The sequence below is a fragment of the Sminthopsis crassicaudata genome, chromosome 5, assembly GCF_048593235.1.
Source record: "Sminthopsis crassicaudata isolate SCR6 chromosome 5, ASM4859323v1, whole genome shotgun sequence".
NCBI classification, from domain to species: Eukaryota; Metazoa; Chordata; class Mammalia; order Dasyuromorphia; family Dasyuridae; genus Sminthopsis; species Sminthopsis crassicaudata.
Genome location: NC_133621.1, coordinates 268163318 through 268447054, shown reverse-complemented (window position 1 = coordinate 268447054; position 283737 = coordinate 268163318). Strand labels below are relative to the sequence as shown.

The 283737-nt window shown below is 34.3% G+C and overlaps 1 protein-coding gene, 3 long non-coding RNA genes and 1 pseudogene across 12 annotated transcripts; 3 read left to right on the top strand and 2 right to left on the bottom strand.

Annotated features, from left to right (window-relative positions):
• Positions 1-29089: 29089 nt before the first annotated feature.
• LOC141544607 (zinc finger MYND domain-containing protein 19 pseudogene) lies at positions 29090-34485 on the bottom strand (annotated as a pseudogene).
• Positions 34486-51899: 17414 nt separating this feature from the next.
• On the top strand, positions 51900-129983 carry LOC141544606 (uncharacterized). Its single transcript, XR_012482693.1, has 3 exons — positions 51900-52805; positions 69198-69251; positions 128886-129983. It is a non-coding gene; the product is annotated as an uncharacterized LOC141544606 (long non-coding RNA).
• Positions 129984-131570: 1587 nt separating this feature from the next.
• On the top strand, positions 131571-264824 carry LOC141544603 (uncharacterized). 6 transcript variants are annotated; one of them, XR_012482683.1, is made up of 31 exons: positions 131574-132009; positions 137287-137401; positions 137564-137734; positions 139238-139344; positions 164472-164609; positions 165539-165654; positions 165950-165989; positions 171769-171838; positions 176168-176228; positions 176321-176520; positions 177313-177460; positions 188317-188472; positions 189985-190061; positions 197712-197923; positions 203476-203509; positions 204628-204727; positions 207122-207335; positions 218779-219394; positions 221627-221743; positions 224169-224285; positions 226736-226876; positions 229062-229144; positions 230809-230902; positions 242991-243233; positions 244483-244553; positions 245039-245177; positions 253583-253840; positions 254801-254901; positions 256652-256792; positions 263696-263738; positions 264469-264824. XR_012482683.1 is itself a non-coding variant. In XM_074270983.1 (30 exons), exons 1-29 carry the CDS (start codon positions 131783-131785, stop codon positions 263721-263723), a joined length of 4194 nt encoding a protein of 1397 aa, XP_074127084.1. In that variant the 5' UTR covers positions 131574-131782; the 3' UTR covers positions 263724-263738; positions 264469-264824. The 6 variants fall into 6 exon arrangements, 1 of the variants encoding a protein (XP_074127084.1); XR_012482684.1 differs by lacking the exon at positions 221627-221743 and having other exon boundaries at positions 131571-132009; XR_012482686.1 differs by lacking the exon at positions 242991-243233 and having other exon boundaries at positions 131572-132009.
• LOC141544605 (uncharacterized) lies at positions 188260-270747 on the bottom strand. Of its 4 annotated transcripts, none has more exons than XR_012482691.1 (6): positions 270662-270747; positions 264303-264397; positions 201604-201837; positions 196594-196684; positions 192140-192241; positions 188260-188433 (listed from the first exon to the last, which is right to left on the bottom strand). It is a non-coding gene; the product is annotated as an uncharacterized LOC141544605 (long non-coding RNA). The 4 variants fall into 4 exon arrangements; XR_012482692.1 differs by having other exon boundaries at positions 188260-188436; positions 270587-270685; XR_012482689.1 differs by having other exon boundaries at positions 270587-270685.
• Positions 270748-270766: 19 nt separating this feature from the next.
• LOC141544604 (uncharacterized) lies at positions 270767-271457 on the top strand. Its single transcript, XR_012482688.1, has 2 exons — positions 270767-271008; positions 271216-271457. It is a non-coding gene; the product is annotated as an uncharacterized LOC141544604 (long non-coding RNA).
• Positions 271458-283737: the final 12280 nt, after the last annotated feature.

Here is a 283737-nt window from a genome sequence, read left to right as displayed (position 1 = left end):
AGATGAAGAGTTGGCATTTGAGAAAGAGGAGCCATTGGAAATATCTGCCTTGTAAACACAACACACACACACACACACACACACACACACACACACACACACAGTGTTTGAATGAAACTTGGTCATGAAAAATGTAAAATCATGAATTTGAACACTGTCAAACTGAATCATTGTTTTAGCCTCTTGGAAGATAATTACAAATTACAACTTGGCTACAAGTTGCATTTACAAGTCCTATTTAAGTTTTTTTTTTTTTTTTTTTTTTTTAATGCACACTCTAATTCTTTTTATGCTAATCATTGTTTTATTTGGGGGAAGAACGTAAACTGTCCTTTCATCTAAGATATGTGATAATATTTTGAATTTCTCTCCTTTGGGAAAAACCTAGATTCCCCAAAACAACACTAGCATAAATAGGCATTTTTCCTTGGAAGAAGGGTGGGAGTGAGTAGAAAGGAAGGGAAGGAGGTAATGGAAGTTCTAATTTCATTGCAATTTCATTGATTTCTTCTGCTATTTGAATGTCAGACTTCTCCCAAATGTGAACCTTGGGAAAAGGGTGAAGGTAGAGGAAGGGAAAAAGGTAGTGAAGGTTAAGATTCTTTTTGGCTTGTGCCAAGGGGTTAACCATTGCCCCTGTTGTGGGGACTGGTGTAATTTTGGATCCCTTTACTTTGGAGGGCAACTAGGGGGCTCAGTGCATTTAGAATAAGACATCGAGTGAGAAAGACTTTAATTCAAGCCCAGGCTCAGATGTTTCCTATGTATATGATCCTGGACAAGATGTTTACCTTCTAAATGCTTCACTTTTCTCAGCTATGAGATGGAGAGAATAATAGCACCCACATTCCAGAACTGTTATGAGGATCAAGTGAGATAACATTCACAAAGGGCTTAGCACAGGTCTTGCATGTAGTAAGCACTATATAAATGATACCCATGATGATGATAATTATTAGAGAGATTCTCTACAGAGGACTCCTGTAAAGTGAGTGGGTGTCTTCCCATATAAAATCTAACATAAGCACAACTAGCTAGATTTCATCAAGGTCCACAAAATTTCCTTTGATTTTCTTGTATATTTCTTTCCTCTAGCTCTGACTTTGAGGATATTGTATGGTGCTAGAGATAATGGAGGTTGCCCTTCATTTTCAAAGAGGACTAAAATGACATTACTATGTTAGTATCAAGTCATAATATCTGATTGTGACTGATCAGATCAATAAGACCTTGGAATCCTGTGCCACAGGTCAGACACAAATTGTCCTAATGCATATTTGAGATGGTTTCTCTAACTTTGTTTATGTCTTGCTTCCTCTAAGTGAATTCAATTCTGCTTTGCTTATAGAGCACAGCACACACTCTGATGATGGCGTGCTGTACTTGCTGTTCTATGCCAGTGTCTTCCATATAGCCATATAGAAAACTTGAAAGTTCTTAAGAGAAACATTAAGAGTGTCTCTGTATTGCTTTTTTTGGACCATCTTGTGAGTACTTGCTCTGCGTGAGTTCCCCATAAAAGAATCTTTTTGGCAAATATATGTAAGGCATTCAGAACAGTGTGTTCAATGCAATAGATTTATATGCTCTACATTAAAGTTTGAATGCTTGGCAGTTTAGTTCAAGAAAGGACCTCAGTGTCTTGTATTTTATCCCACCAGGTAAGAGTTTCAGAATCTTCCTAAGACAATGCAAATGGCAGTGATTCAGTTTCCTGAATTCTTGGAATGCTGGCCAAGTTACACAGACATAACAACAATGAGGCCACTGCAATACCTCTGTAGTCCTTCAGTTTGTCAGTCGGTCAAATAGTTCTCAAATCCCAAGCTTTCCCACAGAGCCTCTCAAGCATTGAGCTAGCTCTCATAAAGACTATGTCAACCTCATAATCAATGTGTACATCCCTGGAGAATGTAGTGCCAAGATAAGTGAATTTATCCACACTATTAAAAACTTCTCTTTTTATTGTCAGTGTTTCCACATATAGATGGTCTGGTGCTGCCTAATGAAGAAACTGTGATTTCTTGCTATTAATTGTTAGGCCAAAATTTAGTAGAAGGAACAGAGAATTGATCCATACTTTGTTGCATCTTGGCTTCAAACTCTACATTGAGTGCACAATCATCTGCAAATAAAATGAAAGCAAATGCTTGTGCCAGTGTGATTGTAATTATAGCAGCAGTTGTGAGCTAGTGCCAAAGGAATAGTTTTTATGGGAAGAGGAGGAGAGATGGAAACTCTATGGGACAGCAACCTTTACTCAAATTAAAATCAGAGACTCTCAAAGCAAAAGCCAAAAAAGGATTTATTGCTATCTCACAAGAAAAGGCAAGGGCCAACAGATGAGGTATCAGTAGAAGAATTCAAAGCACAAACATCAAACAAAGGATTATATAGACTCTCATGCAAAAGTTCCCACTCCCTTCTAACCTTTTCTCCCATTGACTAGGGGCAGTCCAGACTTATACCCTAATGCAAAAATCTACACAGAGATTAAAAATCTATCCCAGGAACAAAGAATACTAGCAGATGACATACTCTTCCTGTTTATGAAAACGTTAGGATATGGGTAGACTGGAGGGGAATGTAAGTTTATCTAAGAAAATCAAACAGCTGCAGCTTTTTGCTATAGTTCAACTTGTTATTGCATACTGAAGACAGAAGTAGGGCATACATTGAAGCCACATTCTTATGCGAGGTCTTCACTCATTTTATCACACTCAATCCCTTTTTTTTTTTTTTTAATTTTATATAGTATTCGCAGTATACATGCATGAGTAATTTTTTATAACATTATCCCTTGTATTCATTTTTCCAGATTTTCCCCTCTACTCCCTCCCCTAGATGACAGGCAATCTCATATATTTTACATATGTTACAGTATAACCTAGATATAATATATGTGTGTAAATCCAATTTTCTTCTTGCACATTAAGTATTGGATTCTGAGGTATAAGTAACCTGGGTAGATAGACCGTAGTGCTAATATTTACATTCAATTCCCAGTGTTCCTTCTCTGCGTGTAGTTCTTTCTGTCCATCATTGATCAGCTGGAAGTGAGTTGGATCTTCTTTATGTTGAAGATATCCACTTCCATCAGAATACATCTTCATACAGTATGGTTGTTGAAGTGTATAGTGATCTTCTGGTTCTGCTCATTTCACTCAGAATCAGTTCATGCTAGTCTCTCCAAGCCTTTCTGAATTCATCCTGCTGGTCATTTCTTACAGAACAATAATATTCCATAGCCTTCCTATACCATAATTTACCCAACCATTCTCCAATTAATGGACATCCATTCATCTTCCAGTTTCTAGCCACTATGAAAAGAGCTGCTACAAACATTTTGGCACATACAGGTCCCTTTCCCCTCTTTATTATTTCTTTGGGATATAAGCCCAGTAGGAGCACTGCTGGATTAAAGGGTATGCACATTTTGATAACTTTTGGGGCATAGTTCCAGATTGCTCTCCAAAATGGTCGGATCTTTCACAACTCCACCAACAATGTATTAGTGTCCCAGTTTTCCCACATCACCTCCAACATTCATCATTATTTGTTGCTGTCATCTTAGCCAATCTGAGAGGTGTGCAGTGATATCTCAGAGTTGTCTTAATTTGCATTTCTCTGATCAGTAGTGATTTGGAACACTCTTTCATATGACTGGATATACTTTCAATTTCATTATCTGAGAATTGTCTGTTCATATCCTTTGACCATGTATCAATTGGAGAATGGTTTGATTCCTTATACATTAGGATCAATTCTCTATATATTTTGGAAATGAGACCTTTATCAGAACCTTTAACTATAAAAATATTTTCCCTATTTGTTACTTCCCTTCTAATCTTATTTGAATTAGTATTGTTTGTACAAAAAAATTTTTACTTTGATGTAATCAAAATCTTCTATTTTGTGATCAAGAATGATCTCTAGTTCTTCTCTAGTCATAAATTCCTTCCTTCTCTACAGGTCTGAGAGGTAGACTATCCTCTGTTCCTCTAATCTATTTATGATCTCATTCTTTATGCCTAAATCATGGACCCATTTTGATCTTATCTTGGAATATGGTGTTAATTGTGGATCCATATCTATTTACTGGTATACTAATTTCTGGTTTTCCCAACATGCATTTTTATCCCTAATGTTGGTATCTTTGGGTTTATCAAACACTAGATTGCTATAGTTGTACCCTTTTTGGTACTTTGTACCTAATCTGTTCCACTGATCAAGCGGTCTATTTCTTAGCCAATGCCAAATGGTTTTTGTGACTGCTGGTATATAATATAGTTTTACAACAGGTATACCTAGACTACCTTCATCTGACTTTTTTTTTCATTAATTCCCTTGAAATTCTCGACCATTTATTTTTCCATATGTACTTTGTTATTTTTTTCTAGGTCATTAAAATAGTGTCTTGGGAATCTGATTGGTATAGCACTAAATAAATACATTTGTTTGGGGAATATTGTTATCATTATTATATTTGTTCGGCCTATCCATGAGCACTGGATGTCTTTCCAATCATTTAAATCTGACTTTATTTTTGTGCCAAGTGTTTTGTAATTTTGCTCATATAATTCCTGACTGTTCTTTGGTAAATGGATTCCCAAATATTTTATACCTTCGACTATTGTTTTGAATGAAATTTCTCATTGTATCTCTTGCTGCTGCATTTCGTTGGTGATGTACAAAAATGCTGAGGATTTATGTGGATTTATTTGGTATCCAGCAACTTTGCTAAAGTTCTGAATTATTTCTTACAACTTTTTCTTAGAATCTCTAGCATCTGCAAAGAGTGACAGTTTGATTTCTTCATTACCTACTCTTGTTCATTTATTCTCTTTCTCCACTCTTATTGCCGAGACTAGCATTTCTAATACAATAATGAATAGTAATGATGATAGTGGGTAACCTTGTTTTCACTCCTGATCTTACTGGGAAAGATTCCAGTTTATCTCCCATTACATATTATGCTTACTGACAGTCTTAAATATATGCTCCTGACTATTTTAAGGAATAGTCCATTTATTCCTATACTCTCAAGAGTTTTTAGTAGGAATGGATGTTGTATTTTACCAAATGCTTTTTCTGCATCTATTGAGATGTTCATATGGTTTTTAATAAATTGATGATTAATATGGTCAATTATTACTAATAGTTTTCCTAATATTAAACCAGCCCTGAATTCCTGGTATAAATAACAGCAGCTGATGTGAAAAGCCCCTGCACTCAAACTGGAAGTGTCTGCCCAGAAACCACAGTCCCTACTTCAAAGGTTCCACTTCTCTGGGAATTCCGAGGCTGCTTGCCTGGCCCTATGTGGATTAGATGTTTCCTCGGGCTGTGTCCCCGCTGTTCAGGCTCTAAGTACCCCATGGTGAAGCCCCGGACAGCAGAAGGGGGCTTCACAGCCGTGCTGAGATCTGTTAGATCACTTCTGGATTGGGGTGGTTCTAGATCTAGCTTTATATTTTAAAGTGGCTTGATTTCTCTTGTGAACTGCTGTTTTATAAGCAGAGAAGAGCTACCAACCTGTGCCAGATTCCTCTATCTCAGTGGCTTCTCTGATCCCAGTGTTCTCCCCAGCCCGATCGGCACAGTACGCTAACACCTAACCCTCTGTGCTGGCCTTTTTTCTTCCTCCCCTTGGAACTGACCTTTTCTGTAGAGACTCCAGATTCTCTTCAGCTGGTATGTTGTGCTTCTAATCCTTGTGGTTTCTATCAGTGCAGCATTATTTTTGAGGCTGATTTAACTATTTGGTAATGAGGGAAGAAGGGAGCTTACAGATTTGTGTCTATCTTCCCCTGCCATCTTGGCTCCACCCCTGGCTGTAGCTTCTTCTGTTCATTATTGAACAAATGGAATTTATTTGATTCATCTCATTCTTGAAGAGAGCCATGTTCATCCGAATTGATCATCTTATACTATTGTTGTTGAAGTATATAATGATCTTCTGGTTTTGCTCTTTTCACTCAGCATCAGTTCATCTAAGTTTCTCCAGGGCTTTCTAAAATCATCATGTTGGTCATTTCTTATAGAACAAAATTTTTCCGTAAATTCATATACCACAATTTATTGAGCCATTCTTCAATTGATGGGCATCCACTCAGTTTCCAGTTTCTAGCCATTACAAAGATGGCTGCCACAAACATTTTTGCACATAAAGGTCCCTTTCCCTTCTTTACCATTTCCTTGGTATATAAGCCCAATAGTAACATGCTGGATCAAAGGATATGCAGAGTTTGATAACTTTTTGAGCATAGTTCCAAATCACTCTCCAGAATGGCTGGATGTATTCAGAATTACAGCAACAAAGTATCATTGTCCCAGTTTTCCCACATCCCCTCCAACATTCACCATTATCTGTTTCTGTCATCCTAGCCAATCTGAGAGGTGTTCTACCAAACATTTAAAGGACAATTAGTTTCAATTCTGTGCAAAATATTTGAAAAAATACGGAAAGAAGGAACCCTACCAAGTTTCTTTTACACCAGATATAGTGCTGATATGTAAATAAGGTAGGGTCAAAACAGAGAAAGAAAATTTTACATCCATTTCCCTAATGAATATTGATGCAAACTTCTTAAATAAAACATTAGCAAAGAGATTATAGAAAATTATCACCAGGATAATACACTACGACCAAGTAGGATTTATACTAAGAATGCAAGGCTGGTTCAATATTAGGGAAATATTAGTATAATTTACTATATCAATAACTAAGCTAACAGAAATCATATAATTCTCTTATATAACAGATGCAGAAAAAGTATTTGACAATATCCAGCACCCATTCCTTTTAAAAACACTAGACCACAAAGGAATACATGGAGGTTTCCTTAGCATGATCAGTAGCATCTGTCTAAAACCAACACAAACATCATATGTAATGGGGATAAACTGGAAGTATTCCCAATAAGATTGAGGTGAAGCAAGGTTGTACACACTATTACCATTGCCATTCAATATTGTATTAGAATTGGTAGCTTTAGCAATAAGAGAAGAAAAAGAAATTAAAGGAATTAGACTAAGTAATGAGAAAATAAAATTATCCCTTTTAGCAAACGATGATTCTATCCTTAAAAGAATCCTAGAGAATTCATTTTCAAAGTACTAGAAACAATTAACTTCAGCAATGTTTCAGGATATATGATAAATCTATATACATCATCCACATTTCCACATGTTACCAACAAAGTCCATCAGCAAGCGATACAAAGAGAAATTGCATTTAAAATAACTTAGATAATATAAAATATTTGGGACTCTTCCTGCCAAGGCAAAGCCAGGAACTCTATGAGCACAACTCTATGAACAGTTTCCACACAAATAAATTTAGATCTTAAAAACTGGAAGAACATCAAGTGTTCATGGATAGCCCAAACTAATATAATAAAAATGACAATATTACCTAAATTAATCTATTTATTCAGTGCCATATCAATCATACTGCCAAGAAACTACTTTACAGAGCTAGAAACAACAATAACAAAATTCATCTGAAACAACCAAAGATAAAGCATTTCAAGGAAACTAATGAAAAAAAAAAATGCAGATGAATGTGATCCAAAACTATATTATAAACCAGAAGTCATCAAAATCATTTGGTACTGGCTAAGAAATAGACTAATTGATCAGTGGAATAAGTTAAGCTAACAAGACACAATAGTCAATAAATATCTAGTGTTTGATAAACCCAAAGACTCTAGCTTCTGGGGTAAGAACTCACTATTTGACAAAAATTGCTGGGAAAATTGGAAAATAGTATGGCATAAACTAAACAATGACCAATACCTAGCACCCTACATATCACAACAAGATCAAAATGAGTTCATGATTTGGACAAAAAGAGTGATACTCTAATGAATTTAGGAGAACAAGGAATAGTCTACCTTGCAGATCTGTGGAGAAAAGGAATTTGTGGCCAAAGAAGAACTAGAGGAGATTATGAAATGCAAAATGGATAATTTTCATTACATTAAATAAAAAGTTTTTGTACAAACAAAATCAATGCCGACATGATTAGAAGGGAAGCAGAAAACTGGAGATAAATTTTACATCTAAGTCTTCTTATAATGAACTCCTTTCTTAGAGAATTGACTCAAATTTATAAGAATGCAAGGCATTCTCCAACTGATAAATGGTCAAAAGATATGAACAAATAATTTTTAGATAAAGAAATTAAAACTACTTCTAGTCATATGAAAAGCTGCTCTAAATCACTATTGATCAAAGGAATACAAATTAAGACAACTCTGAGATACCACTACATGTCTCTCAGATTGGCAGAAAAAGATAACAGGAAAAGATGAGAAAAGTTGGAAAAGTGATAGGAAAAGTGGGATACTAATATTGTTTATGGAGTTATGATCTGATCCAACCATTCTGGAGAGCAACTTGGAACTATGCCCAAAGGTCTATCTAATTGTACATACCCTTTGATCCACAGTGTCTTTACTTCATCTGTATCCCAAGGACATCTTGAAAAAAAGAAAAGAACCCACATGTGCAAAAATGTGTGTAGCAAGGAACTGGAAATTGAGTACAGGACCATCCGTTGTGGAATGGTTGAATAAGCTTGGTATATGAATGTAATGGAATATTATTGTTATGTAAGAAAAGATCAGCAGGATGATTTCAGAGAGGCCTGGACAGATTACATGAAATGATGCTAAGTGAAGTAAGAGAGAACACTATATACAGTAACAACAGGATTATACAATGATCAATTTTGATGTACATGGCTTTTTTTCAATAATAAGGTGATTCAGGCCAGTTCCAATGGACTTAAGATGAAGAGAGCCTTCTGCATCATTGTCTAAGCTAACTTTTAGCAGGATATAGTTTCCTTCCTTATCTCTTTTAATTAGATCAATTTCTGCTTTTGCTTGATTTGAGATAAGGATGGCTTCCCCTAATTTTTTTGGCTTCACCTGAATCATAATATATTCTACTTCAACTGTTTACCTTTACTCTGTATGTATTTGCCTGCTTTAAGTGTGTTTCTTGTAAAAAAAACATATTGTAAAGTTCTTTTGATCCAGTCTGCTATCCGCCTCCATTTAATGGGAGAGTTCATCCCATTCACATTTATAGTTAAAATTACTAATTCTGTATTTCCTGCAATCAGATCCCCTAATTATGCTTTTTTCCCCCTTCTCCCCCCTGAACCCCTTCCTCAGTATTGAATTTATGGACCCCACATTTTAGTATCCCTCCCCCTCCTTTTAAATCACTTCCCCTTTCTTGTATCCTTCCCTTATTCCCCTTTTCCTTTTCCCTATTCCTCTCCCCCCTTATGAGGTGAGAGAGAATTCTCTGAAAAAAAAATTTGTCAATTATTTACTCTTTGAACCTACTCTGATGAGAGTAAGATTCACACAATGTTTCTTCCCCACTCTAAATTCCCTCAGATGTAGAAGATTTTTTTTAATGTCTCTTCCTGGGATGTAGTTTCCCTCTTTTTATCTCTCCTTTCCCTGTTTCTGATACTATCTCCTTCCCTTTACTACTTCCCTTTTTATTGTTATATCAGTAAAATCAAATTATCCATGTAGACTTTCTGTATATCCACAACAGAGATACAGTTCTCAATAGTTCTTTTTACCTTTTTCTGCTTCTCTTGAGTCTTGTGGATGTAGATCAAACTTTTCTGTTTAAGTCTTTTTTTTTTTTCTTAGAAAGAAAAGGAATTCCTTTATTTCATTAAATGACCATCTTCTTCCATGAAAGAAAATGCTAAATTTAGCTGGGTAGTTTATTCTTGGTTGCAATTCTTGTTCTTTTGCCTTTCGGAATATCTGGTTCCAGGCCCTTTGATCCTTTAATGTAGAGGCAGCCAGACCTTGAGTGATCCTTATTGTGTCACCTTGATATTTGAATTGTTTTTTCCTACCTGTTTACAATATATTTTCCTTAGTTTGGTAGTTCTTCAATTTAGCCACTATCTTCTGTGGAGTTCTTTTTTAGGGTCTTTTTCAGAAGGTGTTCAATGAATTCTTTCAATGACTATTTTCCCTTCTGTTTCTATTATCATTGGACAGTTCTCTTTGATGATTTCTTAGAATCTAAGCTTTTTTTCAATCATAATTTTCGGGAAGTCTAATGATCCTGAGATGATCTCTCCTAGATCTATTTTCCAGTTCTATAGATTTTCCCAGTAAATATTTGACGTTATTCTCCAGCTTTTCATTTTTGCTTTTGTTTTTGTTTTGTTTGACTGATTCTTGGTTTCTCAATGAATCATTCATTTGTATTCAGTCCTGATTTTTAATGAGTTATTTTCTTCATTCACATTTTTTAGTTCTTTTTTTATATGTCCAATTGAGTTTTTAAATGAATTATTTTGGTCTGTTAATTTTTTTTTTTTCCATTTCACTATTTTTGTTTAAATTGAGTTATTTTATTTTTCCAAATCACAAATCCTACTTTCTTGGGAATTTTTTCATGTTTTCCAATTCAGAAATCCTACTTTCCTGTGATATTTTAACCTTTTCCAATTCACAAATTTTGTCTCCCTGAACGTCCTGTGAATTCTTTATTTTTTCCAAATCAAATTTCAGGACAATTTTATCCTCTATCATAGTTTCTCTTTCCTTTCCCAATTTTTTTAATAGTCTCTTCTAGGAGAGAGTTATGTGATGGGGGGCAGGTATCATTACCCTTTAAGGTGTTATCTGGAAATTCTCTGCTGTTAGCCGCCTCAGGGTTGGATACCCGCTCTTTCTCTGTATAGAAGGTGTCAATAGTTCTCTTCAGCTTCTCACTAATTGTTAACACTCTGTGGGAAGTCTGCCTTTGGGTAAGAAATGTATCACCTTCCTCCCAGCAAAGATGGATGCAGCAATCCTGTGACTGGCCTAAGAGAGTGCTCTGGGAGAGAGTTCCCCTCGTCCCTCCCCAGAAATGCCTCAGAGGTGGTTAGCATAGCTGCGCTGTGAGGAGTGCCTAGTGAAGGACCCCTGCTGTGTGGCCTAGCAACTGTTTTGAGGTTTAAGGCTGAACAGTGAAAGCATCACAAACCCCGGCCAAGGCGTCCTATGAGGCCGTGGATATTAGCAGCTGACTTGAAAAGCCCCTGTGCTGAAACCGGAAGTGTCTGACGGGAAACCATGGTCCCTGCTGCAGAGATTCCATTTCTTTGGGAGTTCTGCTGTTGTTGGAGTTTCAATACTGCTAGAATTTCACTGCCTCAGACTGAGCCTTGTACTATGTGGATTAGAGCTGCCCCAAGCTGTGTCCCACGCTGTTCAGGTTCTTAACTGCCCCAAGGAGAAGCCCTGGACAGCAGAAGGCGGCTATGCTGAGATTGGTATAAGATCACTTCCGGATTGAGGTGTTTCTACGATCTGGCTTTATATTTTAAAATGGCTTTGATTTCTCTTCTGATCTGCTGTTTTATAAGCAGAGTAGAGCTCTCAGTTTATGCCAGATTCCTCTATTTCACATCTTCTCTGATCCTAGAGTTTTCCCCAACCTGTTTGGCACAGTGTGCTAGCACGTAACCCTTTCTGTGCTGATCTTTTTTTCCTCCCCTCAGAACCGACCTTTTCTATTGAAATTTCAGATTTTCTTCAGGTGGTAAGTTGTACTTCTAATCCTTTTGGTTTTTATCAGTCCACGAGGCTGATTTAACTAGTTGGTATTGAGGGAAGAAGGGAGCTTACACATTTGCATGTATCTTCTCTGCCTTCTTGGCTCTGCCCCCAATCCTATACTTTCAAGCCCAGAAATAATACTGAAACTAGACTTCAAATTTCTTTGTCCCTTCATTCATCCTTAACTTACTGGCTATTCCTTCTGGGAAGTTTTTTAGTTGCAGATATTGGACACCAACTCCCTTGAATATGATAACTAGGAAGGCAATTTCTTAACCTCTGGAAACCTGTCCACATGGACATCTTTCCTATATCTAACACACTGATCTTCAGGGATTTGTTTTGAAAAATTCTCCAATATTTCCACTTCTTAACTAGGCTCCCAAGACTAGTCAACTAGAAGTTGATTTTTTTTTTTCCTATAAGGAAACATTCAACAATTTTTATGCCTACTCCCCTTTAAAACTTCTTGAAAATTTAACTCTAGTTGTTGGTAACAAACAGTCCAAAGTAAATAAAAATGAGAATAACCTTCTGCTTTCCTTCTCTTTGGAAGAGTTTTCTTCTTTCAAAAGAGGGTGTGCTTGTTCCCAGGATGGTCATATGTCTGAACAGCAGGTGGTGAGGAATCTCTCTCCCTAAGCCTGGTGGTTCTATAACAAATTATACCTTTTTGAAGGTGTTGGAACAGAACAATGGAGTGGAGAATCTCACTTCTCATCTATACCCATCAAGGGATTCATCCTAGGATGAACCTTAACATACTATGAGCAGGTGAAAGTTCCTTCTCAAGCATTTTAAGAAATTTCTCTACTGATGAGAAGAATGATGACTTCTTGTTGAATGAATTTAAAGGCAAAAAAAAAAAAAATAGATTTTAACCCTACCAACAGGAAGTTGTAAAATTACATAGGTGGCTAGCTGGCTGAAATTAAGGAATTAGCAATTCTACAGCTGAATCTCTTCCCAGACTTCAGAAAACAAAAATAAGAAAAGTAGAGAAAAATAACCCATAGTATACACTTAAAATTTTAAAAGGAGGGCCATATAATACATATAAATATAGATTTTGATTGGTACAAAACTTAAAAATTGAGATAAATTAGGGCCCTTCTGAAAAGAAAAAGAATTTAATGTTAATGAAGGCAAACTCTAATTCTGAAGAGGCTTACCTAAACTCAAGAGAATTTGTGTGCAGATAGGGAGGCACTTATATTCATGGGCGATCCCTCCATGAAATTGCCACTTTGTGAGCACTTTCTTTTTGGGTCTTGGCAGGGACTGGTCAAAAGAGCATCAGTATTCCACCAAAGAAGCTATCATTTTGGAAATTAAAATTATCCCGCCTAAATGAGAAGAGCCTGAGGCTGAACTCAAAGCCTATGTCACTGTTTTAAAGGGTCCACAGTTCTCTGAAATGAAGTGAACCTCAGCTCTTCCTCACAATCTGGGATACTTCCTCATTCTAGGTCCCAATTTTTATAGGGTTAAATGTCTGGACATTCAAGAACAGCTATAAGAGATTAATTATTAATTATTATTATTATTAATTAAGCAAACTCATGTCAGCAGGGTGGCAAGGTGAGTGAGGTAAGGGATATCCCACAGATGGACGGGATTCTCCTTAGTTTGGGTATGAGAAAATGGTATAAATCATCTTGAATTGAGTGATCTAAGTAATCTTAAGATGGTCACCTGGTCCTATGAGACCAGTGATTGATTCAGAAGTACAAGAATATTTGGAGGGACTTTGCATATAGTTATTATGACTGCCACAATGGACTTGGTCTCCATGAGAAGGGGAATACAAGGATGGAGTTAACTTTCTATATGATTAAGCAATTGAACTTAGGATTCTGTAGATCCTAGCTCTCAGGTCTTACATACAGAACTTTGATAGTATTCCGTCAAATTGATAAATACTGATTAGAATGGAGTAAGGATTCAAATGAATTATTTCTCAAATTTCAACTCACAAATGTATATTATTTCTTCCTTTATTTAAAACATGTAAATTTTCTTGACACATCCTAAGTATTCCTGAGTTGGGCTGGAAACTGGATCCCAATTCAAATTTGGCTTTCTAGGGCATCCCATTGGAGAAGGCCAGTAAGATGTAGATGGAAGCTCAGCTATAGCTAGGGGAAAAAAGAAAGAAGAAAAAATAATTGATACATTTAAGTATATGCTTCTGTGTGTGTGTGTGTGTGTGTGTGTGTGTGTGTGTGTGTGCGTGTGTGTGTGTGTGTTTTTCTCCTGGCACTAAGGATTCATTATATCAAGGAATCATGGAAATAGTCACTGGTAAAACTGAGTCTTAAAGAGTTTTCTGAACATTTTGAAGGTAAGTGACTTGCCTATGTTTTCATGTTCTATATATTTCATAGGAAGGACTTCAATTCAAGTTTTCCTAGAAATCATCTAGTTGTTTTGAAATTCAAATCAGATAAAATATGAAATGCATATGTATATTTCAGATCTATGTTGATTTTGGAGCAACTCATCAAATTGTTTACATAATAGTATTCTTTTACCTTTGTAGTAAAAGTCAATATATGAGTTGCAATTATAGTTATATTCATGGTAGTCTATTTACTTAAGCTCCTGCTGAGTTGTATTTCTTATTTAATTATGTATATTGTTGCCTCTGGACTCACAATGAAACCAACCATGCCAATTATTTTATTTGACTATTTGAAGAAATGTAAATCATTCTTTGATTTAGCTATGACTTCTTTTTTTGTTGTTGTGATATCTATAACAGGAGTTGTATTCACCTGATAGCGTGAGAGTTGGACCTTTGTTCTGAATTTGGAGCTATGCCCCTAAAGAGTGTGTAAAAATGCTCACTGATATTGTCATTGATCTTGGATTATCCCTCACATCTGGAAAGTAAGGAATGCTTTCATAAAAGAATCAATGGTCACTTTACATTGGTGAAGAGGAGGGAGGTGGCACTGGACAAGCATCATAATGGAATTTTTTAAAGTATATTTACAAATCAGGCATAGCATAAAATTATGATAGTTTATTTATGAATCATTTGGACATACCATCATCAATTGTAGTTACAGGGTTTTCCAACTCCTGCTGCATCTGAAATAACATTAAAATTATATTTCAGAAAAATGAAGAAAATGAGGAATAAGATAATACAAAGGACTCAAGAAATCTTTTTTAAAAATTGCAGACATCCAAAGAAATTCTCCATCAGCTTTTGCAAAGTGATATAAAGTAGAGTATATTATGTGTCTAAAGTATTAGCAATGTTCTCAGCAATACAATGATTCAAGATTATTGTGAAGGACTTATGTTGAAAAATACTATCCACATCTGGATAGAGAAGGAACTGATTGTGTCAGAATACAGATTGAAGCAAATATATTTTTTACTTAATGTTTCTTCAGATAGGTGGGAGAAAATCTGTTTTTTTTGGTAGCAACATGACTTAGATGGAAGTGTTTTTGCATATCTTTACATGTAGCTTTTCAGTGGGAGGATAAAGTGTAGTTATGGTGGGGAGAGAGGAAGGAAGAGAATCTGGAACTCCAAGTTCTAAAAATAAATATAAAAATGATTGTCATGTAATTGGTTAAAGGAAAATATTAAATTTAAAATGGGAAAAATAAAATAAGAATTCCATTTAGAAAAACCCTAAAATTGTGGATGAAAATATTTCACCCAGCAAAGTTAAGTACACTATTGAATAAAAACAAAAGGACATTCAATAAAATGTCACATTTTCAGGATTTTCTCTCAAACAAACCTGGATTTAATAGAGAATTTTACATATAAGGGCCAATATAAAAAAAGAATTTCTCTCTTTCTCTTACACATGCGTGCATGTCAGTATGTTATCCCTTCTTGGCATAGACACACCAAGAAGGGTATAGTAATGCAACAAAAATCTTTAAAGAATTAAGAGGGGAAGGAAGAGGATAAGGTGGGGTACAGAAATGTATTTAACTGAATAGCATTGGGATAAGAGGTGTAGATTAATATGTATAGGATTAAGAGGAAGGTATAAGGCTAGAGGAGAAGATAAAAATGATATCCATGGTGTTTGGGCAGGGGTCAGGGGCAGCTTGGAGATAAAGTAATAACAAGGCCAGTCAACAGATAGAAGTCAAGTAGAACAGTTAGAAAGGATGGTGAAAAGAAGATACAAACACCAATATAATACCAATGATCAGGAGCAAAATTTATTTTTAAAAATATATAAAAAGTAATCATTGAACTCTGACAAAATCAAAGTTGAAAAAAGATTATAGTAAGAATGAAATCTACATTATGTCAACCATATTAATATTTTAGAAAAATATATGTGTAGGTACATATAAGTATATGTGAGTATATATTATATATATTTGGCTTAACTGAAGCTTTCTTTGGAAAGGTCGAGAAAAGAAGGAAAGGTACATAAAAATAAAAAAATACACAGTAGAGAGCAAAAGAAAACCTAGAAGGAAGCAAAACTAGAAGAAAACTGGACATTTATGAATATAATGCCTTTTATATTATATACATGTAGGGGAGTGAAACTGTGTTTCCTTTAACATTATCACTGTGAAACTGTTCCCTTTGATCTATACAAAAAGAGAGTTGGGAGTCTCAGGCATTCCTGGGAACACAAGTTAAGCATCATTATTCTATCAGAAATCTTGGTCAAAAAGCACTCCATTAATCTTTTGGGGATGCCAGAACCTTTCTGGAAATTCCAATGGGAGATCTGGGTCAGATACTGATAAGCATTTAGACCTGGGGACTTTGGCTTCTTTTTTCAACCTGAAACTTGAGCATCAAGATTCCTATTTAAAGGGCAAATTCTGAACTCATTCATTGCAGAATGTCCAAAGGATTCTGCCTGCTGAGAAGGCATTCTCATCTCAGTGCCAGCCTCAATTTCCCTATTAGGACTTTGCCACTAAAGAAGTCAGTGTCTTAGAAAACTAGCTTCCAATCCAACAATAAACTTCCATGTTTGCCAATTAATAGTTCAGGTTCTTGAATTCTATCACAAAGAACTTGCACCTCTGAACAAAAGGGGATTTCCACAACTCTCTGACTGCTACTAACCTCATCATATGTTTCCTTGAATTAAAATTTGTTGCTAAATATTTTGAATGCTTCCCAGTGTTCTATCCAGCACATGACAAGGTTGTTGTTTTTTTTTTTTATCTGTTTTTTTTTCTTATTTTATGTTTAAGTTTTAAGTCAATAAATACATACAAAAGAAAGGAAATGATTTTAACATGCTAAATTATTGAACCCCATTTAATAAGAAAAAATATATTAAATTGGTTTTCTCAAATCCCATCTTCCTAATCCTTTAAAATATAGTGTAAACTACAGGATTTTTCTTCCCATCAGGTTTGTATCATTGGAGTAAACAATGATTACAAAAAAAAAAAAAAAAAAAAAGAATAAAAAAAAGCATTAATATGGAGGATATTTTTTTAATAGTTTTAGACCAATGTGCTTCAAGTCACAAAGAGAGATTCAAAAAGAACATTAATGAATGTAGACTACATACCTTTTCATGATTAAATCATCATTAGATTAAAGGACTGACAGTTGTGGATTTTTAAAAAAATATTTAAAATATAACCTTTAAACTTAAAAAAAAAAAAACCCTAAAAACTTTAAAACATTATCAAGAATTTTAAATTATTATTATGTAAATGTGTGTGGAATAGAGAGCAATAAGGTGAAGATTTTTACAGGATTATATGTATTATTTTTCTATATTTTGTTTTCATTTTTTCTGTGTTTCTTCTATTGATGGTGGTTGAGATCCCTTTAAGATTCCTTTCTGATTCCCCAACCCCCATGGCTGACCTTTGATTCACAAATGCTAGCCAAAAAGCATCCTTTTAAATTCCAATGATAATCGGGCCCAACCCCCACTGGATCTGAATTAACTTGAGTTTTTCCCAACCCCCACAGTTTAAACCCATTGAATTCTACTCAACACTGACCCTGGCTGAAAGCTTGCCAGGAGCTTGGGACTCCACCAACAAGCCCCCTTTAAGTATAAAAAGAGCCAAACTGGAGCTATCTATTTGCAGGAGCCCTTCCCCACAAAACATGCTATTCTTCTGGCCATGTAAGGGTTCCTGCCCACCCAGCAACTACCTTTGGCCCTGGCATCTTTCTACATTTAACTTTATTTCCAAATTTCTACAATAAACCGTTTTATCAATCTAGTTTTCATGACTGTCAATTCATTTCCAGGGGACACTGCACTGTATTGGGACTATCTTTGCACAGACCACAACAGGGTTCCCCCTTTCCTATCTCTCATCACTATGACCTCTATATTATGTGTAGGCTCATATTTACTTGAACATTGGCCAGCTATAACCATATTTACTTAACCTGAGCTGATGACATTTATCAGTATTTGACATTTATGGATATTTAATCTATTAGCTGGACCACTATCTGCTTCATTAAGCCTGAAGGGCTGATTTTCTGTTTCCTAGAAATCAGGAGATTATGGGGAAACAGAAACCTTCCATTGCAATCTCTCCAAATAGCAACAACCCATTAGATGCCTTTCCTCCCCTTCTCAATGCCATCTTACTTGTGATGTAATCTCTTGTGTAAAAGTTATGTATTTTTACTACTTCTTTAGCCCTCCAACTGGGAGCTTTCTTTCTCTTTCTTATCTGGAGATGGGAGGGCTCATCTTTGGAAGGTTTTCAATAAACAAATTTTCTGCCTTCTACTGAATGGTCTCTGAGTAGTCATTTTGGGTAAGGGTCTTCTATATCCCTCACAAAGTGATCATTTTTTTTTATCACAAAAATACATAGGCATGGAAATCAACTAAACAGAATATTTTATATTAAATCTTTAGCATCAAAGAGGAGAAAATAAGATCTAAATGACTACCTTTGCAAAGCAGGCTTCCCTGCCATTTATTGAAGTCTGTGTTTCTCCAAAAAAATATTTTGAATTTCTTCCAGAAAGGTCCAGATAATTATCAAGAACATGGTCCTGAAGTGGCTCCACAAAGGAACTTGTAGTAAATCTGTTGATTAAAGTTATACTCTTTAGTATTTCATTCTAAAATGTCTGCATTTTAGTATGCAATAACTAGTCTCTCATTAGTTCTGTGAACATTTCAAAGCATATAAAGGGCTAACATTTTTTTTAATGGTTGTAGTTTTTCGTTAATACTATCACAATTGTGACTTGTCCCTGAATAGTTTCTTCACTCTGAAAACAATTACAGTATATAAAGTTATAAAAGTTTTTTACTCAATTGAATTATTTCCATTAAGATCCTATAATGGTACAAAGAAAATTAGTGAAGAAAAAGTTGTTGTTGTTTTCCAGAATGGTCCAGGGAAAGACACACACACACACACACACACACACACACACACACACACAAATAACAAAAAAAATACTTGCAAATCCTGGATTCCTTATTAATCTGATTTTAAAGAAGCCACTAAAAGCACTTTATTACATAAATTCATATGGAAATTACTAAAGTAGTTTTAAGGGACCAGTTAGCAACCAAATCAAGGTTAAAACAAAGACTATGCTGAAGCTAAAAAAAAAAAAAAAATAGTTTTGAGGCTCTCAAATGGATGCAGACCACAAAATCGCCATTGTCATTGTGCAAAGGAGACTCACCTATTCTGCTTTTTTAAAAAATAAATATTACCTTGGTTATACAATACTTTAATTTAAATTCCAATGGGGGCTAAGTCCTACAGTCCTGGTTGTCACTATTAGGACAAGAGTAGTTACAATGTCTAATATATTTCTATGACTGATACTGTTAATACATATCCCAAAACACTTTAAAACTTTTAGTCTTGTAATTTCGTGAAATCATAATAATGTTATTCTAATTTTCAACTTTCTCATTCCATCCTCGAAGGGCTAATCTGTTTCACATAGTGAAAAGAAATAATAGGGCATATAAATGTGACATGATTAAAAATTAGTAACTTTTATTGGATCCTTATCATTGCATTAAGCACTAACCAGGCTTCCTAAAAGTTCCTTAATCAAACATCCTGATTTTAAAGATGAAGCAAGGTAAAGTGATTTGTCTTAGTGAAGAAGATACCCTGAAATGCTAAAAATCCTTGAAGGAGAAAATCTCCTTCAATTCTGCCTCAGTTTGGAATCCTGCCCCTGGGAAACAAGACAAGCAATGTCATTCTATTATCTAGGTGGGGCTGATTTAGGCCTGAGCAAAAGAATTCCAACCCTATTCAATTATTTCCTATTCAATTCAAATTTCAGCTGAAGCTGAAACCCAGCTTGTAGATGAGCCAACTTGGAACTCCACCCTCTAGCCCCCATCAGCTTGTAGCCAAAGTTCCTATTATAAAAGAGCCAATCTAAAACCCTCTCTTTGCAGAAGTTCTAAACATGACAAGCTATGCCATGCTAGACTACACCATGCTATGCCAAGGAAGCCTCTGCCCACTGGAATAATATTCTTTTCCAGTGTTACCCTCTCTTTACCCTCACTTATTTCCCTAAAGAGACTTTATGCCTTTCTGTCAGGATTTCTAACCTTAATTCCCAATCCCTATAAAAAACCTCTTTTGTCAATCTAAGTTTTTGGGTTTTTAAATTCCTTTACATAGAATCTCTGCATTGCCAGAAGAAGGTTCCCCAAAACTCCCTACCCTTGTGCTGAATCCCAAGAGGGTGCAGGGGAGCCAAACCTCTCCATTCGGTTTCCTGAACCACAAACCTACCACTAGACCTTATCATTTAAGTCCCTGATCACCAGAAAATCTCATTTTGGTTCCCTAAATCTAGAACTTGTCATTTGATTCTCTACTAAATGGAACCCCAAAACCTAAACTTCATCATATTTTAGGTTCCCATATTGGGAGCCCCAAAATTAGACCTCACCTCATCACCAGGGCATACAGGTACAAGCACCAGAGGAAGATTTGAAGCAAAGTCCTCTGACTCTGTAGCCAGGGTACCATCTTCCCACTGCATTCCTTTGTACCTAGTTAACATTTTAAAATATATTTTACTAATATTTATACAAGTATAATCTCTACAGTTAACCCCCCCCCTCAATTCCTGTTGAGGTCACAGATATGGTCATTAATGATTTGTTACATTCCAAATGGAAAAATTACTAATATTTTTTCAGGTCCCAATTATATATTCATTTTTATTTTATACTTTTTATTTTGTTTTATTTTTTTAACATTGACCCTTGAAAAAACCCTTGTGTTCCAATTTCTGGCTCCTTTCTCACCCCATTCCCCAGATATCAAGAAATCCAATATAAATTAAACATGATAAAAATATAAATTAAATATGATATAGGCATACATATTAAATACAATTATCTTGTTGCACACACACAGATAAGATCTAAAAGTTAAAAAAGAGAGAGAAAGAGAAGAGAGAGAGAGAGAGAGAGAGAGAGAGAGAGAGAGAGAGAGAGAGAGAGAGAGAGAGAGAGAAAAGAAAATTCAATCAAAACACAGCAAAAAGAGTGAAAATGCTGTTATACACCATCAGTTTCCACAGTCCTCTCTCTGGGTGTAGATGGCTCCCATCATCCCAAGATCATCAATAGACCTGAATCATCTCACTGGAGAAAAGGGTCACATTCATGAAAATTGATTATCGTATAACTTTGCCATATATAATAATTGCCTGGTTCTGCTCATTTCACTTAGCATCAGTTTATGTATGTCTCCCCTGGTCTCTCTGAAATCATTGTGTTGATTTTTTCTTACAGAACAATAATATTCCATGACATTCATATACCATAACTTATTCAGCCATATTCCAACTGATGGACATCCACAAAGGTTCCAGTTTCTTGCCACTACAAAAGGAGCTGCCACATTTTTGCATATGTGGGTCCCTTTCCCTCCTTTAAGATATTTTCAGGACATAACACCATAGAAACATTGCTGGATCAAAGGGTATGCAGTTTGATAATTTTTTGAGTAGACCTCTGTCCAGAATGGGTGGTTCCATTCACAGTTCCATCAAAAATGTATCAATGTCCCAGTTTTCCCACATCCCCTCCAACATTGTTCATTATTGTTTCCTGTCATCTTAGCCAATCTGACAGGTATGCAGTGGTATCTCAGAATCGTCTTAATTTGCATTTCTCTGATCAATAGTGATTTGGAACTCCTTTTCACATGACTAGAAATGGTTTCAGCTTGGGTCCTTTGACCCAAATGGAAAAATTTAAAAGCAATTAAAAGTTTAAGTATTTTTTCTTCCTTTCTGTGTTTAGGTGTACCTGTATTCTTGAAAATAATCCTTTTTGCATCTCTCTAGTTTTGCTTTAGTCTCTTGATGTGATATTTGCATTTTTAAGAATTCAGCTTCCAGTTCTTGAATCTAAACAAAATGTAAAACAAGAAGAAACTTAACAAAAATGCCTAATTCTATCTTAAAAATTATAAATTTTTTGTTACCATATTCTGCTAGTTTTCCTTCTATTTTCAGTCAGTGATTCAGAGAGCAATTCTGAATTCCTAAAAATAGATTCTAACTTTGAAGGAACTCATGATCAAGGTCAACTAAATTACATTTGAATATTTTAAGAAAAGATTATTTCTATTGGATGATAGTTCACTAGTTCTTTTCCTAGAGCTAATATGTTAGATCATTATAAAATCAATGGTTATTTTGAAAAAAAATATCTCCAGAATTTTTCAAAATGTTTTCTTCCAATTTAAATATTAACCAAACAAAAATAAAAAAAAAACTCATGCTTAATTGTTTTTATATTATGTCAATTATTTTTTTTAAAAACTTAATAGTATATATGGTTATTTTTACTTAAGATTTCAAAGGTATAAAAAAGAACCTGGATGGATAAATAAAAATAGATTTGGAGGGGAAAGAATTATACACTAAATTATGTGAAAACTTCAAAATAAAGATTTGGTTCATGACATGGAACCATGACTAGATATCCATCAGAGTTTCCAAAAGTATGCTATTTATTATATGAATTAACAACGGGAAAGATTACGTCCCTATGGGGACTTACAATTTAGCAAGAAGAAAGAGAGAAGATGTTGTGAGCTAGAAAGTACCAAGAAAGGATTCAGCAAAAATCTTCAATATAAGAACATCTTTTATATGGAAAATATAATATTAGGGGGTTCACATCATCTCAGGGGAGGAGGGAAAATAAAGACAGGAACAAGGATATATATTGAGGTGTAGAGATTGCCTTGAACACAGTAATAAAGACAGTCTGGGAAAGCTTATGTTTCTGTCATAGGCATCTTAAAGATGCTAATTCAAGGTAATCTGAGCTCATAATGATTGCCTTAACTATGGTTATAAGACTATCTGGGAAACAAAGTATCCAGGATATGTAACTTCATATTTCTTGACAAGGGAAGAGAATCATCTTTTTTCAGAATTTACAACAGAAGGCAATAGTTTCTTTATCTTTTTTATATTGATATCAATAGAATAAAATAAATACGTATGTTTTAATAATAAAGGGTAAAAGGCAGAGGGAAATTTTTTTAAAAGATTCTGGATTTAGACTATGGGAAAAATCATAAATCTGTATTTACATGGAAATAGTTTAAAAAGATAAAAATGATAAATAAAATAACCTGTAAGAATAGATTGCCTCTATTTGTTTTTCAGACTCCGGCTTCACTTGTACTTTAATCTTTGGTCTATATTGTTCCACTTGATTGTATTTTAATTTAGGTCCTTGTAAATGATGATCAAGATCCAGCCTGTCACATTTCATACTTTCTTCTTTAAGCTTTGTATTCATATGTTCCAAGTATCTATTTTGTGAAATTATTTCTTCCAATTGTTTCTTAAGGTATTCAACCTGTTTCCACAAAGTATCAGTTTAAGAAATTACAGAATTAAAAGAAATTTCTTTCAACTTAAATACTAATATTGAAAACGATGAAGATTCAATTATTTGTAATTCAGTTGTAAGGAAATATGTTATTATCCTTATCTAACAGCTATAAAATGTTTTTCCTAAAATGATTATTAAAACAAATTAATATATCCAAGATAGAAGATAGAAAGAAGAAATCATTACTACGTGACTAGCTTTTATATAAAGTGAAGAATACGCATTTAGTACTTCCTTCCATATTGTCTTCTGGATTCTCTCATTTTTTTCATGTGTCTTTTCTCTCCAGCTCTTAGTACAATGAGCAAATAACCAAGGAAATTCGGATGAATTGTTGATGAATATCAACAAATCCTTCTTAAGTTGTGTTAAGCCTAAAGAAATAATAGATCTTAAAAGGAATTTGCAAAGAAATAATTCCTTTTTATCATTCTAACAAGAACAATTATTCTAAGAGCAATAGACTTTACTAAAAAGAAAATAAATTTAGGCTAATTAGAAGGTCACTAAGGTGTAAAGTGCAATTGTAGTACCAGAGAAAATAATATGTCTCTCATCTACAAAACTCTGGTAATAGTATCCAGGGATTATGCTACATTTAACAGAGGTTTTATTGTGTAGGTGCTCTCTTCATGCTTCCCAAATGGCCCAACAACTGTAAGACACCAAATTTAATGACAGAAGAATAAATTTGTTTCTAGCCACTTGTCATTGGTAAAAAAAAAAAAAAAAAAAAAAAAAAAAAAAAAAAAAAATAAAAAAAAAAAAAACAGATGGGGTGAGAGTAGTAATTACTAATCTGAAATACAAAATCCTAGGTCCATGTAAATAATTCTTAAGGACATTCTCTTTTCCAAAAGGTACCTTTATTTATCAGTAAAATTTACAGACAAAATGATGAGGTAAAACAGGTACCCAGGAGGGGTAGATAGAAATAGATTTGGGAAATCTCAAATCTATTTTGGGAGACCAATAGAATTAGTAAAGAAAGGAATTTCGAAGAAACCATTAAAGAAATATGCTGCAAGATACCATTGAATGGGGGGGAGGGGACACTTATACATTGTTGGTGGAATTGTGAATACATCCAGCCATTCTAGAGAATGATTTGCAACTATGCTTAAAAAGTTATCAAAGTGTGCATACCCTTTGACCCAGCAGTATTGCTACTGGGTTTGTATCCCAAAGAGATGTTAAAGAAAGGAAAGGGACCTGTATGTGCAAAAATGTTTGTGGCAGCCCTCTTTGTGGTGGCCAGAAATTGGAAACTACGTGGATGCCCCTCAAGTGGAGAATGGCTGAGTAAATGGTGGTATATGAATATTATGGAATATTATTGTTATGTCAGAAGTGACCAACAGGATGATTTCAGAAAGACCTGGAGAGAATTACATGAACTTAGGCTGAGTGAAATGAGCAGGACCAGAAAATCAACAACTATACTATATGATGATCAATTCTGATGGATGTGGCCGTCTTCAACAATGAGATGAGCCAAATCAGTTCCAATAGAGTAGTAATGAACTGAACCAGCTACACCCAGTGAAAGAACTCTGGGAAATGACTATGAACCACTACATAGAACTCTCAATCCCTCTATTTTTGTCTGGCTGCATTTTTAATTTCCTTCACAGGCTAATTGTACACTATTTCAAAGCCTGAGTCTTTTTGTACAGCAAAATAACTGTTTGGATATTGAACTTATACTTTAACATATTTAACATATATTGGTCAACCTGCCATCTGGGGGAAGAGGTGGGGGGAAGGAGGGGAAAAGTTGGAACAAAAGGTTTTGCAATTGTCAATGCTGAAAAATTCCCTATGCATATATCTTGTAATAAAAAGCTATAATAAAAATATTGTACTATAAATGCTAGCTTTAGCAATAAGAGAAGAAAAATAAATTGAAGGAATTGGAGTAGGTTACAAGAAAACAAAACTGTCAATCTTTGCACATAATATCATGGTATATTTAGAGAATCCTAGAAAATCAACTCCAAAAAAATAAAAAAAAACCTACTAGCAACAATTATCAATTTAAGCAAATTTGCAACATATAAAATAATACCTCATAAATCATCATTTCTATACGTCACCAATAAAGCCCTGCTAGTAGCAAGAGATGGACAGTCAAATTCCACATAAAATTACAATAGCCAATATAAAATATTCAGGAGTCCATCTGCCAAAACTAAGCCAGGAACTATATGGACATAATTACAAAACACATTAGACACAAATAAATTTAGATTTAAACCATTGAAGAATATTAAGTGCTCATGTATACTCCAAGCAAATACAATAAAAATGACAATTCTACATAAATTAATCTTCTTATTCAGTGTCATGCCAATCAAAATGCCTAGAAATCATAGCGCTAGAAAAATAATAAAATGTATCTGGTAGAACAAAACATGAAGAATTTCAAAGAATTTAATGAAAATAAAATGTAAAGAAAGTTGGCCTTGCTGGATCAGATCTAAAACTATATTTGAAGCAGTGACCTTCTTAACCAACCAATATTGGATAAGAAATAGAGTAGTAGATCAGTGCAATAGGTTAGGTTCACAAAACAAAATAGTGACTAAGAATGCACTATTTGACAAAAATTGCTAGGGAAACTGGAAAATAGTATGGAAGAAACTAGCTATTGACCAATATCAAACATCCTAAAGCAAGAAAACAAATATATTCATGATTTAGACAAAAAGGGTGATATTATAAGCAAATGAGGAAAAAAAGGACTGTCAGATCGGTGAAGAAAGATAAAATTTATGGCCAAAGAAGAAATAGAGAACATAATGTGAAATGCAAAATTGATCATTTTGATTATACTAAATTAAAATTTTCTTGATTTCTAGGGGAGAGGATCAGGGAAGGGAGGGAGAAAAATTTGGAACGCAAGGTTTTTCAAGGGTGAATGTTGAAAACCATCTTTGAATGTATTTATTTATTTATTTATTTATTTAGTATTTTCCCCAGTTACATTTAATAGTTGTTTTTTTTTTTTTTTAATTAACATTTCTTTTTAAAATTTTTGGATTCTAGGTTCTCTCCATTATTCCAAGCAGCAATTAAGAAACCACTTGTGAAGATATGCAAATAAGATAAGGCTTCATCTACTTTAGAATTGGAATAGGCCTGAAGGTCCTTGAGTACTGACTCAAGGACTAACCAAAGTTCCCTTTCTGCTTTCTTCCCATGATAACATTTTCTCCCTACTTCAATCAAATATGGCAACTATGTACTTATTGCACAAGTTCAATTTCCTGGGTAGTTCGTATGTTAAGAATGTAAGACCTTCATCCATTGAGTATGATGGTCAGTGGTGGGAAGGGTGTTTGCATTAGGGACTGTTTTATACTTGAAATAGTATATTCCAAAAGTGACTCCTCCTTTCGATTGCTTATTTGTTGAGAGGGATGCCCAATTCTCAAGAGAACATACAGTGAACTTTTGATTTGCACCTAGAGATCTTTCCAGCTATTTAGTAAATGGTGACCATCACCATTCTGAGCCACACAATTTTGGGGGCTCATCTGGGATCACATGACTTGGTGAGTAGGCAAACACTTGGGTGCTAGCAGGGCAGCACCCTGCCCTGATTTTGGCAGCCCGCCAACATCTGGCTTCTCCTTGCTCTCCAAAGTAATGTATGCCTGAAATGGGAGAGACTCAAGGCAAAGCAAAATTGAGAAACTTCACAATAAAATTCCAACCAGCTAAATGTAAGGATTGATCAGTCAAGCAATTTGCTGCCCAGCAACCCAGAGGGAAGACCCTTTTGCACCCCTTTATTCAAGTTACAGACTCTGGAGGGCTGCTCTGGACAAGATAGGATAGGCCTTCTTGGGTGACTGGAGTGAATTGGGGACAATGGGCATATTTGGGCATTTTGGAATTAAGATTCCATCCAAATTCAATGGATGTGGCCCAGTCACAGCCACCCCTTGTGGAGAAAAATTTAGAAAAATGATCAGAAAATACAGGGAAAAATAATCCTTTGGGAGATAAGCATTTGGAACAAACTGCCAAATTATAAAAGAAAGAGCAAGAAAAAGATGATAAGGTATGGTTTTGACTGGGATAACTATAATATTGGCCTATGTATGGTTCCCTTCAATACTAGGTGTGTCAAAAACTAAATTTGTTTGTTAATAGTAAAAAAATCTACTAATCCAGAAGAGGAAGTATATGCTCCCTGGGGCCAGATAATGTTGAGTAAGAATCAAAGGGAAAGAATGTATTGGAGAAGACTTTAAAAACCCAGCAATGAGAACCATTATTATCTCTCCATCCTCCATACTTAGCCCCACCTCAGGAAGCCATGGCCTCCAGAATTAAACTGGAAAGAGACAACTTAATTCAATCAGTTCCTCCTGGGGACAGTGGGACAGGGGGGAGGAGGTGAAGAGAACCTGAGGCTACAGGAGGATTTCATTCAATTAACCCCACTCAGCCCCTCAAGGGGCCATTTGCTTCATTCACCCTTACATTAGGGAAGTAAGAGGGTTCTTAGAGAACTGATAATTATGAGAAATTGAAATGCCGTGCCAAAGGAACAGAACATGAAAAGGCCTTTGGAGTGATTTAAGGGACCCTTTTCCAGAGCCCAAAACACCAAGTCCTAAATTGTCTCCCTTAAGAGAAGTTCCCTTCCCTTGGTTTAGGGAGGTATAGGATATGTGAATGCTCCCCTGAGTACCACAGAAGTCAGGTCCATTAAGAAAGAAATGAGGCCCTTAATAGAAGATCCCATCTGGCTAGCAGAATAATTTTACCAAATTCTGAGTCCTAATATTTTTAATTGGGGAGAACTTATTTTGAATAAGACTCCCACCCAGAATCCTTGATATGGTGGGATCCCACCAGGAGACACTTGTTCTTAGGAGGCATTGGGGGCCATAGAGATCTTTAATGACCTGTTTGCCTGAGGAGGTTAAATTATCTAAGGAGACCCTGGTGATTTACTTGCATTCATATGGGAAAAAGGGAAACATTGTGCCGATTTGTGATCATTTCAGAAGTAGGAGTGGACTTGCTGAGGAATGAATTTATTCCCCATGGACTCAGCATATACCCCAGTAGGGACTGTTTTATACTTGAAATAGTATATTGTAGAATGGTACTAATGAATGAAGAAGACCAGACTAGGATACAGTCTGAGGTTTGAGCAGGACCTGATATACAAGGAGAGCAGAGCTTCCCACCCTGTGGTTCTGAACCAATATGCCATTCTGGGCTGTGTTCCTAGTTCTGCTAAGTGATTCGGTTTATTGGATCTAAAGGATGCATTCTGCGGCTGCCCTTTAGAGGAGAGTAGTAGAAACGTCTTTGCTTTCCAAAGGGAATATCCAGAGACTGAAAGGAAGCAGCCTCTTGCCCCAAAGTTATATTGAGTCCCTGCATTTATTTGGTGGAATCCTTGAAAATTGCATGGGAGACTTCCAACCAGTAATGGGAACTTGGGTGCTACAGTATGTCAATGATCTACTAGTAGTGGGGGATGCAAGGGAACATACCAGTAGTTGTACCATTAATCTATTAAATTTCCTGGGAGGATTGCAGTTTAGAGTATCAAAAGATAAATTGCAGTTTGTGGAGAGGGAGGTGGAATATTTAGGGCATTTGATGAGTGATGGTAGCAAGAGATTGGACCCTTCCAGAATTGAGGGAATATTACACATACACAAATGTAAGACAAAAATAAGATCTACACAAATTTCTGGGGTTGTTTGGATATTGTCAGGTATGGATAGATTCTTATTTGGCTATCACTAAACCCTTGCATAAGGTCCTGCTGGAGGAGAGTCCAAATTCTATCATGTGGGATCAAGAGAGTGATCAGAAGTTTGAGTACTTAAAGTATTTGTTAATGTCACCGCCTGAATTGGCTCTCCTCAGCTTGGAAAAACCTTTCCACTTGTTTGTCAATGTTAAGGGAAGGGTGGCTCTGGGAGTTCCTTCTCAAATAAGAGGGGGGGCAGAGAAGACCAGTGGCTTTCCTTTCTAAAGTATTAGATCCTATGGATGGCTGACCTGTGTACAAGCAATAGCTGCTACCCCTCTATTAGTGGAAGAGAGTAGGAAGCTCACCTTCAGATGCACTCTTATAGTAAGTGTCCCACAGCAAGTAAGGACAATACTAAATCAGAGGACTGGGATATGGCTCACAGATTCCACAGTTTTGAAATATGAGGCAATACTATTATGAAAAAATGATCTAGTAATTACCCAAGATCATAATCTTAATCCTGCCTCCTTTATGTTCCCTGGAACAGAACCATCCCCTGGAGAGGAACATTGTTGCTTAAAGTTAATTGATTTTCAAACAAAAGTAAGAGAGGATTTTCAAGAATCGCCAATCCCTGGGTGAGTGAATTGGTTTGTAGATGGCTTTTCTAGGATGGTAGATGGAATAAGAAACAATGGATTTGCTATTGTGGATGGAGAGAAAGATTTTGAGATAATAAAGGATTTGGACTTTAATTCCTGACTGCATTTGGGGTGATTATTACACTGAACTGAAATGACGGCTGCCTCTAGAAGCCCCCCAAGAAATCTGCTGTCAGAGAAGATTACATTTTTTAGAGAAGAATATTATACTCTGGCTGGACAACTGGTGCAGCGCAACCTCTTTTGTTGAAAGACTAGCAAGACTGCTCAACACCAGATCCTGAAAGGGGGATGACCTCTGGCTTTCAGACCATTTCAGATCATTCCAAAACATACAGGTGGATGTCACTTGGGCTGCCACCAGTGGAGCTTCCTCGAATATTTGCTGGTCATAGTGGACCATCTGACGTCACGGGTGGAGGCATTCCTTCAGCCCGAACAACTGTCTCAACTGTAAATAAGGTCTTACTCGAACAAATTATTCTCCGATATATAATAGTGGAGACGATAGACTTAGATCAGGGAACACATTTTTTGGGCCAAGTATTGCAGAATCTGATTAGGGACTTAGAAATTACTTAGGATGTCCACACCCCTTGGCCTCCTCCCTCTTCTGGGAAAGTAGAAAGGATGAATCAAGAAATAAAACAGCAACTGACTAAATTATCTTTAGAGACCTTGGACTAAATTGCCTTCTCCTCACTCTGGTCACAATTATAACCAAGCCAGGTAGAGATATTGAGCTTTCACCTTATGAATTATTGTACGGTCATCCTTGCCAGGCTTATCATATGGGAGACTGGGACCCTCTTTTAGAGATAAAGGATTTGTTTCTTAAGAGAGATGCTAAATCATTGGTATAACATTTACAAGAACTACAATGAAAAAGTTAATAGCTCAGATTCCTCCTCTAGGTTTCCCTGTTCATGGAACTCAGGTGTGAGGTTGGGTGAAGGATGAAAAGTTGACTCCATGCTGGGACGGACCCTACCAGGTGATACTGACCTCAGACACTGCAATTCTGACCCAGGAACGAGGCTAGACACACCACACCAGAACAAAAGGACTTGTGGCACCACCTTTATTGGAGTGGACAGTTGAAGATAAGGGAGGCCTGAGATTACATTTGAGGAAGGGCCCTCTACTGAATGGGAACACAGTCTCTGAACCCAGTGCATTGTAATTGTCTATATATCACTCTTCTTATTACTTTTAAAATTTGCTTTGGGCCTTTTTGCCTGTTTGTTTGCAGATATATTTTCCCTTAGGAATTTCCCCTTAGCCTCACAGTAAACTCACCTACCTCTTAATTGGGCAGGGATCTGTTATATTGGATTAATAAGGTCATTTTTTTTTCTTTCTTCCTGAACAAGCAGACAAATATTTAGAAATTCAGTTGTATGATGGTTTGAGAAGAGAGAAATGGAGTTTAGATACCTCCATTATCCAGACTGGTGATGCAAATGGTTGGGATGACACCTAACCCCCAGAAAGAATAGTTAGAATATGGGCCAGCCACCTGGGTTCAAGATGAAAATTGGAGATATAGAAGCCCAAAATATATGTAGAACAGGATAATTAGACTTCAAGCAGTTGCAGAGATTATGTTTTGGCTGACCCAGCTATTCACCCAAAGAGGCCATTTTACAGCATAGACTTGTAGGCTGAAGAAAGGGGGGTTTGTGAGAAACTAAATTTATCAACATGTTGTATAAGGAACATTGGAAAACTTGCTCCTATTTCTGTATAGACCTGGACCTCACCTTTCAATACTTCCTGGTGGTCCTGGGTTGGGGGGAAGCTGGTGGGTGGAAGTAGCTTCTTTGGTTTGGCCTTATGGCACTTAATGGTGCTATATTATTCCCTACCTGCATACCTTGTTTGATCTGATTGGTAACTGGAATAGTCCAAAACTCATTACCCAGAATGATCAGATTGGAAGGGAAAGTTGAAGGGTCTGTTAGATTGATGGAGTTCAAAGAACAAGGGTTCCCACCCTTGGGCCAGTGGCCCAAGACCACCAACAGGAGCCAGAAGGGGATTAGATAGGGAATGTGAAATTATGTTACAAAATTTGAAGAGATTTCAGTGTACAAATAAGAGGGGGAACTGAACAAGATGAGGTGAAATCTCTTAAGACAGTTGTGAAAATAGAGTAAAGAAGCTGCATGTGCTTCAGAGTTGGAATGGGCCTGAAGGTCCTTGAGCATTAACTCAAGGGCACACCTAAATTCCCTTTCTGCTATCCTCCCATGACATCATTTTCTCTCTACTTTGACCAAATATGGGCAACTATGTACTTATTGGCCAAGTTCAATTTCTCGGGTAGTTTCCTCAATTAGAATGTAAGATCCTCAGCCAATGAGAATGGTGGTCAATGTTTGTGTTAGGAACGATTTAAAGTATAAAACCTTTCCCAAAAGGTGTCTCTTCTTTTTGATTGCTTGCTTGTCAAGAAGGACACCTACTTCTCGTGAGAAGGTAAAATAAACTTTTCCTTTGCTCCTAGAGATCTCTCCAGCTTTTTAATCAATGGTGACCACTCACCATCCTGAGCCACACATAAATATCATCCTATCTTGTAGTAATGTAAACAGGTTAAATCCTTAATTAAGTCCCTTGGGCTATGACTTTCTTGATTACTTCCTTATGCTTCTCCACAGTCCTCTAAATTTTCTATTCACCTCATCCTGTTTCATTGGATGACCATCTTTTCCTCTGAAGAATTATATACAAGTTTTGTTGACAACGTGATTCTTGGTTGCATTATACTTGAATTGCTTCTGGATTCTTGAAATATTTTCTCCTTGATCTGGGAATTTCAGAATTTGACTAAGACATTCTTTGGAGTTTTATTTTAGGATCTCTTTCAGGAGGTGGTCAGTGGATCCTTTCATTTTCTATTTTAACCTCTGCTTCTAGAATACCAAAAAAGATTTCCTTCATTAATTTCTTGAAAATTGAAGTATAGGCATTTTTTTTTCCTGACTATTTCTTTCAGGGAGTCCAATAACTTTTAAATCATCTCTCCTGAATCTATTTTCCAGGTCAGTTGTTTTTACAGTGAGATATTTCACATTTTTATTCTATTTTAAATTTTTTTTTTGCTTTTTTATAATTTTCCTCAATGAACTTTTGTTAATCCTTTCCTTAATGGCTAATTAGGCATTCTTCTCCTCATTAGTTTTTTTGGTATTTCCTTTTGCATCTCTAATCAATTCTTTTCCTAATTTTTCCTTTATTTTCTTAGTTGATTTTCAAAGTCCCTTTTAAGTTCTTTCATGGCCTGAGCCCAATTTCTATTTTTCTTAGTGGCTTTGGATGTAGGAGCTTCGACTTTGTTACCGTCTTTGTGTGTTCTGATAAACCTAGTCACATAATTATATTCAAAAGTCAGAATTTTTTTTCTGCTTTTTTTTTTTTTAAATATTACTTCCATGCAGACTGTTCTTCAAAGTAATTGCTATTGCTGGAAGCCCATCCCCCTGACCTTTACTCAGCTGCTGTGGCTTTCAGGTATCTAGGTGATGAGCTTTTGCTACATGACGGTATTTAGACATGTGGCCCAACAGTTTCTCATTTGAAGATTACAGTAAATGATTCTATTTGTAATTTCTAACCAAAAAAACTGTACATTACAAACATATTAACATATAAATAATGAGAGGCTTCCTGCTTGAAGGCTCCACAGTAGTCTGTGCTTGAGAATACCACTGGAAGGGAAGCTTTGTCCCCCTTATAGAAAGCCCTGAAGTGGCTTGGTCTATACAGTGGCTGTTGTATGCAAGCATCATTGGATTCTTCAGTGCTTCCGGCTTCAATAACCAGTCTGTTGTTACTGTGCAAAAACAAGAGTCCACAGATGCCCATGGGAACAGGAATCTGACTGCTGAGATGTCACTGATCAGTCATTGCTCTGGCTCAAGCTCTTGCCGGAAGGTTCGTTTCTTCTCCTGACAGTGGTTCTTGTCAGCAGGCCGGTCCTTTTGCTGGCACTGGGAACCACAGTAGCTGGCTACCTGACACCGGCCACAGATGTTGAATTCATGTAACTGCTTTTCAATCAGAGTGCATGGGGGATAATGACATTCATAGTATGTGCAGGAATTCTCTTCTTCTTCTACCACATCTCCAACGAGTAACATTCAAGACAGGGAATTGTTCTTCAATAGGATCAGTGGGAAGCTGCTGAATTGCCAGCCAGTACAAACTCTGCTCCCTTTGTTTACTAGAGATTTCTTCTGCTTTAGGTCCCCAACCCCATGGCACTAACTGCAGGTTGTCTAATCGATTTTCCACTGTTACTGCATTAAGATGTACCCACCTGAAATCCCGGAGCAATTCCTCCCCTGTGTCGTTCCCACAACAACTCATGAAGTAAACGTCCAGATCCCCTTCCTTGGTTTTTGTCAAAAGCATCAGCAAATATTTTAGCACCATTTCCATCAGCAGCTACTTCCATTCATGCCTCAAAAGAGTAACTCTCCACCAGTGCGATGTCTTGTTCATCTACCAGTGTGTACTTTGTCTTCCCGGCCACTTGGCCGAGCCCCACGATGCCCAGCTTGCAGTCGGTAGTGGCCAGGCCTCCCCCTTGTAGCAGCCACCACCCGCGATGCCTCCCTCCCTCCTTCCCTCAGGCCGGGGCCGAGTCCGAGGCTAAGGCCCTGGCGGCCTCCACCACCACCGCTGCCGCGGCCGCCACCACCGCCGCCGCCGCCATCACAGCCTCTTCCCACCTGCCTGCCGGGCCTGCCACACACCGCCCTTGTCTGCTCATATTTCTTAGCCTATTGCTGGACTTTTTAAAAGTAGGACTCTGTTTCCAGTGTGGAAGGTGCATTGTCCCAAGCTTCAGGGCTTCATGCAGCTGCTTTCAGAAATCCTTCTAGAAGTCTGAATTTTGTTCATCACTCTTTTCTGCCCTCAAACTATTAGATGTATCCCTGCCACACAGTAGTTGTAAAATCTAGTGTGCTTTCTAGAGTGGGGACTCAGCTTGATCAGGACTTCCCTGGGACTTTACTCCAGACCCCCACCCCGTAATCACCGACTATCTCCATTGACCAGGAATCCTCCCTGGTGTACCTGCCGGAGAGCTTCAGAAGCCTGCAGTGCTGCTGCTGATTCAGAGGTCCCACCTTGCTGATGCTGGGATTTGGACTGGAACTGGGACCTGACCTGCACTGGGATTGCACGCTGAGTTCTGGTTCCACAGATCATTTTTGCTGACTTTCTAAGTCCTCCTTGGGCTGTCTGGGCTGAGACGTCTGGAAACAGCTAATACTGCCACTGGTTTAGAGATCAGGCCATCTGGGCTGGAGCTTGATCCAGAGCTGCACGTGTGTCCTGACTTGGTGTGTTCTGTGCCAGGACTCCGACCCTGGTATTACAGACCTTTGCTATTGAGGTTCTAAGCAGTCTTCAGCAGAAAAATGTTCTACTCCCTTTTGGGGGGGGTGTTCTCATCCTCTAAAATTTGTCTAGAGTCATTGTTTAAAGGAATTTGGAGCAGTCTGGGGGAGAGGTTGGTAAATCCCTGCCTTTGTTCCACTATCTTGGCTCTGTCTTTTGTATATATTTTGTAAATAAAAAGCTATCATTAAAAAAAGAAAAAAAAGTAAAAATGTTTTTGTACAAACACAGCCAATGCAGCCAAGACTAGGAAGCAGCAGAAAGCTGGGAAGCAATATTTCCATCCAGTGTTTCTGAGAAAGGCTTCATTTCTAAAATATATAGAAATTAACTCAAATTTATAAGAACACAGACCATCACCCAATAGACAAATGATCAAAGGATTATGAACAATTTTCAGATGAATAAATAAAAGCCATTCCTAAGCATATTAAAAATTACTATACATCACTATTGATCAGAGAAATGCAAACTAAGACAATGCTGATGTATTACTTTACACTTCTGAGATTGATTAAGATGACAGGAAAAGTTGATACACAATAAAGAGGATGTGGGAAAACTGGGATAATAACGCATTACTCATGATGTTGCAAAATGATCAGACCATTCTTTAGAGCGATTTGGAACTATGCACAAAGAATTATCAAATTCTGAATTCCCTTTTATCCAGCAGTATCTCTGCTGGGATCTATAGCCCAAAAAGGGCATAAAAGAAGAAAAAGCTCACCCTTGTGCAAAATATTTGGTAGAAGCCCTTTTTTGTAGTGGGAAGAAAGTATAAATTGAGGAGATGCCCATCAGTTAGGGAATGGAACTGGTTGATTTTAGAAATGCCTGGCCAAATTTGCATGAACAGATGCTGACTAAAGCAAGCGGAACTAAGACAAAATAGTACACAGTAACAAGATTTTGTAATGATCAATTGTGATGACCTTGGCTCTTTTCATCAGTGAGGTGATTCAAGACAATTCCAATAGACTTGTGATGGAAAGTGACCTATACATCCAGAAAGAAAACTGTGGACACCGAATGTGGATCAAAGCATATTATTTTCACCTTTTTTTGGTTGTTGTTTTTTGTTGTGGTTGTTGTTCCTCATTATTTTCCTATTTTCATTCAACTTTTCTTGTTTAACATGAAGAATATAGAAATATGTTTGGAAGAATTGCACGTGTTTAACTTACATTGCATTACTTGATATATTGGAGGAGGGGAGGGAGAACAATTTGTCATACAAGGATTTGTAAAGGTGAAAATGATGAAATCTATATTTACATGTATTTAGAAAACTAAAATGCTATTTAAAAAAAATATGGAACTGGACTTCTCTCGACTTAGAACTGTAGACTTTGGGAGCAAAAAGGGAACCTAGTGTTAGGTTTTATATGTGAGGAAATTGAGTACTGAAGACAAAAAGGCATTTGTCAAAAGTCATATTGACTGCAAGGGACTTAGCCAAGACTCAAATTCTTAATACTGTGGTAATAGTATCATAGAATTTTAGAATTAAATTTCAGCCCTTTATGAGTTCAATGTATGAAAAAAAGAACACCAAATATAATTTTCTTCATGACTATGGAAAATAATTTGCCACTTCATAATTAGAAAGGGCTTTTATGTAAGGAAAAGAAGCCTAATAATAGTAGCTTGTGAATTATCAAGAAATGGTTACACTTTCTAGGTCTTCTATGAAAGCTTAAATAGAAAAGATGGGAGAAGACAAACTAATCCCAAAAAGTAAAACCCACCTCTTGCAAATTAATGTTAGGTCACAGACATATCTATATCTATATCTATATCTCTATATCTATATCTCTATCTCTATCTCTATATCTATATCTATATCTATATCTATATCTATATCTATATCTATATCTATATCTATATCTATCTATATATATATTCTAATTTACCCTTACATGTGGCTCTAAAGAGTTGCCATTTTTGAGCACTTAGAATATTTTAATTTGATATATTTTAATTAGTTTAAATATATGCTCAATTAAAAAACAAACCTCATTTATTAATAATTTAGATTTCATTTAGTAAAAAATTCAAATTATTACAACTTCATGTCAAAACTTCAGCCAAAGGTTTTAGGGTAATAAGAATTGAACTATAACCATGATTAACAGTAGAAATTTCCTTTTTTAATTCTTTCCATAACATGCACACTTTTTTGTAACTTCATTATGACTTTTTAATCTGATGTGATATTATTAATTTTATATAGAAAATAGTTCACCTCTTCCTTAACATAATGATTAACACTACCGGCACCCGAAATGAATATGAATTACATTAATAATTGGATTTTTTACAATTAAAATTCTTATCATGTTCTACCATTTAAAGAAAAGTTGTTTTGTTTTTTAATGAAGAAAACTAAATCCTAGAGCTGACTTACTAAAGGAGAACACAAAGTATTTTCCTGAATTTTTTCACTTTAGCCCGTTTGCTGTTTTACAGATTCTTCAAATGTGGCCCGTTTCATTTTAAGCCTGTAAAAATAAATATATTGTCAACACTTCAAAGCTTCTTAGAACTTTTTATAGTTAATTTAATTTAACAATTTCTTATAAGATTCAGCACCTCAATTGCAAACCTGAAAGATAGGTTTAAAGGAGAAAAGTTTTAAAAATGCCTCTAAATCCAGAGATTTCATTTGATTCGAATGAAAACAACATGCACAGCTGGAAATGAATGCAGGATATTGAGAGTCAATATAATGTAATTGAAGAAAGGGAGGAACACAGAAAGTCTTATGTAAAAGGCAATGCTTTTTTTGGGTAAGCTTTGATAGGAGTTAGAGATTACAAGAGGTGGAGGTAAATTCCATATTATAGAATATGCAAAGGCACAGACATCAAAGACATCAAAGAATTTGAAATTGAAGAAACTCATATTTGCATATAAATGTTCCTGTCTTTATATACATTGACATTTTTAGACAAATATATCTATCTATTATAAGACACTCTGATACATAGGTGACCATGATCTAAAATCACTGTGATTAGGAGTTGTGATTTCCTTGGTGTAGGAAGATACTGTCCACCTATTGAAACCTGCAAGCTCATGTCTTCCAATGTTTCCTGCCAGCATTGAAAAGGTTCAGACTGTGACTGAGGGTCACAGTCAGTATATGTCATCATTAAGATTTGAATTCTCCCCATTAAACTCAGTTCTCTTATCATTGTTTCTGGACATCAAAAAGCCAGTCAATTTTCTTTTTCTTTAATAAAACCTGTGTTTTGATAATTTTTCAAAAATACTTTTTAAAACGTATAATTATAAGCTACACTAACACTTGGATAATTAAAAAAAAACATTCTATAATGCTTGGGGGAAAATGTTGAAAAGGTACAGTTAATCAAGATGTTTTTTGAAGGGACAGTTTTTTGGAGAGTAAGTATAATAAGACATGAACTTTTTATTGGAATAGGGAATTCTTCATGAGGAAACTCCTAGCAGCATGTATCTGTGGCAGCTCTTCAATATACATTTTTAGAAAACTTTATGTGGAACAAAATGACTGGTTCAGAATAAACATCAAGTAACAAGTCAGATGTACAAACTGAACACAAATTTCCATGATTTGGAGACAGGCTGTCTATACGATGGATTACACTGCTTCTAGCGTAGTTCTAGAGGGGGTAAAATAATTTTCTAGCAGTACTTTATATGGCTTATCCTTTGAAACTCTGCTGATGAAACTGACAATATGAAAACCAATAATTTTTGGAACATGCCATTCAATCTACTTCCCTATAGCTCCATTTCTCATCCCTGAAACTTTGAGGACCAAAGTATCCCTCCTTTTGTGGGAGATAAATTCTACTTAAAGTCCACTTTTGACATTGACATTCCCAATATTGAATACAATTCATTGATTCATCTAAAAATAAATTATATGTAAACAGATTATTCCTCTTACCCATTGGAAAAAAGTAGTTAAAAAAAACTGCATTGTTATGTCATGAATTCATTTTGATTTACACTAAATCTAATCACAGCATTAAATAAAAAAATGCTTTTAACTCTTACATTTGTGCATAATCTTCAAATTCCTTAAAATACTGCCGTTTCTTCTGATTCCCTTCTTGAGATTCTTGCAGCTATAAAAATTCCAAACAATATATTTCCAATTTTTAACTTTAAAAATCAAATCAGAATGTGATCCTTAACTAATTGATGGATTAATTAGTGATGCCTGTACATTAGACATTTTTAATTTGACATTTTTACTTGTCCATCAAGTAGTATTCCATTGCATTGATAAAAACTATGCATTGTAATCTTTCAAATGGCACTATATTCAATTCACTTTCATTTTACATGGGCTCACACCCCATATTACATATGTAAAATCATGTATGATTTCAGTACAGGACACTTCATCAGTGTTTATCACAACCATCCAGAACTAGAAACTCTAAAAGAGTTACCACAAGTAAATAGTCTTAAGAAAATTTCATAGGGTCTTCTGGCTAGTAAATCGCAGAGAATGCATTGAACTTGATTTTCCTAATTCCAAACCAACACACTACATCAAAGATGTCTTGTGTAAAATAATCAAGATTAAGCTTGTTCATTATAAAGCTACATCATGAAATTCATACTCTAATGGACAAATACATGTTTTCAAGAAAAAGCAGTCTTTGGAAAAGTAACGTTCTGATGTAGGTTACTGACAAATTATATTCATGCAATTATCTAAAATACATGTTATAAAGTTTAGATATTTGGCAATTGCTCTTCTAACAGAGCTGCTAACTCAGAAATTTTGAAGTGGGTATGTTTTCATGTTGAGAAGAAGAGAACTAGATTACGAATCATCTAATCTTTTCTCCAACCATAGTGATCTTTCTCTCTCTCTCCCTCCTTTTCTCCCTCCCCTCCTCTCTTGCTCTGTCTCCTTGGCTCTCTCTTGCTCTCTTAAACAAATGCTTATATTGCTCATGTGGTGCTGGCTTCTACTATAATTTGTATTATAAATGCACTTTCCCTATTATGCATTGGCTTCCCAGTGAGGGTGCAAATTCTCAAGAGACAAGAGAGACAAGAGAGTATGGCTTTCCTATATTCTTGATAACCTAGTCGGAACTTGTCATAGTATAAGTCACAGAACTGACATTCATTACTTAATGGACTAATTGTTGAACAAAGAAGAAACAGAACTTTCACCCAATTCTCATGTAGCTTAGTTACTCTCCTAATTAGGGAAAGAAGAAAGGGAAGAAATGGTGCCAGTTTGCCTTGAATGCCACTTAACTGAGCTAATTCATATGGACAAAGATTGATTGCTTCTTTGCTATTCCTTACAAAGTTCATTCCACACCACACTTCAATCTACAAAAGCTTTTTTGAAAGGCAGTATTTTAATCAGTGTGGGTTAAAAGGCATGGGAGGAAAATGAGAATGAGTGATAAAGGAAACGAAATGATTTGGGAAATAAAATTTATTCCATTTCCAATATTGATTTCTGAAAACTAGAAATGTTTCCTAAGCTTAGCAATATGGAAGAATAAGTTTTGAAAAGACTAAAACTAGTAATAATATATTACTTCATAAAAGTCATTATTAAAAGTTAAACAGGTAACAGAACAGTTGTTGTTGTTGTTTTTTTTTTTTTTTTTCCCACATTAGGAGGTGATTGTCCAAGTATGACAAACAATGATTACTTTTAGAGATAATTAAACTATTGACTTTTGTGTTTCTGGAGCAGAGAAACAAGCATTCCTTAAGTGCTAAGAACTGTGTTAAGAGCTTTACAAATTAGTTTTTCATTTGTTTCTTAAAGTAGCTCTGGGAGGTAGGTGCTATTATTATCTTTATTTTATAATTGAAGGAGCTGAGTAAAATTACTTGACTTCCCCTGGATAACCCCAATAGTGTCTGAGGCCACATTCGAACCAAGAACTTTCTAACTCCAGATATAAAATTCTATTCATATTTCCACCAAGCAGCTTATGCTGAATATATATTTGGTTACACAAAGTATGATATACCTGATTTATTCATTATTATTACTTACCAAAAAAAAAATCCAATCCTTTTGTAAGGATTGATAAACAATATTATGAGTGAAAATATTTATCCCAATAGACAAATGTTATAAATAGCTACAAATTGTAGATGTTCCAGTACTTGTCCATATAAAGGGCAGGCACAGTTATCAGAAAATACATCATAATATTGGTTTAAAAAAAGTGTTATGATGAAAACACTTTGCATTAATCAATGACAAATTACTGAATTTTTAAACACGTACCTTCCTTTTGCTTTCATCTAATTTCTTCTATAGTTGCTTCTGTCTTAAAATCTCTTCATAAATCATGGATTTTGAAGTCATGAATAGTTCTTTTTGGAAATCCACAAGGTTTTGTTGAAGTTTTCTTATTGCATCCTGATTAAAAATATGAATGTATAATTTCTACCGCTGATTTCAGTATTAGATTACATGAAATAAATATAACTTTATTGATATTATTTTAATTTTTGTTAATTGATTTGATATGTTGATTGATATTAATTGATATGAATATTTTTACATTATGTTAATTGCATGAACATATTCAGGGTTATCATAGATTTAGAACTAGTAAAATTCTTAAAGACTATTTAATGCAAGCACCTCATTTTGCAGTTGAGGAAAATGAGATCCAAAGAGATTAAATCAGTTAAGTCATAAAAGTAGTCACTGAGAAAAGGATCAGAACTTAGTTCTTAAGACTACAAAGTTCTTTTGATTGTACCACATACCTTCTATTCAGCATGGAGAAAATGCTTGTTTCTCTTTCTTCATCATGAAACATTGTTTTAAATCAGATTTTCCCAGGCCATCTTCTAGAGAATTATAACACCTCCAAAGCCACATAAGGAATAAAGCTTTTTTATGTGCAATTTTACATGGAAGGTAGGGGGTGGGGGAGGATAGAATAGATACATTTTTAGAACTGATAGAAACATTTGCGGTTTTTATCTTCTATTTTTCAGAAAAAGTCTGTATAAAAATGACGCTTTTTCTTTCCTCTCATAGCTTACCCTGGAGAATGATCATTATGCACTTATGCTTGTCAAGCCTTATAAAATTACTTGAAGGGATTGATCTGATTTGAAGAAAGCAAAAAAGGGGGTGGGGAGCAGACTGGAGGGGATGCCAGCTACTATTCATATCTTCAACTGTCTTTGCCAAGTTTTTAAAGCAGTTCCTTTTTATGCAAGCAGATGAATTATACTCCTGGTTGTAGTCAAAGGGCAGAAAGTGGAGGAAACTATAGAAAATGTGGTAGCTCTTCCATATATCTATATCTATATCTATATGTCTCTATATATACATATATATATATGTATACATAGTATGTATGCATGTATGTATATATATATATATATATATATATACATATATATATATATATATATATATATATATATATATATATATATACTTATACAATATGGTGAAAGGTCATTGGTAAAAGGAAATAATTTCATTTCATTCTCTAACCCAGCAGAAAGACCAAAGACACCTATACATACATAAATGTACATATACAAACAAACTACAAACGTATGTGTATTAATATACATACTTTATTAAAAATCCTGTGCATTATCAATATAAAGAAAATTATTGCATATGTGACTAATAGTAAATGAGGCTAAAAATAAAAGAAATTAAAAATTATATATCATTATATAAGATTAATTATCTTGTAAAAGAAAAAATTCAACCAATATCTAGTAACCTTTTGAAAGGAAACAGGCTAAAAGAAACCAATGTAAAATTATGTAAAGAACATTGGCAAAATTGAATTATTATCCAAAATGCCACAAAATACCATTGTGAAATGAATAGACTCAAACATATGATTATGAATACCAAAAATAAAATCTAATTTTTTTTTTACTGAAATTGTTAACAGTCTTTCCACTCAGTGTATAAAAGCATCATAGATAACAAAAACTGGTAGTAGATTGTAAAAAGCTATGTATTTTCAGTAAATGAAGGGTGGTAATCTCCAAAACTACAATTCTGGACATTATGCAAGAAGTATTAGTGAAAATATACTGACATAAATGAAAAAAAGGATGTAGTATGAAGCAAAAGCACATGTTGAAAGAGGGATTTTATTATCACATACCAAAAGTTATTCTTAATGCATAATCACAATATCTTTGAACAAAATTATTTTAAACAAAAATGGTTAATCTTTATAATTTCATTAAAAATATGATCAACTTTTTAATATTTCTAAAATCAATTCACAGTAGTCTGAATTAAAACTAGTCAGAATGAGCAACATGTTTTAATGGTTATGAAAAGGGTATCTATCTAATGCCCTACAGTATGGATGACTACTTGGAATTGTTACATTACTACTAGCATATTTTTTAAGCATTAACTTGTTCCAGTATTTCTAACAATTTATTCCATTGCAACATTAAATGGAATACTGGGCAAATTATTAGAACTACAAATGTATCAGTATTTACTTACTCCATTTATATTCATTAATCAATACTATGCATTTAAAATTCCATGGGCTAGCTAGACAATATTTTTAATCAAAAAATCAAAATCAAAAATCTAAAAAATGGATATTGGGTTGATTTTGATCATGAATGGTTCCTCATTCTCTCTTTTGGCATGTCTGAGTTTTTACACAAAAAATGACTAATATTAGAAACCTGCTGAAAATACAAATAACTAATTTATCTTGATCAAAATAACATTGAACTTCATTTTAAAATGTTAAATGCTTGTGAAACCATATTATTTAAAGTCCCACCACTCTTTTTGTCTTCTCCTTTTCAAGTTTTTGTAGTTTCTTTCTTAAATGGATATTTTCATCAACTAGTCTTCATTTTGTTCTTCTATCACATCTAGTTTTCCAGTGTCAGTATTGAGGGTCATAAAGCTATTCTTCTAGAGCATCAGGACACAATTTGATGCTCCTACTTTGAAGACCCCTTTGTTTTGGGCATCTTTAAATCGTTTTGGAAGGAACTTATTTTCCCTCTGCATGTGGGTTGATCCTTCTGTTATGGACTCTTCTCTGAGAAATGATCTGTTCAATTTTTCATTTTCTGTATGAATTTGGTCTTCATATTTCTTTATTTTTATCTTTCACCTGGTTTAATTTTCTCTGTGTAATTTCTAACATTAATGTCTTTTCTCTGAGGGAATGACATAGTTGGTATCTCTCATTTTCATCTTTAGAAATATGAATTAACAGCTAGTCCTTTAAAGGAAGGAACTCATCTTGTAGTTGCTGAAGATTTAGTTTTGGTGTTGGATGTTCCTGATCACGTATAGCAGAACTTACACAGGAAGGATGATCCATTTTTGTCTGTAGTCTTTCTCTATTTTGTTTTTCACCTTCCAATCTAGAGTTCAATATTGCATATTGAAAAAAATTATAAGTAATTGTCTTATGTGTCTTGAAAGATTATTAAAAATGGATGAAACTTTAAAATAGTTGAAAGGAAATGTTACAGTGAAGTTTGTGAGGGAAATTTGAATTCTAATTTTCAGGATTCTTTTTTAAAATTTAATATTTTTCCTATTGTATTTTAAATAAGTTTTTATTTTCAAAATACATGCAAAGATAGTCTACTTACCCTTACTTACCCTTGCAAAACCTTGTTTCTGAAAATTTTCCTCCCTTCATTCTCCCCACCCTTTCCCCTAGACAGCAAGTTAACCAATATATATTAAACATGTGCAGTTATTCTGTACATATTTCCATTTATATCATGCTCCATAAGAAAAATCAGATCAAAAAGGGAAAAAAATGGGAAGGAAAAAAATCAAGCAAACAACAACAGAAAAGGTAATACTATGTTGACAACTACATTCAGTCCCCACAGTTCTCCTTTTTGCTACAGATGGCTCTCTCCATCACAAGTTTGATATTGGCTAAGAAATAGACTAGTTGATCAGTGGCATAGGTTAGGTTCACAGGGCAAGATAGCGAATAAAAATAGCTATCTAGTGTTTGATAAACGCAAAGATCTCAAATTTTGGGATAAGAATTCATTATTTGACAAAAACTGCTGGGAAAACTGGAAATTAGTATGGCAGAAACTAGGCATGGACCCGTTTTTAACACCAACTACTAAGATAAGATCAAAATGGGTCCAAGATTTAGGCATAAAGAACGAAATCATAAATAAATTGGAGGAACATGGGATGGTTTACCTCTCAGACTTGTGGAGGAGGAAGGAGTTTGTGTCCAAGGGAGAACTAGAGACTATTATTGATCACAAAATAGAAAAATTTGATTACACCAAATTAAAAAGTTTCTGCACAAACAAAACTAATGCAAACAAGATTAGAAGGGCAGTAACAAATTGGGAAAACATTTTTACAGTTAAAGGTTCTGATAAAGGCCTCATCTCCAAAATATACAGAGAATTGACTTTAATTTATAAGAAATCAAGCCATTCTCCAAGTGATAAATGGTCAAAGGATATGAACAATTTTCAGATGATGAAATTAAAACTATTTCCACTCATATGAAAGTGTTCCAAATCACTATTGATCAGAGAAATGCAAATTAAGATAACTCTGAGATATCATTACACACCTGTCAGATTGGCTAAGATGACAGAAACAAATAACAATGAATGTTGGAGGGGCTGTGGGAAAACTGGGACGCTGATGCATTGTTGGTGGAGTTGTGAAAGAATCCAACCATTCTGGAGAGCAATCTGGAATTATGCCCCAAAAGTTATCAAAATGTGCATACCCTTTCACCCAGCAGTGCCACTACTGGGCTTATATCCCAAGGAAATACTAAAGAAGGGAAAGAGACCTGTATGTGCCAAAATGTTTGTGGCAGCCCTTTTTATAGTGGCTAGAAACTGGAAAATGAATGGATGTCCATCAATTGGAGAATGGTTGGGTAAATTATGGTATATGAATGTTATAGAATATTATTGTTCTGTAAGAAATGACCATCTGGAGTTATACAGAGAGGCTTGGAGAGACGTATATCAACTGATGCTGAGTGAAACGAGTAGAACTAGGGGATCATTATACATTTCAACAATGATACTGTATGAGGATGTATTCCGATGGAAGTGGATATCTTCAACATAGAGAAGAGCTAATCCAGTTCCAATTGATCAATGATAGACAGAATCAGCTACACCCAGAAAAGGAACACTGGGAAATGAGTGTAAATTCTGAGCATTGTTTTGTTTTTGTTCTGTTTTGTTTTTTGTTTGTTTGTTTTGTTTTGTTTTGTTTTGTTTTGTTTTGTTTTTCTTCCCAGATTATTTTTACCTTGCCAAACCAATTATTCCTTTGCAACAACAACAACAACAAAATTTGGTTCTTCACGTATATATTATACCTAGGATATACTATAAGATATTTAACATGTATGGGAATGCCTGCCATCTAGGGGAGGGGGTGGAGGGAAGGAGGGGAAAAACTTGGAACAGAAGGGAGTACAAGGGATAATGTTGTAAAAAAATTTACTATGCATATGTACTGTCAAAGAAAATGTTATAGTTATAGAAATTAATAAAAAAGTTATATATATATAAAAGAAAGGGTTATGAAGCTGTGCATAATGTTGATACAGAAATATTTCTACTGCGCTTATATTACAAAGAGATCTTGAAGGAGGGAAAGAGACCCACATGTGCAAAAAAGTTTGTGGCAGCCTCTTTTGTAGTGGCAAGAAACTGCAAACTGAATGGATTCCCATCAGTTGGAGAATGGCTGAATAAGTTACAGTACATGAATGTTATGAAATATTGTTCTATAAGAAACAATCAGAAGGATAATTTCAGAGAGTCCTGGAGAGATTTATATGAACTGATGCTAAATAAGCAGAGCAAAGAGATCATTGTACACAGGAACAACAAAATTATACAATGATCAGTTCTGACGGATGTGGCTCCTCTCAATAATGAGATGATTCAGGTCAGCTCTTGTAATGAAGAGAGCCATCTATATTTAGAGAGAAGACTGTGAACTTAATGTGGATCACACAATAGTATTTTCACTCTTTTTGTTGTTGTTTGCTTGTATTTCATTTTCTTTTTACTTTTTTTCCCTTTTTGATCTGATTTTTCTGTGCATCAAGATAATTGTATAAATATGTATCCCTATATTAGATTTACATACATATTTTAACAGATTTAATATATATTAGATTACTTGCCATTTAGGAGAGGAAATGGGGGAAGGGGGAGAAATTGGAACACAAGGTTTTGCAAGAATCAATGATGAAAAATTATCATTGTTTATGTTTTGAAAATAAATAGCTTCAATATATATATATACATATATATACATTAAAAGTTATCATTTAACTATTAATGACTATAATGTAGGTCTGTTCTTTCAACCAATTCTCAAACCTCTGTAGTACACTGACAAATTTGAGCTAAACAATTATTTTTATGAAGATAGAATTATCAAAGACTTTGTCAAAACTTAGGCAAATTTTGTCAATAATATTCCCTTTATCTACTAGTTTTTTTTTAACACTGCTAATAAAAAGAAAATGACATTAAAAATAATAATAATCTCATTGGTCATGGGATTTCTGTGAAATTTATCAAGGAAGAATAAGTTATTCTATAAGACAGAAAGGTAGTACAATTGAAGAATGTGGCTAATTAGTGACTGACATTGTTAATACACAGTCATTAATAACATTTCCTGTGCAAGTAATATTACTAGATGACAGGAAAAGACAAGAATGAATGTTGGAGGGAATGTGGGAACACTGGGACATTAATATAATGTTGGTGGAGTTGTGAACAGATCCAGCCATTCTGGAGAGCAATTTGGAACTATGTTCAATAAGTTATCAAACTGTGCATACCTTTTGACCCAGCAGTGTTTCTATTGGGCCTATATCCCAAAGAGATTTTATAGGAAAGGGAACTACATGTGCAAAAATTTTTGTGGCAGCCCTTTTTGTAGTGACAATAAACTGGGAATTGGGTGGATGCCCATCAGTTGGAGAATGGTTGACTATGTTATGGTATATGAATGCTATGGAATATTATTGTTCTAAAAGAAATGATCAAGAGAGAGAATGATTTTAGAAAGGCCTGGAGAGATTTACATGAACTGATGCTAAATGAAATGAGCAGAACTAGGAGATCATTGTACATGACAACATCAATGTTATACGATAATCAATTATGATGACTCTTTCCAAAAACTAGATGACTGATGCCAGTTCCAATGATCTTCTAATGAAGAGAGCCATCTACACCCAGAGAGAGGACTGTAGGAACTGAATGTGGATTACAACATACCATTTTCACTCTTTTTGTTGTGGTTCACTTGCATTTTGTTTTCCTGCACATTTACTTTATTTTTTTTTATCTGATTTCTCTTGTGCACCAAGACAATTGTATAAATGTATTTATACATATTGGATTTAACATGTTTAAAATATACTGAATTGCTTGTCATCTAGGGGAAGGGATGGGGGGGGAAAGAGGAGAAAATCTGAAACAGAAGGCTATGCAAGGGTCAACACTGTCAAATGATCTGTACATATATTTTGAAAATAAAAATATTTTTTAAAAAAGGAACATTATACACAGCAACAAAAGATTATGTGATAACCAACTGTGATGAATGTGACTCTTTTCCACAATGAGGTGATTCAGGCCATTTCCAATAGACTTGTGAGGAAGAGAGGCATTTACATCCAGAAAGACTCTGTGGACTGAATGTGGATCACAGCATAGTACTTTCATTATGTTTTTTTTCATTTTCTTTTATTCTTTCAGGGTTTTCCCTTTTTGATTTGATTTTTCTTGTGGAGCATGATAAATATGGACATATATATATGAAGTGTATATGTTCAACATATATTGGATTGCTTGTTGTCTAGGGAAGGAAGGTTGAAAAATCTGAAACACAAGGTTTTGCAAGGGTGAATGTTGACAAATATCTTTGCAAACATTTTGAAAATAAAGTTATTAATGTAAAGGATTCAAAAATAATGTCAAAGTCCCCACATTAAGTGCAATGGCTAGCTTCTTTCCCCTTGGCTGAAACTACAAAGATATTCAAGCTCCACAATTTTTTTTTCCTTTACCTACCACCCTTTCCCATGGTTCAGTTCTGAGTAAAGCCTAACTTTCAAATAGCAGGATCAAGCAATAAAATTTGTTAGCTATTAAAACACCTATCAATTCCCACTCACTTTTGCTTTACTACAATTTTCACAAAAAAGAGAAAATAAAAATGTTACCCCATACATTGGATTTTAGGACAAATTGCTTCTTCCCATGTAGAAAGCAATGATTAGCATAAGTGAATTATAGTGTATGTTTAAAAAAATAACTTTTAAGAATAACTAATAGGACTTTTAGGAATAACAAATACGATTTGTCAGAAGTTAATCTGCAAGGAGATCAAGAGGAAGTCTTGACAAATAATTCAGTTAGACAATTTATCTAATTAGCAGTTTCATATTTTTCATTAGCAAGCTGCAGTCAACCATTGTTTTGTTTATGAGTGTGACACAGAGAGAGAGAGAGAGAGAGAGAGAGAGAGAGAGAGAGAGAGAGAGAGAGAGAGAGAGAGAGAGAGAGAGAGAGAGAGAGGAGGGGAGGGGGGAAGAGGGAGGCAAGAAGGAAGGGAAAGGGGTGAATTCTTCCTTTTGATCCAGCCAGTTGCTTTTGGCATTATTGACTACTTCACTAAACCCTACAACATACAGCTTTAGTGGCCTTCTAGGACCTCATGAACTTTTAAGACTTACAAGGTCACCTTTGGCTAATCCAAATATCTGTAACTAAGCCATGAGGTTTTAAATAATGATTTGCTTCAATAGATGAAATATTATCAAATTTAATTTACTTATTCTTTATATACACTGATCCTCTTCCTAATAAGTATATTTCAAATTCAAGTATTTCTAAAAGTATACAATTCATCAACTCTCCACAAATTATACAAATATAATATGTATATAATAATGGATATATGTATATATAATACTGTGTATAATATTATTTGCTCCATAAGACACATAAAAGCTAAATATATTCAAGCTATTAGATCAAGAAGCCCAAGTATTAGGCCTTTAGAACTTGTATTTGAATCTTAGGTGGTAGATAATGAAATGTATTACATAACATCTCATGCCATTTAGATAGAGTATTGAAGTTTTACAGGATATCATTAGGCATGGCAGATATAATATAGAACATCTATCCCTTGCGGAGGTATTGACAAGTCATGTCACAAAAATACCCAACAACATACAGACTGAGACCAAAAACCGTACAGAATCAGCTTACATTTTGGTTATTTGGACAAAAGGAGGAAAAGAGGGAAAAAGAAGGTGAGGGGAAAGGAAAGAAGGGATAGGAGAAGGAAATGCAGGAGCAATCAAAAGAGGGAGCAGAAGTTAGAAGAAAAGAAAAAAGAAGAGGGGGGTAAACGGGAGGAATGGAGAAGAAACAGAAGGGAGGAGGAAAAGAGGGAAAAAGGGGGACAGAAAAGATAAGGAGGAAGGTAAAGATGAGGAGGGTAAACTAGCAGCAGTTGTAGCAGTGGGTCATCAGGATGCATATACATTTCTGTATTCTAAAGTTCAATGGTCCTGGAACTGAAATAAGAAATCATATGAGCTTGTGATGAATGAATGAGAAGCAGGAGAGGAGAAAAAACAAACCAAACCAAACAAACCAAACCAAACCAAACCAAACCAAACCAAACCAAACCAAACCAAACCAAACCAAACCAAAGCAAACCAAACCAAGAAACAAACCAAACCAAACAAACCAACCAAAACAAACCAAACCAAACTACACCAAAACAAACCAAACTAGACCAAACCAACCAAACCAACCAAAACAAACCAAACCAAACCAAACCAAACAAACCAAACCAAACCAAACCAAACAAACCAACCAAAACAAACCAAACCAAACTACACCAAACCAAACCAAACCAAACCAAACCAAACCAACCAAAACAAACCAAACCAAACCAAACCAAACCAAACAAACCAAACCAAACCAAACCAAACCAAACCAAACCAAAACAAACAAACCAAAACAAAACAAACCAAACCAAACAAACAAACTAAACCAAACCAAACCAAACCAAACCAAACAAACAAAACAAAACAAACAAACCAAACCAAAACAAACAAACCAAACCAAAACAAACAAACCAAAACAAAACAAAACAAACTAAAACAAACCAAACCAAACCAAACAAACAAATCAAACCAAAACAAAACAAAAAACAAAAACTTGGTGGGAGGCTGGTGAAGAACAAAGGCAGATGGGTAATAGCCTGTACTGTTTCAGTTGGCAGAATTTTCTTTACGGATTGGGGATTAAATCCAAAATAAATCAAAATGTTTCTAGTTTCTACTTTACATTAGAATATCTTCAGTTTACAAAAGAAGAAATGGAGTCTCGGAGAGGAAATACTTTTCCCACATCACAAAGGTAAGCAACAGAGCGGGTCCCGAGATGTGAACAAAAGTCCTGGAGCTCACCCAATCTCGTGATCTGGAGCTTTGGACCGCTGGCACTGAAAGTCAAACGGAGCCAGCACTTGCGCACTCATCAGTGTATGACTTGCCTCCAGCATTCGCGGGAGCCAGGGACCCGACAAAAGCACGTGCAGTTCAGTTCCCCTCATGCTGTTGCCAGGGTTACAATCGGGCGGAATCGGTTATAACTGCTGGGGCCTCACAGATCTCTAAACCTCCGTCTGCTGGTTATAGACATTTTCCGCTTCAATTCCCCTTCCGAGTAGGCTGAAGGCCCAGGAGAGGACTGCCCCCGGGACGTCTCATGTCTGGTCTTGAAGCCGGCCTCCAGGATGAAGATTTTCAACTTGGACAAGAAAGGGCAGTTTACTTCTCCGGCCCTGCGGAGTTACTTAGAAGCCTCGGAGACCGACTCCAGGGCAGGATACCTGATCCAGGAAAAGAATCTCGGGAAGTAAAAGCTGACTCGATGGGGACATGGCGAAAGAGCAGCAGCTGCTGCTGCTCGGAAAGCACAACGTGAATGATCTATAAAAAATGATGACGTAGGAAGAAAGTTTGGGGGAGGGGGCGGAGAAGGGAAGGTCCTCACAGGAGGAAGCTAAGGCACCCCCATCTTTAAATCCTTGACCCCCAGGCCTGAGCTAACCCTTGGAAAATCATTCCCCTCAGCATCAGGATCAGGGTCAGACTTTGCCTCCTGGACATTAGATAGCAAGTCCTGAAAGCTGGCATCACTTCTCCCTCCTGCCTATTCATTTTTAATGAACGGGAAACTCCTTTCTACTTTTAGCTGGGGCCCAACTGACTGCTCAAATCAGTGGCAACATGGGAGCAAACACTATTCTGTTTTGCTGAAAAACAGAACAGTCTAAAACGACTGTTTGAAGAGAATTTAATTGGCAAAGTCAGTGGAATGCTTTGTGTTTCCTTAAGTTCATTTTCACAAAAGAGGAAATTGAGGTAAACTGGCTTAAGTGACCTGCCCAGCCTCACACAACTGTAAGTATCTGTTTTTGTTTGGCTTTGTTTTGTTTTGGCTTTTTTGGCTGGCATTTGGAGTTAAGTGACTTGCCTAGGGTAACACAACAAGGAAGTGTTAAGGGTCTGAAGCCAAATTTGAACTTAAATCCTCCTAATTCCAGGGCAGGTGCTTTATCTTCTTCGCCTTCCAATTGTCCCTGAGACCAAGATTTTTAGTTGAGAAAGTTCAAAATGAATCATGGAAGGTTTGAGGAGGGATGAAATGGTTTTGAAGAGCTTCTGTGGTAAGTGGCAAAGTAAATGAGGGAGATATAAAAGAATAGTCTTGTATCAATGAGAGTCCAAATTTGTAGTGGTCCTAGTAAGCACAGTTGCATGATTTTCTCTACCTTTATTTAGCAGCATGTGTATGTGGGCAAAGGCAACAAAGGGCATTGAATCACTATTCAAGGCTGTATAAAATGAGGAAGTTGAGGAAATGTAAAGTGAGGGGTTTTCAGGGAGTAAAAAGTAATGTTGAAAAACAAGTATAAACCAGATGCTTATAAGCTGAAGTGGTGTAATGTTGGAGAAACTGAGATAGAGATGAGAGAGTATTTAATAATTTATTTAGAAGGGAGAGATTTACTGGGGCCAAAGGAATCCATGATTTGGTCCCAGGGCTGAGTGCGACTATTGTCTCCAAGAATACAGCAAGTAATGTGAGTTCTCACTGACATATAGTGAGGTGGCTCAGACTCCGGGGGTAGACTGAGGCAGGACAGAGTTAGGCAGCTGGGAGCTGGAATGAGACTCTGACAGAGTGGGATGAGCCACTGGAGATGGGGATGACATAATGGGGGGAGGCACCCTGGAGATGGGGAGAGGCATCTTGATAAGATTGTATCTGATATTCGGATAGCTTGGGATGGGGAGAGGCATTCTGATATTCTAAAATATAAAATCTTTTATCCTTATCAAATATTCTGATTAAGAGGGAGGGGTGGTTTTAGGGGATTGAGCAGAACAACTATAAACTGAGGCAAAACAATTAGGAAAACTGAGTCAGGACAACAAAAGAGAACTGTGGCATAACATTCCACACTCTCTCTCTTCTGACTAGTCAAATCTTTGAATTACCTTCCTCTAGAAGGTCTTAGCACCATAACTTTGACCAAGCCTATGTAAAGCAAACAAACCAAAATAAAACTAGAAAAATGCAAGGACTTAATTACCTGAACAAGTCTCTCCCGGATAACCCCAGATCTATTAGCATAAAAATAGCATTCCTCATAACAGCCTCCCTGTTGCAGAAATAGCAGATCACCTGCAGTTGAGGAGCATGCCAGCCAGAGAATACACTTTGAGATAGACAGTTCACTGTGAGTTAAGTCTGTGATCATTTGTGCACTTAACTCAGCCTCTGCTTATATTTGGAATAGCAGTGCTCAAGACAGTCCTGCTGCCCATCCTAAGAGGGGCACCCCAAGTCTGTGAGCGACCCCAAAAGGGGGAAAAGTGGGACTTGGAGTAGCTCTACTAGTCCCCTCTTGATAGAACAGGAGCTGCTACTAGGATCCAGATGTCTGAGTAAATTATGCAGTTAGACCAAGGAAGGCAACCCCAAACTATTAGCTTAGGCCTGAGGCCAAAATGTTAATTAAGGAACTGGGGTAACAGGAGTGGAGAAACAGATCAGAGAGATGGCCAGTCCCAAAACAGGTGTCTGATTTCTGGTTGTTTCTGAAAAATAATCCCCAAAACTGGGTCTACCAGGACAATTCCAGCAGAATAAGGGATTTCAAAGTTAAAATAAAACCAGCAAATCATAGTCCAGTAATTTTTAGCAAGGAGTAAAAATGAAAAGGACTGTTTAAATAATTTCTCAATCTGAACTAATGAGATAGGGGGCAGGGCAGAAGTACCTAAGAAAAATACATGTTTCCCCAATTTGCTAACCAGTTTCTGCCTCCCTTTTTTTCTCAAGGAAAGGAATTATCAAATAACCATTCCATATATAAATCCCAAGAGTGAATCAAAATTCCTATACATAACAAACTAGTACAGTAAGTTTTCTAAAAACCCCTTAAACATATAGCAATAGTTATACAGTTTTAACAAATCCATCCCCAACTTTAAACACACAGTAACAGATGACCCAATTAGGGTGCCTAAATTCCCCCATATCAGTCCATCAGGGGTACAGGATGAAGCTTCTTTCAAAACTGCTTCAGGAAAATGATGTTATTCAGTGTTACTGATCAATCCAGCTGTGCTCATGTTTATGCTATATATGACAGAAGCTTAATTACTCTCGTGGAGAAAACAGGATGTGATTCTTCAGCCATGTCTTGTGTTCTTAAAACTGCCTCTTGAACTGTGTTTCAAGAGGAAATAAAAATACCCTATTGTTAGTTGATAAGGTTAAAATAACATTAAAGTTAAATACACTTAGTAATGTTTAAAAAAATGCTCCCATCAAGTGCATTTCTAAAGAATTGTCATTTGTGCAAGGGTCATCCTTACTGCCAGACTGGAAAATCATCCTTCCCAACAGATGCATTTTCCCTTTTTCTGCTCTTGGTTACTCCTCACATTCATTCTTTTCTCATTCCCACTCCCACCCTAAGAAATATGGTAATTTACTTGACTCTATGCTCCTCCCAAAGTCCCAGCCGGTTCCCTCCCTTTTGGCTCCAGGAGAATTCACAGAGGGGAGTGTTTTCACTCTGAACACGATTCTCTGGGCTCAGGGCCTGCTGCTGGAGTGGGGAGGGGGCTGGAGCTCAGGATTGTGCTTGGCTCCCTCTGTTTCCTACCTTTACAGCTGCTGAACGTTAGCCCTTGACCCCCTTTCCCTTTCTTCCCCAGTACCTGGGATGTTCCAGGCTGGGGAAATACGTCTGAGGTCTCTCAATGTCCCCTGACATTATGCTTCTCCAAGAATTCACTTTACAGAGGAAAACTGGTGCCTCCATAACCTGGGAGACAATCTCCAAGTTGCCTACTTTGGAGTTATGTGGGGGTCTCTTTGCTGGGAGGGACTCTGCTTCCTGTTGCCGTCTCACTGTCCTACCTCCCCCAGCCAGAGTCTAGTGAAGAAAGGTCTCTGTCATCCACTCTTTGTTCGGAACCATAGTTTCAAAATTGACTTGTGAGTCCACAAGTGGAAAAAGAGCAGGGACGATTCTTTTATAAAGCAGAGACTCCACTCCCAGCTTTCTTGTCAATGTCTGTAATGAATGCGGTATCTGGATCTGGTGCAGAAGGGAAAGTTCATACTCAGTGGAATCGGTACTGAGTCCTGCAGTTTATTCCCAGATCTTTTGTGCAACCTTGTTGTCATTATACCTTCTTTGGTATACAACATCTCCAAGAAATACTGTGGATCTTATAGATTCATGAAACTTTTCTTCCCTCTGGAGAATGTGACAGCTGATTTTTATCATGTTGTAGGATGCAAAAGTGGCTATTACTATAGTTGGTACAGATTAGGTCCAAATTAAAAAGGTCTCCAAGAGAGGTGGCCTAAGGTGTATGTTGAGCGGTATGGTTGGCCAGTGCTTCGTGAAGCTTGCCATGTTGTTTCACTGACAGTACCCATTTGCTGTACAGGTGAAGTTTCCTTGAATAAGAATTAGCGATTCAAATGATAGACCTATAGAGCTGGCGTGGGTATGTGTGGACACTTTGAGTGCTAAAAAAAATGTCTTGCATAGATATCATGGAAAGAAACCATCTGGTTTTTAAAAAAGAGATGCCCTGGAGCCTCACTTTAACCAGAACTCATTTGGCAGAAAAATGGGTATAGACCCAAGGGTTTCTTGCATTCCTTATCCAAGGCAGGTTTGTGAGTGGAGTTATCAGAAGCACTGTGTTATATACCATGGTCTCACCTCAACTATGGTCCCACAATAGGGACCCAAAGATAGTAATACAGGGAGGCTGTAGTATTATGAATGGTTTTCAGTTATCTAATCAGATATTCATTAGCTAATCAAAATAAGATTCATATGCAAGCAAAAAAATTATTCATGCATACACATTTGTTCATGAGGTTGGGGCTCTTTTTTGGTGGAATAATTTGAGGAAAATGTGACACCATGTACAATGAATGATTATCTCATACAGCATATTAATTAAAAAAGGTTTAAGTGTATATAGGAATTCCTAATTTTGTGCAATAAACTATTTTTGGTAAAGGAAAAAAAAACCTGCTTCAGGATGGGCCCTGGCAGGAGATTGTCAGTCCATGCAGAGGATACATGTAGTATGGCTTGGAATGCTGGCAATCAAAGCTGATCTCGGTTCCAGAAACAAATCAATACCTGTAATTTGACCGAAATCTGGAACAAAAAACACAAATCTAACAAATAAAGGCTAGAAAAGACTGATACAAAATGTGAAGAGACCAGTATGATTTGGTCAGCAGCTTAATAGGTTTTCTTCACAGGACAGGCAAATGGCTGTCAACTATACACCTCATAAATAAATAGCAGTTAGGTCTCACTGTGCTCACTGTCCTCTCATTATTTAGAAACCTTTAAAAAAACCTGAATATCCACAGATATAAATATTCAATAATGGATAAGATGACCAGGTTAAATGTAAATACTCATTTGCCAAGTATTTAGGATATAATGAATTCATATAACCAGGTGGAAAACAGCAAGGTATGACATATAGCCAGGTTGGAAATAGCAAGGTATGACATAATTGAATTGAATTAACAGTTTCTTATTGACCATTACTCTGATTTTAGAAATTAGTTACAGGAAGAGAATGCAGGGATATAACTATAACCAAAAGCAGTTAAAACTTAACTCTCAGCAAAACAGGATAAAATAGCTTTAATTTATTAAAGTTAATTGTCCCACTAACTGTTACAGGGTGGAGCTTTAAAACTCCCAAATAACATTAACTATAAGCCCAAGGAATTTTACTTCCAATAACAAATCCCATTAACTAAAGTTTCAGAGAAATCCTAAACAGGGATTTACCATAACCTTATATTTATAACAGTAAGAATTTGTCTCAATAAGTTCACTTTTTTCATTTCTAAGGTGTTTCCACAAGTGAACATTATACATACAGATCAGTTTGCTTTTAAAAATACCCAATACATAGATAAATATCCCAAATTGCATATTGTCCATAACCGAAACTTTTTCAAAAGGACAAAAAAAATATTTTCAGAGGCTCTTTAAATGACCTCAGGATGACCCCATACAATCAATTAAAACTTAGAATATGCTATACAGTTCTAATACCACATAAAAGAATCCAAGAGATTCTTAAAACTATTAAACTTTTACAAGTACCATAACCTCATATTGATAACAGTAATAAATTTGTTTCAGTAAGTTCACAAGTTATCTTTCATATTTAACAGAAACATTTTCAACAGGACAGGGAAAATCTATTATTTTCAAAAGCCCTTTAAAGGATGGGAATAACATCAGGATACAATTAATTAAACTTATTCAGAATACCCAATTCCACATAAAAGAATCTGAAAGATTCTTTAAAATATCTTTTACATTTTTAGAAATAGGCCTACCAAACTATAGATAAAAGTGGGCCTATCTCTTGAAATCATTTGCCAAAGCCAAGCCTCTGCAGAAAGCTGATAGAACACGTTTAATGGAGAAGAAAGGGGGGATCCCACATGGTTGCCCTTTCCCCCACTCCACCTTTAAAAAGGCAGGGGAGAGGGAAGGCAAAGTAAACTTCACCTCAGACTAACTAGAGTACCCATAACTGAAGTAGCAGAGATAAGTGGGGGTAAGTTTAATCTTTTCTTTTTCTTTTAATCTTTTTTATCTTATTTTATAATTATCAGGTTTTTTTGACAGTACATATGCATGTCATTTTTTTCACAATATTATCCCTTGCACTCACTTCTGTTCCGATTTTTTCCTTCCTTCCCTCCACCCCTTCCCCTAGATGGCAGGCAGTTTTATATATGTTAGATATGTTATAGTATATCCTAGACACAATACATATGTGCAGAACCGAATTTCTTGTTGCACAGGAAAAATTGGATTCAGAAGGTAAAAATAACCTGGGAAGAAAAACAAAAATGTAAACAATTTACACTCATTTCCCAGTGTCTCTTCTCTGGGTGTAGTTGATTCTGTTCCTCATTGATCAATTGGAACTGAATTAGATCTCTTTGTCAAGAATCTCTACTTCCATCAGAATACATCCTCATACAGTATTGTTGTTGAAGTGTATAATGATCTCCTGGTTCTGCTCATTTCACTCAGCATCAGTTCATGTAAGTCTCTCCCATGCTCTCTGTATTCATTATGTTGGTCATTTCTTACAGAACAGTAATATTCCATAACATTCATATACCACAATTTATTCAGCCATTCTCCAATTGATAGACATCTACTTAGTTTCCAGTTTCTGGCCAATACAAAGAGGGCTGCCACAAACATTCTTACACATGCATGTCCTTTTCCCTTCTTTAAAATCTCTTTGGGATATAAGCCCAGTAGTAATATTACTGTATCAAAGAGTATGCACCGTTTAATAACTTTTTCAGCATAATTCCAAATTGCTCTCCAGAATGGCTGGATGTATTCACAATTCCACCAATAATGTATCAATGTCCCAGTTTTCCCACATCCCCTCCAACATTCTAGCCAATCTGACAGGTGTGTAGTGGTATCTTAGAGTTGTCTTAATTTGCATTTCTCGGATTAACAATGACTTGGACCATCTTTTCATGTAGCTAGAAATAGTTTCAATTTCTTCACCTGAGAATTGTCTGTTCATATCTTTTGATTTCTTATAAATTAGAGTCAATTCTTTCTATATTTTGGAAATGAGGTCTTTATCAGAACCTTTGATGATAAAAATGTTTTCCCAGTTTATTCCTTCCCTTCTAATCTTGACTGCATTAGTTTTGTTCCTCCAAAAACTTTTCAATTTGATATAATCAACCTTTTCTATTTTGTGATCTTTGATCATAAATTCCTTCCTTTTCCACATGTCTGAGAAGTAAACCATCCCATGATCCTCTAATGTATTTATAGTCTCATTCTTTATGCCTAGGTCATGAACCCATTTCAACCTTATCTTGGTGTATGGTGGTAAGTGTGTGCTATTTTCTGCCATACTAATTTCCAATTTTCCCAGCAATTTTTGTCAAATAGTGATTTCTTATCCCAAAAGCTGGGGTCTTTGTGTTTGGCAAATGCTACATTATTAAAGTTGTTGGCTGTTTTATCCTTTGAACCTAACCTATTCAACTGATCAACTATTCTTTGCCAATACCAAATATTTTTGGTAACCATTGCTTTATAATATAATTTTAGATTTGGTACAAGTAGATAGGCCAACTTCATTTATTTTTTTTTTTCATTAATTCCTTTGAAATTTTTGACCTTTTGTTTTTCCATATAAACTTTCTTGTTATATTTTCTATTTCATGAAACAGTTTTTTTTCCAGTCTGATTGGTAATAGTGCTAAATAAATAGATTAGGTAATATTATCATCTTTCTTGTATTTGCTCGCCCTATCCAAGGGCATTTAATATTTTTTTCCAATTCTTAGATCTGACGTTATTTGTCTGGGAAGTGTTTTGTAGTTTTGCTCATATAGTTTCTGATTTTCCCTTAGCAGATAGATTCCTAAATATTTTATACTATCAGTAGTTTCTTTAAATGGAATTTCTCTTTGTAACCCTAACTGTTGAATTTTGTTAGTGATATATAAGAATGCTAATGATTTATGTGGGTTTATTTTGTATCCTGCAACTTTGCGAAAGGTGTGGATTATTTCTAATAGCCTTTTAGTAGAATCTCTGGGGTTCTCTAAGTGTACCATCATTCGTCAGCAAAGACTGATAATTTTGGTTTCCTCATTACCTACTCTTATTCCTTTAATCTCTTTCCCAGCTGTTATTGCCAAAGCTGGCATTTCTAATACAATATTGAATAGTAATGGTGATAGTGGACAACCTTGTTTCACTCCTGATCTTATTGGGATGGTTCCAGTTTATCCCCATTACATTTGATGCTTATTGATCATTTTCAATAGATGCTACTGATTAATTTAAGGGAAAAAAAACATTTATTCCTATACTCTTAAGTGTTTTTATTGGGAATGGATGTTGGATTTTATCAAATGCTTTTTCTGCATCTATTGAGATGATCATATGGTTTTTGTTAATTTGGTCATTGATGTAGCCAATTATACTAATAGTTTTTCTAATATTGAACTATATTCCTGGTATAATTCCTACTTGATCATGATGTATTATATTGGGGATGATTTTCTGTAGTCTTTTTGCTAATATTTTATTTAAGATTTTACCATCAATATTCATTAGGGGGATTGGTCTATAATTTTCTTTCTGTTTTCAACCTACCTGGTTTAAGTATCAGAACCATGTCTGTGTCATAAAAGGAATTTAGTAGGACTCCTTCAATCCCTATTTTTTCAAATAGTTTATATAACATTGGAGTTAATTTTTCTTTAAATAGTTAGTAGAATTCTTATATAACTCCATCTGGTCTTGGGGATTTTTTCTTAGGGAGTTGATTAATAGCTTGTTCTATTTCTTTTTATGAAGTAGGACTATTTAAGCAATTTACTTCCTCCCCAATGTGCTCAAAAAGTTATGAATCCAGTAATCTTTGATCCAGTAATGTTACTACTGGGCTTATATCCCAAAGAGCTTTTAAAGAAAGGAAAGAGACTTGTATGTGCAAGAATGTTTGTAACAGTCTGTCAAGTCCAGGCTACCTCCTCTGAAAGGCTCAGAATCAGTCCTAGTAAGGATAAGCAAAAGTCTTTGTCCCATGTTGTGGGCAACAAAATGTAAAGTTCTGATGTCTGTAGATTATAATCCTTCTCTGGGAGGAGGTTTCTTTTTTTTATAATCTTTTCCTCTGTGAGCAGGTTTCTTGCGAGGCTTCTGGAGCCTTCCCCTCCAAAAGTGTGGGATTGCTGGACTTGTGAATGCACGGGACATCTTTTCTTTGACTCAATCCAGACTGTTGTTCAGACTCAATGTTGCCTCTTTTTAATCCTCCCAGAGAATGGGCTTGTGGGAACTGCAGGGGCTTGTGGCAACTACTTCAACCAATGAACTTGCTTCTTTAAAGCATTCCTTTCAAAAGTGAAAACTCCCTTAAAGGTTTGAACTAAAGGTGTGAATTCTGAGCTAGAGAATTGTTAAGAACCAACTTAGCACTTAGTAAGAACCTAACATCTCCCCCTTTCTTTTGATTTGGAACATAGGGTGGTCATGAACTTGAAACATAAATTCATCAATATGGGAGGTTTTACACATAATTACATAAATTACATAAACACATAGTAACATAACACATGCTAGAAGTGATGTAACAAATAGCGTGATCAAATAATCATAAATTGAGAATTTATACATTTCCATAAGTCCATTGTCCATTAGTTCATGTGCCAGAAATCCAAAAATTCCTGCAAGTTTTTAAAGTTCTTTAACAGTCTTCTTATCAGCCATGCTCTTTCAGTGTCAGATGTTTCTTAGCTTTTCTCCTTTGTTTTGAGGTCTTTCTCTTTTTCTATCTCTCTCTGATAGACAAGACGAATAAGACTCATGGGCACCCATCTGATTCCTTCTCCATCGGAAGAAATACAGGCAAACCCTCTCCCCCAAGCAGTGCTCAAAAGTGAATTGTGTGTCAACTCCTGTTTCCAAATTGTGTCTGACTTGGATCTTACATAATTCATGAAACTCTGCAAGCCACAATAAGTTTTGTCCAGGTTCTAGACATGTTCTTGCTATGGATTCCCAATCATTCTGGGTTAGGACTTCATAAGACAAACCATCTAATAACATTTGAATATAAGCTGATGTAGACCCATAACGGGTACAACCTTTTTTCAAATCTTTAATTTTATTCAAATCTAAAGGCCAGAAACTGGAAACTGAGTGAATGCCCATCTATTGGAGAATGGCTGAATAAATTGTGGTATATAAATATTATAGAATAGTATTGTTTTATAAGAAATAACTAACAGGATGATTTCAGAACAGCCTGGAGAGACTTACATGAACTGAGGCTTAGTGAAATGAGCAGGAACAAGAGACCATTATATACTTCAAGAACAATACTATATGATAATCAATTCTGATGGATGCAGTCATCTTAAACAATGAGATGAACCAAATCAGTTCCAATAACACAGTAATGGAATTGAACCAGCTACACCCGGTGAAAGAGCTCCTGGAGATGACTATGAACAACTAAATAGAATTCCCAATCCTTTATTTTTGTTTGCCTTTACAAGCTAATTATACACTATTTCAAAGTCCGATTCTTTTTATACAGCAAAATAACTGTTTGGATATGTATACATATATTGTATTTAATTTATACTTTAACATATTGGTCAACCTGCCATCTTGGGTAGGGAGTGGGGAAAAGGAGGGGAAACATTGGAACAAAAAGTTTGGCAATTGTCAATGCTGTAAAATTACTCATGCATATATCTGGCAAATAAAAAGGTAATTTAGAGAGGAGGAGGAACATTTTTTTTATGTTTTTATGTTTGTTTTTTATGTTCCTCTTCCCTCTAAAATTCCCTCAGATATGATAGGTTTCTTTGCCTCTTTGTGGGATGTAGTACACTATCCACTTTACATTTCTACTTCCCTTTTTTATGTTATATCAGTAAAATCTAATTATACATGTGGTCTTTTTGTATATCCACCACAGAAGAACAGTTTTCATGAGTTCCTTTTATGTTTTTATGCTTCTCTTGTGTCCGATGTTTGGAGATCAAATTTTTTTGCTTAGGTCTGTTTTTTTTTTTTTTTTTTTCTTAGAAACAAATGGAATTCATCTGTTTCATTAAATTCCATGTTCTTTTCCATGGGAGAAAAATCTCAGCTTAGCTGGGTAGTTTATTATTCTTGGCTACATTCCAAGTTCTTTTGCCTTTTGGAATATCAGGCAGCCAGATCTTGAGTGACACTTATTGTAGCACCTCGGTATTTGAATTGTTTTTTTTTCCTGGCTGCTTATAATATTTTTCCTTAGTTTGATAGTTCTGAAATGTGGCCACAATATTCCTTGGAGTTTTTATTTTAGGGTCTTTTTCAGAAGTGTTCAATGAAGAACCCCACTGTTCGGATTAGCGACTGCCCTGGGTCTAGAGGCTGAGCAGTGAAAGTGTCACTGCCCCAAACCAAAGCCTGCTTTGGGGCTGTGGGTATTAGCAGTTGCCTAGCAAATAGTCCTGCACCAGCAATGGAAGTAGCTCTGCCCAAGGAAGCACAGTCATGATGCAGAAGTTCTATTGCCTCAGGCTGAGCCCCCCCACGGTGCAGATTAGAGAGTGCCCCGGACTACGCCCCTCTTCCGTGCAGATTTGTGACTGCCCCATGCTGCAGAATGAAGCTGCAAAGCTGTGCTGTGGTGTGTGCTAAGTCACTTCCAGATTTTGGTGGGTATAGGCAGGTCTTGTTAGGTTCTGGTGTTTTTAGAGTATCTTCTATCTTGGGCTTTAATTTCTCTTTTGCTTTACTGCTTTGCAATCAAGGTAGAGCAGGCAGCCTATAGCAGAGTTGTCTCTATAACTTTTCTAGCCACAGAAGCTACCTCCGTCCCTGGTCCACTTTGGACAGTAGCCTCTCCTATCTCCCTGTTTGTGATGATCTGTTCTAGCCACTCAGGACAAATCTGTTCTGGCGATCTTCCAGATTACCTTTGGATGGTAAATTGTTGTACTTCTAATCTTCATGAATTTTACCAGTCAAGCACTATTTTTGAGGCTGGATTTAATAATTGATCATGAAGGCATGAGAGGAAGAGCTTAGAAAGTTGCATGTGCCTTCTCTGCCATCTTGGCTCCGCCCTCCCCTACCCCCCAATGAAGTCTTGGAAACAGAAAATATACTAGTTTGCAGCTCATCAACTTTTTTCTTCTTGTGATTTTATGTATATATACAAGATACATTATTGTGTGACCACATGCCTAAGGAAATGAGATAGGAATATGTCATACTAAACAAATCAGTCTCTGGATCTTCTGATTTACCAAATGGTCCTTCTTAATGCATGTACTATATTTCCAAACATTACATCTGTGAGGACTATGTTGAAATAGGTGAAACAAATGTGTTCTTTCTCAATCTACCTACATGAAATTCCAAGATTAATTATGCTATGTCAGTTCCTTCCGTTTATGATAGCTGCTGGAGAGATCATGCTTTGTCATTGTGAAGCACTCTGCTAATAAAATGGTTATTATAAACAAATCACTGGCAGATATGTAATATTTTAAAGAAGGTTCCTTCTGGAACTTCCGGTCAAGGTGTTGGAGAGGACACACATGTATTTAATCTCTGTCTTTGCTCTCAGAATTTATTTCATGACAACCCTTGGAATTAGTGCTTGATTGGAAAAAAAAAGCCACAAATAATTACCAAGAGAAAACATCCTTGAAATTCACCAAAAAAGATCTGTTTTTGCTTGGGGGTGGGGAAGGCTAGATAGGCACAGACTGAGGGCAGGCAGCAAAAGTGTGGCAGGCAGCTCACACTGAACAGACTGGAGGGGGGAGGGATGTGATCGCTGCCTTTTCTGTGGCAAGACCTTTACCACACTGTGGATATTTGGTCTTGGCAGCAAGCCAGGATCAGCAGAGAAGCTATAAACACAGGAGGTAAAGAGTATAATCCAGAAAAGCTAGGGTCTCTGGGGACCTGGCCACCCTCCCCACTCCCCACCCCCAGATTGTTTCAGCAGATTCTTAGAGCCTCAGAGTCTCAGAGACCAGATGCAGCACAGCCATTGCCCTGTTGGTTTAAAAAACCTGTATTCTCCTCAATTGCAATCCATTTCTGCTATCTGATTGCATTGTGGCTGACTGATCAGGTAATCCCTTTCTTCCATGTGATTACTTTTCTGTTGGTTGATCACATCAGAGTCCTGATCTTCTAAAGACTGAGGTATCACCTCAGCTGCCATCATGCCCCACCTGTCTTTTGATTGAGGTCCTTCTCTCATTTATTTCCCTGGGTCAATCCACATTCTGAGGCCCAGTGGGAGTTCTTGTGGCATTTTTGACATGGAGTTTTAGGTCTTCTCTCAGCCAGTTTTCTCACTCTGTCTCTATAGCTACATTGAGCTCTTAGATGTCCAACTTTTCCCCATTGAAAACATCGATGGGTTTGTCTAGAAGTCCTTTGTCAAGAGGGACCCTGTCTTTCCATGTTCATCATTGTCTGAGTATAATAAGCATTGGTGCTCACTGTAGTACAGCATCTTATGATCTCCTCTAAAGGAGGATCTTTGTGTAGTCCACATGTAATTCTCTTGTAAACCTCATTGGCATTTTCCATAGGCAAATGTCTAGTCATTATTTTCATAGTTGCATCCTCTCCAATAGTTCTTGTGACAGCAGTTTGCAGATGTCCCACAAAATCCGCAAAAGTTTCATTGGGACTTTGCTCTATTTTTTTCAAGGCTTCCCTTCTATCTTTTTTGTCTGGGGAGGGAACCCTAAGCTTTTGTTTCAGCCATGGCGATCTGCTCATAAACTGGTAATTAATATGTTTTGAATTTCTCCATACTGGCCTTCACCAGCTAGATGGTCAAAAGTGAATTGTGTATTAACTCCTGTTTCCCTATTATGTCTGACTTGAATCCTGCATAATTCATGATACTCCAAAAGCCACAACAAGTTTTGTCCAGGTTCTAAACATGTCCTTGCTATGGGTTTCCAATCATTTGGGGTTAGGATTTCATAAGCCAAACTATCTAGTAACATCTTAACATAAGATGATGTAGCCCCATAAAGAGTGCAACCTTTTTTCAAATCCTTAATTTTATCCAAATCAAAGGAGTATATCTTCTCCTTTTTTGACCTGAAGAGTCAAGCTCTTCAATCACAGGGTATGCATCTATAAAATCACTTACATTTTGTACTTTTCTCTTAGCCTTAACCAATGCTTTTTCTAATCTTGCCATAGGCTGCTTCACAGGCCATTCTGTTTGTATCACTGCCTCTTCCCCTCCTCCTCCTTCCTCCACCCATGAAGGGTTAATTGAGGTAGGAGGAGATGGGAAATGCTCCTGTTGCTCAGAATTGTACTTAACTCCATTGTTACCTGATTCATCCTTTTCACCTAGTTTAGTTGGGCCCTCCCCCTCCTGTTTTTTTTTTCTTCCTTTTCTTTAGTTTAACACTTTTAAAAGCCACTTGGATTAAACTGTACATACAAAAAGTGTATCTTTGGAAATTAAATTTAGTTTGGAATTGTAGTGTTCACCTAGTTCCTCTCGTACTAATTCCCACTCGTCAAGATCCCATTCTTTTCCCATAGAAAAACAAGGACATATGACCTGCACAGTTTTTAAAAGTTCAGTGATCTCCAACATTATAATCCAAAATTATAAAATTATAATTATTATAATATATATAAATAATTGAAATTGGCTTTTCATAACCTTGACAATGCTCTCTAAACATTTTCCTTGAACAGAAACAGAAGTCTGTTTTATAAAAATTTGCCCCATTTCACTGAAATTCTACTTTAGCTCCTTTACACAGTTTCCTTGTTACTCACTCTTATTTCTGGGCCAGAGAGATTTTTCCACCGAAATCTGACTTGAAGGCTTTTCCACTGGAATCAGGATCATGTCTGTCCCACATTCGGGCACCAAAGTGTAATGTTCCCTTTTCTCTAAATTGTAGATCGTTTTCTTGGGGCAGATTTCTTGGGGAGCTTCTGGAGGCAGCCTTGGCTTCAGTTCAGTTCAATAATCCCAAAATGCAGGCAGGAGTTAAAGTCCTTTACTGTCTCTTTCCAAATCTTATCTCCAGATCCTTCATTTTCTCCTTCAAGCCTTGTCTCCTTCACTTGGGGCTTAGCTAGCTTTCTATAGGCCTTCCTCTCTCTTTGGTTCCCGATGAGCTCTTGTCAGAATGTCACCAGCCAGCACGAATGTCTAAGTGGGAATGAAATCTTGACTCCTTTTCCCTGAATCCTGGCTCATTATATCCTCCCAGAGAATGGGATTGTAGGTACTCCCTGGGCTTGTGAGAGCTCCTTAAAAGTATGCTCTCTTTAAAGTGTGAAAGGTGTGAACTCTGAACTAGAGAATTGTTAAATGCCATGCTAAAAGAGATAATTATATCCATTCCAGTGACTTAGCACCTTGTAAGAATCCTAACACACAAGGAGTTAGTGTGTGAGAAGGCTGGTGAGAAGAATCACATGATACAAAGAAGATTAATATTGGGAACATTTCTTCCTATTTTTGTCCAAAACATGATGGAGAATCAAATAAATGAAGGAGCCAAATACCAGATGAGAGTGATTTCTAATGTGACAAATTCACATGAGACATTTACCCCATCCCCAAAGGATGTCATTAAAGTGAAAGAGCACATGGGTTAAATTAAATATGATTAAACAGGGTGCTTTCAGGGACATGGATTTTTAAAGTCTGAGAGAATAGGGAAGGAAAGGCTCCTACAGGAAATTGACATCTTTTTGTATAAGATTATGCTTGTTAATAGGAACTGGATGGACTTGTTTCAGCATTTACATTATTCCTGATAATGGAGACAGGATGAGCTCTTTTATGATAGTATAAGAAAAGAAGAGCAGGAGAAGGATCTGAATTAAAGGAGAAGAAAATGACTTGTGAAGATAAATTGGAAACCTAAATTCTGATGAATTTTGAAAAAAAGGTCAAAAGTTTGAACGTTAATAGGAAAGAAATTCAGGAACCCTTAAAAAACTGATGTTACATGATTGAGCTGAAGGAGAAAGACTATCCATCAAAAAGAGGAAAATAACATGAGTCCAAGGAGAAAGATTTGAAGAGAAGCAGTAGGACATGGTTCAAGTTTCCCCATTGTCACATAATTGATTTGTGACCTCCAAGAAGTCAACAAATTCTTGAATGTCTGTCAAGCAACTCTGTGACATGTACTACTTGCCTATCTTGCATTATTTCCTCTCTGGAAGTTCTCTGTAACAGACAATCACAATTTATATACTTCATCCTACTTTAATTATGGCTCCCACCTTCCCTTTTCACCCCATGTGAATGTATAAATCTGGAGCTGAAACTCCTGAAAGTAGATGACCACAGCAACTGTACAAAATGCTGATAAGAAAAATTAAAAAAAAGATAAAAGTTTAATTAAAAAAAAACTTTTCAAGATGCAAAAATAAGTGCTTATTACCAATGATAGATAAGATTTATTACTTTTATATTCTGTATTTTATGTGATTTACTAAAACCATGGAAAAGGATATGGTGCCATGAGATAATATATAGAAAGTGTTGTAAAAAGTTTAAAGTGCTAAATGTTAAGCATTGTTGTTATTTTTAACTTTGTCATTTTACAGTAATTTTACATTTTACATTAAGTTTATTATTCTACAATATTTTTGTATCTTATAGAAAAAAGTACAGATGAGTGCAGATGCTCTGGAGGAACTCAATCATCTGACACAGGTACTTAGGATTATGATGTGGCTTCCTCAAACTATAAGAATATTATATTATGTTGATTTAATGTAAGAATATTTTTTTAAAAAATTTTTTCTAACACAATGCCAGCATTAAACAGAACCCAAAGATGTGTTTATATCAAAGAATTTATCACTTAAGTTCTATTCCATTGACCCATAGTAGAAGAGAAGTGATTTTGGGTTCTTGGAGGCCTTGATAATTGAGTCTAATCTCCGGCAAATTTCACCAAGCTTATGTTTGATTCAGGCTGATGATTTTCAGTCATAGAATTTCTCAAGGATGATATACTATTTGTTTCAATGCATTAAAAAGTACCTATTATAGACCCTAAAAAAAGAACACCAAGGAATATTGTGGCTAAGCTGCAGAATTACCACACAAAGGAGAAAATCCTGCAAGACAAAAACAATTTAAATACCAAGGTGCCACAATAAGGGTCACTCAAGATCTGGCTGCCTCCACATTAAAAGATAGAAGGGCCTGGAACCTGATATTCCGTAAGGCAAAAGATCAAGGACTGCAACCAAGAATGAACTACCCAGCTAAGTTTAGCATCTTTTTCCATGGAAGAAGATGGTCATTCAGTGAAATAGAGGAATTCTATATGTTTCTAAGAAAAAAACCAGACTCAAACAAAAAATTTGATCTACATCCACAAGACTGAAGAGAAACAGAAAAAGGTACACAGAACCCTTGAGAACTGTAACTCTGTTGTAGGTATATAAAAAGTAGTCAAGGATAATTTGATTTTACTGATATAAAAGAAAAAAAGGGGGGGTGTAGTAAAGGGAAGGAGGTTGTTTCAGAAAAAGGGGAAGGGATGATAAAAAGAGGGAAACTACATCCCAGGAAGAGGCATAGAAAATACACCTTATCTGAGGGAACTTAGTGAGGGGGAGAATCATTGTGTGAATCTTACTCTCATCAGGAGAGGTTCAAAGAGTAAATAATTAACATATTTGTTTTTCAGAGAATTTTCTCTCACCTCATTAAAAGGGGGGATAGGAAAAGGTAAAAGACAAAGGAGAATAAGTGAAGGGACTTGGAGGGAGGGGGGAGGGATACTAAAAAAAATGGGAGGGTTGCACGTCACAAGGGGGGTCTGTAAATTAAATATCGGGGAGGGGGATCAGGGGGGTCAAGGGAAAAAGCATAATCTGGGGATAATATGATGGCAGGAAATACAGAATTAGTAATTTTAACTGTAAATGTAAATGGGATGAACGATCCCATCAAATGGAGACGGATAGCAGATTGGATCAAAAATCAGAACCCTACACTATGTTGTCTAAAAGGAAACACACTTAAAGCAGGGAGATACATACAGAGTAAAGGTAAAAGGTTGGAACAGAGCCTATTATGCTTCAGGTAAAGCGAAAAAAGCAGGGGTAGCTATCCTTATCTCAGATCAAGCAAAAGCAGAAGTAGATCTCGTTAAAAAAGATAAGGAAGGAAACTATATCCTGCTGAAAGGTAGCATAAATAATGAAGCCATATCAATACTAAACATATATGCACCAAGTGGTATAGCATCTAACTTTCTAAAGGAAAAGTTAAGAGAGTTGCAAGAAGAAATAGACAGTAAAACTATAAAAGTGGGAGATCTCAACCTTGCACTCTCAGATTTAGACAAATCAAACCACAAAACAAACAAGAAAGAAATTGAAAAAGTAAATAGAACATTAGAAAAACTAGGTATGATAGACCTTTGGAGAAAACTGAATGGCAATAGAAAGGAATATACTTTCTTCTCAGCAGTTCATGGATCCTATACAAAAATAGACCATATATTAGGACACAAAGATCTCAAAATTAAATGTAGGAAGGCAGAAATAGTAAATGCCTTCTTCTCAGACCACAATGCAATAAAAGCTACATTCAGTAAAAAGTTAGGGGTAAATAGACCAAAAAGTAATTGGAAACTGAATAATCTCATCTTAAAGAATGACTGGGTGAAAGAGCAAATTATAGAAACAATTAACAATTTCACCCAAGATAATCACAATGATGAGACATCATACCAAAATCTTTGGGATGCAGCTAAAGCAGTAATAAGGGGAAATTTTATATCTTTAGAGGCTTATTTGAAGAAAATAGAGAAAGAGAAGATTAACGAATTGGGCTTACAACTTAAAAGGCTAGAAAAGACCAAATTATAAACCCCCAACCAAAAATTAAATTTGAAATACAAAAATTAAAAGGAGAAATCAATAATATTGAAAGTAAAAAAAAACTATTGAATTAATGAATAAAACCAAGAGTTGGTTTTATGAAAAAGCCAATAAAATATATAAACCTTTGGTAAATTTGATCAAAAAAAAAAGAAAGAGGAAAATCGAATTGATAGTCTTACAAATGAAAAGGGGGATCTTTCCACCAATGAAGAGGAAATTAGAGAAATAATGAGTTACTTTGCCCAACTTCATTGCAATAAATTTGATAACTTAAGTGAAATGGATGACTTCCTCCAAAAATATAGGCTCCCTAGATTAATAGAGGAGGAGATAAATTGCTTAAATAGTCCCATTTCAGAAAAAGAAATAGAACAAGCTATTAATCAACTCCCCAGGAAAAAATCCCCAGGGCCAGATGGATTCACATGTGAATTCTACCAAACATTTAAAGAACAACTAACTCCAATGCTATATAAACTATTTGAAAAAATAGGGGATGAAGGAGTCCTACCAAACTCCTTTTATGACACAGACATGGTACTGATACCTAAACCATTTAGATCGAAAACTGAGAAATAAAATTATAGACCAATCTCCTTAATGAATATTGATGCTAAAATCTTAAATAAGATATTAGCAAAAAGACTACAGAAAATCATCTCCAGGATAATACACTATGATCAAGTAGGATTTATTCCAGGAATGCAGGGCTGGTTTAATATTAGGAAAATTATTAATATAATTGACCATATTAATAATCAAATTAATAAGAACCATATGATCATCTCAATAGATGCAGAAAAAGCATTTGACAAAATCCAACATCCATTCCTACTAAAAACTCTTGAGAGTATAGGAATAAATGGACTATTCCTTAGAATAATCAGGAGCATATGTTTAGGACCTTCAGTAAGCATAATATGCAATAGAAATAAACTGCAACCTTTCCCAGTAAGATCAGGAGTGAAACAAAGTTGCCCACTATCACCATTACTATTCAATATAGTACTAGAAACGCTATCCTCAGCAATAAGAGCCGAGAAAGAGATTCAAGGAATTAGAGTAGGAAATGAGGAAATCAAACTATCACTTTTTGCAGATGACATGATGGTATACTTAGAGAACCCCAAAGACTCTCTAAAAAGCTACTAGAAATAATTCAAAATTTCAGCAATGTGGCAGGATACAAAATAAATCCACATAAATCCTCGGCATTTTTATATATCACTAACAAAATGCAACAGCAAGAGATACAAAGAGAAATTCCATTCAAAATAACGGTCGATAGTATAAAATATTTGGGAATATATCTACCAAAGGAAAGTCAGGAATTATATGAGCAAAATTACAAAACACTTGCCACAAAAATAAAATCAGATTTAAATAATTGGAAAGACATTCAGTGCTCTTGGATAGGCCGAGTGAATATAATAAAGATGACAATACTCCCCAAACTAATCTATTTATTTAGTGCTATACCAATCAGACTCCCAAGAAACTATTTCAATGGCCTAGAAAAAATAACAACAAAATTCATATGGAAGAATAAAAGGTTGAGAATTGCAAGGGAACTAATGAAAAAAAAAAAAAAACTCAGAGGAAGGTGGTCTAAGTGTACCTGATCTAAAGCTATATTATATAGCAGCAGTCACCAAAACCATTTGGTATTGGCTAAGAAATAGACTGGTAGATCAGTGGAACAGATTAGATACAAAGGACAAAAAAGGGTACATCTATAGCAATCCAATCTTTGACAAACCCAAAGATACCAACATTAGGGATAAAAATTCATTATTCGGAAAAAACTGTTGGGAAAACTGGAAATTAATATGGCAGAAATTAGATATGGATCCACACTTAACACCATATACCAAGATAAGATCAAAATGGGTCCATGATTTAGGCATAAAGAATGAGATCATAAATAGATTAGAGGAACAGGGAATAGTCTACCTCTCAGACCTGTGGAGGAGGAAGGAATTTATGACCAGAGGAGAATTAGAGATCATTATTGATCACAAAATAGAAGATTTTGATTACATCAAACTAAAAAGTTTCTGTACAAACAATACTAATGCAAACAAGATTAGAAGGGAAGTAACAAATTGGGAAAATATTTTTAAAAACAAAGGTTCTGACAAAGGTCTCATTTCCAAAATATATAGAGAACTGACCCTAATTTATAAGAAACCGAACCATTCTCCAATTGATAAATGGTCAAAGGATATGAACAGACAATTCTCAGAGGAAGAAATTGAAACTATATCCACTCACATGAAAGAGTGTTACAAATCACTACTGATCAGAGAAATGCAAATTGAGACAACTCTGAGATACCACTACACACCTGTCAGATTGGCTAAGATGACAGGAACAAATAACGATGAATGTTGGAGGGGATGTGGGGAAACTGGGACACTAATACATTGCTGGTGGAATTGCGAAAGAATCCAGCCATTCTGGAGAGCAATCTGGAATTATGCCCAAAAAGTTATCAAACTGTGCATACCCTTTGACCCAGCAGCGCTACTACTGGGCTTATATCCCAAAGAAATACTAAAGAGCGGAAAGAGACATATATGTGCCAAAATGTTTGTGGCAGCTCTTTTTGTTGTAGCTAGAAACTGGAAGATGAATGGATGTCCATCTTTTGGAGAATGGTTGGGTAAATTATGGTATATTAAGGTTATGGAATATTATTGCTCTGTAAGAAATGACCAGCAGGAGGAATACAGAGAGGCCTGGAGAGACTTCCATCAACTGATGCTGAGTGAAATGAGCAGAACCAGAAGATCACTATACACTTCAACAACAATACTTTATGAGGATGTATTCTGATGGAAGTGGAAATCTTCAACATAAAGAAAAGCCAACTCACTTCCAGTTGATCAATGATGGACAGAGGTAGCTACACCCAGAGAAGAAACACTGGGAAGTGAATGTAAATTGATAGCACTAATATCTGTCTGCCCAGGTTGCATGTACCTTCGGAATCTAATGTTTATTGTGCAACAAGAAAATGATATTCACACACATGTATTGTATCTAGACTATATTGTAACACATGTAAAATGTATGGGATTGCATGTCATCGGGGGGAGGGAATAGAGGGAGGGGGGGATAATTTGGAAAAATTGAATACAAGGGATAATATTATAAATATATATATATATATATAATAAAAATTTATTAATTTAAAAAAAAGTACCTATTATAAACCAAATAAACAAATTTTAGATGAAACATAATCCTGAGCCACAATGGCAGAGTGAAGCTGGAAATCTGGTCCAGAAGCCACATGAAACCAAGTCTCTGAACAGAGTCTAATCAAATGAAACTACTCTCCAGTCAGGATAGATTAGAAAAACTAAAGAAAGGTCAGTTTCACTGGAGTGAAAAGGATGTTCAGTCCAGCTTAGACAGAGTCTGGAAAACACAGTGAGGGAGTATTAATTTCAACAGATCAGCAACTGAGACACTCAGTCCTGGTTAAGGATACCAGTGGAGTAACCCTCAGTCCCAGCTAAGAAGAGAAATTATGGGAAATCATGCTTTTCTTAAAGAGAGAAAGAAAAGCTACCTCCTGCAAATACAGAGTGTTCTTGTGCTCAAACCCAGGAAGCTTGAAACAGTGCCTCCTTTAGGAGAAGAGCTCAACCATATAAGTTTAAAAAAAACGAGAGAGAGAGAGAGAGAGAGAGAGAGAGAGAGAGAGAGAGAGAGAGAGAGAGAGAGAGAGAGAGAGAGAGAGAGAGAGGAGAGAGGAGAGAGGAGAGAGGAGAGAGGAGAGAGGAGAGAGAGAAGAGAGAGAGAGAGAGAAAGAGAAAGAGAGTGTGGAAATGCAAAAAAAGGAAAGAAAATAAACAAGAAACATAAAAGAATCTTGACCATAGAAAGCTACTATGATGATAGGGAAGAGCAAAGCAACAACTGAAACAAGGGACAAAATAGCCATAGAGGAAATGAAAAGAATGGTATGAATTGGGCTCAAGGCCAAAGAGACTTCTTCTTCTTGCTCATCAAAAAGATAGAGAGGCAAAATAAAGAATGATAAAGAATGAGAGATACAAAGGGAGTTCAACAGTTTGTAAAAGGGAATTCCTTTAAAAATATAATTGTCCAAAGGAAAAAAAGAAAAGAAAAAAGAAAAAAGAAAAAAAATACTGGAAAGTAGAACTAACCAAACGGGAAAAAAAGGGATGCAAAAGGTGAAGAAAATCACAAAGTAAAAATTAGAATGGGGCAAATGGAAGGTAACGATTTCAGGAATCAATCAAACTAAAAGGAATGAAAAAATGAAAGAAAATGTAAAATATCTGCAAAGAGACTAGAAGGCCATGATTGAAAAGAGCATTCATGGACAGCATTATCAAAGAAAACTGTCCTGATATTCTAGAAATGGGGAGAATAGTTATTAAAGAATCCATCAATATGGAAAGAGATCCCACAAGGAACACCCCAAGGATGCCAGAAGTATAATCCCAAGGAAAAATACTGCAAGATGCCAGACAAATGTAATTCAAGTAGGAAAGAGCTACAATCAGGATCATCCAGGATTTAGCAGTATATACAGTAAAAGATCTGAGGCCCGAAATACCATATTCCAGAAGACAAAGAACCTGGGGCTACAAGGAAGAATTAATTACTCAGTGAGTCTGAGTATTATCTTTGAGGGTAGGTGAAAGTTCTTCAAAGAATAGACTTCCTAGTGAAATAATTTTTATTGAAAAAAGCAGAATTAACAGTATTTAAAATTCAAACATAGGACTCAAAAGAAACCTAGAAAGGTAAACAGGGAAAAATACATTTAAATTTTATCCCTACATAGGAAAGTGATATTTGTAACTCTTGAGTGCTACATATATTATTGAAGCAGAGGTGAGGGAACAGAAGGTGTACTTTTGAATGGACTCTGATGTGATGATATTAAAAGAAAGAATACATTAAGGGGTAGGAAAAGGATTACTGGGAGAAGAGGACTAGGTAAAATGTGACAAATTAGATTACATGAAGATGCACAAAAGACCTATAAACATTCAAAGGAAACAGGGGGGGGGGTTAGCATATTCTAAGAGTGTATTTAATCAGTTTTGGTTCAAAGAGGGAATAACTTAGTCATTGAGTTGAATATAGAAATCGATATTACCCCTAAAGAAATAGGAGGAGAAAGGCGAAAGGGAAAAGAGGGACTTGATAGAAGGGAGGGCAGGTAGGGGGTGGGGTGGATTCATAAAACACTAGTACATATGGAAAAAGAGAACAAAAGTATATACAAGGAAAAATAGGATGGAGGAAATACTGAGCTGATAATCATAACTCTAACTGTGAATGGGATGAACTCTGCCATAAAATGTAAGTGAATAGCTGAGTAGATTAAAAAACAGAATCCTACAATGTGTTGTTTACAAGAAACACATTTGACACAGAGCTACAGAGTAAAATGGAGCAAAATTTATTATGCTTCAACTGGAGTAATAAAACTGGAGTAATCATCCTGATTTCAGATAAAGCAAAAATAAATAGGAATTTATTTAAAAGAGATGAAGAAGGAAAGTACATCTTGTTAAACGATACCATAAACAATGAAGTAGGAATAATTTTAAATCTATATGCATAAAATTCTAGAACATTCAATTTCTTAGAGAAGATATTAAGCCAGTTACAAAAATAAACTAAAAAACGATTCTACTGGGGGACCTTAACCTTCCCCTCACTGAATCAGACAAAGCTAATCACAAAATAAAACAAATCAGGGAAGTTAATGAGGGAAGAATCTTAGAAAACCTAGATATGATAGACCTCTGGAGAAAACTGAATAGGGACATAAAGGAATAGATCTTTTTCTTGGCAATATATAGCACCTACACAAAAATTGACCATGGGGGGAAAAAAAGCTCACAATCAAATGCAGAAAGGCAGAAATGATACATGCTTCCTTTTCAGACCATGAGGCAATAAAAATTATATTCAATAAAAGGTCAGGAAAAGATAGACTAAAATCCAATTGGAAAGTAAATAATCTAATTCTAAATAGTGTGTCAAACAACAATTCACAGACAGAATCCATAATTTATTCCAAGAGAATGACAATGAGAAAATGTACCAAAACCTATGGGATGCAGCCAAAGCAGTTCTTAGGGGAAATGTTATATATATACCTACATTATAACACACACATATATGCATATATATGTATGTATATGTATATGTGTGTATGTATATATGTATGTATATATACATATATATATGTGTATATATATATATATACACACATATATGTGTGTGTGTGTATATACACACAGTTAACATGAATAAAATAGAGAAAGGGATCAATGGATTGGGCATGTAACTAAAAAAAAAGCTAGCAAAAGAACAAATTAAAAACGTCCCTTTAAATACCAAATTAGAAATTCTGAAATTCAAAAGAAGGAATAATAAAATTTAAAGAAAACTATTGAATTAATGAAACTAAGTTGGTTTTAAGAAAACAAATGAACAAAATGGGTGAACCTTTGGTGAATTTGATTAGAAAAAAGGAAAGAAGAAAATCAAATTATCAGCATCAAAAATGAAAAGAATAAACTTACCACCAATGAAAAAGATATTAAAGGAATAATTAGGAACTATTTTACCCAAATGTATGCCAGCAACTCTGGATATCTTAACAGAAATAGATGAATATTACAACAACAGTATACATTGCTCAATTTAACAGTAGAGAAATTAAGTAACTTAAATAGTCCTATTTTAGATAAAGAAATTGAACAAGGCATCAATGATCTCCCTAAAAAAAAAATTAAAAAAACTTCCACAGTTAGATGGATTCCCAAGTAAATTCTACCAAATATTTAAAGAACAATTAATTCCAATACTGTGTAAACTTTTTGGGAAAAAAGGCTAAGAAGTTCTGTCAAATTCCTTCAGTGACACAAATATGGAAATAATAAGCTAAACTAGGATGAGTCAAAACAGAAAATTACACATTGATCTCCCTAGTGAATATAATATCTTAAATAAAATATTAGCAAAGAGATTATAGCAAAACTTCATCAGTGTGGGGAGCAAGTATGAAGTAAGGAAATGGTGAAGAACTTACAGCAATGTTAAATTCCTTTTCTGTATTCTATCTTCTCTAGGTCTCTGTGACCTGCATAGGTATGTTCAATGTTTAGGCTACTAATTGCTTAGATTTTTTAATGACATTTATGTCTGTCCAGGCTATCAATGTTTATTTAGGCTGCTAATTGTTTAGTTTTTGAGATATATGATGACATTCAATTAACTGGTGGGGAAGGAGGGGGGCACCTATCTCTTGATGTTCCCCAAACCCATGATGTAATCCTTTTGCAATTAATCCTATGAAAACTGTATATATTCCCTTAGTCCTTTAGCCCTTCTACCGTGAGCTTGCTTTCTTTCCCTCCTCATGGTGGAATTGCTCATTCTCATGAGAATTTGTTAAATAAACAACTTTTCTGCTTTTTACTTTGAGAGGTCTCTGAAAAGTCATTTTTGGATAGGATTTTCTATCCGTCACAGTTTGGGGGCTCAGTCCGGGATGAGTCTTTGGGGGAGATGGCTGCACATCCCAAACGGAGATAGGCGTGCCCATGGATAGTTTTTTTCCCGTGTTCTCTGGCTCTGAGTGTGTAGCCTCCCTCCCTCTCTGACAAAAGACCGGAGGCGGAGATACTCAGTGAAAAGCAGAATTGAAGATAAAAAGGAGAAATAGAGTCCTGAGGAGCCGGTGGTGGTCTAAGCAAACACGTGTTTCTCCAGGTGAGCTTAGAAATCTGGGGGTCTATTGGCTGGGTCAAGGGAGACCCGAGGGATTAGCCCTCCTCAAAATTGCTTTGTTCGGACTGTTTCTCTGACCCCAAGGGAAGGATTTCCTAAGATGATTCTCTCTGGAGTGACCACTGCAGCAAGACAATTGGTCTTTGCTGACAATTTGGTTTGAGACCAAGTTGGGAAAATGGGATAGAAGCAGTCAAAAGAATTTGTCAGGACGGTAGCTAGGTATTAAAAGAATTGTAAAAGATGAAAATAAGAGCTCTACTTGTGTCTGTGTATGTATGTTTGTGCTTTGTATTGTTTTTATCCCGTGTTAAAAGTTAGCAAGTTCATAAGAGATAAAGTGTTCAGCCTCTGTCTTGCAGGCTTAGAGAAATAAAATAGCAGGCTGAATTGCTGGGAGTTGGGATTCAGTCAGAGTAGTAATTCTTTCAGAGTGGCTCAGAATGCATTGGTCTTAAATCATGCAATATCTAGGCATTCTCTGGGAAGGCAGAGAGATGCACTAAATGGGCTTGGAAGTTTAGAGAAACTCCGTTTGGATTCTGGGAGGGAAGAATGTTCAAGGTGAAACATTCTCTCCAGGGGCAGGGGTCCTGGGAAAAGCCCCTAGTCTGTTTGGCTGATTTAAAAGCCCTGTTAAGTTGTAAGAATAATGTTAAGAAGTTTGGAAATTGATTATTTGAAAATTTGTTCATGATTTTAAATCTTTTTAATCTGATGTACTAATTTGTAAGTAAATGGAACTTGGCTATTTTAAACTGGTGGGAGAGTTTTCTCTGAAAAGCAGATTTTCAAAGTCCGCTAAAGAGGAGTAATGGCAATACAATCTTATCTGCTTAATACTACCTGGGAAGCTTCCTACTAGTGGCCTTGAAGCAGAAGAAGGCAGAAGAAAAAAAAAGAAAGAAAAGAAAAACTATTTGGTTTGCTTCTGAAACATTGGGTAATTTGTTATCATTATGGGTTATGAATCTTGAAGTTTAAATTTAAAAAAAGGTGATTAAAGAAAAGGGACAAAAGAGATTGATTTACAAAAGTAATTAATAGTTTAAATGAAGCATCTAGTCAGAAGAGTTATTAGTTTGGAAGTGTTTAAAGTATGTCGAAGAAGGTTTAAGTAAATAAGCATTGGGAGGAGAGAGACAGAGATGGGACAGGAGAAAGAAGGTGATTTAAGAAGATTGATTAGTGGGAGCAAATGATTTCAAGAAGAAATCAGTGGGGAAAAGAAGGAACTTGTTGGAAAGTTAGTCCTGGAGAGATGACTGTGAGACGGGATGTATTTTTGCAGGAGGAGAACAGCAGTGGAAAGCTGCAGCCATTTTTGGCTGAAGAAAGCAAACTGATCTGGTTACTCATACAACATGTTAATTGAGTGAATATTTGTTTGTAAAATACATAATGGCTTTGTGTTTAATGAATACGATCAAAAATGTGATATATAATCTGAAAGGGCTATTTAAAAAAAGAGTTTAATTGATGTTTTTAAAAACTTTTCAGATTCTTTTCTGTGAAAATAGAGTTTTAATTCACTATATTGATGTCAATTATTTAGAGGGACTCCAAGGATAGTAGTTTTTGCCTTTGTCCTTTTGAAAATGTTTTTGTTATGGACAATATGTAGTTTATGATTTTTCTGTGTATTTGGTATTTAAAAAAAGCAAAATGATTGATATAATATTCAATTTATGGAACATCCACTTGAGTATGTAAGAATTGTGTGATCATTCTGGAATTAATTTCTTATTGTTAAAAGTCTTACAATATGTAGATGATCTTCTTGTGGCAGGGAAGAAAAAGAGTGGCCTTGTCCAAGTTACTATCAGTTTGTTAAGTTATTTAAGAGCACAGGATCTGAGAATTTCTTAAGAAACATTGTAATTTGTGAAATGTGAGGTAAAATATTTAGGTCATTGTATGAATGAAGGGAAAAAAGAAATTAGATCCTAAAATTACTTGAGGGAAAGAATGGAAACAGTAAAGGAAAGGGATTGGCACACAGGGCATTGGTCACTGAAATTTTGACTAATCTTATGTTGCCTAAGAATATTGCAGTGATTCATGTGCAGGGGCACCAAGGAGGACATTCATTTGAGCTAAGGAGAAACTGCTTTGCAGATGAGGAGGCAAAACGGTCTGGAGAAGAGGAATCTGTAAGTACAGAGGAGATGATGGTGCTAATTCTGGCATTTCTGCCTCCAATGCTTCCACCTTCCTTTATCGCAGAAGGGAAGCAGGAAACCCAAAGCCTTGGCGCTCAGGAGGATAAAGAGGGCACTGGCTCCTCCCTGAGGGCAGAGAGGTACCGATCACAGCAGGTATGAGACATGTACTCCGAACATTTACATCAGGGCAGTCATTGGGGTTTCCAAGGCCTGTGTGATATAGTGCTAAGTTTGTGGCACTGGTTTGTACATAATAGCAGGCAATTGGTCAGTGGGTGTCCTGTTTGTCAGAGTATGAATAGGGCGGCCCAATGACAAGTCCAAAAAGGAGGAAGGCCCCCTAGTATCAGGCCTTTCCAAAAGCATACAGGTGGACTTTACCAAGCTGCCATCAGTGGGGTGTCTCAGATATCTGCTGGTCGTAGTGGACCATCTGACCTCATGGGTGGAGGCCTTTCCCCTTACATGGGCAACTGCCTCAGCAGTTTGTAAAACTACTCCTTGAGCATATCATTCCGGGGTATAGGATGGTGGAGCAGGTAGATTCAGACCAAGGCACACATTTCATGGCTAAGATCCTCCAATCTGTGGCCCAATCATGGGACTTATATACCCCATGGCATCTTCCCTCATCAGGTAAAGTGGAAAGGATGGATAAGGAAATTAAACAGCAACTGACTAAATTGGAGTTAGAGACACAATTGCCCTGGACCAGGTACCTTCCCCTTGCCTTATTAAGAATTAGAACAAAACCCCGAAGGGATGTGGGATTATCACCTTATGAGTTATTGTATGGTCACCCTTATCTAAAAGGGATTCAAAATTCCTCCTTGGATGCAATGTTTGAGACCAAGGATTTGTTTTTAGGAAAATATGTCATGTCTTTATTGCAACATCTAAAAACTTTACACCTAAAAGGGCTTATTGTTCAGACTCCTCCCTTAGGATTCACAGTGCATAAGTTCCAGCTTGGAGACCAGGGTCCTGGTTCAGACATGGAAGGAGGACAAGCTGACCCTGAGCTGGAAAGGACCGTTCCAGATCCTGTTGACTTCAGATACAGCAACACGCACCAAAAAGATAGGTTGGGCACATCACATTCGAGTCAAAGGTCCCATGGATTTGCTAAAGAAGTGAGCAGTAGAGACTGATCCAGGAACATTAAAAGTGCAGCTGAGCAAAGACTGATTAATTGTGCATGTAAAATCTTTTTGACTTGTCTCATTTGGGGAACTGTCTTGGAACTTTTCTTGTTTGTACTAGATATTACAATTTATTGAACTGTATTGTTAGGAATTAGGGGTATTATATACTAGTAAGGAGAATTGGGTATGAACCAAACCCAAAGGGTTGGAGACTGTGCCTTGTATATGCATATATGCTTTTATGTGGGTACACCCTTTGTACTGGGACCTCGAGAGCTGTGTAGTAAAAGCATCACTGGACCCTGACTAGTACAGTTTAGGGAGATATTGCCTACATCAGACTGGTACAGGGCCATGGATGGGAGAAAGTAAGTGTACATGGACATTTACTTGCAGGTCAGAGAAGGGAGCTATCATAGACTACAGTAGGTATGTGAATAGATGGAATCAAACTAGTATAACTTGTTATGATGGATCAGTAATTCGCTGTATCCAAAGTTCTAATAGCTGGTGGTCTTGATTTGATGGTAGCTGGTGAAAACAACTTTTATGGTATGGACTAATTGCTATCACTGGTATTATATTGTTACCATTATGTTTACCCTGTATGATTACACTAATAACCAAAATAGTCCACCGATCTCTTTCAAAATTATTGCATCCAGAGGATGCTGTTAAAATGATGATTCTCCAGAAAAGAGGCTGGAGAGTGTTGGAAGGGGATAAATCTGATAGTGAACTTGATAAACAATGTATGAGCTTGTTAACTGACTTTGAGCAATGTGTAAGTTCTTAATAGAGCATGTGATAAAAATCACTTACATATTAGGAGTGGGGAGCTGTGGGGAGCAAGTATGAAGTAAGGATATTGTGAAGAACTTACAGCAATGTTAAATTCAATGTTTAGGCTACTAATTGCTTAGATTTTTTTATGACATTTATGTCTGTCCAGGCTATCGATGTTTATTTAGGCTACTAATTGTTTAGTTTTTGAGATATATGATGACATTCAATTAACTGGTGGGGAAGGAGGGGGGCACCTATCTCTTAATGTTCCCCAAACCCATGATGTAATCCTTTTGCAATTAATCCTATAAAAACTGTATATGTTCCCTTAGTCCTTTAGCCTTTCTACCTTGAGCTTGCTTTCTTTCCCTACTCACGGTGGAATTGCTCATTCTCATGAGAATTTGTTAAATAACTTCTGCTTTTTACTTTGAGAGGTCTCTGAGAAGTCATTTTTGGATAGGATTTTCAATCCTCACAGCAGGATAATACATTATGAGTAAGTGGGATTTATACCAGGAATGCAGGCCTGATTCAATATCAGGAAAACTATAGCTATATTCCATCATATCAATAACAAAAGCAACAGAAATCATATGATAATTTCAGTAGATACATTAAAAGCTTTTGACAAAATACAGTACCTATTCCTACTAAAAACAGAGAATCGGGATAAAGGGAATTTTTTTGAAAATATAAGCATTATCTATCTAAAACCAACAGACAGCATCATTTGCAATGGAGAGAACCTGGACACATTCCCAATAAGATCAGTGGGGAAACAAGAATGCCTCTTATCACCATTATGATTCAGTATTGCACTAGAAATATTGGCTTTAGCAGTAAGAAAAGAAAAATGAAAGGAATTAGAATAGGCAATAAGGAGACTACAAATCCTTGCAGATGACATGATATACTAGAATACTAGAAAATTATCCAAAAACTTCCTTGAAATAACAGTTTTACAAAGTTGCAGTGTATAAAATAAACCTGCACAAACCATCAGCATTTCTATATATTACTGACTAATTACAGCATCAAGAGATAAATTTCATTTAAAGTAATTGTAGACAAAATAATTGGGAGGGTTATAGGTAATGTCTAAGAGGTCAGTTAATTTGGTAATTTTGAGATTCCTAGTAACTTTGGAGGAGCAGTTACATTGAATAAGAAATAAATTGAATAATTTGAAGTCAGGTTAGAGGGGCTTAACCTGAGATTGAGAAGAGAAGAAGCAGAGCTGATGAGCATAGATGGCTTTTTCCATAACTTGAGAAAGGGCTTTAAAAAGGTGACAGCTTTAGAAGTAATCTGATCAATGAGGGCTTTTAAAAGATGGGGTAACATAGCGATGTTTGCAAAAAGGGAATATAGATTTGGAAATAGTGGAAATGATACATGATAGAGGATGAAATCTTTTGAAGAAGAAAAGTAGATCAAGTAGATCATTGTAAAGTGATAGCTCTTGTTAAGGAGATGGACTTGCCTTTTGACCCAAAATAGAAAAGGAGAGAGTGGAAGATATCTGAGTTATGTGAGATAAAAATAGGAGAAAAGGAAACTTTTAGTGAATAACCTGTTTTTTTTTTTTTTGTTTTTTTTGTTTTTTTCAGCGAAAAAAAAAAAAACTCTGCTGTTCATCAGCAGAGAGGGTAAGTTCAGGGGATGCAATAGAACACTTGGGGAGAAAAAACAAAGTTCATTATGACTGGATATGAGAATGAATAAACAAGGTAAGATTAGATTGATTGCTTTGCCATTGGCCCTAAGGATTCTTTATCCTTCAGGACAGTCTTTCAAAATCTGTGATCTCATTAGAGATTTAGTAACAATTTCTAAAATCTCTGTGATCCTGGGTCTTAGCATCTTTGTGCTCCATTATTTGCTCCATTATTTTCTGGAGCTAAGATTTTCAGTACCTTAAGAATCACTTGGGATATATCAAATACATAATTACATTCAAAGTAGACACTTTGTTTACCAACTTCTAACCAAATGTGTTGGGGTCCTCAGCTAGTGCAGAACTGCTGACACCAGTGGTCTGAGCACTTACCCACAGTTATTGTCGCCTCTACAAACTTTGGATGTTTCCGGATATTACAGAGTAGACAGACACCATTTATGCATTTAGAGAAGCTTTATTGAGTGGTTACATTATCTTACCTCTCCTTCCTCTCCTCTCTTTCCCTCTGCTGTCCTGTTCTTATACCCCTTTCATCTGCCCTTGCCAACGTGCCCCAGCAACAAGTATGTGTATAGCTTATTGTATCCAGGAGCCCAACTCCTGAGACGGTGGGAGCTATCTCGATTTGGTATGTGATCAATGCCTGTCCTGATGTGTCTACAGGGTATATCCCGGATGTGTAGTCAGCCAAGCAGAACATACACCTGAGGCCTCAACATCCATTCCCAAGAGAGTGCTGACCAAAAGCCACAGATCACAGACCACAGACCACAAGGGCCAGATTTGAACAAGACTTGTTTTTGCACAGAATTTTTGCTTACACAAATGAGGAATTGTGTGCAAGGTACACAATGAAAGGTCACAAAATTAATGCAGACTCTTGTTATTCTGTTCTCTAGCACTCTTGTGGCTATGTTCCCTAGCACGCAGGTGTTACTATTACTCCTCTTTCTCTTAGGATACTTAGTGAATCTACTTCCTGATCTTAAGTAGGCTGATTTTATAGACTTGTAACACTAGTTATCCTGATGTCCACTGCTTGCAAACAAAATGTCTTTCATTTTAGCCCTCCCCTAGAGTTTTCTATTACTCTTAAGAAGATTTGTAAGAAGATCGGAGCCAAGATGGCAGAGAATATACACGTGAATTTCTAAGCTCCCTACTACACTCAATACCAATTAGCTAACTCAGCCTCCAAAATAATGCTGGATAAAAAAATCACAAAGATTAAAAGCACAACTTACCAGCCGAAGAGAATCTGGAGTTTTGTCAGAAAAGGTTGGTCCAGAGGAGAGGAAAAAAAAAAAAAAAGGACCAGCACAGAGAGTGTTAGACTAAAGGCTAGCACATTGTGCCAAACGGGCTGGGAAAACTTATGGGGTTAGAATAGATACTGAGACAGAAGTCTCTAGCCTAGGCTAATAGCTCTACTGTGCTTGTAAAATAGCAGATCAGAAGAGAAATGAAAGCAACTTAAAAAAACAAACAAACAAACAAAAAAAGGCCCAAACCCCATACCAGAAGTGACCAACACTGATCTGGCAAAGCTGTGCGCCATATGCTTCTCCTTGAGGCAGTTGAGAACTTGCACAGCGGGGCAGCCTCTAATCTACACAGTTCGGGGCTCAGCCTGAGGGAGCAGAACTATCACAGCAGTGAAACTCCTGCAGCAATGACACTGCTTCCCCAGCAGAAACTTCCGGTCTGTGTTGCTGGTCAGCTGCTAATATCCACAGACCCTTCCCAGGCTTTGGCCTGGGGTTGTGACTATTTCACTATTCAGTTTCTAGCCTCAGGGCAGCCGCTAGGCCATACAGCAGGGCTCTTCACTGGGCACTCCTCAAAGCACAGCCATGTTAACCACCTCAGAGTCATTTCCAGAGGGGGAGGGCAGGGGGAAAATCTCCCCCAGAGCTCTCTCTTAGCCTGGGCACAAAATTGCTGTAATCCATGCTATTTCTGTTCTACAAGGAAGCTAGTAAATTTCCTACCCAAAGGGAAGACCCCACAGAGTTTTAACAATGAGTAAGAAATTGAAGAGAATCATTGACACCTTCTATACAGAGTAAGAGCGGGTATCCAACCCCAAGAAAGCTAACAGCAGACAGTCTCCAGATAATACCCTAAAGGGGAACAATACCTGCCCCCCATCACTTAACTCTCTCCTAGAAGAGACTATTAAAACATTAAGAGAATTAGGAGACTGGGGAAAGGAAAGAAAAGCTATGATAGAGAGCAACAATATCCTGAAATTTGAGTTGGAAAAGATAAAGAAATCACAGGAAGTGCATGGGAATAAAATTTGTGAATTGGAAAAGGTTAAAAAATCACGGGAAAGTAGGATTTCTGAATTGGAAAAGATAAAAATTTGTAGGATTTGTGAATTGGAAAAAGAAAATAACTCACTAAAAAAAATAGTTAAAGAGAAAAAAAATTCCACAAAGCAAAATAATTCATTTCAAAACTCAATTCGACATCTAAGAGTTGGTTTTAAGAAAAAGCCAATAAAATAGATAAAACTTTGGTAAATCTGATCAGAAAAAGGAAAGAGGAAAATCAAATTGTTCATCATAAAAATGAAAAGGAGGATCTTTCCACAAATGAAGAGGGAATTTGAAAAATAATGAGTTACTTTGCCCAACTTTATGCCAATAAATTTGATAACTGAAGTGAAATGGATGACTACTCCAAAATACAGGCTTGCTAGATTAACAGAGGAGGAAATAAATTGCTTAAATAGTCCCATTTCAGAAAAAGAAATAGAACAAGCTATTAATCAACTCCCCAGTTAAAAATCCCCAGGACCAGATGGATTTACATGTGAATTCTACTAAACATTTAAAGAACAATTAGCCCCAATGGTATATAAACTATTTGAAAAAATAGGGGATGAAGGAGTCCTACCAAACTCCCTTTATGACACAGAAATAATACTGATACCTAAACAAGGTAGGTTGAAAACAGAGAAAGAAAACTATAGACCAATCTCCCTTTATTCTTTTTTTATAGTTATAAATTTTTTGACAGTATATATGAATGAGTAATATTTTTTTTATAACATTATCCCTTGTACTCATTTTTCCAAATTATCGCCTCCCTCCTTCTACTCCCTCCCCTAGATGACAGGAAATCCCATACATTTTACATGTGTTACAGTATAACCTAGATACAATATATGTGTGTAAATCCAATTTTCTTATTGCGTGTTAAGTATTAGATTCCGAAGGTATAAGTAACCTAGGTAGATAGACAGTAGTGCTAACAATTTACATTCACTTCCCAGTGTTCCTTCTCTAGCTGTAGTTGTTTCTGTCCATCATTGATCAACTGGAAGTGAGTTGGATCTTCTTTATGTTGAAGATATCAAATTACATCAGAATACATCTTCATACAGCATTGAAGTGTACAGCGATCTTCGGGTTCTATTCATTTCACTCAGCATCATTCATGTAAGTCTGTCCAAACCTCTCTGTATTCATCCTGCTGGTCATTTCTTACAGAGCAATAATATTCTATAACATTCATATACCATAATTTACCCAACCATTCTCCAACTGACGGACATCCATTCATTTATCAGTTTCTAGCCACTATGAAAGGAGCTGCCACAAACATTTTGGCACATAAAGGTGCCTTTCCCCTCTTTAGTATTTCTTTGGGATATAAGCCCAATAGCAGCACTGCTGGGTCAAAGGGTATGCGCATTTTGATAAATTTTTGGGCATAATTCCAAATTGCTCTCCAGAATGGTTAGATTCTTTCAAAACTCCACCAACAATGTATTAGTGTCCCAGTTTTCCCACATCCCCTCCAATATTCATCATTATTTGTTCCTGTCATCTTAGCCAATCTGACAGGAGTGTAGTGGTATCTCAGAGTTGTCTTAATTTGCATTTCTCTGATCAGTAGTGATTTGGAACACTCTTCCATATGAGTGGATATAATTTCAATTTCTTCATCTGAGAGTTGTCTGTTCATATCCTTTGACCATTAATCAATTGGATAATGGTTTGATTTCTTATAAATTAGGGTCAGTTCTCTATATATTTTGGAAATGAGACCTTTATCAGAACCTTTAACTGTAAAAATAGTTTCCCAATTTGTTACTTCCCTTCTAACCTTGTTTGCATTAGTATTGTTTGTACAGAAACTTTTTAGGTTTTTTGTGATCTCTTTTGTGATCAATAATGATCTCTAGTTCTCCTCTGGTCATAAATTCCTTCCTCCTCCACAGGTCTGAGAGGTAGACTATCCTCTATTCCTCTAATCTATTTATTATCTCACTCTTTATGCCTAAATCATGGACCCATTTTGATCTTATCTTGGTATATGGTGTTAAGTGTGGATCCATATCTAATTTCTGCCATACTAATTTCCAGTTTGCCCAAGTTTTTTTTTTTTTTTTTCAAATAAGGAATTTTTATCCCTAATGTTGGTATCTTTGGGTTTGTCAAGGACTAGATTGCTATAGATGTACCCTTTTTTGTCCTTTGTATCTAATCTGTTCCACTGATCGACTGGTCTATTTTTTAGCCAATACCAAATGGTTTTGGTGACTGCTGTTATATAATATACCTTTAGATCAGGTACACCTAGACCACCTTCATCTGACTTTTTTCATTAGTTCCCTTGCAATTCTCGACCTTTTATTCTTCCATATGAATTTTGTTGTTATTTTTTCTAGGTCATTAAAATAGTTTCTTGGGAGTCTGGTTGGTATAGCATCAAATAAATAGATTAGTTTGGGGAGTATTGTCATCTTTATTATATTTGATCGGCCTATCCAAGAGCATTGAATGTCTTTCCAATTATTTAAATCTGACTTTATTTTTGTGGCAAGTGTTTCGTAATTTTGCTCATATAATTCCTGACTTTTCTTTGGTAGATATATTCCCAAATATTTTATACTCTTAACATTTATTTGGAATGGAATTCCTCTTTGTATCTCTTGCTGTTGCATTTTGTTGGTGATATATAATATTGCTGAGGATTTATGTGGATTTATTTTGTATCCTGCCACTTTGGTAAAATTCTGAATTATTTCTAATAGCTTTTTAGCAGAGTCTTTGGGGTTCTCTAAGTATACCATCATGTCATCTGCAAAGAGTGATAGTTTGATTTCCTCATTTCCTACTCTAATTCCTTGAATCTCTTTCTCGGCTCTTATTGCCGAGGCTAGCATTTCTAGTACTATATTGAATAGTAATGGTGATAGTGGGCAACCTTGTTTCAATCCTGATCTTACTGGGAAAGGTTCCAGTTTAACTCCATTGCATATTATGCTTACAGATGGTCGTAAATATATGTTCCCGATTATTCTAAGGAATAGTCCATTTATTCCTATACTCTCAAGCATTTTTAGTAGGAATGGATGTTGGATTTTGTCAAATGCTTTTTCTGCATCCACTGAAATGATCATGTTGTTTTTATTAATTTGATTATTAATATGGTCAATTATACTAATAGTTTTCCTAATATTAAGCCAGCCCTGCATTCCTGGTATAATTCCTACTTGATCATAGTGTATTATCCTGGGGATGATTTTCTGAATTCTTTTTGCTAATATCTTATTTAAGATTTTAGCATCAATATTCATTAAGGAAATTAGTCTATAGTTTTCTTTCTCAGTTTTCAATTTACCTGGTTTAGGTATCAGTACCATGTCTGTGTCATAAAAGGAGTTTGGTAGGACTCCTTCATCCCCTATTTTTTCAAATAGTTTATATAACATTGGGGCTAATTGCTCTTTAAATGTTTGGTAGAAATCACATGCAAATCCATCTGGTCCTGGGGATTTTTAACTGGGGAGTTGATTAATAGCTTGTTCTATTTCTTTTTCTGAAATGGGACTATTTAAGTAATTTATCTCCTCCTCCGTTAATCTAGGAAGCCTATATTTTTAGAGGAAGTCATCCATTTCACTTAAGTTATCAAATTTATTGGCATAAAGTTAGGCAAAGTAATTCCTTATTATTTCTCTAATTTCCTCTTCATTGGTGGAAAGATCCCCCTTTTCATTTGTAAGACTAACAATTTGATTTTCCTCTTTCCTTTTTCTGATTAGATTTACCAAAGGTTTATTTATTTTATTGGCTTTTTCATAAAACCAACTCTTGGTTTTATTTATTAATTCAATAATTTTTTTTACTTTCAATATTATTGATTTCTCCTTTTAATTTTTGTATTTCAATTTTGATTTTTGTTTGAGGGTTTTAATTTGGTCTTTCTCCAGTTTTTTAAGTTGCAGGCCCAATTCATTAATCTTCTCTTTCTCTATTTTGTTCAAATAAGCCTCTAGATATATAAAATTTCCCTGAATTACCACTTTAGCTGCATCCCACAAATTTTGGTATGATGTCTCATCGTTGTCATTATCTTGGGTAAAATTATTAATTGTTTCTATAATTTGCTGTTTCACCCAGTCATTCTTTAAGATGAGATTGTTCATTTTCCAATTACTTTTTGTTCTATTTACCCCTAACTTTTTGCTGAATGTAGTTTTTATTGCATTGTGATCTGAGAAGAAGGCATTTACTCTTTCTGCCTTCCTGTATTTAATTTTGAGATCTTTATGTCCTAACATATGGTCAATTTTTGTATAGGTTCCATGAATTGCTGAGAAGAAAGTATATTCCTTTCTATCACCATTCAGTTTTCTCCAAAGGTCTATCATATCTAGTTTTTCTCATGTTCTATTCACTTTTTTAATTTCTTTCTTATTTGTTTTGTGGTTTGATTTGTCTAAATCTTAGAGTGCCAGTTTGAGATCTCCCACTATTATAGTTTTACTGGCTATTTCTTCTTGCAACTCTCTTAACTTTTCCTTTAGAAAGTTAGATGCTATACTACTTGGTGCATATATGTTTAGTATTGGTATGTCTTCATTGTTTATGCTACCTTTTAGCAGGATATAGTTTCCTTCCTTATCTCTTTTAATTAGATTAACTTCTGCTTTTGCTTGCTGAGATAAGGAGGGCAAAGCCTGCTTTTTTGGCTTTACCTGAAGCATAATAGATTCTGCTCCAACCTTTTACCTTTACTCTGTATGTATCTCTCTGGGTAAAATATGAATGTTGAATGTTAAATGTTATAGAATATTATTCCTCTGTAACAAATGGCCAGCAGGATGAATACAGAGAGGTTTGGACAGACTTACATGAATGATGCTGAGTGAAATGAGCAGAATCAGAAGATCACTATACACTTCAACAACAATACTGTATGAAGATGTATTCTGTTGGAAGTGGATATCTTCAAGATAAAGTAGATCCAACTCACTTCCAGTTGATCAATGATGGACAGAAACTGCTACACCCAGAGAAGGAACAGTGGGAATCGAATGTAAAACGTTTGCACTATTTTATTTCTACACAGGTTACTTATACCTTCAGAATCCAATTCTTACTGAGCAACAAGAAATTTGGTTTTGCACACATATATTGTATTAAGGATATATTGTAACACATTTAACAAGTATGGGATAGCCCGTCATCTAGGGAAGGGAGTAGAGGGAGGGAGGGGAAAATTTAGAAAAGTGTATAGAAGGAATAATCGTGTAAAAAATATTAATTACCCATGCCTATGTACTGTAAAAAATAAATTATAGTTATAAAATGAATAAAAGAAGATTTGTAGGGGGTTTCCAGATTCTTTGAAAATTGCTTTGATCCCCACAGATGGTATTCCCTCCATTGTATAGACAAGTTTCCTGTACTTCATTTGATTTGGTTATAATTATTTGGATCAATTTTTACAAAGAAATATTTACTTCAAAATTATAACAAAAAATATACACATTTACTCCAGAACATGTGGGTAGACTCGTCTTTCTTTTATACCCCCTCAGACCATTGCAAAGGGAAGAAGATTAGGTTCATCATTTACATAATTTCTTACAAGGCACAATTCCAAGTCCAAATATAAACTCCACATTTGATTTGAGCACGAGGCATGTGGTTTTTTGGACTTTTCTGACTTTTCTGTTGGGCTAGCTGGCTGGCTTTAATATCCCATATTTCTTATGGTTTAAAATCCTAACTCCTTTGGGGATTCGATCACTTCTGCCATGAAAACAGATAAGGCCAAATAAAACAGAGGAGAAACACTCTAGCCATTTGTCAGAGCCACAGGGTAAAAAGAGAGAAAGAGGGTGTCCCATCTCAGCTTATAGTGCCCACATATGGGTGAACTGTGTGCAGTCTTCACTCTTTGTGAGTATTTTTTTTTCCAAAGGGGCATCCTCTTCCAGTTTTGCAGCCAAACATGGAGATGCAATGCCCCCAAAATTCACCTATCATCTTACACTATTGAATTTCTAATACCATGTTTGGAAGCCTACCATACTCCAATCTCTATTATTATTATCAGTATTTCTAGGCCTTATGAATTGTTTTTATACCTAATGATGGTAACAGTTGAAATTCTAGGAAGATGACTTGCCCTAATTGTTCTATCCCCAATCTATGGGAGGTGCTGTGCAGTCCTAGGCAAGGTTATTGGATTGTGCCACACAGTCTTGACTTGGGACAATACTTTCTAAGCTCTTATCTGCCTCAGGTAGTCTTGTAAGCAGATTGTAGTTGTTTTTTTAGCTCTGGAGTTTTAGTCAATTGCCTGTCATTCCTTTCTTCCTGCTTCCCAGGAAGTCCACTTATGTTTCCTGTGACAAAAATTTTTGATGAATTGTCTTTACAAAGTGTCTGGGACTATGCTATAAGCTGGCAAGCTATGTTGTTCCTGAACAATTTGTTATGAAGCAGATATTTTTTTCAAAATAAATCTCTGAATTTTAAAGGACAAGTTAATAGGTAGGCTTGGTTCATATCCCAAACGTTACAAAGTATGGCATAAAACCTGTGTTTTTTCTTCTTGACTTGTATGCATGTATTATATTTGCTACGTATTTATGCCACTGACATTTTTATGCAGGCCTCTGTATTCAACACATCCAAAAAAAGTAATTTTATTGGACTTAACAATTGTAAGGTATTAAGTCAGATTATGAGAGAGAGAATGATTAAGTTATTGAGAATGCAGACATGGGAAGACCTGATTCAAATCTTCCTTTAGTTTCTAAAAAAACTCAAATCCTTTGGTTATTTCACTATTTGGAAGTGGTTCCAAAGAGGTTTATATATTAATTTTTTAATAACTTTTTGTTTTAGGTATACTTCCTGTGAGCAAAATCTTGATGAGTAGTATTTTTAATCCATTTGATAACTTCTTTATCTTTAAACTAGATTTCAATCATTTATATTCCATATAATAATTGTTACATTCAACAACTTATTTGAATTATTCCTTTTTTGAAAGAATATAGTCTTTATTAAACTAATATTATTCCTCTCTCATCTTTACTGCTCACTTTCACTCTTTTGCACACACACACACACACACACACACACACACACACACACACACAATACTATTAAATACAATTCCTATACCTTAGACTATTCAAATATATTTAACTCTTCTGCCCTTCCAGGCCTTTGAGACAGCACTCTAGGATTTCCTGTGATCCTCACTCTTCACTCTTTGCCTTGTTTTTTCTTACTCATTTTTCATCACTGAGTCTCACAATCATTTTATTTCTCTGCTTCCTTCCCTAGTTCCTTTGTATCATCCAAACTAATATTTTCAGGATTTTATCTCAAACAAACCTGAATTCAATAGGAAATTTAACATATAAGAGCCAAAATGAAAAATTAATATTTTTCTTACAATACACATATATGTATATGCATTTCTCTCTGTGTGTATGTGTGTGTGTGTGTGTGTGTGTGTGTGTGTGTGTGTGTGTGTGTGTGTGTGTTTGTGCCCTTGCAGTAATCCTTTTTTGGCAAATACCAACAAGAAGGGGATAGCATTTTAAAAATCCATGAAGAAATAAAGACACAAGGAATATGATAAAGTTAGGTACATACACAAGTGTGTTTAATTAAATGGCACTGGTATTAAATGAAAACAAAATTACATTCAATAAGCTATCATAAGTCAATAAATATGTATAAAGAAAAGAAAATGATTTGAAGATACTAAATTATGGAACCATTGAAAAAAATATCAAATTGGTTTTCCCAAGTCCATTCTTCCTCATTTTTTAATTGTGTAAACTACAGGAGTTTTGTTCCCATCAGCTTTGTATCATTGGAATAAACAATGATTATGCCCCCACCCAAAAAAAAGAAAAAAAGAAAAGAAAAGAAAAGAAAGCATTAATATGGAGGATACTTTAAATACAATCAAATTTTTGACTAACGTGTTACAAGTTACAAAGTCAAAAAGAACATTAAGAAATGTTTACTACATACCTTTTCACTTTTAAATTATCATGAAGTAAAATGACTAATACTTGTGGATTAAAAAAAAAACTTTAAACCATAGCCTTTAAACTTTAACAAAAAACAAAAATTTAAAGCATTATGAATAGAAAAATCATCTTTTTAAAAAATAAATCACAAAAATAAATAAGCATCAAATTTCACTAAATTGAGTATTTCACATTATTTCTTTAATATAAAGAGAAAGAAAAAAATCAAAATGACAAACCCTTGAAAAGCAGGCTTCCCTATAATTTTCTGAAGACTGTTTTTCCAATAAAATATATTGAATTTCTTCTAAGAACCACCATAGAAGTATCAAGAAATTTGTTATTCATTGGCTCCAGAAAGGGATTTGTAGGAAATCTAATTGAAATTTTACTGTTTCAGTTTTTCATTCATTAGTCTGCAATAGGTACTCTCTCATTAGTTCTGTGAACATTTCAAAGCACATAAATGGCTAACAATTTTTGTTATTGGTTGGTGATTTTTTTTTTTGTTAATACTATCATAACTATGATTTGTCCCTGAATAGTTTCTTCACTCTTAAAACAATAAAAGTATATGATATACATTTTTTTTACATAATTATTTCCATTAAGGTCTTTTCCTAACAAAAACACCCCACAAAAGATACTTGCAAATCCTAGATTTCTATAGTAATCTAATTTTAAAGACACCACTAAAAACACTTTTCTATAAATTTGTGTGAAATTACTAGGTTTTGAGGGTATCAGGTAGCATCCAAATCACTCAGGGTTTAAAAAAAAACAAGTCCTCAGGCTCTCAAATGGATACAGTCCATAAAACCACCAATATCACCAAGATGTTCTCTCACTATTGGGACAAGAGTAGTTACAATGTCTCATATATTGCTATGATCCTGTTAATACATTTCCCAAAATACTATAAAATTTTTATTCTTGTCATTTGGTGAAATCATAATGTTTTTCTAATTTACAATTTTCTAACTTCTTCCTGGAAGAGCTGCCTCAAATAGTGAAAAGAAATAATAAGGCATATAAATGAAACACAATTAAAAATTAATAATTTCATTGGATCATTTTCATTGGATTGAGGACTAAAAAGGCATCTTAAAAGCCCCATAATCAAACATCCTGATTTTAAACATATATAAACAAAGGCACCAGGAGATTCAGTGATTTGTCCAAGGTCATACAATTGCAAGCATCAGAGAAAAGATTTGAATCCAGGTCCTCTGACTGTACTTAGTTGACATTTTATACATACATATATATATATATATATATATATATATATATATATATATATATATATATATACATGTATATATACATGTATATATATGCACATATATACATGTATATATATGTATATGTATATGTATATATTACTTCACAATTAAACCACATTTCCCATTAAGGTCATAAATGTGATTATTAAAGCTCTGTTATATTCCAAATGGAAATCTTCAAAAGCAATCTAAATTTATATACTTTTTTCTTCCAGTCTGTGTTTAGGTGTACCTGTATTTTTGAGAAAATTATTTTTTGTATCTCTTTAGTTCTGCCTTAAGCTCTTGATATATAAGATTTTTCTTTCACAGAATTCAGTTCTTGAATCTAAACCAAATGGGAAACCAAGAACAAAGTTAATAAAAATCCTTGACTCTATCCTGAAAATTATAAAACTTTTGTTGCCATATTCGGTTAGCCTTCATTTTAATTTCAGTCATTGATTCAAAGATCAATTCTAAATTCCTAAAAATAGATTCTCACTTTGAAAGGAGTCATGAACAAGATCAGTTGAATTACATCTGAACTGGAAAAAAAAGCTCCATTTCTATTGGATTCACTAGTTCTTGTCCTTAAACTTGGTCTCCTTAGATAAAAACATAAAATATACTTTTGGAAAAAAATACCTCCAAAAGCTTTCAAAATGTTTTCTTCCAATTAAAATTTTGGTTGAAAAACAAACAAAAGTTAAAACAACTCCCTCTATTTTTAATATTATACCAATTATTAAAAAAAAACTTGATACTATATATGGTTATTTTTGCTTATGATTTCAAAGGTGTAAAATAGGCACCTGGAGTGATAAATAGAATTAGATTTGGGAGAGAAAAGAGTTGTAAAATTTATTATATGAAAATAAAAATTTGTTTCATTACATGGAATAATCATGACTAGATATTTATCATAGTTTCCAAGGTTATGCTATTTATTACATTAATTAACAAAGGGAAAGATTAGTTTCTTATTAGCAATCACAATTAAGCAGGAGGAAGGAACCAATAAAGGAAAGATGGCTATGAGGTAGAGAGTACCTCACTTGTGGTTTAGTTCAGGAAAGGATTCAGGTTCACACCATCTCAGGGGAAAAGGGAAAATAAAGGCAGGAACAAGGTGATACTGATGTATGGAGAATGCCTTGAACATAGTAGCAAAGACAATCTAGGAGAGATTGTGCTCCTATTGCTATCTTAAATTAGAGTAATCTGAGCACATTGTTGTTGCCTTAACTATGGTTATAAAACTACATGGGAAACAAAGTATCCAGGATGTGTAATTTAACATTTCCTGACAAGGGAAGAGAATAATCTATTTTCAGAATTCACATCAGTAGGCAATATATACTATTCTTTTTTTTAATAATGATATCAAGCTTATGGAGACTAGAAGGTAGAGGGGGAAAATTCTAAGAAAAAAAGATTCTGGATTTACACAAGAGGGAAAAATCATTAAGCTATATTTACATGGAAATATTTTAAAAATATAAAAATGATAAATTAACCTTTAAGAATGGATTGACTTTTTAATTCTTCAGTCTCTTCCTTCCTTCCCTTGATCTTTAATATGTGGTCATATTGTTCTACTTGACTGTATTTAGGTATTTCTAAATGATGCTTAAAATCTGGTCTGACATATTTCTGTTTCAAGTTTTTCATACCTTCTTCTTGAAAACTTCATTCATGGCTATTTCTTGAAGATATTGCATCCAGTTTTTGCTTAAGCCCTTCAGCATATTTCTATAAAGTATCAGTTTAGCAAAGTATAGAAGTAAAAATCTTTCAAGTTAAATACTAACTTAAAATTAAGATTAAATTGTTTTTAATTGTAAGTTTCAAGAAAACACATCATTATCCTTATCTTACAGCTATAAAATTTTTCCTAAAATGATTATTGAAGCACATTAAGACATTTAAAACAAAGGTAAGATTGAAAGAAGAAAGCACAAAAATTACATTACTAGCTTTTATAAAGCTTGAATAATCCACATTTACCACTTTATTCTTTCTTTCTTATACATCTTTTCTGTCCAGTTCTTACTACAGTGAGTAGATACCAAGCAAATTCACTGAATATCAACAAATCCTTCTTAAATTATGTTAGGCCTAAAGCAACAATAGATCTTAAAAGGAATTTGCAAAGAAATGTGATTCCTTTTTATCATTCTAAGAAGATTCTAAGGTAATAGCCTTGACTGAAAAAACAAATAAATTTAGATTAATTACAATGTCACCAAGGTGATATGTGCAATTGCAGAACCAGAGAAAATAATGTGTTTCTCATCTACAAAATTCTGGTAATCGTACCCAGGGAATATACTACATGAAAGTGCCCTTCTCATGCTCCCCATGAGGCTCAACAAACCAATAAGCTTAGCAGGATAGCTACCTGTTTTCCTTCAACCCCAGGGATTGGAGGACTGACTGAAATATGTGACACATAAACATTGACATTATTGAGTTCTAAAGCGCCCAAATTCAATACATGTTAAGATGTCAATTCTATTTGATAAATATTGATGAAAACTGCAGGACAGCAAATTAATGACAGTAAAATAAAACGTTTCTAGTCACTTGTCATTGTTTAAAGAAATGATGAGGTGAGAGTAGCCACTCCTACTTTTAAATACAAAATCTAAGATACATATGAAAATTCATAAAGACATTCTCTTTGCCAAAACATACCTGCAATGAGTGAACTAGCTTTCTGGAGGATCTCTGGATAGGCCGTGTTCTTAGGTGGAGAAGAGAAGTGATGAAGACAGGAGAGATACCATGAAAATGGTCAAGGATGGAGTCTTGAGTCTATTTCAAGTCCTCTCAGGCCTTAAATACCTTAGTACAATTACATCACTGCAACACACTGGGCATGTGCCAAATATAGAACCATTACCTCACCATATCACACTTAAGTATATGCTAACTAGACTAATTATATCAATACATCACATAAATATATTGAACCAGAGATCCATTATCTCATCAGTCACACTGAGTAAACACCCTCCTGTGAGTATCCTTGCTTCAAGTAAACCTTTCCCAGAGTTTCCCGCTATCTGTGGTCCTCTACACATACCTTTATTAATGAGAAGAATTTACAGACAGAATGAAGATGTAAAATAGGTACCAGAAGGGGTAAAAAGAAATAGATTCAGGAGAGCAGTAGAGTTAGCAAAGAAAGGTATTTGGAAGGAACCATTACAGAAATATGCCAGAAGCTATCAGTAGGACATTGACATTGAATGGCAGGCTAAATCCATAGAGGAGTTTAGCAGTCTAACCAGAGTCAGGAGAAAGACATCATTAAAAGGAAGATGTGATGGGGGAGTGAGAGCATACCTCACAGCTGGCTTAGTCCTAAAAAGGACTTAGCAAAAATTATAATTGTGAGGACCACGGAATGTAAAGGGATCCCTGGAAAAGGTACATGGCCCTTTTGCCCTTGGAGAACTTTGCCAATCACATCTGACTCAGCTTCTCCATCCCTTTTACAAATGGCAGGACTTCTGAGAAGTTGGGGGACATGACTAACCTTGATGATTACTAGTCCCAAGGATCTTTGGAGGAAGGCATGATTGATTACAGACTGCTAATGTGGAGGACATCTGCCAGACATTCTATTATCTCACCTACTATCTGAATACTTTTGTGTATGATGTTTTGAATATTGTTCAAATATAGATGTACTAATAATCTAACCGAATACTTAGGCATTTGTAACTGATTAGGAAAATTTAGGTATATTAACCCTGGTGTAATTCTGAATAGATTAAACTCTGCTGAGTCCCACTTTTTCACTCCTTGTCTTTGAATCAGGACACAGGGCTGGCACCAGTAGTTCTCCTATGAGCGGATCTGGACAATAAGCATACCTTTTAGAGAGTAAATATAAATTTGGTGTTTCTTAGGAGAGGAAGAGAAATGGCACAGAAGAGTTGGGAAGATAAAAAGTTATATATTGAAATATTGAGCCTATCTTAAAGATATTCTGGGAAAACATAATTCCCATCAGGGTTTTACCAAACTGGGAGACTTCCATCGTAGGTACTAAGTAAGGCAGTCTGGGCCCATCAAAGTTGTCTTAACTGGTAAAAAGAGCATTTTAACATTTCCTGACAAGGAGTTTCAGAATTCACATGTATAGTACTACTACTAGTTAACAACATAGCACAAATTTGCAAGTGTTTTCTCATTTAAGCATTTATATTTTTCAAAAGGTCTTTAAGTCTTTCCCCTAACTTTAGTGATGTAAGCTATCAGAATGTTTCAGTAATGTCAAATTCTAGTATCTTTTAAAAAAACAACAGTATTCACTTATTTGTTATTCTTTCAGCATGAGGAAAATCTTTCCTTCCCATTTGGGGAATACTGTACTGGAATTATTTAACCCATTTACTGGTGGAATGAAATGAAAATCTAAGTATATCAGTCCTTCCCTCTCTTATCCTTTGAAATTATGCCAATGATTTCATTATGGTCAAAGTGCAAGTCTTGAATAAAGTGCCAACATGAACACCAATAGTTTTTGGAACATTTCATCCAATTTATTTTTCATCTCTGGAAGTCTTAGGATCAAAGTATGAGTCACTTTAAAGGAGGTAAGTTCTGCTTGAAGCCCAAAACACTTTTGATATTTACATTCCTAGTGATGAGTACAATGTATTTATTCATCTCAAAATAAGTTATACTTAAGTAAGTTATTATTATTTAGTATTTATTAGTGTTTATTAAATATTTATTATTTATTATTATTTAGTAGATCATTCCTCTTTTCCATTGGAAAAAGTAGATTTGCATCATGTTCTATTAAATACATTTTGATAATTTATCATTTTGATTTGCTCTACAACTAGTCATAGCACTAAATTATAAAAATGCTTTAACTCTAACTTTTGTATATAATTTTCCTTCTCCTTAACATATTGCAATTTCTGCTTATTTTTTTCTTGACATTTTGGCAGCTACAAAAATTCTAAACAAAATGTTTCAAATTTTTCATCTTAAAAAATTAAATCACAATATTTTCCTTAACTCTGAATTAGTGAGGCGTGTACATGCATATTAAAATTTCACAAAATATGTACTAATCCATCAAGTAGTAGCCCATTGCATAGACAAAGTTAGGAATAATTATACTCTAAATGTGACTATATTCAATCCACTTTTATTATTTTAGATAGGCATATACACCCAACATTACATAAGTAAAATGCACTAAAATGTAGTACAAGACACTTCATTAGTGTAGATCAAATCATCTAGAATAGAAACCCTAAAGAGTTGTCTGAAGTAAATAGCTTTAAGAAAGTTTCTTGGGGTCTTCTAGCAAGTAAATTATAAAGAATGATTGAACTTAATTTTCTTAATTCCAAAACAACACACTATACCAGAGATATCTTGCGTAAAATGCTTGTTGATTATAAAGCTACATAATAAAACTTCCCTCTAAAGTACAAATACATGTTTCAAAGAAAAGTAATCTTTGGAAAAGTAACTTTGCGATGTAGATTTTTGACGAATTATATTTATGCAATTATCTAAAATATATGTTATTAAATTTATCTAATTGGCAATTGCGTCTTCAACAGAGGTGCTAACTTAGAAATTTTGCAATGGGTATTTTTTTCATGTTGGGAAGAAGAGGACTACATTAAGTACTAGCTGATCTAACCTAATGGGTACAAATGGTAGATGGTAGAGGTCTTGTTCTGTCAGTTTAAATGACAGTCACAATTATCAGAAAACATAGGTGAAAAAAAGTATTATTGTGAAAACTTTTCATTAATGAGAAATTAGTGATATTTTTGCATACATACTTTATTTTTAGTTTGAAATTCTTTCTCCTATAGTTTTTGGGTCATTTACAAAACTGTTTGATAAGGTGACAGAACCTCTTGTAAAGTCATGGATTGTTCTTTTTGCGAATCTGCAAGTTCTTGTTGAAGCTTTCCTATTGTATCCTGATAGAAATATGTGTGTAAAAATTTTACTACTAATTTCATATATCAGAATTGGCTTATATGAAATAAATATATTTTCATAGTTAATTGATATAAATGATTTCATATATAGCTTACTAGCATGACATGAACATATTTATGATTATCATGAATTTAGAACCGGAAAAAGTCTTAGGAACTGTTTAATGCAACTACCTCACTTTGCAGTTGAAGAAAGTAAGACTCAAAGAAAATAAGTTAAATCATAAAAGAAGTCATCGAGAAAAGGATTGGAACTTAGTTCTTAGGGCCAAAGTTAATGCAAAGTTCTTTTCCCTATACTACACCTCTTCCATTAAAACATTAATTTCAGTTTGATTTCCTCATCCCATCTTCAGAATTATAATAGCAAGAAAGCCATTTAAGAGATAAAGCTTTTTATGTACAATTCACATAGAAAATGGGGGAATAGTGGAGGATAGAATATATAGTTTCTTATATCTGATAGAAACATGAGGGTTTTTAACCTTCTATTTTTCAGAAAAAAGTGCTTTGCATCATTTGCCCTTATATGAATAAGGATATATAAGAAAACGATGAATTTTATTTCCTCTCATAGTTTCCCCTGGAGCATGATAATATGCACTGGTAGGCTTGTCAGGCCTCGTAAAATTACTTGAAGGGATTGATCTGAATTTTTGAGAGAAAAAAAAAAAAGGGGGGTGTGTGTGTGTGAATAGAGGGGTTGCTGTCCTTGTTAAGTCTTCAGAGTAGATCCTTATTATGAAAGGGGATTAAATTATACTACTGGTTACAGTGTTCCAATTAATGGACAGAAAATAAGGAAAATTATAGAAAATATGGTAGCTCTTCCAGTTATGGATATATAGTATGGGGCAAGGTCACTAAAAAAGGGAAATAATTTCATTTCATTCTCTGAGTAGGAAGACCACCATCTACACAAATATAATCATATATGTGCATATGTATTAATATTCTTATATAAAATTCTGGGTATGTTCACTAAAATGTAAAGAAAGTTATTGCATTTTTGATTAATAGTAAGTTAGTTAAAAAGTAAAAAAAAAGCATTTAAAATTTTATCTAAGATAACATTAACTTGTAAAAATCAACTAAAGTCTAGTAATCTTTCAAAAGGATTAAACAAGTTAAAAGGCAATGTAACATTGTCTAAAGACAATTGGCAAAATTTACCAAATTACTACAAAAACAGTAAATTCCACTAAGAAACTAATAGATTCACACACCTGATCATAAAGACTAAATATAAAAATCTAATTTTTTCACCTGAAATTGCTACATATTGCAATAGTTGGTCTTCTTCCGCTCACTGTAAAAGTGAAAAGCAACACAGAAAATGAGACCTGCTATTAGACAGTAAAAAAAAAAAATAAACTAACAAATTTCATTAAATAAAAGACACTGATGCCAGAAACTGCAATTCTGTACATTATGTAAGTATTAGTAGTAAGAACCGAAAAAAAATACTGGCATAAATAGTATGTAGTAAGGAATCAAAAGCACATTTAAAAAAAAAAATGGCCTTACTACCACACAACCAAAACTCATTCTTAATGCATAATCACCATCTCTTTGAAGAGAATTATTGTCCTAAAATTTAAATAAAAGTAGTTAATAACCTTTATGATTTCATTAAAATATGATCAATTGTTTAATATTTCCAAAATCAGTTTACATTTGATTGAATTAAAACTAGTCAGATTGATAAACATGTTTCAGTAGTTATGAAAAGGGTAACTATAATGTCCTACATCATCTCAGTTTGGATGAGTAATTTGAATTGTTATATTATGCCTAGCATATTGTTTCAGGATTTATCTTGTTTCAGCATTTCTAATGATTTATTCCACTAAAGCATTTCATGTAATACTAGGCAAATTATTAGAACTACACATTGAACAATATTTATTTACAAATTCTTAACTCCATCTACATTCATTAACCAAAATACTATGCATTTAAATTTTCATGGGCTACCTACACAATATTTTTAATCAAAATGGGTCATCTTGTCTAAAAAAACGTATAATGGGTTGATTTTCTTCATGAATGCTTCCTCATTCTTTTTTGAATGTCAGAATTTTTACATTGAAAGTAACTAATAACAGAAACCTGCTGAAAATTCAAATTCCTAATTTATTTTGATCAAAATAGCTTTAAATTGCATTTCAAAATGTTAAATATTTATCAGACAGTATTGTTTATAGACATCTTTCTTTTTGCCTTCTCATTCTCAAATTTATGTAGTTGCTCTCTTAAATCAATACTTATCTTTTATCAATCGACTTTATATTTACAATCTTTTTTATTTCCCCCAGCATAAAGGATAATGGAACTGTCCTTAAAATGTATCTTGACACCATTCAATATCACTCCTTTGAAGATGGGCTTTGTTTTGGGCATCTTTAAATGGTTTCCCTCTGCATTTGGGTTAATCCTTCTTGCATGGACTCTTTTATGAGAAATGATCCATTTAATTTTTATCTTTTCTATATGATTTTCATTTTTGAGTTCATTTAATTCATTGTTGGGTTGCTTTAAATTCTCTCTGTGTTTTTCCTGTGGTAATGTTAAGGGAATCAAGTAGTTGGTAGATCTCATCTTCAGCTTTAGAAAGCTGAATTCACAGGATGTCAATCTTATCTATTGGTTGGTCCTTTCAAAGAAGCCATTTCATTCGTGCTGAAGGTTTAGTTTTGATGTCTGATGATCCTGATCAAGTGGAGCAGAACTTGCACAAGAAGGGTAATACATTTCTGTCTGTAGTTTTTCTCTGACTTGTTTTTATTTTCCAATCTATAGTTTAGTATTGCACTTGGAAAAAAATAATTGCAAATAATTATTTTATATAGTCTTGAAAAATTATTAAAAAGTAGTCAAGAGGAAATTTTGCAGGGAACTTTGTGAAAGATACTTTCATTTTAATTTTAAGAAATCTTTTTTATTTAATATTTTTCCTATTGTACTGCATTTTTAAATACATTTTTATTTTCACAATACATGCAAAGATAGTGTAACACTTATCCATGCAAAACCTTGTTTTTGACATTTTTTTCTCCCTTCTCTTCCCCCACCCATTCCCCTAGACAGTAATCCAATCTATTTTAAGTACTTTGATGTTAAATTTGTACAATTGTTCTGTACATATTTCCATAGATATCATGCTTTGTAAGAAAAAAGAGAAAGACATACAAGCAAACAACAATAACAAAAAAAAAAAAAGTAATAATATGTTGAGATTTACATTCATTCCCCACAGTGCTCTTTTGGGATGCAGATGGCTCTCTCCATCACAAGAAAACTGGAATTAGTCTGAATAACTTCATGTTGTTGAAAAGAGCCAAATCCATCAAGATTCTTTGATATCAGTATTTCAAGTCCAATACTAGTCAAAGCATCTGCTTACAGTCTGCTTTTACCAGTATTTTAAAGTTTGAAGATGCAGACTGCATGCTAAATGGAGGTGTCTGAGGAATCAAGAATCCTGCCTATACTATTCATACTGAAAAAGACAATTCTCTGGAGTGGTAATCAGAATTTGAAATGAAAACTAAGGTGACTAAGTTTCATTAGAGATGTGTTATATTGTTTCTATTTTTCACTTATTATATTCAATATTTCACAACCCTCCATGATTGAGGTATTGAGGCAATGTTTTCATAAATTTCAATGATGAATGAGAAAATAAAATAATTATAATTAGTAAATACTCCTTTAATACTGTTGCATTAGAACCATATGGAATGATTGATTTCTCCCTATCCTTTATATTTTCAGTAGGACATTCTCAAATACTTCCATAGGAAAGTCAAGAGAGATTATGCATGATGTGTACAAATTATTATTGTATATTATAGAGCTCCCCAATAAGTTAGCCATTATTCGTTAATCTTCTCTTTCTCAATTTTCTTCAAATAAGCCTCTAAAGATATAAAATTTCCCCTTATTACTGCTTTAGCTGCATCCCAAAGATTTTGATATGATGTCTCATCATTGTCATTATCTTGGGTGAAATTGTTAATTGTTTCTATAATTTGCTCTTTCACCCAGTCATTCTTTAAGATGAGATTATTCAGTTTCCAATTACTTTTTGGTCTATTTACCCCTAACTTTTTACTGAATGTAGCTTTTATTGCATTGTGATCTGAGAAGAAGGCATTTATTATTTCTGCCTTCCTACATTTAATTTTGAGATCTTTATGTCCTAATATATGGTCAATTTTTGTATAGGATCCATGAACTGCTGAGAAGAAAGTATATTCCTTCCTATTGCCATTCAGTTTTCTCCAAAGGTCTATCATACCTAGTTTTTCTAATGTTCTATTTACTTTTTTAATTTCTTTCTTGTTTGTTTTGTGGTTTGATTTGTCTAAATCTGAGAGTGCAAGGTTGAGATCTCCCACTATCATAGTTTTACTGTCTATTTCTTCTTGTAGTTCTCTTAACTTTTCCTTTAGAAAGTTAGATGCTATACCACTTGGTGCATATATGTTTAGTATTGATATGGCTTCATTATTTATGCTACCTTTCAGCAGGATATAGTTTCCTTCCTTATCTTTTTTAACGAGATCTACTTCTGCTTTTGCTTGATCTGAGATAAGGATAGCTACCCCTGCTTTTTTGGCTTTACCTGAAGCATAATAGGCTCTGTTCCAACCTTTTACCTTTACTCTGTATGTATCTCCCTGCTTTAAGTGTGTTTCCTGTAGACAACATATTGTAGGGTTCTGCTTTTTGATCCAATCTGCTATCCGTCTCCGTTTGATGGGATCGTTCATCCCATTTATATTTACAGTTAAAATTACTAATTCTGTGTTTCCTGCCATCGTATTATCCCCAGATTATGCTTTTTTCCCTTGACCCCCCTGATCCCCCTCCCCGATATTTAATTTACAGACCCCCCTTGTGACGCGCAACCCTCCCTCTTTTTTTTTAGGATCCCTCCCCCCTCCCTCCAAGTCCCTTCACTTATTCTCCTTTTCCTTTCCCCTTTTCCTCTCCCCCCTTTTAATGAGGTGAGAGAAAATTCTCTGAAAAACAAATATGTTAATTATTTACTCTTTGAGCCTCTTCTGATGAGAGTAAGATTCACACAATGATTCTCCCCCTCACTAAGTTCCCTCAGATAAGGAAATGAGTAATAAGGGAAGGGTACAAGACAGGGGAAAGGATTCAAAGTGGGGAGGAAGTGATCCTAAAGAGGGAGATCTGTGTGATGCAAGTGGGGCTGATAAGTTTAATACTGGGAAAGGGCATAAGGGTGGGGGGCAAGAAAAATAAAAGTATACGTATACTCTGGGGATAATAAGATAGCAGGAAATACAGAATTAGTCATTTTAGCCATAAATGTGAATGGGATGAACTCTCCATTAAGCAGAGGTGGATTGCAGACTGGATCAAAAATCAAAACCCTAAAATATGTTGTTTACAGGAAACACATTTAAAGCAAGAAGATTTATACAGAGTAAAGATAAAAGGCTGGAGCAGAATCTATTATGCTTCAGGTTAAGTAAAAAAAAAAAGCAGCAGTAGCCATCCTTATATCAAGTAAAAGCAAAAATTGATCTAATTAAAAGAGATAAGGAAGGGAAGTATATCTTGCTAAAGGATAACATAGACAATGAAGCCATATCAATACTAAATATATATGCACCAAGTGGTATAGCATCTAACTCCCTAAAGGAGAAGTTAAGAGAGTTGGAAGAAGAAATAGATAGCAAAACTATAATAGTGGGAGAACTCAACCTTCCACTCTCAGAATCAGATAAGTCAAACCACAAAACAAAGAAAGAGGTAAATAGAATATTAGAAAAATTCGGTATGATAGATGTTTGGAGAAAACTAAACAGTGACAGAAAGGAGTATACTTTCTTCTCAGCAATTCATGGAACCTATAAAAAATTGACTATATATTAGGACATAAAGACCTCAAAATTAAATGCAGGAAGGCAGAAATAATAAATGCTTTCTTTTCAGATCACAAAGCAATAAAAACCACATTCAACAAAAAGTTAGGTGTAAATAGACCAAAATGTAAATGAATACTAAATGATCTCATCTTAAAGAATGATTGGGCGAAACAGCAAACTATAGACACAATTAATAATTTCGCTCAAGATGATGACAACAATGAGATAATCATGCAAAAAAAAATTGTGGAATGCACCCAAGTGGTAATAAAAGGAAATTTTATAACTTTAGAGGATTACTTGAATAAAATAGAGAAAGAGAATATCAATGAATTGGGCTTGCAATTTAAAAAGCTAGAAAAAGACCAAATTTAAAAACCCACAATTAAATACCAAATTTGAAATTCTAAAATTAAAAGGAAAAATTGATAATATTGAAAGTAAAAAAATAAATAAAAAACTATTGAACTAATAAATAAAATGAAGAGTTGGTTTTATGAAAAATCCAATGAAATAGATAAACCATTGATAAATCTGATTAGAAAAAGGAAAGAGAAAAATCAAATTGTTATTCTTAAAAATGAAAAAGAACTTTCCACTAATGTAGAGAAACTTGGAGTAATAATGAGTTACTTTGCCCAACTTTATGCCAATAAATTTGATAACCTAAGTGAAATGGATGACTACTTCCAAAAATATAGGCTTCCCAGATTAACAGAGGAGGAAGTAATTGCTTAAATAGCCCCATTTCAGAAAAAGAAATAGAATAAGCTATTAATCAACTCCCTAAGAAAAAATTCCCAGGACCAGATGGATTTACTTGTGAATTCTACCAAACATTTAAAGAAAAATTAGCCTCAGTGCTATATAAACTATTTGAAAAAAATTAGGGAATGAAGGAGTCCTACCAAATTCCATTTATGACACAGACATGGTACTGATGCCTAAAAAAGGTAGGTTGAAAACAGAGAATGAAAATTATAGACAAATCTCCCTAATGAATATTGAAGCTAAAATCTTGAATAAGATATCAGTAAAAAGAGTACAGAAAATCATCCCCAGAATAATACACCATGATCAAGTAGGATTTATACCAGGCATACAGTGCTGGTTGAATATTAGAAAAAGTATTAATTGACCATATTAATAACCACATTAACAAAAACTATATGATCATCTCAATAGATGCAGAAAAAGCATTCGATAAAATCCAACATCCATTCCTATTAAAAAACACTTAAGAGTATAGGAAGAAATGGACTTTTATTTAAAATAATCAGTAGTATCTGTTGAAAACCATCAGTAAGCATCATATTTAATGGAGATAAACTGGAACCATTCTCAATAAGATCAGGATGGAAACAAGGTTGTGCACTATCACCATTACTATTCAATATTGTATTAGAAATGCTAGCTTTGGTAATGAGTCTAGAAAGAGATTAAAGCAATTAGAATAGGTAATGAGGAAACCAAATTACTCTTTGCAGATGATATGATGGTATACTTAGAGAACCCTAGATTCTAGTAGAATATCTAAAGGTATTAGAAATAATCCACACCTTTATCAAAGTTGCAGGATACAAAATAAACCATCATCAGCATTCTTATATATCACTAACAAAATCCAATACTTTAGAATAACAAATTCCATTTAAAGTAACTATCGAAAGTATTAAATATTTAGAAATCTTATCTGCCAAGGGAAAATCAGAAACTATATGAGCAAAACTACAAAACATATTCCAAACAAACAATGTCGGATCTAACCAATTGGAAAAATATTTAAATTTTAAATTTAAATAATTAACAATTAAATGCCTTTGGATAGGGCAAGCAAATATAATGAAGATGACATTACTACCTAGACTAATCCATTTATTTAGCACTATCCCAATCAGACTCCCAAAAAACTATTTTAATGACCTAGAAAAAAATTAAGTCCATATGGAAAAACAAAAGTTCATGAACTTCAATGCAATTATATCAAAAATAAATCAGATGAAGGTGTCCAAGCTACATGTACGAGATCTAAAATTATATTTTAAAGCAGTGGTTACCAAAACCATTTGGTGTTGGTTAAGAAATAGACTACTTGATCAGCAAAATAGGTTAGGTTCAAAGGACAAGACAATGTCCTTTGAAACTAACCTATTTTGCTGATCAAGTAGTCAATTTCTTATAATAGTATTTGACAGACTCAAAGACCTCAGCTTTTGGGATAAGAACTCACTGTTTGACAAAAATTATTGGGAAAATTGGAAATTAGTATGGCAGAAACTAGGCATTGACCCACACTTAACACCATACACCAAGATAAGGTCAAAATGGTTTCATGACCTAGGAATAAAGAATGAGACTATAAATAAATTAAAAGATCATTGGATAGTTTACCTCTCAGACCTGTGGAAGAGGAAGGAATTTATGACCAAAGAAGAACTAGAGATCATTATTGATCACAAAATAGAAAATTTTAATTATATCAAATTGAAAAAAATTTGTACAAACAAAACTAATGCAGATAAGATTCAAAGGGAAGCAATAAACTGGGAAAACATTTTTGCAGTCAAAGTTTCTAATAAAGGCCTCATTTCAAAAGTATATAGGGAATTTACTCTTAATTTATAAGAAATCAAACCATTCTCCAATTGATAAATGGACAATTCTCAGATGAGGAAATTGAAATTATTTCTACTCATATGAAAAGATGCTCCAAGTCATTATTAATCAGAAAAATGCAAATTAAGACAACTCTGAGATACCACTACACACCTGTCAGATTGGTTAGAATGATAGGGAAAGATAATACACAATGTTGGAGGGGATGTGGGAAAACTGGGACACTGACACATTGTTGGTATTTGTGAACACATCCAGCCACTCTGGAGAGCAATTTGGAACTATGCTCAAAAAGTTATCAAACTGTACATACCCTTTGATTTGGCAATGTTATTACTGAGCTTTGGGATACCAAAGAGATTTTAAAGAAGAGAAAGGGACCTGTATGAGCAAGAATGTTTGTGGCAGCCCTCTTTGTAGAGGCCAGAAACTGGAAATTAAGTGGATGCCCATGAATTGGAGAATGAGTGAATAAATTGTGGTATATGAATATTATGGAAATGACCAATAGGATGATTTCAGAGAGGCCTGGAGAGACTTAAATGAACTGATGCTGAGTGAAATGAGCAGGACCAGGAGATCATTATATATTTCAACAACAATACTATATGATGATCAATTCTGATGTAGATGGCCCTCTTCAACAATGAGATGAACCAAATCAGTTCCAATAGAGCAGTAATGAATTGAACCAGCTACACCCAATGAAAGAACTCTGGGAAATGACTATGAACCATTACATAGAATTCCCAGTCCCTCTATTTTTGTCTGCCTGCATTTTTTATTTCCTTCACAGGCTAATTGTACACTATTTCAAAGTCCAATTCTTTTTATAAAGCAAAATAACTGCTTGGACATGTATGCACACATTGTATTTAACTTATACTTTAACATATTTAACATATATTGGTCAAGATGCCATCTGGGGGAAGGGGTGGGGTGAAGGAGAGGAAAAGTTGGAACAAAAGGTTTTGCAATTGTCAATTCTGAAAAATTACCTTGCATATATCTTGTAAATAGATAAATTCTATAATAATTTAAAAAAAAATGAATAACCAAAACATTTGTGACATATGGAAGGAGCTCTAGTGTCTCTCTAGGGCTGAGTATATATCACTGTGGAAATCTTTCCTCCACAAGGGTATTAATGTAAGTCATGAGCAGCCGATGAGATCACCAAGAAAAACAGTATCATTTCCAAGGGTGTAAGCTCTATAACAGCTCAGGCCATGTCACATTCTTCTCTTATCTGCCCTAAACTTTCACAAAGTATTTTGTGTATAGCAGGGAACTAGGACATTTACTGAGGATTTGGAAGAAAGCTGATATTTACGGCATATCAGCAACAGAAACTACCTTTCTGACCTTATTATACATTATTCACCTCCTTGCAGTCTACAATCTAATCAAGTTGTCCTACTTTTGCTTCTACACAGGACAACAGAGAAATCTATTTCCTAAAGCCACCTCCTAGTGTTGGTTGTCTTCTCAGCCTGGACTGCACTGCTGCTTTCCTAACCTCCCCTCCATTAGAATTTCTTGTTTCTTTGAAATTCTGCTTCAGTATCTTATGAAGTTGCTGCTACTGTTTTCCCCTGAAAACCATGCCTCATTTAGTGCTCAACATTTCCATGACATTATTGTATTTACTTTTGTATTTACATCCTGTATTCTCATTCAGAATATAAACTTCCTGATAACACTATTTTAGAGCTTCAGTACCCAACAACAATGATAATCTCATACAAGGCACTTGATAAATATGTCAATTAAAGACTATCTGTGCTTCAAAAATAAGATGAAATAAGAATGGGCACTAATTAGAAATTATTTCTGCCTTCATAGAGTTCTCAATCACATTCTGCTTTTTGATTCTTTAACTGGTTTTCCTCCTTTCTGAGAATTTGTCCAGTAGTCCAATAACTATCTTTACCAAATGCTTAAATTCTCTTTTGAATCATGTTCATTGTGAATGTTTAAATTGTACTGATAGTTTATATGTCAGAAATACTTTATTTTCCCAAAGGTAAAGAAACACATTAGGAGTTTAAATCTGTGCAGCAGTAGCAGTATATTTAGAATTCAGATCCTTTGGCTCTGATAAAATAGACTCTAAGATTATACCAAAAGGTCATTTTCTCAATAGATTTTAAAAAACCTATTTTGGGTTAGTGTAGACCACTAAAGAGAATCTCTATGTTACACATTACTTTATTTTAAAAAAAGCTATTAAATACCACTATTTGAAACCTTAGAAGTCCTTTTAATATAAGAAAAATAAGTGAAAAGTAAACATGTATACTGTGAATGGGAACAATAAGATTAATATGTTATATATTTAATTTATAATTTATATCTATAAATTACAAATATGGTAAATTACTTTAAAAGTATAAATGTGTTTAACCTCAAATAGTTACATGGAAATAATGCTTGTCTTTTAGAGATTTATACTATAAATTATTCATACACAGCAATATCCTTCCTCATTTAATCATTAGCCAGATTTCTGGTACCTTAAACCAAAAGATAACAGAAATGCCACAACAAAGTAAGAAAAAAACAACAACAACAACAACAACAACAACAACAAAAACAAAAAACAAAAAACAAAAACATCTGTGCATTAGGAAAATAACTGTTACAAAACCCAGGTACATTATTCTGCAGAAGGAACAATAGCTAAATTTAGACCTAACTCAGAACTAGAAAAGTATACCTGATCAAGTTACAAATTTAACAGATTTGGTTATTGGGTTTTCCTTGGCAACTTTCAATTCTCTATATGTTTCAATATTCAACAGAATTGAAGCAGCAAGGATGTAGGGAGAACAGGGTTGTTAAAGGAACTGATTATATTTGGTAGTGAATATGACAGTAAAGAATATCTAAGATGCAAGATTTAAAGCAAAAGAAGCCACAAGCAGGCACAGAGAAATTAGACGACTCTTTGAGAATCACAGTTAGTGGGTAGATAAGGCAGAATTTGCACTTAAGTATTTATGGCATCATGTCTAGTTCACTATCATATATGCCATGCTGATTGATAGAAGAATTATAAAAAGTAGGCAGAAATTTGGTGAGATTGTTAATATTTTTGGTCACTTAGAGAAAGATTCTACTATTTTACTTATTCTTTCCATGAAAGAGATCGCTTTAATCACCTAATCATGTCAGTCTCTTCAGTGCTTTTCTATTATAAACAAAGTAAAATTCATACACCTTATGCTTGAATTCAATATGTATAATACACATTAAGTAATGTAGAACATTTAGGTTTACAATATAATTTCCCCAAAATTATCCTGTGAAGTAAGTCTTTTACAGATTAAGAAAATGAACTCAAGATTAAGTGATTTGGTTATACATACAAAGCTAGTCCTCCTACAATTTTAATAACTTATCTTTTAATATTTACTTATTTTTGCTATATTATGTCCAGTAAAACTTGATTTTTCACCGTCATTTTCCTGCCTCTTTGCTCACAATTTCCATCTTTGACATTTTCATTCCAGTCCTCTTGGACTTCCGTGACCTAATGAATTCATGTCCATCCTTTAAAACACAGCATAAATGCTACCTTCATAAATTTTTTTAAAATCTTGATAATTTATTTTCTTTTCCATTTTATACCTCACATAGCAATATGACTTAAATAATACAATCCCAAGTAAATATAAACTGTTAAACAATAAATACTTAAAATTGTTAATACTGTTAAATAAATAAATATTAAACTGTTAAGTATCTATTTTTTCCTATTATCTGTGTTAAGTTATCTGTGTAGGCTCTATCTCCCTAGCAGAGAACAAGGACTCTCTGAGAACAAGGACTTTCTCTAATCTAAAGTTTGTGTATTTGGCACACAATAGGTATGTAATTCTTTTTTCATTGAAACAAGTAGTAACTCATCTTTGAGAACTTCTGTAGCTGAAAAATCATCACCCTGAAGCCAAAATCATCCTTTTTAGCTTGGTAAAGCCTGTCAGATATTAGACACCAATGCCAGAGCCTCCAAGAGAACACAAAGTCACCTCTATTATACTATGGGTCAATGGAATAGAACTTGTGTTGTTTTCTTGCATATTAATACAGATTCCATTTCTGTTTAACACTGGTATTCCATTAGAAAATTTAAAACTATTCCTACCCTTAGTATAATTTGAGGAAGGTAAATTACAATCCTCTCTGTGTGTCTCAGGTGACTGAGTGAGGCCATCAAGAGTATCTACTGCTATCTTTCCTTTGTCCTACAAAATACATAAAAGTAAAGTAGTAAGTTTATGTAAAATTATCATAAAATAACAATGGCTAATATTTATGTAGCATGTTACGTTTTCATAGCAGTTATCTGTCATACATTATCTCACAACCTGCTCACAAAAATTTTGTGAGAAAAGCACTACTCATAATTATTTTGCAAATGAGTAAACAAGCTATAAAAGAGGTTAGGTGATTTGTCTAGATCATTTGGACAGTTAGCCAAGAGCCCAAGAACAGATTCAAATTCAGGTGGTCTTGACTATTCACTAAGCCACATCCCTACCTAGAAGGTGATTTAGCAACTTTATGAAAATTAACACATCTCTTACAGACATATTAGAGGCTTAGGCCTGGGCCCCTGCAGTGCCTTCCAGTTCTCAATCTGCGCTATAACAGTAGGAGACTGGAGACTTGAACCTTAAATCTTCTCACTCTAAGACTGGGATTATTACTAATGCTTGGACATATATGGTAAAAACTACTTTTCATAGAGCAATGCCAATCCTACTGTGTCCTGTCATGGCAATGAGTAAATTTCAGTGTAATTGGGCATGCAACTAAAAAAGGCACAACATTTAAAAGTCCCAATTAAATACCAAATTAGATATTCTGGAATGCAAAGAGCTTAATTGAAATTAAGAAAACTATTGTAAGAGCTGGTTTTATGGAAAAAAATAATAAAATGAATAAAACATTTGGTTAAATTGATCAGAAAAATAGTGATAGGGTTTTTTTTTTTTAATCACAAATGAAAAGGGTGAACAGACCAAAAATAAAGGAGCTATTTTGCTCACCTTTATGCCAGAAAACCTGACAATTTAACTGACATGGATGAATATTTACAAAAACTATAAATTTTCCAGATTAATAGAAGAGGAAATTAATTATTATTATAGTCTCCTTTTAGAAAAAAAGAAATTGAACAAGCTATCAATGAACTCCCTAAGAAAAAAAAATCTTCAGGTTCATATGGATTTACAGATGAATTCTACCAAACATTTAAAGAAAAATTTTAATACTAAATAAACTGTTTGGAAAAAACAGGCAAAGAAGGATTCCTGCTAAATTCCTTCTATGATACAAATATGGAACTGATAATCTAAATCAGGAAGAGCCAAAACAGAGAGAGACAATTGCAGACCAATCTCCCTAATGAATAAAACATTTTAAATAAATTAATGAGTTTACAGCAACATATCAGCAGGATAACCATTAGGACCAAGTGGGATTTATAGCAGGAATGCAGGGATGGTTCAGTATCAGGAAAACTATTGCCATAATCAACAAAACTATTGCCATAATCAAAAATATCAATAACAAAACTAAGAGAAATCATATGATAATCTCAACAGATGCCAACAAATCTTCTGATAAAGGACAACACCTATTTCTATTAAAAACATGAGAGCGTGGAATAAATTTTTTCTTAAAATAATATGCAGTATCTAAAACCCACAGGATGTTTCATTTGTAATGGAGTGAAGCTGGACATATTCCCAATAAGATCAGGGACAAAATAAGGATGCCTATTATCATCACTTTTATTTGGCATTGTACTAAAAATATTGACTTTAACTAAGAAAAGAAAAATAAATGAAAGGATAATTCCTATAAGCAATGAGGGGATAAAACTATCACTCTTTGAAGATGAAATGATCATATATTTAGAGAATATTAGAAAATTGCCTAATACCTACTTGAAAAGTTAATAGTTTAGCAAAGTTGCAGGATATAAAATGAACCCATACAAATCATTATTTCTAAATATCACTGACAAAGTCCAGTAGCAATAAATAGAAATTTGATTTAAAATAACTGTAGACCAAATAAAATATTTGGGTGTCTTTCTGTCAAGACAAACCCAGGAACTATATGAACACAATTACATAACACTTCATACACAAATGAAGTAAAGTCTAAACAATTGGGAAAATATCAATTGTTCATAGTTAGGCCAAGCTATTATGAGAAAAATGAAAATTCTACCTAAAATTGATCTTTCTGTTAAGTGTTATACCAATAAAACTGCCAAATTTATTCTGTAGAGCTAGAATTTTTTTTTAAAAATCACCTAAACAAAAGGGGAAGAATATCAAGTGAATTAATGAAAAAAAGACAAAGAATGGTGGCTTAGAAGTGAAAATGGGTACATGATTTGGGCATAAAGATCGATACCATAGACACATTAGAAGCTCAAGGGATAGTTTGCCTATGAAATCTTTGAAGAAAGGAGGAATTTAAAAGTAGAGAACTAGAGAACCTTATGAAATGCAAAATAGACCATTTTGATTACATTACATTATATTGTTTCAGCACAAACAAAACCAACAGAAACAAGATTAAAAGAAAATTACAAAGTTGGGGAAATCTCACAGCCAGTGTTTCTGATAAAAGACTTATTTCTAAATGATATAAAGAACTGTGTCAAATTTATAAGAATAGAAGTCATTCTTCAATTTATGAATGGTCAAAGGATATGAAGAGATGATGAAATTAAAGCCATCTCTTGGAGAGACAGGAACTGATGCTAAGTGAAATGAGCAAAACAAGGAGATCATTATACATTTCAACGATACGAGGATCAGTTCTGATGGAAGTGGCTATCTTTGGCAATGAGATGATCCAGATCAGTTCCAGTTGATCAGCAATGAACAGAACCAGCTACACCCAGCGAAAAAACACAGGTTATTTTTACCTTCTTTCTAAATCCGATTTTTCTTGTGCAACAAAATAACTGTATAAATATGTATACATATGTATACATTGAATTTAACATATACTTTAACATCTTTAACTAATGTATAGGATTACCTGCCATTTAGGGGAGGGGGTAGAAAGGAGGGAAAAAGTTGGAACAGAAGTTTTTGCAAGGGTCACTGTTGAAAAATTACCCATGCATATGTTTTGTCAATAAAAAGCTACAATAATAATAAAAAAAATAAAAAAGCTTTAATTAAAAAAACAAAATGTAAAAAAAAGAAATTAAATTCATCTAAATTCATATTAAAATGCTCTAAATGATTATTGATTAGAGAAATGCACATTAAAACAACTCTGAAATGCCATCTCAAACCTCTCAGATTGACTTGAGATGACAGGAAAAGATAATGATATATGTTGGAGGGTTTGTGGAAAAACTGTTGGTGGTGGAATGTTGAAATGATCCAATCATTCTGGAGAGCGATCTGGAACTAAAGGACTATTAAACTTGCATATATTTTACCCAACAGTGCCATTATTGGGTCTGTATCCTAAGAAAATCATAAAAGAAGGAAAATGACCCGCATTTATATTTTTTAAAAGTTTGTGATATATCTTTTTGTAATAGCAAAGAAATGAAAGATGAGTATCTACCCACTAGTTGGGGAATGGCTGAACAAATTGTGGCATATGAAGATAATGGAATATTATTGTTGCGTAAAAAATGAGGAATAAGGTGATTTTCGAAAGGCCTGAAAAAATTTACATGAACTGATGCTGAGCCAAACCAGAAGAACCAGAAATAAGTTTTATAAAGTAACAGCAAGAATTCACAATTATCAACTATGAAAGACTTGGTTCTTCTCAGAGGTTCAGTGATCCAAAGCAATTCCAATAGTCTCTGGACAGAAAATGCCATCTGCATCCAGTTTTAGCAAAAAGCTAAAACAGACCTAATAAAGGGGAAAAAAGTCTTGATAAGATGTTCTATAGCACCAAAAAATCTCATAAAGAAATGCAAAAAGGTAGAAATAGTAAATACATCCTCTTCTGATAAAATCAATAAAAATTAAATTCAGTAAAGGTCCAGGGAAAGATAGACTAAAAATAATTACAAATTAACTAATCCTAAAGAATGAATGAATGAAACAAAAATTTCATTCAAGAGAATGACAATGAGACAATTACATAATATTGTGAGATAGTCAAATAGTTCTTAGGGGAAATTTTATATTTATAAATGCTTGCATGAATAAAATTGAGAAAGAGAATCATGGAAGTAGAAGAGCTGAGAAAAGAATAATTTAAAAAAAATCAAATACCAAATTAGAAGTACTGAAAATCAAAGAAGAGATGAATAAAATTGAAAGGAATAAAACAATTGAACTAATTATTAAACTAGTTAATAAAATTAATAATTGGTTTTATGAAAAAGTCAACCAAATACATAAATTTTGGTTAATTTAATTAGAAAAAGAAAAAAAAATTACTACCATGAAAAATGAAAAGTTTTAACTTACTATTGAAGAAGAAATTAAAGCACTAATTAGGATCTATTTTGTCTAATAAATCTGACAAATTGAAATGGTTGAATATTAACAAAAATATTAAGTGCCCACATTAACAAAAGAAGCAGCATTAAATATTCCTGTTTTTAAAAGAGGTATTGAACAAGCCATCAGTTAATTCCCTAAGGAAAAAAAAATTCCCGAGGCCCAGATGCATTTACAAATCAATTACACCAATCATTCATAAAACAACTCCAACTTCCTTTTATACAAAAATATGGTGCTGATACCTAAACCAAGACACAAGACAAGCCAAAACAAATATATATGTATATATATATATGTGTATATATATACATATATATACATATATATATGTATATATATAATATATGTGTATATATAATATGTATATATATAATATATATGTATATATAGATATTATATATATATAATCTATATATACATATAATTTGTCACCAAAATGTAACCAAAAACATTACAACAATTTATTAACAGGACAATACACTGTGACCAAATATGAATTATGCCTAGACTGCAGAGCTGGTTTAATATAAAGAAAATTATTGCCATAATTGACCATATCAGTAAGAAAGGTAACAGAAATCATATAATTTCAATAGATGCAGAAAAAAACTTTTGACAAAATACAGCATCCATTAATATTAAAATCACTTCAGGCTATATGAATAAATGGAATTTTTTCTTAAAATTATAAGCATCTTCTTTCTTAAACTATTAGCAAGTATTGTTTCTAATGTAAAAAGGTGCATGCATTCCCGATTGCATCAGTGATGAAACAAAGATCCCATTTATTACATTCAATTTTGTACTAGAAATGTAGCCTCTAGCAATAAGAAAACAGAACTAGAAGGAATTAGAATAGGCAATGAAGAAAGAAACTCATCACTTTTTGCACTTGAAATGATGGTCTACTTAGATAATCCACCAAAAATGACTTGAAATAACTTTAGCAAAGTTGTAGGATACAAAATAAGCTGAAATAAATCATCAATATTTCTACATGTTGGCAAAAATGCTGAGTAACAAGAGATAGATAAATTCCATTTAAAATGACTTTAGAGAAAATAAATTTCCTGGGTGTCTATAAGAACACAATTTCCAAACACTTTTCACACAAAGAAAGTTGCTCTTTGTTAGGCCAAGTTAACATAATAAAAATGACAATTATGTCTAAATTAATTCACTTTATGGCCATACAAATCAAACTGCCTAAAAATTATTTTATAAGGCATGACAAAATGAATCTGGAAACAGAAAATTCAAGGATATTAAGAGAATTAATGGGAAAAAATTCAAAGGATGGTAGTCTACCAATACCAAACCTAAAACTCTATTATAAAAGGAGCAGTCATCAAAAGTATTTGATACTGCTTGAGAAATAGACTGGTAGAGCAATAGAATAGGTTGGGTATACAAGACACAATAGTCTATGGCTATAGGAAGGTGCTATTTTCTTAAACGGGAAAACTCAATCTTCTTTGCCACTTATGAAGGTATGATTTCCCTCATTTCCGTGTTTTTGTAGTACAATCACCTTTCCACCTCTATTTTTATAACAGTAAAATCAAATTATACAACACTATGTCTATCCATAACAGAAATACAGTTCTCAAGAGTTCTTGTCTTTTTACCTTTTTATGTTTCTCTTGAGTTCTATATTTGGAAGTCAGATTTGCTGTTCAGCTCTGGTCTTTTCATGAGAAATAAATGGAATTCAACTGTTTTATTTAATGTTCATCTTCTTCCCTGAAAGAAAATGCTCAGTTTGGTAGGGTAATTTATTCTTGGCTGCATTCCAAGTTACTTTCCCCTTCAGAATATGATATTCCAAGTCCTTCACTCTTTTAAGGTGGAAGCTGCTAGATCCTAAGTAATCCTTATTGTGGCTCCTTGGCATTTGAATTGTTTCTTTCTGGCTGCTTGTAATATATTTTCCCTTGGTCTGATTGTTCTGAAATTTAGCTACAGTATTCCTTGGAATTTTAATTTTGGAGTCTCAGGAGGTATTTGGTGAATTCTTTCAATGGTTACTTTACCTTTTGATAACTATGACATCTGGGCAATTCTCTTTGATGATTTCCTGAAAAAGTGTCTAGGCTCTTTTTTTTAAATCATGGTTTTCCAGAAGCCCAATAATCCTTAGACCTATTTTCCAGATCAATCGTTTTCCCAAGGTTTTTTACATTTTTTTTGTTTTTGTTTTACTTGACTGATTCTTGATAGTCCATTCAGTCATTCATTTCCATTTGCTCAGTTCTGAATTTATTTTTAATGAATTATTTTCTTCGTTTACTTTTCCCCCCTACTTTTTGTATTTTTTCAATTGAATTTTTAAATGAGTTGTTTTGTTTATGGGATTTTTTTTTCCATTTCACAAATTCTGTTTTTCTGGGAGTTTGTCTATTTTATTAAATCTATTTTTTTAATGAATTATAAGCTTTTTCCAAATCCTCTTGCCAAGTTTTCATTTCCCTTCCTATTTTGCTTCCAGCTCTTTTTAAAGATACTTTTTCTTTTCCTTTAGGAGAGGCTTGTGTGATGGCGACCAATTTATGTCAGGCTTCATCTGGAGATGATCTGCTTTTAGTCTTCTCAAGATTTGAAATCTGTTCTTCTCTTTCACTGTCTATAGCGAGAGTTCTCTGCTTTTTAAACTCATTTTTAAAAATAATGTTTGTTTTTAGGGCAGGTGAGGTTTTCCAAGCTTTCTCTACAAGCAGCAACAGCTGCAGCTGCACTGAGACTGTGCTGACTCACTCCCAGTGCTGGGTGGGCATGGCCAGGTCCCATGAGATTCTGGAGTTTTAAGATTTACTATTTACCTTTTTGTGTTTGTGTTGGATGTTTTCTAACTTTTCTGCTGATCTACTAGCTTGCAACCAGGGCAGAGTGGCTAACACTGCTGTAGATCCCTTCCTGTAGATTTTCTGCAGCACAGAGTCTGCACCACCCCCATCTGTGCTCTCTGCCCTGGTGTCTGTGTTCCACCTGCTTGCAATTGGCCCACTTACCTCTGTGTGGGATTGAAACTGACCTTTTCTGGTTATCTTTGAAATTATCTTCTGCTGGTAATTTGTTGCACTCCCAATATTTGTGGATTCTGCTATCCAGAACTAATTCAGAAGCTGGATTTGTGAATTAGTCTGAGGGTTGTGAGAGAAGGTCAGAAAGAAATGTGTGTCCTCTCTGTCATCTTAGCTCCACCCCTGTAAGACTCTAGCTTCTGGAATAAGAACTTACTCTTTGTCCAAATTGCTGAAAAAAAACTGGAATATAGTATGCCAAAAACTCAACATCGCACTTCTTGATCCTATGTTGATCAAAATGGGTGCATGAATTAAGCATAAGGCTTGATAGTTAAAAGCAAATCAGGAGAGCAAGAGATAATTTACCATTAATTCATTTGGAAAAGGGAAATTTCATGACCAAATAAGATGCAAAGAACATTATAAAATGTAAAGTAGATAATTTTTGACATTAAATTAAAAAACTTATTAATAGAAGCTGTGCAGCCAAGGTTATAAGAGAAGTAGAAAGCTGGGAAATAATTTTTACATCCAGTTTTTCTGTTCAAGGCCTCATTTATAAAATATATAGAGAATTGACTCAAATCATAAGTATGCAAGCTATTCACCTATTGAACAATAGTCAAAATATATGCGCAGACAATTGGTATATGAAGAATTTAAATCCAAATATAGACTTATGGAAAATGTTCTAAATATCTATTGATTGGAGAAATGCAAATTAAAACCATCCTGAGGTACCATCTTATTCCTATCTGATTGGCTAAGATTACAGAAAAATATGATGATAAAGATTAGAAGGGATATGGGTAAATAGGTACACTAATGCATTGATGGTGGAGTTGTGATTTGATATTACCATTCTGGAGAGCAATTTGGAACTATGTCCAAAAGACATTCAAATTGTGCATAATCTTTGATTGAACAGAGCCATTACTGGGTTTGTGTCTCAAAAAAAAAAATCACAAAAGAATACAAATTACCTAGATGCTTAAGATGTTTATAATAGCTCTTTTTGTGGTAATAAAGTATTGGGGGAAAAAAAGAGTAGATATCTAGCTTAATAACTTTTGCTATATAGAAGTGATTGCATATTATTGTTCTTTAAAAAATGCTGCCCAGGCTTGTTTATTAAAAATCTGGAAAGATTTACATGAACTAATGCTGAGTAAATCAAAGAAAACCAGAAAATCACTGCACATAGCAATAAAATTATTCCATGATTAACTATAATAGACTTGGTTCTTCTCAGGAATTCACAGATCCAAGGTAATCTCAGTATAGTTTGGATAGAAAATGGCATCCACATCTAAAGAAAGAACTATAGAGACTAAATGTGGACTAACATATACTATTTTCACCTTGTTTCTGTCTTCTGTTTTTTTCTCATGATTTTCTCGTTTTTTTCTGGTTTTTTTTTTCTCCCAACAAAATGCACATAGAAATTTATGTAAAATGAATGCATATGTTGTTTGCTTGCATTTTGATTACTTTCCTAGTATTTTTTTCCTTTTTGTTCTGATTTTTCTTGTTCAACAAGATAACTGTATAAATATATTGAATTTAACTTATATTTTAACATATTAACATGTTTTAGAATACATGCTATCTAGGGGAGGGCATGGGTGGAAGGAGGGGATGATTTGGTACAGAAGGCTTTGCAAGGCTCCCTGTTGAAAAATTACTCATGAATATGTTTTATAAATAAAAAAGTCTTAATTTAAAAAATTAAAAAGAAATATTTTTTTTCCTGTAGGCACTGCTTTGGCAGCAGTTCATAAAAATAATAAAATAAAATGAATGCATGTGCATAATCATAAGAACATAAAATGCTCAATAAACATTAAAGTATCATATTTGTTTTTAAAAAGAAAAATATATGACATAAATTTCCATGGAGAAAAAAAAAAAACAAGTTATAGCCATATAGAAAATGTCCTGTGTCATTAGTAATTAGATAAATGAAAAACTGGAATATGTCTGATGTCATAGCTTATAACTACTAAATGGGAAAAGATAAAAAAGAAAAAAATTCTGGAGGAGAAAATGTAGAATTACTTATATTAATGTATTGTTGGCTGAATTGTGAGCTAGTATAGAAATTATGCAGAGCAATTTCAGACTTATGCCCCAAAGTATACTTTGTGTATGTATATACTTAAATCATGAATACCTTTCACTTAGTGACACATTAAGCCTATATGTGAAAGAGATGGAAAATGAGAAAAAGGACCCACGAATATAAAAATGAAAATAAGAAACGCTTTTTTTTGGCGGGGGGGGGGGCCCCGCGGGGGAAACAGGAGGTCAAAGATATCAATGTATTCATCAATTGGATGACAGCTGAACAATGATATATAAATAAAGCATAATCATAATCTGCTTTGATGAAAGTTGCGTTGTACATTGGGAGGGAGGGAAATAAGGAAAACAAGTGATAGATGAATCAATCTGGTGAGGAGATAATTTGCCTAATAATTTGGGTGTCTCTGTTGTCAAGTGGTATCTGGTATGGGACTTTCCAAAGGATGTGGTTCAACTCAATTTTCCCCATTGCTATAAATCCTTAGATTGGGATCTTGCAAGTCAGCATGGTTTAATAACATTTAAGTCCACCATACAACCCTGCTTTAAAAGAATCACAGTTTTAATTTAATTTGCATCATTGCACCCTATGTAATCATTTGCATAAATAACTACTCTGAATGTTTGATCAATTTCTTTGGCTACTGAGAAGCCATTGATCATTCTTCATTGGCAATATTAGTTTTGATAACAAATTGAACATGCTTAAGATTAAAATCATGGGCTTCAGTTTTCCTTTATTGCAAATTTTTATCACCACAAAAAAAAAAATAGATACATTTATGGGCAGGGACAATGTGGGGATGAGTTTGGTTTGAGTATTCATGTTTAATACCTTGGTTTTGTTTCTGCTTTTGTTTTTCTTTCAAAAGGGGAAAGTCCTGGGAGGGAAATAAAATTAATGCTTGTTAACAGAAAAACAAAATAAAATGAAGATTAAAAAAACAAAACAAAACATTTTGCTGTTGTATAAATTGCTTTCCTGGTTCTGTTCACTTTATCTTGTACCAATTGATAAGTCTTCAGATTTTTTGTTCCTTTCTAGACTTGCTATTATCACTTCTTTCTTTGTATTAATTTTTTCCCCAGATTTTATTTCTAAGACATTCTTCTCCTTGAAAATTAACTTTAAAGTGGCCAAAACAGAGAAGAATACAACTTTTTCTTGAAGCCCATTCACCCTTTTGCTCTCAGTGGATAAAGCACTGGACAATAGCTTTACAAAATCAAAGCAAGAGAGTCATTCTGTTAAACATCTCCAGACTACAAACCATTCTCTGTCTGGAGAGATGGCAATAGGAACAAGAATTCAAATCCATGAGAAATATTAATAGTGGTACTGAGTATAAAACTAGTTTCCCTACACTTGTTACTATTCTGCCTAAGAGAAAATGAACTTTGCTAATTTCTCCTGGCTCCACAGAAGCCCAATCAGTCAATGATACTCTCTATTCACTCAGCATAAGGTCTAGCACAGCAGGCAGTAAAGGTGTTGGTTGAAAAATCTGTTGGGATTTCCCATTTCTTATGAGATCATAATATCTTTTTGCTTTTTACCTGGAGAGTCTCTGATTTTGATTTGGGTAGGGCCACTTCCTTCATAGTTTCCATCTCTCCTCCTCTCCCCATGAAAACGATTCCCTCAGCAATAGCTCACAACTGCTACTGTAATTACAACCATTTTGGTATAAACATTTGTTTCTATTTTGTTGCAGATAATTGTGCACTCAGTATAGTCTGTGAAACTGAGATGCAACCAAGTATGGATCGATTCTCTAATTCATAGTTGCTCCATCAGCCAGCACCACATCATCCATATGTGGAAACATTGTTCCAGCAAATAGAGAAGCTTTGAATGCTGTGGATAAATTCTCTTATCTTGCCATTGATTATGGAATTGGAACATTCTTTGCCAGAGCTAGCTCACTGTTTGAGAGGCTCTGAGGGAAAGCTTGGCAGATAAGACATATTAGACTGACAATCAAACCGAAGGGCTACAGAGCTGTTGTGCTTGCCTTGTTGCTGTATGTCTGTGAAAGTTGAACAGTATATCAGCACCATGCCAAAAAATGGAATTACTTCCATTAGAATAGTCTTAAGAAGAATTTGAGGCTCCTATCAAATAGCATAAAATATTAGACACTGAGGGCCTTTCTTGAACTAACCTGCCAATCATCCAAACTACTAGAGAGAGTACAACTCTTTTGAGCTGACCACATTGTTTTGAATGCCTTATGGACACTTGCCAAAATATTTTTTATTGGGGAACAGGATAAGCACTCACAAGGTGGCCAGAAAAAGCAATACAGAGATACTCTCAAGACCTTTAGAATTAATTGCACGTCATGGGAGACACTGCATAGTACCACTTAGCATGGTGTACTCACATCAGAAAAATGTGCTCTATGAGCAAAACAGGATTGAATTAGCCCCAGAGAAGCCACCTCAAATGTTCATGAGGATTATTTGTGTCTGGCCTGTGGCACAGGATTCCAAGGTTGTATTGGTCTCATCAGCCACAGTTGGATATGCTAAGCTGACGTGAAGACAGTAATGTCATTTTAGTCTTCTTTGAAAATAAAGGATGATATCCATTACTTCTGGCACCTTACAATATTCTTAAGGTTAGTGCTAGAGGAAATACCCAAAAAAGTCAAAGGAAATCTAGAGGACCTACCAGAAATCTAGCTAATGAAGTCTGCACTCGACGGTATATAGAAAGCCTCCCACAACTTCACAAGAATCCTCTAAGGAACATCTTCTCTAATAATTATCATCATCATCATCATCATCATCATGACTAACATAGTGCTACATGCCAGATTCTGCGCTAAGCACTTTGTGAATATTAGCTCATTTGATCCTCACAGCAATGCTGGGAGGTAGTTGCTATTATTCTCCACATTTTACAGTTGAGGAAACTGAGGCAAACTGAAGGTAAGCGTCTTGTCTGTTGTCATATACATAGTAAACAATTATGATCTTTTTGAAAATAAAGGATAATATCCATTACTTCTGGCACCTTACAATATTCTTAAGGTTAGTGCTAGAGGAAATACCCAAAAAAGTCAAAGGAAATCTAGAGGACCTACCAGAAATCTAGCTAATGAAGTCTGCACTCGACGGGATATAGAAAGCCTCCCACAACTTCACAAGAATCCTCTAAGGAACATCTTCTCTAATAATTATCATCATCATCATCATCATCATCATCATCATCATCATGACTAACATAGTGCTACATGCCAGGTTCTGTGCTAAGCACTTTGTGAATATTAGCTCATTTGATCCTCACAGCAATGCTGGGAGGTAGTTGCTATTATTCTCCACATTTTACAGATGAGGAAACTGAGGCAAACTGAAGGTAAGCGTCTTGTCTATTGTCATATACATAGTAAACAATTATGATCTTTCTCACTCCCTGTCTTGGACTCAATCCACTGAGCCCTACAAATGCAAAGGTTCCAAAATTGTGCTAACATCCCCACATCAATTGAAATGGTTAGCTACATGCCCCTTGGCAAAAGCCACAAAGAATCTGAACCTTCACTATTTTTTTTCCCTTTCACCTGCCTTCACCCTTTTCCCAAGATTCAATTTTGGGAAAAGTCTGACATTGAAATAGCAGGAAAAAGCAATAAAATTGGAAGCCTTTAGAACATGCATTGGCTTCTCCCTCTCCCTTCTCCTCACTGTTACCCTGCTTCAAAGGGAAAATAGCTAGTGTTTACACAAGTGTTACTTTGGAGAATCTAAATTTTCCTCCATGGAAAGAAATTAAAACTGCTATTCCATGCCTTAGATAATAGGATAATTTATTTTCTTCCCCCCTAGAAAACAAGGATGAGCATAAGGGAACTCGAGTGTGCATTAAAAGAACAATTTAAATAGGACTTGTAAATTCATTTGTAAGCCAAGTTGTAAATTATAACTATCTTTCAGGAGGCTTAAAGTAAGTCTTCACACATAACTCAGTTCAACATTGTTCAAATTAATGAGTTCACCTTTTTCATTAACAAGGTTCAAGCAAACGCTGTGTATGTGTGTGTGTGTGTGTGTGTGTGTGTGTGTATTTCCAATGCAGATCTTTTTTTCCAGTGTCTCCTTTTTCTTAAATGCTAATTCTTCTTTTTCTTCCAGCCTGCTGCTACCACCACAACTGTCCACTCCAGTAAACACTAGAGCCACAGATCTAGTGGCCTTCCAGAGTCTCATGACCTTCTGAAATTTACAAGATCACCTGGGCTCATCCATTTTGAGGTTTGGACTCAGTCCCACCTAATGACTTTGGAAAAGATAAATCTTTCACAATTCCCTTACTCTACTTTCCCATGAATCTTTTGAGGAGTCCTTATGATTGGACAACACAAAGGAAAAAGAACATTTAAGGAGGGGGACAGAGGATTCTTCAGCCAGTACTATTGGTATACAGATAACTCTTAAATAGTACAAATAATGACTTCTCTGAAGTTGGTCCGCATTTTTACACTATTTGAAGTTATATGTAGGTCAAATATGGCCATTGGTTCTAGCCATATTCAACCATGTAGTCTAGCAAATCCAATTGATGCATGTGAACAATTCATAAGCTTCAGTATTTGAAAAAATTGGAATCAAACTAAGCTCTGCCTCCAGAAACAATGGGAAGACTTAACAAAAATAGATTCAATCAGATGGAGACATAATCTATATTTTCTCAAAAACAACTGGAGAAAAGGGCATATAATACAAATGTGTCCCATAGGTAGGAAAACCAGGGAGAAACTTCAAAAGAATGGCTTTAATAAATCTGCCATCTATACAACAGAGTTCAAATCTAGTCCTTTTCATTTATTAGCTGTGTTCCCTAGCCAGGAATGATAATACTTAAAGTATTTTAAGTACAACTGTTTGTTGTAAATTTGCAGCAAAAACAGAGATAAAAGTATATAAACCACAAAGATATTAGGTATTTGGGAGCTATTCATATCACCAATAATTGTAAGAGGAATGATTTGTCCATTTTTTATCTAGTCTATTTTCATCTGTATTCATTAAAAGTTCATGAAAATGTGTTTGAACTGCCACAGATTTCATACTGGGTTTCAGCCAAATACCTATAGGTCATTAAATTTTAATGATTTGTCTCTGTATTTGAGTATTGACAAACTAGATTTACTTGTTTATTCTTCATATATACATTGGCCTTCTCTCCAAGAAGTACATGCTTTTTCAAATAATTGTATCAATGATGACCAATTTGCTGTCCACAATATATACACAGTATAATACATATATGATGATGGAGTTATTACTTGCTCAGTGGGGCTTTGAATTAGCCAAACCATTGTCCAAATCTCTTCAAAATATATTGCGGTGCTAAATGTTAGAGAATGTTATAGAAGTTCTACAGGATATCATCAGGTAAGGAACAAACAATGGAGAGAATGTATCTCTTGATTAGATCTTGCGATGTCACAAGTATAACCAACATGTTGACCACCAGATTTACAAACTGGATCACAGACAATCCCTACTGAAACCAAAAGACCTACAAGGTGAACTGACATTTGGATTTGTTGGAAAAGCAAGGGAAAATTATTAGAGTATTAGGGGAAGGGGAAGGGGAACTAGGAGAAGGAAAAGAAGAAAAGAAAAAAAAAGGAAAATGAAAAAGGGGTAAGGGAAAGAAATAGGGGACAAGAGAATACTGATGAGGAGGGAGGAAGGTAGGGGGAAACAAAGAAGACCAAGGAGAACCAAAATTGGCAACAGGAACAGTTGGGGGAGCGTGTTGGGAGTGAGGGTCATCGGAGTGGGTATACATTGTTTCTGTATTCTTAGGTTCAGTGAATTTGGAGCTGAAAGAAATGTGAGTTGGTGATGCAAAGAATACATTTCACATCATGAATGGAATAGAGAAAGGTAGCAGGGAAAAAAAGCAGGATCGGGAAAGTTGCAGAAATGTCCTTACAGATTGGACGTTGAACCCAAGTCAGTAGAAAGTAGCAACAAAATACTGATACCTTCTACTCCACAATAATGTGACTTAAAAACAAAGCAGACTTTGATGATCTCTCCTAGTGGGATATAAAGTAATACAGAGAATCAAAGTATCCCCGTAGAATATTTGAAAATAGCCATGTTTTCTTACTCTTTTCTATCATATCCGTATCTCTTGTCTCTGAATTCATCAATGAACCTCCTAGAAAGTAACACCTTTAAAAACCCAATCTGGATCTCATCTAGCATTAGGATTTCATTTTAAAATATAAACCGAAACTCCAAGAGGAAGTGCTTTGCCCATGATTACGAAAGTAAGCAACAGAGCAGCTCCCGAGATTCGACCGCGAGACCTAAAGCTCATCCACCCTCGCGATCTCGATCTCGACTCTCCAAGGTGAGAGCTAACGGATCCGCACTCACGCACTCACCAGTGCTGTGTTTTGATCCTGTATCGCATCCGCGTGAGCTGCGGACCTGATAAAAGCACGCGCAGTTCAGTTCCCCTCCTGCCATTGCCAGAGTTGCAGTCGGCTCTAGGGCTGAATTGTTTCTTGCTGTTGCGGGCTCACAGGTTTCTAAACCTCTGGCTTGGGTTATTGACATTTCCCCTTTTAGTTCTTTAATCCCCCCTTTATTTTTACCTTTTAATTCCCCCTTTATTTTTCCCCTTTAATTCCCACTTTATTTTTCCCTTTAATTTCTTATTTTTCCCTTTAATTCGCCCTTTATTTTTCCCTTTAACTCACCCTTTATTTTTCCCTTTAATTCCTCCTTTATTTTTCCCTTTAATTCTCTCTTTATTTTTCCCTTTAATTCCTCCTTTATTTTTCCCTTTAATTCTCCCTTTATTTTTCCCTTTAATTCTCCCTTTATTTTTTCCCTTTAATTCTCCCTTTATTTTTCCCTTTAATTCCCCCTTTATTTTTTCTCTTTAATTTCTGCTTTATCTTTCCCTTTAACTCACCCTTCAATTTCTCCTTTAATTCCTCCTCGTATCAGGCTGAGGGGCCGGGAGGGAGAACTCCCTCCCGGCCCTGAAGCCTGCTTCCAAAATGAAGCTTTTTCATTTCGGCAAGAAAAAGCAGTTTCCACCTGGTCCCTCCATCAAGCTGCCGATGTTCTTTGGGTTCCAAAAATCCCTCTACATCCCAGGATACATGATCCAGAGCAAGGACCTCCGGAAGATTCACAAAGCTGCCTTGGCAGGCAAAGTGGCAAAAGTGCAGTATCGGCTGCTGTTAGGAAAAAACAGTGTAAACGATCAGGATAAAAAGAAGCGGTAAGAGCAAAGCTTGGGAGAGGGGGAGAGAAGCGAAAGCCCCCACCGACGGAACCTCAGACATCCTACCCCCATCCCTCCCCCTGAATGTTTGTCCCCTGCCCCAATTAACCTCCTCGAAATCAAAACACCTGAGTACCTGAGACAGGGTTAAAGTCAGGCTTTGACTCCTAGAGATTGGATAACGAGTCACAAAAACTGGTGATGCCTCCTCCCTCCTGCCTGTCCATTTTCAGTGAACTGGAAACTCCTTCCTTTGGCTTTTAACCCGGGTACAACTGGCATATTCTTAAATCAGTACAACGTGAGAGCTAATACTCTGCTGAAATATTGACATGCTTTAAAAGGACTGTGTCACAGTATCCATGAGGATATTTGAGGGATTTTCTTGGTAAAGTTACTGGAATGTTTTACCATTTCCTTCTAAAGCTCATTTTGACAGATAAGGAAATTGCGGCAACCAGAGTTCAGTAACCTGCTTAGGATCACACAACTGTAAGTATCTGACATCAAATTTGAACTCGGGTAGATGTCTTCCTGATTCAAAACCCAGAACACATTATTGTGCCACTTAGCTGCCCCAATTTGGACAAGATATGTGAAGAGTAAAAATTTAAAGGCAGAAAACTGCTTTTAAGATCTACTCTATATATCAGGCACAGGGTTAACAGCAACAGATACAAAGGATTGGGGAACAGGGATTGTTCCTACATTGTAGGAGCTCAGTCAGGTAAGGGATTTAATGAGCAAGGCAGCCTGAGAAACAGAGGAACCAGGAGAGACTAGTGTTACAAAACCTAGAGAGAAGGGAATAGCAAGAGAAAGGATGTAGTTTTAAAGGAGGGTCAAAAAGAAGGAGAATGGAGAAAAGACAATTGGATTTGGCAACTAAGAGATCCATTAGAAGAAAGAACATGAGTATCAACAGAAAATGACAGGAGAGGAATTGGAGATACCTCTTGTAGAGATTCCTCTCATGGCGTTTAGCTACAAAAGATAGAGGCGTGGTATGATAGTGGGGATGGATTGATCAAGTAAAGTTTCTTTGGTGATTGGGGGAGAAGACATGGGTAAGTTTGGAGGCAAGCAGGGAAATAGCCAGAATGTAGTGAAAGATTGAAGATAAGTGAGTAGACGCATGATAGGTAAGATAGAATGCTATCTCTTGTATTTGTAGAAACATTTTCATTGGCAAGGAAAAGGGCTGCTACTTCATGTGAGGTGAAGGGAAAATATTGGTAGGAGGTATTTATAGATGAAATAGATGAGAAGGGTAAAAGAGATTTCAGGGAATGGCCTCAAATTTTGCTCAGTAAATATGAGCCAAGATTTTTAGCTCAAAAAGTGCAGAAGAGTGTACCATGGGAGGTTTGAGAAGAATTGAAAAAATTTCAAAAGACCTGCCATGGTATGTGGCATAATGAATTGTTTAGGGAAGTATAATATCAAAGGATTGCCTTGGATCAGTGAGAGCTCAATTGAGGTCACGTAACATAAATTTATAGTGGCCCTAGTAAGCACAGTTGCATGATTTTCTCCAGCCTTATTTGAAGACATACACAGGAAGCCTGAGGCTTAGAAGGACAGTGTTGGCAATATGATACATGAGCAATAGATTTAAAGGAAGGCAATGGAGAGTTGAACAGCCATAAGGGAAGTCAGTGGAGGGTTGAACAGCCATATTGCATTGTTCTCCAAAGAGTCAAGATGAAGAAAGGAGAAGAATGTAGCTAGTTCGGGAGTGATGGCCTTGGATTAGAAATCATGGTCTGGATGAAAAACAGAATTTAATTTTGCAAAGCAAAGGAATAGACAGAATGACAACAGATTGTGATCAGATGAGAGAAACGGGATTTGAAAGCATGGCAGTGCTGAATTTGTAGATGGTCGGCTGGGATAGGTGAAGTAGATCATATGAAATGAAGTTGAGTGAAGTGAGTATGTCTAAGGAGTATGTCTAACCTGTATGTTGTTGAAGATAACACATGGGTGCAAATCACTATGTATAAACTAGATACATACAAGCAGAAATGGGAGTATTCTCACAGAGGGACAGCATTAATTTTAAAGGAGATAACTAAAGCCTCCTGATAGAAGGCAAGACTTTTGCTGAAATCAGGAGGTGGAAGTGTGGAACATTCCAGTCATGGGGACAGCAAGTAAAGTTACTTAGTGTCAGAAGATGGAGTGCTATGAGTGGGGAAAGGACAGTGGACAAAAATTTATTAAATGTTTACTACGTAACTTACACTTTGCTAAGATTTTGGAATACACACAATTGTCAAAGACAAACCCTGCTGTCAGAGCACTCACGTTTCAATAAAGCAGATAACATGAAAACATAAAAGTACAAACATGATTCTCCATACAGGATAAACTAGGAATGATCAATGACATCAGTTTTAAGGGGGGTTGGGAAAAGCTTCTTTTAGAAGTTAGTATTTTAGCCAGGCTAGGGCAAGAGATGAAGGCAAGAGAAGAGAATTTCATGGTAAAAATGACTGGAGTCAGGAAGTGGGTGTGTTTTGTGCTACAGTGGACAGTATCTGCTCACTCCATGCTTACTCTCTCAACCAAACTACCGGTTACAATGGGCCAATTGGCTGCATGCTGTATAGAGCAGAAGAGACTCTAGTTGTCATAGAAAATAGAACTCAACCTAGAACTTGCTCAAAGTTTTTATATCTATGACATATATTCAAAGGCTTGTCATGTCTTCACTTTATTTTTCTTTAAATAATTTCCACAAGTATTCCCCCTACAACCCAACAATCCTAATTTCTTGAAAATATGGGGTATTGTATTTAATATAAACACATATAATATATATTTGTTAAAATACAAAAATAAACATAAATGCAAATGATTGGAAGTAACTCTTGCTTTAAAATATTTTTTTTTCTAAAACTAAAGAAAAATGAAAATCCTATACCTAAGCAGTATGTCAGTTCAAAGAAAATGTTAGTCCCTTTTTCAAGGTTGAGATACTTTTAAATATGATCAGAGAACTCTTGGTTATTGAGTCTAAACAGAATGTCACTATTTAATTATCCACCACCAGTTTTAAGTTAGAGTATACTTGATGTAGAGACATACTCAAAAAGGTGAATATGGAATTTGTAAGTGAATATGGAACTTGTGAATTCATTGAAAATGGTCTCAGATTCTTCCCGTCTCCCCTCTACTTTTATGGATATATTCTCCCCTAAAATGCACAGAAACCAAGTTGCCCTCCCATCCTGGTTTCACTCAGCATGATGGTTTACTTTCTTTTTCACCCTCTTTTCTTGTATTTTGAGAATTTTATGCCGCTTTGCTTCCTTCCTTTCACTACTCATAACTCAGTTTCCTGCTTAAGTAATTTCACAAATATTTCACAAATATAGACAAACACCTTTTAAAAAATTCCTTTTTCCTTTCTGCCAGTTCCTTCCCAGAAATATCATTCTTTTATCTTGTCTTCTTTCCTGAATAAAAAAAGCCTATGTTTATATCATAGCTGATAAACAAGGAGTATGCCTGGATTAAGAAAGAATTAGTAGCGTGAACTGAATGAACAAATTTCAGTTTCTATAAAGTTCCCTTCATAATCTCAATAATCAAAGGCTTCATTTCATCTCCTCTTTTTCTAATTGAATTTTTAAAAACATTAGCAGTTAACTTTTGTAAGAGACATAAAAGTCTTATGGGTTGTTTTTCTGTTTTGTTTACTAATTTAATCACTAATTTGTATTCTTACTAATGACCCAGAAAGACCTGAATTATATTGAACCTTATGTACTTTCTTGTTGTTGGACCCTGAGCAAAATTATTTCTCAGTTTCTTCAATTTCCTCAAGTATGAGGATGATAAGGCCTACTTCCCAAAGCTCAAATGAGGTAATATTGGTAAAATGCGGAGCACAGTCTCTGAGTCATAGTAGACACATAAGAGATGCTAGCTTTCCTCTTTATTAAGGTACATCCAAGAAGGGGGAGGAAAAATTCTCTTCCCCTCTAACTCAGACACTGGAAGAAGGCCAGAAGGAAAAGGCAAAAGGAGAGTTCTGAAAAAAACAAGAAAAAAACAAAATATACCTATATGAATATTTATATGAATATTCATTACATCAGTAATACATGAATTTATTGTTATGAATATTTCCTCCACCAATACATAACACAACCTCTTTACAACTTGGTGTAGATATTAGCTAGGAGCAGGTGGTTTTCAATGGATAGAATGCTGGGCTTGGGGTCAGACTCATCTTTGTGGAGTTCAAATCTGGTGTCAGATACTAGCTGTGTGGCTCTGGGCAAATCTCTCAGTCTTGTTTGTCTCAGTTTCATCATCTGTCAAATGAGCTGGAGAATGAAATGGCAAACTACTCCAGTATCTTTACCAAGAAAACTCAACATGAGGAGACAAAAGTGGAACAGGATTAAAATGACTAGACAGAGACTGACATGTATTTAACAAATACACCATCAATGAAAACATTCATCCTCCTTTGAGCAACCTGGTAATACCTTTATGACCTTAGTTCGATTGGGCCATGGACAGCAGACATACCAGACCCTTACTTCAAATCCTATCCTCCATGGCCGAACTGCTAAAATGTTTACCCTGCTGGAATAGCCTATGGCCACCTAGAGCTGCATTTCAGTGCGTGTTTGTAGACAGTGCACACACATGCACATGTGCTTGTACAAAGATACAATATGTAAATGTATAAGGGATTTTTATGAGGCAGCTGCTTCATTAAATATTTTGTAATTGTGGACAAATATCTTTGTGATAAAAGTTATTAGACTTAACCACCAGGCACAGTGAAGCTCACCTATAATCCCAGTTACAGGGAGGCCAAGGCTGGCAGATCTCTGGAATTCATGAGTTCTGGGTTGCAGTGGGCCATGCCTATAGGATCTCTGCTCTATTTGATATTAGAATGGTTAATTGCAAAGTACAATGGGCCAGCAAGTTACCTCAGGAGAGGTGAAGCAACCCAGATCAGAACCTGAGCAAAGTTCCCTTGATAATCTGTAGTGAAATCTACATCGATCTGCTAGATATATTTCTCCTGCTCTAGCAATTTTGTGTATCACATCCAGCAATGAGAGTTAACCCACATTTTGTATTTATTTATATGAGATAAGTGGCCATTTATTTTGGAAATGATTTACAGTTTAGGCATAAAAATAATAATGCATGGTATATTAAAAATTATCCTAACAATATTGCAATATTTATTGCTGCAGTATAATATCAAAGAATCACATTGCTCTTTCATTTCTGTAGAACATGTCTTCATTTGGCCTGTGTTACTGGACATTTAGATGTTGTGTCCCTATTAGTAGAAAGAAAATGTGAACTGGATTTGTTGGATCAAGATCGTCGAACACCCTTAATGAAGGTATGCATTAGTTAACCATGCTGTTCAATGAAATGAATTTGGATTTCTGTTTTTGATTAAGAAAATGAACTATTAGTACATAGCTCATTTAAATATCACCAATGTTGCTTGAATATACTAAATTTTATCTTACAGTATTATTTCTTTGTATACTATTGACAGGCAATCCAATGTCAGCAGGAGGAGTGTGCAACTATCTTGCTTGAACATGGTGCAGACCCTAATATTGGAGACAACAACAACAATGCTCTTCATTATGTTGCGTATTTTCAGAACATAGACATCGCAGCAAAACTGCTTCGCTATAAAGCTGATATTGAAGCAAAAAACAAGGTGGAAACTAACAATCTTGTAAAATAAAGTAGATTATCATCTAAAAAATCATAGTATCCAATGTACACATTTTATAATTCATTTATTTATGGAAGTATTTCTTTAATGAAAATAATTTAAAATCATTCTGTCATAATTCTGAAGTTCATTAGTCTTCAGAATTTCTAATGTAGGATGGAGGGGTGAGGAAGTCAGGGAGCACATATTACACTGGAGAGATTTCATTCACAGTGGAACTCCTAAGAAGGAAATTCCCTCTACTGATTTAGACCATGGATTGCTTTATGATTTAATCTTTAGAATATGGATTTTTCAACTGGGATCCATTAACTTTGAAAATGCTACAATAAGTTTATAGTTATTTCAATGTAATTGGTTTTGTTGTTTTGTATCTATTTTGGACATTTAAAAACATGATTCTGAAAAGTGGTTCATGACAAAGAAAAAATTAAGAAACCCAGTGTTAGGGAGAGTCCTGGAGGTACTACATGGTCTCCCACTCAGTACATGTGTCAGCTGCAGGCCCTAAATCTAGGTCTTACTAACTTTGATGCCAGCTAGCTGTTCCATCAAATCTGTCTCTCCAGAATCTTCTTCGCATGGTCTATTAGGTCTGCTTCTCAGAATGCATTAGTTCTAGCAGATATTACCTGTATTGTTTTCTACATATAGACCTTTACAATGTGACTTTGTCATGAGGAAATGCCATAAGGCTTTTAGGAAAAACCTTTTGAAGTTTGTTCCTACTAGATATAGCTACACAGACAGAGTTTTTACAGGAAAAATTCTTAAGTACATGCTTTCTTTATCCTAATGACTACACATTTTCTTTTTTAGAACTGCTGAATGATTCCTGATTTGCTAAGACCTAATTCTTAGTCATTGTCACTTGAAAGAGAAAAAAAAAACAATAAATATATTAGGAGGGTTGATAAGAAAGGGAAAATGCTAGGTGAATGACTTTGTTTCAGGTTTAGCCCTCTCAAAACAAGACTGGTTTTTAATTTTTTAAATTTCTTGTTGTTGAGTCTGTTGTACACCTCAGGAGAATGGGTAAAAACAAGTAGTTTTCAACGTTAATCTCAGCCAGCATATAACTTTACCTTAGTAGAGTTCCGATGAAATAAGTTTGGCTCCATTTGGACAATAATTGCTTATGAAATGAAAAAAGAGAGAAGATACTCATGAAATAATATGAAAGATTCTCTTAGAAAATTTGAATTTCTGTTTTGTGATTTGATATCTACTTTTACTCTATCATTTTACATATAAGGAAACTTACAGCCCAGACAGATGAAATAATTTGCTTTATGGTCACATAGGGATTAACTAACAGAAGCAAGATTAATGCTCTAGTCTTCTCACTGGAGTGTTCCATTGTACCATATTTTCTGAACATGTCATTAGCAAATTCACAAAATATTTGCAAAATGTCATAAATTGAGCTGAAATAAATATAGAATGCTTACTTAATATAACGATATCTTTATTCTAACTTTGCAGGAAGGCCTTACACCACTTTTTTTTGCAGTTAGAGCAAATAAGTGTGATATGGCAGATTTTCTGTTAAAGAATGGAGCAAATGTGAATGCCTTGGATATCTTTCAGAGGTATGATAATTAAAGCTTAAAAGACATGAAACCCCAATGTTTTTTGAGGAATAAAAACAACTTAAATAATGGAACACTTAGTGAACAACAATAATTGAAATTGAATATCATTGCAAAGCATTGAAAAATGTCAACATCAGGTATGAAAAGAAAATATCCTTATATTTATGAATGCAAGAAGGAAAAACAAGTTTATTTGGGCATACTAACCATTGTTTACTATTTGCAGTTTTCTTTATTGATTTTAAATCAGCTACGATTATTCCATAGAACTTTTGAACTCTCATAATTCAGCTGATTCTCTTTATGAAATAATCTTAAAATCATTTGCATGGGGATTATAGCATGGAGCATCATCTATGAAAAGGGAAAAAAATCCCTATTTATGACTCTGCAAGAGAAAAAACAGTTCAGTTCATGTGGGCATACTAACTATTATTTATTGGTGATTATTATTTGCAGTTTTCTTTATTGAGTTTAAATTAGTTAAGATTATTCCATAGAAGTTTTGAACTCTCATAATTCAGTTGATTCTCTTTATGAAGTAAGTTTAATGTCACCCATGAGGATTATACCTTGTATTTTCCTGCTGCTTCTTGTTTCAATTTTCTCTTAAGAATATGCACATTGTTAAATGCAAATAAATAAATAGAATGATATGATGACATATTTTGATGGACCCTTTATCTTATACATTGTGAATACTCATGCCACAGATTCAAATTTTAATCCTTCCATCCAATCTCATCCTACAGGACTTTTGTCATTAAGAACCTAGGAAACTCCCTGAATTCTTCCCTTCGTTCTTTTAATATTTGAGGACCAGTGCAAGCTTTTGTTTTCAATTCAAGATTAGGCCACCTCTTTTTCTATTCTTGTATGTTTGTGACATCACTTACTACATCAGACTCATCAAAATCACCTACTTGTACTCTCCATACATATGTCCATGGATTTTGGGGATTATCTAAATTTTGATTCTTCTGAAATCATGTGTTTCTGTTAAGTATTTTGTAAAATTTACTGTGGCCAAATATCATTCCTGAAAGAATACTGATGTTTATAAAATGAGCTTTTGTGGCAGTGTGAGCATTAGAGAAATGCTGTATGGTTTCTCAAATGAGATCCTACTGGATTTTGTTTTCCCAATAATTTTGAAACCAGTTCATTGTTGTTTTTCAATGCCCATGCAGACTTTTTGCGTGTATATGTCTATATGTATAAACACATGTACAAAGATATAGGTAAAACAACTAAATTAAATGGGGCTGCCCATTAAACTACATGGAATCTGGAAAATTCTTACTTTTCATGTAGTTTTTCAATATGGATTCTATGTCACCATATATGTGGGTCTTTTCCACATCAAAAAGCTTGCTGCAATTAGGAAAATGTCATCCCCAAATAGGAGCATTTGGAAATATTTCTGGCATATACAATCTATTCTTTTTGGACTTTGTGCAAAGCATCCTACATAGCAGTGGCAAAAGCCAAAATATCCCTTTAGTGGAATGTGTTATCAAATCTTGTGTTCTTTTAACATTGCATGAAAGAAAATTTTTGGATATCACCAAAAAAATCCAAAACAAAACCCAATGACAGACCAATCCCAATCACAAAACTGATGTTATCCTAATAAATAAAAATGATTGGTTACTATTGTTGGAATGATTTCAGAATTAGTTGATTATGGTCATTCAGATCATAGACTGGCCGGAATTAAAAGTACAAATACAAATGAGAAGAAAGCATAAAGAAGAAATAGAGAAATGTAATCTGCTGTAATTAAAAATGCTATCAACTCTTCCCAATGAGAAAATCAAGCAAATACTAAACCATTGTTCCAATAAAAGAGGCAAAATAGCCCAGAAATTGCATCAGTTGGGAAATGACATCTCTCCCAACAAGAGAGCCATTATATTAACTCGAGCTTAGAATACAACACAATTTGTTTAAAAAAAATGAGGAGGAATATAGATGAAGATGTGTTGCTTCACAAAGAAATGAAAAACCATTAAAGAGAGAATTTGTTTCACATTTCTCTAATTGCTGGGCATTCCTTCAATGTTCAATATTTGGTGAACACAAAAAGGACTACTATAAATATTTTTGTTATGGAGGTCCTTTTCCCTTTTTTATAATCTCATGAGAATACAGACCTAATATATCTGTTCTTCGAGGTTTACTTGCCTGTTGCAGATAGTTCAAATCACTCTCCAGCCTAGTTGGATCAGTTCACAACTCCACCAACAATGCACTAGTGTCCCAATTTTCTTACATATTCTTCAACTTATAACTTTTTCCTTTCTTATAGTATTAGTTAATATAATGGTTGTGAGATACTTCAGACTTGTTTGACTTCTTTCTAAACTTTTAGAGAAATTGGGTTTCTTCATCTGAAAAATTCTTGCTCATTTATTAACTGGGGAGTGGTTTGTATTCTTATAAATTTGACATAGTCCTTTATATATTTGGGAAATGAGGCCTATATCATAAATACTTGTTACATAAGTTATTTCCCAGCTTTCATTCTAATTTTGGTTGTATAAAAATTTTTGTTTTTATAAAAGCGTTTGCTTATGATATCATGCTTCTTGTTTAAGTCATGCTTTGACCTTATCTTAGTATACAATGTGAAATGTTGGTCTATACCTAGTTTGGGTCCTATTGTTTTCTAGTTTTTGCAGCAATTTTTGTCAAATAGTGAGTAATTCTTAACCCAAGGGGTAGGGTCTTTGGGTTTATCAAACACTAGGTTGCTATGATCATTGACTATTCTCTGTTCCACTTTTCCGCTACTCTTTTATGGACAGTACCAGAAAATTTTGATGATTGCTGCTTGATAATGTAGTTTGAGATCTGGTATTGCTAGACTATCTTCTTTTATATTTTCTTTTCATTAATGCCCTTGATATTCTTGATGTTTTCTTCAAGGAAGTGAATTTTGTTTTTGTTTTATGATTTTCTAGCTCTATCTAATGATTTTTGATAGTTTGTTCCATGACACTGAGTAAATAAATTAATGTAGGTAAAATGATCATTTTTTATATTATTGTTTATATCTTATTTTTGTCAAAAGAATTTTATAATTGTATTCAGACAGTTCCTGGGTTTGTTTTGGCAGTAGACTCCCAAGAATTTTATTTTGTTTATACCTATTTTGCATGGAGTTTTTCTTCCTGCCTCTTGATTATGGGCCCTGTTGGTCATATAAAGAAATGGAAATGATTTATGTGGGTTGGACTACAACTTTACTAAAGTTGTTAATTATTATAGTTCAATATTTAGTTGATTTAGGATACTTTCAGTATACCATTATATATCATCTGAAAGAGTGATCATTTTGTTTCTCATTGCCTATTTTAATTTATTCTATTTCTTTTTCTACTTTTGTTACTATAGCTAACATTTTTAGTATTATGTCAAAAAATAATCATGACAATTGACATCCTTGCTTCACTCCTGATTTTACTGGGAAGTCTTCTAGATTATCTCCATTACATATAATGCTTGCTGATATTGTTAGATAAATACTGCTTATCATTTTAAGGAATATAAAATGTTGCTTTTCTTTTTACTCTCTAGTGCTTGTTATAGGAATAGGTGCTGTATTTTATCAAAAGCTTTTTAAAGCATCTTTTGAGATAATCATATGGTTTCTATTGCTTTTGTTATTGATATAGACAACTCTATTGACAGTTTACCTGATATTAATCCAGTCTTGCATTTCTGGTCTAAAGTCGATCTGGCCATAGTTTATAATCCTTGTGATACATTGCTGCAAAATCATTGCTGTTGAGTAAGAATTTTTTTCCATTGATATTCCTTTGGGAAATTAGTCTATAATTTCCTTTCTCTGTCTAGGTCTTTCTGATTTAGGTATGGTGTCAAATTGGTGCCAGAAAAGGAATAGTAGAACTCTTTCTTTGCCTATTTTCCCAAAAAATTTATATAGTATTAGAATTAAGTTTTCTTTGAATGTTGATTAGAATTCCCAAGTGAACCCATTTGGCACAGGGACTTTTTTTTTCCTTAATGACTTTCTCAATTACTTTTTTTTAAGATATAGTTATTTAAGCAAGCATCCCATTTTCCCGATCTATTATTAATCTAGGTAATTGATATTTTCCTAAATATTCATTGATTTTTCCTTATATGGTGAGATTTATTGGCATAGAATTGGACAATTTTTAACCTAATGATTCGTTTTTATTTCTTCATTGGTGATTAATTTCATTCATTTTCTTTTTGACAGTGGACACATGGTTTTCACCATTTTTTAAAAACACATTAAACCAATGGCCTTATTTCATTGATTTTTCATTAAAACAGCTAGTAGATTTATTTACTAGTCTAATACTTTTCTTAATTTTTTTGTTTACTTTAAATATTTTGAATCTCATATTTGGTTGTGAGGAATTCTAATTTGGTACTCAGTTGAGGATTTTAAAAATTTATTCTCTTATTAGGTTTTTTTTTTTGTTTTGTTTTGTTTTGTTTTGTATTTGTTTTGAGTTTCATACCCAGTTCATTGATCTATTCTTTTTCTATTTCACAGAAATAAGAATTTAGAGAAGCAGATTTTACCCTAACTACTATTTTGGCTGCATCTCATACATTTTGGTATGTTATCTCATTATTGTCATTCTCTTTTATGTCCTACAACTTTGCTAAAGTTGTTAATTCATTCTAGTATTTTAGTTGTTTCTCTAAATATTCCATATCACTGCAAAGAGGGATAGTTTTGTTTTCTCATTACCTACTTTAAATTCTTCAATTTCTTTTTTTTTTCTTTTGCTGATAAAGCTAACATTTCTAGTACAATATTAAATAGCAGTGGTTATAAGGGGCAACCTTGTTTTAACCCTAATTTTATTGGGAATGTTTCTATCTTATCTCCATTGAATATAATGCTTGATGATGGCTTTAGATAGGTGATATTTATCATTTTATGAAAAACTCAATTTATTCCTATGCTCTCTTGTTGCTGTTGTTGTTTGTAATAGGAATGGGTGTTTTATTTTGTCTATTGAGATAATCATATGATTTCTGTTAGTTTGCTTATTAATATAGTCAATCAATGCTGATAAATTTTCTGATATTAAGACATCTTTGTATTCCTGGTATAAATATCATTTGGTCATTTTGTATTATTCTTGTGATAAATTCCTATAATCTCTTCTAAAATTTTATTTGTTTCTTATTATTTCCCAGTTAAATTTAAAATGTATTTTAACATTTGTTTTTAAAAGTTTTGAGTTCCATATTCTTTCTCTTGTGCCTGTCCACAGCTCCGATTAAGAAACCACAAGTGAAGTTATGCAAAACATTTCCATAGAAGTCACATTGAGAAAGAAAACATAGATGTCCCATCATAAAAAAAAAAAAGAAGAAGAAGAAAGCTTGAAGTATAGGTAGGGACAGAGGGAAGGAGAGAGAGAAAGGAAGTAATAGAGGGAAGGAGAGAGACAAGACAGGGAAGGATGGAGGCATGAAGAAGGCGAAGAGGAAGGGAAGGAGGCAGAGAGATGGAGAGGAAGAAGGAGAAAAAGATTGAAAAGGAGAGGGAAGAGAAAGTATGGTTCATTCTGTATTCAGACACAGTTTCTTAAATCAGTCCTTCAGAATAGTCATAAAATATTTTATTGCTTAGAGTAGCAAAGTCATTCAAAGTTGGTCATCTCAAACCATTGCTATTAATTAGTACACAGTATATGTCACTTTGCTTGAATTCATGGATGACTTTCCAGTATTTTTTTTCTGAGCTTAACATTTAACAAAGAATAATATCCCATGGCAATCATATGCCATATTATTCAGCCATTTCCCAATTGGTGGGCTTCTCCTCGATTTCCATTTTTTTTTTTTTTTTTGCCCTGAGAAGAGAACTTTTACAAATATTTTTGTACTTATAGTTGTGTTTACTTTAAAAAATCTCTTTTCATATTTAAAGTTAGTAGTGGTATTATTAGGTCAAAGGATATACCTGAATTTCTAGCTCTTTGGGCATAGATCATATCTTCTGATCATTTATCATTTGGGCCATAACTCATTATTTTTTAAAAAAAAATTACTCAGTTTCCTCTATGTTTGAGAAATAAGGCGTTATCAGTGAAACTTGCTCCAAAATTCTGTTTATAATTACCATTGTAATCATATTCCCCCTTGTTCTATTCTCTCTCCTTTCACACTAACACTCCACAAAAAAATGTTTTATTATTGACCAAACCCTACCCCAATATGCTCTCTTCATTTATCACTCCTTCTTCTTCCAATATTCCATTACTGTCCTATTTTCCTTTAAAAGAAGATATTTCTATACCTGTATATTGTACATTATTTTCTTTTTGAACCAGTTCTAATGAGAATGAGGTTCATTTACTTCCCCTCTCCTCTCCTTTTCCACACTAGTATAGAACCTTTTTATTGCCTCTCTTTTTATGGCAGATAATTACACCATTCCACTGTTCTCTTTCCTTTTCTCCTAGTGCATTCATCTATCACCTCATAATTTCATCATTTTTATTTTGTCTGTCTTATTTTATTATTATGTTTACCAACTATGTTCAAAAAGGTTTTTTACATTTGTTTTTACAATTTTTTAGTTCTAGATACTTTCCCCTTATTTCCTCCCACAATTAAGAAACCACTTGTGAAGCTAGGCAAACCATTTCCATAAAAGTCAAGTTCTAGAAAAATAAACATAGATGTCCAAATCTAATGAAAGGAAAAACACTCAAGAAAAATTAAATAAAAAAAAACAGAGAAATAGAGAATGTTTTAATCTGAGTTCAGACACAATCAGTTCCTTCTGTGGGTAAGGATGGGTACTTTCTTCATAAGTCCTTCAGAGTAGTTGTGGATGATTATACTATGGAGAATAGCAAAGCCATTTACATCTGGTCATTGCAAAACACTGCTATTACTTTGTATCCAATCCATTTCACTTTGCTTGTGTTTGTGGAGGATTTTCTGAGTTTTGTTTTGTTGTTTTCTTTTTTTCTGAAAACATTCTACTCAACATTTCCCAAAGAACGATAATATTCCAAAGTAAACACACACTTCAGTTTATTGATCCATTATCCAATTGATAGGCATCTCCTAATTTCCCAAGCTTTTTTGCCCTGAGAGTTGCTGTGAATATATTTTATATGTAAAGGACATTTTTCCTTTCTTTTTTTTCCTAAACTTTTTTGGTATTCATGCCAAGTAGTGGTAGTGTTAGGTCGAAGGATATGCATGAAATTGTAGCTCTTCAGTTGCAGATCATATATTTTGATCATTTATCAATTGGTGAATGATTTAACTTTTATAAATTTAATTCATTTCTCTTCATGTTTGAGAAATGATGACTTATCAGAGAAACTTGCTTTGAAATTCTTTTTGCAATTACTATTGCTAACTATAATTCCCCCTCCTCCCTCCCAATTTATTCTCTCCCTCCTTTCACCCTCTCTCTCCTCAAAAGAGTTTTGGTTCTGGGACCTCCCCCAATATGCCTTTTTCTTTTCACTTCACCCCCATTTCCCTCCTATTTCCCTGCAGAATAAGATATGTTTCTACATATCTTATTGACTATATATTATTCAATACATATTATTATTATTAAAAGAGTTAAGATTCACATTCTCATAGTCTCGTCCCCTTCTTCCCATTTGTAATGTGCAGGCTAGCTTTCTGGAGGTCCTCCAGAAGGGTCTTGGTCTCAGCAGGATAGACACCACTAGAATGGTCAAGAATAGAGACTAGATTTCTTTATTCTAGCCCAGTCTTGACCTTAGTGCAAAAGGCAAGAAAGCCATCAGTAGGCTGGTCAAAGACTGTCTGTCTTTCAGTCCTCCTTAGCCCTTATATGCCTTATTGTAATTAGATCATTACAGGATACTAATTGTGTGTCAACTTAGAGAATCATTACATCACCATACTATGTATATATGTGAACTGGAGAACCATCATCTCATCTTTTCCTCTGAGTTGACAGCTTATTTCAAGTATACTTCTCCAGAGTTCCAGTCCTCTACAACCTTCACTATAAGTTTTTTTTTTTCCTTGACTCTTTTTTTTTTGATAGATAATTTTCACAATTCTACTTCTTTTCCCTTTTACCCAGTAGATCCCTCTCACCACTAAATTTCTTTCTTTTTTTTTTTTTTCCTTTCTTTACTTTTTTTTTTTTTTTTTTTTTTTGCTGTTGAGGCAATTGGAATTAAGTGTTGACTTGCCCAGGGTCACACAGCCAGGAAGTGTTAAGTGTCTGAGACCAGATTTGAATTCAGGTCCTCCTGACTTCAGGGCTGGTGCTCTATGCACAGTGCCACCTAGCCCCAACTTCATTATTATTATTATTATTTTTTGAGGCAATCTGGATTAAGTGACTTGCCCAGGGTGGTTAGGTTCTTACTAAGTGCTAATGAGATAATGAGATATTAGGTTCTTAGTAGGTGCTAAATCGGTATTTAACAATTCTCTAGTTCTGGCCTTTGGGGGGAGTTTTACCCCTTTGAACTCCTGGGGAGGAGCTTGCATGCTTAGGAGGAGCAAGTTCATTGGTTGAAGTATTTTTCCCAGAAGCCCTTGCATTATCCCATGCCCATTCTCTTGGAGGATAAAAGAAGGCATCACTCAAGAGATTGAGAGTCTTGTCTGGGCTAGATCTGGGGTGGCTCTCTGGAGGAAAGAAGAGTCTCTACTCTAGGTCAGAGTTGGCAGCTGAGAGATTGAGTTGAGACAGCAGATCTCCTCCCAGATAGCAATCAGCAGTCTCTGGAGACAACAGAACATTACACAGGGTCACACAGCTAGGAAGTGTTAAGTGTCTGAGACCACATTTGAAATCAGGTTCTCCTGACTTCAGGGCTGATGCTCTATCCACTGTGCCACCTGGCTGCCCCAATTTCATTATTTTTTTTAAATTTTATCCCTTTGTATTCAACTTAAACTTGTGTCCTTTGTTTACATATACTCCTCTTACCTTCTTAATAATGAGAACGTTCTAGGAATGTAAGCAGATAGGCCTTATGATATCATTTTCCTTGTTACCTCCTTATGTTTATTTTTTCTCATTTTAAAAAATTAATTTTATAATTAAAACATTTTTAGACAGTACATATGCATAGGTAACTTTTTACAACATTATCCCTTGTACTCCCTTCTGTTCCAAATTTTTCTCCTCCTTCCCTCCACCCCCTCCCCTAGATGGCAGGCATTCCCATCCATATTTAATATGTTATAGTATATCCTAGGTAAAAAATATATATGTGCAGAACCAATTTTTGTTGTTGTTGTTGTTGTTGCAAAGGAAGAATTGGATTGGGAAGGTAAAAATAACGGAGAGAAAAACAAAAAATGCTAACAGTTTACACTCATTTCCCAGTGTTCCTTTCCTGGGTGTAGCTGATTCTGTCCATCATTGATCAATTGGAATGATATTATCTCTTGTCTATGTTGAAGATATCCACTTCCATTAGAATACATCCTCATACAGTATCCTTGTTGAACTGTGTAATGATCTCCTAGTTCTGCTCATTTTGCACAGCATCAGTTGATGTAATTCTCTTCAAGCCTCTCTATATTGATCCTGTTGGTCATTTCTTACAGAACAATAATAGTCTATAACATTCATATACCATAATTTACCCCACTATTCTCCAATTGATAGGCATCCATTCATTTCCCCATTTCTAGCTACTACAAAAAGGGCTGCCACAAACATTTTGGCACATAAAGGTTCCATTCCCCTCCTCAGTATTTCTTTGGGATATAAGCCCAATAGCAGCAATGCTGGATCAAAGGGTCTGCACAGTTTGATAACTTTTTGGGCATAATTCCAGATTGTACTCCAGAATGGTTGGATTCTTTCACAACTCCACCAACAATGCATCAGTGACCCAGTTTTCCCACATCCCCTTCAACACTCATCATTATTTATTCCTGTCATCTTAGCCAATCGGACAGGTGTGTAGTGGTATCTGAGAGTTGTCTTAATTTGCATTTCTCTGATCAATAGTGATTTGGAACACTTTCATATGAGTGGGAATAGTTTCAATTTCATCATCTGAAAATTGTCTGTTCATATCCTTTGACCATTTATCAATTGGAGAATGGCTTGATTTCTTATAAATTAAGAGTCAATTCTCTGTATATTTTGGAGATGAGGCCTTTATCAGTACTTTAACTGTAAAAATGTTTTCCCAATATGTTACTTTGCTTCTAATCTTGTTTGCATAAGCTTTTGTTTGTACAAAAGCTTTTTAATTTGATGTAATCAAAATTTTCTATTTTGTGATCAATAATGATCACTAGTTCTCCTTTGCTCACAAATTCCTTCCTCCTCCACGAGTCTGAGAGGTAAACTATCCTATGTTCCTCTAATTTATTTATGATCTCATTCTTTATGCCTAAATCATGGACCCATTTTGATCTTATCTTAGTATGTGGCCTTTAAATGTGGGTTCATGACTTGTTTCTGCCATACTAATTTCCAGTTTTCCCAACAGTTTTTGTCAAATAATGAATTCTTGTCCCAAAAGTTGGGATCTTTGGGTTTGTCAAACACGAGATTGCTATTTTTATTCACTATCTTGCCCCGTGAACCTAACCTAATTCACTGATCAACTAGTTTATTTCTTAGCCAATACCAAATGATTTTGGTGGGTGCTGCTTTATAATATTAGTTTTAGATCAGGTACAACTAGGCCATCATCATTTGATTTTTTTTTTTCATTACTTCCCTTGAAGTTCTCGACCTTTTGTTCTTCCATATGAATTTTGTTGTTATTTTTTCTAGGTGATTAAAATAGTTTCTTGGGAGTCTGATTAGTATAGCACTAAATAAATAGATTAGTGTAGGGAGTATTGTCATCTTGATTATATTCGCTTGGTCTATCCAAGAGCACTTAATGTCTTTCCAATTATTTAAATCTGATTTTATTTTTGTGGCAAGTGTTTTGTAATTTTGCTCATATAATTCCTGACTTTCCTTTGGTAGATATATTCCCAAATATTTTATACTATCGACCGTTATTTTGAATGGAATTTCTCTTTGTATCTATTGTTGTTGGATTGCATTGGTAATGTATAAAAATGCTGAGGAGTTATGTGGATTTATTTTGTATCCTGCAATTTTGCTAAAGTTCTGAATTATTTCTAATAGATTTTTAGCAGAATCTTTGGGGTTCTCTAAGTATACCATCATGTCATCTGTAAAGAGTGATAGTTTGATTTCCTCAATACCTACTCTAAATCCTTGAAGGTCTTTCTCGGCTCTTATTGCTGAAGCTAGAGTTTCTAGTTCTATATTGAATAGTAATGGTGATAGTGGGCAACCTTGTTTCACTCCTGATCTTACTGGGAAAGGTTCCAGCTTATCGCCATTACATATAATGTTTACTGACGGTTTTAAATATATGTTCCTTACTAGTTTAAGGAATGGTCCATTTATTCCTAAACTCTCCAGTATTTTTAGGAGGAATGGATGTTGGATTTTATCAAATGCTTTTTCTGCATCTATTGAGATGATCATATTTTTGTTATTTTGGTTATTGATATGGTCAATTATGCTAATAATTTTCCTAATATTGAACCAACCTTATATTCCTGGTATAAATCCCACTTGGTCATAGTGTATTATCCTGGGGACGATTTTCTGTAGTCTTTTTGCTAATATTTTATTTAAGATTTTATCATCAATATTCATTAGGGAGATTGGCCTATAATTTTCTTTCTCTGTTTTCAGCCTACTTGGTTCAGGTATCATTACCTTGTCTGTGTCATAAAAGGAATTTGGTAGGACTCCTTCAATCCTTATTTTTTCAAATAGTTTATATAGCATTGGAGTTCGTTGTTCTTTAATTGCTTGGTAGAATTCACATGTAAATCCATGTGGTCCTGGGAACTTTTACTTAGGGAGTTGGTTAATAGCTTGTTCTGTTTCTTTTTCTGAAATGGGACTATTTAGACTATTTACTTCTTCCTCTCTTAATCTGGGCAAGCTATATTTGTGAAGGTATTCTTCCATTTCATTTATGTTATCGAATTTATTGGCATAAAGTTGAGCAAAGTAGCTCCTACCTATTGTTCTAATTTCCTCTTCATTAGTGGTGAGTTCTCCCTTTTCATTTTTTTTAAATTTTATTTATTTATAGTTTTTTGACAGTATATATGCATAAGTATTTTTTTAAACATTATCCCTTGTATTCATTTTTCCAAATTATCCCCTCCCTCTGTCTACTCCCTCCCCTTGATGACAGGCAGTCTCAAATATTTTACATATGTTACAGTATAACCTAGATACAACATATGTGTGTAAATACCATTTTCTTGTTGCATATTAAGTATTAGATTCTGAAGGTATAAGTAACCTGGGTAGATAGACAGTAGTGCTAACAGTTTACATTCAATTCCCAGTGTTCCTTCTCTGGGTGTAGTTGTTTCTGTCCATCATTGATCAACTGGAAGTGAGTTGGATCTTCTTTATGTTGAAGATATCCACTTCCATCAGAATACATCTTCATACAACATACAGCGATCTTCGGGTTCTATTCATTTCACTCAGCATCATTCATGTAAGTCTCTCCAAGCCTCTCTGTATTCCTCCTGCTGGTCATTTTTTTTACAGAGCAATAATATTCCATAACCTTCATATACTATAATTTACCCAACCATTCTCCAATTGATGGACATCCATTTATCTTCCAGTTTCTAGCCACTATGAAAGGAGCTGCCACAAACATTTTGGCACATAAAGGTTCCTTTCCCTTCCTCAGTATTTCTTTGGGATATAAGCCCAATAGCAGCAATGCTGGATGAAAGGGTATGCAAAGTTTGATAATTTTTTGGGCATAATTCCAGATTGTACTCCAGAATGGTTGGATTCTTTCATAACTCCACCAACAATGCATCAGTGTCCCAGTTTTCCCACATCCCCTCCAACATTCACCATTATTTGTTCCTGTCATCTTAGCCAATCGGACAGGTGTGTAGTGGTAACTGAGAGTTGTCTTAATTTGCATTTTTCTGATCAGTAGTGATTTGGAACCCTCTTTCATATGAGTGGATATAATTTCAATTTCATCATCTGAGAATTGTCTGTTCATATCTTTGACCATTTATCAATTGGAGAATGGCATTATTTCTTATAAATTAGAGTCAGTTCTCTATATATATTGGAAATGAGACCTTTATCAGAACCTTTAACTTTAAAAATATTTTCCCAATTTGTTACTTCCCTTCTAATCGTGTTTGCATTAGTATTGTTTGTACAGAAACTTTTTAGTTTGATGTAAACAAAATCTTCAATTTTGTGATCAATAATGATCTCTAGTTCTCCTCTGGTCATCAATTCCTTTCTCCTCCACAAGTCTGAGAGGTAGACTATCCTCTGTTCCTCTAATCTATGTATGATCTCATTATTTATGTCTAAGTCATGGACCCATTTTGATATTATCTTGGTATTTGGTGTTAAGTGTGGATCCATATCTAATTTCTGCCATACTAATTTCCAGTTTTCCCAACAGTTTTTTCCAAATAATGAATTTTTATCCCTAATGTTGGTATCTTTGGGTTTGTCAAAGACTAGATTGCTATAGATGTACCCTTTTTTGTCCTTTGTATCTAATCTGTTCCACTGATCTACCGGTCTATTTCTTAGCCAATACCAAATGGTTTTGGTAACTGCTGTTATATAATGTAGCTTTAGATCACTTACACTTTGACCACCTTCATCTGACTTTTTTTTCATTACTTCAATTGCAATTCTCGACTTTTTATTCTCCCATATGAATTTTGTTGTTATTTTTTCTAGGTCATTAAAATAGTTTCTTGGGAGTCTGATTGGTATAGCACTAAATAAATAGATTAGTTTGGGGAGTATTGTCATCTTCCTATCCAAGAGCACTGAATATCTTTCCAATTATTTAAATATGACTTTATTTTTGTGGCAAGTGTTTCGTAATTTTGCTCATATAATTCCTGACTTTTCTTTGGTAGATATATTCCCAAATATTTTATACTCTTAACATTTGTTTGGAATGGAATTCCTCTTTGTATCTCTTGCTGTTGCATTTTGTTGGTGATATATAAAAATGCTGAGGATTTATGTGGATTTATTTTGTATCCTCCCACTTTGCTGAAATTTTGAATTATTTCTAGTAGCTTTTTAGCAGAGTCTTTGGGGTTCTCTAAGTATACCATCATGTCATCTGCAAAGAGTGATAGTTTGATTTCCTCATTTCCTACTCTAATTCCTTGAATCTCTTTCTCGGCTCTTATTGCCGAGGCTAGCATTTCTAGTATTATATTGAATAGTAATGGTGATAGTGGGCAACCTTGTTTCACTCCTGATCTTACTGGGAATGGTTCCAGTTTGACTCCATTGCATATTGTGTTTACTGACGGTCTTAAATATATGCTCCTGATTATTCTAAGGAATAGTCCATTTATTCCTATACTCTCAAGCATTTTTAGTAGGAATGGATGTTGGATTTTATCAAATGATTTTTCTGCATCTATTGAGATGATCATGTGGTTTTTATTAATTTGATTATTAATATGGTAAATTATACTAATAGTTTTCCTAATATTAAGCCAGCCCTGCATTCCTCTTATAAATCCTACTTGATCATAGTGTATTATCCTGGGGATGATTTTCTGAAGTCTTTTTGCTAATATCTTCTTTAAGATTTTAGCATCAATGTATATTGGTCTGTAGTTTTCTTTCTCAGTTTTCGATCGATCTGGTTTAGGTATCAGTACCATGTCTGTGTCATAAAAGGAGTTTGGTAGGACTCCTTCATCCCCTATTTTTTCAAATAGTTTATAAATCATTGGGGCTAATTGTTCTTTAAATGTTTGGTAGAACTCACATGTAAATCCATCTGGTCTGGGGATTTTTTCCTGGGGAGTTGATTAATAGCTTGTTCTATTTCTTTTTTCTGAAATGGGACTATTTAAGCAATTTACCTCCTCCTCTGTTAATCTAGGAAGCATATATTTTAGGAGGAAGTCATCCTTTTCACTTAAGTTATCAAATTTATTGGCATAAAGTTGGGCAAAGTAATTCCTTATTATTTCTCTAATTTCCTCTTCATTGGTGGAAAGATCCCCCTTTTCATTTGTAAGACTAACAGTTTGATTTTCCTCTTTCCTTTTTCTGATCAGATTTACCAAAGTTTTATCTATTTTATTGGCTTTTTCATAAAACCAACTCTTGGTTTTATTTATTAAGTCAATAGTTTGTTTGTTTTTTTTTTTTTTTACTTTCAATATTATTGATTTCTCCTTTTAATTTTTGTATTTCAAGTTTGATTTTTGGTTGGGGGGGTTTAATTTGGTCTTTTTCTAGGTTTTTAAGTTTCAGGCCCAATTTGTTAATCTTCTCTTTCAAATCTTTCTCTTTCTCTTTCAAATAAGCCTCTAAAGATATAAAATTCCCCCTTATTACCGCTTTAGCTGCATCCCACAGATTTTGGTATGATGTCTCATCATTGTCATTATCTTATGTGAAATTATTAATTGTTTCTATAATTTGCTGTTTTACCCAGTCATTCTATAAGATGAAATTATTCAATTTCCAATTACTTTTTGGTCTTTTTACCCCTAACTTCTTACTGAATGTAGCTTTTATTGCATTGTAATCTGAGAAGAAGGCATTTATTATTTCTGCCTTCCTACATTTAATTTTGAGATCTTTATGTCCGAATATATGGTCAATTTTTGTATAGGATCCATGAACTGCTGAGAAGAAAGTATATTCCTTTCTATCGCCATTCAGTTTTCTCCAAAGGTCTATCATACCTAGTTTTTCTAATGTTCTATTTACTTTTTAAATATCTTTCTTATTTGTTTTGTGGTTTGATTTGTCTACATCTGTGAGTGATTTGTCTAAATCTGGGAGTGCGAGGTTTAGATGTCCCATTATTATAGTTTTACTGTCCATTTATTCTTGCAATTCTCTTAACTTTTCCTTTAGAAATTTAGATGCTATACCACTTTGTGCATATATGTTTAGTATTGATATGGCTTCAATGTTTAAGCTACCTTTTAGCAGGATATAGTTTCCATCCTTATCGCTTTTAATTAGATCAATTTCTGCTTTTGCTTGATCTGAGATAAGGATGGCTACCCCTGCTTTTTTGGCTTTACCTGAAGCATAATAGATTCTGCTCCAACTTTTTACCTTTACTCTGCATGTATCTGCCTACTTTAAGTGTGTTTCCTGTAAACAACATATTGTAGGGTTCTGACTTTTGATCCAGTCTGCTATCCATCTCAGTTTGATGGGAGCGTTCATCCCATTCACATTTATAGTTAAAATGACTAATTCTGTATTTCCTGCCATCATATTATCTCCAGATTATGCTTTTTCCCTTGACCCCCCTGAACCCCTTCCCTTATATTTAATTTGTAGACCCCACTTGTGCCACGCAGCCCTCCCTTTTTTTTTGTATCCCTTCCCCTCCTTCCAAGTCCTTTCCCTTATTCCCCTTTTCCTTTTCCCTTTTCCTCTCCCCCCTTTTAATGAGGTGAGAGAGAATTCTCTGAAAAACAAATATGTCAATTATTTACTCTTTGAGACTCTTCTGATGAGAGTAATATTCATGCAATGTTCCTCCCCCTCTCTAAATTCCCTCAGATATGGTATATTTTCTATGCCTCTTCCTGGGATGTAGTTTCCTACTTTTTATCACTCCTTCCCCTTTTTCTTATACTACCCCCTTCCCGTTACTACTCCCCCCTTTTTTTAACATCAGTAAAATCAAATTATCTATGTGGACTTTCTATATATCCACAACAGAGATACAGTTCTCAAGGGTTCTGTGTACCTTTTCCTGTTTCTCTTCAGTCTTGTGGATGTAGATCAAATTTTTTGTTTGTCTGTTTTTTTTTCTTAGAAACATATGGAATTCCTCTATTTGCTTGAATGACCATCTTCTTCCATGGAAGAAAATGCTAAACTTAGCTGGGTAGTTTATTCTTGGTTGCAATCCTTGATCTTTTGACTTTCTGAATATCAGGTTCCAGGCCCTTCGATCTTTTAATGTGGAGGCAGCCAGATCTTGAGTGACCCTTATTGTGGCCCCTTGATATATGAATTGATTTTTTCTAGATGCTTGCAATAGTCTTTCCTTTGTGTGCTAATTCTGCGGCTTAGCCACAATATTCTGTGGAATTTTTTTTTAAGGGTCTTTTTCAGAAGGTGTTTGATGAATTCTTTCCATGCCTATTTTCCCTTCTGTTTCTATTATCTCTGGACAGTTCTCTTTGATGCTTTCTTGTAAAATAGAATCTAGGCTCTCTTTTTGGTCATAGTTTTTGGGAAGTCCAATGATCCTCAGATTATCTCTCCTAGATGTATTTTCCATTTCTATAGATTTTCCCAGTAAGTATTTGATGTTATTCTCCAGCTTTTAATTTTTTTTGTTTTGTTTTGTTTTGTTTGACTGATTCTTGGGTTCTCAATGAATCATTCATGTCTATTTGTTCCATCCTGATTTTTAAGGAGTTATTTTCTTCATTCACAGTTTTTAGTTCTTTTCGTAGATGCCAAATTTAGTTTTTAAATGAATTATTTTGCTCTATTGAATTTTTTTTTCCATTTCCATAATTTTTTTATAGAATTATTTTCTTTTTCCAATTCAGAAATCCTATTTTCTTGAGACTTTTTTATCTTTTCCAATTCAGAAATCCTTTCTTGAGAATTTTTTATCTTTTCCAATTCAGAAATCCTACCTTCCTGTGATTTTTTAACCTTTTCTAATTCACAAATTTTGTTTCCCTGAATCTCCTGTGAATCCTTTATTTTTTCCAACTCAAATTTCAGAACGTTGTTATTCTTTATCATAACTTCTCTTTCCTTTCCCCATTTTTCTTCAAACTCTCTTAAAATTTTAATTTTCTCTTTTAGGAGAGAGTTATGTGATGGGGGCAGGTATCATTCCCCTTTAGGCTGTTATCTGCAGACTCTCTTCTCTTAACTTCCTTGGGGTTGGATACCCACTCTTTCTCTGTGTAGAAGGAATCAATACTTCTTTTTTGCTTTTTACTCATATCTAAAAAATCTTTTGGGGTCTGTCCTTTGGGTAAGAATTTATTTATTTATTTCTTTACCAGCTTCCTCCCAGACTGGATGGATGCCAGGCTCCTGAGAGCTCTGGGACAGAGTTTCCCTCCCCCTCCCTGGAAGCGCCTCAGGAGATTAGTACTGCTGTTTCTGCACTATGAGGGTTTCCCAGTGAAGGACCCCCTGCTGTGTGTCCCAGAGACTTCCCTGAGGTTTAAGACTGAACAGTAAAGGTGACACAAAGCCCAGCCAATGCGTCCCCTGGGGTGTGGATGTCAGCAGCTGATGTGAAAAAGCCCCTGCGCTCAAACTGGAAGTTGTCTGCCCAGAAACTCCAGTACCTATTTCAAAGGTTCCTCTTCTCTGGGACTTCAGTGGCTGACTTCCACAGCCTCCAGGTGAGCCAGGCACTATGTGAATTAGATGTTGCCTTGTGGTTTGTCCCTGCTTTTAAAGCTCTTAACTACTCCCAGGTGAAGCCCCGGACAGCCCAAGCCAAGTTAGCCACACCTGCAGTGCTGAGATCTGTTGAGTCACTTCTGGATTGGGGTGGTTCTAGTATCTGGCTTTATATTTTAAAGTGCCTTGATTTCTCTTCTGAGCTGCTGTTTTATAAGCAGAGAAGAGCTAACAGGCTGTGCCAGATTCTTCTAACTCAGTGGCTTCTCTGATCCCTGAGTTCTCCTGAGCCCAAATCGGTGCAGTGAGCTAGTACCTCACCCTGTCTGTGCTGGCCTTTTTTCTTCCTCCCCTGGGAACTGACCTTTTCTATTGAAACTCCAGATTCTCTTCAGCTGGTAAGTCGTGCTTCCAGTCCTTGTGGTTTCTATCAGTCCAGCGTTATTTTTGAGGCTGATTTAACTAACTGGTATTGAGGGAAAAAGGGAGGTCACAAAATCACGTGTATCTTCTCTGGCATCTTGGCTCTGCTTCCCCTCCCTTTTCATTTTTAAGACTTACAATTTGCTTTTCCTCTTTCCTTTTTTAAATCATATTCACTAAGTGTTTGTCTATTTTGTTGGTTTTTTTCATAGAAACAACTCTTATATTAATTAATTCAATAGTGTTTTTTTTTGTTTTTTGTTTTTTTTTTTTTTTTTTTTTTTACTTTCAATTTCATTAATCTCACTTTCTATTTTTAGAATTTCAAGTTTCGTGTTTGTCTGGGGTTTTTAAATTTGTTCCTTTTCTAGCATTTTTAGTTGTAAACTCAATTCATTGACCTTCTATTTTTCTATTTTATGCAAGTAGGCCTCTAGAGATATAAAACTTCACCTTTTTACTGCTTTGGCTGTATCCCACACATTTTGTTATGATGTCTCATTATTGTCATTTTCTTGGGTGAAGTTATTAATTATGTCTATGATCTGCTGTTTTACCCAATCGGTCTTTAGTATAAGATTATTAGTTTCCAATTATTTTTTGGTCTATTTTCCCCTGGCTTTTTATTAAATGTAATTTTAATTGCATTGTGGTCTGAAGAGGATGCATTTACTATTTCTTACTCATTTGATTTTGAGGTTTTTATGTCCTAGTATATGATCAATTTTTATATAGGTTCCATGAACTGCTGAGAAGAAAGTGTACTCCTTTCTGTCTCCATTTAGCTTTTGCCAAAGATCTATCATATCAAACTTTTCTAGTATTCTATTTACCTCTTTGACTTCTTTCTTATTCATTTTGTTGTTTGATTTATCTAATTCTGAGAGTGCAAGGTTGAAATCTCCCACTATTATAGTTGTCTATTTCTCCTTGCAGCTCTCTTAATTTCTCTTTTAAGAATTTAGATGTTGCACCATTTGGTGAGCATATGTTTAATACTGATACTGCTTCATTATCTATACTACTCTTTAGCAGGATATAATGCCCTTCCTTATCTCTTTTAATTAGATCAATTTTTGTTTTTGCTTGCTCTGAGATGAGGATGGCTACCCTTGCTTTATTGGCTTCACCTGAAGCCTAATAGTAGTTACAGACTGCGGGAGTCAGCAGCGAGGCACTAGATGGACAGTGATGGCTGTGCTGCATCTGGGCTCTGAGGCTCTAAGAAGGCGCTGAGTCACTCTGGGTGGGGTTTGGGGGTGGCCGGGTTTAGAGAAGCTAGGTTTATGGGGGTTTTATTCTTTACCTCCGGTGTTTACAACTTCTCTGCTGCTCCTGGCTTGCTGCCAAGATGGAACATTCACACTGGGGTAAAAGTCTTTTTCTCAGAAACGGGAGAGATCGTACCCATCCTCCCTCTGGTCTGAGCTGTGTGAGCTGCCTGGCTGGCTCTCACTGCTTGCCCTCAGTCTGCACCTAGCTTGTTTGTCCCTTCCCCAGAGCAATCACAGACCTTTTCTGGCGAATTTCAAGGATGTCTTCTGTTGGTGATTACTTGTGAGTTTCTTTTCCAGTCAATAATTAATTCTTAGGCTTGTCATGAAGTAAGTTCTGAGAGAAAACGCAGAGCTCAAGCAGCTGTCTGCCTCTGTGCTGCCTTCTTGGCCGGAAGTCCTCACCTCCTTATGTTTGCAAAAAGCCTGTATTTGAAAATCAAATTTTCTATTCAGCTCTGGTCTTTTCATTACAAATGTTTGATAATCCTCTATTTCATTGTATGATGACCTTTTCCCCTGAAGGATTATACTCACTTTTGCTGGATTGGTGATTTGTGGTTGCAATCCTACCCAGCTCCATTGCTCTCTAGAATAACATTCCAAACACTCTAGCCTTTTAATGTAGAAGCTGCTAAATCTTGGATTATCCTGACTGTGGCTACACTCTAACCGAATTGTTTCTTCCTGCAGGTTTGCAATATTTTCTCCTTGATTTGAGAGTTGCAGAATTTTACTTTAATATTCCTATGAGTTTTCATTTTGGGATCTCTTCCAAGAAGTGATTGGCTGCTAAATCTTGTATTAACCTGACTATGGCTTCAGTATAATTGAATTGTTTAATTCTGACTGGTTATAATATTTTCTCTTTGATCTGATAACTTTAGAAATTAGTTTAATTCTAGAAATTAGCTACAATATTCCTTTCAGTTTTTATATTGGGGGTCTCTTTCAGGAAGTGACCCATCGATTCTTTCAATGAGTCATTTTACCCTCTGGTTCTAGGATATAAGAGCAGTTTTCCTCAATGATTTTTTTGAAAGGTTATCCAGACTCTTTTTTTTTTATCATGTCTTTCAGGTAGTCCAATAATTTTTAGATTGACTTTGCTGGAACTTTTTTCAAATGAGGCATTTTAATTTTTCTTCTATTTTTCTTTATTTTATTCTTTTTATTTTTGCTTTTATTTGACTGATTCCTGATATCTCAATGAGTCATTCACTTCTGTTTGACCAATTCTAATTTTTATTGACTTATTTTCTTCAGTTAGCATTCCTTTTATATTTGACCAGTTGTACTTTGAAAAGGGATTTTTGTCCAGTGGATTTTTTTCCCATTTCAACAGTTTTTTGGTTTGTTTGTTTTTAAGAATTATTTTCGTTTTCCATTTTGCCAATTTTATTTTTTAAGAAATTGTTTTATTCCATATATTTTTCCATTTTTCCAATTTCATTTTTTAAGGATTTGTTTTCTTCAGTCATTTTCTGTGCTTTCTTTTCCAGCCTGTTGCCTTTTCCCAACTTTTCTCTTACATAGCTTTTCTCCTGCATAGCTCTCACTTATTTTCCCTATTTTTCTTCCATTTTTCCTTTAAGATTCATTTCCAACTCTTGATAAAAAGCTTTTTGATATTGAGTTCTTGAGATCAGTTCACATACCCCTTTGAGCTTTACCTGAAGGCATGTTGCCTCTCCTGGTTATGTATTCTGATTTTCCCTATTTCTATAGTAGCTTTCTATGGTCAGACATCTTGTTACTTTTTGCTCCTTTTTAAAAGTACAGAACAGAGAGGATTGTCCCAGTCTTCTTTTTTGCAAGGGAACAAGGGCCTCTCACTGATTCTGCTGGGGCCAGTGATACTGCAGATTTAAATATTGGGCTGAAAAAAAAATCATTGGGCTGAGTGAGCCTGGCTAAGTCCCATTTGTCATTTCTTTGTTTGTCTGTTTATTTATTTATTTATTGTAGTTGTGTTGAAGGTTTCACATATGGTTTGCTGATAAACTGGCCTTTTGAACAAGAAAAGAGTAGCCAACACTGGGTCATTTACCCCCTGCCCAATTGAGCCAGATCTTTGCTGAAGACCTTCCAAGATATCTTAAATTGGAAAATTATTACACTCTGAATGTTTGTGGGTTCTGTTGCTCCAGATTCCATTCAGAAGCTTGATCTAGCATTGATTCGGAGGATTTGTTCTTTGACCCACTTATAATTTAGGATTTGATTATTTAGTTTTCAATAAATTTTTAATCTCTGTTTCTACTGCCCTTTGTTGAATTTAATCTTACTGCATTGGGATCTGAAAAGACTACGTTTAATAATCTTGAATGACTCTGGGAGTCCAGCTAGAGGAATAAGCAGGAAATCATTGTAACTCTCCCATATTTGCCTCCGAAACCAATCTGGGTACAGTATAATCATCAAAAAGATGGGAAGAAGCAATCTGTGAGTCCAAGAAACTTGGCAGATCAGCAGGAAATATGTGAGAGAAAAAGAGAGGACAGTCCAAGGCAGCAAATAAGGCAGTAGCAAGCCCTAGCTCAGCAGCCATAGGTAGAACCTGAGCACCTGTATGGTGGTATGGGCAAATGGCAACACTAGGACCCCCCAAATACCTCAGTATGGTCAGGGGAACAGAGAGACTGTAGCTTTGAGAAGTGTTACAGTGTAGCCCCAGATAAACAGGCAGTCTCCAGAGGCCACTCCTCCTTTCAGGGCAGCCCCCAGGTAAAGTAGATCCCAGATCTTCAAGTGCCTAAACAACAGGCAGCTGCCAGTGACTGGATCACCACATCTTTTGGTGTATGGGACTGAGGATGCAGAAGCCCTTCAGGGACCTGAGTACACACCAGACACCACCACTTATAGCCTCAGCCAGTACCAAGTATGCTATGAGAATTGCAGCAGTGCCAAAAGATGAGCAAAAAAGATCACAAAAAGAATCTGAGCATAGAAAGTTATTGTGGGGAAAAGATCAAGATATAAACTCAGAAAAGGATAGCAAAGTCAAAACATGCATAGGCAAAACCCCAAAGAAAAGTTAATTTTTTTTTCCTGATTTTTTTCTTCTACTTTTCCTGAGTTCCCTTCTGAGCTCACCTAGGAGTCCTTTCTGTGCTTGAAACCACTTCCCCTTTTTCTGTAGGATGGGGTAGGGTGGCTGGATACTGTTGGAGGCTTTAGGGATCTGGGTACTGAGCCAGTGTCCTAGTGTTTGCATCTGCCATCTGCTGAGGCTGTTGAAGTGTTTCTGCATTTTTCCAGGGACCACTGGTGGCTGCCTGTTTGCTTAGGTACCTATAGGTTTGGGTCTACCTGCTTGCCCAGGGCTACATTGAAGCACATGGAGGTCTGGCTTCTGGAGGTTGCCAATTTGCCTGGGGCTATGCTGAAGCATGTGGCAGTTCTCATAGCTGTAATTTGCCTGTTACCCTGACTGTGCCAAAGTATATGGTGAACCCAGATGTTGGATCAGTGAGCTGGTACTCTAAAGATCTACTGCTGGTTTGCTGAGGTGGGGCTCACTCCTGGTTTGCTGGGATGCTTCCTGTTCTGGACTGCACTTCCCTTTGATTCAAGTGAGACCTTTCCTGCCAATCTTCCTTTATTCTTGGTCTCACAGACTGATGTTTCTACTGTTATAGGATTTGTATTGTATCATGTTTTGTGGAGGTGAATATGGGAGAGTTAAAAGTGATTTACTGTTTACTCTGCTATCTTGATTATCTTGACTGAATGTTAACTTGTTGAAAAATGTTATCATATATCTTTATAGATATATGATAACATTAACTACTGATAACCAGTTTATGATTCCATTATTTCAATATCTCAAATCATTCTTTAATTCCCACACAAATAGACTTCTTAATTCCCTTTGGTGCTCTATTAGGTGTGATATTAGAGAGTTAGAATCAGAGAATATAGGTTTAAAGAGAGTTAACATTTCTATGGGATAAAAAACTAAATGGTTCAAAATAAATATCTTTTTTAAAAAATATTTTATTTATTGGCAATGAAGCATTTAACCTTTAGACTAACAATAATTAAACCTTATTCCATATTATAAAGGAGAAAATCAATAAAACATGCCCTTTAAACTTCTAAAAATACAATTAATGCCTTTGCAAATTCAATACACAATTCTCTCTTCTTTAATTTTCCAAATCTGAAAATCATAGGAAAATGTTATTTACCATCTGATAGTTTTTTTAAATAGTTTTTTATTTATAAGATATATACATGGGTTATTTTACAACATGACAATTGCCAAACCTTTTGTTCTCATTTTTCCCCTCCTTCTGCCCCCGCTCAAGATGGCAGGTTGACCAATATATGTTAAATATATTAGAGTATAAATTAAACTCAATATATGTATACATGTCTAAACAGTTGTTTTGCTGTACAAAAAAAAAAATCGGACTTTGAAATAGAGTACAATTAGCCTGTGAAGGAAATCCAAAATGCAGGCAGACAAAAATAGAGGGATTGGGAATTCTATGTAGTGGTCATGTTCAGAGACTTTCAGAAAGTTTGTTAAGACACAAAATAGCTTGTGATGGTTTCACTTTACACAACCAATAGACATCTCTACAATGTGTTGGAACTTTGGAGATTATTTCTAATCATTTTCAAAGAGCCTCCACTTTACTTCTAAGGCCAATAAACCGCCTGAAAATCCTTAAGTGTTTCACACTAGAAATGTTGACATAGCTTTTTTTCTATTATGTACCCTTAAATTTGACAATCTCTACTAAAATTGAAAGGGGACCAAAAAAGCTCTTTTTTTCTAGTTTTCAGTGCTACTCATAATGTTGTGCTTGAACAATCAAAGTACTCCTATCACTATGTGTTTATGTTCCACATGTGTATTATTACTGAAGAATATGAAATCTTTCTATTGAAGCATATCCAAAAATGGTTAAATGGTATTATTGAATTTTTAAAGGCAAATTGTTTCTTTGTTATTTTAGAACAACCCTTATGCTTGCCCTCAGTTCGGAATTCACAGAAATGGTCAGTGTTCTTCTTCAACATAATGCTGATCTCACTATCAAAGATCAATTGGGACGGACAGCTGAGACATATGCTAGGATCTATAATTATCCTCAGTAAGAGCTAACATAATTCTAATTGTCTTTATATAACTGCATCTAAAAGAATTTTTCCTCCATAAAATTGAGAGTGAATCTGGCTTTCATAGTTGCATATTATAATAATTGTCTGGAAAATACCCTGGCGAACTCCAGTTCTTGAGAACTGCCGCATGCTTCAGCATAGCCCCCAGGAAAACGGGCAGCCTCTAGCAGACAGACCTCTACCTGTTTCATATTTAAGGGTACTAAGAAGAAATTGATCAAATGGCAAATTTAAGTTATCAAAGTTCAGGAGGGAATAAGTAAGAGAAAGGATACAAGGTAGAGTCACAGTATCAGATTAGAATTTTCAGAGGTAATAATGAAAATAGCTGCCATTTTTTGTAGTTTTTTAAGGATGTCCAATGTTTTATATACATCTTCACAAAAGTTATATCATTTAATAATAATGCACATTTATAGAAACTGTAGGGTTTTTTGTTTGTTTGTGTTTGTTTCTATTTTAATTTCTTGCTTACCTCTCTTAATTGTACGAGACCTAAAGTTAGTTTTAGGTAAAATCACGTTATGTCTTGGATGCCTTCACATGAGTGCTAACTAAAAAGGATCATAAATGGATCCTCAATTTGGAGTCAGGAGATCTGGGGAGAGATCATGCCTCTCACCCTCTGTGTGACCTTAGACAAGAGTAATCTTTATAGAATGGAGTTATTTAATTGATAAAATAGAGACATTAGATGTAATGACCTAATACTGATTAATTAATGACTATAATACTGATTCTGAAGATGTTTATTGCATCTAGTGTGAATGATTAATTTTGTTCTTCAGACTTTGTTAAAACAATAAAAATTTGGTGATCTGATTTGAAATATACATACACTTGTCATATATAATTTTATCTTGATTTCTATAGACTTATTATATTTTATCTTTTATTTTAGACATATTTATCACAAACAAATTGAACAATATATACTCCCTCCTCTCCAAGCCAGCAATTTAGAGAAGGCTTCCAATACCGGATTTGTTTTGGGTACCCCTTCCATGGATAAAAAAGGTAGAATTTATTGATCCAAATAAATAATATTAAAAATAATGTAGAACAATTTTAAAATTCATATGTTCTCTATTTTTTCTATTTCCATTTTATATTTTAAAAGCATAGCACTGATTTATTTTTGGTTACCTAATTACCTACCTACCCACCTACTACCCTGAAATGACAAAAACAGTGTTTGTGTTCTGTTTAAATCATATTGTCATTGCTCAAAAAATTTTGTAGAAATGCTCTAAAATTTATGCTTTTCATATTAATTTCATGTTTTAATATTTAAGTTTTTGTTGTATTTTAGTTATATCAGAAGAAAATTCTTCAGAAGCCTCTATACAAAGGTAGGTTTTACAGCAAGTTAACATTTCTTTTAGTTAATCCTCATGATCCATCTTCAACAGGTTTTTTCAATCCAAAGCAAAGCAGACTCTCATGTCCCCAAAAGGTGTATCTTCAATTTAACCAATTCCCATATTTTATCTTCATTATCTTTCAAAAAATGAGGTTTACTACACATCTAATAGGTAATATGTATATATGTTACGTGTATAAATATATATAGTACTAAAAAATTTGCAAAACACACTAATAAACATACACATGTATGTATGTTACACTATATATATATATATATATATATATATATATATATATATATATATATACATGTGTGCATGCACACGTGCCTGCTTGTTTTTTTATTTTTTCCTTTAATTTCTTAAATATTTTCCCCAGTTACATTCAAAACTTTTTTATATTTGTTTTTAAGATTTTTTGAGTTCTAATTCTCTCCTTTACGCCCACACACAATTAAGTAACCACATGTAAAATTATGCAAAACTTTTCCATAAAAGTCAAGTTATGAAAGAAAGCATAGATCTTCCACCCTAATGAAAATAAAAACCCTCAATAAAAATTAAGAAAAAAATAAAGATATAGAGTAATAGAGAATGCCTTGATCCATATTCAGACACCATCAGTTCCTTCTCTCGTTATGGATGGGATTTTTCTTCATAAGTTCTTTAGAGTGCATGGGGAATATTCTACTTCTGAGAATAACAAAGTCATTTACATCTATTTATTCCAGAACAGAGCTATTTCTTTGTATGTAGTACATTTCACTTTCTTCATAGAAAACTTTTCAATTCTTTTTTTTTTCCTGAGAGTATCCTACTCATCATTTTTCAGAAAACATAATATTCTATCAGAGATTCTTGCTTGGAATTTGTTTTTTACAATTACTATTGCTAATTGTATTTTCACCCATTTATTCTCTCTCTCTTTTCATCCTCTTCCTTTTCAAAAGTGTTTTGCTACTGACCATTTCTCCCCTAAAATGCCCTCGTTTTTATCTCTCTCCTGCCTCTGCCCACATCTCATTCTGCTGCTGTTTTCTTGCAGGGTAAGATAGATTTTATACCCCTATTGAGTATGTATGTTACTTCTATTTGAGACAATCTGATTAGAGAAAGGTGCACTCACTCACCCTCTCCTTCCCCTCATGTACTTTATTATAAAAGTTTTTCCTCTTTTTTTTTAAATGGCAGATACTTTTCACCATTCCACTTTAGTCAGTACATTCCCCTTTCATCTCTTAAGTTCATTAATTTTTAAAAAGATATTATCCCTCCAGATTCAACTCATACCTGGGCCTTCTATTTAGATATACTCCTTTTAACTTCCATAAAAAAGAAAATGTTCTAATGAGTTACAAGTATTATTCCTCCCATGTAGGAATATAAACAGATGAACCTCAAGTCCTTTATGATTTCACTTTCCTGATTATCTCCTTATGCTTCTGCAGAGTTCTGTATTTGAAAATCACATTTTCCTTTCAGCTCTGGTCTTATCACAAAAGTGTGAAAATCTTGCTTGAATGGCTTCTTCCTCTGAAGGATTATACTCAGTTTTGCTGGGTAGGTGATTCTTGGTTGCTATCCTAGCTTTATTGGTCTCCAGCATATCATTATAAGCCCTCCAGTGCTTTTAAAGTAGAAGCTGCTAAAATGTGTGTTCTGAGTGTGGCTTCACTAATCTTGAATTGTTTCTTTCAGGATGCTTGCAATATTTATTTTCTCCTTGACCTGGGAGTTCTAGAATTTGGCTGTAATATTCATGGGAGTTTTATTTTGGAATCTTTTTTCAGGAGGTCATCAGTTGATTCTTTCAATTTTTATTTTACCTTCAGCTTCTAGAATATCAGGACAGTTTTCCTTGATAATTTCTTGAAATATGATTCCAGGATCTTTTTTTGATCATGACTTTCAGCTTAGACTAATACTTTACAAATCCTCTCTCCTGAATCTATTTTCCAGGTCAGTTGTTTGTCCAATAAGTTATTTCACTTTTTTTTGGTTTTGTTTCATGGCATCTTGATGCCTCATAAAGTCCATGTGCTTCCATTTGCTCAATTCTGTTTTTTTAAGGAATTGTTGTCTTCAGTGAGATTTTACCTCCTCCCTCTAGTTGACCAGTTTTGCTTTTTAATGCATTCTTTTCCTCATTAGATTTTTGTATTTCCTTTTGCACTCTCTCAATTCTTGCCCTAATTTTTCCTCTATCTCTCTTCCTTGATTTTCAAAGTCCCTTTTGAGCTCTTCCATGGCCTGAATCCAATTGCTACTTTTCTTTGAGCTTTGGATGTAGGAGCTTTGACTTTATCATCTTCTGGTGTGTTTTGATCCTCCTTGTCACCATTATAACTTTCAGATGTCAGAAACTCTTATTTTCTGCTCATCTTCCTAATCTATTGCTAGGCTTTTGACAGTTTGTTAAAGTAGAGCTTTGTCTCCAGGATGGAGGATGCATCCTCCCATACTTCAACAATTTTGTGCAGCTGTTTTCAAAAATCTTGATAGGAATCTGACCCCAGGCACTCTTTTCAACCCTGGAGCTGTTAGTTGTGTCCCGCCCCAATGAAGCTCTAGTTGATCAATTGTGCTGACAGGGGCTGGACTCTGCTGGTCTAGGCTGTGCTGGGACTGAACACCAGACTCCCACCACTTTTGTGTGTGCTGATTTATCTATTGGATTGGCAACTGTATTAAGAATTTTGTTTGGGAACACTGAAGGATTAAGGTACTGGCTTGGGTTTACAAAATTAGTATGTGATGAAGAACTTGAATCCATTACATTTTTATCCCATATCTAATTCCTAGCCACAATATCCCAATATAGCTATTAAAAATAATTCTATTTGGATGAAGAATGAACCAGCTATGTTCTTTTATATGGCTGTACTATGTATTAATCACCTGAGATGCATTTCTCATAAGCTTTTTTAGGCACATCTGCAGTGCAAATAGGTATCATCTTATACTTGTGGTAATTTATCCAAGTGCTCAGGGAAAGGAGTTATCAACATGGGGAGGGAATGTCACTGGGACCAAGGTCCTAAGTCAAGACAATAAATGGAATTGGAAATTTCTCAGCAAGGAGAGAAGTAATAAAAAAGAAGAGGGGCCATTCTGGTGAATGGTTTCTGCTGGGACCCCTCATGGACAACAATAGTTGAACCTTTGGCAATTGTTCCCAATTAGAGACGTGGGGAATCTGGCATTGCATTTTGAGAAGTGGATAGTCTTTAAAAAATCTCTGAAATTCCTAGAAGCTGATGTGGCAAAGCATTAGTTGTTAGGGACCTCATTTTCCCACAGTATAGAATGTTATTTTTCAGTGACCCACAGATTCTATTCTCTTTGTTGATTCCAGTTACAAGATTTATATAGAAGTCTTAATAGAGAAGAAGTTTAAGGAGAAAAGCCTTTCTAGTTCTAGATGATCAAGTAGAATGGATTATTCCTAGAAGTTTTTGAAAAAAATAAATCAAAAAGAGAAAATACAAGAGGCAAAAAAGGGAGTGATTGTGTCAGAAGGTCAGTGGGAAGAATACTGTCATGCAGAAAAGCTGAATATTTGATACTTTTTTTTCTACTTGTATAAAAAAGAAATATCAGATATATGAAGTACCCAGGCATCAGTTGAAAGAGCAATTTGTAGTGTAATCAATTCACCAGAGAGATTTATCACAACCACAAAGGATGGCCTTTATAAATATGAGAAACTCATGGGTTAAATCATGTATGAATGAGCAAGATGCTTCCAGTGATTTAGCTTTTTAAAGTTAGAAGAAAGTGGGTGAGGGAAGTAGCATGTTGATCTAGAGAGTAAGGAGGCAATTAGGGAGAAGTTGGGAGAGGACAGAGAGGGACTTAGTAAAAACAAACTCTTATGTAGATTGTGTCTATTTGTAGTTGCAGGATCCTTAATGAGATGATTGAGTTAGTCTTAGATATGCTGATAAAACAGTCCCAGGAAACAGATCTTCTATGGTATGGGATTATGGTTGACAGACTTGTTGCATTATTTACATTATTCCTATGAATGGGGACAGAATGAATTCTTTTAGATCTAAATTTAAGGAGAAGGAAATGTAAATATAATTTTTTAGTCTTGAGAATTTAGAAAAAAAGATAAAATTGAAAGATAATAATAAAGAAATTCAGGAGACCTTGAAAAATTGAAGTGACTCGAGCTGAAGATTCTATCTAAAGGAAGTAAAGAAAGTGTGCCCAAGGAGAAGGATTTGAAAAGACAGAGGAGGACATAAGAGGATAACGTGAAGGCTATGAGGAGGGGTTGGAGATGGATTTCAGCTGAAAAGGAGGATGTTTTTAAAAAAAACAAAAACAAAATCAAATATGGAAAGTCAGTTGGCAAGGTTAAGGAGAAGAAAAAGGAAATTGGGGGTGTCTATAAAGGATTAGAATTATAAAAAGAAAACTGTCTTGATAGTAACAGATCCTAAGGAACTGAAAAGAGAAAGACCTTGGGTTTGCTGGGCAAGGGAGCGAATCTGGGAGTAAAGAAAAACTGGGTTCAATTTCCCTCAGCAAGTGTTCCCAGCAACTCTCTGACAAACAACAGTTGCCAATCTGCATTATTTCCTCTCTGGAAGTTCCCTGCATCAAGCCATCACAAGTCATATATACCCCAGTCTCTTGAATTCTGAACCCAACTCTCCTGCCCCTCCTCCCCAAATAAATTGATAAATGTAGAGTTGAAATTCCCTGAAAGCAGATTACCACAGCAAATGTACCAAATATTTCTAGCAAGGAAGATAGACTAATAATTTTATTGCATGTGCATATAAAGAACCAGGTAAATTTTTTACTGAATTGATTTTTCGGATTCAATGGTTCATAGAAATCTTCTGTAAGGAGATGTCTTCGATTAGGTCCTGAAGAAAATGGTGCACTTGGATTAGTGGTGGGTAGGAAATGGACATTCCAAACCAAAAAGCATATGTCTTAATTTATTATACAAATGGTTGATATTCTATCATAGATTACACCAGGTTCATCAATGATTATATTATACCTAGGAATGGTTGCCCTTATATTAAATACATTTCTGAGCCTGGAATGTATGAGCAATTCATGTATCTAAAGGGCAAAAAGGGAAAGCAGTAAGTAGAGTCCTGGCCTTGGAATTCACAAGACTCATCTTTATGAGTTCTAATCTGGATCAGATACTTATTAGTTTGTGACTCCAGGGCAAGGCAATTAATCCTGTTTGCCTCAGTTTCCTCATCTATGAAACAATGCTGGGAAAAGAAAGGACAAACCTCTTTGGTACCTTTGCCAATAAAATGCCAAATGGGGTCACAAAGAGTCAAGACACCACTGAAATTATTGAACAGCAACAGATACAACTCATATGTAGGGTTGAAACTTGGGGAGGGTAACTTTAAGAAAAAATAACTCGGTGAAAATGTTTGTCAGAAGCTAATAACAAAGGCACAGTAAACAGGGACCTATTACAAATAGATTGTAGGGTTTTGATTCTGTGATGTATAATGACCCTTTATGTTCATTTGTCAACTTTAGAGAAGTGTAAAAATAGGAAGAGATTATCCTGGAGGAAATATCCACTGATAGCCTCTACACTGATATCTTCTTGGCAAAAATGAGTCTTGGAATAGGAATGATTGAAATATTAAGTCATTCTTTGTAATGTGTCATTTGGTGGTAAAGCACCTTGTAACAAACACCTAAGAGGCCTTCCTTGTTGATTGTCTTCTGGGAATAAAACTACTAATTTTTGGTTTCTTTTTAAAAGACTCCCTGAAAAACCAGGAGCTGATGATTGCTGGCCAAGTGTGGATGACAAAATTAGTTCTGAAAAGGAGGTAAGATTTCTTTATTGAATTTTTTTCCTACTTTTAAATTTCAGTTTGGAGGGTGCTTTGATTTGTTAAAAACTATATAGTAAATATAATCTCTTTAGTGTTTAACACATTAAAGACCCAAATGAACTTTAATAGATTGAGATTTTACCTCAAATAAGGTAAAAGCAAATAAGTTTTAGTCTTGTGTCAAGCTTTCTTTTAATTTTTGTTTTGTTGGTGTATGTGTGTGCTTTCTGAAAAACGAGATGTGTAATGCCAGAGAACCTGAGGCAAGATAGAGATTGGAGAGTTTTTAATATTTTATTTGAAAATAAATTGTGCTGGGGGCATGTTTCTCCCAGGGCTGATGTCTCAAAGCAGTCAGCAGCTAATGTGTGTTTCCCATGAAGTATGTATATGTCCATGGCTCCCAGCTATCAGGGTACACTAAAGCAGGGGCAGAGTCAGAGCACTGAGAGCGTGAATGGACTAATCAATCTGGTTCTGACAGGGTCGGGGGAGCACCAGACATTCTAATAAATTGGGATCAAGAACAATGACAGAATGGGGGGAAGCACCAAACATTCTGATAAGTAGTTCTGATAAGTATTCCCTTGTACCTTTGTATTTATCTGTGCACTGAAAAGTGTATTAGATTTGGAACAGAGGACCAGGCTTCATGTACCGTGACTGCCACTCTTAAATATATATGATAGTTTGTTTTTTTGTTTTGTTTTGTATTCTAAATGATACTTTAGATCCCTTCTAGTTCCCAGTCTATGAGCTATTCCATAATATTGCTTTTCTCCAAATGTTGGTTGTATAAATTGCTTCCATTTTTTTTCTTGTTAAATATGGCTAGAACAGCTATGAATATTTTTGTATACCTAGATCCTATTTTTCCTTCCTGTGTTCTCAGTATTAGAATTCCATAACAATGGAGTCAGAATATATGATCAATTTTATGACTCTATTATGTTGTTCTCTAAACCATCTTGACCAATGTGCAGTTCTATTAGTAGTATATTGGTGTTACATATTGGTAGTATGTATTTCCCATTATTTGTACTTTTCTTTTATTTTTCTGTGGCATTTTATTTTTAAAATACATTTTATTTGAAAAATCAAATTAAGAAAAAAAGAAAACAGAAAAGAAATAAAAAAAAAAACAAAATACAGCAAAACAAAAGAGAACATAGTCATGTACCCAGCAGATCATCGGGGAGGATTCAAAATCTAAAACATAAATTACTAGATCAAGAAAGTATATATATATATATATATATATATATATATATATATATATATATATATATATATATATATATATATATATATATATATATATTTGTAGAGGAAATTATATTCATGATGTCCATTTTTTCTTTACTTCCTTGTAAATTGTTCCTTGGTTCTCTACTGCATACCTAATTTACTTTTTTCTTTTTTTCCCTTTTTAATCTTCCTCCCCCATTACTCTCATGTAAACTACAATTAAGAAAAGATACATATGTATCTTGTATACATAGGTAGATATATACATACATACATACACACAGTCACATATCTTTCCTATCCCTGCTGACTCTTTAAATAAATTTTGCTGGCTAACTTGCCCAAGGGTCCTTCCCTTTTCTAATTCCTTAACCCTTTGTTTCCCTATGCACCTATCCCTCCCCATTATTTCTTTTGGATTAGATTTTGTAGGGATTATATCATATATATATATTGAATCCATTCTTCTTCTGCACTACTTTTGTATAACAGGATTACTATTTTTACCTTAACTCTGCAATCTTTCTTTTGAGCTCTTTTATTCTTGTGAATATTAAACATATAGTATGCCATTTGCCATAATAAAGAAAAATAATTTATTGATCATTTCAACAATTTGTCCAAGTTGAGTATTTTAATGGTGATCTTTGATATTGGCTATTTTTTTTTAATTCAGGTTTGGTTGATGGAAAGTCCTGAAAATCTACAATTTAATTAAATATCCATTTTTTTCTCATTCAAAAATTACAGATAATTTTGCTGTCCTTAGGTTGCTCAGGTCTTTTGATTTTGGGTAGATAGATATGATTCCAGGAGTTGTGTTTTTTTTTACTGTAACAACTGATAAATCTTGTGCAATTCTAACTATAGCATCAGCATACTTGAATTTTTTTTCATGTTTCTTGCAAAAATTTTTTTTCTTTATCTGATCTCAAGAGCTATCATTTTTTCTTAAGGTATGTTCAACATTCTGTTCTATTTTCTCATTCTTTATAATCTGTTTTGTTATATCTTGGTCTCTCATAGCTTAATTGGCTTGCCCAGTTCTTATTTTCAAAGAATTATTTTCATCTTTGAGACTCTGTACCTCTTTTCTGGTTGATAACTTTTTTATTCATAATCTTGTTTTTCTTGGATGGTTATTTATTTTTCATCATGTTTCTCATTTGATTTTTAAATTCTGTTTTGAGTTCTATAAATTCTGGGCAAGGAGCTATTTCATGTTATTCTTTGGGGTAAACTTTTGTGACTTAAGTGTCCACCTTTGAAGATGAATCCAGATCTTTCCTGTTTTTATTCTATGTTTCAGTGGCAGGGTTTCATCTTTGCCAGTTCAAAAAAAATTTTAAGAGGTATTAGTGTAAGCATCTCTAATCTTTGGGTGGAGGGATGGTGCCTCAAGCTTCCTTTGAGTTCTCCACTTTGATCAGGAATGCCAAACCAAGAGCTCCACCCTCCTGCAAGTGCCCACAGCTAGCAGCATATCTGTCCTACTGCTTCTGCACTTAGCTAGTGCTGGTTCCTTCTCACCTGGGTCAGCAGCAGAGCTGGGCCTGGCATTCCCATTCAGGCAAGTGTTATTCGGTCTTCCCAGACTCAACCTTAAGTTGACAGTCTTGAAGGTGAAAGTCTCTGTGATTTCTTCAGAGGCTTCAGCCACACCCAGGTAGCTGACATGTCTCCATTTGATGCTTTTGTAGAGTTAGCCCAGAGGTATTGGCACTTGAGACAGGTTAATTCCCAGGCTGAGGTCTTTTCAGATCTTTTTGGGTTGTATCAGGAGGATCCCTGTTCTGTCCCAAGCTTTCTAGATTTTCACTAGTCTCTGTTCACCCCAAGGCACAAGTTTGTTCTATTTATGGGAAAATCTAAAGAAAATAAAAATAAAATTTACCAACCTATCCTTCCAGAATCCTCCCTATTTGTAATGTTGAACCTTCTAGTTGAAATAATAAACTTGTGCTGATTTTTACACGTCTCTGACTGTTGGGAAATTGGAACATTTTTCAGGAAGTCAATGCTGTTTTTATTCAGTCATTTCATCATTTTGATGTATTATATTAGATTTATATATATATATATATATATATATATATATATATATATATATATATATATATATATATATATATATATATATATATCAGGTACAGCCAATCTTCAGTTTTTGTGTAACCTTCAAGCTCAAACTATTCATTGAACATATGGGAAAGAGGAGTGTTACCAAAGTTTGTAACTTCCACTGGAGATGGCTGATCATACCATTTCTCACCCAGTTTAGCTCCTAATCTTTGTACTAATTGTCTGACAGGTGGATCACTTCCTTAACATTTTGTTAAGTGTTTGACATGCACCTACAAAGTAAAAGACATTTGTTTTAAGTTGATTTAAAAAAAAATCAGGTGTCTATAATGCTTGATTTTTGACATTGATGTAAAAGCAATGAACAGCAAATAATAAAATATCCATCATTAACGGGCATCTTCACAGCTTTTTCTGGACCCAGAAAATTTTTAGAGTATGCACTTCTTTCAACTGCATACATTGAGGGCAAAAAAATTCAAACAATGCAATTGATGTAATGAAGGCATTCAGGATCCTGTGACTAAAGTTCTTATAGCCTGTATTTTTCAATTTAGTGGCCTCTTACTGTCAGAAACCTTTGATTTTTTCCTGCTGAATGTGTCAAGCAGAATGAGTTAACCCAATAGGCAGGCCTAGCAAAAGGGAGTCTGACATCAACATTTCCCTAGTTCTCTTTTAATTTTCAGGAAAGAAGTAACTCAGACTAATTTTTACTGTTCCAAAACATATAAACAATCTAAAACACAATACTAAAATAAAATTCCTTATCAGCAATGATTTATATTAAGAATAAATTTCTAAAATGTATTTTCAATTTTGTAATATATACAATGTTAGTGGATCAATTTTTTTGGTGAACAAAATAGTCCAGAAGAGTTTATTTCTATATAACGATCAGATTAAATTTATCACAATAACAGGTCTCAAAGAAATGTGAACTATTAAATGTTAGTATTGATAGTCATTGTTCTCATCATTTTTTTTTGGCAGAAACAACCAAAATTGAACTTGAGTAAAATTTTGAATGCTACTCAGCAAATAAGAAATATCAGTAAGCTTCTTGAAAAATTTCCACTCATATTAGTATTGCTTGCCTTGAAATGATAGATTTCTTCATGTACTCTTTTATTTGTTTTTATGTAGGAGAAGAACAGACTAGCATCAACTATACAGAAGTTACACCTTTCCTTGGGAACAATGAATCGAGTGATGAAGAAGAGAAAACAGATTCTTTTCCTAAATCTTCATCCCAAGCCCAGGGCTGCTCTCATCCTGTCCATACCCCTCCTGCTTACTTTTCAAAATCTTCCCTTATGAAGTCTACTCTTCTGGACCTTCTTAATGTAATTATATTTGCTCTGGTTCTTAACATTCTTATCATGTGTGTTTGCCCTCTATCCTTTTATCCGATGCTCACAGCCACTTCATGGAAATGGGAAGGATTCTGGAAATGCAAATCCTCAAAAGTCACATCACAAGAAAATTCAGGGAATTTTATATATTGAAGATAAAACATTGATGAGTCCAGACAATACATGACAATACAATACAATACAACTCTCAGAAAGAAGAACAATGAGAAAGCAGGCAAGATGAATGGCAGTTAAAAGATTATAAAGAAAAAGTAGCAGAGGAAGAAAAAAGTGATGAAGAGGAAGAAAGAGAAAGGGATAAAAGATGGTTAGGATGCTATAAAACAAAGAAGAATCAAAATATGTAGATGCAAAGGATGAAGAAGAAAGTCAAGATGACAGTTTTGAAAACATGAAGGAAAAAGAGAGTTTGAGTAATCATCAGAATCTGTGTTTGTTGTGAAATATGATTAGAATGAAATTAAGAAGAGCAAACACTGAACATTTCTACAGAATTTCCTGTGCCAGTGATAATTGATATTTGAAGAAACTTCGATGCTATTTCCCTTAAAATAAAAATGCAGAATATTTTGTTTAAGAAACTCTTCACCTTTCTAATAAGTACACAATTTCGATGTAGATTGAACCTTAGAGATTATCTAGTTCATTTATTCCTTAATTATGTTTTAAAATTCAGTTGTTCTGTTTTGATAGATAAATTCAGACCATAGACTAAAGAAAAATTTTGGAGGACATTTTATATTTCATTGTCATTAATTGTAGGACGATTCAACAGATTCAGAGGAGGAAGTAAAGAAAAAGGATGTATTGGTTAACAACTTTACTGGTAAACAATCAGCTGGTGAAACTCCAAATATTCCCAAAGATCTACAGGCTCACATTACATCAGAGAAAGGTGCTGGGAGAAAAGGTATGTTACTATTTTGACAGGGCTCCTGATTTCATCAATTTAGGAAATCCACAAGGAATAAATTTCTAGTGATGCCTATTGGCTACTGATCTATAGCACAGAGTCTGAGGGTAGCCTGGAGACAAAGAAGTTCAGGATCTTTCTAATGGTCACACAACCAAAATATCAGCAATAGAAATTTGTTCGGATTCTTAAAGATGTTATGGGCCAGAACTTGAGACAAGATAATCTTAGGAAAGAGTACGATCTAGTGAAGACTCTTTGAGGAGCTGACAAGAGAAAAGGAAAGCTTTTGGAATTAATCTGGAATAGCAGCTACTGGTAGAAATGACTGAATTAGAAAATAAGGACAAAGACTCACTGAGAAAAGGAAGTTTCAAATTTTTTTAAGAAACCCAATTAGGGATTCGGTTTAAATTGATGCCGAAAGGGTTAGAGTTTAAGGTTAGTGTCTGAAGGGAACTTGCAAATACCTGATAAAGGTTACTCTTTTGCTCTCTAAACTTGAGTCCATTTTTTCATTGATTTTCTATGTGCAAGATAGACTGGAATAAACATTCCAAATCAGCTACAAGCTTATGGTACATCAGACAATTGTGCTGTAAGAAAAAGTGAATCATGGTTTTGACAGATCTCCTGATTTCATCAATTTAGGAAATCCATAAGAAATAAATTTTTAGTAATGTGCATTGACTACTGTTCAATAGCATAGAACAGTAGTATATATATATATATATATATATATATATATATATATATATATATATATATATATATATAGAACAGCTGCCTAAGTTCAAACTGGTCCTCTATCCACTATACAATGTACTACTCAAGTTGTAGAATATTAGAATATTTTTGCTCTTTCTCTGTGTAGAAGGTGTCATTCCTTCTCTTCAGCTTGTACTCATTGTTAAAAATCTGTTGGGGTCTGCCTTTGGGGTAAGAAGTTTATTTATTTATTTACCAGCTTCCTCCCAGATGGGAGGTAGAATGCAATAACCCTGTGACTTGCCTAAGAGAGAGCTCTGGGAGACAGTTCCCCTCCCCCCCCCAGAAATGCCTCAGAGGTGATTAGCACTACTGCCTTGTGAGGATTGCCCAGTGAAGGACCCTGCAGTGTGGCCTACTGACTGTCCTGAGGTTTAAGGCTCCCTTGGGGTATGGATATCAGCAGCTAACATGAAAAGCCCCTGTGCTCAGACCGGAAGTGTCTGTCCGGAAACCGGGGTCCCTATTTCAAAGGTTCCACTTCTCTGGGAATTCCTCTGCCACTAGAATTCCACTGCCTCAGGCTGAGCCCAGCACTATGTGGATTAGAGGCTGCCTCAGGGTGTGTCCCAGCTTTTCAGGATCTTAACTACCCCAAGGAAAAGCCCCAGGCAGCAGAAGGCTGCTGCACAGCAGTGCCTAGATCTTTTAGGTCACTTCTGGATTGGGGTGGTTCTAGAATCTGGCTTTATGTTTTAAAGTGGCTCGATTTCTCTTCTGAACTGCTGTTTTATAAGCAGAGAAGAATTAACAGCCTGTGTCAGATTCCTCTATCTCAGTGGCTTCTCTGATTCCTGAGTTCTCCCCAGCCTGATCAGCACAGTATGCTAGGACCAAGTCCAACCCTGTCTGTGCTGGCCTTTTTTCTTCCTCCACTTGGAACCGACCTTTTCTGGTGAAATTCCTGATTCTCTTCAGCTGATAAGTTGTGCTTCTACTCCTTGTGGTTTTTATCAGTTCAGCGTTTTTTTTTTTTTTTATTCATTTTTCCAACTTATCCCCTCCTTCCCTCCACTCCCTCCCCCCCGATGGCAAGTAATCCCATACATTTTACATGTGTTACAATATAACCTAGATAAAATATATGTGTGTAAATACCATTTTCTTGTTGCACATTAATTATTAGCTTCTGAAGGTATAATTAACCTGGGTACATAGACAGTAGTGCTAACAATTTACATTCACTTCCCAGTGTTCCTTCTCTGGGTATAGTTATTTCTGTCCATCATTGATCAACTGGAAGTGAGTTGGCTCTTCTTTATGTTGAAGATTTCCACTTCCATCAAAATACATCCTCATACAGTATTGTTGTTGAAGTGTATAGTGATCTTCTGGTTCTGCTCATTTCACTCAGCAACAGTTGATTTAAGTCTCTCCAAGCCTCTCTGCATTCCTCCTGCTGGTCATTTCTTACAGAGCAATAATATTCCATAACCTTCATATACCACAATTTACCCAACCATTCTCCAATTGATGGACATCCATTCAACTTCCAGTTTCTAGCAACAACAAAAAGAGCTGCCACAATCATTTTGGCACATACAGGTCCCTTTCCACTCTTTAGTATTTCTTTGGGATATAATCCCAATAACAGCAATGCTGGGTCAAAGGGTATGCACAGTTTGACAACTTTTTGAGCATAGTTCCAAATTGCTCTCCAGAATGGCTGGATTCTTTCACAACTCCAAAAACAATGTATCAGTGTCCCAGTTTTCCCACATCCCCTCCAACATTCATCATTATTTGTTCCTGTCATCTTAGCCAATCTGACAGGTGTGTAGTGGTATCTCAGAGTTGTCTTAATTTGCATTTCTTTGATGAGTAGTGATTTGGAACACTCTTTCATATGAGTGGATATAGTTTCAATTTCTTCCTCTGAGAATTGTCTGTTCATATCCCTTGACCATTTATCAATTGGAGAATGGTTTGGTTTCCTATAAATCAGGGTCAGTTCTCTATATATTTTGGAAATGAGACCTTTGTCAGAACCTTTCCTTTTAAATTTATTTTCCCAATTTGTTACTTCCCTGTAACGAGCTGTCGTCTCTAGAAGCTGCCGGATTACTCTCTGGGAAGAGAACTGCTGTGTCTACTCAAATCTCTCAGACAGATTCTTCTTCCTGTAATGAACCGTTGTCTCCAGGCAGTTGCTGTTAACTCTTGTCCAAAGAAGTGACTTCCCTTCCTGCAGAGAGCCCCGTCAAGCCTGATGCAATTCAGAGTCTTCTTCTTGTCTCTGGGAGTCCTCTCTTTTATTCTCCCAGAGAATGGGCGTGGGATAATGCAAGGGCTTCTGGGAAGAACCACCCCAGCCAATGAGCTTGCCCCCTCTATCAAGTCAACCTGAGTTCTCACCTTGTAATTGTCCAGAAAATCTCAGTTCTCACTTAGTAATCCTAACATCTCCCCCTTTCTTTTGATTTAGAACATAGGACAGTCATGACCTTGAAACATAAATCCATCAATATGGGAAGTATTACAGATAATTACATAAATTACATAAGCACATAGTAACATAGTAACGTAACACATGCTAGAAGTATATAACATAATAATAAATTGAAAATTTATAAATGTCCATAAGTCCATTGTCCATTAGTCTCATCTTGTGTGAGGAAGTCCAATGATTACTGCTGGTTTTTAAAGTTCTTTAACAGTCTTCTTATTATCCATGCTCTTTCAGTGTCAGATGTTTCTTAGATCTTCTCCTTTATTTTGAGGCCTTTCTCTTTTTCTGTCTCTCTCTGATGGACAAGGCGAATATGACTCGTTGGCACCCATCTGATTCCTTCTCCTGCTGAAGAAATACAAGCAAACCCTCTCCCCCAGGCAGTTAACCTATCTGGTCCCTTCCATTCACCACTTTCTGGATCTCTCCACATCACCTGGCGATTATCTAAGGACAGTGGAGATGCTCTCACTGGACACTGCCCTTCTGGTGGGTTATAAAACCTGTCTGCTGGAGCCAGTGCATCTTTGTCAAAAATTAGAAAATTAATGGTATAGAGAACTAAATTTAGAAGTTCCCTAGGGCTACCTGTGGCTCCCCCTTTCTTTTGTTTTTGGAGGAGTGTCTTAATATCTCTGTTTCTTCTCTCTACTATTGCCTGCCCTTGAGGATTAAAGGGTATGCCCGTGGTATGTAAAATCTTATACTGTGCACAAAAGTGTGTAAAATGTTTGGACGTATATGCAGGTCCATTGTCTGTTTTTATTGCTTGTGGCACACCCATAATTGCAAAAGCCTGTATAAGGAATTCAGTGACCATTCGGGCTGTCTCTTTTGCTGCTGGCATTGCAAATGTGAATCCTGAAAAGGTGTCTACCACGACATGAATAAAAGATAGACGACCAAAAGATTTATAATGGGTCACATCCATTTGCCAGATTTCATTGGGTCTCAAACCACGAGGATTCTTCCCTGGAGGGAGTGTAGGAGCGTGGAAAGGAAGACAAGCTGTACAGCTTTTTACTATGCTCCTAGCTTCCTCTCTTGTGATTCCAAATTGTAAATGTAAAGCTCGAGCAGCCTGATGATATTTAGAATGAGATTCTTGTGCTTCCTGAAATAAAGGACTACTGGCTAACATGGTTAGAAGGCTATCTGCCTTTGAATTTCCATCAAAAATAGGACCTGGGAGTCCACTATGTGAGTGGACATGCAAAATATAAATCTTGCCTGGATGTTTTCTCACTTGCTCTTGAAGTTCCTTAAAGAGCTGATAAATATTGGAGGCTGCAAATTTTATTTGGGCTGTGGCAATTCTTTGTACTACACCTACTGAATAGGCTGAATCAGTAATTATATTTACGTCTCCTGGGTAATAAGTGAGAGCTAGCATGATAGCAAATAATTCATTCTGTTGAGTGGATTGAAAAGGAGTCCTGATTACTCTCTTTATGGTTAAATCATGAGAGTATATGGCACAAATATTTTCTTTGGAGGCATCTGTAAAGATTGTTGGTCCTTTAAGAGGAACCTTAGAAACCTTTTCTTCAAAATTCCATCGCCAATTATGTAGTAGCCGGGTAATCTTTAATGGAGATCCATGTGCAAAATTTGGAGCGGTGGCCAATAAAATTTGCCATTCTGGGATGTTCTCACAGCATACATTAATCTGTGCGTTAGTATAGAATGTGTATATTTTTTCAGGACTTATCCCAGATAATTGTGTTACTCTCTTAATAGCCTTTAATAAAATCCTAGCCACAAGCACTGGGTAAGGTGTAAGGCTTTGTTCTGGTTGTGCTGGGAGGTTCACCCACTCAATCACTCTGTCTCCTTGATGAAGGACTGCTGTGGGTGCCTCTTTTGTAGCAAAAACTGATATTTCCAAGGGTTTTTGAGTGACTCTTTCAACCACATTGGATAAAGCCAGTTCAACTTCTCTCAAAGCCTTTTGTGCTTCTTTTGTAAGCTGGCGTGGTGAATTTAAAGCACTGTCTCCCCTTAAAATGTCATAGAGAGGTTGTAGTTGATTGGTAGTTAAGCCTAACACTGGACGCATCCATTGGATATCTCCTATTAATTTTTGAAAGTCATTTAAGGTGTTCAACTTCTCTGTTCTTAAAGAAAGCTTTTGTACTGTGAGTGTCTTAGGATATACTTCATATCCTAAATATTGAAAAGGAGCATGTCTTTGAATTTTTTCTGTAGCTATATGCAGTTTGTAGTACTTTAATGTTTCCATGGTCCTTTGTAGACATGCCTCTAACATTTGTTCCTCAGGTGCACATCCCAAAATATCATCCATATAATGTAACAATATTACTTTTGGAAAGGCTTTTCTTACTGGAGCAAGAGCAGCTGCAACATACATTTGGCACATAGTAGGGCTGTTTTTCATTCCCTGTGGCAAAACTGTCCATTCATATCTTTTATAAGGCTCAGCCAAATTAACACTAGGCACTGAAAAAGCAAATCTTTTCATATCCTCCTTATCTAGAGGAATAGAATAGAAACAATCCTTAATGTCTATAACCCATAGAGGCCATTCTCTTGGCAACTGAGTAGGAGATGGAAGTCCAGGCTGAAGAGTTCCCATAGTTTCCATCTGTTCATTTACTCTTCTTAGATCAGTTATCATCCTCCATTTTCCAGATTTCTTTTTCACCACAAATACTGGGGAATTCCAAGGACTTAGAGAAGGCCGCAAGTGTCCTTGGTCAAGTTGTTCTTGCACTATGTCTAATAAGGCCTGAATTTTATCACTTCTTAAGGGCCACTGTTCTACCCACACTGGTGAATCAGTCTTCCACTGAATAGGAACTGGTGAAAGTGCAGGTAGGCCTTCAACAGCAGCCCTGCCTAAAAAGCCGAAGTGCTTATTTGTAATCCTATCTGCTGTAAAATGTCTCTTCCCCACAGATTGATGGGGATTTTTTCAACCACAAAAGGAGTAAAAGCTCCTGTTTCTCCTTCAAATACCCATCTCAAAGGCCTAGCACTAACTTCTGCTGCTATTGATCCTCCCACCCCAGACATATAGGTGTCTGCTTTAATCTTTGGCCAGTGACCGGGCCAATTGGCACCTCTAATAACTGTATGATCTGCACCCGTGTCTACCAATCCTTCAAATGGTATTCCGTTTATATAAATAGTAAGCATAGGTCGGTCAGCTGTCACAGCTGCTGTCCAATATATTCCTGGATTTTGTTCATTGGAGTCAAAATCTAGGCGACTATCACTAGGTTGCTTATTAGGGGTCCGTAACAATAAGCCTGATGCTACTACTTCTCCTGGTTGATAAATCACACGTTGTCTGCCTGTGCTAGTGACTGGGATATTAGATACACATTCTCCAGTCTCCCACATCAGTGTATGGATGGACACTGTTTTGTAGGCACTCTCAGAAGGTGAAATGGTCAAGCCTACTGTGCCTGGAGGCAAAGGATCCATAGGCTCAACAGGAACAGATTTCACTTCTCCAGGGAGTATCTCAGTAGTCTCTACTGCACACAACTCTATTTTTCCTAATTTCAATCCCTTTCTTCCATCTGATTGCCTTTTGGCTGATTGATCGTGTCTTAAAATTCTCTGGATGTAACCTCGGCTGCCATCATGCCCCACTTGGGGGGCTGAAGCTGGGCCCCACCTGTCATTTCCCTGTGTCAATCTACATTCGGAGGCCCAGTGGAGGCCCTTGTGACATTTTGGACATGGAGTTTTAGGTCTTCTCTCACCCTGTCTTCTCACTGTATCTCCATATCTACACTGAGCTCTTAGATGCCCAATTTTTCCACATTGAAAACATCGCCGAGTTTCTCTAGAAGGCCCTTGCCAGGAGGGACCCTGTCTTTCCACATTCATCATTGTCCGGGTGTAAAAAGCATTTGTTCCCACTGTAGCACAGCGTCTTATGATCTCCTCTAAAGGAGCATCTTTGTCTAATCCCCATATAATTCTTTTGCAAATCTCATTGGCATTTTCCTTAGCCAGATGTCTGGTCATTATTTCTGTAGCTGAATTTTCTCCAATAGTTCTTTTGACAGCAGTTTGCAAACGTCCCACAAAATCTGCAAAAGGTTCATTGGGACCTTGCTGTATTTTAGTGAAAGCCTCTCCACGATCTTTCTGTCCAGGGAGGACACCCCAAGCTTTTATTGCAGCCTTAGCAATTTGTTCATATATTGTCATGGTATAATTAATCTGTTCCGAATTCTCTCCATATTGACCTTCACCAGCTAAGTGCTCAAAAGTGAATTGTGTGTTAACTCCTATTTCCAAATTGCATCTGACTTGAATTTTACATAATTCATGAAATTCCGCAAGCCATAATAAATTTTCTCCAGGTTCCAGACATGTCCTTGCTATGGATTTCCAATCATTCGGGGTTAGGACTTCATAAGACAAACCATCTAGTAACATTTTGACATAAGCTGATGTAGCCCCATAAAGTGTACAACCTTTTTTCAAATCCTTAATTGTATTCAAATCTAAAGGTGCATATCTTCTCCTTTTTTTACCTACAGAGTCAGTATTTTCAATCACAGGATATGCATGTATAAAATCACTTATATCCTGTCCTTCTCTCTTAGCTTTAACCAATGCTTTTTCTAATCTTGTCATAGGCTTAGGCTTCTTCACAGGCAATTCTGTTTGTGTTTCTGCCTCTTCCCCTCTTTCTTCCTCCATCTCTGAAGGTGGGGTTGATGTGGGCCTGTCAATAATCTGTTCTCTAGGCAGGGTTGAAGCTTCTTCAAGAGAATCATACCATAATTCCTCATTTAAATCCTCTTGCTCTAGGGAAAGATCTTGATCTTTCCTTTTTTTCCTCACACTTCCTCCTCTGTTCATTTTTAGAACTTTTCCTTCTCCTACAACTTGCTTGATAGTTTAAGGCTAATTGAACTATGTTGTAGATATAAAATACTTCTGCAGAAATTGAACGAGGCCCATTTTTTGCTTGAAATTCTTTCATTTCATATCCCACTAGCTTCCATTTATCTACATCTATCTTTTCTTCCTCTAAGAACCAAGGGGATGTGCATCTTAATGCAGCCAAGAGTTTAGCAATCTGTACCCAGGTTACAAGTAAACTCTGCTCCTCAATTATCTTGATTATACTCTCTATAGTACCACTCCTGAATGGGGGTGGAGCTGAGGTTACTTCTGGGGCTGGGGATGAGTCGGCTGAGGTCCAGGGATTGAATTTAGCTAACATGTGCCCCATTTCAGCTATAAGAGATTCCTGGTTTAGCCCTTAACAAGTTAAGTTCCTTATTTATCTATTAGCACGCTCACTTAATCTTTAACAAAGTTTCCTCGTTACTCACGGTTCTGGGTCAGAGAGACTGAGATCTAGATCAGAAGCTTTTCCACTGGAATCAGGACCGTGTCTGTCCCTGTTCGGGCGCTAAATTGCGAAGGTCTGGTCTAGCTCCTCTTGTCAGGATAAGCAAATGTCCTTGCCCCACGTGTGGACGCCAATTGTAACGAGCTGTCGTCTCTAGAAGCTGCCGGATTACTCTCTGGGAAGAGAACTGCTGTGTCTACTCAAATCTCTCAGACAGATTCTTCTTCCTGTAATGAACCGTTGTCTCCAGGCAGTTGCTGTTAACTCTTGTCCAAAGAAGTGACTTCCCTTCCTGCAGAGAGCCCCGTCAAGCCTGATGCAATTCAGAGTCTTCTTCTTGTCTCTGGGAGTCCTCTCTTTTATTCTCCCAGAGAATGGGCGTGGGATAATGCAAGGGCTTCTGGGAAGAACCACCCCAGCCAATGAGCTTGCCCCCTCTATCAAGTCAACCTGAGTTCTCACCTTGTAATTGTCCAGAAAACCTCAGTTCTCACTTAGTAATCCTAACACTTCCCTTCTAATCTTGTTTGCATTAGTATTGTTTGTACAGAAACTTTTTAGTTTGATGTAATCAAAATCTTCTATTTTGTGATCAATAATGATCTCTAATTCTCCTTTGGTCATAAATTCCTTCCTCCTCCACAAGTCTGAGAGGTAGATTATCCTCTGTTCCTCTAATCTATTTATGATCTCATTCTTTATGCCTAAATCATGGACCCATTTTGATCTTATCTTGGTATATGGTGTTAAGTGTGGGTCCATATCTAATTTCTGCCATACTAATTTCCAGTTTTCCCAACAGTTTCTTCCGAATAATGAATTTTTGTCCCTAAGGTTGGTATCTTTGGGTTTGTCAAAGATTAGATTGCTGTAGATGTACCGTGTTTTGTCCTTTGTATCTAATCTGTTCCACTGATCTACCGTTCTATTTCTTAGCCAGTACCAAATGGTTTTGGTGACTGCTGCTATATAGTATAGCTTTAGATCAGGTACACTTAGACCACCTTCCTCTGACTTTTTTTTTCATTAGTTCCCTTGCAATTCTCGACCTTTTATTCTTCCATATGAATTTTGTAATTATTTTTTCTAGGTTATTAAAATAGTTTCTTGGGAGTCTGATCGGTATAGCACTAAATAAATAGATTAGTTTGGGGAGTATTGTCATCTTTATTATATTCGCTCGGCCTATCCAAGAGCACTGAATGTCTTTCCAATTATTTAAATCTGACTTTATTTTTGTGGCAAGTGTTTTTTAATTTTTCTCATATAATTCCTGACTATTCTTTGGTAGATGGATTCCCAAATACTTTATACTCTCAACATTTGTTTGGAATGGAATTTCTCTTTGTATCTCTTGCTGTTGCATTTTGTTGGTGATATATAAGAATGCTGAGGATTTATGTGGATTTATTTTGTATCTTGCCACTTTGCTAAAATTCTGAATTATTTCTAATAGCTTTTTAGCAGAGTCTTTGGGGTTCTCTAAGTATACCATCATGTCATCTGCAAAGAGTGATAGTTTGATTTCCTCATTTCCTACTCTAATTTCTTGAATCTTTCTCGGCTCTTATTGCCGAGGCTAGTGTTTCTAGTACTATATTGAATAGTAACGGTGATTTTGGGCAACCTTGTTTCACTCCTGATCTTACTTGGACAGGTTGCAGTTTATTTCTATTGCATATTATGTTTACTGACGGTCTTAAATATATGCTCCTGATTATTCTAAGGAATAATCCATTTATTCCTATACTCTCAAGAGTTTTTAGTAGGAATGGATGTTGGATTTTGTCAAATGCTTTTTCTGCATCTATTGAGATGATCATATGGTTCTTATTAAGTTGATTATTAATATGGTCAATTATACTCATAGTTTTCCTAATATTAAACCAGCCCTGCATTCCTGGTATGAATCCTACCTGATCATAGTGTATTATCCTGGGGATGATTTTCTGAAGTCTTTTTGCTAATATCTTATTTAAGATTTTAGCATCAATATTCATTAAGGAAATTGGTCTATAATTTTCTTTCTCAGTTTTCGATCGACCTGGTTTGGTATCAGTACCATGTCTGTGTCATAAAAGGAGTTTGGTAGGACTCCTTCATTCCCTATTTTTTCAAATAGTTTATATAGCATTGGGGCTAATTGTTCTTTAAATGTTTGGTAGAAATCACATGTAAATCCATCTGGTCCTGGGGATTTTTTCCTGGGGAGTTGATTAATAGCTTGTTCTATTTCTTTTTCTGAAATGGGACTATTTAAGCAATTTATTTCTTCCTATGTTAATCTAGGAAGCGTCAAAAGAGTTGATAAAGGTGTCCTTAAGAAGCCATGTAAATCCGTTGAACAAAATGTGGAAGTCAAACAAAGAAGAGTTGATAAAGGTGTCCTTAAGAAGCCATGTAAATCTGCTGAACAAAATGTGGAAGTCAAACAAAGAAAGAAAGGTAGAGGCTTAATATTCTGGATTTACTAAAAATAGATTATTTGCTTAATTTGTTACATGCCAATCCTCTTAGAATAAGTAAGCAACATAAATAGTAAAATCATGCAATAACAAAATTGATTGTCAGTGTTTAATCTTCTCAGTAGACCAGAATCTACAAGATGTTCTGATTTTCTCCTTTAATCAGTGTAGCAATTTCCACAAAAGCTGAAAGAGACTAGATTAGATTTGTATCTTTATTGTGCCTTAATGGTCTTTGTATTTAATTATTAATTCCTACCTCTTTTTTTTCAAAGTTTAAAATCTTGAGGTATGAATATTCCCATATAAAATCTATATATAAATGATTGTTTCCTTTTTTTCTGTCATTGTAACTTATTATCACTAGCATCCTTGACACATACAATTTTCTGAAACTTTTGTTAAGTTCATCTTTTCACTACTGAATCACTCTCCATTTTGTCATATTCAAACTGTTTCTAGGTTAACTAATTCTTAAAATGAATTTCAAATTAACTCCTGGAATGTGTCTTGTTTTATGTTTCCTTGATTTAATCAGAGTAGCTTCTAGACTTACTGGAAGAATTAGGTGTCATTTACTTTATTTCCATTTTTGCATGAGATAGTCCTGCCAGTGATTTTACAGTTACCATTTATATTTGTTTCTCTCAGTTTTGTTAAATATCATTTTGGTTCTGTCTTTTTGATTTTGTCCTCTTTCTGATTATGTCTTGAGGTTTTGTCTCTGAACTTATGTCAAAAAGTGCTATCATGAATTAACTTTAGAAATCCAGTTAATTATATTTCTTTTTTTGTGTATGTAAATCTATGACTTTTGAAGGATGCATATGGTCTGTGATCTTCATAACCCAAAGCAATTCTGCAATCTCAAAAAATGAACATTTCTTAGTCCCTAATGGGAAGGAAAGCTTTCTTGCTAATCCCTCCTTCACAGTTTCCAGTTGGTCATGTTGTCCATTCTCTAACTTATCTCATTTTTTTCTTCACCTTCCTGACTCCATTTTTTGTTCTCTCCTACTTACTCAGTTAAGTTCTTGTAAACTCAGTTAAGGTTAGTAAGGCCAGCCTCATGTCCTTTGGTTATTGAGAAAATCCATTGATTCTATTTGTTTTTTACTTCTAGCCTAACTAATAAATTGATCATACACACATAAATTTCTTCCAGTTTATATTTCAATGGCAACAATTTTTGCTAAAGTAAATATGTAAATCAATCTTTACAGCTTCCTATGCTTTGCTCATGGGAAACAGCATCTCACAAGAAACTTCAAATCCTGCAGTAGATTGAAATTGCAAAATAATCAGATCCATTCGTAATTAATAAGATTGAATTTTTTTATATTTTATGTCTTATCTCAATATAGATTGAAATAGACAAAATTATATCTGTCATAACTAGCATTACTGTTAATGGGGAGGGGGTGGGAGAATTTCATTCATAGAAGAAAAGTAATTCTAAATAAAATAAAATTTCAATTAAATATTACTTTAGATGTTAAAGGAGAATTGAAACTTAAAGGACTATCCAATGGAGGACAGGAAGATTTCAGTAATAGTGACCAGAAACAGGTATGGAAAAGTGATATTTTTGATATTTTATTTTAGTAAAAGTGCCTTTCATATTAATTTTTCTAGAAGCATATTTTCAAAAGTTAGTGTAATTTTAAATGTATTTATGTCTTATTGAAAAGATTTTCTTTGGAATTATAGGGACTAATATGAAAACTCCAATCCTAGCTATGTAATAACAGTGTGAAGGAACAGTCCCAAAATAGTGCATTTTGTACATTTCTTAAATGACAAAGAAGCTAATTTAAATGATTTGATTATTTCATTGTTTTTGCCTTATTCAACAAAATAATTGTGGTAACAGAATTATCATAGATCTGGATGCGTGTGAAAGAGCATCTTAGTCCTGATTTCTTTCTTATACACAAGCTAAAATTTATTGTCACTGATGGCAAGGAAAGAATCCAGAATGTCAATATCTAGAAATGTATGTCATTTTAGAAAACTATACTAAATTCTATTATTGCTCAAAAATGTTAATGCATGGCATTAAAATGCTATAATAATAATATCTTAGTATTAATAATCGAAGTTATTGTACTTTATCTTAGTCCTAAATAACCAATCCTGTCTATAGTATCCCCCAAAAGTAGTTGATCGCTTTCTGTGACTGAAAAATTACTACCCAAATAAAGCAGCCCACTGTATATTTGAACAGCTCTAATAGTGTGGGATGTTTTCTTCTATTGATCAATAATTTGCCTTTCTATATTGTGCAACAAGGGCTAATGGTTCTGACTTTAAGAATCGAGTTGAAGTAATCAAGACCTGCATTCTAATTGCTAATATTTTGGTGATTTTTATCCTGGAATCATTTAAATCATATTTTCGATAAACTAGACAGCCCCACTTGTTGAGCAGACCTTCCTGTGATATGGCATGGCTGACTTCTGAGATCTCTTGTACTTCCTCTGGACTACACTTTCCCTTATCCTATCTAAGCATAATAATGTGGAATTATGAAGACAGAATCAAGGCCTGTTATGTCTCATGAAGAATATTCTCTTACTTTTGCTGCAAAGATCACATTAGCCCTTTTGATAACCTCATCATTAAACTTATGGCCCATTAGCGAATAATTCTATGTCTTTCTCTGAGAATTTCTATGGAAAATTGTTTTACCCCAGTGTGTACATATGCAGCTGATGTTTAAAAGTCTTATTCCAGTATCTTAAATTTATCCCCTTTGAAATGTTTCTTCTTGTAATTGTAAAGATTTTGTTTTAATCTGTAAAGATCCATTGTAATATCAGTTCTGTGATTTATTTCATCTGTAGCCTTTACTAATCCCATGCCATTTACAATCAACTAATAAGTATTTGATCTATCACTTCATCCTGATTATCAATGTAAAATGTTGAACAGAGTAAATATTGAGGATGAAGCTATCTGTTGCTTTCCAGGGGGATGAGTATTCTTTAGATCTGCCCAATGAAAAAGGCTAAATGTTTCTTTATTACAATTCACATTTTTGTCCTAGTCAACAAAGATCTTGTGAGAAATGTTTTCAAATACTTGTTGAAATCCAGGCACGCTGGGTTTTAACATTCCTGGAACCTAGTCTTCTATTCTCTGCAGTGATGACAATTTTATTGAAGAGGAAACTTAGGAGGGTCTAGTATAACTTCTTTCAATGAACACATCAATTCTTCATTATCCCCCCTTACATCCTTTTATGGGAAATATGGGAAATATAACTGGGGCCAGTATTTCCCAGGAGTCAATACCATTCAGCTTTCCTAAGCCCACAGCAACTCCCTGGTAAACTGTAATTACTCAAAGATTTCAGGTGAGATTCTTCAGTTCAATGTGCTAATTAGCTGGAGGGGCTTATGGTGCTAATTCTAACGGCATAGCTTGATCTCAATCGAGATGGTCTCATGATACCTCATGCTCTAGTCTCCCTGTAATGTCTTCCTTAACAGAAATTAAAAGAGTCCTAAAGCCCATGTTTCAGATGCTTTCTGTAAGATAGAATCTGATCGCGAGTCTTTTTATCATGTTCACTTAGTTGGCACAACCTGCACAATCAAGGGACAAGAGAGGCTGGAAACACAAATCAGGTCATACAGCCTTACCTTCCCACAGCATCTTTCCACAACTAGTTTCCAGTTCACAACCTGGGCCTTCAGTCCTATTTCTTTCTGGCCGACACATTTTGATCATTTGGGTGAATATCTCTGCCCAAGAAACAAGAATGGAAATGACCATTCCAATGTGATATCTTAACAATCAAAAATTATATACCATATAACTTATCCTCATTAACTGATTATAGAACTTCAATCTGAATATTTCCCAAATAGTACCCTACTCATCAACAAGTCAGTGAATTGAATTGAGCCCTTACTTTGACATGAAAAGATTCTATTCTTTCCTCTGTCTTCATTAAAGAGAATAAAGAGAATTCTATCATGAAAAGAGCAATAAAGAACACAACTGCTTTAGAAGGCTTTATGGACCCTAATAATGAATGTCTGTAGTTAGAAGTTCACTGTCAACTTGTTAGGGTTATTGTGGATGAGATTCCTGTCCACATGTAATGCATTCATTTTCTTGATAGATCTGTATATTTAGAATATAGTGAAAATCAGGCAAATAAAGTGTTGCCATCTCATTTAAATCATGGCTTAAAATGTCCAATTTTGGGGAAATGATATTCAAGGTAATTTAAAGTAGGTTATTTTGGTATAAACAGCTAAGAGGCATAGTGGATAGAGTTGCAGGCCTGGAGTCATGAAGATTCATCTTCATGGGTTCAAATATGATTTCAAATAATTGTTAATTATATAACCGCGAAGAAGTTACTTAAACCTTTTTTTGCCCTAGTTTCCTTATGAGTAAAGTGAGCTGGAAGACAAAATGCAAAATATTCACGTCTCTTTGCCAGGAAAACCTCAAATAGAGTCATAAAAAGTCAGAGATAACTGAACAACCATAAAAAAATTAAATGATAGAATATGACTCTGTCATGTAAACAATTTTTAAAATATAATTTATTCCAAAATACCTATAGGTATGCATCATAATTGTGGTTTGTTCCATGTAATTATGGAACTATAATCCCAACTCATCTGAACATTTGAAAAATTGTACTGGATCAGGGAATCAGGTCTTCCTTAACTATTTTAAAGTCATCACTTCCTACTCTATTGGTACCCAATAATTCTGTTGATGTGCTTAAGATATATATCGGAATAATTTCTTATTTCTTTTTCTGAATTATATACAAAAATCATCGGCCTTCTCTTGCCCATTCCTATTCTCTGATTTGTATAGAGACTTTGGACTGGAACCAAACTCAGAAAGGGACAATCTATGCAGGTCTATTTTTTGAAAATACAGTTATTTTACTGTGCATACCCTTTGACCCAGCAGTACTACTACTGGGCTTATATCCCAAAGAAATACTAAAGAGCTGAAAGGGACATGTATGTGCCAAAATGTTTGTGGCAGCTCTTTTTGTTGTAGCTAGAAACTGGAAGATGAATGGAGGTCCATCAGTTGGAGAATGGTTGGGTAAATTGTGGTATATGAAGATTATGGAATATTATTGCTCTGTAAGAAATGACCAGCAGCAGGAATACAGAGAGGCTTCGAGAGACTTACATGAACTAATGCTGAGTGAAATGAGCAGAACCAGAAGATCACTATACACTTCAACAACAATATTGTATGAGGATGTATTCTGAAGGAAGTGGAAATCTTCAACATAAAGAAGATCCAACTTACTTCCAGTTATCAATGATGGACAGAAATAACTACACCCAGAGAAGGAATACTGGGAAGTGAATGTAAATTGTTAGCACTAATGTCTGTCTGCCCAGGTTACATGTACCTTCGGAATCTAATGCTTATTGTGCAACAAGAAAATGGAATTTATTGTATCTAGGTTATATTGTAACATATGTAAAAATGTATGGGATTGCCTGTCATCAGGGGGAGGGAGTAGAGGGAAGGGGGGATAATTTGGAAAAATAAATACAAGGGATAATATTATAAAATATATATAATAAAAAATTTTAAAAAAAAGAAAATACAGTTGTTTTAAATCACATTTATTTTTCTCTCCAACTTAAGTCGTAATTTAGAGTTGCTATTTTTACACTTATTTTGATCTTTGATTTAAAGAAATGTAAAAGTGAGCACTAGAGAAACATATAAAAGTAGTAAAGAATCTTATGAATTAAAAGAGTAATGAGTTTAATTTTTTGTCCCATCCCAACTTTATATTTTACTTGTTTTTTAGATTTGAAACATATCTGTATTATAATTTTGATCATGTAAAATTACCAATGAAAAATAAAATACCTTTTTTGGAAAAAAAAATTGTCCTTTTAGAGCAGGAAAAAAGATTGATATGAAATAGGAAATTTTCCTTTATTTTGATAGGAATTATAGTATGGCACAAACATAATAATTTACCTAATACCTTGGATATAATATCTTGGATAATATCTTGGATAAAATTTACTTTCCAATTTCATTTTTAGGGTAAATTTAAATATTTTTGAAATTTGAAACACAACGATTTGGGACTAACGATTAAGTTTAACTATGGTTTGTCTATTTTTAAATTGATCTTTGTCTTATTTCATTATCCAAGGATAAAGTTACTTTAGAAACAACCTGCATACCAGAAGAAACAGTACCTAAAAAACAAGTTCAGTCTCTTTGTGCTCCATTTTTGAAGAAGGAAATAAGGTCTGAAGGACCAGAATCCAATAGGAAATCTGATAGTGAAACGACTTCAAAAGAAAGTTGTCAAAAAACATGGATTGAGGAGGAAAAGGAATTCAAAAACAATAACTTAATTGATTTTGTGGAAAAGGTAAAACGTAAAGGCCCTCTAAGGGTAAAAGTTCTTCAGACATTTTCAGGGCAAACGGAACAAGATCGGCCATATGCTCTTTCATGCAATTTAGAGATGAATTTCCAAGAAAATATTCTTCAGTGCTCACAAAATAGCACCCTACAATGTAAGAATGACAATGAGCCAGAAATGGAACATACTTGCAAAGTAAATGAAGAGGATATTGCTTATGTTGCGAAAAATAGAAAAAGAGCCGGTTCCAAAATATCTATAAATAAAATGAAGGAAGATACATCATTTGATACAGAAATGGTTGTAAGTCTGCCAAGAAGTATCGGGAATTTGGGACCACATTCAGGAGGTTTCCTGCAATCAAGTGCTCCAGGAAGGCATTTTACTCACTCTGGTGATATAAAATTAATCATCCAGGAAAAAAGCCTGAAATGACTGCAAGAAAATGTAAGGAGAAAAACCAAACATAAAGAAACCTTATTCAAGAATAGTCATCACAATGACAGTAACTCTATAGATGAGCCAAGATGTTTGAAACACTCCCTTCCATATAGGGACAAAATGTCTAAAAACTACCTGGATGCAGAATTAAACCAACATACACAAAGATTGACAATTGAGTTGGAAATAATGCAAACAAAATCCCTGACTTTGGAGAAAGAAAAAATATCACCACAAAAACAGGTAGATTCACCTTCTGTCACTCTACATTCATCCTGTGAAACTGATTTTTCACTTCAAATGCTTGGTATTTGTACAACATGTATTGAAAACTGCATTAAGGAAAATATCCAGAAAGTCTTTTTTATACTTTTTATTTTGATTATCTAAATTGCTCCATCAATTTTCAAAGTATTTGCCATGTAAACAAGAAACTGTCTAAATCAGACATACAAATTGGAATATTAGACTAGGTAACCAAAAGAACAAGGACAAGCCTAAAGACAATTAGGATACAGACCTAAAAGGAACATAATGAACTCAGATTCTCTTTTTTGCAAATCCTTGTAATATTGGATATTTTAAAGACTTTTCCTTTCTATGGGCATTTTTTATTTTCTTAAAATACTGAAAACATAAGCTAAATTTGGGAAATTTCTAACAAAGGTACCTGATACAAATAATACTTTTATGGTAATCTGATACTTCATCTTTATTGATTTTACTAAAGTCATTACATTTTTGCATTTCAAAAGAAAATGAAACACAATTATGCTAATCATCTAAAATCAGTTTTCATAGGGCATTAATATACTATTTCTCTATTTATCCCACTAGTTATAAATTATAGGATTGAGTTTTAAACTTTGATCTTCTACTTTCAAGTTCAATGCTCCTCTTTTTGTATTTAGTTTTTCAAAATATATTTTTATTCACTATAGATATTTGCATAATTGGCTGGCTTTAGATGCTATTGTACTAGCACTGTTAATTCATTGAATTTTATTTTTGAGAAGGAGCATTGGCAGTCATTGAATCAAACACCATTGTCTTATCAATGAGGAAAGGTTAGGCTCAGGGATGTTAGATTGCCTGGCCAAGGTCTCTTGGCTTATCTATACCTTCACATGTCCGTCTTTTCATTATATTTTCACAATAATAGCTGAACATATAACACAGTGTATACAAACCCAAACACATTCAGTTAGAGTTAGATTTAAGTGCTTCTTGTAGTTATGTTAGCCTGGGCAAATCCATCGACCTTACCAGGCAACTGAGACTTGGAGCAGAGGGTGATCTGAATTTATGGAGGGAATTTCCTCACTTGTAGTTACTCATACTGATGAATTCATAGGTCCTGTCCAAAAATAATGAGAATAGTATTTGAATGACTCTCAAATTACAAAGCAATCTCATGTGATCTTCATTACTATTCCTATAAAAGGGTGTGGACAAATAATTGTGGACAAGGCAATAGAAGCTCAGGAAATATAAATGACTTTGCAAAATGGTCAATTGGATTACTTAATGTACAAATCTACAAAATGATAGCATTACACTAATATTATTTTTTCCTATTTTTTTTTCTTTTCTGAAAGATGGTGCTTCTGGAAATACACAGGGAATAGCATCAATTTTCCTTAATATAGCAGTCACAATATCTAAATCTCACTTTAATCGATTTCCTATGCTGTTAATCAAGTTTTTTTTTGTTTTTTTTATTGCTTTGTTTTATTGGTTTACTTTTTGAACTTGATAGTAAGAAATAAGAAATGAGAAATTGAGTGGGAAACAGCCATCATGGGTTTGGAAATAAACTTGATCTATATTTTCATTGTGAGAACATGAGAACATGGTGGAAAAGGGCAAGCATAAATCAGATATTGTATTTCAATCCTGTCTCCTTTTGAAAGGAGAGAGCTGAGAGATCTTGAAAGTAGAATGAGAAAACAAAATGAGATTGTAATTGAGCTGTCATTTTGAAATAGGAGTCCATGTTTCTACTTTCCAACAAAATTTATAAAACCATGACCATTATATATCCAAAATAAAAAGTGAAGATAATATAGAGGATTATATGTATTTCAAAATAAAATTGAAAAATTAAAGGTAATGTGGCATATTTGATAGGGAACTAGTTCAAGTCCCATCTCTGACATATGTAGACAATACTTGTCTTCTAGATTTTGATAACATTGGTAGGGGAAATTTTCTCTTCAGGTAGCTCCTTGTACTAGTACTTGTACGTAAGTAAGCATATAAGTATATATGTATAAAAGTGTGCATATTTACACATGCATACACGCGTGCACACACACATATATGCATTTACACACAAAGACACACAACAATAAAGTAAGAATGATACTAAGCTTTCCTTTTAGATGGAAGGGGAAAAGAAAATGGAAATATTGGAGAGAACAGATGGTGATAAGTTAAGTGAAAGAACAACAACTGGCAAAATTAATAAACAGTTTTCTATGGAGAGCTATCAAAATGGTAAAGATGAGGAAAATAAAATTCCTGGGGAAGAAAGACCAAAAATGAGCATCTCTTCTAAGGAAAATGTAACACCGGTGCACCATGTTTTAAAGGGGTAAGTTTGTCAACATATTTAACTGGAGAATTATTATTAAATATTATCATTTATGGTATATTCAGTTTGCTCTACAAATCTAGATTCAGATTCACTCTGCATCCACTTGTTTTTTGCCAAGAAAGAAATTAAGGTCACATGAATGCATATTATTCTATGGCTGTAAGTATATTTATACTATATTGTTATTATTATTATTATTGTTTTTGTTACATTAGTGTTTATTGAAAGAAGGTAGGTAGGCTTTGATGAGATCCAAAAAATAGCATAGAATGTAATATGCAGGTGGCAAGGAGCAAAGCAATTCAGTTTGGAAACTTTGAAGAGGTATAAATAATAAGTACCAATGAGACATGAAAATAATCTTACAGCTACTCCAAAAATTAAATGTGTTGTCTTACTCATTAGGAAGTTTCCCATCAGAAGAAATATTCAAGAATGAATTAATTTTTAAATGTTATCATGGGCCAAGCATTGGGGATACCAAGGCAGAGAACCTAGATTCTTAAGAAAGGGTTCACACTTTTAATTGCAGACATGCAAATCATTAAAAAGATCCAGTCACCCACCCACTACCATGTAAGATAAGCCTGAGGAGAGAAAAGGTATTGTCCTTTCAGGATGGCAGAATAAAAAAAGGGAATTGACAGAAATGTAAAGAGAAGTACTCACATAGTCCTTGTTGTATAAGTCCTTCTAGTGCTCATATGCCTTCTGGACAGGCTGAGGAAGAGCAAAAGGTAGATAACTTCTACCTGCTGCCCCATCTAGAAAAGTCTTAGGGGACCATAAGGTGATAGATGAGACACAGGAATATGGTAAAGAGGGTTCACAATTCATGTTGGGACTGTATTTACTAGACCACCTCTAAAATTCCAACTGATGAGAGTTGGAATGTGGAAGTGCTCTGGATTGACAGTTAGAAAGTAGAGAATGTTTTTTTAAAAGCCCAGATTTACTTGTATTAACTTGAAAACTAATTTAATAGATTTAAAAATAACTTTAACTAGCTCAATTAATTTCAAGACTAAAAATAAATAAATAAATAAATTAATTAATTAAATAAACATAAATTCAGGAAGACAACAATTTATAATTCTCTTTAAGAGTCACTGAAAAAGGCATCATTCCCTACCTCAATGGCAGTACTTACATATTGTGACTTCAGTTGCATGCAGACAGAAACATATTTACTGTTCTTTGATTAGTGGGACATAACCATATTAGACATATTAGTGAGAAACAGTAAAGCCATGGACAATTGAGAGAAAGTTTCCTTTTCTAAAAATTGTCATCTTTTACTTTTATATAAGCCTCTTTTCCCAAGATCTCACTCCTCAGCCATCTACTGAAACATTCTTCATCCCTACCTCAGTATTGCATGCAGTGTTCCACATTGATAATGCTCCACTTGACATATAAATAGGAAGTGGCACCCTCTCATCTCAAACCTGGACATTATAATTTCACAGTATTCAGTTGTGGTTATTTTATTGTCCTTAATAATTATATTATCGCAGTTATAATTTATATTGTTGTCCTGGTTGTCCTTACTTCATTTTGCATTAATTCATCTAAATATTCTCTTCCTCTTATGTAATTGTTATTTCTCACCATAGAAATGATGTTCTATTACATCAAGAAAGCTTAATTTTTTTTTTTTGCCATTCTTCAGTCAAGGATGCCTCAGCTACTTTATTTGCAGTTATCTGCTACTACAAAAAGTTGTTGCTGTGAATATTTTGGTTTTTAAAACTTTTCTTGACAGTGAGTAAAACTAACTCATTGGGGTATATGTTTAGCAGTTGGAGAGAGAAATAATGGTAAAGTACCAGAGAAATTAGTATTCTTTGGAGAAGTTTGCTGGAAAGGGAAGCAAAAGAGGGTAAGTTTCAAGTGAACATTCTATTTAAGTTCTGTGAAATTTGTGAATAAGATGCTGGAATAAATTGATGTCAAAAATGATTACAAAATGTGCTTTTCCACACTAAATTCCTTCTTTGATACCTTATCAGAGTGGGAAAATGAAGTTACTAAAAGTTACATGTACAGAGGAATAGGTAAGTTTGTGAAGTCATTCGAGTTGAATCAAAGAATAATCTTCCTACCATTGTGATTGTTAGTTGCTCACTGTTTTAACTAGAATGCACAATCTCTCTATCTCTCTGTCTCTGTGTCTCTCTTTCACACACAAACACACACACACACACACACACACACATACATACACACACAGAGGAATGCATTAATTCTTTAGGCAGCCCATTCCTTTTTTAAATAAGTCTTAGTTGTTTGGAAGTTGGTTGCTTTTTGTGTTCTTTGTTTTTCATGTGTTGATCCCAAATTTGTTTATCTGTGCCTAGTCCTAGCTTTTAGAGGGTCAATTAAACATTATGTTTTATTGTACATTTGATCACAAATACTACTTCTCATCATGCCAGTTCTTCCTCTTCTCTTACTTATGGTAAACATCTGCAGCAAACATCATCAGTTGCCATTTTTTTCACCATCCTGATTTCTCCTCTGGAAATATTCTCAGTGCTAATTGTCTTTTCTAAAGTATATCACCCAGGAATGAATATCTTCCTCAAACAGGTTCTGATCAGGGCATAGTATATGGAAAGAATCACTTCCCTCCTCCTGGATTCTATGAATACTTAGAATTCCACCTACAATCACATTAAGACTTTCTTTTGGTATTGTTGGCACATATCAAGCCTGCTTTGATAACTCCCTGATATTTTGCACACAAATTGTGTAATCGCAAGGATCTGCTTTTATGCGGCTGAAGTTTTCTTAGCCCAAATATAGGCAGGAAATGGGAACCATTGTAGGTGAAGAAAAGGTTGGTTAAGAAGCACATATTCCTAGACTAGAGAAGCACATATCTGACTAGAATGGGCCTTGTATTTTTGAGGAGTGTGAGAAACTTTGTTGGATTAAGACTGTACGCCTGAAGATGAAGAAGCTTCACAGGTACACAGTGCAATTTAATGCACTACTAAAGAAGGGGGACCATTAAAAGTTTCTGTTCTAGGGAATGATAAGATCAGCATCTTAGTTAAGGAAACTTAGTCTGGAAGTAAAATGTCACATATTTTAAAATAGAAAAAAATATGTCTCCCACTGTTTTCTTAGAAGTTTTCAATAAAGAATTATTTAAAGATCAACTTATGGTTGGTTTTTGCTTCTTGTTTTTGTTTTTTTTTTTTTTTTTGTTTTTTCCCTGCAATTCTTCATCTGGTATCCTACTCCATAGTCGTGATGAGAGCACCTTAAATAAGACAAATAAATCCTTATGCATTAAGGTAAACTAGTACTGGACAAAACTCATAGAAAAAATATTAGCAATGTGTGCTTTTTCTCATTGTAGAAGACTGTTGTCCTGATGTCCTTTGTTTCTGCCAGTTGAATGTTCTTTCTAAGTATTCTTTTGGTATGGGACATGCACTGAAGGAATGACAGGAAAGCTAATTATTCCTGGCAAAGCTAGAGGGCCCAGACTTCCCTTAAATATGCTCATGCTACATTACTTGCCACTGTTTGGTGGTTGAAATTCTCCTTTTCTCAGTTATTATGAACCTGCCCCAGTGATAATACACTTTAATTGACTCATTGTGGTGACAGGGCACAGCAGAATTGACATGGGTCTATGAAAAGTATATCTTCACCATACATACCCAAGCATTAGTAATAATCCCAGTCTTGTAGTGAGAAGATTAAGGCTCAAGTCTTCAGTCTCCTAATGTTCTAGCATGGATTGAGAACTGGAAGGCAGTGCAGGGGTCATGTAGTCCAGGCTCCTAAGCGGTTTAGTCTCAGTCATACCAGTGAAAAAGAGGAAGAGTTGGGGTTTGAACTCCAGATTCAATTCACTTTCCACTGCACCACAAGGCCAATGTTAGCGGTAGACTCTAGGACATATCACACACACATTTGTAAAATAGGGATTGTTGTAAGGAAATTTCTTGTGCTATAGAAACATGAACTGTCATTATTCATCCAATGAATATATTATGTTTCTTGTGCATGAGTATTCTGCTTTTATTGCTTTTATTACAATAGCCTTCCCTATCTGGACTTAACAGTAGATATAGGGACAATGATGGGGGATATGGCTGGGTATATACTCTATTCAACTTACATTATTGTTAATGCAACAGTTGATTAAAATCACTGGAAAGAGAGAGAAGCCATTTTCTTCATCTACACTTTAACCATAATTTACTTCTTTCGAACTTAGTTTTCTCCCTCTAATTTGTAGGACATATCTTGTTATTTTTTAAACATCTAGAAAGAGCCAGTCATTTTTTCACAGCATTTGTGTCTTTAAAGTTTATAATTTTATATAATCACATTTAAGCTTCATACTCGAGTATTAAAGAGAATTTGTGGATAGTGTTATCAGCAGGAGTACTTTCTCCAGAGGGGAATATCATGGTTTTCTGAGTAGTTTCCACATGCTTTATTCCACAAGGTGTCCACTAATATCCTGGTATAACTTGTTTAAAAAGCATTAGTTACATAAAATGTGAAGAGCCTTATGCTAGGCTCTGGGAAAAACAAAACGGTGAATGAGATTAATATCTGACCTCTATATTTCAATATAATAAAAAGAAGCCAAGGTACATATAATTTGAATGACCAACATATGATTATATTGATTACCATGCTTAATATTTTATAAAACTTAGAATAGAGTACAAGGTACTAGGCATAGTATTTTTGGAAGAATCATTTTATACTGACAGTCATAGTTTTCTGCTCATATTCTTGTCCTTTTAGAATCTTGATGACAAGCAGTTTGGGACAAACAATTGACTAAATAATTCATTAGTATTCTATTGCAAGTTAAGATTTTCTGACTCACCTTTATTTTGAGAGTATTCTCAACTAGTTATTAATTTTTAAATCAATTTAAATAAATTAATTTAATAAATTTAATAATAAATTTTAATAAAACATTCAGATGTTAATTCAGAATTTTTTTATTTCTTTTAAAAACTTTTTGACAGAAGGAACAATAGAGGTATAGAAATATGATGGAATAATATTATAATGACAACAATATGGTAAAGACAATTTTGAAATAATTAGGAACTCATCACTCTTGCCACCATAATGAGCCACCATAATTTCAGATGACAAATGATGAAACGTGCTACTCACCTAGATAGCTAAGGGATTCAAAGTATAGAAGGAGACAGATTTCTTTTTGGGGGGACACAGACAATGCAAAAATTTGTCGTTTTACTATGAATATTTGTAATGGATTATTTGTTATTCCCAGTTGTAAAGGGTTCCGATAGAAGGGTGAAAAAGTAGATTTTGAGCAATTAAAATATAAACATTTTTTAAAAAAAATTTACAAAGCACATCAAAAATACTTTTCAAGAGGCAAAAATAGGCATTTATTAAAAATTATGGCTATAAGATTAAATAGAAACATGAAAAATCATATGATTTTGAAATAAAAATGTATTGAAAATCAAATAATTACAATGACACACTTTTATTTATATTTATAGTAAAGTAAATTATTTGTCTTTTAGGCATGCCAAGAGAACATTCAATGAAAATAATAAGGTATTGTAAAAACTGCTAAAATAGATCTTAATTTAGAAAATGATACTATTTTCAATGAACAAATAGGATCCCTCTTCTGCATTTTGAAGCACAGGAATATTTAATCATAAAAAGGATATGTTTGGAAACAATCTTTAAGTGAACGTGTCCATTGTGAATGCCAGAAAACTAATTATATTTCTGGCTTTTCTTTCATTTCCCCCATAGATAAAATGAAGATTATTTGCTATCTGTAAGAGATATCTGGAAGGGTCCATAAGAGAGGCCAGGCAAGCACAGTTAGGATATAACCCAGGCCTATGGCCTGGAGATGCCCTGACATGAATGGCTATGGCTACATAGGGACTACCTTCCTGGGTGGCATGTCCCGCCTCTGCGGGAACCCTGAACACTCTAAAATTGCATCAGGAATGGGAAGTTTCTCCATCTCTGACTGGCTGTGCCTATGACCTCAGGGATCTGATATAGGCTCAATGGGGGAGGAACCCAACCCTTTTCAACTGGAGCTCTGCCAAGCAGAAGGAGCTAAGAGAGTGCAGGAAGTCTTAGAGTAGGATGTAAACCATGTGAGTAAAGTTCTTAAGCTTGCCTGAATAAACTCCCGGGTGCTCTGTTGTACCTCCACTGCATCCATGTGAGATAGCAGACAGAGGATTTCTGAAGGCTTCAGGAAGAGCTAAGCTTGATATTAATGTTTACCAGAGATTTCTCTGACAGCCTGGGAATTAGGAGAGACTAGCAATAGCAAATGCAATTATAGCATGTTGCAGATATCGTGACTAATTTGTGTAACTCCTCATGAGATTGCTAAATCAGCTTCTAGGTAGAGATGTGGCTTAGTGAATAATCAAGATCACCTGAATTTGAATCTGTTCCTGGGCTCTTCAGTAACTATATAATTATGGACAAATCACCTAACCTCTATTATAGCCTGTTTACTCATTTGTAAAATAATTATGTGTAGTGCTTTTCTCAAGAAATTTTTGTGAGGATAGCTGCTGTGAAAAGCTATAGACATATAGAAAAACTATAGAAATGTTAGCCATTGCTATCGTTTTCAAGTTTGTTTTACAATAATTTTACATAAACTTATTACCTTAACTTTATGTCTTCTATAGGATAAAGGAGAGATGTCTGCAGATACTCTTGATGACATCACTGAATCACTTGAAACAGATACAGTGAATTCTAATTTACCTCCCTCAATTTATACCAAGGGTAAGAATTGTTTTAAATTTTCTAATGGAATACCGGTGTTAAACAGAAACTAAGTCTGCACTTATATCCAAGAAGATAACACGAGTTCTATTCCACTGACCCATAGTAGAGTAGAGGTAACTTTGTGTTCTCTGGGAGGCTCTGGCATTGGCGTCTAATGTGTAATGTCTGGCAGAGTTTGCCAAGCTAAAAAGGATCATTTTGGCTTCAGGGTGATGATTTTTCAGCTACAGAAGTTCTCATAGAGGAGTTATTATGTGTTTCAGTGCCAAAAGAATTATGTACCTACTGTGTGCCAAATACACAAATTTTAGAAAAACAAAATCCTTGTCCTCAGAGAGTGTGCAATGTACTAGGCAGAAAGAGCTTACATAAATAACTCTAATGGGAAAAATAAACAAATAATATATACTAACAAGTAAATAAAAAGTATAGTCATAATTATATGTGAGGTATAAAGTGGGAAAGAATGTCAGCTAGCAAGAATAAAAACAACTTTCTGAAGGTTTTAAAAATGAATATGAATTCATTAGGTCGTGGGAGTCCAGGAGAACTGGAATGAAAATCTCAAACATGGAAACTGTGAGCAAGGAGAAACGAAAATAACACTGAAAATCCAGTTTTACAAGACAGTATATAGCAAAAAGAAGTAAATATGAAAAGATAGGTATTAGGAATGTAGGACGATTAGTTTTGTGTGTATAAACAAATCACTTAATATTGGAGCTTCATTTTCTTAATCTGTAAAAGACTAACTTCACAGGATAATTTCAGAGAAATTATTTTGAAACCTATATGTGCTATATTATTTAATGTTTATTATACATACTGAATGCCAGCATACAGTATATGAATTTTACCTTGTTGATAATAGAAAAGCATTGAAGAAATTGACATTAGGTGATTAAAGTGATCTCGTTCATGGAAACAATGGGTAAAATAGTAGAATCTTTCTCTACGTGACCAAAAGTCGTAAGAATGTTACAGATTTTCTGCCTAGTTTTTATAATTCTTCTATCAGCATGTCATACAGGATATTGCACTAGACATGTTATCATGAATATTTAAGTACAAATTCTGCCTTATCTACCTATTAACTGTGAATCGCACCAAGTTCTCTAGCTTGTCTGTGATGGTTTCTTCTTTTGCTTTAAATCTTGCATCTTATGGAAGTGGATATCTTCAACAGCGAAAATAGCTAATCCAATTCCAATTGATCAGTGATGGACAGAATCAGCTACACACAGAAAAGGAACACTGGGAAATGATTGTAAACTATTAGCATTTTTTTTTCTTTTTCTCCCCAGATTATTTTACCTTCCGAATCCAATTCTTCCTTTGCAACAATAACAACAAAATTCAGTTCTGAACATATATATATATGTATATATATGTTGTACCTAGGATATACTATAACATATTTAATATGTATTGGAATGCCTGCCATCTAGGGGAGGGGGTGGAGGGAAGGAGGGGAAAAATTTGGAACAGAAGGGAGTACAAGGGATAATGTTGTAAAAAATTACCTATGCATATGTACTGTAAAAAAGTTATAATTATAAAATTAATTTTTAAAATGACAAAAAATATTGCATATTAGATTTCCCCTACTGTCAATGTCAACTTCGGTACACATTACAAGCAGAGCCCAGAACAACATTGTTCTCCCCTACATCCTTGCTGTTTTAGTTCTGTTGAACAGTGAATCATATGAAGAATTGAATGTTGCCATGGAAAACCCAATAAACAAGTCTGTTAAATCTGGAACTTGATATGACCCATTTTTCTAATTCTGGATTTGGTCTAAATTTTTAAAAAATTTTCTTCTGGTATTTCAGTTAAATGTTGGTTAAAGTTACCAGAACTCTGGCTAAGGAATAAATGAGGGAAGGATTTTACTGTATATGAATGATTTATATTATAAACTTCTAAAGGACAAGCAGTGTTTACATGTAACTATTTGAGGTAAAACACATTTATGATATTTTAAAAGTAATTTAGCATATTTTAATTCATAATCATAAATTACAATTTAATTATATAATGTATTTTATTCATCTTATTGTTGCCATTCACAGTATACATCAGGAAGTTTAATTTTCCCACATATTTTCTTATATAAAGAGGAATCCTGAGGTTTCAAATAGTGTTTTTTTTAAATAAAATAATGTGTAACCTAAGAGATTCTGTTTAGCTGTCTACAATAACCCAAAGGAGGTTACTTTAAATTCAGTTTAAATTTATTGACAAAATGATATTTTGATATAATCTTAGGATACATATGTGGAGACTGTTTTATCAGTGCCAAAGAATCTGCATTCTAAATATTCTCCTACTGCCCCACAGATTTTAAAATCCTAATATGTTTCTTTACTTGTGTTTTTCTCTATACAGATTCAGATTACATTTGGGAAAAAAAGAAAGTACTTCCTATATATGAACCAGCAGTAGAATTTAAAAATTCAAAATGGACCCAAGTCAGAAGAAAAGTTAAGCTTTTAGAAAAGATGATTATTGGACTACGGGAAGAATTGTCAGAGAGAATGGAAACTAAATACCAGTTAAAGAATCGAAAAGCAGAATGTGATAGAAAACTCTATAGAAGCAGGTATGGATGGCATAAGTTTAAATCAAGGTTTGAAAGCATTACACTTACAATGAAACATTGTGACAGAAAATTTGAGGTTAAGAAATGAAAAATGAAAATTCTTTAAAATAATGTAATGAGCCCTACAATGAATCCCTTTAACTTAATGTGGTATAATCCATCTTCCTGTTTGGAATACTTTCCAATAGGTTTCCACCCTTATTTCATCATGTTATTTTTGAAGCACAGATTGCCCCTAATCAACATATATTTAACAAGTATCTTGTGTGCACCAAGCACTGTTGTGGGCACTGAGGCTCAAAGACAAAAATAAAGTGCCACGGGGAATTTTACAATCCATACAAGAATATAGGATGTAAATACAAATGTAAACACAATAAAGTCGCAGAAATCTGGAGCAGGAAGCAGGGCCTGGTTTTCAAAGGAAAGGAGTAGCAGCAACTTCATGTAGAAGAAGGTAGGGAAACAGAATTTCAAAAGAATTTCAAAAGAAACAAGAAATTCTAATGGAGGGGGAGGTTAGAAAAGCAACAGTGCACTCCAGGCTGAGAAGACACGCTTCACAAAGATGTGGCTTTGGGAAAGAAGAGTTTTGTGTTGTCCTGTGTAGAAGTAAAAGAAGGACACTTTGACTGGATTGTAGACTGCAAGAAGGGGAGTAATGTATAATAAAGTTAGGAAGGTAGTTTCTGTTTCTGATATGCTATAAATATCTGCATATTCAAATTCCTCTGCAAATGTCCTAGTGCCCTGTTATATGCAGAATACTTTGTGAAACTTTAGGGCAGATAAGAGAAAAATATGACCTGGCCTGAGCTGTCAAGGAGCTTACACCCTTGGAAATGGTACTGTTTCTCTTGGTTATCTCATCAGCTCCTCATGAGTTCCTTTAATACCCTTGTGGAGGAATGGTTTCCACAGTGATATATACTCAGTGGTAGTCTTTCTCTTGAGCCCCTTCCATACGTCAGTAAGGTTTTTTGGACATCTCAAATGGGATGTGCCATATGCATCTTGGCCTTAACAGAATTATCTTTTCTCCCTAAGCCCTCTTCTCTTCTGAATGTCTCTATAATCAGTGACAGCACCTCCCCCGATTCACCTAGGACTGCAACCTTAATAACAGCCTTATCTTCTCTTTTTGGTAATGACAAATTTTCTGCTTTTTGAGCATCTCTCATAACGTGCATTTCTGTCTAATAACAATCATCAGTACAATGCAGGCATTCTTTGCATCTTGCTTATATTATTGCACTTGCCTTTCTCTTTCTTTCTCTGAATAAAGACCTTCCACACACTAATCCATTCTTCAAAGAAGCCAAAGTGATTTTCCTCAAGCATAAATGTTACCATGTCATTACTCATTCTCTTCTAGGAGTATTGGCACCCTATCATCTCCAAGATCAAATAAAAATCCCTTTTCTTGCCTCTGAAAGGCCATTATAACTAGCCCTTTCCTGCTTTTCCAGATTTTTAAAAAATTATACCTTTTTAATGGGGAAATCAAACTATCACTTTTTGCAGATGATATGATGGTATACTTAGAAAACCCCAAAGACTGCTAAAAAGCTATTAGAAATAATTCATAACTTTAGCAAAGTTGCAGGATACAAAATAAATCCACATAAATCCTCAGCAGTTTTATACATTACCAACACAATCCAACAGCAAGAGATACAAAGAGAAATTACATTCCAAATAACGGTCCATAGTATAAAATATTTGGCAATATATCTACCAAAGGAAAGTCAGGAATTGTATGAGCAAAATTACAATACTCTTGTCACAAAAATAAAGTCAGATTTAAATAATTGGAAAGACATTAAGTGTTTTTGGATAGGCTGAGCAAATATAATTAAGTTGACAATACTCCCTAAACTAATAGTGCAATACCAATTAGACTCCCAAGAAACTATTTTAATGACCTAGAAAAAGTACCGACATAATTCATATGGAAGAACAAAAGGCCGGAAATTTCAAGGGAATTAATGAAAAAAAAATGAAGGTGGCCTAGCTGTACCTGATCTAGAACTATATTATAAAGCAGCAGTCACCAAAACCATTTGTTATTGGCTAAGAAATAACTAATAATAAGACTAGTTGATCAGTGGAATAGGTTAGGCTCACAGGACAAGATAGTGAATAAAAAGAGCTATCTAGTGTTTGACAAACCCAAAGATCCCAACTTTGGATAAGAATTCATTACTTGACAAAAACTGCTGGGAAAACTGGAAATTAGTATGACAGAAACTAGCCATGGACCCACACATAACACCACATACTAATATAAGATCAAAATGGATCCATGATTTAGGAACTAATGCAAACAAGATTAGAAGGGAAGTAACAAATTGGGAAAACATTTTTACAGTTAAAAGTTCTGATAAAGACCTCATCTCCAAAATATACGGAGAATTGACTCTAATTTATAAGAAATCCAGCCATTCTGCAATTGATAAATGGTCAAAGGATATGAACAGACAATTTTCAGATGATGAAAGTGAAACTATTTCCACTCATATGAAAGAGTGTTCCAAATCACTATTGATGAGAGAAATGCAAATTAAGACAACTCTGAGATACCACTACACACCTCTCAGATTGGCTAAGATGACAGGAATAAATAATAATTAACATTGGAAGGGAAGTGGGAAAACTGGGACACTGATGCATTGTTGGTGGAGTTGTGAAAGAATCCAACCATTCTGGAGAGCAATCTGGAATTATGCCCCCAAAGTTATCAAACTGTGCATACCCTTTGATCCAGCGGTGCTGCTACTGGGCTTATATCCCAAGGAAATACTAAAGAAGGGAAAGGGACATGTATGTGCCAAAATGTTTGTGGCAGCCCTTTTTGTAGTGGCTAGAAACTGGAAAATGAATGGATGCTCATCAATTGGAGAATGGTTGGGTAAATTATGGTATATGAATGTTATGGAATATTATTGCTCTGTAAGAAATGACCAGCAGGATCAATATAGAGAGGCTTGCAGAGACTTACATCAACTGATGCTGAGTGAAATGAGCAGAACTAGGAGATCATTATACACTTCAACAAGGATACTGTATGAGGATGTATTCTGATGGAAGTGGATATCTGTAACATAGAGAAGAACTAATCCAATTCCAATTGATCAATGATGGACAGAATCAGTTATAGCCAGAGAAGGAACACTGGGAAGTGAGTGTAAACTCTTTGCAGAATCCAATTCTTCCTTTGCAACAAAAATAACAACAATAAAATTTGATTCTGCACATATATATTGTACCTAGGATATACTATAACATACTTAATATGTATGGGAATGCCTGCCATCTAGGGGAAGGTGTGGAGGGATGTAGGGGAAAATTCGGAACAGAAGGGAGTACAAGGGATAATGTTGTAAAAAAAAATTACCTATGCATATGTACTGTCAAAAATGTTATAAATATAAAATTAATTTAAAAATTTAAAAAAATTATACCTTCTTATTTTCAAGATATATGCATTGGTAATTTTTCAACATTGACAATTGCAAAGCCTTTTGTTCCAACTTTTCCCCTCTTTCCCTCCACCCCTGAGTTTCCCTTGGCAGGTAGATTCCTAAGCAATTTGTACTATCCATAGTTACTTTAAATGGAATTTCTCTTATAAAACTCTAACTGTTGGATTTTGTTAGTGATATATAAGAATATATATATATATATATATATATATATATATATATATATATATATATGTATGTATCTATATGTGTATATATATATATATATATACATATATATATATGTATGTATCTATATGTGTATATATATATACATATACATATATATATGTATCTATATGTGTGTATATATACATATATATACATATATATATATATATATATATACATATATATACATATATGTATATATATATATATATATATATATATATATATGAATGCTTATGACTTATGTGGGTTTATGTTGTATCCTGCAACTTTGCTAAAGGAATGGATTATTTCTAATAGCTTTTTAGTAGAAACTTTGGGGTTCTCTAGGTATACTGTCATATCATCAGTAAAGCATGAAAATTTGGTTTCCTCCTTACCTACTCTAATTCCTTTAATCTTTTTCTCAACTCTTATTGCCAAAGCTAGCATTTCTACTACAATACTGAATAGTAATGGCTATAGTGGGCAACCTTGTTTCACTCCTGATCTTAGTGGGAATGTTTCCAGTTTATCGCCATTACATATGATGCTTACTGATGATTTTAAATAGATGCTATTGATTATTTTAAAGAAAAGTCCTTTTATTCCTATATTCTCAAGTGTTTTTAGTAGGAATGGATGTTGGATTTTATCAAATTTTTTCTGCATCTATTGAAATGATCATATGGTTTCTGTCAATTTGGTTATTAATATGGCCAATTATACTGATAATTTTCCTAATAGTGAAACAGCCATGCATTCCTGGTATAAATCCTACTTGATTTGTATTATCCTGGGGATGATTTTCTATAGTCTTTTTGCTAATATCTTATTTAAGATTTTTGTATCAATATTCATTAGGGAGATTGGTCTATAATTTTCTTTCTTTCTTTTCAACCTACTTGGTTTGGGTGTCAGTACCATGTCTCTGTCATAAAAGGAATTTGGTAGGAATCCTTTATTCCCTATTTTTTCAAATATTTTATATAGCATTGAGGCTAATTGTTCTTTGAACGGTTGAGAGAATTCACATGAAAATCCATCTTGTCCTTGAGATTTTTTTAGGGAATTTATTAATAGCTCGTTCTATTTCTTTTTTTCTGAAATGGGAATATTTAAGGGATTTACTTTCTCATTTGTTAATATGGGAAGCTTATTTTTTTGGATGTAGTCATCCATTTCACTTAGGTTATCAATTTTATTGGCATAAAGTTGGGTAAATCTTATTATTTCTCTAATTTCCTCTTCATTGGTAGAAAGTTCTCCCTTTTCATTTTTTTTTTATTAATCTATTTTTTTAATTTTCAAAATTATTACTTTATTGCTTAGTTGGGGGCAAAGCTGAATTTTTCTTTGAGGCTTTGGCTTACATATGTTGTGGTGTTCGTCTCTTGTCTTGAGTTGGTGTCTTGGGTGGCTCTGGCTCCATAACGGCTCTTTAGAATGAGTTTTTGTTTGTTTACTCGTTGCAAACTTACTTCCTGAATTGGGACTTTGTGCAAAGGCCATGCTCTACATAGTTCTTTCTCAGCTCCTAGATTATGGAAGAAAGGCGATCATTTTCAGCGGATGTATTAGTCACAAGAAATCTCATTTGTTTAATGTCATTCTACAGCTCTTCAATTCTCTCCATCAGCTTTGCCTCCTTGGAAGCAGTTTCTAGCAGTAAGCATTCTTCTCTGTTCTCTCCATCATATGTGACCCGCTTATGGTTGCTGTGACATTCTGCTAATGCCTATTTCAATTGATGCAGTTCCAGCCTATGGGACTCTAGTTCTGTTTCCAAGTCCCCATATTTCTGTTTCAAGTCAGCATTTTCCTCGAGCACTGCCAGGCCATATGTTGCAGCCTGGACTTTCTCCTGGGTTGTCTCCTGCAGCTCGCTGGATAACCGTTCCACTTCTGCTCTCAGAAGTGCCAAGACCCTTTCCTATTCCATAGGGGAGAAGCTGGGCCCGTGCCTCCTGAGGCCGGGGCAACCCCTCTCTCAGCCCGCAGAGCCCGGTACGGTGGTTTGAAACTCCTCTAGCTTCTTAACGGTCCCCTCGGGCTACATGGAGGCTACAGATTTGCCTGCTCGCTTGTCCCGCCCCCTTCCCCCTTTTCATTTTTAAGAATAATAATTTGATTTTCCTCTTTCCTTTTTCTCATCAGATTTACCAAAGGTTTGTCTATTTCATTGTTTTTTTTTTTTTTAAAACCAACTCTTAGTTTTATTTATTAATTCAATAGTTTTTTTTTTTCACTTTGAGTATTAATTTTAGAATTTCCAGCTTATTTTTGATTGGAATTTTTTAATTTTGTCTTTTTCTAGCTTTTTAAGTTGCAGCCCAATTCATTGATCTTCTCTTTCTCTATTTTATTCAAGTACGCCTCTAAGGATATAAAATTTCCCCTTATTACCACTCTGGCTGCATCCCACAAATTTTGTTATGATGTCTCATTGTTGTCATTATCTTGAGTGAAATTATTAATTTTGTCTATAATTTGCTGTTTCATCCAATCATTCTTTGAGATGAGATTACTTAATTTCCAATAATTTTTAGTCTATTTACCCCTAACTTTTTGTTGAATGTAGTTTTTATTGCATCATGATCTGAAAAAAAAAAAAAAAAAACATTTACTATTTCTGCCTTCCGGCATTTAATTTTGAGATCTTTATGTCCTAACATATGGTCAATTTTTGTATAGGTTCCATGAACTGTTAAGAAGCAAGTATACTCTTTTCTATCACCATTCAGTTTTCTTTAAAGATCTGTCATACCTAACTTTTATAATATCCTATTTACCTCTTTAATTTCTTTCTTATTTGTTTTGTGCTTTTATTTATCTAATTCTGAGAGTACAAGTTTGAGATCTCCCACTGTTATAGTTTTGCTGTCTGTTTCTTCTTGCAGCTCTCTTCACTTCTTCAAGACTGTAGATACTATACCACTTGGTGGATATATGTTTTTTATTGATATTGCTTCATTGTCTATGCTACCCTTTAGCAAGAAATAATTTCCTTCCTTAGCTCTTTTAATTAAATCAATTTTTGCTTTTGCTTGATCTGAGATAAGGATGGTTACCCCGCTTTTTTTTTTTACTTCAAATGAAACATAATAGATTCTGCTCCAGTCGTTTACTTTCTTACTTTCTCCCTTCTTTAAATGTGTTTCCTATAAGCAAGATATTTTAGGATTCTGACTTTTGATCCAGTCTGCTATCCACCTTTGCTTTATGGGAGTGTTCATCCTATTCACATTTACAGTTAAAATTACTAATTCTGTATTTCCTGCCATCTTATTATCCCCAGATTATGCTTTTCTTTTTCTTGCCCTCCTTTACCCCCTTTCCCAGTATAAAACTTATGGGCCCCATTTTCATCATGCAATTTAGGATCCCTCCCTTCTCCCTTTGAATCCCTTCCCCTTTCTTGTACCCTTCCCTTATTATGCTTTTCTTTTTCCCTTTTCCTCTCCCAGTTTTTAAAATGGTAAAAGAAGATTTACTCTAAAATAAATAGGTCAATTATTTTCTCTTTGAGCGAACTCTGATGAGAGTAAGACTCACACAATGTTCCTCCCCTCTCTAAATTCCCTCAGACCTGATAGGTTTCCTTTGCTTCTTCGTGGAATGCAGTTTCCCTCTTTTTATCTCCCCTTTTCCCTTTTTCTGACACAATCCCCTTTCCATTTAGAATTCCCTTTTTTATGTTATATCAGTAAATTCAAATTATATATGTAGTCTTTGTGTATATCCATGAGAGAAATACAGTTCTCAAGAGAGTTCCTTTTACCTTTTTCTGCTTTTCTTGAGTCATCTGGTTTTTCCTTAGAAACAAATGGAATTCATCTGTTTCAATAAATGTCCATTTTCTTCCATGGAAAAAATGCTCAGCTTAGTTGGGTCGTTTATTTTTGGCTTCATTCCAAGTTCTTTTGCCTCTTGGAATATCAGATTGCAGGTCCTAAGATCCTTTAATGTGGAGGCAGCCAGATATGAGTGATCCTGATTGTGGCACCTCAGTATCTGAATTGTTTTTTTTTCCTGGCTGCTTGTAATATATTTTCCTTAGTCTGATAGTTCTGAAATTTGGCCACAATATTCCTTGATGTTTTTATTTTAAGGTCTTTTCCAGAAGGTGCTCGATGAATTCTTTCAATGCCTAGTTTACCTTCTGATTCTATTACATCTGGGCAGTTCTCTTTGATGATTTCCTGTAAAATAGTATCTAGGCTATTTTTTCATCATAATTTTTGAGAAGGCCAATAATACTCAGATTATCTCTCCCAGATTTATTTTTCAGGTTTAATGTTTACCAAATAATTTTTCATTTTTTTTGGTTTTACTTGAATAATTCTTGATATCTCAATGAATTATTCATTTCTATTTGTTCAGTTATGATTTTTAATGAGTTATTTACTTCATTAGCTTTTTAAACTTCTTAATGTATGTGTCCAATCGAGATTGTAAATGAGTTGTTTTGCTCTATGGAAATTTTTTCCATTTCACTAATTTTATTTCTTTTTTTAGTGAGTTATTTTCTCTTTCCATTTCACAAATTCTACTTTCCTGAGAGTTCTTTACCATTTCTAATTCACAAATTCTGTTTCTTTGCAATTCTTGGGAGTTCTTTATTTTCCAATTCACATTTCAGGAAGTTGTTACTCTCTTACATAGCTACTTTTCCTTTCCCCATTTTTCTTCTATCTCTCTTTTAAGATCTTTAAATGTTTCTTCTAGGAGAGCCTTTTGTAATGGGACCAGGTTAGATGCCCCTTTGGCGTATTGTCTGGAGACTGTCTGGTATTAGTCTCCTCAGGATGGAAAACCTATTCTCTTTCTGTATAGAAGTTATCAATCATTCTTGTGATTTTTTTTACTCATTTTTTTAAAGCCTGTATGGTCTGCCTTCAGGGCAAAGAGGTTACCAGCTTCCTCTGCAGAGCAGGGATCGATATATAGACAGTAGCTGTCCTGCAAATGGGCTGCAAGGAGTGTCGAGGCATGGGAGTGCTCTGAAAAAAGTTCCCCACCAGAAGTGACTCAGGCCTAGGTATTTTGGGGCTGAGCAGGGGAAGTGCCCAGTGAAGAGCCCCATGGTATGGATTAGTGACTGCCCAGGGGCTAGAGGCTGAGCAGTGAAAGTGTCACGATCCCAAGCCAAAGCCCTGCTGTGGGGCTGTGGCTATTAGCAGTTGACCAGTGAATAGCCTCTCAGTGACTGGAAGTGTCTCTGCCCAGGGATGCACAGTCATGCTTCAGAAGTTCTATTGCCCCAGGCCACCGAACTTGCCACTTTGCAGATAAGAGGCTATCCCCGGGCTGCACCCCTCTGCCATACAAATTTGTGACTGCCCCAGCCTGTGCTGCAGAATGTAGCTTCCCAGTTGAGCTGTGGTAGGTGCTGAATCACTTCCAGTTTTGGGTGGGTATAGACAGATCTTGTTAGGTTCTGGCATTTTTTACAGTATCCTCTACCTTTGGCTTTAATGTCTCTATTGTTCTACTACTTTGTAATCAAGGCAGAGCAGTAAGCCTATGGCAGAGTCGTTTCTGTAAATTTTCTAACCACAGAGGCCACCCCCTCCAGTCTGCTCAATATGCCAACCTCTAGTTCTATCCCTGTTTGCGCTGGTCTGTTCCCACTGCTCAGAACAAACCTTTTCTGGTGTTCTTCCAAATTATCTTTGGCTGGCAAGTTGTTGTACTTCTACTCTTAGTGAATTTTACCAGTCAAGTGCTATTTTTGAGGCTCAATTGAATAATTGGTCGGGACGCTATGAGAGGAGCTTAGAAAGTTGCATGTGTCTTCGCCACCATCTTAGCTCCGCCCTTTTCCAGTTTTCTCACATTTTACTCCTCTTCCTAACTCTGAGATCCAGATCTACTGGCTCACCTGCTATTCTTTTTCTTCATTGTAAGACAACATTCCCCTATGGTACACAAACATTTGTTTGAATATTTATTTTTTAATACATATTGAGTTCCAAATTTTCTCTCTTTTTCCTCCTCCCCCCCCCCCCCCCCGTAAAATATTAACCGATTTGATGTTGATTTTTTTAGATGTTGTCATGTAAAACATATTTTCATATTAGGCATGATGTGAGAGAAGAACAATTTAAATGGAAAAACAAAACAAACAAACAAAAAAAAAACATGAAACATCTAAAGTGAAAATCATATAATATGACCTTCAATCAGGCTTCATCAGTTCTTTCTCTTGATATGGATAGCATTTTTCATCATGAATCCTTTGAGATTATCTTAGATCATTGTATTGCTGAAAAGAGCTGAGTTATTGATAGATGATCATGACCCAATATTGATGTACAGGGTGGTAATTCTGATCACTTAACCTTTTATCATTTCATATAAGTCTTTCCAGGTTTTTCTGAAATTTCACTGCCTGTCAAATTTTTAGTGCCTTTAGTAATGATGTGCCTTCTTTTCTGATGTTACCTCTCAAATATTCAATATGTAACTTGCTTTCATGAATGTTATTGATATGTTTTGAGGACTTAGAATATAAGCACCTAGAAGGGAGGGATTAGTGTTTTTGACTTTTTTTTTGACTTTTGACTTTTATCCCCAGTGCTTGGTATATAGTAATGAATGCTTGTTTACTGAAAATAACTGACTTATTAAGAGTTCTATGCTATACAATAAAAGTTTATAAACAGCATGCATAATCTCCATTGACTTTCTTATGGGAGTATTTGAGAATTATTTCTTCCTCACAATATAAATGATCCTTTATATTTTCAGTAGGATAGTCATTCCATGTGATTCTAATCTAACACTTTTGAAGGTTAATCTCCTTATTTTTAATTATACTTAGTTTATTCTCTCATTCATCATTGAAATATGTGAAAACATTGTCTCAATACCTCCATCATGGAGGGTTGTGAAATACTGAAAGTAATTAGTTAACAATAGGAACACCTTAGCACGAGTCTAATCAAAGTAGGTCTTCTTAGTTTTCATTTCAAATTCTGATTACCACTCCAGACAATTGTCTTCATCAATATAAATAGTATAGGCAGGGTTCTTGACTTCTCAGTGGCTCAGACACCTCCATTTAGCATGCAGTCTACATCTTCAAACCTTAAAATAGTGGTACAAGCAGACTGTAAGCCGATGTTTTGACTAGTATTGGATTTGAAATACTGGTGGATATCTGAAAAATTACAAAAAGAATCTTGATGGATTTGTCTCTTTTCAACAAAAATGAAGTTTTTCAGATCAATTCCAGTAGAAACGTGAGAGAGAGAGAGAGAGAGAGAGAGAGCCATCTGCATGCAAAAGAACAGTGTAGAGACTGAATGTAGGTCTCAACATCATATTACCTGTATTTTTAGTTGTTGATGTTTGCTTGTTTTCTTTACTTCCCATTTTTCCCTGTTTGATCTGATTTTTCTTGTGCAGCATCATACATATGGAAATATGTACGGAATAATTGCACATGTTTAACATATATTGTATTACTTGCCATCTAGGGGAAGGGGTGGGGGCACAGAAGGGAGAAAAAATTTCAGAAACAAGATTTTGCATTATCTTTGCATGTATTTTGGAAACAAAAACGTATTTAAAAATGCAATACAATAGAACAATATTAAATAAAAAGGAATCCTGAAAATTAGAATGAAAGTTTCTCTCACAAAGTTCAATGCAAAATTTCCTTTTGATTATTTTAAAATTTTATCCATTTTAGTAATTTTTCAAGACTATATAACACAATTACTTACAATTATTTTTTTTCCAAATGCAATACTGAACTCTAGATTGGAAGGTGAAAAACAAAACAGAGAAAAACTACAGACACAAATGCATTACCCTTCTTGTGCAAGTTCTGCTGTGCTTGAAGAGGAAAGTCAGACATCAAAACTAAACCTTCAGCGAAAACGAGATAAATGGCTTCTTTTAAAGGACAGCCTAATAGATAAGATTGACATCCTGACAATTGAGCTTTCTAAACTCGAAAATGAGATCTACCAAGTAAATAATGACCATAGAATGAAGACATTACTTTTAGAACAAACTCAGAGACAATTAAAAGAGTTCAAAGATAAATTAAAGCAACTCAAAAACGAAAAATCTATACAACAGAAAAACTTGAATAAATTAATTTTCAAAGAAGAGTCCCTGCAAGAAAGATTAGCCCAAATGCAGAAGAAAATTCAGCTGCTTCAGAAACCTTTTGAAGATTCCCAAAACAAAGGGGTCTTCATATCAAAGGGTGTCCAGGTGCAGTTTAAGGATAGCCCCATGACTTTTTGTGCTGATACTGCAAAAAAAGATCCTGTGCTAGAAGAGAGAAATAAAGAGTCAGTTGATGAGAGATGTATTTCTTTAAGAGACAAACTAGGTAAACTTGAAAATGAGAACTCAAAAAACAAGGTAAGTCTTTAAATATTGTCTGACAAACATTTAATATTTTGAAATGAATTTCAAAGTTATTTTGATCAAGATAAATTAGGAATTTGATTTTCTGATATTAGTAACTTTCAATGTAAAATTTCTGATATGCAAAAAAGGACGATGAAAAAGCATTTATGATAAAAAAAAAAAAACAAGCCAATATCCATTTTTTAGATAAGATGACTAATTTTGATTAAAAAATATTGTGTGCGTTAGCCCATGAAATTTTAAATGCATTATAGCAGTTAGTGAGTGTAGATGGAGTTAAGCACTTTTAAGTAGATACTGATCAACTTGTAGTTCTAATAATTTGCCTAGCATTCCATGTAATGCTGCAATGGAATAAATCATTTGACTCACGGAAACAAGATAAATCCTGAAAAAATATTCTAGGCATAATGTAACAATTCAAATGAGGCATCTAAACTGAGATACTGTTGGACATTACCATTCATAACCATTGAAACATGTTTATCAATCTGAATAGTTTTAATTCAAACTAATATGAACTGATTTTTTAAATATTAAAAAGCTGATCATATTTTTAATAAAATCATAAAGATTACTAACTATGTTTCTTTAGAATTTAGGACAACAGTTCTCTTCAAAGAGACTGTGATTGTGCATTAAGAATTAATTTTGGTGTGTGGTAATAGAGCCATTTTTTAAAGTTTGCTTTTGATTCCCTACTACATATTTATTGTTTATGTCAGTATTTTTTCACTGTTTTTACTAATACTTCTTGCATGATTTCCAGAATTGCAGTTTATGGCATCAGTCAGTGCCTTTCATTTACTGAAAATTTAGCTTTTTTACTGTCTAATAGCAGGTCTCATTTTCTCTGATGCTTATCACGTTTGCAATAAGTGGAATACTACCAACTATAGCACTGTGCAGCAATTTCAGATGAAAAAAATTATATTTTATATTTAGTTTTTATGATCAGGTAGTTGGATATAGATTCATTTCATAGTGGAATTTAATGTTTTTGTACTGATTCAGTTATTTTTGTCAATTATCTTTAGACAATTTTACATTTGTATCTCTTCCTTATTTCCTTTTGAAATATTACTAGAATTTAGTTGACTTTTTACAAGATAATTAATCGTATCTAATGAGATAAAAATGTTAAATACATTTTACTTTTTAGTTACACTTACTATTGTCACAAATGCAATAGTTTTCTTTATAATGAAACTACACAGGCTTTTTATAATGCATGAATATTAATACACACATATATATTCTTGTATTTTGTGTGTATATGTATATTTATATATGTTTGTATGTTGGTCTTCTACTAGGTTAGAGAATGAAATGAATTTATTTCCCTTTTTTTGTAATCTTGCACCATACTGTATATCTATAAGTGAAAGAGCTACCATATTTTCTCTAATTTTCCCCATTTTCTGTCCATTGACTGGAAGATTGGAATCAGGAGTATAATTTATAACCTTGTATAAAAAGGAACTGCTTTAAAGACTTAACAGGGGCAGCAGCCCCTCTGTCCCGTTCCTTCTTCCCCCCTCCCTTTTTTTTTTTTGTTTCTGCTTTCATCAAATCAGATCAATCCCTTCAAGTAATTTTGTCATGCCTGACAAGCCTAACAGTGATCAGATGATAATTCTCCAGGGGAAACTATGCGAGGAAAGAAAATTCATCTTCTTATCATAAATGTTCTTATTCATATAAGGGCACGTGCAAAGAACTTTTTTTTGAAAAAGAGAAAGGAAAAAACCTAATGTTTCTATCAGATATAAGAAATTATATAGTCTACCTCTACCATTCCCCCACCTTCCATGTGAATTGCATATGAAAAAGTTTATCTCCTACATGGCTTTGGAGGTGTTTTATTTCTGAAGACAGAATGAAAGTAATGGTTTATGATGAGCAAGAAAAGAGGATAGCATTTGGCCCATGCTTGAATGAAAGATGTGTGATATAGGGAAAATAATTTTTTGTTCTACGAACCAAGTTCCAATCCTTTTCTTGATGACTATTTTTATGACAGCTTACTTAACCTCTTTGGGTCTTAACTTTCCTCAAACTGCAAAATGAGGTGATTGCATTAAAAGTCCCTAAGACATTTACTAAAACCATGCTATGATAATCATAAATATATTCAGGCAAGTAAAAGCATATTAATTTCATAGAAGATAAAGGTGCTATATAAAATCAGTAATAGAAATTCTACATACATATTTCTATCAGGATACAATAAGAAAGCTACGAGAAAAAATGGCAGATTCCCAAAAAAACCAACTCACGACTTCACAAGAGATTCAGTCACAACAAAGAGATTTATTCTTGATGCAAAAACAACATAAAGTATGTATGCAACAAATCCATAATTTCTCATTGTTTAATGGAACATTTTCAGTATAATACTTTTTTTAACCAATAGTATAATACATTTTCTGATAATTGTGCCTGTCATTTAAACTAACAGAACGAGACCTATAACATCTACCATTTGTACCCCTTAATACCATTTTTATATTGGGATAATTATATTTACTCATAATATCCTTACAGAAGGAATGATATGTTGTGTGTTTTTTCCTGAGTATTAAGTATATCATACTTTAACTATGTTCTTATGTATGTATGTTTGTGTGTGTGTATAGATAAGTGGATCTATACACAGACACACACACACAGGCTACTTGGTGGAAATATGAATAGAACTTTGCATCTAAAGTTGGAAAGATCTAGGTTCAAAAGTGGCCTCAGACAATATAGGGAAGTTACTTTATCTTTCTTAGCTTCTTTAACTGTACAATGTGTATAATCAAAGCATCTACCTCCCAGAATAGTTGTGAGAATCCAATGAGAAAAGAATTCTAAAGCTCTTAGCACAGTGCCTGATGCATAGTGGATACTTAGGGAATGCTTGTTTCTCTGCTCCAGAAACATAAAAGTCAATATTTTCAGTTATATATAAAAGTAATCATTGTCTCTTATATTTTGAGTAACATCTCTGAATGTTGTGAACCAGTTCCCTTACTTGCTTAACTTCAGTATAACGGTTTTTACTAAGAACTGGTTTATTGCTAGTTTCTTTTTTTTCAAAACTTATTCATTCGTATTTGTATGCTAGAGAAATATTTCTGGTTTTCAGAAATCAACATTGGAATGGAATAAATTTTGTTTCCCAAATCAATTTTTTCCTCTATCACTCAATTCTCTTTATTTCCCTCCCATTCTGTTTGGACCATATTGATGCAAATATTAACTTTTTAAAAAGCCTTTGTGTTGAGACTGACATCAAGGAGCTAGATGTGCACTGAACTTGATAAGGAATCCCAGGGAAGCCATCAATCTGTGTCTATATGAATGAACTCAGTAAAATGCATTCAGAGCAAACTGGCACCTTCTCTTCCCTTTCTTCTTTCCCTGATTAGGGTAGTGACTAAGCTATATTAGAACTGGGTAAAATTTGTGTTTCTTTTTTCTTTAATTAATGAATGTCAGTTCTGTGAATTATACTATGAAAGGATCTGATTAGGTTAACAAGTATATGGGAAAGCCATGCTCTCTTGTCTTTGAAGAATTTGCAGTTTCACTGAGAAGTCAATGCAAAATAGGGAAAATTTCATTACAATACAAGGTATCATGGAAACAAGCACCAAAGGACTTGTGTTATAAGTAAAGTAAGCATTTATTTAAGAGAGCAAGAGTGAAGGACACAGAGAGAGAGAGAGAGAGAAAGAGAAGGTGGAGGGGGAGAAGGAGGAATGGAGGGCAGGAGAGAGGGAGGCAGAGAGGCAGAAAGAAAGATCACTGTGCTTTTACCTTAGATCAGGTGATACTTAATCTAATCTTCTTCCCAACATGAAAAAAAAAATAGCCATCACAAAATTTCTAAGTTAGCACCTCTGGTGAAAGAGCAATTGCCAAATAGCTCAATTTAATAACATATTTTAGATAATTGCATAAATATAATTTGTCAAAAATTTACATCATAAAGTTACTTTTCCAAAGATTATTTTTCTCTAAAACATGTATTTGTCTTTTGAGCAGCAATTTCACTATGTAGCTTGATAATCAACAAGCATAACCTTGATCATTTTACACAAGACATCTCTGGTGTAGTGTATTGGTTTGGAACTGAGAAAATTAGAAAATTCATTCTCTGTAATTTTCTAGCTAGAAGACCCTTAAAAACTTTCTCCAGGGGAAACTATGAGAGGAAAGAAAATTCACATTCTTCTCATAAATGTTCTTATTCATATAAGGGCAGGTGTAAAGAACTGTTTCTGAAAAATAGAAAGTAAAAAACCTAATGTTTCTATCAGTTATAAGAAATTATATAGTCTACCTTTACCATTCTCCGACCTTCCATGTGAATTGCACATGAAAAAGCTTATCTCTTACATGGCTTTGGAGGTGTTTTATTTCTGAAGACAGAATGAAAGTAATGGTTTGTGATGAGCAAGGAAGAGGATAGCATTTGGCCCATGCTTGAATGAAAGATGTGTGATATAGGGAAAATAATTTTTTGTTCTACGAACCAAGTTCCAATCCTTTTCTTGATGACTATTTTTATGACAGCTTACTTAACCTCTTTGGGTCTTAACTTTCCTCAAACTGCATAATGAGGTGATTGCATTAAAAGTCCCAAGACATTTCCTAAAACCATGCTATGATAATCATAAATATATTCAGGCAAGTAAAAGCATATTTATTTCATAGAAGCTAATGGTGCTATATAAAATCAGTAATAGAAATTCTACATACATATTTCTATCAGGATACAACAAGAAAGCTACGAGAAAAAATTGCAGATTGCGAAAAAAACCCACTCAGGATTTCACAAGAGATTCAGTCACATCAAAGAGATTTATTCTTGATGCAAAAACAACATAAAGTATGTATGCAACAAATCCATAATTTCTCATTGATTAATGGAACGTTTTCAGTATAATACTTTTTTTAACCAATAGTATAATACATTTTCTGATAATTGCGCCTGTCATTTAAACTAACAGAACGAGATCTATAACACCTACCTTTTGTGCCCCTTAATATCATTTTATATTGGGATAATTATATTTACTCATAATATCCTTACAGAAGGAATGATATGTTGTGTTTTTTTTCCTGAGTATTAAGTATATCATAATTTAACTATGTTCTTATGTATGTATGTTTGTGTGTGTGTATAGATAAGTGGATTTATACACACACACACACTCACACACACACACACACACACACACAGGCTACTTGGTGGAAATATGAATAGAACTTTGCATCTAAATTTGGAAAGATCTAGGTTCAAAAGTGGCCTGAGACAATATAGGGAAGTTACTTTATCTTTCTTAGCTTCTTTAACTGTACAATGTGTATAATCATAGCATCTACCTCGCAGAATAGTTGTGAGAATCCAATGAGAAAAGAATTCTAAAGCTCTTAGCACAGTGCCTGATGCATAGTGGATACTTAGGGAATGCTTGTTTCTCTGCTCCAGAAACATAAAAGTCAATATTTTCAGTTATATATAAAAGTAATCATTGTCTCTTATATTTTGAGTAACATCTCTGAATGTTGAGAACCAGTTCCCTTACTTGCTTAACTTCAGTATAACGGTTTTTACTAAGAACTGGTTTATTGCTAGTTTCATTTTTTTCAAAACTTATTCTTTCATATTTGTATGCTAGAGATATATTTCTGGTTTTCAGAAATCAACATTGGAATGGAATAAATTTTGTTTCCCAAATCAATTTTTTCCTCTATCACTCAATTCCCTTTATTTCCCTCCCATTCTGTTTGGACCATATTGATGCAAATATTAACTTTTTAAAAAGCTTTTCTGTTGAGACTGTCATCAAGGAGCTAGATGTGCACTGAACTTGATAAGGAATCCCAGGGAAGCAATCAATCTGTGTCTATATGAATGAACTCAGTAAAATGCATTCAGAGCAAACTGGCACCTTCTCTTCCCTTTCTTCTTTCCCTGATTAGGGTAGTAACTAAGCTATATTAGAACTGGGTAAAAATTGTGTTTCTTTTTTCTTTAATTAATGAATGTCAGTTCTGTGAATTATACTATGACAGGATCTGATTAGATTAACAAGAATATGGGAAAGCCATGCTCTCTTGTCTTTGAAGAATTTGCAGTTTCACTGAGAAGGCAATGCAAAATAGGGAAAATTTCATTACAATACAAGGTATCATGGAAACAAGCACCAAAGGACTTGTGTTATAAGTAAAGTAAGCATTTATTTAAGAGAGCAAGAGTGAAGGACACAGAGAGAGAGAGAGAGAGAAAGAGAAGGTGGAGGGGGAGAAGGAAGAATGGAGGGCAGGAGAGAGGGAGGCAGACAGAGAGGCAGAAAGAAAGATCACTGTGCTTTTACCTTAGATCAGGTGACACTTAATCTAGTCTTTTTCCCAACATGAAAAAAAAATAGCCATCACAAAATTTCTAAGTTAGCACCTCTGGTGAAAGAGCAATTGCCAAATAGCTCAATTTAATAACATATTTTAGATAATTGCATAAATATAATTTGTCAAAAATCTACATCAGAAAGTTACTTTTCCAAAGATTATTTTTCTCTAAAACATGTATTTGTCCTTTGAGCAGCAATTTCACTATGTAGCTTTATAATCAACAAGCATAACCTTGATCATTTTACACAAGAAATCTCTGGTGTAGTGTATTGGTTTGGAACTGAGAAAATTAGAAAATTCATTCTCTGTAATTTTCTAGCTAGAAGACCCTTAAAAACTTTCTCCAGGGGAAACTATGAGAGGAAAGAAAATTCATCTTCTTCTCATAAATGTTCCTATTCATATAAGGGCAGGTGCAAAGCACTTTTTCTGAAAAATAGAAAGTAAAAAACCTAATGTTTCTATCAGATATAAGAAATTATATAGTCTACCTTTACCATTCCCCCACGTTCCATGTGAATTGCACATGAAAAAGTTTATCTCCTACATGGCTTTGGAGGTGTTTTATTTCTGAAGACAGAATGAAAGTAATGGTTTGTGATGAGCAAGGAAGAGGATAACATTTGGCCCATGCTTGAATGAAAGATGTGTGATATAGGGAAAATAATTTTTTGTTCTACGAACCAAGTTCCAATCCTTTTCTTGATGACTATTTTTATGACAGCTTACTTAACCTCTTTGGGTCTTAACTTTCCTCAAACTGCAAAATGAGGTGATTGCATTAAAAGTCCCTAAGACTTTTCCTAAAACCATGCTATGATAATCATAAATATATTCAGGCAAGTAAAAGCATATTTATTTCATAGAAGCTAATGGTGCTATATAAAATCAGTAATAGAAATTTTATATACATATTTCTATCAGGATACAACAAGAAAGCTACGAGAAAAAATTGCAGATTCCCAAAAAAACAAACTCACGTCTTTAGAAGAGATTCAGTCACATCAAAGATTTTTATTCTTGAAGCAAAAACTACAGGAAAAGATTGATGAAGACATGCATAAAGTATGTATGCAAAAAATCCATAATTTGTCATTGATTAATGGAACGTTTTCACTATAATACTTTTTTTTACCAATAGTATAATACATTTTTTGATAATTGTGCCTGTCATTTAAAGTAATAGAACGAGATCTATAACACCTACCTTTTGTACCCCTTAATATCATTTTTATATTGGGATAATTATATTTACTCATAATATCCTTACAGAAGGAATGATATGGTGTGTTTTTTTTTTCCTGAGTATTAAGTATATCATACTTTAACTATGTTCTTATGTATGTATGTTTGTGTGTGTGTATAGATAAGTGGATCTATACACACACACACACACACACACACACACAGGCTACTTGGTGGAAATATGAATAGAACTTTGCATCTAAAGTTGGAAAGATCTAGGTTCAAAAGTGGCCTCAGACAATATAGGGAAGTTACTTTATCTTTCTTAGCTTCTTTAACTGTACAATGTGTATAATCATAGCATCTACCTCGCAGAATAGTTGTGAGAATCCAATGAGAAAAGAATTCTAAAGCTCTTAGCACAGTGCCTGATGCATAGTGGATACTTAGGGAATGCTTGTTTCTCTGCTCCAGAAACATAAAAGTCAATATTTTCAGTTATATATAAAAGTAATAATTGTCTCTTATATTTTGAGTAACATCTCTGAATGTTGTGAACCAGTTCCCTTACTTGCTTAACTTCAGTATAACGGTTTTTACTAAGAACTGGTTTATTGCTAGTTTCTTTTTTTTCAAAACTTATTCATTCGTATTTGTATGCTAGAGATATATTTCTGGTTTTCAGAAATCAACATTGGAATGGAATAAGTTTTGTTTCCCAAATCAATTTTTTCCTCTATCACTCAATTCCCTTTATTTCCCTCCCATTCTGTTTGGACCATATTGATTCAAATATTAACTTTTTAAAAAGCCTTTGTGTTGAGAACTGACATCAAGGAGCTAGATGTGCACTGAACTTGATAAGGAATCACAGGGAAGCCATCAATCTGTGTCTATATGAATGAACTCAGTAAAATGCATTCAGAGCAAACTGGCACCTTTTCTTCCCTTTCTTCTTTCCCTGATTAGGGTAGTAACTAAGCTATATTAGAACTGTGTAAAAATTGTGTTTCTTTTTTCTTTAATTAATGAATGTCAGTTCTGTGAATTATACTATGACAGGTTCTGATTAGGTTCACAAGAATATGGGAAAGCCATGCTCTCTTGTCTTTGAAGAATTTGCAGTTTCACTGAGAAGGCAATGCAAAATAGGGAAAATTTCATTACAATACAAGGTATCATGGAAACAAGCACCAAAGGACTTGTGTTATAAGTAAAGTAAGCATTTATTTAAGAGAGCAAGAGTGAAGGACACAGAGAGAGAGAGAGAGAGAAAGAGAAGGTGGAGGGGGAGAAGGAGGAATGGAGGGCAGGAGAGAGGGAGGCAGACAGAGAGGCAGAAAGAAAGATCACTGTGCTTTTACCTTAGATCAGGTGACACTTAATCTAATCTTCTTCCCAACATGAAAAAAAAATAGCCATCACAAAATTTCTAAGTTAGCACCTCTGGTGAAAGAGCAATTGCCAAATAGCTCAATTTAATAACATATTTTAGATAATTGCATAAATATAATTTGTCAAAAATCTACATCAGAAAGTTACTTTTCCAAAGATTATTTTTCTCTAAAACATGTATTTGTCCTTTGAGCAGCAATTTCACTATGTAGCTTTATAATCAACAAGCATAACCTTGATCATTTTACACAAGACATCTCTGGTGTAGTGTATTGGTTTGGAACTGAGAAAATTAGAAAATTCATTCTCTGTAATTGTCTAGCTAGAAGACCCTTAAAAACTTTCTTAAGGTCATTTACCTCAGACAACTCTTTAGGGTTTCTATTCTAGATGGCTGTGATCTATATTTATGAAGTGCCCTGTGCTACATTTTAGTGCATTTTACATATTGGGTGTATATGCCAAAAAGTGGATTAAATATAGTCACACTTGGAATATAAGAATACATAACTTTGTGTCTATGCAATGGGCTACTGCTTGATGGACTAGTAAAATTTTGTCAAATTTTAATACTTATGTACAGGCATCACTAATTCAGAGTTAAGGATAAGATTGTGATTTAATTTTTAAAGTTGAAAATTTTGAAACATTTTGTTTGGGATTTTTATAGTTCCAGAAATCTCGAGAGGAGGATAAGCAGAATTTTAAGGAGTATCTTCAGTATCTTAAGGAGAGGAAAGATTCTTTACAAAAGTAAGAGTCAAAGCATTTTTATAATTTAGTGTTATGTCTCGTTGCAGAGCAAATCAAAATAATAAATTGACAAAATATATTTGTAATAGAACATAATGCAAATCTACTTTTTTCTAATGGAAAAGAGGAATAATCTGCTTAAGTAGAATTTATTTTGAGATGAATAAATAAATAAATTGTACTCAGCACTGGGAATATAAATATCAAAAGTATCTTGGACTTCAAGTAAAATGTACCTTTTATAAAGTAACTGACACTTTGGTCCTGAGAGTTTTCGGGATGAGAAATGTAGGAAAGTAGATTGGATGACATGTTCCAAAAAATACTGGTGTTCATCTTGGCACTTTATTCAAGTGTTGCACTTTAACCATAATGGAAATCATCAGCAGAATTTCAATGGATAAGCCATATAAATTACTGCTAGAAAATAATTATTTTTCCCATCAAGATCTAGGCTTGAAGCAGTGTAATCTAATGTATCCACAACCTGCTTCCAAATCATGGAAATTTTTGTTAGGTTTGAATATCTGACTTCTTATTTGCTGTGTATCATGGGCCAGTCACTTTGTTTCCCACAAAATACTCTCAAAGTATACATTGAAGAACTGCCACAGGTACACACTGAGAGAAGCAGTTTCTTCATGAAGATTTCCCTATTTCAGTCAAAATATTACACCCCTTATTACACCCCCCCAACAAAATGTCCCTTCAAAAAGCATCTTGACTAATTGTGTCTTATGAGGATTTTTCCCCAGAATTATATAATTAGCTTTTTTTTTCATATCCAGTTGCTAATATAGCATATACTTATGTTAAACTCTTTCTGAAGAATTATCAAAACACAGATTTTCTTTAAAAAAAAAAAGAAAGAAAATTGGCCGACTTTTTGATCTCTAGAAACAATCGTAAGCGAACTAAGTCAAGTGAGAAGAGTTCAAACCTTGAGTCTGTGACTCTGAGTCAAAATCTGAACCTCTCAGTGCTGGTAGGACACTTTGGAAGGCATAAGCTTGCAAGTTTGAATAGGTGGACAATATCTACCTACAACAAGGAAATCACTACTCCCAATCACACGATTTCAGATCATGATCATGTTTGTTTGAGAGTTATCCTAAAAAAAAAAAAAAAAAAAAAAAAAAGATATACTTGTCTAGATAATATCATTGTATGATAGGAGATAGGAGTAATTATATGCAAATATAAGTATCTTAGAAGGATTTCTTAAAAGTTTTCCTCATAACTGTGTCCCAGATTCGAAATAGTATCTGTTTTTGATCCCTATGCCTTTGCATAATCCATAATGTGGAATTTACATACACCTCTTGAAATCTCTAGCTCACCCAGTCAAAAAGCTCAACCCAAAAAAAGCCCATAAGTCTCCCATAAGACTTTCTGTGTGTTCTTTTTTTAATTCCTTTCTTCAATTACTTTATATTTATTCCCAGTATCCTGTATTCATTTATTTACCTGTGCATGATGTTCTCATTGGAATAAAATGAAATATTTTAGAAGCCAATTTTTTTTTTTTTACTTTTCTCTTTAAATCTAACTTCCAGTCTTTGCAAGTAAGGCACTGAAACTTATAAGAAACTGTTAAATTCAATTAACTATAAAAAAGTTCTTCAAAGCTTTGAATTGTTGACAATATATTAACTTTTTTATAGGCTTAAAATGAAAAGTGCCACATTTGAAGATGCAATAAAGCAGCAAATGAACAAAACTGGAAAACTTCCCAAACAGTTTTTGGAATTTCTTATCGTAAGTCAGCTCTGGGATTTAATTTTTCTCATTTGAAAAATAATTTCTTTAAGTGGTAGATTACACTGCTTCAACAATTCTAAGTTGAGGGAAATAGAGTTTCCTATTGTTCTTTTTTTTCCTTTAATAGCTTTTTCACCTTTGCATAATCTTCTACATTTTTCTTCCTCCTCTCCTCTAATACATCAAGCAATCCAATATAAGTGAAACACATGCAATCTTTGTAAACATATTTCCATAGTCTTCATGTTAAGCAAGTAAATCAAATCAAAAGGGAAAAATATGAGAAATAATAAAAATCAACCAAAAAGAGGTGAAAATATTACAGTTTCATCTACATTCAGTGTCCACAGTTTTCTTTTTGTGCTTGTATATCACTTTCCATCACAAGCCTATTGACAATTTCTTGAATCTCTTCATTGTTAAAAAGAACCTAGTCCATCACAGTTGATCATCATATAATTTTCTTGTTAGTGTGTACAATTTTCCCTGGGGGGTTCTTGCTTCACTCAACATCTGTTCATATAAATCTTTCCAGGCTTTTCTAAAATCAACCTGTTCATTATTTATTTATAGAATAATACTCCATTATATTCATATAGCATAATTTATTCACCCATTCCCCAAATGATGGGCATCTACCCAATTTCTAGTTTCTACAAAATTAGAAAAAGGGCTGCTACCATTTTTTTTTGCACAAGCAGATCCTTTCCCCTCTTTTATGATCTCTTTGGGCTACAGATCCCAGCAGAGACACTGCTGAATAAAAGGGAATTTAGAGTTTGATCATTCTTTGGGCATCGTTACAAATTACTCTCAAGAATGGTCAGATCATTTCAAAACCCCACAAACAATGCAATAGTATTCTAGTTTTCCCACATCCTCTTCATCATTTATCATCTTTTCCTGACATCTTAATCAATCTTAACCAAGCACTATGAAATGATACATCAGCATTGCCTTAATTGTATTTCTCTAATCAGTAGTGAAATACAGCATTTTTTTATATGATTAGAAATGGCTTGTATTTGTTCAACTGAAAATTGTTCATATCCTTTGATCATTTATCAATTGGGGAATGCTTTATATCCTTATAAATTTGAATTCATCTCTATATATTTTAGAAATGAAGCTTTTATCAAAAACACTGGATAGAAAAATTGTTTCTCAGCTTTTTTTGCCTCCTAAACTTGGCTACATTGGCTTTGTGTGTGGAAAAAACATTATTTTCTTTTTTTTAATGGCAGAATAAAGGCAGGAATTTGTCCAATCGCTTCCCCAGACTTTTCCAAACTCCTTTGAATAATGACTGTAAACAAATCTTAAAGGATTAGACCACCCAAAAAGTAGAACATTTTCCAGCCAAATCCAACTTAGAAGCAAGCTCAGTACAAAAGGTCTGTGATACCAGGGTGGGAGTCCTATAGATTATTCTCATTATTATGGCAGTTACAAAGAGCATATACAGACAGAAAATATGGATGTGAGTTGAAAACTAAGGGATACTATCTTTTTGAAAAAATGATAAATGTAGAGGGAGAAAAGGGAATGGAGAAATGGAATGCTGCCAATTATCTGCCATAAAAAGGAACCAAGTAAAAGCTTTTATAGTGAAAGGGAGGTGAGGGAAGAAAAGGTGAGTGAGTGAACCTTACTTCCATCAGAATTCATTCAAATAGGAAATAACATATCAATAAGAGTATAGAAATCTATTTTACCCTACAGGAAAATAGAAGGGAAAATGGGATATGGGAAAGGGGGAGGATGATAAAAGAGAAGGCATGTTGGGGGAGGGAATGGTCAGTAGCAGGATGCTTTTGATGAGGGACATGGTAAAGGCTAAGGTAAATAAATTAAACGTAAATAAATGGGAGAAAATAGAAACAGCAATTGGAAAAAATTGAAGCAAGCTTCTATGATGAAATAATATTCTCTAGAAAATGATGAGCAGGATGCTCTCAGGAAAAAAAAAACAAAAAACAAAACAAAACAAAACAAAACAAACGAACAAAAAAACAAATAAAAAAAAAAAACAATCCTGGAAAGTTCACCATGAACAAAATCAAAGTATGCAAATTAATACTATATGTAAATATTCTAGGATGATCAACTAATGATAATGTTATTTTCCTCAGTGGTACAATCATCCACATCTTCCCTGAAGGACTTATGATCAAACTCTTATCCATACTCAGAGAAGGAACTGATGGAGTCTATTTATATATTGAAGCATTCTTTATTACTCTCTTTATCTCTCTCTCTTTTTGTAACTATATTTTTCTTGAGGATTTTTATTTTCATTAGGGTGGGAGATCTATGTTTTTTTTTTCCACAACCTGAATCTTATGGAAAGGTTTTGCATAAATACACATGTGGTTTCTTTATTGTAAGTGGGGATAATCGAGAGAACCTTGAACTCAAAAATATTAAAAACAAATGTAAAAAAAGCTGTATACAATGCAACTGGAGAAAAATTAAAATATGCAAAGATAGGTTCCAACATTCGCTCATAAAAAACCTTGTGTTCAAATTTTTCTCCCTCCCTTTCTTCATTAGCTAACTTAGACAGCAAGTATTCCAATATATGCAAGCATGTACAATTCTTCTCTACATATTTCCACATTTATCAAGGTTGTGCAGATTTTAAAAAAACTTAACATAATCAAAATTATCCAATTTGCGTTTCAAAATGTGTTCTCCACTTCTCTTTGTCCATCTTTCTCCACAGAGCTGACTATTCCCTATTCTCCTCATTTGCTTATATTATCACCCTTTTTATCTAAATCATGAATACGTTTCAGATTCCTTGATATAGAGTGTTAAATATTGGTGAAAACCTAGGTTCTGCCATATTAATTTCCAATTTTGCCAGCAATTTGTGTCAAATAGTGTGTTCTTAATCACTGACTATTTTGTCTTGTGAATTTAACCTCTTACTCTGATCTACTACTCTATTGCTTAGCCTGTAGTAGATGATTTTGAAGATTACTGCTTTAAAACATAGTTTTAGGTGTGATTGATACAGCAAGGCCACATTTCTTTGCATTTTTTTTCACTTTCACTATGTTCTTTGAAATTCTTGATGTTTTGTTCTACCAGGTAAGTTATGTTTTTATTTTTCTAGCTGTATAATTTCTAGGCAGTGTGTATGAGACTGTCTAAGTAAATTATTTTAAGCAGAATTGTCATTTTTATGATATTAGATTGGCCTACTCATGAGCACTTAATATTTTTCGGTTGTTTAGATCTAGTTTTATTTGCATGAAATGTATTTTGTAATTGTGTCCTGGCTTACTTTGCTCCCAAACATTTTATATATAAAATCTGTCTATCTCTTGCTGTTGGGCTTTGTTGGTGACATACAAAAGTGCTGATGATTTATAGGGGTTTATTTTATACCCTGCAACTTTGCTAAAATTGTTAATTGTTCCTAGTGGTTTTTTAGTTGATTTTCTAGGATTCTCTAAATGTACCATCATATTATCTGCAAAGACTGATGATTTTGTTTCCTTGTGAACTACTCTAATTCCTTCAATTTCTTTTCTTACTGTTAAAGCTAACATTTCTAACACAATATTAATAATAATGATGAAAATGGGCAACCTCATTTCACCACTGATCTTATTGGGAATGCTTCTACCTTGTTGAATTATATCTAATACTTTAACTGATTTAACCATTTTAAAGAAAACTCCATTTATTTTTCTGCTCTCCACATAGGGATGGGTGGTGTACTTTGCTCAAGGTTTTTTTGTTTGTTTTTGTTTTTTAACATCTATTGAGATAACCATCAATAAGATCAATTATGCTGGTAATTTTCCTAGTACAGAACCAGCTCAGCCTTTCTGGTATAAAGCCCAGTTGGTGATAGTGTATTATCCTGATGATAAGTTCTATTAATCTTTTTGCTTCAACATTTATTAGGGAAACTTCTGTAATTTTCTTTTTCTGCTTTGGTTCTTCTCACTTTAGATTTCAGTAACATATTTGTGTCATGGCAAGAAAGTGATAGAACTCTTACTTTCCCTATTTTCCCACATAGTTTGTGGAGTATTGGAATTAATTGTTCTTGAAATGTTTGGTAGAATTTACTTGTAAATCCATCTGGACCTAGAGATTTTTCCTTGGGGAGTCCATTGTTGGTTTATTCAACTTCTTTTTTTCTAAAACGGGACTATGTAAAAGTATTTTATTTCCTCATCTTTTAATCTCTTCTTATTAATGTCTAATCAAGTCATCGTTCCCAAATCTAATATTACAAAATGCTTAATATGTGTTTGTTATGTCCCTGTCCAGTTTATCATCATAGATATGTCTCTGTACAGTATATCATAAAGTACTAAAGTGGGTGATGATACAAAAATTAAAAACTAACTAGAATGGTCTGCTCCACATATGCCACAGGCAAAAGTAAAATAGAATGTATGAATGCAGAAATTGTTGTGGCAAGATACCAAATGAAGTAAAATAGATATGAGAAGTGTGGAAAATATTCAGGAAATGGGATCAGGAGTGCAGTAGATAGAATATTATAGTTAGCAAGGAAAGGGGTTTGAACAATGAACAATGAAAAAGACAAGTTCCTGTAGAATTTTAATTTACCAGGGCAATGGGAATATACTATGAGGTGAGAATCGATTGGCTGGCAGGCTAAATCCACAGAAGAGTTTAGGAGACTGAAAGTGGTTAGGGAAAGGGTTATACCCTTGTTAGAGGAAGTATGTAAGTATGTATTGTCCTTCATTTTCAAAAAGTACCCAGACTGCATCACTATGTTAAGAGTCAAGGTACAGTGTGTCTGTCTGTGGCTGATCAGACAAATACAAACTTAGAATACTCTGCCACAATTTAGATACAAATATTCCCTGTGAATATTTGGGGTGGCATCTCTACCTTTGTGCATCTCCCGTGTTTTCTGGGCTAACGCAATTCAACTTTGTTCATAAAACATAGCACCTTCACTGATGAGGGCATGCCTTGCTGTGCAGTTCTGTGCCAGTCTCTCCCATGTCATACAATCAATTTTAAAGTCCTTAAGAGACACCTTAAGAGTGTTCTTATATTGATATTTCTGTCTACCTTGTGAGCACTTCTCCTATGTGAGTTCTCCATGAAATAAAAATTTTTGTAAGCATTCATTTGGCATTCAAGCAATGTAGCCATCCCAAAGGAGTTCTGCTTTCTACAGGAGAGTTAGAATGCTTGGCAGGTTATTTTGAGAAAGGACCTCAGTGTAGGGTATTTTATCCTTCTAGGTGATTCCCAGAATCTTCTTAAGGCAATTCAAATGGAAGCAATTCAGTGTCCCCAGAAGGGATTTAGCATCCTATGAGAAGGAGAAAGATTCCATGAAGCATGCATGAGTGAGGTTTGAAAAGAAAGATACCATGAGGTGAAGCATGGCAGGCTAACAGAAAAGAATTTAGGGAAAGAAACTCTACACCACGAGAGCATCTTTTATAGGGGAAATTTAACCTTGAGGGTTTGACATCATAACTTGGCTTCCTGATTGAATACAGTAAATTCAAGTTTGCAAAGACCTCCATCAATTATCTTCCCTAACATTCAATGAATATTACAATTTTAGCTTCAAACTTCTCTGTTACCACAACTAGCTGCCCAGGACTTCATCACTTAAGGACTTTACATCTCCCAGAAAATTCTGGTCTCCAAAGATTTTCTATAAAGGTTTCTCTATTAGAAAAATGTCTTCTTTTACATAATAGGATTCATATAAAAAGAATCTATTGTGTTTGTGTGTGTGTGATTATATTCTATTAAATAGACTTTTTCAAGTATTTGAAAGCATTCACAGGTGGCAAAAATATTAGACATTTTTTTTTCATGAATGAAAGTAATAAAGACACAAAGTTAACTTTGACAGAAAGAAAAAAAATCTAACAGAGAGATCCCAAAGAGAAATAGATGGTTTCAAAGAACTTTTTTTCAGAGTGTTGAAACATTTAGGGGCAGTATTTACAGAGGCTCTCAGAACCACAGAGCTTATGACACTCTGCTTCTATAATCCTAAAGATGAAAAATGTCCCTGAAAAGAATTATTAACAGACAGAAACAACTTGACTTTTCCTCGTTTATCTTTTTTATCTTTTTTCAGTCCCAACCCTACACCAAACACCAAACAGGTTATATTATATATATATATATATATATATATATATATATATATATATATATATAGAGAGAGAGAGAGAGAGAGAGAGAGAGAGATACATATATATATGTATATGTATATATCTATCTATCTATATATATGTGTATATATCTATATCTATATCTATATCTATATCTATATCTATATCTATACATATGTAGATATAATCATACAAATACATACACACTAATAGACACAAACACATACCTTCCTTTCATCCCTCTCCTGACAACAAGTAAGCTATAGTTTAAAAAAAGATATATTTATTTCTATATTTCTCTCTATATATACATATATAGATATAGATATAGATATAGATATAGATATAGATATAGATATAGATATAGATATATAGATATGTAATCTCCCCACACATATATCCCACATACCCACATATCTTTCCTATCACTGCTGATTCCTTCATTAAATTCTGCTCCATAAGTTGGCTTATTATAATTTAACTCCCCCCACCCAGGGATTCCTTTTTTGTTTTCTTTCCTGGAGTTTTGCTTCCCCATTCACCTACTCCTCCCTGCTTATTTACTTATAGTTTTTGGAGGTACTATATCCTTCATGGTATATATGTAGTATTAACAATTGAATCCATTCCCTAGGTGAATAGATTTTCAGAACTATGAGCCCTTGTCCCTCTAATGCCATCTTCTGCATCTCACTTGTATAATATGGTTACTCTTTTTACCCTTACTCTGCCAATTTTTCTTTTGAGCTACTGATGGAAATCTTAAAAATAAAGTATACATTGTCTGTGTAAAAAAACATAAGCAAATTGTTCATGTTTAAATAGTTTGTCTATGTCAACTTCCTTAAAATTACACTTTGATATTGGCTCTTTCATGTTAAATTTTCTATTAAGTTCAAATGAAGTTGATAAAAAGTTCTGAAAATTTGCAAGTTCCTTCAAATTCTGGGTCTTTTTAAATTGAAAATTGTAAATAAAAAAATTGTAAATTGCTGGATGTGGTATTTTTGGTTTTCTGTAGATATGTTTCCAGTACCTGTGGTCTTTTATTATAGCCATAGATAAATTTTGTACAATTCTAATTTTTGATCCAGATTTTTGTTATTTTTTTCTCATTTCTTGCAAAATTTGCTTTTTGATTTGGCAGTATTAAAAACTGGCAATTATATTCCTACTTATTATCCACAAAGGATTTCTTTGAGGTGGTGATGAGTGGATTTTTTTCTATTTCTACTTTCCCCTCATGTTTTCATCACTCCAAGAAAATTTTCTAGGATTATTTACTGCATTATATTGTGTCAAGGTTCTCTTTTTCATCACAACTTTCTGGCAGTCCAATTATTTTTATACTTTCACTTCTTAATCTATTCTTGGGATCTGTTGTTATGAGATCTTGTTGTTATGTTTCTTATGAGATGTTTCCCATTGTGTTCTATTATCTCATACTTTATATTGTTGTACTGTTTCTTAGTCCCTCATAGCTTCATTGGTTTCCTGTTGCCCAATTATAATTTTTAAAAAAATTTCTTTAATCTTTGAGACAATGTACCTCCTTTGTTAACCAGTTAACTGTTTTTTTTTCATAATCTCCTTGTTTTTCTTGGATGCTTTTCAGTTTTTTATTTTTTATTTTTTTTAAGTTTTTCCTCAATGCCTGTCATTTGAGTTTTGAATTCTTTTTTGAGTTCTTCCATAAATTCTGTTTAGGCAGGAAGGCATTTAAAAAATGAATTCCAGTCTTCCTTGTTCCCATTTTTTATATATATATATATATATATATATATATATATATATATATATGTATATATATATGTATATGTATATGTATATTTTTTTCCCTGAGGCTGGGGTTAAGTGACTTGCCCAGAGTCACACAGCTAGGAAGTGTTAAGTGTCTGAGACCAGATTTGAACTTGGGTCCTCCTGAATTCAAGGCTGGTGCTCTATCCACTGTGTCCCATAATGTATTTCAATGGTGTTTTTTTTTCTTCTTTGCCACTTCTTCTTGTCTTTTTTTTTAATAAGACATATTTTAATAGAAGGTATTAATTTAAGTACCTCCAATCACTGGGTGGGGGATAGTGCCTCAAGCTTCCCTTCAGCTCTCCACTCTGACCAGGAACCTAAAATCAAGAACTCCACCCTCCTGCAAGTGCCTACAGTCAGCAGTGCCCCTACACACCTGCTTCTGCACTCACCAGATGTTGGTTCCTTCTCGCCCAGGGCTGCATCTCAGCTGCACAGCTGGGCCTTGTATTCCTAAACATTCGAGGATCACTCCTGAACTCCAACCCCCACTCCACAAGAGGAGTCAATACATTTGGGCAGGTCAAAACAGTGGGGCAGGTGAAAGTGACCATAGTTCCAGCTGAGACATTAGCCACACAAGCTGCTAGCCTGAGGGATCCCCACTGGATGTTCCTGAGTATTTAGCCTTGAGATGGTTGCACTTCTGATATGTTAATCCTGGCCCAAAGTCCTCCTTTAGATCTTGTCCTGTTGTATCAAGAGAGGAATTCTGTTCTGTCCCCAAGTCAGCTTGGGTTTTCACAAGTCTATGTTTGCTCTGAGGCAAAGATTTGTCTTATTTGTGGGGTAAATTAGGCCTTGAAATTTACCATCCTACTTTGCCATCTTCCCAGAATGCTCCCCCCAAAAATTTGAAAAGAGCATTGCTTTAAGAGATTTTTAAAAGAATATAGAACAAATAAAGCAACAGTTTGATTGCAGGGTGATTACTACTAAGAGTAAGAAACTTCATTACTTTACATAGATTTTAGAGTTAACAACTTATTGTATGAAAACACTATGTTAATTTGTTTCAGACGGAAGGGCTGACCTACTTGGAAGATTCTTATTTCATTTCACCAATAAATGGTTTAAAATCTTTCCAATATAGTATTCTGCATATATTGCTTTTCTATTTTAGGGAAGGAAAGATTTTCCTCCTGCTGAAAGAATAACAAATAAATGAATACATGTAGAGATACTGCTTTTTTTAAGATGCTAGATTTTGATAATATTGAAACATTTCCCCAACTCTGATATTTTACATCACCAGAAGATGGAGGAAAGACCTAAAGAGCTTTTGAAAAATATAAGTGGTGAAATGAGCTAACATTTGCAAATTGGTGCTATGTATGTATTATATAGTAGTAATGCTATACATGTGAATTCTGAAACTCTTTCCTTCTCAGGAAATGTTAAAATGCTCAATTTAGGACCTTAGATTCTCAGACTGTCTTGTTTATGATAGTTAAGGCAGCTTGGTTGGGCCCAGACTGCTTTAATTAGTATCTTTAAGATACCTATGATGGAAACTTGCCAGACAGTTTGATAAAGCCCTGATGGGAATCATGTTTTCCCAGAATATCTTTAAGAGTCCCAATATCTCAATATATAACTTTTATCTTCCCAACTCTTCTGTATTACTTGTCCTCCTTCCCTGAGAAAACCCAAGTTTATATTTACTCTTTGAAAGTTGTGCTTATTGTCCAGATCTGCTCATAGGAGAGCTACAGGTGTCAGTCCCCTGTCCTGATTCATAAACAAGGAGGGGATAGGAGGGACTCAGCAGAGTTTAATCTATTCAGGATTACATCAGGGTTAATATACCTAAAGTTTACCTATTCCGTTACAAATGCCTAAGTGTTCAGTTAGATTCTTGATACATCTAAATTAGAACAGTAATCAAGGCATCATGTACAAAAGTATTCAGATAGCAGGTAACAGATAATAGAATGTCTGGCTGATGTCCTCCAGACACATTTCTTAGAAGTCTGTAATCATGCCTTCCTCCAAAGATTCCTGATACTAGTAATCAGCAAGGTTAGACATGTCTCCTGACTTCTCTCTATCCACCAGCAGGAGGGATAGAGAAGCTGAGCCAGACTGTTGAGGGCGGTAGCCCCTTTGGTATTCTTTGTTTGATCTCCAACTCCATTTGGAACTTGGACTTTGATGTGGTCAAACCAGTTTGGGCTATCTGAACTGGTTGGAGTTTTATAGCCCCCCCCATTCTAATCTGCTCAAACAGACCAAATGTCACAGCAGGGGAAGAGACTTCTGTCTCTACTCAAAAGATTACAAGAGAATCCTTATCTTATCTGCATCACTCTCCTGAACCTCCTTAGATCAATACATTTGAATAATTATGCTTTGTATAAAAAAGGGAACCCAAAAATCTATTCTTTGCAAACTGGCCTTGTACCTTGCAGCCATTTTGCCCACTGACTCTCCGGTGTTTCTATTCTAATAAATAAAGACTTTGTTTCTACACAGCCTTGAGTAGCAAAAGTCATTTGCTAACGGACCGCCTGTTGGGACTTTGGGAAGGAGAAAGAGATTATTAGACCTCCTGAAAAAAAATGACCCATCTCGGTTTGGACCCTCAGTTTACTCCTCATCAAGACTAGATTCCCAAAAGTACTCCATGGAGAAAAGGGTCTTATACCTTAACATTCCATGGCCCTCAACACTTATAAAGATTTCTGCTAAGTCCTTTTTAGGAGTAAGCCAGCTAGGAGATAGGCTCTCCCTCCCTCTTTGCAACTTCCTTTTACTGATCTTTCTCCTTAATATAGCTGACTCTGGTTAGACTGCTAAATTCCTCTATGGAGTTAGCCTGCCATTCAATGGTCTACTGAAGGCTCCTAGAATATTCCTTTAATGGTTTCTTCCAAATACTAAACTTTTTTTTTACTAACTCTATTGCTCTCCCTAATTTATTTAGATTTACCCCGCTTGGTGCCTATTTTAGGACTTCATTCTATCTTTAAATTCTCCTCATAAATAAAGATACCTTTTGGCAAAGAGAATGCCCTTATGCATTTTTCACATGTATCTTGGATTTTGTATGTAAAATTAAGAGTTGCTACACTCACCCCATCATGTTTTAAAAAATGACAAGTGACTAAAAACATTTTATTTTACTGTCATTCATTTACTATCCTGCAGCTTTCATCAATATTTATCAAACAGAATTGGCTTCTTAACATGCATAGATTGGCCTCTTTAGAACTCAGTAATGTCATGCTTTTTTTGTATACATATTTCAGTCAGTCCTGTAATCCCTGGGACTCAAGCAAAACAGGTAGCTATCCTGCTAAGTTTATTGCTTTACATTCTTGAGCCACTTGAGGAAAATGAAGAGGGCAGCTCCACACTAAAACCCATATAGATATAGATATAGATATAGATATAGATATAGATATAGATATAGATATAGATATAGATATAGATATAGATATAGATATAGATATAGATATAGATATAGATATAGATATAGATATAGATATTACTACTATATGATATTTAATATAAAAATGTTATATGTAGTATAAAATAGGGCACTATTACAAGAGTTTTCTAGATGAAACTATTTTCTCAGGTACTGCAGTTGCACATCTGATGTTGGTGTCATTCTAATTAGTCTAAATTTATTTGCTTTTCCAATCAAGTCTATAACCCTTAGAATCAGTCTTCTTGTTAGAATAATAAAAAAGGAATGACATTTCTTTGCAGATTCCTTTTAAGATCTAATGTAGCTTTAGGCCTAAGATAACTTAAAAAGGATTTGTTGATATCCACCTTCTGTGAATTGGCTTGGTATCTACTCACTGTACTTACAGCTGGAGAGAAAAGACATATAACTCAGAAAAAAAACTATAGAATAAAGTAGTAAATGTGGATTATTCCAACTTTATACAAAAGCTAGTAATGTAATTTTGTGGTTTCTTCTTTCAATCCTATTTTTGTTTTGAATTTCTTAATTTGCTTTAATAATCATTTTAGGAAATATATTTTATAGTTGTTAGATAACAATAATGAAACATTTTCTTACAGCTTACAATTAAAATAATTTAATTTTAATGTTAAATTATTATTTAAGTTGAAAGATTTTTACTTCTATATTTTGCTAAACTTATACTTTATAGAAATATGAGGAAGAGCTTCACCAACAATTGGATGCACAAAATTCAATAAATAGACATATAGAATCTATAAATAGATATCTTCAAGAAGAAATAATAGAAACTTTGAAACAGAATGATGACAGGCTGGATCTTGAGCATCATTTAGAAATACCTATGGAACAAATACAATATGGACCAAAGATTAAAGAAAAAGTGAAGAAAGAGACTGAAGAACAAGTGAAAAAAATAAATCCATTATTAAAGGTTATTTAATTTATCACTTTTATATTTTTAAAATATTAACATGTAAATGCAGATTTCCCCCTATTCTAAATTCAGAATCTTTTTCTTTAGAATTTTCCCCTCTGCCTTTTACTCTCCTTAAGCTTGGTATCAACTTAAAAAACAAAACAAAACAAAACAAAAAAAAAAAAGAAAAGAAAAAGAGGAAAAGAAAATATTGCCTTCTGATGTGAATTCTGAAAATAGATTATTCTCTTCCCTTGTCAGAAAAATGTCAAAGTTTTTTTGTTTCCCAGATAGTTTTATGACCATAGTTAAGGCAACCATAATGTGCTTAGATTACTTTGTTAGTATCTTTAAGATACCTATGATAGGAACCCAATCTTTCTCAGACTGTCTTTTCTACTATGTTCAAGTCAATCTCCACACCATAAAGTTTCTGCCTTTATGTTCCCTCTTTCCCTGATGTGATGTGAACCTGAATCCTTTCCTGAACTAAACTACATATGAGGTACTCTCTACCTCATAGCATCTTCCCTCTATTGGTTCTTTCCTCCTACATAAGTGTGATTTTTAATAGAAAAATTATATTTCCCCTTGTTAATTAATACAATAAATAGCATAACATTGGAAACTATGAAGGATGTCCAGCCATGGTTGCTCTATGTAATAAACAAAACTTTTATTTTAAAGTTTTCATATAATCATTCATGTTTCAACTCTCTCTCCCAAATCTATTCTGTTTACCACTCAAGGTGCCTATATAACATTTTTGAAATCATAAGCAAAAATAACCATATATACTCTCAAGTGTTTTTTTTTAATAATTGGTACAATATTCAATTAAAAAAAAGGTGAGTCGTTTTAGTTTTTGTGTGTTTTTCAACCAAAATTTGAATTGGAAGAAAGCATTTTGAAAGCGTCTGGAGGTAATTTTTTTCAAAATTTTATTTGATATGTTTATAATAATCTAAGAAGACAAAACTGAAGGATGAGAACTAGTGAACTAATCTCCAATTGAAATAGAGTTGTTTTTTTTATTGTTGTTGTTTTTATTTGTTTTTCTCCAATTGAAATGCAATTCAGCTGATCTTGAGCATGACTCATTTCAAAGTTAGAATCTACTTTTTTGCAATTTAGAAGTGCCCTCTTAATCACTGTCTGAAATTAAAATGAAAGCTAACAGAATATGAGAACAAAAGTCTTATAATTTTCAGGATGGAGTCAAACATATTTGTGAACTTTATTCTTTGTTTTCCATTTGGTTTAGATTCAACAACTGAAAGCTAAATTCCGCAAAAGAAACACCGTACATGAAGAGTTGGAGGCAGAGCAAGAGAGGTACAGAAAATTCTTTTCTCAAGAATACAGGTACACCTAAACACAGACAGGAAGAAAAAATCATATAAATTTACATTGCTTTTGAAGATTTCCATTTGGAATATAACAAAGCATTAAGGATCATATCTATGACCTCAATGGAAAATGTGGGTTAACTGGGTGATTATACATATATAAATATATATAAATACATATACATATATTAATGTCAACTAGAAGACTAGTCAACTAGAAATAATTCAATTATGTAAAAAAAACTTTTATAACATATAATTATAAAAAACTTTTATAACATAATCTCATTGTTTTCAGAGTCAAGAAACTTTTTAAGGAAAAATCACAATTATGACAGTATTTAAAAAAAATCCAAACATTAAGAAAATTACTACCCATTTATGTGTTGTAAAATGTTCACAGAAGTAATGAGAGGCTACTTATTGCAGACTAATGAATGAAAAACTAAAGAATAAAATTTTACTCAACAGATTTACTACACGTCCCTTTCTGGAGCCAATGAATAATGAATTTGTTGATACTTCTGTGGTACTTCCTAGAAGAAGATCAATATATTTTACTGAAAATACAGAGTCTTCAGAAAGTTCTACTGAAGACTTCTTTCGAATGGTTAGTGATTTTTCCCCCCCTTCTTGTTCTTTATCCTAAAGTGACAATGTAAAATTTCATGCTTATTTATTTGGGGGATTTATTTTTCAAAAAAGATGATTTTTTTTGCCAAATAATAAAAAAAATTTCGATAATGGTTTTAAAGTTTTGTGTTTTTAAAAGATTAAAGGCTGTGTTTTAAAGCTGTATTTTTTTTTTAAATCCACAAGTATCAGTCCTTTAAGTTAATGATAATTTAATGGTGAAAAGGTGTTTAGTAATCTTCTTTTTGACTCTTTGTAACCTGGAACACTTTAGTCAAAATCTGATTGTTTTAAAAATAATCTCCATATTTATGCTTTTTTTTTTTTTGAAATTATTTTTTATTCTAATGACACAAAGGTGATGGGAAGAAAAATCCTGTAGTTTTCACAATTAAAGGATTAGGATGAATGGAATTGGGAAAACCAATTTAACATATTTTTTCTTTTTCAAAGGGTTCAATAATTTAGCATCTTAAAATAATTTTCTTTCATGGAATTGGGAAAACCAATTTAACATTTTTTCTTTTTCAAAGGGTTCAATAATTTAGCATCTTAAAATAATTTTCTTTCATGGAATTGGGAAAACCAATTTAACATTTTTTCTTTTTCAAAGGGTTCAATAATTTAGCATCTTAAAATAATTTTCTTTCATATATATATATATATATATATATATATTCATTTGAAACATAAACATAAAATAAGAAAATAAAAACAAGTAAAACAAAGCAAAGCAAAATCTTTTCATGTGCCAAGTAAAACATTGTGAAGGATTCAAAATATGTAAGAATAAATTTCTAGTTCAAGAAAACATATTTAATAATAGAAGGCATTATATTCCTAACAGTCCATTTTTTCTTTTATTTCTCTTGGGTTTACTTTTGTTCTCTGCTGTGTATTTTTCTTTTTTTTTTGTATTTTTCACTCCTCTCTTCATATCTCCAGGGAGGCTTGCAGATATACATCTATGTGTGTGTACACACATATATATGTGTATATATATATATATATATATATATATATATATATATATATATATATATATATATATATATATATATATATATATATATATATATATATATATATATATATATATATGTATATGTATATATATATGTATATATATACATATATATATATACATATATATACACACATACATGTACATATGTATATATGTACACACATACATGTATATATGTATATATATATGTACACACATACATGTATATATATATATATATATATATATATATATATATATATATATATATATATATACCTACATACATATTCATGTATACAAAATATATATATATATATCCATGCACCTATACATATTTACACATACTTCTAAAACATTATTATGACTGAAAAACAATGTAGATTTGTTTCTTGATTAAATCTTTGACTTGTCGGAATTTGGGGATTATTACTTCTATATTTTTTCCTATTAAATTTTACTTCGGACATTGCTATTATATTAGTATTTATGGCTTCTTTTCCCCATCCCTGCTTATTCTTCTTTTTGACTTAGGCTTTAGCAGCTGTCCCCTCCCCTACCCAACCACCATAGATATCATTTTTATCTTTTCCCCTAATCCCATACTTTCCTCTTTATCCCATTCGTATTAATCTGCACACCTTACCCCATTGCCATTCAATTACACACACTACTGTACCCCACCTTATCTTATTACTTCCCATCTTATTTTCTTTATAGATTTTGAAGGATATTGTACCCTTTCTTTTGTGTATATACCAAGAAAGAATAACACACACATACATACACATAATGTATGTGTATAAGAGACAGATAAATTCATTTTTCATATTGTTCTTATATGTTAAATTTTCTATTAAATTCAGGTTTGCTTGAGACAAAATTCTGAAATTAATATAGTGTTTTGAATGTCCTTTTGTTTTCATTTAATAACAATGCCATTTAATTAAACACAGGTGTGTACCCCACCTTATCCTATTCCTTGCCCCTTAATTTCTAAGGATTTTTAAGGTGTTAGCCCCTTCTTCTTGTATATATGCCAAGAAAGGAGTAGCATGCACACACATGAACAACCCCATAAACACACATGTGCTCACACACACACACAGAGAGAAATACATATACTACCTATACATATATCCATATATCTGTGTCTGTATAAAACAGATATTAATTTTTCATTTTGGTTCTTCTATGTAAATTTTTCTATTCAGTTCAGGTTTGTTTGAGGTAAAATCATGAAAATAATAGAGTTTATTGAATGTCCTTTTTATTTCATTCAATATTATATTTAATATTTCTGGGTACAATATTTTCATCTACAATATTAGGGTTTAATGCAATAATTATCACAGTTTTCCCATTTTAAATTCAATATTTTCCTTTATTCAGTCATTTTTACATTTATATTTAGAATCAGGAGTTCCAGATTCTCCCCTTCCTCTCTCCCCATCATAACCATTCCTTAGCGCCCCCACAGAGAAGCTACATGTGAAGTGATGAAAAATGCTTCCATCAAAGTCATGTTGCTACAATAGAAAACAGATCTCCTCCCTCCCCTCTTAAGAAAAAGAAAATAAAAACGTATGCTTCAATCTGTATTATGACACAATCAATTCTATCTCTGGTGTGAATAACATTTTTCATCATAAGTCCTTCACAATCATTGTATTGATGAGAACATTGCTACTGCTTTGTACACAGGACATTTCACTTTGCACAATCTACAGAAAACTTATCTCACTGAATACACCCTACTAATAGGTTGTTTTATAAACATTTATATATGTGTGTGTGTGTATATATATATATATATATATATATATATATTACACGATGTTCTTATAAAAGTATTATTCAACATAATCACCTAACATGATATATTCTCTCATTGCTAGTTGAAGACCATCCCCTCAACTTTTAATTCTTTGTCCACAAAAATGAACTGCTATAACATTTTTTGAACATATAGGCTCTTTCCCTACTTAAAAAAAATTCTATTTAGGAGACATGCCATGTATTGGTATAGGGCAAAAGTTAAATATGATTTTTAGGATCTTTTGAGGATAGTTCCAATTTGCTCTACAGAATGTGTGAATCAGCTCACAATTCCATTAACAATGCATTAATATCACCTTTCCCCTCCACATTGATTCCAGCATTTGTCATTTTCCTTTTCTGGACCATTAGCCAATTTAAAAGATCATTCCTCAGAATTGTTCATGTTTAATTTTTCCAATCTACAGTGAGAAATTTTTCATATGACTACAAATATCTTGACTAGTTCATCTGAAAGCTGTTCAAATCTTTATGATTTATCAGATAAGAATATATATATTTCTATATTATATATAGAAATATAGATAGATATAGATATACATATAGATGTAGATGTATATTTATGTACATATATAGATCTTTTTATAAAAATAATACACACTAAAAGACACAAGCACTTATCTCCATTTAATCCCTCTCCTGACAACAAGCAAGCTATAGTTAAGAAATGATATATTTACATACATATGTCTATAAACATATATATATATATATATATATATATATATATATATAATATATATATATATATATATATATATATATATATATATATATATATATATATATATATATATATATATATATACATATAAATCTCCCCACAAATATACCCTGCATACACACATATCTTTCCCATCACTGCCGATTCCTTCATTAAATTCTGCTCCGTAAGTTGCCTTTTGGATTCCTTTTTTGTATTCTTCATGGAGTTTTGCTTCCCCATCTGCCTACTCCTCTCTGTTTATTTTCTTATGGATTTTAGAAGGTACAATATCCTTCATGGTATATATGTAGTGTTGACAATTGAATCCATTCCCTAGGTGAATAGATCTTAATAACTATGAACCCTGATCCCCCTAATGCCACCTTGGGCATCTAATTTGTATAATATGGTTACTCTTTTAAGCTTTACTCTGCCAGTCTTTCTTTTGAGCTACCCTATTGCTGATGGAAATCTTAATCCTAAAGTATACATTGTCCATGTAAAAAAACCTAAGCAAATTGTTCATGTTTAAACACTTTGTCTATGTCAAGTTCCTTAAAATTACTCTTTGATATTGGCTCTTTGATTTTAAATTTTATGTTAAGTTCAGGTGTGATTGATAAAAAAGTTCTGAAAATTTGCAAGTTCCTTCAATTTCATTTTTTAAAATTGAAAATTGTAAACAAATTTGCTGGATGTGATATTTTTGGTTTTCTGTAGATATGTTTCTAGTACCTGTGGTCTTTTATTGTACCTATTGATAATTCTTGTACAATTCTAATTGTCCCTGCAGTGTATTGAAATATATATATACATATATATATATATATATATATATATATATATATATATATATATTTTGCTTCTTGTAACATTTGCTCTTTGATTTGGGGGTTTTGAAATCTGGCAATTATATTCCTATGTGTTTTCCACAAAGGATTTCTTTAGGTGGTGATCAGTGGATTTTTTCTATTTCTACTTTCCCCTCCTGTTTGCATCACTCCAAAAAAATTTTCTAGTATTCTTTACTGGGGATTTATATTGTGTCAAGTTTCTCTTTTTGATCAGAAGTTACTGGCAGTCCAATTATTTTTATATTTTCACTTTTTAATCTTTTCTCCAGATCTGTTCTTTTTCTTATATTTCCCATTTTGTTCTATTATCTCATACTTTATATTGTTTCACTTTTTCTTGGTCCCTCATAGCTTCAAGGGCTTCCTCTTGCCCAATTCTAATTTCACAAAATTATTTTAATCTTTGAGACACTGTACCTCCTTTTCTAATTGGTTAACTGTTTTTTGGTAATCTTGTTTTTCTTGGATGGTTTTCATTTGTTTTTCTATAGTTTTTCCTCAAGGCCTGTCATTTAAGATTTGAATTCTTTTTTTGAGTTCCTCCATAAATTCTCTTTAGGCAGGGAGCCATTTCACATTATTTTTGGGGTCTGAAACTATTTATGCTAAAGGATCATCTTTTGAAAGTGAATTCCGGTCTTCCCTATTCACATAATATATTTCAATGGTGTTTTTTTTTTTTCTTCTTTGCCACTTCTTCTTGTCTTTTTTTTTTTAATAAGACATATTTAAATAGAAGGTATTAATTTAAGTACCTCCAATCACTGGGTGGGGGATAGTGCCTCAAGCTTCCCTTCAGCTCTCCACTCTGACCAGGAACCTAAAATCAAGAACTCCACCCTCCTGCAAGTGCCTACAGTCAGCAGTGCCCCTACCCACCTTCTTCTGCACTCACCAGATGTTGGTTCCTTCTCGCCCAGGGCTGCATCTCAGCAGCACAGCTGGGCCTTGTATTCCTAAACATTCGAGGATCACTCCTGAAATCCAACCCCCACTCCACAAGAGGAGTCAATACAGTCCCACATTTGGGCAGGTCAAAACAGTGGGGCAGGTGAAAGTGACCATAGTTCCAGCAGAGACATTAGCTACACAAGCTGCTAGCCTGAGGGATCCCCACTGGATGTTCCTGAGTATTTAGCTTTGAGATGGTTGCACTTCTGATATGTTAATCCTGGCCCAAAATCTTCCTTTAGATCTTGTCCTGTTGTATCAAGAGAGGAATTCTGTTCTGCCCCCAAGTCAGCTTGGTTTTTCATGTTTATTTTTGCTCTGAGGCAAAGATTTGTCTTATTTGTGGGGTAAATTAGGCCTTGAAATTGACCATCTTGCTTTGCCATCTTCCCAGAATGCTCCCCCAAAATTTGAAAAGAGCATTGCTTTAAGAGATTTAAAAAAATATAGAACCAATAAAGAAACAGTTTGATTTCAGGGTGATTACTACTAAGAGTAATAACCTTCATTACTTTAAATAGATTTTAGAGTTACTGACTTATTGTAGGAAAACAGGATTTTAATTTGTTTGAGAGAAAGGGCTGACATACTTGGAAGATTTTCATTTCACTCCACCAGTAAATGGTTTATAATCTTTCCAGTATAGTATTCTGCATATATTGCTTTTCTATTTTAGGGAAGGAAAGATTTTCCTCCTGCTGAAAGAATAACAAATAAATGAATACATGGAGAGATGTTTTTCTTTTTTTGTTTTTTTTTTAAGATGTTAGATTTTGATAATATTGAAACATTTCCCCAACTCTGATATTTTACATCACCAAAAATTGGGGGAATGATTTGAAGAGCTTTTGAAAAATAGAAGTGCTTAAATGAGCTAACATTTGCAAAGTGGTGCTATGCAAGTGTTAAATAGAAGTGATGCTACCCATGTGATTTCTGAAACTCTTTCCTTCTCAGGAAATCGTAAAATGCTCAACTTAGGTTCTTAGATTCTCAGACTGTCTTGTTTATGATAGTTAAGGCAGGTTTGATGGGCCCAGACTGTTTTAATTGGTATCATTAAGATACCTATGATGGAAACTCCCCAGACAGTTTGATAAAGCCCTGATGGGAATCATGTTTTCTCAGAATATCTTTAACAGTCCCAATATCTCAATATATAACTTTTATCTTCCCAACTCTTCTGTATTACTTGTCCTCCTCCCCTGAGAAAACCCAAGTTTATATTTACTCTCTGAAAGGTGTGCTTATTGTTCAGATCTGCTCATAGGAGAGCTACAGGTGTCAGCCCCCTGTCCTGATTCATAAACAAGGAGGGGATAGGCGGGACTCAGCAGAGTTTAATCTATTCAGGATTACATCAGGGTTAATATACCTAAAGTTTGCCTATTGGGGTACAAATGCCTAAGTATTCAGTGAGATTCTTGCTACATCTAAATTGGAACAATAATCAAGGCATCATGTACAAAAGTATTCAGATAGCAGGTAACAGATAATAGAATGTCTGGCTGATGTCCTCCAGACACATTTCTTAGAAGTCTGTAATTGTGCCTTCCTCCAAAGATTCTTGATACTAGTAATCAGCAAGGTTAGACATGTCTCCTGACTTCTCAGAAGGCCTGCCACCAGCAGGAGGGATAGAGAAGCTGAGCCAGACTAGATTCCCAAAGTACTCCATGGAGAAAAGGGTCTTATACCTTAACATTCCATGGCCCTCAAGACTTATGAAGATTTCTGCTAAGTCCTTTTTAGGAGTAAGCCAGCTAGGAGATAGGCTCTCCCTCCCCCTTTGCAACTTCCATTTAATGATCTTTCTCCTTAATATAGCTGACTCTGGTTAGACTTCTAAATTCCTCTATGGATTTAGCCTGCCATTCAATGGTCTACTGATGGCTCCTAGAATATTTCTTTAATGGTTTCTTTCAAATACTAATTTTTTGCTAACTCTATTGCTCTCCCGAATCTATTTATGTTTAACCCCTCCTGCTACCTATTTTAGGTCTTCATTGTATCTGTAAATTCTTCTCATAAATAAAGATACCTTTTGGCAAAGAGAATGTCCTTATGAATTTTTCACATGTATCTTAGATTTCGTAGGTAAAATTGGGAGTTGCTACACTTACCCCATCATTTTTTTCAAATAATGACAAGTGACTAGAAACATTTTATTTTACTGTCAATCATTTGGTGTCTTGCAGTTTTCATCAATATTTATCGAACAGAATTGGCGTCTTAATATGCATAGAATTTGGCCTCTTTAGAACTCAGTAATGTCATATTTTTTTTTTTTGTATCATATATTTCACTCAGTCCTCTAGTCCCTGGGGCTGAAGGAAAACAGGTAGCTATCCTGCTTAGTTTATTGGTTTAGATTGTTGTGCCACTTGAGGAATATTAAGAGGCGCCTGTTGATGTTGTATATTCCTTGGGCACTGATACCAGAGTTTTGCAGATGAGAAACATACTATTTTTTCTGGTACTGCAATTGCACATCTCTCCTTGACATTCTAATTAGTTTAGATTGATTTTCTTTTTTCTAATCAACTCTGACCCTTAGAATCAGTCTTGTTAGAGTGATAAAAAAGGAATCATATTTCTTTGCAAATCCTTTTAATATCTATCTTTGCTTTAAGCCTAACATAATTTAAGAAGGTTTTGTTGATATCCATCTTATGTGAATTGGCTTGGTATCTACTCACTGTATTAAGAGGTGGAGAGAAAAGAGTTATAACAAAAGAAAGAACCCAGAAGAAACTATAGAATAAAGTAATAAATGTGGATTATTTCAACTTTATATAGAAGCTAGTAAAGTAATTTTGTGGTTTCTTCTTTCAATCTTACCTTTGTTTTGAATTTCTTAATTTGCTTTAATAATCGCTTTAGGAAAATATTTTATAGCTATAAGATAAGGATAAAGAAACACTTTCTTAAAGCTTACAATTAAGACTAATTTAATCTTAATTTTAAATGATTATTTAAGTCAAAAGATATTTACTTCTATACTTTGCTAAACTGATACCTTATAGAAACATGATGAAGAACTTCAGCAACAATTCGATGCTTCAAGAACTGTATCTTCCACAAATAGGCATATGGAATCTATAAATAGATGTCTTCAAGAAGAAACAGTGGAAACCTTGAAACAGAAATTTGACATGCTGCGTCTTAAGTGTCAATTAGAAATACATAACTACAGTCAAGTAGAACAATATGGACCAAATGTTAAAAAACAAGTGAAGGAAGAGACTAAAGGAAAACTAAAAAAAATCAATCCATTATTAAAGGTTATTTAATTTATCACTTTTATATTTTAAAATATTTCCATGTAAATGCAGATTTATCATTTTCCCCCCTATTATAAATTCAGAATCTTTTTCTTTAGAATTTTTCCCTCTACCTTTTAGTCTCCTTAAGCTTGGTATCACCTTAAAAAAAAAAAAAAAAAAAAAAAAAAAAACAGAAAGAAGAAAAGAAATTATTGCCCACTGATGTGAATTCTGAAAATACATTATTTTCTTCCCTTGTCAGAAAAAATGTTAAATTATCTATTTAGAATACTTTGTTTCCCAGATAGTTTTATGACCATAGTTAAGGCAACTATAATGCACTTAGCTTACTTTTAAGTATCATGATGGATGTCCAGCAGTGGTTTTTCCATGTAATGAACCAAATTGTTATTTTAAAGTTTCATATAATCATTCATTTTACAACTCTCTTTCTCAAATCTAGTTCTATTTACCACTCAAGGTACCTATTTTACATCTTTGAAATCATAAGCAAAAATAACCATATATACTATCAAATTGTTTTTTTTTATATAATTGGTGCAATATTCAAAAAGTGAGTTCTTTTAGTTTTTGTCTGTTTTTCAATGAAAATTTTAATTGGAGGAAAACATTTTAAAAGCATCTGGAGGTAATTTTTTTTTCAAAATTGTATTTCATATGTTTATAATAATCTAAAGAGATAAAACTCAAGGATAAGAATTAGTGAATTAACATCTAGTAGAAATTGAGTTGTTTTTGTTGTTTTTTGTCTTTTTCCAATTCAAATGCAATTCAGCTGATCTTGATCATGACTCATTTCAAAGTTAGAATCTATGTTTTGCAATTTAGTAGTGCCCTCTGAATCACTGTCTGAAATTAAAATGAAAGCTAATAGAATATGACAACAAAGTCTTAGAATTTTCAAGATAGAGTCAAGCATTTTTGTGAACTTTATTCTTTGTTTTCCATTTGGTTTAGATTCAACAACTGAAAGCTAAATTTTGCAAAAGCAACACTGGAAATCAAGAGTTGAAGGCAGAGCTAGAGAGATACAGAAAATTCTTTTCTCAAGAACACAGGTACACCTAAACACAGACAGGAAGAAAAAAGCATATAAATTTACATTGCTTTTGAAGATTTCCATTTGGAATATAACAAAACATTAATGATCATATCTATGACCTCAATGGAAAATGTGGGTTAACTGGGAGATTATACTTATATAAATATTTTATTTATGTATTTATTTTTTAATGTCAACTAGTTTGAAAGGAATACAATGGAAAGATGATCCCCTGGCTACAGTCAGAGGACCTGGATTCAGATCTTACCTCTGATGCTTGCAACTGTATGATTTTGGACAAATCACTGAACCTCCTGGTGCCTTAGTTTCTTTGTCTTTAAAATGAGCATGTTTAAAACTGGGGTTTTAAGATGCCTTTTTAGTCCTCAATCCAATGAAATGATCCAATAAAAATAACTAATTTTTAATTGTGTCTCATTTATATATCCTATTGTTTCTTTTCAGTATTTGAGACAGATTAGTCCTTCCAGGATAGTTAAAAATTTTAAATCAGAAAAACATTACTATGTTTTCAGCAAATGACAAGAGTAAACATTTTAAAGTGTTGTGGGAAATGTATTAACAGGATCATAGCAATATATGAGATATTATTACTACTCTTCATCAGATAATGAAAATGAGAAGTGTAGGATCTCATAGGGGTTTACACCAGAGTATTGTATAGCCAAAAGATATAATGGGTTAAAGAACAGGGGATGGGTAAAACTTCCTTGGTATATATCTTGCTGAAAATGTTAAATTGCTTTGGTTTTATGTTCTCTATCCATTTTGTTTTTTAGCCCAGAGTGATTTGGATCCTACCTGATTTCTTTAAGACCTAGTAATTTCCATTTGAATTTATAGAATAAAGTGATTTTAATGGCTTCTTTAAAATCAGATAAATAAGGAATGCAGCATTTGCAAGTATCTTTTGTGTTTCTGTTTTTAATTTTGTTTTGTTTTGTTTTCAGTTTCCCCAGGCCATTTTGGATAAAAACAAACAAAAACAAAACAAAAAACAAAAACAAAAACAAAACAAACAACTTTTTCTTCACTCAGTTTCTTTATACCATTCATTTGCTAGAAAAAGACCTTAATAGAAATAATTCAATTATGTAAAAAAATGTATAACATATAATTTCATTGTTTTCTGAGTCAAGAAACTTTTTAAGAAAAAAATCACAATTATGACAGTATTAAAAAAAAACCCAACCATTAAGAAAATTAATAGCCATTTATGTGCTGTAAAATGTTCACAGAACCAAAGAGAGGCTACTTATGGCAGACTAATCAATGAAAAACTAAAATACTAATATAATGCCAATATCCAAAGTAAAATTTGTTAGGATAAAATATAGAAGCAATCATTCCCAAATTCCGACAAAGTCAAAGATTTAATCAAGAAACAAATCTACATTGTTTTTCAGTCATATTAATGTTTTAGAAGTATGTGTAAATATGTATATGTGCATATACATATATATTTTGTATACATGAATATGTATGTATATGTATATAGGTATATATGTTCATTATATACATATATATCACTATATATATATACACACATATATATAAACATATATATATATGTTTGTATGTGTGTGTGTGTGTGTGTGTGTGTGTGTGTGTACACACACATATATGTATATCTACAATCCTCCCTGGAGACATGAGGAGAGGAGTGAAAAATACAAAAAAAAAAAAATGCATAGCTGAGAACAAAAGTAAACCTAAAGTTTTAAAAGTAAAATTTTACTCAACAGATTTACTAGAGGTCCCCTTTCTGGAGCCAATGAATAATGAATTTTGTTGATACTTCTTTGGTACTTCCTAGAAGAAGATCAATATATTTTCCTGAAAATACAGAGTCTTCAGAAAGTTCTACTGAAGACTGCTTTTCAAAGGTTAGTCATTTTTTCCCACCTTCTTGTTCTTTATCCTAAAGTTATAATGTAAAATTTCATGCTTATTTATTTTTGGGATTTATTTTTCAAAAAAAAAGATTTTTTTTGCCTAATAATAAATAAAAAATGTCGATATTTTTAAAGTTTTGTGTTCTTTAAAGTTTAAAAGGCTGTGTATTAAAGTTGTTTTTTTTGTTTGTTTGTTTTGTTTTGTTTTAATCCACAAGTATCATTCCTTTAAATTAATGATAATTCAATGGTGAAAAGGTGTGTAGCCAACATGGCTTAATCTTCTCTTTGACTCTCTCTTTGTAACCTGGAACACTTTAGTCAAAATCTAATTGTTTTTAAAGTAACCTCATATTAGTGCCTTTTTTTTTTTTTTTGTAATCATTTTTTATTCTAATGACACAAAGCTGATGGGAAGAAAAATCCTGTAGTTTCCATAATTAAAGGATTAGGATGAATGGAATTGGGAAAACCAATTTAACATATTTTTTCTTTTTCAATGGGTTCAATAATTTAGCATCTTAAAATAGTTTTCTTTCCTATACATACATATATATATATATATACATATATATATATATATATGTATTATATATATATATAGTCACTTAAAACATAAACATAAAATAAGAAAATAAAAACAAGTAAAATAAAATAAAGCAGAATCTTTTCATGTGCCAAGTAAAACATTGTGAAGGATTCAAAATATGCAGGAATAAATTTCAATTTCAAGAAAACATATTTAATAATAGAAGGCATTATATTCCTAACAGTCCATTTTTTCTTTTATTTCTTCTAGGTTTACTTTTGTTCTCTGCTATGTTTTTTTTTTTTTTTTTTCTTGGTACTTTTCACTCTTTTCCTCATGTCTCCAGGGAGGCTTGCAGATATACATATATGTGTGTGTACACATATACACACATATATCATATATATATATATATATATGTATATATATATATATATTTACTGATATATATGAATATAATGTACATATATACCTATATACATACATATTCATGTATACAAAATATATAAGTACATGCACATATACATATTTACACATACTTCTAAAAGATTATTATGACTGAAAAACAATGTAGATTTGTTTCTTGATTAAATCTTTGACTTTATCGGAATTTGGGGATTATTACTTCTATATTTTTTCCTAATAAATTTTACTTAGGACATTGGTATTATATTAGTATTTATTGCTTATTTTTCCCATCCCTGCTTATTCTTCTTTTTGACTTAGGCTTTACCAGCTGTCCCCTCCTCTACCCAACCACCATGGATATGTTTTTTTATCTTTTCCCCCAATCCCATACTTTCCTCTTTATCCCATTCATATTAATCTACACACCTTACCCCAGTGCCGTTCAATTACCCACACTACTGTACCCCACCTTATCCTATTCCTTCCAATCTTATTTTCTTTAGAGATTTTGAAGGATATTGTACCCTTTCTGATGTGTATATACCAAGAAAGAATAACACACACACACATACATACACATATTGTACGTGTATAAGAGACACACAAATTCATTTTTCATATTGTTCTTATATGTTAAATTTTCTATTAAGTCCAGGTTTCCTTGAGATAAAATTCTGAAATTAAAATAGTGTTTTGAATGTCCTTTTGTTTTCATTGATTATTATACTTAATTTTTCTGGTTATAATATTTTCATCTACAACATTAAGGTTTTATGTAATATATATCTCATTTTTCCCATTTCAAATTTAATATTTTTAAAATTACAGGTCAGTCATCTTTACATTTATGTATATAATTGGGAGTTCCAGATTCTCCCCCTTCCTCTCTCCTTACTATAACCCTTCCTTAGCGCCCCCCACAGTGAAACTACATGTGAAGTGATGCAAAAACCTTCTATCAAAGTCATGTTGCTACAATAGAAAACAGATCTTCTCCCTCCCCTCTCAAAAAAAAAAAAAAAGAAAATAAAAATTTATGCTTCAATCTGTATTATGACACAATCAATTCTTTCTCTGGATGTGAATAACATTTTTCATCATAAGTCCTGCACAATCATTGCATTGATGAGAACTTGCTACTACTTTATACACAGGACATTTCACTTTGCATAATCTCACAGAGAACTTATCTCACTGAAAACATCCTACTAATAGGTTATTTTATAATATATATATATATATATATATATATATATATATATATATATATAATGTTCTTATAAAATTATTATTTCAACAGTGATATGTAGCATGATGTATTCTGTCATTCCCAATTGAAGAGCATCCCCTTCATTTCTAATTCTTTGTCCTGAAAAATGAACTGCTATAAAACATTTTTGAATATATAGGCCTCCTTTCCCTTCTTAAAAATAATTCTATTTAGGAGACATGCCATATATTGGTATAGGTCAAAAGGTAAATAAGATTTTTAGGAACCTTAGAACATACTTCCAGTTTGCTTTACAGAATGTTTGAATAAGCTCACAATTCCATTAACAATGCATAAATATCTCCTTCCCCCGCACACATTCATTCCAATATTTGTCATTTTCCTTTTCTGCCCCATTAGCCAATTTAAAAGACTGTACCTCAGAGTTGTTTATGTCTAATTTCTCCGATCTACTGTTAGAAAAATTTTATATGACTATAAATAGCTTGATTAGTTCATCTGAAAAATGTTCATATCTTTATGATTTATCAGATAGGAATATGGCTCCTATTTTTTTTTTAATTTGGCTATAACTCTTACATTTGAGAAGTGAAGCTTTCATCAGATAAACTTGCCTCAAAATTCGTTGCACAATTACAATTGCTAATTTTATTCCCCACTAGGTTTATTCTGTTCTCTCTCTTATCACCCTGTCCCTCCTTAAAAGGTTGTGCCTTTTAACCTCCCCTCCCTCAGTATGTCCTCCTTTCTATCACTCTCCATCCTTCTCATACCCTGTTCCCTACCTCCTTTCCTGTAATATAGATTTCTATACCTGAGTGAGTATGGTATTTTTTCTTTGAACCAATTCTGATAGTTCTCTTCCTCTCTTCCTCTCCATTGTAAAATCAGGTTTTTAATTTCCTCTTTTCAGGCAGATAATTTATGTCATTCACCTCTCTCTTTCCCTTTTTCCCTAGTGTATTCCTCTCTTCTCCTTATAGTTTTAGTTTTCAAAATATTATCCCTTCATATTCAACTCATATCTCTGCCCTTTAACTATAGAAACTCCTTCAAACTGTCTGAATCAACTTCCCATGTAGAAAAATAACCAGATAATAACCTTACAAAGTCTCTTATGATTTTACTTGATTGAATATGCCCTTGGACTTTTTCTGAAACCTGTATTTGAAAGTCAAATCTTCTATTCAGCTCTAGCCTTTTTGTCATGAATTCTTGAAAGTCCTCTTATTATTAGTTTTGCTGAATAGGTAATTCTTTCTTCTAACTGCTTTACTCTGGAGATTATCATATTACAAGTCCCCAGTCCTTTAATATAGATGCTGCTAAATCTTGTATTAATCTGACTTTGGCTCAACTATACATAAATTGTTTCTTTCTGGATGCTTGCAATATTTTCTCCTTGATTTGGGAGTTTTGAAATTTCTTTTATTATTCCTGGGAGTTTTCATTTTGGGATCTGTTTTAGGAGGTTTCTTTCCATTTTTATTTTGCCTTCTCATTTTAGAATATCCTAACAGTTTTCCTTGGTAGTATTTTTGAAATTTTTCTAGGCTCTTTTTTTCCCATTATGACTTTCAGGTACACCAATAATTTTTAAAACACCTTACCCAGATTTATTTTCCAAGTTGTTTTCATTTTCTTTTTTCCCCCATTATTTTGTTTTTGTTTGTTTGTTTGCTCTGAAACATTAATATAAGTTACTTATTCTGGAAATGTGAATTTTGGTTATAATCCTCCCTCCATTGCTATCAAGAATATCATATTCTTAAGGTAGAATCCTTAAAGGTAGAAGTTGCTAAATAGTGTGTTATTCTAACTGTGATTCCCCTGTCCTTGAATTGTTTTTTTCTGGATGCTTGCAAGTATTTTTACCTTGGCTTTGGAATTCTGTAATTTAGCTGTAATATTCCAGAGAGTTTTCATTTTGGAATTCCTTTCAGGAGGTAATCAGTGGATTTTTAAATTTCAGTTTTACTCTTGGGTACTAGAATATCAGGACAGTTTTCCTTAATAATTTTCTTGAAAGATGATATCCAGACTCTATTTTTGGTCATGACTTTCAGGTAGACCAATAATTTTTAAATTATCTCTCCTGAATCTAGTTTGCAGGTTAGTTGTTTTTCCAATGAGATATTTCATATTTTTTTTTTATTTTTCTTGTTTAAGCGTTTTTATATGTTGACTTATCATAAAGTCATAAGCTTCCATTGTGCAATTCTCTTTTATATGGAATTCTTTTCCTTTGTGAGTTTTTGTACCTTCTGTCCCTACTGGCCAATTGAGCTAAAAAGCTAAAGGCATTCTTTTCCTCCTTAGCCGTTTGTATTTCCTTTTTAGGTATTTTTCTCAATTCATGTCCTAATTTTTTCTCTAAGTCTCTTACTTAATTTTCAAGCTTTTCAGCTCTTCCATGTCCTGAGTCTAATTCTTACTTTTCTCGGAGGCTTTGGATGTAGGAGCTTTGACGTTTTTATTTTCTGAGTGTGTTTTGATCTTCCTTACCACCACTATAACTTTCAGTGGTCAGAAGCTTTTATGTTCTCTGCTCATTTCTCTAGGCTACTTATTGCTCAGCTTTTACCTCTTTGATAATGTAGGGTTCTGTTTTCAGAGTGGAGGGTGCTCTGACCCAACTTTCAGGGATTTGGTGCATCTGTTTTCAGAGATTCTTCAAGGAACCTGACCACAAACACTCTTTTCTGCCTTGGAGCTTTTTGGACTGTCCTTGCTCCACTGTAGCTGTAAGATTTAGTGCGTTCAAGCAACAGAGTCCTATTTTGCTGATGCTGTGGTTACCATGTTTGCGACTGGGGTCACAGTAGCACTACCTATGCTGGGACGACTTGCCCTACTCCCACCCCTGGTAGCACAGACACTCTTCTGTGAACTAACATGTCCTTCCTGTTGTACCCAGGCAGAGATGTCCAGGAGCTCCCAGCACTGCTGCTGTTTCCACCTTGTGATGATGTTGTCAGGGCCAGGACTAGGGCTAGGGCAGGCCCAGTGACTAGCCTCCTACACCCTGGAGCCCCAGCCCTTTTCTGCTGAACGTCTAAGTCCTCTTTGGTGTTTTTGTCCTGGGATATCTGGAAGCTACCAGTAGTGCTGTGGATTGAGAAGGCCCACCTTGTGGATGCTGGGGCTGGGTTTAGGGCTGCACAGAATTTCCATTCTGGTGTCACAGATGTTTTCTGCTGCTCTTCTAAGTTGTCTTCAGCTGGAAAATATTCTACTCTGTCTTTGGGGATGTTCTGATGCTCTAAACTTTGTTTAGATTCCTTCTTTAAAGTAATTTGGAGCATTTGGGGAATGAGTTGGCTGAATTCTGGCTTTTATTTTGCCATCTTAGCTCCACCTTGAAAGAATATATCGTTGCTACATTTAAAAGCAGGAAAACTTGGATTCAAATCTCACTCTCTGTACACAAATGACTCTGAACATATTTGCATAGGTAGACATTCATATACATGTATGTAAATATGATACCCGTGTGTGTGTGTGTGTGTGTGTGTGTGTGTGTGTGTGTGTGTGTGTATAAAAAGAAGGTCTTATAGAGAAGAAAATTTAGAGTTAGATACTTATTCTGACTTTGAAACTTGGCCTCTACAGAGAGCATGAATGTGCTCACTGATACCGTATTTGGGACATTAGTCATATCTCACAAGTAATGAATTCCTTTTTCCTGGATATTTATGATGTTGCCACATTGATTATTGCTTCAGATGTGGCTGGTATATATCTGAGCCATTCTCTTGAATTCGGCCTTTAAAGGGAAACAGAAACTTTGGGATTCCCCCTTGTGGTGTCAGAGGACACATAAAACAAGTACCTAGTCAAGCCTATCAAAAGGGTAGGATCAAAATGCTCAACCCAGTCTCTTTGGTCAAATTTACTCCATATATATTGGAGATATCTTCAAATTCAAAACAAAATCTTTATATTTCTGCCATGTCAAGTGAATTAGGCTTTTCTTCATCACCCCTTCTATGTGTTATGGATGTACATATGTGTGTATATTTATATTTAATTTTTTCCAAGTATTTAATTTTCTGTTTTGCTCCATGTAAATTGATATACATTTTATATGTGGACTGTCTGTAGCTTAGTGAAGTATTAATATTTACAATTGTTTTAAAGTATAGGCTCATTGTTGATTTTCTTTTTAAAGAAAAATGTTATATTCAGCAAAAAAAAAAAATAATAGTAATAATAACAAGGGTAATATTTGCCTAGAGTAGAAGGCATATATATATATATCAAACCTGAGACATAACTACTATGCTAACAAAGTTCATATTTTTTGGTATATAATTAATAGTGATAAACTCTTGATGCTCTTAATAATAGTATCATCTTTTATTAGATCCCACCTTCTATATGGGCCCTCATTTCTGAGTGTGGGGGGTCACAAAGTTATAATTTGTTAAGGGTAAATATCTGATTTGTATATGTTTCACATATCTATATATCTGGAGTAAGATAAAAAATGAGTCTTTATTAAAAAGGGATTTGTGAGTGGAAAAAATTTAAGCCCTATTTTATAGCTATATATTTTCTGATGAATGACCAATAGTCAAACTTAATTAATGTGTACATTTATTAATAATTTCTTTGGATACCTGCAATTTATAAAAACAAATTTTGTGAGTTGTTTGGATTATCTGTAGTTCCTTATTCTTCATTTACTTCATTTTTTTGAAATATTATTTTAATGTTATTTCAGATTCAGCAGGCGATGGAAAACTCTGTAGCTAAAAGTGATGATGGTATGTTCAAATGATTCATAAGTAAAATGTCACCGTTTATGCTCTATCTGATTTGTGAATATACCTTTAAAATCCCCCTAAAGTGCTATTTCAATGGGAAGAAGAAGAAGGAGGAGGAGGAGGAGGAGGAGGAGGAGGAGGATGTTGTTGTAATAGTGAAATCAAAGTGTGGTTTGTATTTCTTCTGATAGGCAAATAAAATAATTGTCACAGTTCATTTCATTTTGAGCCCGAAGGCAATAATATTATAAATAGGAAATAGAGCTCGAACATAAGCATGAGCAGATAGACAACACAAGCAAATAGACTACTATGAACATAATTTTAATTGCAGTTCCTGTACCGATTGCTACTTCAGAAGGTAAAATGATAATATTAGGTGAACAATCTGATGAGTTGCTCCAATAATAGAAATGGACATTTATTCAGGATCTTAAACTTTGCATTTTGAATATATTAGCTGATTTGAAATTCCAAACAATCCTGTATGGTAGATGACTTCCAGAAAATCTTGAAGTTCTCTCTATGAAATATAGTCCTTAAAACCATGAACAAGTCACTTACCTTCAAAATGCTCAGCAAACTCTTAAGACTCACTTGGACCAATGACCATTTCCATGATTCTCGCACCCAAAATTCCTTGATATGATGAACCATTACTGCCAATACAAAAAATGCACATACACACACATGTATAAATTGCTTTTTCTTCTTCTTTTTTTTTCCACAGGTATTTCTGAGCTTCCATCTACATCTCGCTGGGCTTCACCAGTAGTATACAGTAGAAGGCCAAATCTGAATTGGGATCCAGTTTCCAGACCAACTCAGCATTACTCAAGAAATTTTAAAAAATATTAATGAACTTTAAAAAAAGGAAAAAATAAAGTACATCGAGAACTCTACTAACATCACTATTCATCAATTTGATATCAAAGCTCTGTATGTAAGACACAAGAGCTTTGACCTGCACAATCTAACTAGCTTAATTATAGAAATTTAGCATCCTTCCGCCATTCTTTTTCCTTCTCATAGTGATCAAGCTCAGTGTGACAGAGTTAATAATTAAATGCAAAGTCCCCCCCAAAATTCTTGTACCTCTGAATTAATCACTGGTTTAATAGCAACAGGTAATCATCTTATGACCACTTAGATCATCCAATTCATGACTTGTACCATTTCCTCACACCTACACTAAGGAGAAGCCTGTCCATTTGTGGAATATTTCTTACTTCACCCACCTTGCGACCCTGCTGACATATGATGTCACTCAACTATCACATGTCAATCAGTGGAATTATTCAATATCTATTATAGCTGTTCTTGAATGTCTAGACATCTAGCCTTATAAAAATCTGGCCCTAGAAAGAGGATGAATCTCAGATGGTGGGAAAGAGCTGAGATCCTCTTCATCACAGAGAACTGTGGATCCTTCCTTTGCTCAGAGTCACTTCCTTTGCTCAGAGCTCGATCTTAGGTTCTTGTGTGGAGATGGGATATTCTCAATTTCCACAGTGATAGCTCCTCTGGTGGGATAGTGATGCATGGGTCACAGCCTTTTTTGACCAATCCCTGCAAGGACTCAAAAAGGAAATGTTCACAAAGTGGCATTTTCATGCAAGGATCGTCCATGGACACTGACCCCTTGATATCTGCACATATATTTTCTGCGCCTGAGGTAAGTCTCATCCAGATTATAGAGTCTCCCTTGAATAACCCTAAATTCATTTTCTTTTAATAAGGCTCCTTATTTGTCTCAATTCATAACCTTTGGACCACTCACATTCTATTTTTATAAATATTATATGGCCCTCGTTTTAAATTTTTAAATGTGCACTATTGGTTATTTTACTCTATTTTTTTTCCCTTTATTTTCCTACGTCTGGGGAGATATTCAATAATGGAATTGCCAGTTCTTCATTTTCAGCCAGCTAGCTAATTTTGAAACTTTGTGTTGGTAGGGTTAAAATTATTTTTTTTACCTTTAAATTTATTTGACAAGAAGTAATTATTCTTCTCATCAGAATAAATACCTCCTATTCCTATTATAAATACACTTCTTGTTACTATAAAAAGATAAATTAAACGGATAATTTTGCCTATTATCCTATTTTGCTTTTCTGTCTACTTAATTACTTATGTGCTACAAAAAGGGAAGGAATATCAACCTGCTCTGATCTTGACTCAATTTTCAATGTGGCCATGTAATTGAAAACTGTAGTGAAGTTTTGCTACAATGATTCTATAGTGCAGTTTAAATGGTTTTTCATATTTTTAAGAAAAAGAAATAGATTCTAAACCCTGAAATATAATGTTGCTTGAGATCCTGTCCCAGAAGTGACTGGACAAGTAGTAATGTACAAGCCCACAATGTCTTATTCTATACAGATCCCATTGCCACATAATATAAGGCAAGTTCTTTGAATTATGTTTATGATATAAAATGAGACTGGAGCCAATGTGCCACCTCTTCAGCATTGAGGGATTGAATGTTTTTCTGCCTTTTTAAATGCCCCATAGCAAAATCGTTCCTGACTCTCTCTATCCACCTTAGGTGGAGGAGTAGATAATTTATTCTGTAAGAATTTAGTTAACTTTTTCTGACCCTCCACTTTTTGAAAACGTGTCACAGAATACCGTTTTATCCTTCACAATATGGCATGACATTTTTAGTTTAGTTACATTTTAATGGGGATAAAATTTTAAGAATCATATTTGTCACTCATAAAATTATTAATAGGTATGCAGTATACATTGTGCTCTATATCTAAGTCTTATTTTAAAATTTATCAGGGGATAGAGGGAACTCCAAATTCTTAGTTTGTTTATCAAAATGAATAGTCTTTCTGGTCCTAGACAGTTGAAAAAGCTGGATACAGAATTGAACGTTATAATAAGAAATCATGTACTTAAAACCAATTTCTGATACACATTGGCTAATAGGTTTTATAGAGGGTACTTAACCTTTAGTGCTTCAAGAGTCTAACTCACTAAGAATATAATTTGCAAAGAAATTTCCTATCAGGGGAGGTGATTTGTAGCATTATCAGTTCCAGGCAAATGAAATCTCATACTTACTTGAATGTACCTAGTTCAAAAGAAATCTAGCAACATGTTATTGGACGGATTGGAGAAAATACATTTTGGAGAATGGTTATGAATCAAATAATACAATAATGTATTCAGTGAAATGGGATAGAAAAAAGTGCTAAATTCACTGCTCATCTCATTGTCTTTAGACTATATTTTAGGGGAGAATGTCAGAAGAAATAATAGATATGCATTGTACTTCTTAATTTGTTTTTGTTTTTGTTTTCAGCTTTTCTCCCCAGGAAGTCTTGAAAAGAGAAAACACACTGGCTTGCATCAGCCTTTTTCTTCTAGGGACGGTAGAATCTGTATAAAAGGGACATTATTTTGGGACCTCTTGCCCATGGAGAACTACAACTATCTCATCCTAAACAGAACAGTCTTAGATATGCCCTGATTTACAAAATGGACTAAACAGCTCATACCATGTCATGCTGAATGTGGCAGGATTATACCTACAAACATTTGCACTGGGAAGAGTGTGTTGAGGAATGTAAAAGAAATGTGTTTTTTCTCAATCTACTTACATAAAAAACTCAGAGTAATTATGTTATGTCAGGTTGTTCTTTCTTTTTATAATAACTGCAAGAGAGATTGTGCTCTGTTAGTGTGAAGCAACCTGCTAATGAAAAGGTTAATTTAACCGAATCACTAACAGATATCTAAGACTTTACAAAAAACTTTTTTTCTACCATCAGAAATGTGATACTTAAGACATTTATCTATAGCATACTTCCATGTAAAGCGAGTCAGGTCTCAAAAAAAACAGTGTAGCAAAATTTCATAAATAATACTTTCATAATTAATACATGCACATCATGTATTAATATTTGTGTTTTAATTGTGTTTTACATTTTTATGAAATAGTGGAAGAAAATTCCTCAAAAGAATCTATAAATAGGTAGGCTTCATAGGAGGATAATATTTTAAGTAATTAATCCTCATGGTCCATACTTTTTTCTGCCCAAGGCTAACACTATTCTTGTGCCCCTCAAAAGACATATCTTCAATGCACAGAATTAGCTTAAGTAATGTGTGTGTATTAAAACATACATGATGCTTATATACATACATGTGTAGAAATACACAATCAAAGCAAATTACAAATACAAAGTAAAAATTGTACAAATAAATAAACATATATAGAAACATAAACACAGGTAGGTATGTAATTTTATGAGCATATATGCTATCCAAAATAAATCTGCAAATAACTGTATACAAATTATATATATATATATATATATATATATATATATATATATATATATATATATATATATATATGCACATGTATATATATATATATATAAACGCACATGTATATATATATATATAAATGCACATGTATATATATATATATATATGCACACATGTATAAGTATGCATGTGTGTGTGTTTATGAAGTTTTTAGCAGATTAGCAATTTTTCTGCTTTAGGGAGTTGCCTATTAACTATGAAAGATCAAGAATCTTGCTTGGGCTCACAAAACCAGTATGTGAAAATGGTAAAATTTGAATGTTTTATTTTTACTACAAAACCTATTCTATATAATACCTTAATATAATTATTAAGAAATGTTAATTAGATGAATGAAGAATGAACAAGCTATGTCCTTCCTTATGGCCACACCATGTATTAGCTACCCTGAGATAGATTCCTGCAAAGCCTTTTAAGGCACATCTACAGTGCAAATATGTATCCTCTCATAATTGTGGAAATTCATCTAAGTGACTAGGCAAAGGAGTTATCAACACGAGGTAGGGATTAGTTACTGGAACCAGGATCCTCAATATAGCTAGGAAATGGTATTGGAAATTTCTCAGCAAGGAGAGCAGCAATAGAAAAAAATACAAAAGCCTTTGCTGAGTGATTTCTTCTTAGAATTCTTGTGGACAAGAGTGGTAGAAAACTGCTTGTCACTTTGAGACTTGTACAGAAGTATTCTAGTTCCCAATTAGAGGTCTTAGAGGTCTCTGGGAAGGGGTGGCAAGTCTATTAAAAGGGCACAATGTTTCTTGAGCTTCTAGACATTGCAAAGCATTAGCTGTAAATTGGAATGATGGAGTAAGGGAGGAACGAAGGAAGATGAAGGGAAGGATCAGGAAGATGCCTAGGTGGAAAAAAACTTACGTGTGCCTACAAGAGTTGTTGCATGAGGCATAATGCCTTGATTTCTTGTCTTAGATATGCTAAAAATTCAGTCATAAAAAAAGAACCTCTTTTTTTGCATGAGGTTACGCTTAATAATGAGAACTTGATGGTCTTGTTTCAGCATTTACAGTATTCCTGATAATTTTTTTTACTTTTATTATTCCCCTTTTGGAGCTGTTTTAAAGTTTGCTCTAGAAGATTGTGGGAAAAGGGGAGCAGGAGAAGGATATGAACTCAAGGAGGAGAAGCTAATGAAATGTGAAGAAAATTTGGAAGTCTAAATTCTAAAGAATTTTGAAAGAGGCCAAAAGTTTGAAAGGTAATAATAAAGAAATTCAGGAAGCTTTAAGAAATTGATTTGACTTGAGCTGGAGGAGAAAGATTCCATCTTTAGTAGGAAAAGAAAGTGAGCCCAAAGAGTAGTATTGGAAGAATTGAAAGTAGACATAAGGAGGAAGAAGAGATGGAATCCAAATGAAAGAGGAGAAGACATGTTAAAAGAACAGGTATTTAACCAACATCACCCACCTCAAAACAAAATAAAGTCAAAATGGAAACATGGTTTGGGCATAAAGGATGATACCATATACAAATTAGGAGAACATGAGATACATTACATTGATTACATTAAATAAAAATGTTTTGCCCAAACAAAACAAACAGAAACAAATCTTTCAGACAGTATTTCTAATAAAGATCTCATTTCTCAAATTATAAAAAGAATTGTGTCACATTTATAAAAATACAAGTCATTCCCCAATTGATAAGTGGTCAAAGATTATGAACAGAAAATTTTCAGATGACAAAATTAAAGCATTTATAGTTCTATGAAAAAATGCTCTAAATCACTATTGATTAGAGAAATGAAAATTAAAACTCTGAGGTACCACCTCACACCTCTCAGTTTGGCTAAGATGACAGGAATATATGAGAAATGTTGGAGGGCATGTGGGAAAACTGGGACACTGAAGCATCATCGGTGAAGTTATGAAATGGTTCAACCATGCAGGAGAACAATCTGGAACTATGGACAATGGGCTATAAAATACATATTCTTTGACCCAGAAATGTCATTATTGAGAAGGAAATCATATCCCCAGGAAATCATAAAGGAGCGGGCAGGAGCCAGAAGCACAAATATTTTTAGCAGCTCTTCTTGTGGTAGCAAATAATTGGAAAAGAATTGGATGCTCATCAGTTGGTGAATGGCTGAACAAGTTGTGGTACATGAAGGTAATGAATATTATTGTCCTATAAAAATGATGAACAACCTGATTATTGAAAGGCCTAGAAAGATTAACAGGAACTAATGCTGAGTGAAACAAGCAGAACCAGGAATACATTGTACACAATAACAGCAAGAATATGGGATGATTAACTATGAAAGACTAGGTTCTTTTCAGTAGTTCAGTGATCCAAAGAAAACCAATCCATGCTTTGTTCACTTTTTTTTTTTATCTCTCCCATGGTTGTTTGTTTTGTTTTTTTTCCCCTTTCACTGTGATTTCTCTCCCCCAACACAATCCTTAAAGCAATATGTATTTAAAATAAACTTACTTAAACAAACAAAAAAGAATAGGTAATTAAAGTAACTCAATTGGACATACTTATCACAGAATTAGGACTAAAAAGGTGCCTCCATGCTAATAGAATCTAAAGAGGTGAGAAGAGAAGGGCTTTACCATTACTGCGCAGGGAGTGTGTCTGAGAATAAAGATACACTGGGTTTGAGTTCCCCTTTATGACATAATTGATTTATGACCCCAAGCAGTCAGCCAATTCTTGTGTCTCTTAGCAACTCTCTGATACACATCTTTTCCATAAGTTCCCTGCACTAATCATTTACAAGTCTTAAACCTCACACTTCTTGAATTTCAGATCAAACCTGACATCTTCATTCCTAGTGAATTGACAAATGTGGAGTTGAAAATCCCTGAAAGCAGATAACCACAGCAAGTGTAAAAAAAAGATGCGGCCAAAAAAAGATAAAGATTAATAATTTCTTTTTAAACCTTGTCAAGAGGCAAAGGTAATCATTTATTCAAATTATGGTTAAGAAATTAATTGCTGTTGTATTCTGTATCTTTTTTGATTGATTAGAAATATGAAAAGTATATGATTGTTATATAACTGTATATACATATATGTGTTAAACAGATCCAATAACTGATTTTATATGTATTTTACTTAAAATTGAAAGTACTATTCATACTAAAAAGAATCACTTGCCTTTTAGACCTGCAAAGAAAACATTCAATGAAAAGAATAAGGATTGTAAAAAAATGTAAAAAAAGGACCTTGAAGTACAACAAAGATTCAACTCCCCACTGGGACTCAGCATTATCTCTCAAGCTCAAAGATGGACCTCCAATGAAATAAGGGACTTTTCAATCATTTCTCTTGAAAAGATCACAACTAAACAATTTTGACCTATAAACATAACTTTCAAAAAAGCATTAAAGGATAAATTGGGGAAAATATTATCTCATTTTATTAAAAGGTTTACATTCCTATATGGGAAAATGATACTTTTTAACTTTTGAGAATTGTATCTTTTATTAGGGCAGTTAGAAACAGTGTGTGGGTATAAGTTAGTTTAAATCAATAATATTTTTAGAAATAGATAAATAAAACAATTCCACCATTAAGGGATGCTGGGAGAAGAATAAAAGGGGGGTAAAGTGAAATGAATTTAATCACATGAAGAGACACAAAAGACAAAGTAGTAGCAGGGGAGAAGAGAGCAGGATTCACACTATTTGAAGCTTAATTGATTTTTAAAGTCTTTTTAAACCTCTTCCAAGAACTTTTTTAATTTTTAAAATTTTTCTTTGTAGCTTTCTGGAAAACTACTTTGGTTTGTACCCTGATTTTTTTCTAACATCATAGTAGTTTTCCATGGCCAGATTATTTCTCTAGTTTTACTCATTTTTGATAATCTGTATTCTGGCTGTTGACTATGTTATACTTGGGTTTTGCCACACAGAGTAAGGTATATCTCAGACTCCTTTTTTTCTATGTTGTTGTTTTATGAATTTAAGGGGGCCTACTATTCCTTCCACTTTTTTTATAATCTGAGACCAGCTGTGATCAGTGCTCTTCCAGTTCATGCTTTGTTCTATAAGTGGTCTGAGGTACTCCCCTCCACTCCTGACATTGAGGAGGATAACCCAGCATTAATACCCAAGCACTCTGGTACCCCTGCAGTGTCTCAGGCAACTGGAAGAGCCAATTTATTTCTGTTACACCCCTATGGATTACTCTAACCTGGTAGCTCCCATAGAGCTACTCTTAATGCCTGTCCATCGGCGGCACGGCTAGGCCACACTTACCCGTCTTTGGGCCCCAACCCGGATCCCACAGAGACAGACCACCAAAAGGTAGGGGTGAAGCAAAAGAGAATTTTATTCTGAGATAGTACATATTTATACCCCACTGATGATATGGGGGAAAGGAGGAGGTCTTCTAGGAACCTGGCATAATGGGATTGGCCCAAGAAGAAGGAAGGAGGCGTGCTAGGCTTTGAGAGCACTAAAGAGGGAGGCGTGGTACCTGGAGTCAGACACTGTCTCTTGGGGCTATGCCCCTCCTCCACATAGGACTGGCCTGTGCCTCAGAACCTCTCATCCCTCAGGTCCTCCCACATGACTTGAACTGCATTCTTTGCTTCTAGAGGCTTTTTAACCCTTACAATTCCCCTGCCTTCAAACTAAAACTTTACTCTTTTGCAAATGACAAATAGCAGGGCCTCATCCTATTGTTCCTTCATTGCAGAGAGCTCAAACTGTCAGCACTCTGGGCTTTGAATTTGAGGGCCTCCAAAATCTTCTCCACATCAGCCACCCAATCCCCACACTATCTGTGGGATCAACCTTTCTAAACTAAAATGGCAACAGATTTAATTTCCTTGAAGTCTTGTTCTTGTTGAATAGGCAGTCACTATTCTTGGCTGTCTGCACTTCAATCAGATCAAATCATTATCCCAGTAGGTCATATCATTGCTAATGTCCTCCAAAGTTATCTCAGACTGCCCTATGATTTTAATGCAACTTTGATTATTTCCACTGCTCTAAAATTTAATCTCAGCCATTATTTGTAAGAGGATTTAAGAAAAGCAAGTATTTTTTTGCTAAGTTCTTCCATTTTTCCTCAATTCTTCCTGTTTGTACACATTCCATAAATACTCAATTTAATTCCATATTTCCCAACTGCTTTTCTATCAGTCTTCCTTTATTCTACCAGCAATCAGCTCTGACTTTTCTTCAGTCTCATCTTAGAAAACTTTAGACATTTTAAACCAGATTTTAACTTTTGACTTAATGGAACCAAACTTTGGTAGGGTTAATGTGTGGTCCAGTAAGAAATTTCATATGTAGTTCTCATTTTGTTGGGAAGTAAGGCAAGAAAGGATATATAAAACATTTTTGTTTGTTGTGTCCTTATAAAAAATATTTTTTTTCTTTTATATTAAAATATATCAGCTTTTTATATTCAAAATATATGCAAGGATAGTTTTTAAACATTGCTTTTTGCAAAACCTTGCATTCCAATTTTTCTCCCCTTCCCCCCGTCCCTCTTCCTTAGATGGAAAGTAATCCAGTATATATTAAACATGGTAACAAGATATGTATATCACATATAGTCATACATATTTATACAATTATCTTGCTGTCCACACACATGCACACACACACACACACACACACACACACACACACACACACACACACACAATCAAAAAGGAAGAAAAACCAGAAGGAAAATAAAATTCAAGCAAACAACAACAAAAGGGAAAATGCCATGCTATGATCCACATTCAGTTCCAGCAGTCCTCTCTCTGGGTTCAGATGGCTCTCATTATCACAAGATCATTGGAACTGGCCTGAATTATCTCATTGTTGAGAAGAGTCATAGCCATCAGAATTGATCATCCTATAATATTGTTGTTGCCATGTACAATAATTTCCTGTTTCTACTCATTTGACTTAGTATCAGTTCCTGTAGGCCTCAACAAGTCTCTGAAATCATCCTGCTGATTGTGTCTTATAGAACAATAATGTTCCCTAAGCCAAGAAGGTGGGAGAAGACATGAATTTTTCTGAGATCTTCCCATATCCCTCAAGTTAACAGCACATTAAGCCTTTGCACATGTTTTGGAGTGACAGAACCCACAAATATTTGGAGTGAAGCAAATTTCCAGCCAAATATAATTTAGAAAATTTTCAGAGAAGGTCTGTTTCAATTGGGCATGAAGGAAGGCAGGCCAAGCACAAGCAGTCACATAGAAACCTGAGTATGGGCAATGCAAAAAACCTAGAGTAGTGTGAGCTTTGTGCTCCAGCAATCTACCAGGAGGAATCTATGGCAGTGTTGGCTACTCTGTCCTGATTGTAAGCTAGTAGATCAGCAGATTAGCTGTAAAACATTCAACACAAATTCCAAAGTCAAATAGCAAGTCCCTAAACCCCAGAAGATCAAGACTTGGCCATACCCACCCAGCACCAGAAGTTAGTCAGCACTGACTGAGGCAGTGACTGTTGCCTATAGAAGAAGCTTGGAAAATCTCCCCTTTGCCCTAAAAGCAGACTTTGACCTTTTAAAAAATGAGTAAAAAAGCAAAAAGAACTCTATAGTTTATGGAGAAAGAGTATACATTTTTAAACCCTGAGGACACTAAAAGCAGAGCATCTCCAGATGAAGCCTCAAAGGCTTATGTGAATTGGCCCCCATCTCCCAGGGATATCCTGGAAGAATTCAATAAGAATCTTCAAACAAGAAAAATGAGGAAAGGAAATGAAAACTTTCCAAGAGGGTTTGGGAAAAGAAATAGAAATTATTTGAAGAAAACTCCTTATAAAATAGATTTAAAGAAATGGAAAAAGCATATCATTCTTTAGAAAATAGATCTTATAGCATAGAAAAAGAAAACAGTTCCTTGAAAAAAGAGAAATGGAAATGGAGAAAATGGAAATTTAAAAAATATATAGAATAAAATTTTAAAATTCAATTACCCAAATACAGAAGGAGCTAAAAAAGTAACTGAAGAAAATAATTCACTAAAAATGACAAATGAACAAATGGGAATGAATGAGATATCAAATATCAGTCAAAAAATAGAAAAAGAAAAAAAAAAAAAAAGAAAATTTCCTACTTGAAAAAACATCTGACCTGTAAAATAGATCTAGGAGAGATAATCTAAGATTATTGGATTTCCTAAAAACTATGATGAAAAAAAAAATCCTAAACATCATATTGTAGAAAATCATCAAGGAAAACTGCCCTAATGTCCTAGTATCAGAAGGTAAAATAGCCATTGAAAGAATTCACCAATCACCTGAAAGAAACTCCAAAATGAAAACTACAAGGAACATTTTAGCTAAATTTTGGAATTATTGGACCAAGGAAAAAATACTGCAAACAGCCAGAAAGAAGCTTCCACTTTAAAGGATCAAAGAGCCTGGAACCTGCTATTCCAAATGACATAATAATTTATATTGTAGCTAAGAATCAATTATCCAGCTAAATTGAGCTTTATCTTTCAGGGAAGAAAATGGACATTAATTGAAACAGATTAGTTTCATTTATTTCTGATGAAAAAAATGAGAGCAGAACAAGAAACTTTTAAGAAATTTGTCCTAAACCAATTGTTTTTGATAATACTTTTTATGTTAAAATATATGCAAAATAGTTTTTAATATTCATCTTTTTTAAGCTTTTTATTTTCAAAACATATGCACAGATAATTTGACAACACTGACCCTTGCATGACCTTGTGTTTCAGATTTTCTTCTCCTTTCCCTATCTTCTCGCCAAGATGGCAAGCAATTAAATATGTTAAACATGTTCAATATGTTAAACATTTTCAATTCAATATGTATAAACATATTGATACAACTTTCTTGCTGTGCAAAAGAAATCAGATCAAAAAGAAAGCAAATGAGTAGGAAAAGAAAATGCAAGTGAATAACAAAAAGAGTGAGAATGTTAAGTTGTGATGCTCATTCAGGTTCTAGGGTCTTGTCTCTGGGTATAAATGGTTCTCTTTATCACAAAATCATTGGAACTGGCGTCAATCATCTCACTGTTGGAAAGAGTCACGTTTATTAGAATTGATTGTGATATAATATTGATGTGTTGTATACAGTAATCTCCTGGTTCTGCTAATTTCATTTAGCATCGGTTCATGTAAGTCCCTCCAGTACTTTCTAAAATCATGCTCTTGATCATTTCTTATATAACAATAATATTTGATAACATTCATAACTTAATTAGTCATTCACCAACTGATTGGGTATCCACTCAGTTTCCGGTTTCTTGCCACTATGACGAGGGTTGCCACTGTGACAAAATGATTTGAAAATCAGTTTCACTTTTAAGGCCTCATTTAAAAATGAGGCCTTAATCAGAACACATAAATGTGAAAATGATTTCCCAATTTACTGCCTCCCTTCTGATCTTGTCTGTATTAATTTTGTTTATAGAAAACTTGTTAATGTAATATAATCAAAATTGCCTATCTGGTGTTTAATTATGACTTTTAGTTCTCCTTTGGACACAAATTCTTTCCTTCTTCACAGATCTGAGAAGCAAATTATCCTATGTTCCTCCAATTGACTTATATCACTCTTTATGTCTAAACATGAACCCATTTAGATGTTATCTTGATATGTAGTATCAGGTGTGGGTCAAGACCTAATTTCTTCCATACTAGTTTTAAAATTTCCCAGTAGTTTTGTGAAATATTGAGTTTTTATCCAAAAAGCTGAGGTCTTTGTGTTTGTCAAACACTAGATTGCTATACTTACTACCTATTTTATCCTGTGATCCTAACCTATTCCACTGAGCAACTAGTCTATTTCTTACCCAGTACCAAACGGTTTTGATAACCACTGCTTTGTAATATAGTTTTAGGTCTGGTATAGCTAGGCCTTCATTAGCATTGTTTTCATTAATTCCCTTGAAATTCTTCACCTTTTGTTTTTCCAGATGAACTGTGTTACTATTTTTACTAGTTATGTAAAATAATTTTGGGGGAGTTTGATTGCTATGGCACTTAATAAGTAGATTAATTTAAGTAGCATTGTCATTTTTATTATATTTGCTCAACCTACCCATGAGCACTGGATATTTTTCAAACAGATTAGGTATGACTTCATTTGTGTGGAAAGTGTTTTGTAGTTGTGTTTGTATAGTTTTATTTCATACTATCAGCAATTATTTTGAATGGAATTTCTTGCTTCTGGGCTTTGTTGGTAATATATAAAAATGCTGATGATTGATGTAGGTTTATTCTGTATCCTGCAGTTTTGCTAAAGTTGTGAATTATTTCTAGTCATTTTTAGTTGATTCTCTAGGGTTCTAGTATGCCATCATATCATCTGCAGAGAGTGATACTTTGGTTTCCTCATTACCTACTGTAATTCCTTTTTCTTCTCTTATTGCCAAAGTTAACATTTCTAATACAATATTAAATAGTAATGGTGATAGTGGCATCCTTATTTAACTCCTGATCTTATTGGGAATGGTTCTAGTTTGTCCCCATTACATAGGATTCTTGCTGATGGTTTTAAATATATCTACTGATCATTTCAGGGAAAAGTCCATTCATTCCTATACTCTCCAGTGTTTTGAATAGGAATGGGTGTTGGATTTTATGAAATGCTTTTTCTGCATGATCATACGATTTTTGTTAGTTTGGTTATTGATTTACTTGATTATGCTGATGGTTTTCCTAATATTGAATCAGTCTTATATTCCTAGTTTAAATCCTACTTCATCTTAGTGTATTATCCTGGGGATGATTTTCTATAATCTCATTGCTAATATTTGATTTAAGATTTTTGCATCAATATTCATTAGGAAAATTGGTCTACAATTTTATTTCTTTCTTGCCTGGTTTAACAATCAGCACCATATCAGTGTCATAAAAGGAATTTACTAGGCATTCTTCTTTCCCCATTTTTTCAAATAGTTTATATAGTATTGGAATCAATTGCCCTTTGAAGATTTGGTACTATTCACATGTAAATCCATCTGCCTCTGGAGATTTTTTTGTAAGGGAGTTGATTAATAACTTGTTCTATTTCTTTTTCTAAAATGGGACTACTTGAATAATTCTCTCTTCTGTTATCCTGGGCAATCTTTGCTTTTGCAGGTATTTTTCCATTTTACTTACATTATCAAATTTATCTGCATATAGTTGGGCAAAATAACTCCTAATTATTGCTCTAATTTCCTCTTCATTCGTGGAAAGTTTTAGCTTTTCATTTTGAAACTAACAATTTGATTTCTTCCTTCCCTTTTCTAATCAAATTAAAGGTTTATTTTGTTTTTTTCCCCATAAAACCAAGTCCTCATTTTATTTCTTAATTCAATAGTTTTCTAATTTTCAGTTTTATTAATCACCCTTGTATCTTTTGAATTTCAAATTTGGTATTTAATTGAGGTTTTTTTTTTTTTAGTTGTTAGCCCAAATTATTCATCTTCTCTTTTTCTATTTTTTTGCAAGTAAGCCTCTAGAGATATAAAATTTCTGCTTTGGCTGCATCCCACGAATTTTGGTATGTTGTCACATTATTGTCATTCTCTTGGATGAAGTTAGTGATTGTGCCTATGATTTGTTTTTTCACCCATTCATTCTTTAGGCTTACATTATTTAGTTTCAAATTAATTTTTGGCCTATTTTGCCTTGGCCTTTTGTTGCATGTGATTGTTACTGCCTCATGATCTGAAAAAAATGCATTTACTATTTCTGCCTTCTGCATTTGATTTTGAGGTCTTTATGCCCTAACACGTGGTCAGTTTTTGCAAAAGATCCATGAATCACTGAAGAAAAAGTCAATTCCTCTCTGACTCCATTCAATTGTCTCCAATCAATGGTCTGTCATACCTAACATTGCTAACATTTTGTTTACTTCCTTAATGTCTTTCTTATTTATTTTGTCATTTAGTTTATCTAGTTCTGAGAGAGTAAGGTTGAGAATCCCCCACTATCCCCCACTAGTATAGTTTTATTATCTATTTCTTCTTGCATCTTCCTTAACTTTTTCTCTAGAATTTGAATGCTATACCTCTTGATGCTTATATATTTAGTATTGATGTAGCTTCATTATCTATGGTACCCTTTAGTAAGATATAGTTTCCTTCCTTATCTGTTTTAAATAGATCTATCTTTGCTTTTGCTTGATCTGATATTAGGATTCCTACCCCTGTTTTTTTTTGTTTGTTTGTTTGTTTGTTTTTGGTTTGTTTGTTTAACTTCACCTAAGCACAATAGATTCTGGTGCAGCCCATTACCTTCACTCTATATGAATTGTTCTGCTTTAAATGTGTTTCTTGTGAGCATATTGTAAAATTCTGGCTTGTAATCCAGTCTGCTATCCACTTCCATTTTATGGGGAAGTTCACCCTGTGTGGTACAGAAATGGTGAGGGGTCACCATTTAATTAAAAAAAAAAAAAGCTGGAGAGATCTCTAGAATAAAGCAAAGTGTATTGTATATTCTCAGGAAAGGTCCCACCCTTGGAGCAGACAATAGCAGAGAGGAAGTGCCTCCTATGGGCAGGATGGCACTTTTAATCCCTGATGCAAAACACCCCCTCCCACCACTGACCCTCATCCTCATTGGCTGAGACTCTTACATTCTAAACACAAGATCTACCCATGAAATTGAACTTGACCAATAAGTATATAGTTGCCCATATTTGACTGAAATAGGGAGGAAATTGTGTCATGGGAGGATGGCAGGAAGGGGACTCAATTATGCCCTTGAATCAATGCTCAAAATCCTTCAGGCCTACTCAAACTCTGAAGTAGATGAAGTGTTACTCGATTTTCACAACTGTCTTGAATGATCTCACCTCATCTCATTCAATCCCATTCCCATTCACAGTTAAAATAACATTCTGTATTTCCTGCCACCTTATTTACCCTATAATGCTTTTCTCTTTTCTTTCCTCATACCCCGTATTTTCCTTTTGATGGCTACCTCCCTCAAAGTCCTCCCCCTTTAGAGTGCCTCTTTTTTACACTTTTCCCCTAATATTCCTGTTTTCCATTCTATTAGTCTTTTCCTTTCTTTCCCCCCTTTCCCTTCCACTTCCCTGCAAGGTGAGACAAGTTTCTCTGTGAAATCAAATATGTCTAATATGTTCTCTTAGAGCTAAACCTGGTTCTCTTAGAGCTAAACCTGATGAGAATAACATTTACACAATGCTCATCCCCCTCCCTTCTTTCCCTCAATTATAATAGGTTTTCTTTGCCTCTTCAGAAGATGTAATTTTCTTTATTGTACCTGCCTTTTTCCTCGTTTCCCAATTTTATCCCCTTTACATCTCTAGTTTCTCTTTTATGAAATGAAGACCATCTCATTTCTCCATTTGGGGTTTCATCTGGAGTTGGTTTGCCATTAGGAACCTCAGGATTTGAAGCCTGTTCTCTCTCTCCATAATTGCTGTCTATGGTGAGAGTTCTTTGTGATTTTTTAGTCATTTTTTTAAGGCTTGAAGTCTGTTCAATGCAAAAGAGCAGCAGGTACTTTAATTTGCCATGGGCCATTCTGCTGATTTCCAGTGTTAGGTAATGATGGCTAGGTCCAGCATTCTTCCAGGGCTCTTTGGTTTAAAATTTGCCAAATTTGGCAAATCTACCAAACCACTTGCTTGCAACTGGGACAGAGTAGCTTAAGAGGTTGGTAGGAGAATTTCCAGTTGTGTGGAAGCTTCAAAGCTCTGACTTCCCACTGCAGTTCCTTTCTCCAGTCTCCTTTTACTGTAGTCTGGGGTGGGCAGACTGTCCCCCTGCCCATTTGAAACAGACATGTTCTGAAGTTCTTCCAAGGTATCTTCTTCTGGGAATGTGTTGTACTCCAATTGTTTGTAGATTCTTTGATTCCAAGACCTGTTTAGAAGTTCAATCTATTGTTGGTTTGAAAGTCAGAGGTGGTCACAGAAAGTTGCATTTGCTCTCTACCATCTTGGCTCCACCTCCCAATATTCATACTTCCAAAACCTTGTGTTACACATTTTTCTCTTTCCCTTCACCCAAACTCCTCTTTAGATGTCAAGCGATCCAATAAATGTTAAAGATGTAGAATTCTTCCATGTGTTTGTGTGTGTGTGTTTTCATAATTATCATGTTACACAAGAAAAATCAAAATGAAAAAGAAAAAAAGAAAAGAAAATGCATGAAAACAACAACGAAAAAGAGTAAAAATACTAAATTTTGGTCTGCCCTCAGTCCTCACAGTCTTCACCCTGAGTGTTTTTGATTTTCTTCATTATCAGTCGACTGGTTTGAATCATCTCATTGTTGAGAAGAGCCACAAGCCACATGCATCAGATCTTGCTGTTGCTGTGTACACTCATTTCACTTACCATTAGTTCAAGTTCTGCTGATCACTTATTATAGAAACCAATATTCTATAACATTCATATAACCACAACTTATTCAGCCTTTCAGCCATTCTTCAGCTCATAGTCATCCACTCCATTTCCCGTTTCTTGCCACTACAAAAAGGGCTGTCATAAAGATTTTTACACATGTAGTTCCATTTCCTTTTTTAATGATCTCTTTGAGATACAGATCCAGTACAGACACTTCTGGGTCAAATGGTATGCACAGTGGGATAATCCTTTGGGCATAGATTCAAATTTTTCTCCAGAATGGCTGAATCAATTCACAATTCCACCAAAAATGTAAGAATGTCTTTATTTTCTCACATCCCTTCCACCATTCACTATTATCTTGTTCTGCCCTTAACCAATCTGACACATTGGTAGTGATAGCTCAGAGTTCTCTTAACTTGCAATTTTCTAAACAATACTGATATAGAGTACCATTTCATATGAACAGAAATGGTTTCAATATCATCATCAGAAAATTGTCTTTTCATATCCTTTAACCATTTATCATTTGCAGAATTATTTGAATTCTTATAAATGTGAGGCAGTTCTGCATATATTTTAGAAATGAAGCCTTTATCAGAATCTTTGAATATAATCCCCCCACCTTTGCCACTTTCTTGCTTCCCTTATATTCTTTGTGACAAATCTTTTCAACTTAATGTAATCAAAATTGACTATTTTCATTTCATAATGGACTACAATTCTTCTTTGGTCACCAATTCTTTCCATCTCCACAGGTCTGGAGAGTCGACTATCCTTCGTTGTTCTGATTTGCTTATAATATCACTATGTCTAAATCATGAACCTGTTTAGACCTTTTCTTGGTATGGAGTGTTTCATGTGGGTCAGTGCCCAGTCTCTGCCATACTAATTAGTGAGGTCTTATCCCAAAATGTACTTACTTTTTAAAAAAGAACATTAAACCAAGTATCTGAATTAATTGATCTGTTGGATTGGGATATAGTTAGTATTTTCCATTAAGATTTAATGAATATTTATAATTGGGGGCATAATGAATAGAAGAATAAACCTACAATCAGTAAAACTCAAGTTCACATTTAGCTTCAAGAGCTTAGTGGCTGTGGGATAACCCATTTAATCTCATTCTTCCTCAGTTACTCCTCTTTTGCCTCACCTGTAAAACAGGGTTATCACTTGGACCTGCCTCTCAAGTTGAGATTAGAAAATGAGAGAAAATCTGTCAAGTATTTGAAAACTTAAAGCCCTGCATAGAGATTAGTTGTGTGGTATTTTTACTGCATCCAGATTAGTTGTGTGGTATTTTCATTGCATTCTGGATTGGGATGTGGATCAGTGTTTAGCTACTTGAGAAGGCAGAAATGGCATCCTTATCAAATTTGCATATGACACAAAGCTGAGAGGAGTAGCTAACACACTTCATAAGGGCGGGATCCTTAACAGGTCAAAACATTAGACCAAAGATAAGTTGAAATGTACCAGTGATAAATGTCAGATCAGAAGGATAATAAGAGAGCACATTTTTTAAATATCTAAGAATTTACTTGAAGTAGGTTCAAAATAGCCAACTGTGTAAAATGGCACCACAACAAAACGTTCATGTAAGGAAGCACAAATATAAAAATAGCATCATTCATCTCTATGCTTCCCTACTCAGTTCATACCTGACATTTTGTAATCAGTACTGGATGACATTTTAAAATCGTTACATAGGCTGCCCTGTCTGGATTGAACCCCATAGAACAAGAACAAGTATATGACTTCCAAATTCACCACCAAGCTTCTGCCTTCAGCCTCCTCTCTCCACTGAAAGCAGCATCGGAGGATGCAATACCACACTTCCTACTTCGTTTCTTTAGGGAAGGCAGCCCTGGGCTCTCACATTTGCATCTGATGGCCTAACTGATTTCAGTTCCCAGGAACACAAAGTGGCATCCCTCATGTCCCATTTTTTCCCTGCTTATTCCTAATTTTCGTGTCTAGACTTTTGCATTGTCTCCTCTTTTAGATTGTAAGCTCATTGAGGAAAGGGGCTTTCTTTTTATTTGTTGGATGCCCAGAATTAAGTAGAATGTGCATCATATCATAGACATTTTTGACTGTTTATTGGCTTTTGATGTATTAGTTTATTCTAATTTTGATAAGCTTGAAAGTATCCACCAAAAAAGTATCCAACAAAATGATAAAAACTTCTTGATTCCATTTCATTGAATTGTTTGAATTGTTTAGGATGACTAAAGATGAGTTTCAGTGGGGAATAGCTGCATTCAAGTATTTGGAGAAGAATTTCAACTTGATCTGTTTACTCCTAAGAGTTCAGAAACAAGAATAAGAGTTTAAGCTGAAATGAAATCAATTAATTTTGGTGTCAAGAA

Coding starts and splice junctions, on each gene's coding strand:
- LOC141544603 (XM_074270983.1), top strand. CDS start 131,783: ATGAAGCTTTTTCATTTCGGCAAGAAAAAGCAGTTTCCACCTGGTCCC. Junction 229,145..230,808: donor AGGAAAGATTCTTTACAAAA/GTAAGAGTCAAA, acceptor ACTTTTTTATAG/GCTTAAAATGAAAAGTGCCA. Junction 254,902..263,695: donor TTCTTTTCTCAAGAACACAG/GTACACCTAAAC, acceptor ATGTTATTTCAG/ATTCAGCAGGCGATGGAAAA.